The 211,098-nt window shown below is 43.2% G+C and overlaps 1 protein-coding gene across 2 annotated transcripts; it reads right to left on the reverse strand.

Annotated features, from left to right (window-relative positions):
- Positions 1 to 41,516: 41,516 nt before the first annotated feature.
- Tmem131l (transmembrane 131 like) lies at positions 41,517 to 177,796 on the reverse strand. 2 transcript variants are annotated; one of them, XM_051199446.1, is made up of 35 exons: positions 177,601 to 177,796; positions 176,941 to 177,011; positions 169,684 to 169,727; positions 110,550 to 110,618; positions 104,515 to 104,638; positions 103,551 to 103,667; positions 102,520 to 102,630; positions 85,043 to 85,120; positions 84,684 to 84,837; positions 83,185 to 83,243; positions 82,779 to 82,887; positions 81,074 to 81,167; positions 80,367 to 80,520; positions 79,767 to 79,937; positions 78,363 to 78,432; positions 77,167 to 77,284; positions 75,287 to 75,428; positions 73,926 to 74,035; positions 72,859 to 72,931; positions 69,941 to 70,068; positions 67,830 to 67,972; positions 67,241 to 67,427; positions 66,615 to 66,800; positions 65,483 to 65,632; positions 64,569 to 65,194; positions 62,333 to 62,481; positions 57,631 to 57,752; positions 53,998 to 54,155; positions 53,054 to 53,236; positions 50,551 to 50,629; positions 49,264 to 49,346; positions 45,275 to 45,395; positions 44,216 to 44,307; positions 42,991 to 43,130; positions 41,517 to 42,472 (listed from the first exon to the last, which is right to left on the reverse strand). In XM_051199446.1, exons 1-35 carry the CDS (start codon positions 177,722 to 177,724, stop codon positions 42,200 to 42,202), a joined length of 4,812 nt encoding a protein of 1,603 aa, XP_051055403.1. In that variant the 5' UTR covers positions 177,725 to 177,796; the 3' UTR covers positions 41,517 to 42,199. The 2 variants fall into 2 exon arrangements, with proteins under 2 accessions (XP_051055403.1, XP_051055402.1); XM_051199445.1 differs by having other exon boundaries at positions 57,631 to 57,755; positions 177,601 to 177,795.
- Positions 177,797 to 211,098: the final 33,302 nt, after the last annotated feature.

The following is a 211,098-nucleotide window of genomic DNA, read 5'->3' on the forward strand; positions in this document are numbered from 1 at the left end:
CCTTCCTCCCAAGGAGCTCTCACTTCCACCTGCCTCTTTGAAGCTAAGTACTTCCCCTTTTGTAGCCCACATCTGCATCTCAAAGTGATTCTAAAAACAACCTAGGTTGGTTTGCTTCACAACAGATGTGGCTCTATCTTCCTCAAGAAGGAATAATTATAAGGGGAAAACCTCTTACTTTTAAACAAGTTAATAAGCCTTCCCTCCTTTGTGCCTATGAATCCAGTTGACCTTGGCAAAGTGTGATTGGATGCAGAGCAGGCATCCTCACTCCCGTTTACCTAAGGAAATTTCCTGTAAATCTAAGCCAGATTTGAAACCAGGATTTTTCCTTAAACCTAGGGTTCTCTTCTGGACTCAGTCCCACCTCCCTTCCTTCTTAAAACTTTATAGAGAGTTACCACATCCTTTGTCTGTCCCTGTCTCTGTGTATCACTTGTCTGTCTGTCTCTGTTCTCTCTCTCTCTGAAAATTACATCCTTGAATGTGTTAAAACAAACTGAAAACAAGAGAAAAGCAGATTTCATCACAAATACACATGTCTGGGAACCATATAAGAAAAGTAAACTCAGAGAAGGGGAGAAGGGCCAGTGTATTGGTGCTTTAAGAACCTCTTCACGCTGGGTGTAGTGCATACCTTTAATTCCAGTAATAAAGTAGGCAGAGGCAGGTGGATCTCTGTGAGTTCGAGGCCAGCCTGGTCTACAGAGTGAGTTCCAGGACACACGGAGAAACCCTGTCTGGAATGCCCACTCCCAAAAAGTCTCTTCACGGGAGAGAGGATATATTTGAGAGGGTTTTGTTTCTGGTGAAGAGAACGCACCCCGAGAATCAACTACTGGGCTCTTGCATGATTTGGTTTTCCAATCTCTTTCCCTTTGAATGAGTCGGTGACAATAATCTTCCTCTTTGGCAGATCCAGATGTTGTATAGATAAGACTCTAGAGAAAGCTTTTGCTGTCACAAAAGCTGTGACTTTGGATTCCAAACTGACTTCTTGTGGAGTATCATTTTCTGACCATGCAACCCTTCAAAACTCAGTGAAACTGGATCAGTAAGCAGCACACTTGAGAGTGAACTGTGTGCTGAAGTCCTATGTTTTTACCGTGTGGATAAGCATCCCAAGGCTGCAGTAGCTCCCTTCCTTCCCCTGGCTTTCTCAGACACTTGAGCAATCATCTTCCAGCCTGAGTCACCAACACTGCAAACTGCTCTTCATTGTGCTCCTCTCATTGAATTTCCTAGGTTAACTAAGTTTCCTGCTTTGTAATCCCAAAAGCAAAGCTGAGTAACAGCTATTGATTTCTGCCTGCTGTGGTGGCTCACACCTATAAGCCCATGCTTTGGGAGGCCAAGGGAAGAGGAGTGCAGGGAGTATTAGGCCAGCCTGTGCTACATGAGTTTCTGTCTCAAAACAAGCAAACAAAACCATTCTTTTATCCACAAATTCCTACCAGCAACATTTATCACAGTGTAGCAGATCTTACAGTGATGGTGAGCCTTTACTATTACCTACACTGGTAGGTGCCAATCATCAACAAAATACACCTCAGGTATATCTCTAAGCCTGTTCGAGAGAGAATTGACATGTGGGAGAAATAGCTATTTGGTGTAGCCACATCGGGAAGCCGATTAAATTAAGAAGCCATCATCCCATCGCAGGTTTAAGTTTAGGTATGGCAAGAAGCATCCATAAGTAGGCAGTCTTGGCCAAGGTGTAGTACCCCCAGTCATTTAGCTGTCATTGTCCAGTCTTTCAATCTCTCTCCCCACATAGTGAGCTGACAAAAACATCATGTGATTGGCAGGCAGAACTGTTAACTTCTTGCAGTAGGGAAATTCCAATTTCTTGGGGCCTCATTGTTGCAACAATCCATTAATCAAAGAGAGTGTAAGTGTTTCTTTACAATACAGCTTTCTTGCTAGAATTCTTGCAGTATGGTGCTCAACTCAGCTAAATTGCCAGCTTTGATGCACCATAAACTTGCTGACCCAGAGCTCTCCTGGACTTCCTCTTGTCCTAGAGCCATACCCACACCAGTCTCTTGTCCCGATCTGTAGAAATGGTGACCTAACCCCACCCCACCCTTAGCCCTTAGCTAGCTCCTTAGAGAAAGTTTATTTTTCAATCTTAAACAGAATCTTAAGCGTGCATCTAAAAATGTATTGTTCAAGTTGTGGTTGTGCAAGTTGTGGCTGAATGAAAGATTATGCTGTGGCATCTGCAAAATGCTGAGTTAAATTCAACTGGATGGTGTTCAACTTAACATTAATTATCTTTACCATTGCTGTGACAAATGGGACTTAATGAAGGGAAGGTTTCCTTTGGCTCACAGTTTGAGACTGGGGCAACAGGAGGGTGAGGGTGCTAGTCCCACTGTCAGTGTGTCCGTAGGGAGCAGAGGTGAATGAAGTTACTCCACTCTCTTCTCTACTGCGGGGGGGGGGGGGCGTCTCCGGCAGCACAGGGCTTCAGCAAGAATCCATGGAGTCAGGAGGAAGGCTAAACTTTTCTATCTGGGGGTGGGGTGGGGTAGAGAAAAAAACTCTCTTAATGAGTTCCTTCTTTATTCTCTCTCATGTGTTTATACCCCAATAGTATGAGTCAAAACAGTTACATTCCATTTCTCAAGTGAATGATTATAGCTAAAACCATGTCTTCATCTCCCTCGCATGAGTAAACACTTTATGTATTACAAATGAAAAACAAGTTATCCCAAGAACCCACATACATTCATACCCAAGCAACTTGTTATAGATTAACCGAGTGGAAAAGCAAGGTGTTCCTGTCAGGTCTTTTACTGGCAGGCTGCACTATGCAGTTAAAAGGAAAGGGCCAATTACTTTATTTACTTATCTTGAAAGGTAATCTTATATGGAATCACAAACCTAAACTTTCATATATGAAAGCTCTACTTAAATTTTTAGGGTATATATCCATTCATATATTATATGTATGTATGTATGTATGTATTAGGAATTTGAGGGCGGAAGTGGGTATAAGGAATTAATCATCACCTTCGGTTATCAACCAAACCCAGCAAGGAGAGTACAACAGCCAGTAATAATTGGGCTGCTTTGTTCTTGTTTGCTGACCTTAAAGAGTTTCACATTCAACTATGTACCTTTCTAAAAATATTAGATTGTCTTCTTGGGCTTTTCACCTCAAAGTTATTTAACAAAAACATTTTAGTCTAACTTTGTTATTTTCAAAGTTTTGTTTCAGCTGTGATTCACTCTGATACCTGTGAGCACATCTCCACCATTAAGGTTAAACAAATTTAAACCAGCTGGGCTACCGAGATTCAATTGTTAATCCTTAACTTGGTCTACAGCCCATGCCGCTCCTTAGGTGAAACTCACAGACCCTGGCTATGAAATATATCCTTGTATTTGTTGTCATCCATCAAAATTCTGTATAAAATATCATTATTATTATCAAATTAGAATGTACAGCTTAAGGAGGTGTCATATTTTTGATAATACACAGGTAAAAATACCCAGTAGAATGGGATGTTTCCAAGAGATAAGCACACACTACATTATAGGCAGTGGAGATCTCCCCACATCCACTCACATCATGCCAGATACCAGAAAAAGAGAGCTGCAGCAAACATGTAAAGGCACAGCAGAAGACACTCCAGGGCCTTGCCTAAACGTGATTGGCCGATCAGAGGATTTCCTTCTGGTGGGCTGACACACCTGGAGCTTCAATTGCAACTTGTGGATCCTCTACATGGCCAATGGCACATCTCCTTGGTATTCAGTCTTTGAACCCATAATCACCTGGGGTAGGTCTGCTCTCTTCAGTTAAGACTCTCTAGAAATATCCTTGGGACGTACCCAGAAGTGAGTTTCCTATATACTTCTAAATCAGTAAAGCTGGTGATGAAAGTTAACCATCACACACTCCTTTTGGCCACTGGTGAGTGTTAAAAAAAAATTGTGTAGATGTATCTCCATACAGTCTGTATCTCTAGTGTTTCTACACCAAGTTACATCCCCAGAGCATCACAATATTTTTGCACCAAATTCAAGGTATTTAATGAATGCCAGGCATCCCTTTGGAGTGAACGCTTCAGTTTTCAACCAATAAAGTTCACCAAGACCCCAAGTGTGTATATATATATATATATGTGTGTGTGTGTGTGTGTGTGTGTGTGTGAGAGAGAGAGAGAGAGAGAGAGAGAGAGAGAGAGAGAGAGAGAGAGAGAGAGAGAAACTCTCCAATAGGTCTTGACACTTTCAACTGTGAGGCTCCATAGTTTGCATAAAAGTAGCTCCCACCCTGGAAAATTCTCCGTGGCTAAGCTCTACTGGTGGTACAGCACTTCCATTAGACCTGGGTTGAGCCTGCTGCCCTGTGTTCCGCCACCCTGGTCTTCCTCCAGCAACTGCTTTACAAGCACATTTAAGAGTCCTACCATCACTGACATCACAGAGTTTTAGTCACATATTCCACAGTGCTCCATGACACACTTAGTCATCACAAGATGACAGGAGACAAAACCCCCTTTTGAGGTGGCAGGGAGTAAACACAGGTACTTTGAGTCTTCCTGAACTGCAGACAGGCCCCAGTGCTGTTTGTAGGAACTAGGCCAACAGTAGATGACAGGCTATGTTGTTTTCGTCTGCCAACTTGAAACAGTTTTTAATTTAAAACTTCAGATTGATTGATTGAGATTGATTGATTGATTTTGTGTGTGTATGCACACATGCATGCATGCTACACCACACTTGAGGAGACCAGAGGATGACTTGCAAGAATCTGTTGCTCCTTCCACTGTGTGGATCTCAGGGATTGAACTCAGGTCATTAAGCTTGGTGGCAAGCACCTTTGCTGTGGAGCCAACTCAGTAGACCCAAATTGAAGCAAGTTTTAACACCTGAATTACAACACATTCTTTAGCAGAAGAAACAGGTGTGTGCCACCATGCCCAGAGTGACTTTATTTCCACTCTGACTTTTCCCTTTTCCCCTGAACAGTTTTCTCTGAAGTCATTGCTGAGTAACCACTGCTAAGAAGTAATTGCTGTTGGTTTGGTCTTGACTGTTGCTCACAAAAGGAATAAAATCTGTTCCAACTTCTCTCATTTATCCCCATGTTAGTGGTAAACAGATTTAAGGAGCCAGAACTGTTTTTCCATTAAATTGAAGGAGCAGGAGTGGTTAGACCCTTAAGTATTCCTTCATGGGAGGAGGGAGAGCCCACAAGGAGTTCCCATAAGTAGCCCCTGGGTATCTGTGTGGTTTATGATGGTAAAATGATACTTCCCTGAAGACCCACAGGCAGTTCATATTTGGGGGAAAGAGACATTTTCTTCTGTGGTGTAGCTGCTGCAAAGTTGCCAATGTGCCTGTCAATAACCTCTGACCCATACTGCCATAAGAAGGTCTGAGTTGGTTGGGGAGCAACAATAACAACACCATCAAAGACAGGAGAGCAGAGGAGGCCTAGCCAGGAAGAGGAAGAGGTCAGTGAGAGCAGAAGGAGACAAAAGAGGGTATTTGGGGGTGAATGTGATCAAATACATTATATACATTTGAAAATGCCACAATGAACCCCATTATTACATATAATTAATGTGTGATCAAATGAAATATTTAAAAATTCAGTTCCTTTCTCATAAAGCAAATCTAACAAAACTAACAGAAAATGACCAAGTACTTTTTAATGAAATATAAAATCATTTAATGTTAGGCCTTTTTAAATTTTATTAAAAGTAGGTTGATATTTAAGAACATCTAATTGCAGCCAGGCAGTGGTGGCGCACACCTTTAATCCCAGCACTCAGGAGTCAGAGGCAGGTGGATCTCTGTGACTTCAAGGCCAGCCTGATCTACAGAGTGAGTTTCAGGACATTGAGAGCTACACAGAGAAACCCTGTCCTGGGAAGAAAAAAAAAAAAACAAAAAAACAAAAAAACAAAAAAACTTGTTCTTTAAACCCTTATAAACAATATTTTGGTTATTACCAAGTTAATCATACATAAACCTTATAAACCCTATAGGATTTATTTTGCAAATCCCATATAAATTTGTATTTATTTTTCTGATAAATTAGAAGAGGCATTTATAGCCAGGAACAGTTTATATCTATATGTATCCTTGAAGCAGCCACACATTTGCTCATCTGTTATTTTCAGAAGTTCCATCAAACTTTGTCCATGACACAAAATAACAAAGAAAAACCAGTAACATTAATTCAGAATGAACTCTTAGTTGACAGGAGGTAGAAAGCTTACATCTCAGAACTTCCTTAAGTGAAAGTGGATCAAAGACAGGGTTTGTCAGGAAGACTTACGGTAACACCTTTTCTTATTTCAGTCCCTACCAAAACAGTAAGTTTGAGATTCGTTTAATGGCTATCTCCCTCAAGAAGCCAGTATGTAGAGTAATCAAACTGTATTATGATAGCACATTTTCTTCCTTTTCAGTGGGCCATAACCACAGTCAGACCACATTTTCCAGAATACATTCCAAGAGGCTGTCACCAGGAATGGTCACCAACCTGAGTCAGACCACTGAAATAAGCCAGACAGAATTAAACAACCAGGATCCTACAGACTAAACAGGCTTTATCACAGGAAGGAAGGAGGTGGTAGAGAAAGTCTCCCAGATGGGGGAAGAAATCACCAAAAGCACTTTCAGGCCAGAGGCCAGATGAACTAAAACCCAGAAGGTGCCTTGATTGAATTGGCTTGGTAAAAGCATGACAGTGTTAGGAGACTCAAAGGGAGAGTGAAATTAAAGAGGGTGGGCCAGCTCAGCGTCCTGGAACTCCTCATTAACTCAGTGACTGACTGGAGAGTTCTTAAGCCATTGCAATGGAGTCACCAAAAGACATGACCGGACTCCAGAGCTCATGCTGCCTGCCATTGCAAACAACATTGAGCAGAGTCACAGATATTTGAATTATGCTTTGTTCAGAGAGCCAGAAGAAGGCAACAGGTTAACACTTCAGGAAACAAAACACCTTATAACCCACTCCAGCCAGCATGCTTTACAGGGAAGGGAAAGGTATCCCATTAAAGCTCAGTCTTGCCCCTCTACTGGGGTGGTCAGCCATGTCCACAAGACTTGTGATATTGTTGCCATGATCCTGATCACCCTCTGAACTTACCTATCTCTGGATACTGGGGCTCAGGCATTCCTTTGGAATGTTGTTTCTGGTTAGTATCTGCCGGTGTCTGCCGGAGAGTAGGCACTGAGTTAGAACAAGCAGGCCATTTACAATGTATTCATGATAGGCTATTAGTAACATGTACATGCAGACTCCTTTCGACAATATGGATACAAATGTGCCCCAGTAGTTCCTGTCAGTCTTCCCTTCTTCCTCAACCCACTTGCTAACTCCTTTCTTCTCAGACAAGCCCTTGGTGTTAGGAGATGGCTCTGCAGATTCCTTAATTTCTGAGTCTCTCAGAATTAGATGGAGAGTCATACCTGCCCCCAACACTTCTAATTGGACTATCAGATGAATTCTGCCCACCTCTTAGAAAAGGGAAAAGCCCATCTTGGGTGCAGCCATGAGCTATTCTGAGCTCAGACAGTGCACAGTCATTTCTATTGCCACATCAGCTTGTCACTTCAAAATCTGTACGTTCTGGAGCCCTCAGGCTCTTCCTTATGACCCTGCTGCCTACTTTCTTTGAGTTGCCCAAGCCACTTCATTGTTCTTCTTCAGACATCTTTACCTTCTCCATAGTGCCATCTCAAGCCTGCTCCATGCCCTCGCAGCCACAGGCAGGCTCTACCTTCTGGCTTAAAGCCATTCAAAGAAATCATTTCAATTCTCTCTTAGGCACTGCCCATACCCATCCTTTCTTTCCTGTCTCAGTAAGACAGGGCCTCTACTAGAAGCAACAGCACCCCCTATCCTGATCTGAGTGCTGTCTGCATTCTCTGCTCATTACCCATGTGCACCCTGCCAGCCTCATATGTTTTCTACCACTCTGTCTCAGTCACCTCATTATTACAATGTATAGCTTAAACCCCTCCCTACACACACACATACATCCCATCTCCATCATCTCCACCATCATCAGCATCAATTCTACCATCCCCACACCTCTATGTGCCTCATCATTATCACCAATACTTACACCACCATAATTTACACCAGGCCCACTATTGCCATCACCTCCATCCACTGCACTACTCTCCACTCCACAATCATTGCTGTCTCCTCCTGTCACCAACTGTGTTACCTCCACTGCCCTCTCACCACTATCACCACCCCTACACTACCTCTACTGCCATCAGTATCAACTCTACCCTCATCAGCAACTCTCTGCCATCATCACCACCACTGACACTACCTCCACCAGCTCCTCTTGCCATAGACAACTCTGCATCCTCCTTGGGCTCGCCACTGTCCTTACTCTTCAACTTACACACGTGGTTCTCTCCTCTATGACCAGCCTGATGTTAATGTAACCATGCACTATGCCACAAACAGCAATATCTATCTCTTCAAGCTAACCCTAGTAACTATGAATAACAGCTATCCAGTAAATATATCAGGATACACACACACACACATCATTTAACAGACACAGATACATGTGTTATGAAAGTTAAAGCAAGTAGAAAAATAACAGTAAATAGCATCACACATAATACAATGGAGAGAAGAAAAGGTAACAGACTTCAAAACTACAAAGTTTCATAAAGAGATCCAAAATGGGGATAGGGGAATGAAAAGTAACTTCCACTGACACGCTACCTCAAGCTTAAAATCTATATATATATATAGATTTCTTTTTATGTTCACGCTATTCTTCATGTCATCTTCTTTATTGCCAAGGATGCTCAGAAAACTTAGGAACTTGTCTGGGTCTGGGCTCTTCTACCTGATCATAGAGCCCACACACTTCAGTTCACTGACTTCTCCCTAGACCAACGCCCAGCCTCTGAAACCTACTCAGTGAGTGGAAAGTGGCCACACACTCAGGTAGTTCTAGAGGCTGAGGTGTGTGTGTGTGTGTGTGTGTGTGTGTGTGTGTGTGTGTGTGTGTGTGTGTGTGTGTCTTCCCATTTTGTTGTGAGTTCTCTTTACAGGAATGTTGCCCAATACATTCTTCACAATTCAACTTCGATTGCCACACATGAACATGTTAAGCTAAAAGCCCTGCCTGAAACAATGTCATTTGTTATTTTAGGTCTAAGATGGAAGTCAGTGGTAATTGAATAATGACTCAAGTATGAGATTACACTCCAATAACAGGTGGATTTCCTCCCTGCTTAAATAAAGTTATGAATATAATGTGCTCAACAAAAATGCTGGGTATACAGAAGGAGCTCAATAATGGTAAGTCATCATCATTCTTGGCCAGCAGGTTATAAGTCTTCATTGCAGATGTAAAATACAAGCCCTTTACACTGGCTCTAAAGGACTTACAGCTGATCACTGCTCGAAATCATCTCCTGGATTGACTCTGGGCAACTTTTGGCAGTAGCCTGTAACTCGAAAATTAAAGGACCCAAAGACAGATATAGGGGTTCAAGTTTCAAGTTGAAGATCAGAAAGGCAAAGCAGCTGGCCAATAACTCTTACTCTACCTCTGAAAAGCTATCCTGGCTCCACCAAACCTCAGACTGTAGCCTCTTCTCAGCGGGACTGGAGAATCCTGAGACTTCAATGTCTTTCTATCCTCAATGTGGCTAGACAATGAATGCCAGCTCTGAGACCCTGTTCCTCTCATGAGTCCTGGGCATGTGATCCCAAGTGCTGAGATCATCTTTGTGTGAGCTGTTTCTCTTTAGGACTGGATAAATTTTGTGTAGCTCAGTGTGGCCTTGAACCGTCTACCTCTTAGTACTGAGTCCTGGGATTAAAGGTGTGTGCCTGGCTTCTCTGGCTTGTGGCTACCTTTGCTTTCTGAACTATCAGGCAAGCTTTAATAAATCATAAATAATCTATCACCACAGTAGCTCACGGGCCTCTAATCCAGAGCGTGTCAGCTGACTGCTGGGTACCAGAACAATGCCCCTATAATCTAGCCTCCACAGCATTGTGGGGGTGATATAGTGTGATGCATAAGGGTAAGTGCTTCTGTCGGGCAGACTTGAGTTTAAATCTTGATGGTTCCACCTACTGGCTGTGCGACTGAATAGACAACCACTATTCAGTCATGGAATAGACTCCACTTTCACATTTGGGAGGTGGAAATCATCGTTGTCCACAACATGAGGCCCAGAACAGAGCAAATCCTCAAGGTTAGACAGTGTTTTCAAGAAGGCCTTTACGACTTAAATTAGTCTCATCTCTAGTTGGCAGTTCATCAGTCAGACTGGTCAAACTGTTGAAGGATCAGGATAAAAGTGATGGGGACATTTGTCCTGGGGACAGAAAGGTATCATGCAATCAATCCCTCACCCTGTTTACATTCAGCCTTCTATTTCCAGATTCAGCAGCCTCTGCTTCGAACAGACATCGAAATCTATTAAATGTGAGGATGCTCAGCAATACCACTTAGCCATCCCTGAGTGCAAAGGGCTGAGGCTCACCCTTGCTTCGTTGGGTAAGTGGTGCAGACTGGCTTTTTAAAGGCTAGGACATCATGACTCCACTATAAAAAATAATATTCCAAAGGAAGTTGAGATACATCTGGCCATTTAAAGAGCACCAAAAAGCAGTGTCCAGTACTCATTATGAAGGGACTCTGAGCTATCTTGCTGACTTTGAAATCTTGACCAATTCATCCTCACTGTGAGAAAGATAAAAGGAAATATGTGCAGGGCATAAATGGCGCCTGGTGTTTGTAAGTGCTAGCTATGAGTTGGACTATTAAGAACAGCCAAATAATGTTTATTTTGTGAAAAAACAAAACCACCCACCATACTCATGTAAAAACACCAGGCAGGTGAGTAATAATAATTAATAATAATAGTAATATGGCAGAAAATATATAGTTATGGAATGAATGAGCTAAGAAAGGGAATTGTAGGTCAGTTGGCAGAGGAACATTTAAATTCATGAAACTGCAATGCTCCAAAGTTATGTTGGAAAAGGATAAAAACTATAGAAAAATATGTAACAGTATGAATGGGTGGCAATAGCTAGGTTTCCTACGCCTAGCAATAACCACCTTTCCTAAATAGCATTTGTTTCTAAGAATATAAGCTGCTGCCAGGAAAATTACCAGGAAACCATATCACTCTCTCTCCTCTCTCAATATCCACACTCCCATGTCTATTCCTCACAGCTCCTTTACTGAGGGCATCTGTAGTGCACACCAAACAGTGGTCCAGGACTCTTCCCATCCATCATTTGACTTTGAGGACACATTCATCAACAATGATTATTTGAGGGACCTCAAAAGAACTAATGAGCCAAAGGTCGCTTACAGAATTATATCATTGAAAGTATTCACTTGGCAATGTGTGGTGGCTCACACACGGGATCCCAGCACTTGGGAGATGAAGGCAGGAAGAACATGAGTTTGAAGCCAGCCTAGGCTGCATGAGACTCTATCCAAAACAAAACAAAACAAAACCCACACAAACTGACAACAAAAGTAATGTGGCTATAATCAGATTTTCCGTCCTTTTTATTTAATATAAATTAGGTCAAGCTATTTCCTTCCACCAAGTGAATGGCTCATTTCTCTCAGGAAAAGACCATGTGGGTGACTTACATAGAGCAGGAAGTGTCACTTCCCAGAGAATCAACCAAAATAGCACAAGAAAAATAACATAGAAAGAACAGAAATACAGAGTCTGGAAAATGGAGGCAGCCCAAAAATGAGTGAGGTTACGGGTTGATTGAAGCTTATCTGTGGCAAGCTTTTTGCCTCCCTTAAGTCAGGGCTCCAGGCTGAAACTGCCAGCCTAATAGCAAAGGAGGACTTGGCTCTCAGGGGAGAGGACCCAGCACTTGGCTGGGGAGATGCAGGGGGTTTCCATGGTTGTCCAGGGATGACGGACTGACTTGGACAAGTCAGCTGAGGACGCTGGCACCCCTCAGAATCTTGCATAACCAAGAGAAGACCGTCTGCATCAGGAGCTACTGTGGGACCGCTCCCCGCTGCCCTGGAGTTCCAGTAAGTGACAGCTGAAATTCCGCTGTTGCGCAAGTCCCTTCATACAGGTTTCATTTTTAGGAAGTGAAAGTGGCAGGCTGTGAGCAGTGAATTTCCAGCCTGATTGAGCCTTCCCCCACGCCTAGCCTCCAGCAGTCAGAGGAATGCTAGGAAAACCACAACCCTCAGGCCCCAGAGATATGCTAAGTACTTAAAAGGCAGACAAGGATTTGTATGTGCACCCTGTCAGGAGCCAGTGTTAGGAGCCAGTGAGGGTGACAGGGAAGCCAGGGCCCTGCCCTTAGGAAGCTTACAGCATAGAGCCCAGGGTACTCATGGTAGAGGGAGATTGAAAAATTCATACCGAAGAACCCCCTCTGTGTGTGTATGTGTGTGTGTGTGTGTGTGTGTGTGTGTGTGTGTGTGTGTGTGTGTTCTTTACAAAGATTGAATTACATGGTAGTGGTAAAATATGGTGTGAATGAAGTGGTCTTGTCGGACTACAGGTGAAATAGTTCCTAAAGGAAAACCCATCGTTCTTAGGCTTGTTACTCTGTTCCACAGCTGAACACTGCTCAGAGTGCTGCAGAGAGCAGAAGCAGAAAGAGTGTCCATCAAATTGTCCAGCTGTCAGTATTGCCCTCCTTCTGGTGGATCCCCTTAATTTCTGATGTGTTTGCTTGCTACCCAAGTAGAGACCAGCTTCAGTTCGCCCTGCCAAGTGTCTTGGATGAGATCTGATGGCGCGTGCCTGTAATCCCAGCAGAAGGTTGACACCAGCCCAAGCTATGAGAGATTCTCTCAAGAAAATAAGAAAGCAGTGTATTCTTCACAGCAAGGAGAACAATCAAATAGTGAGAGAATGAATGACAGATGGGGGAATATTTGCAAACCTATATTCAATAAAGGTTAATGTGCAAAGGCATCTCATATAATGAGAACAAATAACTAGATTTTAAACATGGGTGAAGAGGGGCTGGGAAATTGCTCAGAGGTTAAGAACACTTGCTGCTCTTGCAGGGGATACTAGTTTGGTTCCCAGCACCTGTGTCAGACAGATTACAACTGCCTGCAACTCCAGCTCCAGGGGATCCGATGCCTTTTAATACCCTCTGTAGGCATCAGCACTCACAGGCAAAAACCCACACATATGCATATAATAAAAAAGTTTAAAAGTCTAAATAACAAAAAAGCTGAAGCAATTAGATTGGCATTGCCCTAAAGACAACAGAGACATCACATAGGTATACAAAACCACGATTAACCTGACTAATCATAAAGGAAAATGCAAATCAAGCCACAATGAATAATACCTTCCCTTAGAGTGGCTGCCATCAAAAGGATAAAAGACAGCAGGTGTTGGTCAGGGTGTGGAGAGAAGGAAGCCACTGTAGAGATGGTAAATCCTTTCAGTTATTACAGAAAACTCTGTGGGGATTTTCTCATAAAACTAAAAGTAACTACCAGCTGAGTCTCAAATTCTTCTGGTACATTGAAGAGACACCTGCACCCCTAGCATTATTTACCATGCGTGAGAACGGACCACGGATAAACAACAAACCCTATTTGAAGATTTTACTAGTTTTTATTAGCTTGATTCTGGTCATCATTACACAGAATATATGGATATCAAAGCTTCTCATTATACCATTAAATACATGTAATTTCCATCAGCCATTCTTTAGTGACACTAAAAACAATGAAAAGAAGCACTGTGGAGGTTGACGGACCAGTCAGGTGAATGGGCCAGTCAGAGTTGATAGAAAGCTGAACACTTCTGTCGTCCTTCCATCCAAGTCAAAGCATTAACATCTATTTGTAACAGTCTTCTTCTATGGGCGGCCAACCAGCTCCCAAATCATGATGCAGAGACTTACTATCAATTATGAATGCTTGGTCTTAGTTTATGCTTGTCCCACTAGCTCTTATAACTGAATTTAACCTGTTTCTATGTTTTGCCTCAGGGCTTTTTTACCTTTCTTTCTTTTTATATGTACTGCTTTCCTGTGTCTTCCATGTCTGGCTGGCGGCTGCCAGGCTGGCTGGCTCTGAATGTCTCCCTCCTTGAGCCTAGATTAAACTGCTAAGTGGCTTTGCTCTGGCAGCTGGCTTCTCACCTTCCTTACCCATGAAAGCCAAGAACCTTAAGCCAGTTTAAGTGGTTAACTGGTGGCTGCACTTAACCACCCTAGGTCTAGGAAGCTAGTGGCTGCCCTGTGGCAGACTATTTTTACTTAGCTTTTTGTTTCTATTTAATGTGCCAGCTACTCAAGTGCAGAGCCTCTTAAAGGAGCTGTATCCAGATTTTTTTTTCTTTTGTTTTGTTCTGTTTTCAGCTACCTCGAGCCTTATGTGGAAATTTGGGCCCCACATTGGAACACCAAATGCATCCGGCTTTACCTTTGGACCACCAACCAGCTCCCAAATCATGACACAAAGACTTATCAGTCATGAACGCTCAGCCTTAGCTTAGGCTTGTCCCACTAGCTCTCATAACTTAATTTAACCTGTTTCTCTTCATGTACATTTTGCCTTGGGTCTTTTTACCTTTCTTCCATTCTGTGTGTCCTACTTTCCTGCCTCTTCCATGTCTAACTGGCAGCTGGCTGGCTGCCTGGTTGGCTGGCTGGCCCCAGGCATCTCCTGTCTTTCTCCCTCATTCTCTCTTCTCCCTCTCTAGGGCCTAGATTCCTCCTCTCTCTGCCTGCCAGCCCTGCCTATCCTTCTATTGCCCAGCTACTGGCTGTTCAGCTTTCTATTTGACCAATTGGGTGCCTTAGGCAGGCAAAGCAACACATCTTTACATCATTAAACACATGCAACATAAACAAACGCAACAAACCTTTACATAGTTAAAGCAATATTCCACAACATCTATTCTGTATAACTGAGTTAGTTTCATATCTAAACACTATTCCATACAGGATTGTGTTTATGCATATATGTATATGTGTGTATAAATATATTTGTATATATGTGAGTGTGTATAGATGTGAGTGTATATGTATATGTATATGCATGTGTATATGTGTGTATATGTATGTACATATGAGTGTGTGCATGTTTCTCTGTGTGTGTAAGAGAGTGTGAGAAAGAGAGAGAGGAGAGAAAGAGAGACAGAGAGAGAGAGAGCAGACAGAGAGAGAGAGAGAGAGAGCAGCCAGGTCTTACATGGCTTCCATTCATGGCCAGGTTCCAGAATTCACTGAGTCTGGGTTGTGGCTATTATTACTTGTATTAACTGCCTAACTGTCTTACCATTTCTTTGGAGATGCAGCCTAAATATTCCCTTGAACCTGTGGGTAAGCAAACTCTGCACTGTATTCTCTTTGGTGGCTCCCAGTATTGCATCTGCTGAAAAATAAAACCTTGGACAATGAGCCCAGTTAAAAACAAGAATGACATTCAACTCCCCTTGTGGTTAGATATTTCCATGTCTACACAATAACAGGCCGGATTTGTGACAGCTTTAGTGACACTTTATTTGGGCTTCATGTTTAGTAGTGTTCATTTAGAGTTGGCTTTGGAAGAGATACTGTCTTGACAACAGCAGAAGACAAGCTTGCATAAGTGACCCTTGATTGGCAATGAGGGTGTGCTCCAACATACTTATCACAAGATGAAAGTACCAAGTAAAAACAATGCATCATTACCCCTAATATACTGAGCTCCATGGCTCAGCCTGGTTCATCTTAACCCTGCTCAAAACACAAACACATCCTAAACTGTTGCATGTCTCCTGTAATCTATTGAAAATGGCACTGGAAGACTGGAATGTTTATGTTGGGACATTTCCACATCATCTAAAGTTGAAGGCTCATTAAGTCATTCAGTTAAACCACATGAGCCAGCTGTAGAATATCCCTTCAGGCATTCTCACTGTTCACTCTCAAAAATCTGCCTACCTCCGGATTCTTTTCCCATGACATAATCTATTTCTAAATTGCTCTGAGAGTGTCTGTGTTCAAGGAACATATATAAAATGCTGACCCCTTGGCTTCTGATATTGCCATGCAGTAATACTCACCTGGTGTCTTCTGCCAGTAACCAGGAAGCTGACAGGTGGACTGGTTAATGAGTGTGGAAGTTAATGAGTCTCCAACATGTCGTTTCTGTAACCACTTACAACAAATGGAGTGGCTTGAAACAGCACAGGCCATTATCTTACAGTTCTGGAGGTCAGACACCCAGAGTCTGCCTTGTTGGCTATTATCAGGATACAGCAGGGCTTCACTGCTGCCTGGAGGCTTCCCTGAACACCAAAAGCTACCAGCATTCCTCCATTCTTGCCCCCTTCCTGTTTTTAAAGCCAGCAGAGTAAAACATTCAAATGTTGCCAAATTCAAAACCTTTGGCCTCCCCGACTTTCCTGGCCCTACTCAGATAAACCAGGACAAGACCCCATCTCAAAGTCAGCTGACATCATCCTTCATCCCATCTGTATCCCATACCTTCAGGCCTCTTTTCCATGTGCAATCTGTGCTAGCCAGGGTTATCCAAAAGAACATAATTGATAGGATGAATATATATTAAAAGGGAATTAACTACAACAGCATACAAGATGTGGTCAGGTCCAACAATGGCTGTCTCACACTAGAAGATCCAGGAATCCAGTAGTTGCCCTTTCCCCAGCCTAGACCCCAGCAGTCCCAATCTGGTGCTGAAGGCATAGAAGAGTCCTGGAGAGTCTGTATCTGGAGCTGGTTCTAGAATCAGCTAAGTAATGCAGCAACAGACCAGATGTTCTTGCCAGCACCAGTGAAGGCAAACAGGCAGGAGTTCTCCTGAAAATTATATCCTGAAATTTAATTTCTAAGGCAATTTTAGTGAGAGCAGTCTTTAGGAAGTGATCGATCATGAGGGTGGAGCTTCACTGGGATGTGCTTCAGGAAATAGGTTCACTCTCTGCTGCAGTGTAAGGATATAGATTTACTCCCTCTGGAGCAGGTTCTCAACCTGTGGTTCACCACCCCTTTGGCAAACCTCTATCTCCAATAATATTTACAATACAATTGGTACCAGTGACAATTATTTTATGGTTGGGGGTTACTACAACATGAACTGTTGCGAGCTGTCTTTGTGGGGCTGCAATCAGAACCAGCTGAGCAGCCCCAAGTTTGTACCTGAGTGGGGGAGTGTAGATGAGGGAAAAGTAACTAGAGATAATAAAGGAAAGACAGATACACAGAATAAAAGTCAGGAGGGCAGATCAGTCAATACTGAAATGCCATGAGTTTACTTTCACCACTCTTATATACCTTAACCAAAGAGGGAAACATAGTTTCATGTTAACGGAACAAACAGACTTTTCTTCCTCACTTATTCTAAGGGTGCAGTAACCACACCTTAGCTCCAACTTCTTTCCTAGCCTTGAGGATCAGGAGTAGCCACACCTCAGATTCAGGCCTGTTATTTAGAATAAGACAGCCAAACATCCCACTGTAGCCACCACACATTTGACCTCTAGGTCTTATGACTTGGTGAGGACAGTTCTGAACTCTGTCCTTGTGCAGCCATCTTTATGGGCAACGACAATGAACAACTTTCTTAAAGGGTTGTAGCTTTAGGAAGGATAAGAACCACCGCTCTAAAGAATGAAGCATCGGGCATCATGGGAGATGCAGAGCGGCCCTCATCAGACACCAGGCTGCACCACCTTGACCCGGATTGCCCAGCCTCCAGAGCTAGCACATACATTTCTTCTTATAAGTTCCCTGGATTTTGCTATGTTGCAAGCAGTTTTCCCGCCAGCCTGATCCCAGAGCAGCATCAGCCCCAAATAACATCCAGAGATGCTGTATTAGATATAAAGCTGTTGGCCTCTTACTAGCATTTCTTGTTGACTAGCTCTGTCTTAAATATTAACCCATTCCTATCAATCTAAGTATTTCCACGTGGTCTTATCTTACCGGAAAGAGGGTCCAGACCGCTTCTCTCAAGTCTCTACATCTCGAATCTCCACTACTACATCTCCCAGAATCCTCCTTGTCTCCTAGCCCTGCCTATCTTGCTTTTCTATTGGCCAACAGGCTTTATTCATTAACCAAGAAGAGAAACATATTTACACAATAGCATATAGTATCCAGACTCTCTGCCTGTTTTCCATCTTCATGTGGCTTTTTTTAAAATCACTCTATTTCTTCTACTTCTATTTCTTCATTTTTTTGAGAAAGGGTTTCTCTGTGTAACTTTTGCTTGTCCTGGAATTAACTCTGTATGCCAGGTTTACTTTGAAATCACAGAGATCTGCTTGCCCCTGCCTCCCGAGTGCTGGAATTAAAGGTGTGTGCCACCACACCCAGCTACTCTCTTTATATTTATTTTTTTAAACCACTTTATCCTGGTATTTTTTCTCTCCCAAGCCTACGTATATTTTAAAACACACTGTAAACCTTTAGACATTTTTCTTTGTCTGAATCTGTCTTTACTGTAAATCTTTATCTTTCTCTGGCCATGAGTCATTTATCTGCTAAACAACATTGCTAAAATTAAAGCCACAGCTGTTTTAGCTGCCATCTATCCAAGATGGTGGGAGTACGTTTACCACCAGCAGTGAGAGCTGTGCTCACTGCGTGGTCTATGCTGCCATCCAGCAGCATGCTGCCGGCTTGGAGATGTGGTCACTGCCATTGCCAGCTGCTCATACATACCATTCAGGTCTCTTAAAAATGAGCCCTTCCATTTTTTTTTACCACTCATGCTGAGTCAGGAAATCTCCCTTAAAGGAGCCGTGCAAATCTCTGTTTGTCTCTAGCAAAACAGAGCCCAACCAAGAAAAATGCTGTTTGTCTCTGTTCTTTTGTTTCTAAAAATCCCCTTTTAAGCTTTTGTCAAGTTTTAAGTGGAATCTCTTAGTACCCACATTGTAGGCACCATTTTGTTATGAGCAGTTTTCCCGCCAGCCTGATCCCAGAGCAGCGTCAGCCCCAAATAACATCCAGAGATGCTGTATTAGATATAAAGCTGTTGGCCTCTTACTAGCATTTCTTGTTGACTAGCTCTGTCTTAAATATTAACCCATTCCTATCAATGTAAGTGTTTCCACGTGGTCTTATCTTACCGGAAAGAGGATCCAGACCGCTTCTCTCAAGTCTCTTCATCTTGAATCTCTACTACTACATCTCCCAGAATCCTCCTTGTCTCCTAGTCCTGCCTATCTTGCTTTTCTATTGGCCAACAGGGCTTTATTCATTAACCAATAAGAGAAACATATTTACAGAATGACATCTCCCATCACTGCTGTTTTGTTATAGTGGTACCAGAGGACTAAGACACCACTCAGCACATGTATGAGTTCCAGGGACTGGGTGAGGATATCTAATGAAACCCATAATTGTACCTACCCCGAAAGTGCTGTGAAAGGTATCCAACATGTGATAGCAACCATGTGGAAGCCACTCTGAAGGATAGCATTCCAGCTCTGGTTGATGCTTCTGTGCTCAGGAGAAAGAATCCAAAGTGCTGGTGTGGAGTTAACCCTTACGGCACCTCTCTGACACTGCATGTGTGTGGAATGGCTCTTCCGGCAGAGTCTGAGGCCTGATGCCATGGTTTCAACCTAGACTGTCCTGTAAAGCCCCAAGAGTTAAAGGCTTAAACTCAAGTGTGGGGTTATTGGAGGTGGGAGAAAGTTTAACTGGTGGGCCCTGGTCAGAGGCCTTGGTTCACTGGGGGTGTGCTCTTGAAGGGATGGCAGGATCCCAGCCCCCTCCTCTTCTTTCTCCTTTACAGTTTGGCTTTTGCTGTTGCCCTTCAACCACAGTGTGGACTGTTCCTCTATAACCAGAGACTTTAGAACAGCAATGGATTCAATCAGATATGTACCCAAACCCAAAGCCCTCAAACCAGGAACCCAAATAAAACATTTCCTTTTGTAAATTGATCTGTCTGCATTATCTGTCACAGTTAAGGAAAGCTCACCAACACTAGTAGAATAATGACTTTCCCTTTGAGAATATATATACATATACATACATACATACAAAAACTATAACTGAGCTCCCAATTGAATGTTTTCTTTTATAAGTTGTCTTGGGCATAGTGTCTCCTCATGGCAATAAAACAGTAACAGATAATATGGGAGATATATTAGAAGAGTTATTACTAACACCAGACAGGGAGACAGTAGCATGAATAGACATTAGGTGCATGGAGTGGAATGAAGGTCTCTGATATGCTTTCACCAGAAATGGTGGGGAGGGAAATTGAAAGTCTCCTTTTGGGGTTTACATTTGGCCATTGCTAGGAATAATCACTGAGTGCTTCATTAAAGGATGTTAGGCAATCAACAAATATTTTTCCTGGTCAGCCATTACTGGGGTTGATGAGGCAGAGAAGACAAGAATGTAGAGGAATAAGTTGTTTCAGTTCTGGGAACCAAATTACTACAGTTCAGGAATTGTCATAATTAAACCAAAAGGAGGAACCTTACAAAATGGTGTGGCCCTGGCTGACATACACATGCATGTGTCTTAGTCTGGGTTTCTATGGCTGTGATGAAACACCATGACCAAAAAACAAGTTGGGGAGGAAACATCATTTTTCATCACTGAAGGAAGTCAGGACAGGAACTCAAACAGGGAAGGAACCTGGGGACAGGAGCTGCTTACTGGCTTACTCATCATGACTTGCTCAGCCTGCTTTCTTATAGAACCCAGGATGACCAGCCCAGGGGTGGAGCCACCCACAATGGGCTGAGCCGTCCCCCATCAATCACAAGCCAAAGAAATGCTCTACAGCCAGATTGTATGAAGTCATTTTCTCAATTGAGTTTCCTTCCTTTCAGATAACTCTAGCTAGTGTCAAGTTGACATAAAACTAGCCAGGACAGCATGTTTCCACATTTGTGGGTACATGTGCATATGTGTGGACATGCACGTGAAAGGCCTGAAGTTGATATGGAGTCTCTCTTTGACCCTTCTCTGCCTTGTATGTTGAGGCAGGGTCACCTGCTGACATGAAGCTCACTATTTAGGTCAGTCTGACAGCTCACCCTGAGCACTCCCCACTTCTGCCTCCTGCAGTAGAACATGGTGAGTTGCCACCTCCCTCCTGGCTCTATATAAGTTCTGGGGTCCAATCTCTGGTCCTCATTCTTGTGTAGCTACCTCCCCAGTACCATTCCAATGTGTTTCTTAAAGTTCTGGGAACCTAACCATAGCCTTTCACATGCTAGACAACCTTTCTGCCATTGTATCATATACTTCTAGCCTCTCCAGAACAGACTTTTCAATTGCAATAGGCTTTTTAATAATACCATAATTATCCAGAGTATTACATATATATACATAAATACAACACACATATGTGTGTTGTATATATGTATATGTATGTATATATATATATGTATGTGTGTGTTTGTATATATATATATATATATATATTGCAAATTATGTTACATTTAGTAAATCCACTAGGCATAATAATCCTCTCTCTTTCTCTTTCTGCCTCCTGAGACAGTGTCTCACTATGTAATCCTAGATATCCTGGAGTTCACTCTGTAGACCAATCTGGCCTCACCTCAAACTCAGAGATCCACCTGCCTCTGCCTCTGCCTCCCAAATGTTGTGATTAAAGGAATTGTGCATGGCTACAATGAACTAAGATAATCTCTCTTAAGGAAAATAAAACTTTTTCCCATGTGTTCATTCATCTGGTAAATATTTAGCAGGTACTGACATTTAAAGCCCTGGGCAAGGTGCTGGGAATGTGGAAGCAAAGCAAAGTATTTTGTTCTTATAGGGCTCATCCTGGTGCCATGGTAGCCATGGCTCACCAGGTCCACTATTCAAGCCTTATCAGGTTGCTATTTTAGTACTGAGCTGCATTCTCATCCAGGGCTGAAGAGAGAAAGTACACATACAGCATCACCCATTCCCCGAGGCTGCAGGCAAGGGGCTTAGTTCCTTGCCTGAAGTGGTTTTAGCTCTTTGCAGTCTTCTCATCACTCGGATTTCTCCCAGATGACTGCCTTGCTTGAAAGCTGCTTCTTCGAATTGGAAGCACAGTCAGCTAGGAAGGCAGCATCTCATAGCGTAGCCTCGGGGGAGACAGCTTACCACCTTTTTGATAGCCCACTGGGCAAAGGCAAATTATAGGCACTCCTGCTCTCAAGGGGAGGGGACTTTACAAGGTCAGAACCTCCAAAAGGCAGGGGTCATGGAGACCAGTGAAGTCACACTCAGTGCCCCATAATGATCCCATGTGGCCAGTTGTGCTGAATAAATACTCTAGCCTAACACAGTCATGCGACATGTCCTTATCATAGTCCTACTGTGTGTCCTGAGAGATGAAATATTTGGTAAGAGTATTAAGGGCCTCTCCAAACAAACAAACAAATACATGTTAGGTGACAGTTCGTACTAAGGAGAAAACACTGATGCCAGGAGGAAAGGAGGGGCAGTGTGGGTACAGGGGTGGGGAGGAACAGTTGCAAAGCATACTGGGATTACAGCCAGGTCCCTAGTGAAATTTTTGTCTAGGCTTTCACTCAGTAATCCCTGCTGATGTCATGCAATTCAGCCACCTGAATCATATGACCTCTGTGTGCAGCAGGGCTGTCCTTGTTTGCTTTCCATTGCTGTGATAAAACACTGACCAAAACCAGCTTGCAGAGGAACGAGTTTATTACATCTTACAACCCAGATCACAGTTCACCACTAAGGGTAAGTCAGGGTAGGAACAGAAACAGAGGAATGACACTTACTGGCTTGCTGTAATTTTTTTCTGGTATCATCCAGAACCACCTGCCCAGACACCACCCACAGTATGCTGAGCCTTCCCACATCGATCAGTAGTCAAGTAAATGTCCTACAGACTTGCCTGCAGGCACTCTGATAGAAGAAAACTTTCAGTTAAAATCCCCTCTTTCCAGATGACTCTAGCATGTATCAAGTTGACAAAAACAAAACAAAGTTGAAAAAACACACAAAAGCAAAACAAAACAAAACACTAACCAGAACATGGAAAATGATTACTTTTATATATGCTTCAACCTGGAAGTGGCAGACGTGACTTTGAAGTGACAGACGTGACTTCTGCTCAAATTTGTAGTTTAAAGCAATACTATACAGGGAAGCAGCATCTCTATGTTGATCACAACCAGAAAAGCCCCCTGATAAGGTAATAGGTAGCAATCAGAATATAGGGTGTGTCATGTGGATACCTAGGAAATGAGTGCTTCAGAGAGAACCGAACTTGTAGGTCAGAGCATCTTCATGTATATATGAGATGCCAAGGGGGCAGTATAGCCAATCAAGGGACATAAGGATGTGGGAGCAGGGAGCATAAACCCCTTGGGACTATGGCTCTTCAGTGTCACTGGAAAGCTACAACTGGGTGTCAAGACAGAAGTATGAAATGGTTCCACATTTAGGAAAGGATTATTCTTTTGCTTTTGTTTGCTTTTGGTTTTTTGAGGAAATATCACGCCTTGTAGGCCAAGCATCTCTAAATCTTACCATGTTGACCAAGCAATCCTACTCACTCTGTCTCCCAAGTCCTGGATGGAGGGTGTGAACCAATACTGCCATCAGAGCTACTCTTTTAGGAATGGACTATCCCAATAGTCTGTTTTTCACTGTAAAGCTTCTTTACTCCATGGTAGAAACTTTGTTGGGTGTGTCAGTTATGTTCTCATTGTTATGACAAAAATATCTGAGGGAAATACCTTAGAGAGGGGAAGTTTATTTTGGTCCATCATCCTTCATGATGAAGAAAATGCAGAAGAACAGCACCACTAGCTAGTAGAGATAAAGTGTTCAGGCACATGAGCCTATGGGAAACATTTAAATAACATCTCTTTACCACCACCACCCCCATAGGCTCATGAGCATCTTATAATGCAAGACCCATTCACCTCATGCCTATTCCATAGGTTCATGGGCCTCTCATAATGCAAAACCCATTCATTCCAATTTTAAAAGTTACCATAGTCTTAATAGTTTCAATGTTTTCAAGTCTTTTCTAAGATAAACTAAAAGCCCCAGGAAAGTAAAAATAAAAAGTAAAAAAGAAAGTTGCAAGAGTAATATTCTCATTCCAAATGGGCCGAGAATGGAGAAATGAAGGTATACAAGGGAAGTTTACAGTAAAGTATAACAGACACCCAGCAGGGAAGCTCCATATTCATCATCCAAAGTATGTGGTGGCATCATCTGAGCTCCTGCATACTTGGGTAGCCTGCCGTCTCAGGGCACATGGGCTCTCTCTTGGGTCAGTTTCATTGTGTCTATAGGTTTCCTCAGTAGATGCTCCAAGTTCCTAGCCTCTCTGGCATCCTGAAGCTTTCATTACAACATAGACTTCACTGGCTCTGTGGCACAATGGACAGCGCATTGAACTTCTAAATGAAAAGATGTGGATTCCTCCAGACTAATGTGGTTTGATCAAGCCAGACCACCTGAAACAGAGTACCAGGTGATCCTACTTTCAAAACAGCTGGACAAAGCAGCCTGACAGACTACAGCCAGGATTTCTGAATCTTCTTCGAATCCCCCATGACAGCGTCCCTTACCAGCAGGAAGTAGTTTGGAAAGAACAATGCCAAAATTCCCAAATATTGTCTATAAATGTTTGTTTTCATTTAAATGGACTTGGTTATATAAAATAAAAAAAACAAAAAACAAAAAAAAAAACAAAAAACAAAAAACAAAAAAACAACATAGACTTCACTCTCACCTCTCACGCAGAAGCTCTTTAGGGTTTTCATTCAGGAAATCTGCCCTAGCGGCACATTTCCTGGCCTCATAGAATGTAAGCCCTGACACCCCATCTTTCTTGCATGCTAAGTGCTTACAAAACTAGCTCCACAGGGACAATGACTTTATGCTGTCAACTTGAGATGCAGCCTGTAGACGTTGGATTGTCTGAGGCTCAAACAGCAGCCTAGGTCTGAACCTGCCACTCTGGGGCAGATGGAAAGAGTCACAGATTAAAGGAGTTGGTTATACAGGACCCATTGAAGAAGGGATTGGAGGCTGGCAGATGGTCACTCAGCCCCTCATTTCATGGCCAAAGCAAGAAACTGGGTTAAGACTGACAATGGGATGAGGAGTATATTCTACACAGAGAGGAGTACAGGAAGGAGTGTGATTTGACCCGACAGTCAGAGGCCTCCAAGGGAGGGGACCAAGACACAGAGCTGAAGGTTATAGCTGAGACTGTTGAGTCCTATAGGGAAGAACAGGAACAAAGCCCACAGCTCAGGCTTGACTACCCACTCTCAGGGGAGATCACTGTAGTGACCAGCTTCTGTCTTCAAGCACCCTAGCATGTAGGCAAAGGACAAAGCAGAAAGGGGCCTGTAGCTTGGCCTCTGACATTAGCTGATGTGGCCTTTGAATTCGATTATGTGTCAATGCACATTATTCAGTCATGGAACATTTTAATTTTTTATTTATTATTGTTGTTGTTAATTATTGGGTGCATGAATGTGTGCATGCATGTATGCCGTGGTGTCTGTATGTGTGTGTGTGTGTGTGTGTGTGTGTGTGTACGCGTGCACACGTGCACATACACGCGTGTGGTCACTCACACCTGCGAGCATAAATAGAGGTTAGATAACTATTTTCAGATGTCCATTCTCTTCTTCCATGGTGGGTTCTAGGGATTGAACTCAAGCTATCAGATTTGCACAGCAAGTACATTCCCTCACTGAGCCATCTTGCCTGCCTTTGCCTGCTAAGCCATCTTGTTGGATTTTTATGAATACCCCTCCTCTCACCAGCTAGCACTTATGAGATAGGTAGTACAAAGCTATAATTCAGGAAGGAATTCAAGGAGCCTGGTCAACACAGTGTGAGCAGGTGCTAGGGGGTAATGTTGATGTCAGGACCCTATTGATACCTGTGGCCCTAAGCTTTTGGAGACTAAGGATTCATAGGGACCAGCCCAGATCCCTCCCAAGCCAGGACTAGTGTTTCTCACAGGCACAATGTGGGGAGGAAAACAACTAGAAAGAATAAAGGAAGCATCTGAACAGAAGTGTTTTAACAGTGCATGACTGGCCATAGTTTATTCTACCAGCAACAAAACACACAGCTAAGTCTCTAACAGGCTGATGTAAGGCCAATAACTCAGCAGGGTTTGACATCACAGCAAAGAGCTCATGGTCACATTGTCACTGCAGGGTGACTCACTGTCCGTATGTCCCCAGTACTGTCCCAGTATTAGCCAGAAAGTCTTATATCCTGAGACGTGTGTGACTGGTTACAAGCCAGTGTCACCTCATCCTTTCTGGTAGGTTCTGCCATCTACTTTCCAGGCACCGGTGTGGTCTGAATGGATTGAGCATTAGATAAACTGAGGTTTCACATCCTCATCTGCGTTGTCTCTGACATGCTGTGTGGTCTTAGGGAAGTTGCTCAATATTTCAAAACACAGTGTGCGCCACATGTGCCTGTCCGCACCTCCTTCCCTCACCAGGCACCCACTTCCGCGCCCTCATTTGTGCCGTCAGTATTTCCGTTTCCTCCCTGATCTCTCACTTTACTTGCTGTGGAGGTGGCCTTCCCAGGTGAGCCCTTTCTCACCACCCCTCTCTGTTTACCCATCACACTTCAGGGCAGCGTCCCCTCAAGGTCTCCAGATACTCCGTCTCATTCCCGTTTTCTTTCTGGACAAAGAAAGATCTGGGCTTGTTTATTTTTCTCTTTGAAATATGAATTATTATCTTAATTGTACAAACATATGGAGCACAGTGCAGCAGTTGGATGCAGCTATACAGTGTGCAATGATCAAATCAGGGTGGTTCCTGTTTCTTTCAACGTTTTAAAAATCATTCGCTTACTATTTAATAATTATATGTTTGTGTGGGGTACAGCATGGTGTTTTCTGTGCATGAATGCAGTGTAATAGCTTTGTGCTTGGAGTTTTTCAGCTCATCCCTTCCAGTTACCATAAAATATTTTGTAGGTTACTGTAAAGGGTTCCCTTACCTCATATTGTGCTTCAACATCTAGAAGCTACTACTCATGCCTGTGTCCAGGTTACACACACACACACACACACACACACACACACACCAGAAATCGCTCTGCTACACACCCCCATCCACTTCGTTTCCCTGCTGACTATGGTAGGTACCCTCTAAAGCAGGTTCTGATGAACCCCACTTCTTATTCTTCTCTGCATATCACAGACCAACTTCTGTCCTAGCATGTAGGCAAAGGACAAAACAGAAAAGGACCTGTACTTTGGCCTCCAACATTGGCTGATATGGAGTTGAGCTGCAAAGTAATGTCACACCTCTTCTAAGACTGGGTCACTTCTAAGAAAGGTTATGACTTCCCTCCTTTTTTACTTCTACTCACTCTTACTCTTTCCTCCTTTTCCCATTGGTTGCTCTGATGGCATGTATGCTGCTCCAATAAAGAAGTGTCTGTTGCATACACGGGAGGCAGCATGCAGCCAGTATCCAGCCAGAAGCCAAATACTGCTAACAGCAGCCACACAATGGAGCTGGGAGGCAAATCCATCACCATTCCACCCTCACACCTATGAAGCCTAGATGATCTCAATAGGAAGATACTTCACCACTTGGAGCCCAGAAGCCATGCCTTGCCTCCTGGCCCTCAGACAAAAGAGTGTGTCTGGACTTACTTATCTATTTACTTATTTGGGATCTCAGGTATCTAGGTCCACGATATTGACTTGAAAGATATTGAAGAAATAAGGAAATTGACAGGTTAAGCCTGGGTTTTGGGCTAGGAAGAGATCAGAGTGAATGAGGTAGGGTTGATGCTTTGACAGTGAGAGGCCAACCAAGTGTCTAGCAGACATTCTGAAGTACCCTAGCTGTTAGAACATAGTGATAAAAGTAACTTGCAGAAGAGTGTGAGCATCCTGTTTTTGAACAAACACACTTTTCCAAATAAACTATACCAGAAACACATGGTCATGCCTTCCCCCAGTGTCAAGGTTTATTGAATAACATAAATTTGCAAGGTTCAGCCATTTCAGTGACAATAGTATGACAGATAATCCCACCTACCTTGACAACCTGACCGAGAATACAGGTTCTTTTATTTCAGTCTTAATTAGTAACATGAACTCTTATCGCACAGCACACATATGTATATGCGTGTGTGTGTGTGTGTGTGTGTGTGTGTGTGTGCGCGTGTATGCCTGTATGCATACATATGGTAAAGAGCCTGCAGCAGAGTTCAGAAGGCTTCAGAAGTGGCTGAATGCATCTGTGTTGAGAAGATAAACCAGACCAGTGCAGAGCAGGAGCTGCTGGAGTCAAGACAAGAGTGAGGCTTCAGATTCCATCCACAAGGTGAAAGCCTGGTGAGGGCTCCAAGAGCAGGAAACAGAGAGATCGGGACTGTTGCTGAAAGTTTCCTTGTCCCCTCAAGTTCCTGCCACTTCAGCCCCAAATGAATGAACACACAGAGACTTTTACTAAGTATGAAACTGTTGGCCAGTGGCTAGGGCTTCTTATTGGCTAGCTCTGTCTTAATTATTAACCCATAACTACTAATCTGTGTATTTCTACATGGCCTTATCTTTACCAGAGAATGCCTGGTGTATCCTGCCTTCCTGGGCTCTACATGATGACCGTTTCATGGTCTTCCTCTGCCTAGCTTTCCCGGAGTTCTCCTTGTCTCTTCGTCCCCCCATCTTCCTGCCTCAGTGTCTTATTCATCAACCAATAAGAGAAACATATATACAGAAGGATGTCCCCCATCATAGGCCCATGTCATAAACATGTCTTTTCACCAACTCAGGTGAAAGGTGGACAGACAGGTTGTTGTGTAGGCCTTGTCAACAGTGGAGGAACTGATCTGAAGTTCCAGGGACAGTTGAGTCCCTCTACTTGTCAGTCTTTGACACAAGCATCAGGCATCCAGTGATAGATTGGTGTGCAGCCACATCATCACGGTATTAGGTGTCCATCAGCGTATGAAAACCCTGTGAGGGAATTGTGGACTTTCCTGTCTGGGGGCCCACATGTTCTCACAGTTTTAAGCTGCCACAATAAATTTATTAGGGTTTTCTTTCTACCCACAGGAATAAGTCATTCATCAGTCTGTGCTGGATGACTTTGTAGTTTGTGGGTCCACTCAAGGGCTACAGTCCCACTCTTTTTTCAAAACAGAACCAAAAGCTGCTTATAAAATGGAGTCACCCAAGGCAAGGCACAGCCTACAAGGAAATATATTCATACAATATGGAGTCATTTGGAGTATGCACACATTCATGCACACAAACTGAAAAGAGTCACAAGCTTCATGGCTGCATGACCACACCTTATGTCAACAATGAGTTACATCATACTGTAAGATGGTCTTTCAAGACTGTAACGAAAGACTGCCACGACAAGTTTTGGGGTTGAGGTCAAACACACTTGCTACCAAGCCTAACAAAGTGAACTCCATCCCTGGAATCCCCCTGGTGGAACAGAGAACCATCTCCAGTATGTTGTCCTCTGAGCTTGACACGGACACAGTGGCATGTGTGCACCTTCTGAGACACACTCCGAGTAAGTAATTTTTAAAACAAAGATCATAACAGGGCTGGAGAATTCTGCCTCCTAGTGACGTGACAGAATAGCTGTGTGATCACAGCTCATTGTGGTTGTTCATACAGTGGAGACCAGTCCACTGTACATAGTGGTATGGAAATCTAGCACATGCATTTGGGCACCACACACAGTACTAGTGATGGGAAGAAACAACTTTGTTACAGGTTACTGTTCATGTCAACACAGGGAGCCCTGTCACACCAGCAGCACCCTCACACATCTGGTGTTTGCCTGGTCCCTCGGTTGTGCCTCCGCATCCTTGATTCTTGCATACCCTCCTGCTTTGCTTAAGTGCCTTACAGCAACAGCCTTTCTCAGGTTTCAGCCTTGTTGAGTGATTTGTGGCTGTGCACCAAATGTGCTTGAGAGCGGTCGGCTTACAGCGGAGTTTAGCATTTTTCTGTTACTTAACTGTATTTCCTACAACTAGTGGAATGAGTGATAAAGGTATTTCAACTTTTGCTTCTTTTGGGGGGGGTCAGTACTGAGGATTGAACCCTGGATCCTACAAATGCAAAGCAAGCACTCTACCATAGACACCCCTCACATCCCTTAATCCATTCGTAAGAAGTAGATAAAGATTCCATAGTGGGTTTAAAAGTGAGTGTCACGGAAGGGAGAATAAACAGTGGGGTGAGGGGGATAACCCAGAGGGAAAGGAGGCCAATGGCCATTGTAGGCAAGGCCCCAGGGTCATCTCCAAGCCACAGACCTGGCTGAGTAGGAGACATGGTCCTTTGTTTTAACTGCCAATGGCATGGCTGCCTCAGAGGCTGCCAAGCTCACTGGGCCTCATCTTCAGGGTTTTCGCCAAACTCTTAGGTTGTCCAGTCCCAACCTGTTTCTTTCACACCTATTCATCGTCCAGTTTTTCCTACTTCCGATGTTGGCTTCATGCAAAAGCCACAGGGCTACCCCACAGATGTTTCTAACATTCTCTCCTCCATCTGTGTAGTAAATCACGAACTGCCCAAATGAGTCTGTGGTTACCGCATCTTCACCTAGGTGGGTGACACTACGCTACAGGGAGCCAGTGTTTTAGCTACAAGACTACCACTAAGTTCTGCCTGGAAATTAGTTCACCAGTGGCTACACAGCTGTCAGACAGAGAGCCACTTTGTGAGCTGTTGGTATGTTTGACTAATTGAACACCAGCTGACACATATTTGCCTCTGTTATCTAAAATGCTGTTTTCCTGATTTAAAAGCGTACTGTGTTTGTGGAGCCTGGTTAGGTTTCCACTGAGGATGTGAACTTGTGTTGCAGTGGTGTGACCCGGATGAAGGCTCAGAGGGCTGGGTGCTCAGTGCCACAGGGACTTAGTGCTTGGTTTAGGGAGTTCCCAAAGCACAACCAAAGAGGCTGGGCTTCCAGCTAGACTGCTTCTGGAAATGTGGGGGCTCTTTCTCTAGGAGGCTGTTTCTGAGGCTTAGAGGCCAAAGTCTCTCCAACTAAAGAAGGCAATAAAGAGATTATCTCCAAGAGTATGCAAGCTAAACACTGCTGGTTCTTAATGTCTGGCTCCCCTGTTTGGAGGACACTTGCATACTTTCATTTTCCCATTCATTTCTCCCTCGAATAGAGCCATTTGGTCATTCCAACCTATGGGCTGTGAACATAGGTGATACACAGTGTCACTGCAAGAACAACACAGAAGAACAGGCTGAGCTCCAGGCCTTTCTCCTACAGGGGCAGGCAGGAAGGCTTCTTGAAGAAATGCCAGTCATAAGAGCACAGCGCCCTGAAAGGTGGAGTCACATGGGGACAGCTGATCTAGAGCGCTGTCTAAGCTTCTCTGGGGACTCATTTGTCATTGCATCATATTATGGTGCTGTGACTTAAATGTGTCCGCAAGGGATTCATGAGATAATGGAATCCCCAGTGTAGGGGTTTGAGATAGGACCTAATAGGAGATGTTTAGAACCCGGGGTCTCTATCCTTAGAAATAGATCAGTATCATTATGAGGCAGGCAAGCACAGAAAATAGTTTAGCCTAGGGTAATGGTTATGTTTGGTTTGGGGTTATGCATGTTGCAATACCTCCCCTTGTAATAATCCTGTCCTTGGCAGGCTAGTCCCTTCCCTGCACATACTATGCTCACACACCCTTCTCCAAAGAATGCATCTAAACCCCTTTGAATGACAACATGTGCTGTACTACATGTACATACAGCCATCTCCGGACAATAGTGTAGGTTTCTCTGTCCCTAACAACAATCAGATTTAGGTAATTTCTATTTAAATTTATTCCCAATATAGGGGACAAATGTGGGTAGGGAGTGATGATCAAAGAACAGAAGGGTCAGTCCAGCCTGAACTGGTTTTGGATACAGGCACAGTAAGGCAAACTATATCCTTCAGGTAAATTTTTAGGGAGAATCACATCTCCTATTTATTATCTTATGTGTATGCATAATTGGGTATGCATATGGTAACTGTCAGTTGTATTATGGGAAGGTACATATGCAAGGAAAAAAGGATATGACCTAATCTATCCATCAAAACAGAGAACCATCTTAATGGCATCCCCAGTAAGCAATTTCTTCTTCCTGTAGACCTCACAGAGTCACCGGGCTGTAACCTGGGGCCCTTGAGTGCTCCCACCCACAAGGCCTGCGGTCAGTGTTGATAGTGTATGCCTTCTAATCTTTATTATTGCTTTGCTCTGAAAGTAAGCAAAAGAAGAAAAAGTCATCTTGCTTCCCTTGCAAACCCATATAAGCCCTTCTTTGCAGTGCTTTGGATGACAGTGAGAGGCCAAGAACCTGGAAACACCCACCCCAGACCGCAACATCAGGCAACAATTGGAAATGCTCCTGGCAGGGGGTTCACGTCCCCACAGTCATGTCTTTCCACCTTCCACCATGTGATGACACAGCAGAAGACCCTCGCCAGTGCCAGCACTCTGATCTTGGACTTCCCAGCCTCCAGGAGTGTGAAAATAAAGTGCTGTTTATTATAAACGACACTCTTTGGTATTGTTTCATCAACGCAAAAGCATGCCAATGATCTGGCTCATCCAACTACTGAAGAATCCACTGTGCAAGCCTAGTATTTGATTCCGTGGACTTTGAAAGTGTGAAATAAGAGCAGCAGAGGAGTGGCTGGGTTCCATTCAGCAGCACTGTGACTCTACAAGCTGTGCTTGAATCTGGCTTCCGCAGCTCTGTACAATTGTTGATGGACTTTGTTTCAGTCCCGAGCTGTCAACTGAAAGGTCCCATCTCACTCTGTTGTAGCCTATTTAATCCCAGGATCGCAGTGGCAGGTCTGTTCCTTCAGTCATTTTTCAGCTTTTTAAATCGTTTTTAAAGTATTAGTGGGAGGGGCTAATGTGGGCAGCGTGCATGCAGAGGTCAGAGGACAAGATCAAGCGTGGAGTCAGTTCTCTCTTCCACCATTATGTAGGCTCTGGGGGCTGAATTCAGTTCACAAGATCTGTATGTCTAGCATCTCTACCTACTGAGTCATCTCACCAGCTACATCTCAGTTAGCAAGGAGAATGTGCTCAGATGAAGTGTCACAGGGCACAAACACAGCCGTGTTTGCAATTTTGCTTACTTTTTTTTTTTAACTTCTAAAAGATTTCCTTTGCCAATAATTGGTCCATGGGGCTGGGGAAACAGCTCAGAGGGTAAACTGCTGGCTGTGCAAGTGTGAGGATCTGAGTTCGGATCCCCAGAATCCATATAAATGCTAGGCAGGTGCAGTAGCCTGCCTGTAATCTCAGTGCATGGGAAGCTGGGATGAGGGATCCCTACAAGCCAGCTAGATTAGCCAGATCAGTGAGATCTGCATTCAACTGAAAGGCCCTGCCTCAGCAGGTAAGTTGGAAAGCAACTTAGACTGAAGAAGTTACCCATCTCAACTTCTGACCTCCACAGACACGCGCATGTACACTTGCATGCACACGTAGCCACACTTAGGCAAATATACATACTTTTATGAATATACAGAAGCACACATAGCATACCCATTTACACATGAAAGTGTCAAGAAGTTCAAACAAACAATTGGCTGAAAGCCAAGTATATTTTGTTCTCTCAGCATCTTATTCCAACAGGAGCTGTGACCTGTTCAAATGTCAGAGGGTTGGGGGTAAATAAAGCTCATCAGGACAGCTTGTCTGCATGCACAAGGCATTGGGTTCAAATTACAGCACTGCAAAGAAAATATTCAAATGTCTGGGTCACAAAGAAATAACTTTGGATATAGAATTGGAGTTTGCACAAGAATCATGGGAGATGCATTTGAAAGCTGTATTATCCAGGTGGCTTTTGGAATACTTGTCCATCCTTTAGATAAACTGTAATTAGATTGCACAGGTTTTGTGTGCTGGCTGCACTCTGTTTAAAGACCTTGCTGTGTGCCTTTAATCCCAGCCAAGTCATTACTACATACCTAAGTTTACGGGACTTTGTTGGGTAACTCGGACCGAAGTTGCACTTTCCCTCAGCCTTTAAATCGTGTGCTTTATGGCATGATGTAAACTTTATGAGGACTTTAAAATTTGTTTTTAAGATACTTTTCACCATTGTTAAATAAAACTCCCCTAAGATTTAATTAAAAGTTTCAGAGAACAGGGGGGTAGTAGCCATAAACATGCTTATAATAGAGATGCCTTCCCCCTAAAGGAAGGGGGAAACACACACAAAAAAAAGTGGGAATCACTTGGGATCCTGATCACAAGGGCACTCCAACCTCCCTGTGTACTGTGAGGAGCCCTAGTCCACCTCCAGCATTGCCTACGACTTTCCCTTATAACTACTTTGTTGGCGGTGGTTTTTATTTATTTATTTATTTACTTACTTATTTATTTGCTTTGTTATCCCTAAGACATAGTTTCACTACTTAGCCTAGCCTGGCCTTGAACTTAAAATTTTCCTGACTCAATGTCTTTAGTGCTGAGATTACAGAAGAAAAACACCACCACCATGCTAGCTTTCACAATAAATTTTAAAGACATTCTAGTACAGCAGACCCCCACTTACCCTCAAGAGGTATATTTTAAGAATAATATTGTGTGTGTGTGTGTGTGTGTGTGTGTGTGTGCGCGCGCCCGCACGCGCGTGCGCGCTCATGGACATGTATGTCACTGTCCATGTGTGGAGGTCTGATGTATGGAGGTCCATGTGTGCAGGATTCCATTCTCTTCCCAGAAAGTGAACTCAAGACATTGAGATTGAAAGCATTTGGCCTTACTCACTGAGACATCTGTGTTCTACCTCCTAATTGTTATGTGGCTTCAGGGGATCCACCTTGGGTCATCAGGCTTGCATGGCAAGTACTCCCCATCCCCTGACCTGCTTTCCTAGTCTCTCTCAAGAGATCCATTCTGAGATCTCCACAGATGCCTGAAATGGTAGGGTACCAAAACACACACACAGTTTTCCCTCTTTATCCCACAGCACTGCATCAGCACCAGAGCCACTGGCTCCTTCCACACCTCAGATCCTGTGAACTCCTTTACATCACAACTCCTCTTGTGCTTTGTGGATGACATTAAGTAGAACAAGTGTTACATGGGAGGATAGACTAGTCCCATATTTGTACTGCAGGAATGGTATGGCCTGGCTGGGCATGGCCAGAGCTGGGGACTTGCTTGGTCACAGATGAATCAACATGTTGTTTTCCCATCTGCTAAATTGTTATATGTCATGAGGAGAGTTGAACAGTCTCCTGAAGGCTCCATCTTACCATCTGAAACAACAAAATAACTATGATCTGTACTATAGACCTGCTGGTCTTTAACCCTTCTGCCCAAGAGTAAAACATCGAGTGATCAGAATTGCCATACTTCAGCCCCTCATTTGCATAGCAAGAAGTAAAAGGGGGCAGATCCCACATAAAACTAGCCAAACCCACCGTCTAGAGGTAGCGGGCTCTTCTCCACTGCCATGCCCTTGCTCCCCTGCAGTGTAGCCAAACACTTGGCTTTTCCTACTCTGTTCTGACTTGAGTGAATCCATTCAGTGCCCACATGTGGACCCGTCATCCACCACAGAGTGATGCTGAAGTGGTCAGTCTGATAACCAGGAATGGTGCTTGTTGACCAGTGGTGGTGGCCAAGACGCCCTGGGCAACAGGATGATTCATGTTCTCAGCAGGATGGAGTGGAAAGGCATGAGTTCATTGTGCTACTCAGTGTGCAGTATTCTGGAATTTTCCATTAAATATTTCCTGACCATAGTTGACCACCAGTTTATGGAAAACACAGAAAGTGGGATTGTGAAGAAGGGGAAATCAGTGTCCCTAGCATCTGGATGACCATCATTCAAAATGATGTTTCTCAACCTGTGGGTCATGACATCTTTGGGGCTCACATGTCAGATATCTTGCATATTGGATATTTACATTATGATTCACAGCAGTAGCAACATTACAGTTATAAAGTAACAACAATATGATTTTATGGTTGGGGGTCCACACTCATAGCATTTGTCACAGGCAGAATGATGAGCCAGGGACCCATCCCCTTATACCTGGATCCTATGACTCTGTATAGAAAAGACAAGGTTAAACTAAAGAACTTGAACTATGGATGATCCAGGGGAGACCCAATCCAGTCACAGGGTCCCAAAGCAGGATAGCCTTGCCTGCCTGTGATCAGAGTAGAAGATGTAGCCACAGAAGTGGAGATAGACAGAAATTACCCCCTTGGCTCTGAAGAAAGGTTCAAGGCGGAGGGGGAGAGGTGGGGAGGCTGGAGGAACCAGGCAAGACAGCAGAACCTTCTCGGTCCCCAGAGACAACCTATTAGTTCCAAAGTTGCCCCTCCCCTCAATGGCAGTACTGGTGACAATGTCATAAACAGAAGGACTCTGACTGAGCAAACAAAAGGATTGTTGTTGGGTGTCTTACTTACTGTTCTGTTGCTATAAAGAGTCACCATGAGGCACCCAGCCCTGCGGACTGTGCAACTCTTAGCCTTGCTAAGGGAAGCAGCCATTGTTGGACTGCTCAGCCTGTACGGCACAACAAGCCAGCCAGCACACCTCTTTTGACTATGCGTCTGTTCTGTGGGTTCTCTTCCTCTGGAGAACACTAAGGAATGCAAAGGTCAAAGTTTTTCTTACCCCTTTGGTGTTTCAGTATTTTTCGTGGAAAACTCTTATGAAGGAAAGCATTTAACTGGGGACTGGCTTACAGTTTCCAGAGGTGTAGTCCATTATCATCGTGGCAGAGAACATGGTGGCATGCAGACAGATGTTGGAGTGGTAACTGATCCATAGGCAGAAAAAAGAGTACCTAGGCCTGGCATAGGCTTTTGAAACCTCAAAATCTACCCCCCCCCCCAGTGACACACTTCCTCTTCCAAGGCCACAGATACTCCAATAGGGCCACACCTTCTATTCTTTCAAATATTGCTACTCCCAGGTGACTAAGCATTCAGATATGAGCCAATGGGGGCCATTCTTATTCAAAGTATCACATTGGATAAACACAAGCCTGAATTCAGCATTCCTGAGGAATCTCCTAAGGCCATTTTCTGTTCATCAGGACCTTCCTTAATCATATCCCAAAGCCAACAACCTCAGACAAGGGCATCTAGTCCTGGTCAATCTAAACAGTGGGTATCAGCTCGAAGACCCCCACCCTGCTGACTATCACCCAAAATCCACTGGCTTTCCTGCCATTTTGCTTCTCTGCTCCTGCCCCACCCTTGACAATAGCTCTGGTGATTTGATGCCCAGTAAGCCTTTCTTCCTAACCATGGGATGGCTCAGTTTGGTGGTTGCACGGCATTACCATGTACACTGCTAAGACTTTGATTTTAGTTCCTTGAATTTAGTTCAGGTTTGCATTTGGGCAAAGAAAACACAGTTTGTGGGGGGTGTTTAACAGTAATATAGAAAGCTAATGTGGATTTTAAAATATAATCCTTTTTTTTTTTTTTTTTTTTTTTAAAAAAGGTGATTTTCAACCAAACTGTCTAAAAGAAATGGGTGGCACTTTGAACTGCTATGGACAAGTTTCTTGCTACATACTGACTCAACAATGCAAACTTTTTAAAAAGTAAAACATTAGCTGGGGAGGTGGCTCAAATGGGAAAATGCTTACTGTGTGGGCATAGGCTTCTGAATTAGATGCCCAGCCCCTGCACCCACAAAGAAAAGCCAGCTGCACGGGCACACGCCTGTCTCTAATCCTAGTGTCGAGGGTCCCTGGGACTTGCCAGCCAGCCAGCTAAAGCAGTGAGCCCCAGGCTCAATAGAGGAGACCCTGTGTCAAAAAAGGCAGAGGATGACTCAAGACTCCAGTGTTGACCTCCACATGTGCACCAGCACATACCTGTACACCCACACACACATACACACATCATACAATCTCTCTCCCAAAGTCACAAAACCAATCAACCTCAATACCCTCACTTGCAAGTGTTTAAATCGTGATTTTCAAATTTACAAGTTCTTTCCCCATGGGGGGGAAAAAAAAAAACTGAAACACCAAAGGGGTAAGAAAAACCTTGACCTTCGCATTCCTTAGTGTTCTACAGAGGAACAGTTGAAATTTTTAAATTAAATATTTGCCTTAGAAGAGTTGTCATGGTCATGGTGTCTCTTCACAGCAATAGAAACCCTAACTAAGACAATTAGGCTATTTGAAGTAGGAGGAACCACCCAAAATGTCTGTCCATAGAATGGACAGACACATAGTCAGAAGTAATGTGTTGGCTGAGCAGGTCAGCGATGGCTGCTTCCTGGGGGAGAGGTTAAGAACTGGGGGTTGCATAGTACACACGGCTGGACACCTCAGCAGTCCCAACGTGGAACTGAAGGCCTGGAAGGCATCTGAAGAGCTGCTTGTTTTCATTATGTATTGGAAGTCTGCAGAACATACCAGCACAGGAGAAGCTAGACATGAAGGTAAACAGGAAGGTTTCTCCCGTAGCCCTCTTTGCACCTGGCTGTGAACAGAAGGTGCCACCTACATTTTGGGTGCTTCCTCCACCTGACTGTCTTTTTAGGGGTTCTATTGCTGTGAAGAGACACTATGACCACAGCAACTCTTATAAGGAAAGACATTTAATTGGGGAGTCTCGCTTACAATTTCAGAGGTTCGGTCCATTATCATCATGGCAGGGAGCACGGCAGCGTGCAGGCAGATGTGGTGATGGATCTGAGAGTGCTACAGCTTACAGGCAACAGGAAATAGTCTGAGGGTCACACTGAGTAAAGCTTGAGCAAAAGACACCTTAAAGCCTGCCCCCACAGTGACATACTTCCCCCCAACAGGGCCATATCTACTCTAACAAGGCCACACCTCCTAACAGTGCCACGCTCTATGAGATTCTGGGGGCAATTACATTCAAACTACCGCTTTTCACTCCTTGGCTCCCATACGTTTGTAACATTGTCTCATAATGCAAAATGCATTTAGTCCAACTTCAAAAGTCCCCATAGTCTATAACATTCTCAAACTTATTTAAAAATCTAAAGTTCAAAGTCTTTTCCAAGATTCATTCGTCTCTTAACTGTAACCCACTATAAAACCAAAATAAAAAAAGCAGATCACATACTTCCAACATAAAATGACACAGGATATACATTACCATTCCATAAGGTAGAGAAGAGAGCACAGTGGAGAAATAACTGGACTAAAGCAAGACTAAAAACCAGCTGGGCAAACTCCAAACTCTGCATCTCCATGTCTGAGGTCAAAACGCTCTTCAGATCTCAACTGCTTTTGGCATTGTTAACTGCAACACATTTCTTCCTCTTGGGCTGGTTCACGCCGTTTGTTAGCAGCTCTCCTAGACCTGTTTAGGCCTATATTCAGGGACAAGCCTGACACATGCCTGGCCTCAGAGGCTTTCCTTAGGCACAGAGGCAAATTCTATAACCTGTTTCATTTATCATTAACTCTAAAGCCAGAACCACATGGCCAAAGCTGCCAAAGTCTGCTGGTTGTTCCAGGGGGCTGGAGCACAGGCACCTTGTTTGGTTACATCCTCACCAGCTTTTTGTCTTTCACTGCCTAAGACTGGCTGTCCTCAAACTGGATCTCTAGACCAGGCTTCCCTCGAAATCAGAGGTTCACTGCCTCCCTCTGCTTTCCTAGGGCTGGAATTAGAGGTGTGCCCACCATAGCAGGCTCTAAGCTTTTCTTTAGTCTCTTTTCACAAGTTGGACATTTAGCTGAGGTTACCAGTCCCTCTAGTCCATTTCTCAATCCACGTATCTCCTTGAACACAGGACTTAGCCCCACTCCACTTCCTGGTACTCATTTTCTCCTCAAAACTTACATTTTGTAATTTATCCTGCTCAGCTTTCTCCTTTTCATTATAAATCTTCATTAGAGAGATCACTAAAAACCACAGGACAGAGTCTATACTAGGCTACTATGAGGTTTACTCTGCCAACAGAATTAATCCAAAACTCTTCACTTTAGCCTCAGGCAGAGTCTTAGGACAAGGGCAAAAGGCAGCCAATTTACTCACCAAAATATCACAAGAATGATCTCTAGGCAACATACTAAAATTGTTCTTCTCTGAAACCTCTTGACTGAGCCCCCATCAGTTCAAGTAACTCTTATCACCACTGTCTTCCATGTTCCTACTGTTATGGCCCAATAAGCAGTGCTTAAAGCCTTCTAATGCTTTTCTAACCCAAAGTACCAAAATCCAAATTCCTCCAAACCAAAACATGGTCTGGCCTACCACAATAACGCCCCACTCCTGGTACCAACTTCTGTCTTACGGTTTCTATTGCTGTGAAGAGACACACCATGGCCATGCAACTCTTATAAGGAAAACATTTAATTGAGGGGACTTGCTTACCATTACAGAGGTAAAGCCCACTCCTCTCATCCCAACACATCTCTTACTGAGCCTCAGAGCACTGACTGTCTCAAATAATCTTTGAGTTTTTCCGACCCTGCCCTGCTTCTGGGAGGCAGCAGTATATCAGGAAGGCATCTTATCCTTTGCTGGGTCTGCCTGTCTGTCCTGTCCACAGCCCCAGAGACAGCTCCCAGCCCCAAGAAGCTCCTTAGAGAAAATTGAAGACAATGAAAACTAGTTTCTTTATTCTAGTCTTAAGGTTAAAGATAATGTTCCAGTAAAAGTGAAAATTTTTGTTTTGTGTGTATAAGAGAACAACAACAAAAACAAAAAGTACTATGTTTTCTCACTTTCCTGGTGGGAAATTGAGGTAATGAACACAAAAGACTGAATCAGAAAAGCAGTTCTGAGGCAGCACTAATATGTAATGCCTCTCATTCTAGAAGCCAGTATGAATTAATGCTCTTCCTCTGCCCCAAGATGATGTTGTTGTTGGATATACGTAACAGAAAATTCACCATTTTAAACCATTTTAACTGTACCTGTTTAGTTCATGGCACTGTTTGTTCATGGTGCTGTGTAACCAGTATCCACCTGCCATCCAAAACAAGAACTCTATGCTATTCTACACCCTCCTCTCCTTCCTCTCAGCCAAGATGCTACTGTTATGCTGCCAATCACTATGGCTATCCTTGGGCCCTCATAGGCAGAGCAGCCAGCATTTACCTGGCTTAATCCACTTAGCACAATGATTTCAAACCTCACCCTTGCAGCATGTATGGTTTCCATTCTTATCTAAGATAGGGTGTATTCTGTTGCTTGGATGTACCTTTGTTCATCATCTGCCAGTAAATATGTGTGCTATTTTTGTGAATAATGACAGGTATGCAGGTGTTAAGGTATCTAAGTCCTTGTCTTTAATTTTTCTAGAAGCAAAATTAAAAATAAATGAACATTATTCAGTCTTGGAGGGTCTGATGTAGTGCTGACTAGATAACTCCCAGAACTCCTTGCCCAGAAAGCTTTGCCTTACCAACAGGGCAGCTATGAGCTTATAGGACATCTGTTTCCCTTCAGGCCCACACTCAACCACAGGAAAGGGGATAAGCTCTAGCAAAGAATAGCACCACTCTACTGAAAAGTTGCCCCAACCTGAGTCTCCAACAAAGACAACGTAGAATATAAAAATAAGAAACTTTTATTAAAGTTGAAAATGTTTCCAAAGTTTATAATTAGCGATACATACTGCCACCCCAGAGGAGGCTTCTAACATGAGTGACAAGCAGACAAACTGCTTTGCCACTAGCACCCAACTCCCCTAAGTACTAGTGCTGAGGGGAACCCACATTCTGGAAAGAAGAGCCCCACTTCCCAGCAGAGGGGCAAGGACAATTGCCACCATAAGGACAACAGAAAACAGCACCTTTCCTGGAGTGCCTCCATCAGGGAGGTGATTTCCTGCTAGGCAGGCTTTTCTTACCAGCCTTTATCTTACTGGCTTCAGTCAGGGGCAGCCTACAAGGTTCTCTTCAAAAACACTGACTGCCAGAGACACTGCTGGATTAAGTCAGATTCTGTGCAGCATCCCCAGGAGTTTGATGCTTGCACAGTAGCCACAGCTGCGCCCTTCCTCAATGGTGGAAGTTATGATCCTAGGATGCCAAGTTGCCGGCGCTCATTTATGAAGGGTTCAAAAAACAAGCACCCAGATTTTAAAAAACAAAAACAAACAAACAACACATTTATTTTTTTATATAAAAGTGCCAAAATATCCACCAATGTTGTACTCTATCTCAACAACCAGTTTACGCTAGGAATCAAAACACAAGGCCCTTTATTCACATTGCTCCAGACTCAAATCCCTCACGCGTTCCCACAGTAGCTGGAATCCCTGGACAGGGGGAAGTTTGCATTGCGATTTGCTGTGCTAGTCCATATGTCCAGGTTCATGTAGGCACGGAACGGGTTAAACCCTGGGTAGTACTCCTTGCACATGACCTGGTTTTCCATGTGGGTCGAATGTTCTGTGGCAGGACTCATGGGGCAGCAATTTTCATACACGTCGCTTTGTGGGGCCCAGATGGAACCAAAAAGTCCAGACATGGGAGACAAACTTCGGGTGCTGGTGAGGTAGGACTGATGTGGGAATGAGGAAAGAAAAAAGAGCAAAAGTTTACAAACTGACAAAGGGCTTTCAAGATGTAACACTACAACTATCATGACATCCCAGGGGATACAGCCATGCCGTGTCTACCCAGCTACCTGAGAGCTGTTCAACTGTCCCAAACATTCTGGGCTGTTTTCAGAGATTATGAAACTTTCGTGTAATTGAACAAGTCCAGAGGACTCAGCCAAAAATCCTTCACGGGGAAAAAAATGTGGCATGGACATGAGAAGGAATGGTACTGGGTAATCCCGACTGACCTGTGGAACTTCCGTTTCACCTGCAGCCATCTGTGGAGGCCACATAAGGCCTGTGTCACAGACTTCCTGCCCTGTCTGCAGGTCCCCGCCAACTGTCTACACATGACATCCTTCGTGACGCGGCCACTGCGTGAACAGCCCACCCGCTCTGCCCGATGGGAACTCACCGCTGAAGGGAGCAGGGAACAAGAGTAAGGAAGCTCTAAGGAGAGAAGGGAAGCAACACTCACCGGAGAGTTGACGAAACCGGCATGCTCCCAGGCAGACGGGGTGCTGGCTGGAGTGTTCCAGGTAGAGTGAGCGCTGTGGCCAAGGAAGTCCGTTTGAACTTTTGAGGGGCAGGGGAAGCCATTGGCGTAATTCATGTTTTCTGTGAGGAATGGGAAGAGGACCTTGTTCATGGATGAAAAGCCTTCTGGGATTTACTGTACTGGGCAGTGAAAGGAAGCCCTAACATGGGAGTCTCATGTGCTTCCCTGCCAGTCGGCAGGTTAAGACACCACCGGGCAGGGCTAATGTGTCTGAACTTGTTCATTTCATGGGGATATTTCTAATGCACAAAATTTACTTAGAGCATTGCTATACAGGTAAACAGTCCAAAATTCTTACCCACCCGCAATGCCCACCAACACACTCAGTGCTAGTGATGGAACTCCAGGGTCTCATGCAAAAGACTCTTGGCTATACCACCTAGCTATGTTCCTTTCCATTTTGTTAATTACCTGTCCCTCCAACCTCAGCAACCTGCATATGTACCACATGGCCTGATAAAGTCATTGTAAACCAAGTACTTCCAGATATCACCAAAAAAATGAGACATAAAAACCTCACAATCTTGGGGAGAAAGTTACCAAAGTGCCCTCTTATGGTAAGTTTGCAGCAATGCATGTGTCAGAATCAAGAACACTGGACACAGGATTTCCTCAGTCCTTGTTGGGCAAGGTAGTGCTAGCATAAGAAATCCTGAACCAACTGTATCTGCAGTTTCCAGATGGTCACGGAAATTCCTGACTCTTAAGTTACTGATTATGGCATATGATTTGAAGCTTAGCATCTGTTAGGATCCACTAGTCCTGCTCTAGGCTCCTTTCCCTCCTTTTGCTGGGCTTCCCACACCCCTGGGGCAGAGTCAGGGCATTATGAAGAGTTAGTGCCCCAGCTGCCCAATTGATAAGCCAACCTGCTAGGGCTACAGGGATAGAAGCGACTCAGTTCTACCTAGCTGACAGGACTAAGTGGGGTAAGGTCCCACACGGAAGCCCCCAGATACCAGACTGAGGGCTGCTGAGGCGTCATTCAAAATTGCCTCTTTTGGTGTGCACAAGTAGACCCAAGCAGCAGCCTGCGGAAGGGTCTCCTCGTCTGTTAACTGTGAGTTGCTACAGTAAGTGCACACATCCCTTGCTTTGACTCTAAGAAGGAAACAGTGCCTCTGGCAGTGGTCAAGCACTTTACCTTCCGGAACGGTGTTGTAATCGTTCAGTTCCAGCGGACAGTACACACTGGGAAACTGGCCTTCACAGGATGCACTCCAATCAATGAAACGGCTACAGAAAACAATCAAACGAAAACAAGGTCTAGTTTCAAGACAGGACAGGCTTTACTGCCTACATTTTCATCTGCAAATCCCCCAATTTAGGGAAATAAATAATGTATTTTGTCAAGTCAAAGCCAAGTTTATTTTCTCATCAATGACAATCCACCTGCAGGAGTTGGCTGGGTCAAGGGCAAGCTGCCTTCCTGACTGCACAGACAGCTGTATCGGCACCATGGAATGACAAGGGGATACCTCAGTGTCTCAGTACATACCCAAATGGTTTCACCTATTAGTTCTGCCAATGAAATGCCCAGCTATCCTTCAGAACACAAGCAACATTCAGCTTGGAAACATTACCACTCTAGCCTGGGACTGGTACACTGAGCACTACAGACTGGATGCTCATTACAGAAATAAGGCAGGGATACTACTGCCACGAGTAAAACCCGGTCTTCAAGTGCATCCCACAACAAGAGACGTCATGTTTGCCAAGTCTCCTGACTGAATGACATACTATTAATTTTCTGACACCAGGCTCTCTGATCAATTTAGTTTGTAAATGTAAATGGAGGTGCCTTGGCCCTGCCTCAATGAGATGATGGGACAGACTTAGTAGACTTCCTAGGGGAGGCCTTACACTCTCCGAGGACCAGATGGGGGAGGAATAAGGGGAGCGGGAGGAGAGGAGGGAGGGGGAACTGGGACTGCAATGTAAAAAATTAACACGAGCATTCTCAAACGTGTTCCCGTATGAAACCACCCTTTCCACCTACAGAGGGTCTGAAGGGGCTGCCAGCTTTACTGATCTGACTTCATGTTTCTCACAGCGGCTGTGTTGTTTAGCAGCACACTGTAACTCCAGAAGGCAGAAAGCACACAGTTCCAAGGCACAGTCCTTGTATCCATGAGAAAGACCTAACAGCTCCAGCTGCAGGGCCTGAGGCCAAGCAGAGCTGTGTCAGAGCAGTGGGGCCTACCTGTCAGGGAGGGAGGCAGGCTCCTGCGACACACCCGGTGCACTGTTCTCCGCTGGACAGTTGAAGCTACTGGTCAGACACACGGGCTGGGAAGGCCATAGGCCTCCAGGTGGATACAGACCTGAGGAGAACAAGGAGGGATGCACAACGTGGCTGACTCCATTAGGCAATTTTAAGTGGGTGGTCCAGGCCTCGCTGGGGGAACACTGGAAATGTGACTGATGACGGGGGATGAGTTGTACGCGTCTGGGACTCTCCTGCTAGGCTGGAAAGAGTCTGTGAGTGACTAAATGGTGGGAGGGAGGGACTAGAGGCTGACTGCGATTGGCACTGTGCCTTGGCGAGAAAGCCCTGGATGGTGAACTCTGGGAGTGCTGGTCACAAGTCCGCATGGGTACGCCCGTTTTTGAGCATCTTGCCAGCAGCAGTGCTAGGGGCCTATTCTGGACTATCTTTCCATGGACACTTACTGAGCCAAAGCCTTGGGGCATAGGGCCTCCTGCAGAGTAACAGACAGACATGTCTGCTCCTGGAGAGAAGACTTGGATCCCCAGGCTCAAGGTTCCCCTCCTGAGGTGTCTGTACACCTGGCACTGAAGGGGACAGATATAATAAAGCTCACACTGATGCAGCCGGCACAGCCCTAAGTCTAAGACAAAACAGCAGCCATTCCTCTGGGGAAACCTGGGCCCCTTGTCACATAAGCTCCCAATTTAGAAGGACTGTGCCTTTACTGCCAAGCCATCTCTGCACTGCATATAACATGTCTAGCTTTCACAGCCAGCAGAAGGAAATTGCTTCTGATACAGGGCCATGCCAGATAGGGGGCTCTGCCACACCACACAGGGCATGGCCGATATCCACCTGTGGCTGCACCACTAAGACACGGCAGGCTCTGGAGGACAATTCTTCCCACCCATTGTTAAGACTTGGGTTTCCTAAGACCATTGAGTCCATTGGGTCTATCCTACCTCTGGGTAATGGAGGAAAAACTGACAGAATGCTGCTCTTGTCCCTGGCTGTACTGCGAGTCTTGTCTCAGGGGCTTCTAGGCCCTGACAGCCATGTGATCCCATTTGTGCTTAATGCATAATGGAACACAGTAAAGGGGGACAGCAGAAGCAGGATGCCTGCCAGGAAGTGACTGAGGCAAGGGTTAATAAGGAGTGAGACTACGGGAGCAGGGTAGTCAGGGAGGAGGTGGTGAGCAAGCTGTCACACTCTACAGAGACTGAGAAGGCCAGGGGGACCAGAATAAGACCAGGGTCCTGTGTGCCACAAGAAAGAAAAAGGCCCAGGTTGTCTCAGGGGGTTGGGGCCTAGTTAATAAGAGGGAATGAAAAACTGAGAAGTTGGTGTACAGAAGCTGCTAGAGCTCCAAGCAAAAGTGGTAAAACAGAAGTTGACTGTAAGATGCGTCCAAGGTTCAGGAGAGGCCCAAGCTGAAGATACGAATCTGAAAGGTGTCAGAATTTAAGGTGAGACTTGAAGTTTTCAATGTGGAAGCCAATGGCAGGAAAGAAAGATGTGCAGACACCAAGTCTCAGGCTCTGAGAACCAGGGTCACACTCGGGTGATAAGGAACTGACTCAGGGACCCACGGCTGAAACAGGACTGCAGACAAAAGGGACTAAGCGTGGGACAATGTGGAAATGCCAGAGACCTGACTCCTGCTTCAGGGAAGTGGAGGTAGCAAAGTCAGACTGCAGAGCAGAGGGGACTGCCAACCACTAGCACAGATTCTCTAAGGGGGCTTCCAGGACAGGAGCTAAGAAACCTAACAATGGCAGGGAAGAGTGCCCTAGGGCAGCGTATGTCTGCTGCTACCATGTGGAGATGGGGGAGTCACAGCACACTTGTGTATGGATGGGAAGGACTCAGTAGAAAAACTGATGGTGGAGGAGGGTGGGGAGTGGGTAGGAGTCTCCCTGGGGAGAAACAGACGATCTTCCATGGTGAGCCAGTATGAGTGGGGGGAATTTCTGAAGGTCTGAAGTAGGTGTTATCTTTTGTAGAAAGAAGGAAGCAAGATCAACTAGAATGAGGCAGAAGGCAGCTAGGCCAGAAGGACCAGATGCACTGTGAGCAGTTGGGGATACAAGGCCTGGCCAACAGGTGTGTGCTGTTCCTCAGAAGAGGTGGGGCGAGGCAGGACTAACACCGCCACCATGAGCTTTGCAAGGTGAAGCCAGTTACATACCGATGGCAAGGAAATTGCTTCCCAGGGATCAGGCCTTTCTGCAGGACCAGGACAAATCAGAGAGGTGAGGAACAGTAAAACGGGCAGGATGATGTTCATACACACTAGACCAGGAGACATGATTTCCTTACAACTTTAGGACATAGCCAAGGAATGCAAAAGGTGATTTATAAAAAAAAAAAAAAAACTAATTGCAGATTCGTGCTAAGTTCCAGGTAAAGCAGCTGAAACCCACACATAAACCCAGACTAGGACAGCAGATTTTGTGAAAACCCTAAGAAATGAAACAAAAGCAGAGTAACATACACTGAGATCCAGCTTTTGGTGGTGGGGATAGAATCCAGAGCCTTGAACATGCCAAGCTGTGTTCTTCTACCAAGCTGTGACAGCCTTGGATATTTGAAGTTTGTTGCTATTTCTTAACTGCTCCCTGGCATTAATTAAACCCTACCCTCTATTAGCTCACAGAACTGACAGAGGAACCAGTTAAACTTTTCTCAAACTCTAGCTTGGCAAAGTAGAAAAGATAGAATTTTGCATCTTCTTCCATTGGAAACATTGTGTTGTATGGAATAATGACTTCGTCCAACTCAGGAACAATCAGTTTCCATAAATGATCTGACTAGCTGACAACACATCTGTGAGACAGTACAGTGCCTTGAGCTTCCTCCCAATTCTCCAATGGATAGAACAGCTTTTGCCTTGCTGTATAGCTCAGGCTGACCTGGAACTCTCCACCTCCATCTGAGTAGCGTTTTGTTTGTCACAAATTTCTAGGCACAGAAATGAATATGCATGCAAAAGCTAATGCTACCATGAAGAGTAAACACCAGGCATGTCCTTCCATGATTTCTGATTTTGAAGAAGTCCCATAATAAAACATGTCACCAGCGGAAAGACAGACAGAGAGAGAGAGAGACAGAGAGAGAGAGAGACAGAGAGAGAGAGAGAGAGAGAGAGAGAGAGAGAGAGAGAGAGAGAGCGCGCTAAGAGGAAGAGAATGGAGAAGCTGGGAACAGAAAGATGGTGAGGAGTGTGGTGGAAGGGCCCCTATGGACTCATGTGTTTGAATGCTGGACCATAGGGAGTGGCACTGTTAGGGGCTGTGGCCTTGTTGGAGGAAATGTGTCACTGTGGGGGAGGGCTCTGAGGTCTCATATATGCTCAAGCCACTCCCAGTGACACAGTTGCTTCTGCTGCCCACGGATCAAGATATAGAACTCTCAGCGCCTTCTCCAGCATAAGCCAGCTCTGATTAAACGTTTTCCTTTATAAGAGTCACCGTGGTCAACTTGCTGTCTCTTCACAGCAATAGAAACCCTAACAAAACAAGGAGAGGGACTCCTCATTAGAGATCCAGGCAGAAGCAGGGGTCCTCCGCTCTGGGGCCAGTGTCTTACATATTCTCTGTCTCAATCCTGGTTGAGAAGCCAAGCTGTTCACCCAGGCTGCAGGGGCCCAGTTAACGGGCTCCCACCTGGTGGCTTGGGGAGACGGGTCAGGTGAGGACAGAAAGCCACTGTCCTGGCTTGCTTCCCACCTCAGTCTTGCTCCTCTTGGGCTACACACCTGCTTGTTTTCTGTTACCCTACTGGGGAAGTGAGTGGAGCGCAGTGGGAGGCTCTGGCAAGGGCTGTGTAATGTCTGTCTGTGTCTTGGCTCCCAAGAGTGTTCACAATGATGCAGAATGGGTGGCTGCAGTGGATGTGTCTCTCCACAGAGCAGGTGCCCTCCTAATGCCAGCAAACATGGTCCAGGAGAGGCTGGTGCCTGCCATAGTGATACTCACCTTTCTCTTCTCCAGCATCTGCGGGTGCAGCAGGAAGACCGGGACAGGAGGACTCTGTGAACTCAGACAGGCTGCTCACATCTCTGCGGACAAAGGGAGGACAGGAAGCCATGACTTCCCTGCACAAGGAAATCCAGGTACCACATAACCAAATCTCATTTGAGCTTCACAGAAGCCACTGCAGAAACAGAGGTGTTAAGATTCACAAAGCCAGGCGAGAATTGAGGACTTCCATAAGGTCAGCTGCAGCTTCCAATCTGTCTGTACAGACAGAAGCACCTTCTCTGCTGGTTGCCTTTCTGCCTCTGACAGTTCACAGAGAGCTTTCCAATGCTGTAGCCAAGCCTTCATACACTCACACAAGGCAAAACTCTGCCCTTCCTGCTGATGTTGCCCTATTCATTGTGAAAGGTACAGCTGGCCCTCAGCCATCTCAGGTTCCGTGTGAGTGGCCTGAAAATATCTGGAGGAAGCATTGCACAGCAGCTACCTTGTACTGTGGAATCAGACCTATAAAGGCCGGGTCTGTACCAAAAACCACATACATTTTCTCTTATCATTATTCCCTAAACAAGGTAGTCTGACATCAATTTACAAGTCAATTGTATTGCATTAACACTGGCAGTCATCTAGAGATGGTTTAACATATGTGGGAGGATCGGCATAAATAGTTCTATGAAAATATTGTCCTTTTGTTGTTATTTTGAGACAGGGTTTCACCACATAGTACTGGTTAGCCAGTCTAGTCCTTAGCACTACAAAGCCCAAGCTGTTCAATTTCATGGAAATCCTCCTGCCTAAGTACCAGGATTACAGGTACATCTCACTTGACATGTTATGTGAGGGGGCTGAGTATCTGTATGGTTGAGAGTATGTATCTGTGGGACACACACTTGGTATCTGTAGGAACCAACTGCCTACAGACACCAAGGGGCAACTGTATAATGCTGCAGGAAGTATCACACAGAGGAACTGTAAATGTGTTCACCAGTGCCTTGGAGGCTTTCTCAACCATTGGTGCTCAGACTGAATAGAAGTCCTAGCCCAGGAGAGATGAGAGGTGACACATTCCCCAGGGTGTCATAACGCTGGGGAGACAACAAAAGCAGAGAATCCCCACAGAAGCCCTGATCACGACCATTCTTTTGAGTTGTATGTAGTCAGATTTTGCTTCCCTAGGTCTTTACAAAGGCTTCCATGGTTCAGCCTAGAGAGCAAGGCGCTGAGAAGCACCTCACAGACAGACAAAGCAAATCCACACTGTGGCAGTGAGGACTCTGGACTTACGTAGGGCTGCACATGTGGTGAGAGAGGCTCGAGGGGATGGAAGCTTCCAGAGGAAAATCCTGGGAGGAAACACCATCTCCTGCATTAAAAGCAACACACTATTAGAGTCATCGTCTCAATTCAACTGTGCATGTTCTGGGTTGAGAACAAGCAGCAAGTGTTAGCCTGTAATGAGGGACTTGTTTTTCATATTAAACTGACAGCCACACATTCATATTCTCTTTATTGTGTATTTTGCACGTGTCAACATGTATGTGGAGGCCAAAGGTCAACATTGGGTGTCTTCCTCTGTCATTTCTATCTTAGTGTTTTAGACAGGGCCTACCCTTGAACACAGAACTAAGTCCATGAGCTCCAAAGATCTGTCCTTGCCCTGCCCTCCAAGCCATCACCACCCCTGGCTTTTCTATGGGTGCTGGGATCCAAGCTCAGGGATATTTTCCTGCCATGCCATAAACTTCAGACACAACGTGGAGAGTGTACCATGTTGCTGCTTTATTAATGGCATTTATTAATAGTTCTTTGAATGTCATCCCTTTTTCCCAAGCTGCCCTTTTATGTTTTCTCAAAGTTTAGTTTTCATTTCAAGTCCCATGTGTGTACCACTGACAAACTCTTGGTCCTTTGATAAACAGAGTACAAAATTAGTGTGTCAAATCCAAGCTGCCTCTAGCCATGAAAATCCTCCTTGTGCAACAAAATGCCAAAAGCCTGCCCCTTATCTAACGTTTCCATGAGGCTGTAACTTTCTCCAAGGAAGGGCCCGTCATGGAGGATGAGAACAATCTTACCTTTTACACCTAATGCATACCTCTAAACAAACATGCAGCACTGATCTGAGGATTGACACTTTAGGAGCACTGGGAAAACACTCACAGGGTAAATGGGGAACAAGACGGAAACAGAAAGAATGCTGAGGACCTGGGCCTTCTCTAGGGCTGGTGTCTCACAACCTTCTGCTCTTTTGGGCATTTGGATTTGGATTTGAGCCCTGAGCCTTGCACATGCTAAGCCACTGAGCTATACCACAGCCCCGCTTCTTGTTTTAGATTTTGAGACAAGGTCTTGACCCATGGCCTGAAAGTCATGATCCCAACCAACAGCTCCCAAGTGCCAGTGTTGGGCTTCCAGAGCTGGGTCCCCATACCTTTCTACCAGCTTCTGTTGTAGGTATCCCTAACGGGGAGGATTGGAGACAGGAGACAGTGGCAAGTACCCTGGACTTCTGAGAAACCTTGACCCAAACATGAACTTCCACCCAGCACACCACATACTGCAGGGCAATCAAGGATTGCTTTGAGCCCTCACACATACATCTAGACTGGGAGCAGAGACTCGTCTGCATTTTCTCAGGACTCATGACCCAAGGTGAATATGTCCACATCCACAGGGCAGCACATGATGAGCTTCTCTAAGTCTCTGCATTCCCCTTTCACTGTGTTGAAAACAACTCAACTGCTCACACAGGACTAGTAAAACAAGTTAGTGAAAACCAAAATGCTATTTTAAGCTAGAATTTCATTTATACAAGCACATGCATGCACACACGCACGCGCCCACACACATACCCCTATAGTAACAGATAAATGTAACAACAACAAAACAAAACTCCACAAGAGTAAATGTGGAAAAAAGTTGTTAATTCTGGGGGACAGGAATATAGACTCTGATCTCTCCTGTCATTAAAATTTCAAGAATGAGAAAGATAAGCATTATTCTTATTCATAATAGCCAAAAGGTAAACCCAACCAGTTACCCACTGATGAACACACCCAATAAACAAACACATTGAACATGCATAACAGAATGTCATTAATCCTTGATAAGGAAGGGAATTGATATGTTCTGTAATATAATAAGTCCTGAGGATATCAGGCTGGGTGAAATAAACCATTCACCAAAAGATCATATCTGACCACATAAAATAAACATGCATGATCCAAAACCATTTCTGTCCCACATACGATAATCATATGTGGGTCAAAATCATCCATGATGTGCATACAACCACCATACACAAGCTCCAATCCTATACTCCACAGAAGACATCCAGGCATGTCTACATTCATTCAGGACTTACTTATTTAAGATAACCAAGCAGCCAAATGCTTATGGCTAGAGAACAGGAGAAGGTAAGCAGAAGTTCCTATTTATGGGTACAGAGTTTCAGTAGGGAAGAATGGAAAGTTCTGGTGGTGGGGGGGGCTGTATAGCAATGTGAATGAACTGGCTTTGTGCCACCACTCAGAACATTTAAAAATGAATTAAAAAATAGTTCTGTGAAATATTTTGGCATGATAAAAAAAATTATGTACAAATATACAGGTCTTTGACCTGTTTAGTATCAGTAACAATAGTGACCAGGAGGATTGAGGAGGAGGAGAGGGAAGCGGGCAGCCTGTGGCAAGCCAAGCCTCAAAGCTGCAGCCCATTTGCTCTGTCCCCTGTAAGGTACCCCTGGACTGTGTGCTGGCTGCAGGTAGGATGAGCGCCCTGTACTCACCGGGTGGCACGAAGTGCTGGGCATCCACTACTGGTTTCCTGTCACAGTCAGAGCTGCTGCTACTCCAGCTGCCCCAGCTGCCCCGGCTGGCCCGCACGCTGCCTGAGGAGCTGCCACAGTCAGAGCTGGAGTCCGAGCAAAACTTGTCTGCACATTTCTTCTCAGACTTCTGGTAGTAACTGTCTGGAGAGGCAGAAGAGAGGCCGTGTTGCACCAAGGCAGTTCCCACTAGTGCCAGTTATGGCAAGTGGAGAAGGAAAATAGGAAGGCAGGGTAGGTTCATGGCTACCACCTCTGCTCAGCTAGTAAAAAATGGGACCTCAGGATTTGAGGAAACACAGGGTAAGTCTGCTCTGCCTGTGGACAGACAGTAGGACCAAGTAGAACCTTCATCTAAGAATGGCTCCAGGGCTCTGGAACTCAGTGGAGAAGTGCTTGCTTAGCATGCACATGGGATGTGAGCCTCAAAATGCAAAACAACTGAACTGCATGCAAATGGTTCAGAAAATAAGCAACATTTCTATCAAGAAAAGTGAGTCTATTGTACTGAATAGACTATTCTTTTCTACACTGGCTCTGGCACTGGTGTCCCAGCTCTCTGATCCAGAAACTACAGGGCTATACATGCAAAAGCTACCTGTTTACAAGTGGGACACCTCACTTACCTGGCTCTGCCCTTTCCCCAAGGAGCCCTGGCTAAGGCTCCTGGCCCTGCATACTGGCCCTGTTCCTTTGACAGTATGCACAATGACACTTGGGGGTGGACAGCATCCGTGCTCAGGTTCAGAAGAGCATGTGCTTTCTCATCTAACCCTGACAACTTTCTGTTGGAGTTGCTAACAGCTATGTGATCTGTAAACAGTCGACGTACTATTTCTTGAAACCTTGAGACTCTTAAAAAGAACAGATTGCAAGGAAACCATTCACGGGACTGTGCTACGTACCCTCCTCTCTCTGTGCAGGGGAGCTGTCTGACATCTCCACACCAGCTTTACACACCTCCCCAGTGCTGTCCTGTGCACACCAGCTTCTGATGCCATTGCTTGGATCTGGTCTCTCAAAGTCACTGCACACAAGCTTCAGTTCACTCTGTTCAGAAGGCCTGGGAGAGCCATAAGAAAGATCGCATGTCTACCTCATTACATAAATATACTTTCTGCTTGAGATTTGTCAGGTAAGAATTGCAATCTGGGACAAGTTGAGGTCTCCTCTCTGAGTCCCGTAGGAGGATGAAAAGCAAGTAAGGCCCCAAAAGATGTGGGAGATAGAGGTATTGCTCAGTGGTAGAAATAGGTTTAGCACACACAAGTCATAGGTTCAAATTATTATTATTATTATTATTATTATTATTATTATTATTATTATTATTATTATTATTATTTGCACTCCTATTAGCCCCAACAGGTTGCCAATTTGAATTAGAATGAATTTAGGGATGTTTGATCTAGCTTTATGTTTTATAAAGAGAAAAATAGATACCACAGCGTTGCTCAAGGTTGCCTGGCAGTCAGGAGCAGAGCCAAGGCTCCTGGCCCGTTTTCCTGGATTTTTAGTGGGTGAATCTGCTGTTTAGCAGTGGGAGGCCAGAGAGTTCATTTAAATATGTTCTTCCTCATTTGCAAACATTTGCTTAGCAATTACCATACCCAGCACAACGGCTGTGAAAACTCAGCAGCTTCCCTAGTCCTAACTTAAACCACACCTGTGCTACAGGGCCATGAACTCCTCAAGGAAATAATGACAACACACTTTTCTATGTAGAAATATGGAAATGCATGGGCTAGGAAGATTGCTCATTTGCTAAAGTGCTTGGTATGCAAGCATGGAGACCAGAGTTTGATCTCTACTATGCATGTAAAAAGCCAGACAAAGCAGCCTTAAAACCAGAACTGGAAAGGCAGAGATGGGAGGATCCCTGGGACTCACAGGCCAGGCAGATGAGCTAATCTATGTGCTCCAGGTTCAATGAGAAACAAACTCAAAATATAAGGTGAAGTGATTGAGGAAGATACCCAACATCTGCCTCTGGACTCCACATGTGTGCACACCCCCCCATACACACATTAGCATGTACTCCCACTGCATACCCCCATTTGCACACACACACACACACACACACACACACCAATAAAAATTTTTAAATTAAAGAAAAACGGTGGAAACACTGTGAATAATGACATGGTTCTCTGCATGGGCCATGGCAGTGCCTTTGTGAGGTGTGAGGTGGCAAGAAAGCAACCTAGACATGGGAGAGGCAGAGCGGGAAGTCACTGACTTCTGGTTGAGACAAAAAGTATGTGGACAGAAGCAAGCACCCAGAAACACAGTCCAGTGGCATCTGTCTGTGCCTCCCATGTTCTCATTTGTGGAAGGCTACAGATTACTCACAAGTTACTTGCAAGCAATTTAATCATTTGCTTGGATCTCAGACAAGTTTCCTAAGATGTAATCTATCTGTTTGTCAGAGCCCACAGAGGTAGCTCCCCTTCATATTGGCTTAAGGTCAGAAAGTTAAAAACTGTCCTTACTTTTTCAAGGTTTAAGTCATATGACTTAAAGGTCTAAGGCATAACTACTGTAGTATGTTTGGTCTTAGTTGTAAATGTCTTATCTAAATAACAAGAGACTTGATCTAAGGTGTGGTTACTCTTAACCTTCAAGGCCAGATAATGAGAGATTTAGGCATGATTACGAAATGTTTGGAGAATTAAGGAAGAAAGTCAGTTTGTCTATTGTATCACAATAAAGAAGTCTTTTGCTATTTCCCCCCTTTTGGTTGGGATATAGTAAAATGTTGGAGAATAAAACTTGAGGCATTCAGTATTCACTGGATTGCCCTCTTGACTATTCTGTGTCTCTATCTTTTCCTTAGTATCAACCAGCAAGTAGGCTGGATCTGACTGAAGCCCACCTAAGTTGGGCTCTTACAAATTGGCATCACAAGGTGGGGCTACTACAGATGGCAAATACTCATCTATCTATCTATCTTATCTATCTTATCTATCTATCTATCTATCTATCTATCTATCTATCTATCTATCTATCTATCTATCTTACTTTGCTGTGATCCCAGAGTCATGAAAACACATATAGGAGAATGCAGAAAGGCCTGATGTTTCCTCTATACAGGATATTGCACTCCAACTCTTTAATAAATATCAATAAATGATATGGTACATACCATGTTTACTTCCACTGTGCTAACTGTTCCTGTGAATTAGGTATAGAAGGAGCCAGAAAGCTACCCTGGAACTGTCACCTGTCTGTTTTACAGGAATATAGACTACACCCTGAAGAGCTATGACAATGCTGAACTATGGTCTCTGAGCTCGGTGGCATCTTCAGTGCTGAGCTCAGTGGCTGCCCACTTGGGTTCTAAACTCTGTAGCAGCCTTCCTGGGTGCACTGGGACCTTAGAATGCTCAACTATAGCACAGTGGAACCTCATTCCCACTAAGTATGCGAGAGCCAAGGACCCCAACAACAGCATGCTAAAACACCTAACCAAGGTTACATGGTGGTAATGTCTCTAGATGGCAAGATTTGAAAGAAGAAAAGCCTGCGCGGGAAGAGGGGGATTCTGGCCAGGCATGGATCCATGCCAGGATCTTGGAATGGAGTTTTCTACAGAAAACCGGAGCAATGCAAGGAGACACTCCTCACAAGGGGGGACTGGGGAACAGGAACACCCTGCTTGTAGCTAAGGAAAAGGGGATATGTGTGCTAAAGCCCCAACATATATGTGTGGTGTGCTGGGAGTCTAAGATGAAAAACCTGAACTCAGAAGCCACTTTTGCTGGATGTGGTGTCAGAGTGACTGGTGATCTGGTTAAACAAACAAACACCCTTCAAGTTGAGGAACTCTGAGTACGCTAGATTTAGGAGATTATCTCTGGAACCCCGGCAATACAGAGAGAGATTCCACAGACATTGTTTAGTCTCTAATATTCCAAGTAAAGAAATCCAAGTCTGAGAAGCTAGCGCCTCCAAGCAGCAGGGTTTCCAAGGCATAGTGCCCAACTTCAAAGGTTCCATCCATCCAAACCCTAGCCTCACTGACCATGTGGCCCAAACCTCTCACTATCAGGACACCATCTTACTGGAGCCTTTCTGCAGGGTTAAAGTGAAGGTCAGGAGAATAGTGACTATACTACCTTATTACACAGCTGGGTGGTGTGTGTGTGTGTGTGTGTGTGTGTGTGTGTGTGTGTGTGTGTGTGTGTATGTGCGCGCGCGCACGCGTATACCTGTGCCAGGGCTTTCTCAAGGCTCCCCCCCCAAAAAAAAGCATAAGCAGAATGAGGCCTTGTTATGAGGGGCAGCTTGGGTCTGTCCTCTAAAATTTCCCATAGCTTTTATCATTTTATAAGGGACAGATGAAAATAAAAGTCTTAAAAGGTCACATTATAGTACTTTTAAGGAGTAAAGTTACAAAAAAAAAAAAAAAAATTCAGCAACTACATTTCGGGCTGAATACATTGTACTATGCTACAATGGCACCCAGGCTTACAGAAACAAAAGTTGCAGTGGCATGGAAATCTGGATCAGACTGGTAAGGGGCTGCAGGCATCGCATACCTGGAGGTCTGAGTAGCGCCCCTTTTCTTGTTTTTTCTACATGTTCGGTTTTTATTCCAATTGAGACTTTGTGTGCTTCCTTCTCTCTTCTCCTGAAGCTTCCTCTTCCTGTAAGAATCTTCCTGCTGAAGAGAAAAAAAGGAAACATTTGTGGCTTCAAGAGACTGTCTAAAGACAAAACTCTTGAGCGCCTTTGTTAACTTTTGGGGACCAACTCTTTCTACATCCAGAACTTCTCAGCACTGGCGAGACATGAGGCCACTTTTTCTCAGTCTCTGCAGACAGCGAAGAAAAAAATAATTGTCGCTTATGACACTCCCAAGGGGCTGAGAGGGGGAAAGATCTGCAGTGACATGTAGGTGGCTGCAGTAACCCCCCCCCCCCAGCCTCCATCTGCTCATCAGTGCCTGTAACTCAATGAACCAACTGCCCCGTAAGGCTCAAGCTATGTGTGCGTGTTCTTATTTGTTTACAGATGAACTCTGTGTGACCAGGCAGCCAGACTGCCACAGGATGTGCCAAACTAGCTACAGCTTCTTGGGTAAATAAAGTCAGAGCGCAGTTCTTATGCAAATGTGGTTATGAAGAACTTTATTCAGTGGGTGGCATACTGACAGCTATAGGTATATGTGCTGCACATACATGAGACTCAGTTGGTGGTGATGGGGAGTTGGTCCCTGGCCTTTTATATTGTAAAGCATCTTCTGCTCTTCTAGGGGGTGGGCCTTCTCTCTCTTTCACTCTCTGCTCCTCAAAATCAGAGCTCAGATTTAACAACACTTGTGCAGCTTGGAGGGATTTGCCTTCTCTATGCATTTCACAGGTACGAGGGACCCACAGGGACAGAGGCATACCCCAGACTGGAAGTTCTTTCTATTGGTTAAGACTTGTTTCATGAAAAAGCAAAGATGCCCATTTCAGCATCCTTTTCAGAACCAAGGCCCAAAAGTCAGAGTTATTGATGGTGTAAGGAGTAATTGTAGCCTTAATGTCTACCTGCAGGAGAGGATGGAGTATCACAGTTTCCGCTCAATTTTCTATCACATAAGAAAATCAGAATTATAACTGACATACACACACAATGATAATAATTACTCTCTTAGCTATCTTACACTAAAAGTTCTTAAAATTTCATTCAAAAAACATTACATTAAAACATTAGTGGATGGGTCCCTTTCCCCTTCTTTTTTATGCTTTTGTAAACATGAATTGCTTTTTCAAGGAAAAAAAAAATGCCTTAGGAGAAAATAAAAACCCAGAGCTAAGGTTAAAACTTAGTCTATGGCTTCCACACCTGCCTTTACTCTTCCTTGCCAATAAAGGAACATTCTCTGCAATCAACAGACAGTCTTACATAGTCTTCCAAACTACAAAGTCAGGTCCCAAGAATGTACTAGAAAAACAAACACTGCAGGCTACACCCGGGAGTGTGTTGCTGAGAGGATTGGTTTTCTCATAACAGACAATGCAGTGGACAATGCTTTCATAGGCCTTAAGGAACAACTCCACAAAATTAGCGGGACACAGAAAGAAAGGAAATAACCAAGGACAGCCACTTGGTGGCACCAGAATATCTACTTTCCAACCAAGGGGACATCCTTGGGTCCCAAAGTCCATTCTGCTAAGCAAGCTGCCAAAACTGGACATCTACACAGACCTGCAGAGGGAGGAGTGGATACAGTCACATTTGATCAGGGGCTGGTGGAGCTCCAAGGACAGGGGGATCAACGATATGATGGTTAAGATGAATGGCAAAAAATAGTAACAACAACAGCAAAACTTTTATAGTAAAGAACCCACAGATATTAGGCTCATCTGGCCCAAAGACTTGGGGCTGGAGGCAGAACTTGGGGGTTCTGGTACATGTGTGTGGCAGAGGGAGCCAGCAGCAGCACCTGTTTCTTAGGACCAAATGAGACCAAGGGGACCTTAGAGTCACTGGCTCCATTACCTCCTAACACAAACTCAATATGGACTCCTCTGTCACTGTAGGTAACAGCCAAGTCTCCAAAGACCGCATCAAAAAGACACCATGTACAACTCCAAATTTCACTAATTCCCTATCCTAAATGTGGTGACTTTATTTCTACCAATGGAAGTGTACCCTCCTGCACCTTTGGGCCTAGCTTGTTGTTCCTCTACCACAATACTGCCCAGTATTCAGACTCAGGCCACATCTGCTCTTTGCTTATGCTGTAGAGAAAGTGTGACAGGTAATCTTGATTGTCAACTTGACTATATCTGGAAGTAATTGAGACCCAAGAAGTTGTGGGGGATTTTCTTGATGGAATCATGTGTGATAGGAAAATTCACCTTAAATCTGGGCCATACCTTCCAGTGGCAGCCCACATAAAAGGACACTGAAAATGAAAGCTTTTGCTTTTAACCTGCTTGTCCTCAATCTTGCTAGTGAGTTGTCTATCCTGTTGCTGCAGTCAGCATTAAATTTAACTCTTCAGGGTTCCAACACAGACTGGAAACCAGCAGCTGTCCTGGAATCCTCCAGGACTCCAGCACCAGACTAGGACTGCAGAGATATCCAATCTTGTGGACTGAACAACTATACGATTCTCAGCCTCTGCATTGTGAGACTATTCAGACCACATCTAGCAAGTCAGCTTAACATATGCCCTTTTAATATAAATATAGTGTGTGTGTGTGTGTGTGTGTGTGTGTGTGTTTAATAACTTTAGAGCAGTAGTTCTCAACTTGTGGATCGTGACTCACACAGGGATTGCAGATCACATACTTACATTTAGAGAACCCTGAGAGTCAGGCCGCTTCAGGCCCACCTCCACAGGGTAACTCCATTCCTAACTCCTGCCTGGCAGTCCTTATCTGGAAGGCCCAAGAGCCCTCTCACCCTTGTTTCCCTGTGGGCAGCTGCCTTTCAAGCTGCCCCTGGTTGATGGGCCCAGTGCCTGGAGGTCATGCAGTGCCTGCTGCTGCCTGCCTTGACCTTCTGCGTGCTGTACCTGTACAAGCTGCTACCTCCTCTAGGGCTTTGCAGGACCCTGTAGGCCAGTATTAGTCTTGATGCCTGATTACATTCAAGTGCCCGTGCCTTTCTCAACCCACTTCAGAATGTCTATGCCATATCTACTTTGTAGCACCTCCCCTTAATTTAAACAAGGGAGTCATTCATGCTTGTTATATCAAATTTAAAGAATACAAAACAACCACTCACTGTATTTCACAAATCTTTCTCCTGAATATTTCTCCATGATGCTACACATACATAAGGGTAACAGAACAGCTAATGGAAATACATGTGACACTAAGACAATGAATTACTTTTAAATCAAATGTCAAGGTCCAACTTATAGGAATCTAATTTTTTTCTTAAGTAACCATGGTAAAACCAAAGGAAATACCAACCTTTAAAACATGTTTTCTGCATAACATATTAATTCATTAAAGACCTCTTTAAGGACAAGATGTTGTGGCAAATGCCTTCAATCCCAGCCTTTGAGTTCCAGACTAGTGTTTCAAGACAGACAGATTTGTAAAAAAGACCCTGTCTCCAAGAACAAAACAAAACAACAAACAACAAAGATACCTTTAACGTTAAGAATAAGACTGTGAACACAGCCAGAGCTGTTACACAGAGAAACCTTGCCTCGAAAAACCAGGGAAAAAAAAAAAAGATTAAGATTGTGGGGGTGGGAGTGTGGGCCAGTACTTATCATCTATAGGTTCTGGATTTGATCCCCAGTACCACAGGGACAGAAAAACAGACACCACGCACAAGATTGCCCTGTACCAGCAATGGTCACTGTTAAAATATATTTTACCTGACTCTCTCATCAGCCTCACCTTCTATATATTTTATATAGTACTGCATTTTTATGTTGTTAAACTCTTCAGTATTTGCAGTCTGGCTTTGATTTATTGTTGCTGACTATTCAGTCTCAGTCCTAGATATGACATAAGCTAATGTCACTAACAAACCTCTAATGTAGGTTCTATAACCCAAGCCTGGATCTTTATTTTTACTTTTAGCTTGGTGGGTTTTTATTAACTTGATTTTCTCAAGACAAGTCAACAAGTTCATTTTCATTTAAAAATATCTGCTGTTATCTCTGTATGTGTGGCTCACCTTGCCTGAGTGCAATATTCTTTGTCCACATTTTCACTCTCAATGACAATGTACCAGTATTTTCTGACATGACATGTTCCTTGCTCTGGCCAACTCTCAAGTGTCATGGATTATGAAGAATGTCATTATGTCTGTTATTAGGCATCAACTTTTCCAGACCTACACAGTGGACCACTTTCATCTACAAATTGAATTCTCCCCTCTTTGCAGGAAAATCTTCTTCTATTACATTAATAATACTTTCCTGATCTTTTAGAGAAAAGATAACAGATGCAGGACAGAGAAAGATCAGCAGTTCATCAAGACTGCCTTGAAATGGGACTGTCAGTACTAACTAGATGGAGCGGGTTCTGGTCTGGTTCTAGTTCACTACTGTCACTAGGAGTTAACCCACTGCTTAAGATCAGGGCTTCCAGAGAATAAAACTAAAAACTAAAAAACATTTACTATCACTTACATAATCCAAAGATAAAACTTTCTGAGCAAAGATATTAAAGTTCTGCTATCATCTACAGAAAAAGAAATATACATATGGGAGAGATCTGTACTCTGCCTTAAGTGTGAGCTCTGCTTTTTTAATAGGAGAGAGAAAGGAACACAGACCTCTGGTGAAGGCGTGTCCTGCCTCTCAGAACATGTGCTCTCTGGAGATGCTCTCTGACTCTTCTTTAGTGAGGACAGCTTTGTGTCGACACCTTTCACAGTCTCACAGCTGTCCACTTCACTCTTGATAGGCACTTGCTGGTTATTTCCTTGAATACATTAAAAAAAATCATTTTATAGCTTTATTCCATTCACATTCCCCATAAGTAAATGTTTTCTTTTGTCAACCACATTTAATTTAATGAGATTTAGGTACAGTTTCTTTTTATAACCACAATTCCCCAGAAATTTGCATTGTTTACAAGCGGAAATATATAATAGTTCTACAATCTTTAGAAGATGTCAAAGTGAGGGTAGGGCACTAACATTTCTGTGTCGTCATAATTCACAGTGGCCCAAAGGTGGAGACAACCTGCTGTCCACCAACGGATGAATGGAAATCTGTATACTGGGGCTACATTTAACACTGTCAAAAACAATATGCACATTAGTTAAGATGATTTTTTTTTTTTTAATGGAACTAAAATCCTGGTTGAAAGACAGAGCATGAGGAAGCTTAAAGACAGAATACTAAATTAAATGAGCCAGACAAAAGAGGACAAGTATTTTATGATTTCAGTTGCAGGAAGACCTAATGTAGTCACATTCAAACTGACAAAGAGGATGTTTCCCAAGGGCTGGGGGAACAAGTGATGGGTGTTTAGTTTACTGATGAGCAGACATTGTTTGAGTTGGCAACAAAGTTCTGATGATAGACTGAGGTCACGCTTGCCCAACAACTCAAATTATAATAAACGTTCCTCTCAGAGAACCCCAACTACCTTTTACATCATAATATTCTTTATGAATAGCCAAATTTCCATTTGACGATTGTGCCAAATGCATAAAGCTCTTTAGAATTAATTCAGAGCCTTTCCATACCTTCACTTCAGTATCAACAAATGATACTGGTTTGAACATGAGCCTTGGTTCCCAAGATGGTGCTATCAGGAGGTTCAGTGAACCTTTTAGGAGGTAAGCCTCCTGGGAGGTTTTCAGGTCACTAGGAATTTGCCTTCAAAGAAGGTTGTGAGACTTTAGATTCTTTCTCCTATACTTGCCTACTTGTTTCCTGGCTCATAATATGTGTGTGTTCTTATGATACCACCTTGCCAGCTGAACTCCAATCAGAAGCTTAAGACAAGAGAACCCCAGAACTTTGCCCTAATGCATTGTTTAAAGAGATTCTTCATTGCAGGCGTAGGAAGCTGGCCAACAAGTGCTAGTAGCTAAATGTTAAGATTGAAGCTTGACCAGTATGGGATCACACACCTTTAATTCAGAAGGCTGAGCCAGGTGGATCTCTGTGAGTTTGTGGCCAGCTTGATCTACATAGTGGGTTCCAGGACAGCCATCGTTACTTCATGAGATCTTCTCTTTATATATATTGGTCAGTGGGAGAAAGGAGGGGGTAGGGAAGAGGTGGTGTAGGCTCCTCTGTGGAGGCTACAGGCATCAGCTAGGGCATGTTGCCCATTTCTTCAGTCAATAGCATCTGTCACAAGAGCATTTATCTTTCTTTAACCAAAAATGCTATTAAAGAAGCAAGGCCAGGAAACAGGAGGTGCTGCAGCTATTAGAAAAGCTGATATAGCTGGGTAAAAAGTTGGTATAGGCAGGTATGGTGGAGCATGCCTTTGATTTTAGCACTCGGAAGGCAGACCCAGGCAGATCTTTGAGTTCAAGGCCAGCCTGGTCTACAGAGAGAGTTCTAGGACAACAAGGGCTACACAGAGAAACAAAAGTTGGTATAGATCTGTTTAGTTAGAAACACTGCAAAGAGTGACTACTTTTTTACAAAGACCCTGAAGCTGAGAACAAATAATTAGAAATGTATCAATATTCTTCTAATAATGATATACAACATTAACAACCTCACTTATTCTAAAACTTGAAATTCTTAAGTCATATCATTCTAAAAATCATGTGCCTTGTTTTGAATTTCAACATTTATGCCTTGGCTAAAATTGTGTGTAAATGCACTCAGCTCCCACAAAATAAAACCAAAGATCTTGGCATCTGGGTACGGTAGCTTCCTCTGCAGTGTCAGACAAGACTGCACTGTACTATAGTGTGAGAATCTGAAAGAAAGAGCAGAGGAGGGGATAGCACAGTATCTGTCCCAAGGTTACAGGTGAGGCCAAATCTCACTGGAAATAGACCAAAGGAGAACAACCAAGGAGGTGGCTAATATTACCATGTTTCCTGGAAACTTCTGGCATGTCTGACTGCTGGTACTGAGGTGGGCTTTTGGGCAAAGGACTTTCGGGTGGCTTCTTAGAAGTCTTCTGTGGGCAGGGCTCTTCTTGTTCCTTGAGCTCAACCACATTTTCTGAAGTTTTAATGTCAGTTTCCTTAGGAAACATACATGTCTGTATTCCCTCCTTCATAGTACACTCTGAAGAAGTATTATTGACAACTGTGTTTTTCAGTGAGTTTTCCTCTTTGTTCAGTACATTTTTGGGGAGGGTTAAATTCTTCTGCAAGTTGACATTCATACCAGTGGCATATCTGAGGCTGACCCAGTTCTCACTCATGACATCAGTAGAAGTGTCTTCCTTGGCAGCAGACAGGGAGCTTGTCAGGGTCAAAGTCTGCTTCTCCTCTGTAGCAATGCTGGCACTGCTGGCCAGGGATGCACTGGGCTTCTGTTTGCTGTAGTAGAAGGAGCACTTATGCTTCTTCTGAGAATGACCATAGGTGGCCGGACTCCTCTTGGCAGCATTCTGGATCCTGCTCAGGGGTGGGCCCACTGGAAGGCAGCTCTTCCCTCTGCCTTTGTCAGATGAGCTGTACGTGTCAAGAAAGTTCTTGCAATTGCTTCTGAAGAAGAAACACATTTAGTATGAATACAAAGCAAACTTCCACAGAACGGGGGATCAATTGGTGCAGTGCCCTGAGGAGTGCCAGCCTCCCCCTTCTTTCCGAGCCCCGTGAGTTCTCTACCAAGAGGCCATCAATGAGGCAAGCCCTCACACAGAGTATCTAAGAAAAAATATTGAAGCTATTCACACAATTTACAAAGAATTTGATAAAAAATAAAATTTCTTCTACCTTGCAAGGGAATCAGGAATGACCTCCCACCCAAATGCACGGAGGGAGACATCTTACTTGTGAGAATGGGAGCTGAGCGCGTCCACTGGACCACCATTCTGCTGGGAAGACAAGCTGCCACTTTGCCTCTGTCGGGTTTTCATGAATTCTATCAAGATGTACTGTGCTTGTTGGAAGGCTATTAGAATCACACCCAACAGGGACAAACTGGGGAGAAAACAATGCCATTCATTACTGCGTGCCTCTGAACAGCATTAAGAGGGGCCACTAGAATACAGCCACAGTTCCAGCTACTCAGGAGCTGAGGCAGAAGGACTGCTTGAGTCTGGTACGGGCAACGTAATAAGAGGACTTCAAAAAAAAGTTTTTTTCTATTACAGAAGAGTGGTGAATAGACAGAAAATAGCTATAGGAATGGTATTACATTTCATTAAATATACAACATAATTTCTAATGTTTCTTAAAGCTTAAAAAAACAGTTTGTTTAAAAAAAATTTGAATATTCAAGGTTGACATGACAATTCATTTTTTAAATGTATTTTCTAAATAAAGTTACTGTTAAAGGATCACTGTGGTCTTGCTGGGTAGTGACAGCACACACCTTTAATCCCAGCACTTGGTAGGCAGAGATAGGCAGATCTCTTGAGTTCAAGGCCAACCTGATGTACAAAGTGAGTTCAGGACAGCTAAGGCTACACAGAGAAACCCTGTCTCAAAAAAATAAAATAAAATAAAAATAAAGGATCATTATGGTCTTATAATGTCAAATAGTCACTGCACTGAGCTAGTGTCAACCCTCAGGCTGCCACTGTGACTGGCAATGAATGAATATGGAAGACAGCTGTGTGTCACACCTCGGGTCCTACAGGCTTTCAGTTTCCTAAAATCTCACCACAGCTCCATGAATGCCTTGTCTCCTGATCATACACAAGAGGACTCAAAAGCAATAAAACTCTCACTCCATTTGTTTTGTTTTTTGTTTTTCAAGACAGGGTTTCTCTGTGGCTTTGGAAGCCATGCTGGAACTAGCTCTTGTAGACCAGGCTGGCCTCGAACTCACACAGATCCGCCTGCCTCTGCCTCCTGAATGCTGGGATTAATGGTGTATGCCACCACCACCACCCGGCCCTCCCACTCCATCGCGACTTTAGTACTCTGCCTGAGAAGGGTGGGAAAGGCAGTCATTTACCTGACAAAGAAGACTGTGAGCCTCCAAAAGGACTCCTCCCAGCTGGGACCCGGAACCACCTCTGCACACACAGGCAACATGTGATGAGGGAGAGTCACGTTGAGTGTGAAGTGGAATTCCAGGTCTGCTGCAGTTACCAGCATCAGCTCACGGATGACCCAGGAAGAGGTAAAGTCAGGAGTAAACCTAGGGTAAAGGGCTCATAAGTATGATTGTTTCTGTTTTTAGGGGCAAGGGGCTCATCAGTATCATTATTTCCTGGTTTTAATTCTTACCACAAAGCAAAAATAACAATAGAAACAAAACTTTGGTCTATATAACAATACTCAGGACTGGAGCACTGGCTACTCTTCTAGAGGACCTGGGTTCAATTCCCAATATCCACATGACAGCTTACAACTGTCTCTAACTATAGTTCCAGGGGACCAGAAACCTTCTAGCCTCCTTGGGTACCACTCACATGGAACATAGACATAAATGCCTATAAACACCTATAAAAAATTTTTTAATTAAAAAAAACCCAAATATTTATATAAATGCAGTGTAAGATATCAGTAACTAACCGGCTGGGTACCTCCCCTAACAGTACACCATGAACGGAAACGAATTTAAACCCCAGCACTTACACGATACTGATGTCACGAGATGTATTTGGGTTTAATGAAAACGGATGGCAATCTAGCACTTGAAATCCATAACCCTGGCAGTTATATCCATTGATTTTCAAGGACGTCACAGTTATAGGAAGAGGGCCGATATTCTCAACTTTGAAGTTCTTTGTAATAGATAAAATCTGCTTGCTGTCTTTCAGTTCTAGTAAGGGAAGAGTTGCTTTATTTAGTATATACACACTTCAAAACTAACTTTAATCATTAACTGAATCAAAACATTATTAAAATGTGAAAAAGCTGAACACAGTTAAAACCTGATTTCTACCTTGTTTGTAGAATAGTTTCTTACTATACCACCTCTAGATTCTGCTCTATAATAAGGAAACAGTAAAAATACTCAAGTCTAGATTCCTCTCAAGTAAAGATTTCGCCTTCACCCACTAGAGGCGAAACTCTGTTTTTTTATTTGTCCTGGAGTCAAATAGTTTGGTATCATGTACCCCACGACCAGGTAAGAGAAGGGTCTCATATATCCCAGGTTGGCCTCAAGCTTGCTATGTAGTAGCCAGAAAAGATGCTGCAGATGTCAAGCCTGTTAACTCACGTCGACGACAATCCATCAGAGTGGACTCAGGCACCTTAAATCGGAGTGACCCTCCTGCACCAGGAAGTCTTCCACCCACTTTCAAGAGCTCTTGTGCTCCAAATCCTTCCACACCAACCATGTCGATGACAGTTAAGTTATTCCTACAGTGAAGGAAGCACAGCAGCATCACCCTAGGCCTAAGTCAACACAATCCTAAAACACAGGCTAGACCACATCCCAGGACACTGGGAAGCTTAGCTTCAGGGTTACATGCTGCAAAGCTCACATGGCACTATTCCTACACAGCAAGAATACTATGAGTTAAAAATACAGCAATCTCTTACAAGTATGGCACCTCCTGCATCTTACAGACTAAGGTGCCTCCAGAAAAAAATGATAGTCCAGAATGTTCAAGCTAGCTGGCAGCAGAGTGGGTGAGTAACTAGCATTCTCCAACCATCCTACCACAAATGGATGCACAGCACCGGGGTGGCGGCCACATCCTGAGACATCAAATAAAGTGGCAGACATGGATGCTAACAAAAATTGACAAAATGACAAAACCGATTTGTAGGGAGGTTTTCATAGTGATTTCCGTGAGACGGGATGACTCTAGAATTAGTGGTTTTGTTTTTTTGTTTTTGTTTTTTTTTTTTAATCAAATACTCAAAATATCACCCCACAAACTACAATTAAGTAGTCAGATTCTTATGAATGCAGTGTGTGCAGGGCAGTGTTCATTTTTTTATTAGCTGATGTCATGATGACAATGCCACAAAGTACAGAGAGAACTCATCTTTATTTCTAATGTCAAATGTACTGAAATGTCTGAAGAAAATACTGTGTCAATCAATAAGGAAACCATCAAAAGTAGATAAAACACCATTAAAACTTTACTTTTAAGTCTAGGGAAGAAATATTTACTTATATAATTTCTGAAACCTTCTTCAGGAAGACTAGGTTTCAAATGAAACACACAAATCAACAGGAAGTTGTGGCGTCTTGGGTCAAGGCTTTGAAGGACAGATGCTCAGGACTTTATTTTAACACATTTTCCTTTTAGTATCACTCAGTTGCAGAAGAACAGATCCAGGCATATTCAAGGCAGACTCCAATAAACTTTTTGCAATTGATTGATCTGATTAGAAAAGCTTTTGAAAAATAACTAAAGTGTTATTTATTTAAAGTTGCAAACAGCTTCAATTCAGGTCTGTACTTTTGCAAAAAGACTTTCAGAAAGACTATCCACTATGGAAAAAAAGTAAAGAATAAAATGCATCTTTCCTGCTTAAATCAACAAGCAGTAGCTGTCATTCAAGAGGAAAGAAGTGTGGCAGTGGACCTCCCCAGTGAGGCATTTTTCCACTACACAGCACAAGAGGCTGGAGGCCCAAATCTACCCATGGGTAGGTCTACAGCACTGCTGTAATTATCTTCATTACTAAGGACAAAGAAGTGTGTGTGTGTGTGTGTGTGTGTGTGTGTGTGTGTGTGAGTGACTGTGGATGAGTATGTTCCAACTTTTGGGCCCATATCTGTCTGACTAAAGGCTGAGTGAAATATGTTATTCCCCTGGAGACAGTGGCTCATAGGGAAGGGACCTGACTGAAGCACAGGGATTAAGAAAGGACCCCTCTTATTTAGCCCCTTCCTCTTCCTAATCTACAACACAGCCCCACCACTGCACTCTGAGCAGTGAAAAAGATGAGATAGTGAGAAAGAGACTGACTTGTTGTAGAACAATCCTGTGCATTGTGAAAATGTGTTGCTCTCACTGCTAATAAAAAGCTGATTGGCTGAAAGCTAGGCAGTACTTTAGGGGCAGAGAGAATCTGGGAAGAAGAAGAGTAGAGTCAGAGATGTCACCAGGCAGATGGGAAGGAAGCAAGATATGTTAGAGAGGTAAAAGTCATAAACCTTGGAGCAAAACATAGATTAATAGACATGAGTTAATTTAAGTTGTAAGAGCTAGTTTGTAATAAGCCTGAGCTATTGGCTGAGCATTTATAATAGTGAGTGGTTATTTGGGAAGTGGCTGGCCAAACAGAGATGATTGTGGTCCTCACAAAAAAAAAAAAAAAAAACAAAAAACTCTGCCTACACAGACTCTGTGACAGGCATACACCTACCGGATTAGTATAAGAGAGGTGACTTTTCCATAGTCCACTGGTGTGAACACAACACCAACCCTTCTCATTTCCAAAGGTTGCAAGTAGAGATGGAGCCCGCCCAAACTGGATTCCTCTGAAGGTTCACCCTACAGGTAACAGAGGACACTATTAACCACAGCAAATCAGCAGAGTAAGTTTTCAGCCTCTAAACATACCCTTTATAAGCTTGACTGCATGCATCCTCGCCAAACTATTTTCTTTTCTCTCCTTGTATTTGTCATACTGGGGACAGAATTCAAGACCTTATGCATGCTAAGCAAATGCTATACCACCAAGTCTCAGCCCCTTCTCTTGCCAATCTATCTGAACTTGTTTGTCCTGAACATTTAAGTGTTCAATACTTCCTATGCCTGATATGAGAAACTTCTGGGTAACTTCAGGACAATCAAGCAGAATACTACAAAATAGATTTGACCCCTGGTCTGAGTGGGAATTGGAGTTAGAAGCCTTCAATACCGAACACTTTGACTGAGAATCAATCAGAAAATGGACTTTTTCTGATTATTTTTATAGCAACTGAATAAGATCACCCACCCATATCAGATAAGCATAGATTATCTTTAATAGTGAATTTAAGTTTTACAAAAAAAAAAAAGAGAGAGAGAGAAAGATTTTTTTAATGAGTTTCTCTCTTTAGGAGACCACTATTTATTTATATTTGCCTTTATTCCCTTCAGTATTCCTATGAATAAATATTATTGTTTTACCACTGACAGGCCAGGTTTTTTTTTAATGAAAATATTTCTGCTGCTTAATGACAAATGATTGTTTTTGTCAAGTATGATATATAATCTGCACAGTAAGTAACATTTCTCTTTTTAGCTTTATCCTTCAAGCCTTGATATTTTCTGTGCTACCTGGAAGGACAAATAATGATAAGCCATATTCATTTCAATTAAAATTATAAACTCTGCAAGACAAAATCTTGCTTTATAAATATAATGTAACACTGAGCCAAAATGATGCTAATCTTCAGTTTAAAGCTATAATAACACCAATAGCAGCTGTCTATTCAATGGTTTTTTTTTTTCATATACCAGGAACTAGACTATTTAACCCACATAAAACATTAAGCAATCTGTTTTATAGACCTTACTGAATCTTCAAATGTTGTTATGAAGGTCAAAGATGAGATGAAACAACTGCCCAAAATAATATAGGCAGATGGAGTCAAACCTGCACTACCCAGTTCCTTACGTTCTTCACCCTCCCCCAAAACTACGCTTCTACAAGCAAGTCAATAAAGTTACAATGTCGAAGTCCTCTTTCATATGAAAAATAGTTTCAAGCTCTTCAAAATGTTTTTATTTATATGCACATATGTTTCCCCTCCTGTCTTCTCAAGCACTACTTGTGTGAAGAACTCATTGAACTGTGGTTATAGGCAACTGTGAGCCACCACTGAGTTACTATGATCTAAGTCTGGGTTTTCTGCAGGAGAAGACAAGTACTCTCAACTAAGTCATCTCTCCAGCCCCATGACAAAGAGCTTTAACAACTCTGAGTTAAAGTTTGAGCATTTATTCATTTATTTATTTATGTCAATCTATTAAGTCAACAAAGATTCCTAAATCACAAAAATGTTATTTCTTAGGAGGGAAATTCTCTAGTTGCCAATATAAACACTATCTAGATGAGTCACCCAATATGTTCAAATCTGATTAAAATAGACATAAAATAATCTGCTTTTGTTTCTCAATTTCAAGTTATAAATGACTTACTAAAAGTAGGCAAAGCATTTCTCAGTATTTTGAACTAATAATTTCTATCATCCTGGATGCTACCTGGGAAAGAGAAGCAGAGGAGCAGAGAGGAGGACAGGGTCACCATGGAGATGAGTGACCATGTGGCCCATGGCTCCACCCCTCCAGTGCCACCCAAATGATCTCAGAGAAGGGATGATTGGTCCATTATTGCAAACAAGTCTCTGGGGCAAGCGCACTTAAGAAGCTGCTCTGCCTGCGCCCTCCTACTCTTCCAGGTAGGCTGAGGCTCTCTGTCGTCTCCCTCCTGCTCTTCCACTTACACTGTATGGAATATAGTTTTGGAGGGATACAGGTGGAGACCGTTGCATATGTCTGTGTACATTCTTTATAGTTGTTTTAACTTTGATTCTGAGCACACAATCCTCCACTAATAAATGGAAACTGAGAAATGAGATGGCTAAAGCCACTGGCAAACAAAAATCCCACCATATAATAATTTAATTCCTTCTAAGTGTTTAGAAAGGTACCATGGCTGCCTAGAGGTCTAAGAATGCTAAAGAACTCTTTTAAATAGTGAACCTGAGTGTCACAGGAGTCCAGGGACTATCCTAATCACTAAGACACATGAGAACTCATTGTTTGTTTGCTTTTTCAGATAGGACAGCTTTGGCTGTTCTGGAACTCACTGAGTAGACCAGACTGGCCTAGAATTCACAGAGATCTACCTCCCTTTGCCTCCCAACTTCTGGGATTAAAGGTATGCACCGCCACACCTGGTACATAAGAATACATTTTTAAAATGTATCTACTTTTCCCTTACAACACACTAAAAAGGTATTTGAAGGGGCCAAGGAATCCTAAGAGAATCATAAATTAATTCTTGATTCTCTAGTTATATAGTTTTTTTTTACATAGTTCTGATTAAATTGCAATTTCTTCTCTTGCATGAATCTAATCCACCGCGTTAAAATGATGCACAGACTAAACTCATCCTACAGCGCTGTGTCATTGAGAAACAAACAAACAAACCCTGCTATGTATGTTTCATGCCCAGAGAAGGGAAACAAGAGCCAGCCCAGAACATATGGACACCAGAACACAAGGAAGCAAGGGCCACTGTTTCTACAGCTAGCAAGTATGCAGTTTCAGTGTCTGAAGATGACCTCTTACCTGGTAAGGGCAAGCTTTGGTGAGCTGGAATTCACCAGTTGTGAAATTAATCATCTGCATATCTGTGCCAAACCTAAAAGCCAAACAAAAAACTCCAATGTTCAAAACAGCATTGAGATTAGCCAATAAGGAATTAATAATATCTATGTGCTCACATACTCACTACCACATACCAACCCATCAATGGCCATTCTACCTCAGCGCTCTGCACACCCACCCACAACACCTGCAACTGTAAGTGCTAGGGGAGTATTATTATTCAATAGAACCAAGACCCACGGCAACAGAGATCTATATAGGAAGCAATGCGGATTTCCTCCAAGTGGCTTACTATGGAACTTGAAAGGAAGCTGCTCTCAACAATGGCAGCTTCATGCCCTTGGAACTGGCAGCATCTGGAGACACTGGTTGACATGGCTGGGGAAGTCTTGCTGGCCTCAAGGGAGCAGACACCATCTTGAAAGAGCCGAATGCCCTCTAGTACTGGGCCCTCCTTCCTCTAAAAGGCAGTAGCTGATGTGACATGCCAATAGCACAAAAGCTGAGAACCCTGTGATCAAGTCTGTTACACAGCTTCCTACCCAAGAGGGACATTCTGAGTAAATCTGCAACTCCAAGACAGCAGGATGGCTGTATGCACCTGCAGGCATCCCGTTTAACACTACACTCAACTCATCTCTTACTCTTGAGCTAGGAGAACCACTAGGTTGACCAAGCTAGTCTCAAAGGCATGGTCTTTCTGTAGGATTACAGACAGGCACCACTGTGTCTGTCTTTAAATCCACTTCCCATGTTGGCGAAGATCATCATAATTTAAAAGAGTCTCAATTTGAGAAGTTTATATGAAACTTTGGGACAGCTTTCCCTAACTCAAGAAAAGAAAGCTCTGCTGAGGACAGACCAGGCACAGTAACAATGAAGGTGCCACACAAAACAATGCCAAGATTTCCATCAAGCCACATGCATCAAGGGACCAGGCTCCCAGGGCTCACACTGTGTGTCAGCACACAAAGCCTGGGAGAAAGAGGTGCAGGAGTTCCCAAAAGCCTGTCCGGGGATCTTCCTACCATTTGTGCAGCAGGCGCACTGCGGCTTCAGGTTTCGGGTATAGGGAGAGAGGCAGGAGCTGCAGGGAGACTGGCCGAGGGGACGGGTTCCTCACCACAAAGTATTTCACCTGGATTAGAGGAGAGGAGGGTTAATTAACACGGCAAAGAACATGGTATCCTCCCAAGGAATTCCTGCCAAAAGAACATGACCTGAATCTCACATGGAGAGCCATCACACAGCTTGGAGAGAAAACAGCTTGAAGATTTCCAAACAAGTCCACATGGGAGTACACCAGATGCTGAACAAGGGTTCAATCCCTAGCACTAGGGGTTGAGATGGGGAGGTAATACCATGAATGATTTCCTGACCAGACCCAGGAAGAGTAAAACAGACCAAGAAGACAGTGCACTGAGCTCCTGGGTTGCATCTGAAGCCAAGGGGGAAAAGGAAATCCCTGTAAGGTAAGACACTAGAAAGTCTCACCTACAGAATACAGATTAAGTAACAGCATCGTGATGTTTCATTTTACATTCTGGTTATAGAGGCAAATGCCCTTGTTAGAGGAATCCCAACATCTAATATTCAGTAGTTCTTAAAACTACAATATGTTAAAGGAGAGAGAATGACAGGAAGTGTGGCGTATTAAATACTTAGGACTCCAGGGTAAAGGTGCTTGTCACCAAGCTGCAGAAACTGAATTTACTCTCTGGAACCCATGTGGTGAAAGAGAGAATCAGCTCCTGAAAGGAGTCCTCTGGCATCCCCTGCACACTTGCAATGATGTCCCCTGTATACCTGCACACACACCATTAAATAAATAAACATAGAGAAGTAACAAACCCTAGGAGGGGGCAGTGGAAGTTCCTCATACTATTCTTAAAACTTAGAAGTCAAAATAGCAGTTTAGGAGCCTCAGTGAGCACAACACACAGTGTGCCATTAACTTCATGTGCAGTGGTGTTAGTTTGTCCCCTTTGCCCCTTCCTGCCACCCAGGCGAGGCGGGAGAAGTACATGAGGGGGAAAACCAATGCAACCTGGCTCCCTCTAGATTCCCACTGGCTGAGGGTCTCTCATGACACAGAAACCTGTTTCAGCCGGTGTGGACCAAGATTCGCCCTACTGCCAGCTGTTGGGTACTCACCTCCAACACTTAAGTTATGAAGTTCATATCTAACTGACGTCTCTGTTCAAGGGCTCTGAACTTAGCTTCTCTTCTTGTCCCTGTGATATGCCCACCCAATGTCTAATGACGTTTGTGTATGAATTTCAATCAATTTCTTCTAAAACCAATCTCCTGGAATAAACAGCCTAGTAGTCTGAAAGGCCCAGGCTTGGATGTCACTGACAAAGGAGACAGCCACAGACAGCATCCTTACCGCACTGCTCCTGAGGGCAGTGGCACTGAAGTTCAACACACGGCCAGGATCCAGGACCAAGCGAGGCAAAAAGGAGACAAAAGGTTCTGATTCCTTGGATTTCTTTGCAGAGGCAAACTGAGTCATTCCCAAAACATTTCTCCTGGAAAATTGACAAAAGGGTGATAATAATAATAACTGTATATGGAAAACAACCCTGACATTTAAAAAGAAATGGAAATCCTAAATACCACTGGCTCTGAAAGGAGTAAGAGCTCTTGGGGAAATGGCTGTTGGTAGAATTTGGAAAGACAAGAGTGTATGACTGACTTTAGAGGTCTCATGACATCAACCTGGGGCTGAGCACATGTTTTACATGTCAGAATCCCCAAGTTCAATGTCTGACATTAAACACACACATATGCAGACATAACTACACGAACCCCCCCCCCCAAAAAAAAACTTACTAGAAAGTAATCAAGTGTTTAGAGAATGACTGCAATTTTGGTACCACATCAAAGAGACACACAAGCTACTCAGGAGGACATTATAATAAATTTTGAATTTGTCATCAAAACTAATAATTACAGGGCTGGGGAACAGGTTCAGTAAGGAAGAGTACTTGCTGGGTGTGGGGCACTGAGTATGGGTGTTCAGCAGCCACAGAGGCCGCTGCCCGTGGCTGGAAGCACACCTGTAGCCTCGGACTCAAATAGTGAGCTCCAACATCAGTGAGAGACGGAGGACACTTAACAAATCCTACTCAGGCTTCTGCACATGTGAACATGTTTCTACACCCGTACTCTCATGCATATACCCCATATACAAATTAACAGAATGATGACAGAAATAAAATACACACATGAATTGGAAACTGTGGTTTAAAAGGGAGCTTTAAAAGCAGTTTGTGTTAATAAATGGAGCCCAAACAACATAATCCTCAGCCTTACCAATTCACAGCCATTAGTTCTGAGATAAGGCTTGCCCCTGAGTACTATAACTGTGGTTTGAAAAGTCTTAGGGATCAGCAAATTTATATAATCAGACTACTGAATTACCGAAGGAAAAATGTCTCCAAGGTGGATATCTGTCACAAGTCACCTACAGCAAATGATTCAACTTTACAATGTTAGCCATGGGGCAAGATGACATCTATGTGTTTCCTGGTGTGACATAGTCACAACAGCACAGCACCAGCAGGGAACCAGTAGTCTTGCTAAAATGGGTGTAAACTTGAAAAACCAATTTAAAAAAAAAAAAAAATCCATTGTGAAATTTTCTGTCTAGACTAAAAAAAAAATGTGTCAACATGATAAAAACCAAAGATGGATGGGGCTCTAGTCTACAGACTACAGAAACCAGACAAAGTGTGTAGCCCTGAATGACCCTGAATTAAACGAGGCGGGGGGGGGGGGGGAGAGGTGGGGTGGAGGGGTGGGAAGGTGGGGGGCTATAGCAGGTATTATAGGTCAACTGGGGAACCTTTAGTATGAACTATATGTGATTCATTATTGGTCAATTTTCTGGTTGCAGTTGTAATGTTACATATAAAAGAATATTTTCCAATCATTTTTTTTTCTGATGAGAGCCTCAATATGATGGCTAGCAAAGTTTTTCCCAACAAAGTACTGAGGGTTCAAGGATGAGATTCACTGTCCATTTTCAAAGAACTCAGCAGAAAGTGGTGAGTGAACATATGCATATTCACGAAGCCAGAAACAATACACAAAAGGGGAAAATTTTGATGCCAATGAGTAAACTATAGTTGAGGTACAGGTGAGAAGTATTTACAGTGCTGCCCGTCAACACTTCTGAGGCTGGAGTTTGCACAATCACCCACAAGTGCAGGGCACTAGGAAGTTACCCCCACACACACCACCACCAATCCAAGGAGGACACACCTGCACACACCGCCATTTTTATACTTCCTCCATCTTTCATACAGTTCATTTGCAAGTCCAGAATCCACATCCCAGGTAGACCGATCCAGAGAAAGGCTTCCATCCCAAGTAGGAGTTTCTAAAAGTTAGACCAGATTCAGAATTTAGATTTACAAAGTACAACTGAATTAGTAAACAATGTCAAGGGCTAACCGTTAGACTTCACAAACTAAGAGGGCTGTGGCATGAATAAATCCTGTTGCTTTCCTCTGAAACTCAATGGCACATGATACATCAAATTAAACAAACATGTAAAAAGCAAAACTAAAGCGAATCATGTGAAGGTTATAACGTAAAAGACACATGGCTCATGATACAGCCTGAGACAAATTAAAACTATGCTTGCAGCATTTTCAACAGCTTCGTATCTAAAATGCAGAGAGCTGCTTCCATGGAAACACCCTTTGCTAGCTTCATCTTTCAGGGTACTGTGTAGGTCGGGGATGTGGAGGGACAAACAGTAGTTCTCAAGGAGAGCACAGACCAGCAGTTGGTCCTATACAGTGCATGTCCATTAACTGGTCTATGAGTTACCTCACCCCTACATATCTGTCCTGTCCTGTGTCCTCTAATGGGGGTACTGGGAAGAAAAGGGGGTTCTACTAAAGGTAAGTCTGGACTTTAAAATTCTCTTTACATCAGAAACCTTAGTAAATTAAAGAATAAAGAAAGATAAAAATAAGCCAAAACCCAAGCTCAACTTCCAAATCACTACCAAGGCCTTCAGTTTCACATGACACTTAGCACCTCCTGACTGTATGTGTGTGTATACAGATACATGTAACACCTAGATCTGCACATGAAATTCCAAGTGACTCTAACTTCTATCATCTTTAATACTGAGCCCCAATTTCCCAGTTTTTCCTGGTGATAAGGCTGCTAAGATCAAACAATATTATTTTTTAATCTCTCACAAAAACATGAGCTACATAAGAAAAAGTGGACATTCTTATTTCCATAAATAGCCTGGCTAAGTCTGGAGGACTATCAACTATTTCAGGTCACTCTGTCAATGACCATGCTATTTAAGCATACAGTGTGATATAATTGCTTTAAGATAATTAATTATTAATGAATTCCATCTACTAATGCTAATTATCTCACTGTTGTCCATCCCCCACACTGCAGTGCTACAGGAATCCTAAGGCGATACTTACCTGGTTTTGATTTTCCCATGAAATAATGCATGCCACAATGTGCTATCACTTCAAAACCCAGACTCCCTTCCTAGATTGAAAAGTAATATATGAATAACTTAAAACACAACACTCAGCATAAAAAATCCTACACACTAAAAGAGGAAACAGATATTGGCCTCTATCTCAAAGGACTCCCCTTTAACCAGAAGCCAAACAACTAAGAAGCAATTTCTTTGTTCCTTTGTCATGTCACAGGGTCACCACAGTGGCTTCTACACATCATCAATGCTCAAAATGACAACTTACAGTGGCTTCTGTATAATCATCAATGTCTACAACTACAGTTATTGAGCCCATAAGACACCAAGCTGCCATATGAATTAGATTTGAAACATTTCTGGTGGTTTTGTGTTCTGCTTGTTTTGAACTGTACATTAATCCTCTGGACACAGCATGCTGATATTGACTAACCTGCAGCTACCCCTCCTGTAGGTCTAGGGAGTGTTTGTGCTCTTCATCCTCATGCTGCTGAAGCCTGCCTCCTGTTTCCTCCCTTTAATCACTGTTTTTATATGTTTCTCTTGATTGGGGAAGGGTATATACTAAGAAATCCCTCCTGCTCAAAATAGGACTAAATGAAGAACCTCACACTCTTACTGAGTTTGGTGTGTATAGACTCCTATCTTTACACTCTTGGGTAAAGGTAAGGCATTTCTAAATATGAAACATCAACACTAATAAGAAAAAAATCATAAGGATGGTTGCATGAATGTCTCATAGTGAAAAACCAGAACTCAGTGTTTTACAGAATAGCTTGGCTCAAAAGGAAGCAATAATTAAATGAAAATAAACATTAAGAAAAAATGAGACATGCTTAAAATAATCTTAGCTGAACACAATTTGCCCAGACTTTAGAAAGAATTCTCTCATGGACCTCTTAGGCTTTTACACTGGACCCCCTAAGAAAGTTCAATGATTATAAGCAACTGAGAACCACTTAAAAGAAGTCTGTTTAAAACACCAAATAATCTGACTTACTTTAAGTCCTTGCAAACATATACTTTGTTTCTATAGTAAGTAAACACTCCTTACTTCCCAGCCTTTGGGAGTCAAGAGCAGAGTATCTGCCTAGCAAATGCAGGACCCTGTGTCTGCTCCTCATCAACAAAAAGAAAAATGAAATTGGCCAATTTGCTAGTGATGATTTAGTTTATTAAATAATCATTACTTCATGAAAATTAACCTTTCTAAGTCAAGATTTCCACATCTAAGCATGTCTATCATCTAAGACTGGCTTGGTGATGTCCTTCAATGTCTTAGATAGTCTTAACAAGGGTAAACTTAACTGAGTTTATAAGACCCAAACACCACAAGGGGATACAAGGTTAGACAACATACAGCACGCGATGTTGTACACAATACCTTGGTTGGGGCTGAGAAAATCTGCAGAGGTATTGCAAAAATGGCACCTGTGTTTGTCGTCAGAAATACATTGGTGAGCAGATTTAGGAGAATGCCTTTAACAGCAAGTTTCAAAGAAAATATATTCCAACAGCCTGGAGGTAGAAATAAAGGGCCAGGGAAACTCAGAACCTAAAAAGAAAAGAAGGGAGAGAGGTTATTTCCTGACACTCTTTATGACTAAAATCATTATAGTATATATAATGCTAAATTTCTTCTATAGTCTAGAAATTAGAATTTTACTCCACTCATTCCAGATTAAAAGTCAAATATTTATGACTTCAATCCAAGTTTCATTTCCAATGGACACTATTTTCGATGTCACAGGAACAATCTTGAAAAACTTAGTGAAAATATATATTTTAATCATAAACATGGCTTACTCTGAAAGAGAGAAAGTACAAATAACTACCAACCAAAATCCTACATGTAACTCTGAAATGTTAAAAAGAAACTATATTTGCTTTAAAAAATTGTAAGTTAAAATTAGATGTTATAGGTATCGGTGCCATAGCTTGATATCAAACAAAGCTGAAGTTGAAGAAAAAGAACTGTGTATACCTTTAAAATGTGCTTGGCCTCCTTGGAAACAAACACATCTTTTAATACAATGCTATGGTCAAAATGGCTGCGGTACCATATTGACCACTCCCCTGTTGTGTTCTCGTGACTCTCTATGTGAAACTGGGCTGTAGAGGCATCCACTCTGAAATACCTGTGAACAGAAGACATGAATGTGGTCAGCCTTGAGTCAGCACAGCTGTCTGTCCTCTAAAGATCTTCCAAATAAGGGGAAAAAAAAAAAAAAAAAAAAAAAAAAAAAAAAAACCATTATCTTTGTGGGAAGTGACTATCAAAAACATCTCAGACTTTAGCCTTCTGGCTCACCCATAGAGCAATACAGGCAAGGTTGAAGCGACCCAGCCATGACCATGGCAAAACCAGGATCCAAAATGCAGCTCATAAAATACCACAGGAGCGGTTTCTTCTGATTTTCTGGTCTGAACCAGTCTAATAAGACTGAACTACTTAGCCCTGCTTCTCCATCTTGCTACACAACCATCAGAGGTAGTTACACTAACATAAGGTGACACCAGTCCAGAGAGAATCATGCAGAGACAACAGCCAGGGTTTCAACTAATTGCCAAATGATAAAACAACAAACACACAAAAATACACACACCCACACAGACACACCCACACCCACACCCACACCCACACCCACACACACACACACACACGACTTCAGGAGAAGGCAGTGAACCTACCCCTGAACCACAGGAGAGGAGAGGCACGCTCTTAGTCCTGGGGTGTGCTTTCTTTTCCTCATATCCACAATTCCACTGTCACATGAGGTACCTGCTATGGGTACAAAGAAATAAATATGAAGCATAAGCATTAGTATCTTCCTTGTTGTTAAACCTGAACAAAAGTGAGGTGGATTTATTTATACATTTTTAATTGCATCTGCTGCCTCCAGTAAACAGTACAGAAATAATGTAATTCCTTTATGTTTCCATTTTGCTCCTTGCTGGCTGGCAACAGTCATCTGGAATATAGTATCTACACCCTTCCCTTCCTCTTTTAAGACAGCCTCCCAATTCTTTCAGGGAAAACTAAAGTCAGGACTTTGAAGCTTTTCCTTTACAAAGATCTGTCTTCACTATAAATAAAAGGGCGGTCCTTAGTTGGGCTGGAGAAAGCAGCTCACTTGGTGGAGTAAAGAGCCTGCCAGGGATGGGAGGGAATGAAATCCAAGTGGCCCAGGGAAGCACCTGGTGAGCGGTGCAGAAGCAGACAATACTTCTTGGGTTCTTTGGATCCAGACTGTGACTGCTGTTGAACTCTTAGCTTACATACTGAAGCTGTTTCCAAACCAAATTCAAACATTAACAAAACCCATCAATGTAGAGCCTACCTTTTCCACAGTCCCCAGTTATCTGGGACAGCAAAACCAAGTGCTTTCTTGTACAGCCTTGCTACAGGTATACTATGCATATTCAGGGACACTCAGAGCTCTTGAAGCATTCCACTCACAGAGTATGTCTGCAGGCCTCCTAGCAGCTACAGGGAACACTGTCTATACAGGCGCTCGCCTGAACCAGCACTGTCAGTGGGCTCTGAGGCTGCTCTGCTGTCAAATGAGGTTCCTGCATATAGGCCTTGATTTCGTTGAGCAGGAGGTGTCACAGCTGGTCTCCAAATCCTTGGGCTCAAGCAATCCTCCTGTCTCCTCTACAATAACTGACTACAAACACCTGTCACCATGCCTGGCCTAGGTATAGTTTGGAAACAAAAATCTGTAGGATACATTGTTGAATTAGAGTTGAGTACTGAAGCATTTTAAATTTCCATAAAGAGAAATTAATTTCCTTCACAACAGCCCATGACAATTCTCAGCTAAAACATAATACATTGTTCCTTGCTCGTTAACATAATACATTGTTCCTTGCTCGTTATTAAAGAGAATATGAGCACCTTTTCAAAAAAAAAAAAAAAATCCTTATTGATCTCTATAATAGATTCTATCTCACGTGTTGCCTTAAATTGAAGTTCTGTAAATTTGAGTGATGTTGGGTATATTTTCCTGGGATTCCCATCCATGGGAATTCATTTAGAATACTTTCTAGCTATGGGTAGGAATCTGAACCCAGGACTGTATTTAAACTCACTGTGGGCATTCACCGTCATATTCTATCAAGTAAACTGAAACTGTGCTACCCATGAAAGCAATAGAATGTACACACTGAACTGAAAGTCACGAAATTAAGCTTGAAACTCAAAATCCTACAGGCATGGCAAAACACAGGTGGCATCCACAGTAGTTTTAATTACATAAAAAGCTGTGGTTTCGGGAACAAAACCCACTCTGTTTCTTTAAATTGTGTCTCACCTGTAGCTGGAACTTCCCTTAATGAAACTGCCAACTAACCCACCTGAAAATAGGAATATCCTAGAAGTTTAAATGATTACCTTTGCAAATGAATGAAGCAATTTTTGTGAAATTGGTTGTGGACGTATGGAGCAGTATGGGTTCAAACTGCAGAGAGAGGGTGTTTTTCTGTGAGAAATGATGTATATCCTGCAACAACAAGAAATAAGTCCAAGTCATTCCTCTCAGGCAGGAGGAGGACATCAGTAAACAAAATGTAGCAAGACTCCCAGAAACTTCTCAGCAGCTGTGTCTATAACAGCAGAAAGGGGGTGCTGGCTACCTCCACATAAACAGGGTGTTCACGCGAGGGAGCGAGTTTACATGACAAGCAAAAGAAAATAGAAAGAAAATAGACACAAAGGCCTCTGCATGTGCTTCTGGGAATCCCAAGCAAAAGGCACACTTGTAATTTCAAATTATTTATGTACAAGCTTCAGCAATTACCTGTATCCAAATAAGGCTGTTTCCTGAATGCAACACATACATATTTACTGCAGATTCATCTGTCCAAAAGAATCAGGGCAAAGAGGTTAAAACAAAGAGCCACAGACTCTCCACACTCAACACAGTAAAATGCATTATACATTCCTAAAAGGACAAAAAAAAAAAAAAAAAAAAAAAATGGTACTAAACACTGAAACTGAACAGAAGAGCCATTTTCTCTGGCACTTTCTGGGGTGCGTGCACAAGAGAGTCCCATCATGGAGATCAAAGCTAGAGCTTCATGCACATGGGATGGGTCTTTTAAGTCATCGGAAGAGAGAGCCTTATCAAAATAAAAACAAACAAACAAACAACCTGCCTGAACATGTAGGTTCTCACACTGAACATGCAGGCTGAAACTGACACACTATGCTCTACCTGAATGACAGTAACCAACTACACAGCTTTAAGCAAAGTATGCTTTCCAGTTACCTGGACAGCCATGTTTCCTCATTTAAACCAACACTTGGGAGGAATTGAATTCTAGCATCCCAGAGGGCAGGCTCCCTTTATCTATCATCCAAGTGTGTTCCCTACTGGACGGGGGTCTTCTCAGCATGGGTGCCCACCTGCCCATTACCCAAACCAACAAACTACAAGCTGGGGGGTGGGGTGGAGAGTTCTGTACACTGCTACTGCATCCTAGTCTAAAGACTGGAAGGTAAATGATGTTTGTTCAACAGTTAAAGCTGTAGAACTCAGTGGTGCATGTGGGAAGCTATAGGCTCAGTCCCCAGCATGAGACTGGTGGTGGGGAAGAAGGCAGGACATGGCACTGCTGACTGCCAATAAATGACTATGCTTTTCATATCATCTGTGTTGTTTCTTTCTATGAGTAATAAATACACACACACACACATACACACACACACACACACACACACCAACAGTTGTTAGAACCAATATATAACAGCAAATCCCATATTATGAATTTCATGAGTTATATAGAATGTATCTCCTGAAAGTGTTCTTCAAAAGGCTGTTTCTAGTAAGAAGGACGCATGTTTTCAAAGAGGAATTCGCCTCCAAGTTGTCAAACGTCCAGAAACAACCAGGTATCAGCTACTAAGAACATGAAACAGCATGATCTGGTCAACAGAGATTCTGCAACTCTGACCACTGTAGTGAGACTCAGGACTTCAAACCCTTTGGAAATGTTTATTTATAGGCAGTCATGCCCATGTCATTTGCTTGCTATCTGCATACTGCCAAGAAAAAACCCCAAAGAGACTCCAAACAGCTTATAGTGGTCACCAAACTTCCCTGAACTAACACAGCCTGAGTAGCTGCAGACCAAGAACCAGATCCTGTTGCAATCTACCTCAATAATGATGTAGAGAAACCTAGACTTGCTGCAAGAAAAGGGGTTTAAGCTTTTGTTTTTGGAAAAGCTAGACAGAGACAGGTCAGGAGTCAGAGCTATAGCCCCACAACAGAAACTGTAGAGACCCCCACCTTACCTGTGGTCTCAGACTCAGCAGTAACTACATAAACAATAGAGAGGTGATCTAACAGGGCTTGAGTGTTCTCTTCAGGTTGCCTTGAGGAGTTTTCCACAGCTACAATTATGCTCATCTCCAAGGGTAAAGCATCACCAGGCCCCAGATAGCAACCCTGAAATGGAAGGTGTGGGGAAACAAGAAAATTCAGAAACAAACAAACAAACAAAAAAATCATCTGAACTTTGAGACTGCATATCTTTGAAAAGGAGGAATACTTAAGGCAATAGCATGTTTATGGTGAGAATGAACCAGCATTTTAATTTTGAGTTTTAAGAGGCAGGAAAGAAAACAGGGAGATCTGCTAAGTACTGTTTTACCTTTAATTGCTGACATACTTTATTGTGTAAACTGCACTCCAGTTGTACCCGAAGGAGGGTAGTATTAGTGGTTTCTGCCTAAAAGAAAAAGAGGCAAAAGAACTTAAAAGAGGAGGCTAAAAGCATAATCTGGCCTTAGCAGTAACAAAAAATTCTGAGTAGCTGCTAAATGCTGCATGTTGTTTTGTACTAGAAATATATTCTGCTATCACAAGCTTACACTCAAAAGGGAAGTAATAACTGAAAGTTCCTAGTAATGCAGGAAGCAGGTACAGATGACCCAAGCATGCACACAAATAGAATAATATCTGGGATATGTTTAACACTGGGTTCACACAAAGATGTATACTTTTATTTTAAAGTAGGTTTGCTCAGTAATAACATAGTTATCATTTTTTGCTTGTTTTATTTTAAGGTGTGTGTGTGTGTGTGTGTGTGCTCATGCCTTATGCCTAAGGAGGCCAGAAGAGGACATTAAATTTTTTGGAGCTGGAGTTACAGGTAGTTGTGAGTCTCACTATATGGTGCTAGGAATCAAACTGAGGTTCTCTGCAAGAGCAACAAGTGTTCTTAGCCATCAAGCCATGCTTGTTTGGTTTTGAAACAAATTCTCACAGCATAGTCCTGGTTGTCCATGAATTTATGATTTTCCTGCCTCAATGTCTTGAATGCTAAGGTTCTGAATATGTACTACTATACACAATCAATCTGCTGGGGGATTTTTGTTTGTTTTTCCACTAGAAGCATGACCCTGGAGTCTGACGGAAACCTCAAAAATAGAAGTCCAAATGTCAACTGCCTGACATTTTTAAGACATGAAAGAGCTATGGATGGAAGACAAAAGAGAATACAAGACTCTGTCAAGTTCAAAGATCTCAACCATTCTTGACAGGAGACAAAGCTGTCCAGGTGGAGGGATGGATCTACAGACAGGAGAAGAGGCAGGGAAATTAGTGAGTATAGCATGTAAATCTCAGGAACTTGGCCTATGAGCGGTTCTTTTGCATGATGTCTCTATCGTAGTCACTATAAAAGGAACATATTCAGCCCAGGAGCCAGAGTCTGAGTATTGGGAAAGCTCAGCAAAGAAAGAAGGCTTGCTTAATTATGTGTGAGCATCTGATTCCAGGTGGGGCCACTGTTAAGTAGAATCACAGCAGCACATTTGATTTGTTAGTATAAGCCTTGCTAGAGTACATCACAGAAGAATACATTATATGGGCCAGGGTGTAGCTTTTTCGGTATCTGTGAAGGCTTGGGTTCATTGGTTCATTCTTCAATATTAAAAAGAATTACTTTAGTTCTCATTCATGCAATTAAAGTACAGAAAAAGTTAATAAATTATATTACGTTTTTAAATACAGTACAAAATGTTCAAGATGTACTCTGTGAGCATGTAAATGAGACTTATAAAATTACTGCTGGGAACTAATATTCTACACTGTCTAAAACAGAACAATAATGTGAGGGCAGCCTCCTTGTCACATCTGCCCCACTGATCTTCAAGGACTACTGTGATCTCGCTGGCTAAGGAGTGGCTTCTTCCTCCCTCCGTGTGTGCTCCTCCTAAAGCTGTACAGGCTGTATAGACATGGACCATTTCTCAATCAAGATGTGGGCCACAAAGAGCAGGATTGCTCTTCAGTCACGGGCATAGAGTCTCCATGCTCCCATTAGAACCTCAACACAACCTCTCAAAGTAAAAGTATGAACAAACCCCTCCACCAAAGACAGACGCCAAAGTGAAGGGCAGTCATGAGTAATGGCCACACACTCTTCTTTTTCTTGCTTCCGTGCCCCGTCCATCAGACATGGTTGATCTGGTTTCTTGTGCTTTCCCACCCCTATCTCCCAAGGGAGCTCTCCAACAAGCTGGGCCTTCAGCATGTATTTCTGTAGTGCAGGCCTTGGTGCACATGGAGGTCCCGAACTCACTCATCTCCTTAGCACCACTGTCTATCAGCTCTGCCATTAGTCACACAGCTGTTTAAGTCAAAACCCAAGACACCAACTTCAGTTGACTGCCTCATCCCTCTAGTAAAGGATCTCAAGAGTCAGTTACACTGCCCCCTCAATCCCCCTTAAACCTGTGCACGTGTCTCCACCCTAACACAGTGGAGGTCCAGGATGGCAAACTGTGCCCCCCTCCAGCCTAACTCCAGTCTTCTGTCCGTTTCTGTGAACAAGGCCTTCCTGGAGCATAGCTGTGTGCCTGGCTTTCGGCACTGTCTGCTCTGCACTACATCAGTGCTGAGTGCCTGCCATGCGGAGGACTAAGCCTAATCAGCTACACACGTCAGTAATCTAGAGAGAAATGCATGGTGCAGGAAGCTCCTCCCAGCACCCTTTCCACTCCACTCTCCACACTGCAAAGAACGAGCTCACATGGTGAGGCAGACATGGCAGGCACTACCTACCACCCAAGCATGTGGAGGTAGAGTCAAGAAGACTAAAGTTCAAGGCCAGCCAGCCTGGGCTAAACTGTGTCTCAAAAACAAGCTAAACAGTTTGTTCTCTAAGTTGAGTTTATATGTACTCAACTCTGTCATGTGGTGACTTGCTTAAAACCCTGCAACGGCTTTCCAAGTGTCAAATCATTTCTTGAAATTACAAAGCCTATCTACCCTCTCACCTGTTCCCCCGCCCCCATGACCACACTCCGGCTTCACTGTTCTAGTCGGCATCCTTGAAATTGCTGTTCCTTTGCAGTGAACTCTAACCCTAGCCTGCCTAAGCCTGCCACTTACTAGCTAATCTACCCTTCATGCCCCAGCTTATATAACCCCAGAAGCGACATCTGAATAACCAGCTATCACTTACACATGGACACATGTTACCTAACTTTTTCTAACGTTCCTCACTTACACTGTAACAACTTGGTCAAAGTCTACCCATCCAGACCATAAGCACTCAATTCCATGCTTCTACCTAAGCACTTGATATATGGCTGGTAAACTAACAGAGGGTATGCAGTCACAGACGCCAAGGATCTGGGAAAGCATAAAATAGGCAATAGCCTAAAGGGAAGAAACAACACCTACAAAATAAAAGAATAAATCAAAACCTGATACTTGGTGTGCACTTTTGACCTGAAGATTTCAACTTTAATGGAAAAAACATATCAATATATTTTCAAAGTACACATTATAAAACAAGTTTTAAAAGAGTTTTCTTTCCTTTAACATTTCTCCAAATGGACAAATAATGTTAAGAGTTCAGAATGACAATATATACATGATTAAGGATTAAGAACACAGTGACCTGATATGATTTCAAAGCTAATGTTCTGTTATTCTTGGTAAATTTTTGCATAGGTTATTTTTATAATCTGCCAATTTAAGCAAGACTCGTGTACTTAGTAGAAGCATAACAAATAGAAACAACTACAGATTGAGTGTTTTCTATTCTAGGGGCTTGAAAGAGACATTTTTTTTATTTTGGAATATTTCCATATATATCATTAGCTTTTTTGAGGATGGGACTCATGTTTAAACACAAAATTCACTTACGTTTCATATACTTTATACATATGGTCTGGATGTAATTTTACACAGCACTTTTAAAGTAATTTTGCCAGTGAAAAAAATTTGTATACATTGAACTATCACGTTTGTGGTGTCCCATTGAGGCTCAAAATTTTTCAGATTTTAGAGCACTCTGGATTTTAGATTCTCTGATTTAGGGAGGGAGACTCAAACGGAACTGTTTTGATCTGTCATAGCTTGTATTTTAGAACCCCACAAGGGGGAGCTCAAGTCCATACTGCCTGTGACCTGAGTGGATTTGTCAAAGGGACACTTTCCCAAAAGAACAAAAATTTTGCAACCCTAACCTTAACAGAGAAACCAAACAAACAAAACAAGTCTCTATGTTTGAAACTTCCCATTTTTGTTTTAATAAATTAGTGCATAACAAATGCTAAATCTTTAAAAAAAAAAAAAAAAAAGAATATGGCAGTATTCCTTTATAGTCATGGGGAAAATATAGCTTATTAAGGATCCTGGAGCCAACTAGTGGGAAAATGTGAGGAATGTTCTTTATGCAAACCAGCAAGAAATCAGAATGAATGAATGAATAGAAATCAGAATCAGAAATAGAATGAATCTATTCTTCCTAGGTACATGAAAGATGAGACATAAGATTTTAAAAGCCATTCCAATATACAGCACTCAGGAAAGCAGAAACACTAAAACCACTTTATATAGAGCCCCATGGTTTTGTGGCAAAGGGATGATAAGGGACTGGGAACTGAGATCTGATGCCATCTCAGCTCACTTGCAAGATATTTTGGAGCAAGTGCGAAGTTCTCAGACAGGGTGAAATAAAATAGGAAACAAAGTGATAAAGCCCAAAGTCACTGACAACCTCTGCTGACAATGGCGAGCTATATGATAACAAAGTACACATGAACTGGGGCTACAGTCACCCAGGCCACATGAACAAGGCACTCGAAAAGAGATTTTCAAATGAAAGCTGCCCTGGAAAGCCGCAACTTTACAACCTATTCTTCTCACACTTTTCACAGCTTCAAATGCTCTTTTGTGCCAACACGACTATCAGTAGGAACACAAGTTCTGTACAAGCCATGGGACACTCGGTTGGCAGCCCAGATACATGAGGCTGTTACAACTGAGTGTGCAGAGCAACAGCCTTGCAGAAAATGAGCACTATCCCAGGCCCTGCCCCTTGCATACAACTCTCAGATCCTATAGCCAACAATCATTTAGTGTACGAGACAGGCTTAGCTGAATTGTTACAACATGCAGCATGGCTGTTTCTCCCTGACAGTAAACAGCAATTCTGTCTCAGCCCCACCATCAGCTGGCTCATACTCTCATTGCCAGACCCAATCACAACACATGCGCAAAAACCGAGAGCTGCCTGGAATTAGCTTTTGATTTGTTTTGTTCTAAAGAGGGTTAATCCACATCATTTCAAGGTCAGACTCCAGCCATCCTCTATGTTAAGACTCCACTCTGGGCAGAGACAGACACATGTGCAAACTACTAGAGAGGGAGGCGGCTTGCTTCTATTTGCTCATTCACAATTAATGTATTTCCTTAGTTTAACTCCACAACAAATAATTTAGATGCTTGTGGAAAGTGGCTTTTCCCTTATTAAAGCTGAGCAGGAAATACCTTTTCCTCACTCCTTCAGTTTCTAAGAAAAGTATTTTGTTCATAAAATATTCAAAATTCTTTTCATCTAATGTAACAATTAGTTCAGAACCCAAAGTGGGGGGGGCACATGCCATTTACCAGCCCTCCTCAAATTTTCCAGAAACTTTGAAGGGCAGATGCAAGCAGTCTAGACTGGTTAATGAAATGCATCAACCCAAGTGCAAGTCGTCTACATTACGCAAACAGTTTGGCTTTCCCATTTGAAGCGGTTTCTGGGACCACCAGCTGTGCCTCCCTTATCTTCTCTGCCTGACCACCATGAGGTGAAAGGCTTTGTTTTGCCCTACCACACACACACACTGGCCATGGACACCACCTTGCCTTGCTCAACATGTTGGAAACCATGTGTTCATAGGCTGAAAACATGAGTCACAGTCTTTCCTCTTCTTTTCAATATATTAAATAGTCCGGGGGGGGGGGCATGCATGTGCAGGCCTGGGGAAAATGTGTGAGAGCTAGAGGAAGATAGCAGGTCATCTGCTCTAGCACTCTCCATGTTATTCCTTCAGTCACACACTGAATCTGAAGCTAGGCTGGCTGCCACAACACAAGTGACCTGCCTGTCTCGACCCCTACAGCAGGAGCATTACAGGCATCTGGATTACTGCCGACTTGACCCCAGATCCTCAGGTTTGTGCAGCAAGCATGCTTACCTGCTAGTTTAAGTGGCAGACACATGACAGCCTTGATCATAATAGGCATGGTAGACAGCAAGAGCCCAGGAGGCAAAGCACTGCCTATACAAAGTAAGTTCTCTCAAACCTACTGAGAAGAAACAGAGAGCTTGAGGCTGGTGACTCCCCATCTGGGCTCTTGGGGCCTGAAGAATACTCCTCCCCCCTCCTCCCCACCCCCAACACACACATGATCCAGGAATCTGCTGAGAGCAACTCTCTGGCTGCAAGTAGGTGGTACAGAAAGGGACACCTTCCCTAAGAAATAAGTCTAAAGCCTCCAGGGTCAACGGTAAGAGGTGATGGAAGTCCAATGCACCCCACATCTCAGCACAGGGACTCTGCAGAGTTGGACACCATTCAGTTGAGTATCAACAACAGGACACAAGGAACAAACAGACCCACAAAGCAGTGGAGCAGAAACCAAACCTAGGGACTAAGCTTCGATTCCTCGATACTGCTGAGTTCTAAAGGAGGGGCCAGTGTCTCAGGTGCCACCTCCTTGACAGGCAGATCCTCTTAACTCCACAGTACCTACTGAGCCTTTTGACCAACAGTCATACCTACCCACCAAGTAGTATGTGCAAAGGTCTTGGGCTTGGAACAACCAGCAAACTCAAGGTGTTGTCTCCATCCCCCTTCTGTGTTTGACAAGTCAAAGTACTGGGAACAATTATGCTTAGGACTAGTGCCTAAAGAGCTGGGAGGAACATGCTTTCCTTTCAGTGGGTGTAAGGTTAATGCTGTGATATTCTTGGGGATCTTGCTTGGACCTTAAATGTAAGGCAGGCTTAGGAGAACCTTAAAATTGAAACATTTGTTAGCATAGGGACCCTGGGAAAGCCACACACAGTCTAGTAGGAGGGAGCCCTGGATGTAGCCTCCAACGGCTCCCCAGCTGCACACAGACATGGAGAAGTTCTCTGGCCAAGATAAAGAAAATAAGGAAAGACTTCAAATTCTTTGTCTATGAACTCATGGCCAAGATGATCTGATATGGGTCTATAGCCTTCAACGTTCACGTCTTGCCAGGAGACTGAGCCTGAATTTGAAAATTTTCCCTGAGAGTTTCATAAAAGGCTTGTATTCAAGAATCTGTTTTTAAAGTTGTGATGAGTGAAATCTAGCTGTGTGTCAAGAACTGGTTCTAAGCTCTTTACCTGATCTAGTCATTAGCTATCCAGGAAGGACCACTACTATTTCAAGGATAAACTGAGGCACAAAAAGGTTAGTTGACATTCCTATGACCCAGAACCATGATTACTGTGCAGGTGATAAGGTCTGAGGGTTCTTCTCATTACCCACTAGCACCACACATATCTGGATAGGGCAAGGCAGCCTCTGTAGCAATGTCTTAATGCTGTGATGTGACCCCAGTATAGAACGCACGAGCTCTCCTAGAAATCACAGCTGAGGATCTGGAAAGTGGAAAGACAAGGAAACAAGCATTCGTATATTGTCACTTTCAGCATGCCCAGTGGATTTTTCTAGTACAAAGACAAGGAAGGGGGCTGCTTCTGAGGCTGCAGGCAGGCACAGGAAGTGAAAGCCATGGCCTTGTCTCCTCCAGCTTCACAGTATGCCAACTGGCCCAAGGCTATATAACCAAAGGAGTATTACAAGAATTGCTTCCCTGGCTCTTCGGTCCTCTTGACATGGCTGCCTTCCCAGGAGGCAGAGTGGTTCCTACTTATGAGCAGAGTGGTTTCTAGTTATGTACTGTAGGGGAGACCAGGTGACTTTTCCCTTCTCTATGTCAGAATGAGGGAATCTGTTCTTCAGCTGCAGAATGCCCCTCACTGGCCCAGGTGGCCTAATCTGGGGACAGGGAGAGGGTACCTTATCGCAGATATTAAAGGAGAACATGCCTCAGTCATATAAATATGCTAAGATGTTCTTTTCTTCTCTAATTCTTAATTCTTTGTGTTTGACTTTGTTTGAGACAAGAGGTTCACTATGTAGCCCAGGTTGGCCTCAAACCTTTAACTCCAGGCTCTCCAGGACCACAGTACTGGCTTTCTTCTCCCCACCCCCTCTATTTTTGAGGTAGGGTCTTGGCTGGAATTCAGACTTCTGCCTTCTGAGTGCTGAGATAAAGGCATCCTCCACTACGCCTGGTCCAACCATGCCTAGCTTTCTAAACGCTGGTTCTTCACATGCAGCAGGTTCAGAACTGGTCAGAAAAGACAGGCAGTGTCATCGAGGAAGCAAGCCTTCTAACCAAAGTTCCTGCAATATTCTAACACAAATGAATATTTGAAAGCATTTAAAAAACAACTGTAATTTCATAAGCAGCTTATAATTTCCTTTCAATATTTTAACTATCTATTAGTGAATTCAATTATTATTCCATCAATATAGTACACATAATACTGCCAGACATGAAGCTTGACGTAGTTTATAACCTAGCAGAGAAAAACATATAAACATACCTTATCTAAACCATAGAAGGGTTTCAGGAAACTGTTCATTCCACTCTGCTAATCACATAAGACAATCAGAAGATCTGGGGACCCTTGACCTTTCCCTGCTATATACAACAGCCAGGAAATTAAAACCACTATGGGGCCCTTAAACTTTCCCCAGTTTGTGTGTCCCCCTCCATATTGTAAATGTGTTTGTGAAGCACATTTTGAAGGGAAATGTGCCCTTTCCATTTCTCCCTTGCCTAACTGTGAGTGGAAAAAGTCTCTCTCATGTCTCCTTCCCCACACTGATTTAGCCACTTCCCCTACTCCACCGTCATACTAAACTGACAGGGATCAGCATCCATGAAGGTAACTATCCAACAGCAACAACTTGGACACACTCCCATGAGGTTCCAGCACCTGTTCCTGGCAGGCATGAGGCTTGACATCATGTATCAACAGCAAAGGCCAAGCCAGTTCTAAAAGGCTAAGACGTCCTGGCCAGAGGTATATTATGAGTAACACATCCCAAGAAAGCCTCTTCATCATGCAGTTCAGCAACATGACCACTGATGGAGAGCTATCCCTCATCCACACACAAAACAGAAAATCACAGAAGACAACAGGTATTATTAATGGTGACCTTTTCCATATGTGTGGCTGTGCTTTGTAATATCTTCGGTAATACATACTAATTGTGTTTATATCAGTGGTATGTAGTGTGACATTACACACACACACACACACACACACACACACACACACACACACCAAACATTGCTCAAATCCATCCTCCCTCAGTTCCACCCTCCACTTTTCATGTCTCTAGTGTTTAACATGTTTCCTTACAAATTCATAATTTTTCTGATTACAGCATATCCTGAAAACATACTCTCTTTAGACAATAGGATGTTACTATGCACAAATGTGTACATACATCCACATACATACAGTACAACTATGTGCTAAAATTCCTATTAATTGCAACTTCTCCAAGTTTCCCATATTACTTTATAATTGTCTTTTAAACAATCACTATTCTACAGTGGTTCCAAAAATTTAAGCTTGTTTTGGCCTTTCAGGCAAATGGTGGATACTGGGATAACACATGCTTCGAAAATTGCTTTTGACAATACCATTCTCCACATGTGAGCAACCCCAATCCAAAAAGATACTGAAGAAAAAAATTTTTTAAGTATTTCATGGGGCACAACCCCTAGACAAAGAGTTATAGGCAATTAGTGACTGCTGAGAGAGGAAGAGCTGGTCTTCCCTAGGGATAAGCCGCCTAAATAGTTATACCAGGTAATAAGTTCTGACAGCATACATACAAGCAAAACTAAACAGGCTCAGCATGTCATACAGATATATTTGTGTATGTATCTATAGGTTTATCAGTAACACTAGAGAAAAAGAGCCCATAGATTTGAAAGGGGCTAGAAGGAAGGTAGGAAGAGGCAATAATATATTCATATTTTAATTATTAAGAAATGCAAATAAATTATACTCATTACTTTTTTGTAACTTGTCACAACTTAGGGTTATCTGGGGAAAGGGAACTTCAAGTGAGAAAATGTCCCCATCAGACTGGCCTGTAGGCAAGTCTGCAAGCTATGTGTTATATTAATAATTGATATTGAGGGTTCAGCTCACTGTGGGCAATGCCACATCTCTGAGTAGGTGGTCCAGGATGGTATTAAACAAAAACAAAACAAAACAAAAATAGGTCAAGCAAGTCATGAGAAGTAAGCCAGTAAGCAGCAATCCTTCCATGGCCTCTGTATCAGTTCCTGCCTCCAGGTTCCTGCCTTAGTTTCCCTCAGTGGACTCAGGATACGTCAGCCAACTTGCTTTTGGCCATGATGTTTATTGCAGCAACAGAAACCGAATTAGGACATAAACAACAAAAGTATATAGCCTTGTGAGCTAACACAAAATTCACACATTGTACCCACCACAAAGCTACATCACCAGAACCCACAGTCACCCTTGGGCATTGCACATTTGCCGAATATTTCCACATGGACCTCCTAGTTGTAGTCTGGAAGCAGTTCTAATACCCTGCTAAGCTGACAATTCAATTGGTCAAATTCTTTTTCCACTGTGGAGCTTTAAACTGTCTCTATTTTGTTGCCATAATAAAAAATGTTGCAAAAAAATTTATTGGCATTTTTCTTTCCTGTGTCATGAAAAATTCAATATAGAGGAAAATCATTATGACATTTAAAACATTTGGGGGAAAAATTAAATCATACTCAGTTGTCATTTGCAATCCTAGCTCTAATTCTGACCTCTAATCAGTTAATTTAAGCTCTAAGTCCTTCCAATGATCGCTAAAATAAGAGCACTGCTGCCTGCTGCGGTGTAAGTATGCTGAAGGTCAGCCCTGCTGGTGCAGTAAACAGGTGAAACTCTGCTACCCTGGATGGAGTGACTGCCAGATGTGCTATTTGGGGACCTCAGCTCAAATTCCCATTGACTCAACCATCTATTTAAAACTCTGGGGCCTTCAATGCACTACATAGAGAGTTGATATGGACATTCTAAAAAAGACAAAATGGGCCCTGTCCCAGAGAGCCCCATGGAAGAGCAGGAGGGAGAGTATTATAGCAGGGTGTGGATCCAGTGCCAAGGAGAGCAGCCACCGGGCTGACCTGGGGAAGGAACTTACTTTTGAACTGGGTCTTGAACTATGGAATTAGGACACTTAGAATAGTGTAAAAGCTAATGAATAGGAGCTGGTAGAAAAGGATGGTGTACTCTAGGAAGGAAGAGGAACTCAGAGGAGAGAGGCAGGAGCTTGCTCCAAGGATGGAGAGGATGAGACAGGAGCTCCAAGAATGGAGAGGACCACTGGGACCTAGCTAGGGATGGCCTTGCATTTTAACAAAGCTAAGTAAGGAGCTTTCTACTCCCCCCACTGTATGTAACAGATACATTACCATGGTGACACACATTACTTACCTACCCCACACTGTGACACACCTCACCCCCACACACACACATACACACATTGAGTCTCTTATTATACTGAAAATATTTTTAAATCACTCTATCATCCTTTTTGCAGTTTTTATATAACTTAATTGACACATGTAAAATAATTTTATTTCTTCACTTATCTCCTTAAAACAAAATGAAGTTACCTCTCTTCCAATGGAACTAAAGAAACATGTTTTTTAAAGTTGATAATGCACTTACTTTTGTCTAGACACCTCACTCTTTTAGCTGTGCATGAGGCACTTTTAGGTCTGATACCAGAAAAAACGAAGATGGAAACAATACCGCCTTGAGTGCGGGACACCCAGAACTGTGACCTACACACAACTCTCCACCTGAGGTAAGCTGAGCAACACTGGCAGAAGTAAAATCTCAAGACAGTATCTTCATAATGGAACTAAAGACTTTACTTCTGACAAGCACAGCTGGCAACAGCCCACAAACATGGGCAGTACACACACAAGCAAACAGCTAAATTATAAAAAATGTTACAATAGGACTATGTTTTCAGGAATTCCATGGTTACTTCTTAGGTTTAAACTTTGTAGGATTTTACTAAGGTATATAATAAGGCCTGAAAAACGTTTTAAGAATTTTCTTTTCCTAATTGTGACTAATAGAAGAGAAAGTGAAATAGCCTACTGAGAAACCCCTTCAGATATCTGAACTGGATATAGCTCCTGCCTTCTGACAAGGTTTTGCCTACAAACTTCAAAATCCATTCAGCAAAAGAGTAGAGGCCTTGCACTTTGTTCACAGCCCAAATATTCCCTGGGACATTGAAGAACTATCTGCTGACCGACGGATGGACTGACTGATGATGGAGGGCTGACTTAAGCAAAGCCACGAATCCCCATGTACACAAAAAGCAAAGGAGAAAATCTCCAATTCAGAAAAGAGAAACGATTGTAGCGTTGACAAGAACATGAAGATAACTCAGTGTGGGAGCACCCTGCCTTTTGACAGGTGGGACTTGCGGGGGCTCCTGGAGTATAGAAATCTTCCTCACACCACATACAAAACTGAAGTCAAATTGGTCATAAACAAATATAAACTGCAAAAATCTTAAAACATAGGAGTAAATGTTTACAATCTTGGATCTTTTAGATGGGATCTGAAAAATGTAACTAACCACAGTTGGGGGGGGGGCAGATAAATTGGACTTTATCAAACTGTATCTTTTGGGCTTCAAAGAGTACTGCATGGAATAAACCTCCTGTACACTGTGAAAATGGGTTGCTCTCACTGTTAATAAAAACCTGATTGGCCAACAGCTAGGCAGGATTTGCAGGATAGATAGAATGTACGGAAGAAGGAGGACAGAGTCGGAGGACTTGAGAGCCAGAAGCGAAAGAAGAAACGTGGGAAGTCATAAATGGAGTAAATGAGCCTCCAGGCAGCACACAGATTAAGAAAAATGGGTTAATTTAAGTTGTAAGGGCTGGCTGAAGACAAGCCTAAGCTATTGGCCAAGCATATTAATTAATATTAAGTCTCCATGTAGGTTATTTGGGAACTGGCAGAGAGTTGATCTACAGAGTTGAGAAACTACAAATCATGAACTTGGATAAAAGTCAAACCTCTAGGACAAAGAGAGCTTATACTTCTCACAAACAAAAAGACAACACAACTTAAAAATGAGGAAAAGGAAGAGGGATATAACTTAGTTACAACAAATGCTTGTCTGCCTTACAGAAAGCCTTTGGTGTGCTCCTAGCACTATACATGGGGTGTGGTGCACACATGATTCCAGCATTCTAGAGATAAAGGTAAGATCAAGGCCATCTTTGGCTATATAAGGAGTTTCAAAACTAGCCTGTTCTACATAAAACCCTGTTTAAACAAACAAATAAAAAAAGGAGGGGACATTGAGCTACATCAATACTTGAAGGCTAAGTTTAATTCCCCCAAACCCATATAGTACAAGGAGAGAACACCTTAATGATCTAACCCCACCACACAAAATAATTCATTTGTTAAAGGGAAGGCAAGCTATATGAAGATACTTCCTCAAACGTGATACACAAATTTCAATTCTTGACTTAGTCATTATGGAAATGCAAATCAAGGGACTTCCCACCGATTAGGATAGCTGTTTTTAAAAGATACCAGATAAAAGGTAAGAAGTATTAGCAAAGTTGATGAAGAATGTTGCTGATACCACTGTAACACAATGATAACACTTTTTAAAAGCTTTGACAGTTCCTAAAAATATATGACTTAACAAAATTGCACTTTCAGGTATACATCTGTGTTGGTTAGTGGTTTTTTGTTTGTTTGTTTGTTGTTTGTTTTTGTCAACTTGGCATAAGGTAAGTCATCTGGGCAGAGGGAACCTCAATTAAGAAGGTACCCTAATCAGAGTAGCATACAGGCATATCTGTGAATTTGCTTGATTAATGATTGATGTGAGAAAGCTCAAGCCACTATATTCGGTGTTGCACCTGGGCTGGCCCTAGGTGTGGAGAAAAGCTGTACAAGCCACGAAGAACAAGCCAGTAAGCAACACCCTTCCATGGTCTCTGCTTCAGTTCCTGCCTCTAGTTTCTGATGGGAGATGTCATTCTGTAAATATGTTTCTCATACTGGTTAATGAATAAAGCACTGTTGGCCAATAGGAAAGCAAGATAGGCGGGACTAGGAGACAAGGAGGATTCGAGGAAGTAGTAGGGAGGAGTCAGCATGTAGAGACTGGAGAGAACAGAGGTCCGGGCCCACTCTCCGGTAAGATGAGACCATGTGAAAATACTTAGATTAATAGAAATGGGTTAATACTTACGACAGAGCTAGCCAATAAGAAACAAGTAACCGGCCAACAGCATTTATATCTAATACAGAGTCTCTGTGCGTTATTTGGGGCGTGGCGGTGGGACCAGACCGGCTACAGAAAAAAATCTACTCGTAACAGGTTTCCTGTGTTGTTTTCCTACCCTGACTTCCCTTCATGACAGACTACAAGTTGTAAGCTTAAATAAACCCTTTCCTCCCCAGGTTGCTTTTGGTCAGTGCTTATCAAAGTAGTAGAAAGCAAGCTAAGACAAAATCCAAGTGAACAAAAGATATTTCCACACCAACTTACAAACAATACCTACAGCAATGATATTCATACCTGCTAAAAAAACAACTCAAATGTCTATGAACTGATGAAGTTACACATAGTGTGATGTTGCTCATATATACGTACTATTCGATAACTTGAAGGAATGATGTAAATGAAACTTAGGAAGTGTTAAGGGACAGATGCCAATCACAAAAGATTGATATTTCCTCTACGTGAAATGTGTAGAATAGACAAATCCAGAGATAAGACCTACTCTTAGGTCTCAGGCAGTCCATATATCCAGAAATAAGTTCAGCTGGACTATAGAAGTATTGCTGGTAGTTAGGAGAAAAGCCAGGAATTTGTGAACTAGGTTCCCAGTCCCCCAAAGGAGTCATTTCCCTTGACTCTGGCAGAAGGGACATACATCTTTCTATTGACATATATCTATGATGGCATATTAAAGTCCATGCTAGCTTCCAGGCTCACTCAGTCCCTATTCACAAGTACCTGTCAGACGTCTCAAAGCTGCCACACCTGCATCCACTATCTGTCTCTGCTATCTCCATTATTCTCTATCTCTACTATTCTCTCTCTCTCTCTCTCTCTCTCTCTCTCTCTCTCTCCCCATTAGTCAGTATCTCTCTCTGTCTCCACTATTCTCTTCAGTGTTCTTGCTTATCTTGCAGATAACCCTGGTCATATCCAGTCTGCTTTCTTTTCTCTCTGCTCTAGACTCTTCCAGAAGTTTCTGGATGGTCTCTCTTATTCACAAAAAAAGCCTCCCTAATATGGGAGCAGCCATTGGGGCAATTTCTTTACTGCACCCCTCACACACAGCTCCCAGTGCCTGAAACAAGGAAACCATTTCAGGATCAGAGCGATGGCAGTCCACACCTTTGTGACTACACTAAACACAACGAGAATTGCTAGACAGATTTTACAGTTTTGCTTATACACCAGTAAGACTATTCAATAAAAAGGCACAAAAGAAAAATGGCAGAAAGTCATGAATAGGTTCAAATTCCACTTTTCCAAATGTATAGGGTTAGAGCATTTTAGGTTAGGGCCATTTTGAGTTCTGAGATATTTGCATATTCATAAAATGATGCATCAGGGAAGGAACCCAAGTTTAAATATGGCATTTACTTATGCTTTATGTACTTATCACATAACAGAGATCATACAATATTTTTAGTGTGTATGTATTCTGACTGTAAACAATTATGTGAGATCATGTATGAAATTTCCCACTGGGAATATCATGTCCACCTCAAACAGTGTGGGATTTTTGAATACTTTGTATTTCATATTTTTGTACTAGGGATGCTCAACCTGTATCTGCTAGAACAGAGACAAAGATCAAGAAAACCCAAGTCACGATCACCAATGCAAGCCACAGGGCAAGGGGCACCAGAAACCCGCCCAGTGAGGACAGCACAGAGCAAGCTACCTGACCCTGCAGACCTCACCACAGCCACCTGGTCAGGTAAAAGGAGCCTCTCCTAGAAATCTGAATTCGACCTCACTGCTTTCATGGAGCATGGAACAAAGCTCAGAGTGGTGATTACAACTGACGACACTATATGGGCATGTGTGCATGTGTGTGTTGTATGTGTATTATAGGAGAATGTATCTATGCATGAATATGTACACTGATGTATATACAGATGCCAGAGGTTTATGCCAGGTGCCCTGTATCACATCTTCCAACTGGAGGTGGGGGGACGACACTCACAACACCCGGAGCTAGGGTGGGGTGGGGGCAGCAAGCCCCAGTGATATCTTTGTCACCATCTCCACAACACTGTGGCCACAAGCACATGGACATGCCTGGTTGTCTAAGTGGGTACTGAGGGTTTGAACTCAAGCCCTCATGCTTGCATAGCAAGTGCTCTTAGCCCCTGTTCACCCCCACAACATGTGTGCTCTAAAGGGAAGGAACACAGTACTACTACATTCTAATGAAGATGCTGAGCCAGGATGGGAAGAGAGGACAGGGATCTTAAAAAATCCGAGTTGAAAGAGGCTGAAGTAAGGGCAACCTAGAGAAGAGAGGAGGAGAGGCTTGAGGAAACTGCAGGAGCGCGGAACATGTGGCAGGAGAAATGGCATACATAAACACCAGATGAGGTTAGCACAACAACGTGAGAGGACAGAGGCAGTGCGCAAGGCGACTGAGGAGCCAGAAGCCAGGGTTGGAGGCTGTCCCTCAGGAGCACAGTACTCACTCGCCTTACATAACCGGGGCAAGGACTGCACGTTAAGCTGAGGACTAGGTATAAGTTTGAACACCTAAAGGCATGCACTGAAAGGTTTTACGCAGGTCACGGATAGGCATAGTTTGGGAAAAAGAGAGCTAAGTACTAAAGCAGGGACCAGCTGTATAAGCTGCTAATGAAATGTGAATAATTTTCAATTGCATAGAACTGCTAAAACATAAAAACATGCCTCCTGCAAGGTGTGGTGGTGCATGCCCTTTATCTCGGCTGGCAAATCTCTATGAGTGTGAAGTCAGGCTGATCTGTCTACATAGCAAGTTCCAGGCCAACCAGGGGTACATAGCAAGTCTCTGTCTCCAAAAAAAAAAAAAAAAAAAAAAAAAAAAAAAAAAAAAAAACAAAACAAAACTAAGTGTTTCCCTCCCATAAACCATATCCAGATAGGACAGGAATCAGAGAGAGGAAAAGGATGGTAAACATCTTTGGAGGCTTGTCACTGATGGTGGTTCTTTCTGTCTTCCTGAAAAGCAGCCAGGAAGATTTAACAAGCCCTGTAAAACAGCTCGTGGCTTATGACCACAGCCTCATCATGAAATCATAGTCCAAGGAAATGGATGGACAACAAGGAAAATAAAGAAACATGAGCACGTGGCCCAATGGTTAACAAGAAAGAAACACAGAACCATTTGCTTATTAGCATAAATGAGACCCTGCCATCGTCAGGTAAAGTGTGTACACACACACACACACACAGAGAGAGAGAGAGAGAGAGAGAGAGAGAGAGAGAGAGAGAGAAAGAGAGGTGCACAGATTTCATTCATTAACTTTGAATCTATTATTTCCATATTTCAAGACTTTTCTAAATAAAGAGTCAAACCCTAATATGACCATGACAAACAGAACAGGTTGTGCATACTCTACAAGTTAGTTCAAAGTAGTTCTGTTAAAATGACCTGTGTCTGTGAAAGCTGAATACTTTGGACCTGCGGAAGCAGAAAGTATGCGTTCGGCAGTTGCTCCGCAGACCCTTCTGTAGAGACTCTGCGAGTGCCCACTCCAGATACCTGTAGGAAAGCAAGAGAAGCATGCCTCTGTCAGTTGAGAATGCCTGTCTGCATGCACCTGCTGACCCACATGTCTATCCTCATCTACAGAAAAACTACATGTTCTTCATGATGCAAAACTCCTCATAGGGATACCTCTTCTGATGTGAGATTAATGTGTTTAATGGAATCTGGTGAGAATTAAGCACATATAACCAAAGTGGATGCTTAAATTCCCAAGCACCATATCTTCAACATGACCCAGGTACCACACTTTGGTTAATATCCCTGTTCTGTGAACACCAGCAAAATGATTTTTTATGTACACTTCCCAGTACTTTGATTTGAGTAGTGGTATGAATGTGCAGATCCCAGGAATGGACTGCACACACATGGCAGCATCTCTTCACCAGAAATATGCCTGAGCAAGTGTAAGTAGGCAAAGTGTCAGAGCTGCCCTTAGCACACCCCTCTCACGTCTGAAGAAGAAGACCCTGCTAGATTTTATTCTAGAAAAGTGTATGGTCGATAGCTTTTACTTCATTCTAACACATTTCAAAGACCCAAGATTTATCAGGCTGCAGGGAAGGTTCTATGGTACACAAAGTAGAAGGGTGGAAGTTGATTGATTTAGCAACACTCTAGGTGATAGTTTAATGATGTGAGACAGTAGAAATCTCTCCAAGAGTCCTTTAAAAAAAAAAAAAAAAGTCATGTTCTCTAAATCAAAAGGCAAATTATGTGGCAAAAAGAAAAGTTACTTGGGCGTTGCTAGCGCATGACTTTAGTCCCAGCACTCAGAAGGCAGAGGCAGGCGGATCTCTGTGAGTTCGAGGCCAGCCTGTTCTAAAGAGCTAGTTCCAGAACAGGCTCCAAAGCAATACAGATAAACCCTGTCTCAAAAAAAAAAAAAAAAAACAAAGAGAGAGAGCATTACTTACATGATAGGAAAGGACGCCATGTGTAGAGGTATTAATAAATAAAGAACTTTCAATGCTTCCTTCTTCAGTAGGTAAGAAAATAATTCTGAAGGATGTTCTCCCCATTGCTGGGATTACCTGAAAGGACAGTACATAGCTTGCCCTCTGGAGGAGTGTTCACAGATTTTCCTTTTGACTACTTCTGCAAATAGTTCCTTGTGCATCCTGTACCTTTATCAGCATCCCAAAGCCTGATTCTCTCCCAACTAATCATCTCCGGCACGCTAAGAGCAGACTGCCACTCATGGCAAGTAACTGCCCAGTGCTGTCACTCCAGAGTGAGCTGTGTGCCTTACCTTTCTACTCTCTCCTCCTCACACCTACATGCTCACTTGGCTTTAGCTAACACAGCACCCTTTCTATTTACATATAGAGGATGATGTACACATGTATAGATTTATTATTAAACATGTTGACCTATAACCAAAACCCAGGCACAGTGTTTATCCACAGAAACCAAACCAACCATGAACCAAATGTGGAAGGGCTTCTCCATTAACATTTCCTTGTGAACATTGTAACATCAAGTAGATCTAGTAATCAAAATAAGTAAAAGCTTAAAGAGGTTCAAGGTCACTGAAAAACTACAGAAGACTAAGGTCTGCAGCTTTGCTGAGATAAGAGTTAACTGCAGAAGCCCTGCTCACAAGGAGTCCTGGCTTTGTAAGAAGGCCTGAGATGGTACATCTATAAACCCAGCACTAGTTACTGATGTCTCAGCATCCATGTCAATCTTAAGATCAATAATAGAAACTTTCTCTAGCCATGATAAAATAAAGCCATGCTAAATATACATACATTACTACAGTTTCTTTAAACATGTTTCTCCATTAGGTATCCAGAGCCACAAAAACTATGGATAAAGCAAACAAAAACCTAGAAAATGGAAATATGGGTATCAGGAAAAGCAGATATCAACACTCACCCTGCAATGAACAGGAGGAACATGAAAATGTCCAGCAGCTGTAAACACTGAGTTCACCACAACCTCGCTATCCCTGCTGGGGTTGTACACGTACAGAAGCTTCGCTGCAGGATGTCCCAGCAACCTGGTTGGGGAAACAAAAAGGCAAGATCCTTGCAATTATCAGTATCACTCATATATACTATTTTTTTTTTCCTAAAGACTGAGCCCAGGGTGCCATGCATACCACTGAGCTACATTTCTAGCCCATATATTTTTCAGGGCCAAACGCCTCCATCATCATGTGTTCAGCTGTGTCTGGCTGCAGAAGATCACAGCTGGGTGTGTTGACAGCTGACAGTCCCTCACAGAAGGAGAGGCTGGGGAAATAATTCTTCATAGTTGCATGTGACCCTGAAGAGGGGCTAGAGTATAAAGGCTGTAGAGACTTAAAGGAAAGAGACACCATCTACACGGCCATGGGGCAGTGTTATCATCCATGTTGGGTAAGAACCTCCCAGTGAAGCTGCTCTAGTGTTATCCATGCTCTTGTCAGTAAGCCCTCATTCATGGTCTGTTAAGTAAGCCCAATAAATTATTGGTTCCCCTTGGTGAAATCAAACTTTGTCATTGGGACCTTAGTAGGACGGGTATAGACATTGCATAGCTCCCCTCTATTGGGAAAAAGTTCTCACAACAGAACAATTATTAAATCTTGTTGGAAATAAAACATTTAATACATAACAGTTTTAAAAACCGAGGAAAAGGCTTTATCTTTCTAACCCTAATAATGACCATCTATACTAGCACTCCATTTGTTTCTGTGTTGTAAGGAATCAGCACATCTGGGTTATTAAGTGCTTTCATGTTTGTTTGGCATGTACTAGCAAGATATATTTAGAAAAGAAACTGCATTCATCATTAAAGCTGCTCTGAGCCACCAAGGAAACACCAGGAGCAAGGCCTTGCTTCCTAAGCTGAAGAGATGTGTGCACAAAAGATTGTCACAGAAATCAAATGGTGGCAGACATAACAAAGGAATTTTTTCTTCTCATAAGACTATCAAAGATGTAAGAAGATGGTGAAAGAACAATACAAAGAAATCAAACCACAGCGTCCAAAACCTCAGAATCAGCTTACCTGACTATTGGTCAGCACAGAAGTTCGCATCCTTCTTCCAAATGGCCTAATTTAAGCTACTCTAAATATTGGGGTAAGTACATTTTCATACTGAACTGTTTGGCAAATACAATTTCATGATAGTTCAAAGAGAGGAAGAAAGAGGAGGACGAAAGTTTTCAAGGAATGCAGCATGGCAGGAGAGTACTCAAGAGGCTAAGGCAGGGGATTCACAAGTCCTGTCTCAAAAGCAAAACAACAAACAAAAACCTATACAGGCAGAATGGTTTACACAATCGGAAAACTTCCCACCAACCGCCCAGAAATGCTCTAATAGAAAGGCCATCACCCCGAGGCTTTGGCTAGCAGCCTAGCAGGAGGACCACGCAGTACAGGGGCTTCCAAGCTCCCCTGGGCCATCTCATAGACATAGACATAGCTACTATCTAGCACTGAATGCTCAATTAGGGCACAGTAGAGCCTGCAAGTCATTCTTCCAGCTACCCATACCCACAGTTCTTATCAGTGTGGCCCCAAAATAAACCTATTCCAATTTAAACAAAATCCTCATGTGTTATACTTGTATTTCTTTAATTCTGTTCAATTTTTTTCTAATAATAGAAATGTGCCATTTATCCTAGTGGGACTGTAAGCTTGAGGACAGCACTATAGGCTTGAGAGCAGCCTGGGTTACTCTGCCTCAAAGAGAGGAAAGTCACTTGAGTAAGAGCGATATGCACGTTGTTTCTCTGTTCAATGTTTGGACATCTTGTCCCAGCTTTTGTGGCTACTTTTCTAAGTGCTCATCCTATAGGAAGATTTTAATATATTTGGATGAGTATTTTAAATAAATAGTGTAGAACCCCCCCACTTATAAATAAAACATACATCAGTGTGATTAAAGCCCTGGTTCTTTTAGTATTTAACTTGTATTTACTGTTTTTCATTTACATGTATGTATGTATGTATGTATGTATGTATGTATGTATGTATCTGGGTGAGTGCATGCCAGAGAGTGTGCATTGTGGGAGGACATCCACAGAGTTAGATCTTCTGGAGCTGGACTTAACAGATGGTTATGGGATGCCCAATATGGATGCTGGAACTGAACTTGGGTCCTCTGGAAAAGCAGCAAGCACTCTTACCTGATAACTACCACCCTAGCCCCCAAAATAACTCAATTAAAAAAAATCTTTTAGTGCCAGGCATTGTGGTATACACCTTAATCCTAAGCACTTGAGAGGCAGAGACAGACAGATCTCTGAGTACAAGGCCAATCTGATCTACAGAACAAGTTCCAGGAGAGACTGCACAGAGAAATCTTGTCCTGAAAAACCAAAGCCAAAAAAGCTAAAGCAAAAACAAACAACAAAAACCGTACTGTAAACATAAGGGTCACTAATAAACCAGTCAGAGAGCTGGGCTCATATCTGCCTTTCTTGCCATAACTGAGTACAGGCTTCAGTGGCTTTAGTAAAAGGTACCAACCAACCAGCAAAGCTATTTAGACTTAGCATTTAAACTTATTCCCCAATGCCTTACATACTATTCACATAGCTGAATATAAGTGTTCTGGTTTCCAAGAACACAGATGTCTCCCTGAGAGCTGCATTAAGGAGAAAGGGTAGTGCCTTTTTCACAGCAGGGTGGCTGCAGCTATGGTCCCAGCTGAGACAGAAGCCTCCTTACCACAGGCTATTTTTAGTCTACTTTTCAATATTCTATTTTTACATGTGCTAAAAGGGTATGAATTTCCTTTAGTAGTGACAACTGGAAGATAATCTATTAATTTAATATGACAAAAGAATGATGAAAATGTATGAATGATTAGCACTTCCAGTCTTGGAACCAGCAGGATGCTAACCCTTGGAATAAGCTCCCAGGGAAAAAAAGGAGAGAAAGCAGCAACAAGATCCTGATTCTGCTTCTGAAATGGAAACCAAGCCAGATGTACTGGCTACTGACTACTGCTGTTCTGATAACAATAAAGTAGCCAGTGAAAACAAGGTGAACACAAGGAAAACACAGGTGGTTTTTAAAAATGTGTTATAAATGAGACTAAAGTTTGGTCTTAAGAGTCCTTTTTTTTTTTTAAACTTTAAGAAAATGACAGACTGATGTGAGGGCCATCTGTCACTCCACTGATTGCCAGGGTTGATTCGGCTGATCTGGCTGGTTAGGCAGGTATCCCCTTCCTCCCTCACCACTCCATGTGCATTGCTCTGGAAGCTGTGCGCTGGGTCGAAGAGGACGACCTTCCCCAAATAGAGGAGGACAGGTCTTGGGTCAAGGGTATAGGAGTAGCTGCGCTCCCCTGCTAGAACCTCCAAACAAGCTCTCAAGAAAATGACAGCCTACATTTCACTGCCATGAAAACTAGCATCGTACGTGATAGCTTGCCCCCCCCCCCCCGAGTAAGTGACCCTTGGCAAACTGCACTGCTCTTCACAACAAATATGTAAACTTCTGTGCCCCGTGCTCAAGCACAAAGACATCAGAAAATGAGATATGCATGCTCAGATAACACCTGCCTACCTTACCCTTTCAGGACTCGCCCCAAACTCAAATGATGAAGGCTGCTGTACTGCACACAAGCTTTACAAAGACAGAACCAAGAGATTTGCCACAAGACTGAGGCCAACCTGGTCCACTTGAGGTCCAGGCCAGCTAGGGCTACACAGTGAGACCCTATCTCAAACAAAACAAAATAACAAAACAACACAAATCAAATGACATAAAACACACATACCAAAAACTATAAAGTATTATATAACTTAACTGAATTTTCTGAAAGTATTTCAAGCCTAAAAATCAGTAACCTTTTCAAATCAAAGCCTTTATATGCCATTCAGTATGGTTTTTAGATAACAGAATCAGTGATTAATGCATGTGGCTAATTAAGAGAAACGCAGCACACATATATACATATACTCACTGATTATAGACTATTTTAAGTTATTGAGTCTTCGTGGGTTTCACATCATGCCTGGTTATAGAATTTAAAAGAAAAAAAACTTTTATTTTATGTATATGAGTATTTGCCTGGATGTATGTATGGGCACCACATGTATAGCTAGCTGGTGCCTGGCCAGAAGGGAGTGTCTGATTCCCTGGATTATAGACAGTTGTGAGTTGTCATTTGAGAGCTAGAAATGAACCCAAGTCCTCTGAAAAAAGTAGCAAGCCCTCTGAACCACTGTCTCCTGCACCAAATTCTAGAATTTCATGTTCTGATGGAGTAAATGACAGCCAAGATCCTATAATTTGAATCTTTTTCTACTTTAGCTACATTCACCATGATCCATTTCATCATACCAACCAATCTATAGTTTTTAAAGTAGCCCTGCAAACACACACACACACACACACACACACACACACATTTTCTTAAGGAAAACAAAAACTTTGTATAAACCAGTCTCTCAGATTTGAAGCCAGTGATAAGTCATCTTACTTATACTATCAGTTAAATGATTATAAATTCCGCTTTTTGTTTTATTTTGTTTACTTCCATCTTTTTAAAATTTATTTTCCATACTAACCTCAGTGTCCCTTCCCTCCTCTCCTCTTATCTAAAAATAAAAATATAGTAATTCAATACAAAATACTCTGGTCATGGTAATACAAGCCTTTAATCCCAGCATTCAGGAGGCAGAGATAGACAGAACTCTGTAACTTTCAAGCCAACAGGGCTACAGTGTAACACCTTTGTCATTAATTAAATAATTAGTAATTAAATCCTAGAGTCTATAAAGTCAGCAAAATACCTTAACAATTTTACCTCTTCCTCCTTTTAGAAAAATTTCCTTTAAAAAGCTCAGCAAGACATTTCATTTCCAAGTCAGCCTTTCCCTATTGTTCTAACCTTCAGAAACTTAGAAGGAAATGGCAAAAATGGTAGATGAATGCACAAAGTCACCCCAGACCCCACTGGTCCTTGTGTTTACTCATCCCCATGTGACTCCACCCAGCTTTGCTTGAACTCACAAAAGCTCCTCCTAGAGGGTGAGGAACAGACCCTGTGAGCCTAAGGAGAGCTTCGAGGAGGCGAATTTGAAGATGCATACAAGGAGCTTAGTAAACAGTTTTTAACATTTCGAACTGCATCACAGGGTTCTAAGCTGCCTCCTCTCTAGCCTCTCCTCCTCCTCTTCTTCATGTGATCCCAAAGCCTGTGTTTCTTAATTCATGGTTCTTAACACCAAGTCTTCTTTCAGCTCATCTCATCTTCTCTACCTAAATGTCCACAATTAGTCTGAATAACTGCGTAGAGAGTACAACTTCTAGGCTGGAAGCACAGCAGGAAAGGGAAACAAATGCATCTGGCCTAAAAGAATTCAGAAACCATTAGTACTCGATTTTCCTATTATAAGATATTCCAACTTGTTCCAGAAAAACAAAGGCTTAACACTGACTTCTTACTGAAGCCTAGCCACCATCAAACAGTATAAAACATATCATTAAATAACTAGAACGGTGGGGCTGATGGTACAGATCAATAGTAAAGCTTATGTCTGGCATTAACAAGATCCAAACTCCAATCCCTAATAAACAACAAAATATTAAGAAAGGACTCTCCTTTTCATGAAAATACTTCTTTAACAAGTCTTAGGATCGACATGCTTATATGCTTAACATATAACACTGTCTACATATCATCATAGAAAAGATACACTGAGAACAGGAGCTAGAGAGGGCTCAGTGGTTATCAGCTCATGTTGCTCTTGCAGAGGACTAGAGCTCAGTTCCCAGCACCCACACTGTGCAACTCTAACTGCCTACAACTCCAGCCCCTCGGGGGTGCAAAGCTCTCTTCTGATCTCTGTAGGCATCGGCACAGAACCACACCCCCAACACATACATATATAATTAAAAATCTAAGAAGGTATGCTTAATATAAATATAAACACAATGAATTATAATAAAAAGATACTTACTGTATTCCAAAATCTAGAACTGATGGCTGAAAATGTAAGCCTTTCCCAACAAACAGTTTCTCTGAGAAGCTAAAAGACAAAAAAAAAGAAGAGAGACATTAATTGCTGTAATTTTAAAATTTGGATGTTACAGTCGTGTGTAGGCCATTGACTTTAAATTCAAGAGAAATAATTTTATTTCCTTACAGATAAATTTGAACTAGAGTTGCAAAAATTTTTGACATTCTTAGTTCACAGTTAATATAACGTTTATCAAGATCTTGTCAGCATGAAGATGACATAAATGGGGGCCCACTTAATGACTAGTAGATAACGGGCCTATCTTCAGACACCCAGAATAAAGAAAAGCATCTATGTCAGGTAGGTTTAAGGAAATTTGGCACCTAAATTTGTTAGAGTAAAGGTCAACAGAGAAACATCAGTGTGTCATAGTCAGCCTAACTCCTGCAGGCAGGCATAATCTCTAAACAGGTCTGGATTTTATTTGCTTCTTTTTGTTTGAGATGAAGACTCACTGTGTAGGAGTCTGGGAATTCACTATGCAGCTCAGGCTGATCTCAAACTCATGGAAATTTCTTGTCTCAGCTCCTGAGTGCTGGGATTACAGATATGGTATATATTTTTAAGAATAAGAATCACATAAAATCTCACATGGCAAGTCACGTTTTTAACACTTGCTGCTCAATATTGTGATCTCGTTTCCCTTTAAAAGGCACACGGCTGAAGAGATGGATCAGAAGTTAAGGACACTTGCTATTCTTACAGAGGACCCAGGTTCAATTCCCAGCACCTACACAGTGACTCCACCATCTTTAACTCCAGCTCCAAGGGATCTGACTGTCCTTTTGACTGATTTTGGGCACCAGATGCTATACATATATGCTTACATACAAGTAAAACACTTATATACATAAAGAAAAATAAATATTTTGTAAAGTGAATGACCATAGATCAATTCAATAGAAAAACATACCAAACACATGTAAATGAAAAATATAATAAGGATATAAAAATACATAAACATCTAGATAGATTGATTAGATAGACAATTTGAAAGTTACATAACCCAGAGATGTTTCACTGGGGAAGCTCCATAAGCGAGCATGCTTTGAGACTCAGAATAGCTTTCTGTAACAGAATCTTTCCATTTTTTTCCTCTCCCCAAAGAGCCCCCAGGAAGCTGGCCCAGCCTCAGTCATCTGGACATTAAGTCTTTCAGCTAGTAAGTTTTGTAACCTTTACACGATCTTTCCTGAAAGCACCATCTATGGAGGGGTCGGAGACCCAGTCCCACAGTCCTCACTCACAATTCTAGCTGTAGTCTTTCTTTCTGTGTCTCTGCACCCAACAAATGCCCTTCCTCTAACCCTTCCTCTGAAAAATGTCCTTTCTTGGTTAGAGCTACCTGAGTCTCCATCCTACCTCCAAAATATGCTGTGTTAATAATAAAAGTGATACTTTGTTCTCATCTATCTAACAGTTATCAACTTTTCCATCCAATACAAAGTGGGCATGGAAGAGGTGTGTAGCTCACTGGACTCCTCCAAACTCCCAAAGCACAGCACTAATACTCTCTGACTTGCTTGCTTGCTTGTAAAGAAGACACAGAACAGAAGTGGAAACCTCAGAGGTCCACCATGGGTACCCAATTCTATCCCAAGCTGGTCAAGGCTAAGCATTCCAGGAGAAACACAAACAGACCCAGAGAGGCTACAGAAATGTGCTGCATTAATTATGAGCAACAATGGTCCAGGGCACCGAGAAGTAAGGTGATCATTAGGCTTTGTACATGGTTTCCAAGTGGACAGATGAAGCCAACATCACAGAGGTCTCATAAGCCTGGTTCCATATTCATGCTCACTCCTGTCCTGGGTGGGTCAGTAGCTTAATTTGTTCAGTGCCTGCCTCATTTTCTAAAAAGTCAGGGGACACAGCAGTACTGAGCTTACAGTTGTTGTGAAGGCAAAATGAGAGGACAAGGCCTTTGCTTCAAGCCTGAACATGGTTTATGTAATAACCACAGGATCATGTTACAAAGAGGATGCCATTCATCTCACCAAAAGCAAGGAAGACAAATGGAGAGGCAACTGGAGCTCAGTGACCATGCTAGCCTCTGGACTGAAAGGTCCCAGTGAAGTGACAGTGACTATCTATGAATAGAACAATTAAACATAGAACTGGACTGTATCCTACATAACAGATTTTCTAATTCCACAATCAGAAATTTCATGTACTCAACAAAAACCAGGCAACTTGGGATCAAAGTAAAGTAATGCAGCAGAAATACCCCAAATTTCTCTAACTTTAAATAGAAAAACAAAACCTTGTTTCCTCCCAAAATCAAAGATTCTTTTTCCTTAATTAGGAGATTTTACCTCATCTGCAATAAAATTTGGAAAACAAAGAAAATTTGGAAAATATATCAAGGCATATGGAAGTTTAATATTAAGTTAGTTAAAATAATGTTAAGTAATAATAATAATTAACAATAATAATGGTAAAGCCCTTAAGAGACATTATTCAGCTAGACAGTACTTGCACACATGTTACCAGACAGGAAGGTTGATATTACAATTCCCTCCCCAAAGCAGGCCCCATAAACTACAATTTCTCTTCTTCACAATAAATCTTTGAAACTGGTCCTACCCAATGTTCCTCTTGGGCATTCTCAGGCCTGTTCTTACTTAGGTCAAATGACCTTCCTCATCCTGACCCTCCTCAACTTTCCTGTCTGCCTCCCCTTATGCTTTGATTCATGTGGGTCCTCTGTCAAACCCTTTACCATAAAAGAGAACAAATGTTTCCTTGACTTCTATGAGCTGCTCTACCCAATGTATCAAAAACCTAGAGTGCTGTGGGAACCTTCTAGATAGTCTGTGGGTCAGAAGCATGGGTGAAACAACTAGGGCTTATGGCTTGGCACCTCAAGTGGGAAAGAGGCTTGGGGACTGTGGTCTTGGCATGGGCTCTGACACGACAGAAAATGTCAGAAGTGACTAAAAGACTCCGGCTGGGATCTACTGCAGAACTGACCACTGCCTGCTGGTGGGGAAAGTCCCACCCTTCTAGGAGTCACAGAAGTTCTTTTGTGTTCATTATTGTGGTGCAAAAGTCAAGGGGAAAGGTGGCTGGCTTCCTAACAGTGGGTAAGTAGTCAGTGGCCACAATTTACCTTCAGATTATCAGTGCTAACAACTCAGTGCTGTGTTTGAAATGCCAAAGTCATTTCCAAACCAACACCTTCAAAGAAATAACCCTTAGAGGCTCTGATAAATGAACAATGAGCCACTTTCTCATTTCTCCCCTCCATTCTTCCACAAGCAACCATTAACTTCGCACATTTCACCCTCAACAACACAGGCCATTATCCAGGAATGTCAAATCTCTCTGGGAGAGCCCTATATGGCATAAAGTAAACACATACATCTTGTAAACGTCAATTATAAACTTAGGCTGTAGGCTGTGTAGTTTACATTCTTAGCCTGCATCTGTTAAAAGAGAACGAGACCAGAGGAGCTGTTCTGGGACAGGGATAGAGATGGACCACGCAGGTGGTAATGCCCCAAAGGACATGCACCTTATCTATGTACTCCCTATTCCTCACGCTCTTAGTCCTTCCTGGAAAACAGGGGTTGAGACTGAACCCGAACCCTCAGCAGTCTAAAAGTATGTCTACTTCTGATCTACAGCTTCAATGCTTGCTCTCAGTCCTTGTTTCAAAGATGCCCTCCTTCTGCAGAGAGCAGAACCCTTTCAGCATCAGGTATAAGCCATCCCACAGTTTCAAGGTTTCTCTGTCTAAATGACCCAAATTAAGACACCCCATACTTTTTTTTAAAAAGGCACATCTCTGTCTAAATGGTCCAAATCCTTTCGTCTTTCTCTTTCCTAAACTTGGACTTTTTTTTTTTTTTTTTTTTTTTTTTTTTGCTATACATAAGGCCAAATAAAACAGAATTAAAAATAAGCTTGAAGAGGTAGACAGTCCAGGAAAAAAGACACTTGGCTGAAAGGAAACAGTCTGAGTCAGGTGAAGCTGTAGTGGATCCCACAGTGCAGGACTCAGTTCCCTCTTCTGCAGAACGTGTGGGCTGTGCTGGATGCAGCTGTCACTCTCGGAACTGTGTGCACACCTAGATTCCTTACTTCAACTCAATTAGGTGCTGATGTCATATGTCCCTATAAAAACAACAGCTTAGACAAAGTAATGAGTATATAACCGGCTGGCTATTCTGGCTGTTCAGAAGGCTTGTCCTCTGTTCAAAGACAATGGCTCACCTTTCCAGAGTGGACAGTGGGGCCAGTAACTCTGTCCCCAACCCTGGTAGCACCAGAAACAGGTGTTAGGCCTGAGAAATGTGCCCTCTTCAGGCCATAACTCAGATGTGTGGGTATGCCAACAGGCAAACCACAAGGCTCCCCCTACCAAGAAGAATGAGGATTCTTCCTGGGAAAACAAAACAAACAAACAAACAAACAAAAACCAACAAAGGTTTCTTTTTTGTTATAACCATGGTGGAATCCTGGACCCAGTGTACACTACTACTACTACTCTATTGCTGAGTTCCAGTCCCAGCTCCGGCAGAGTTCAGAGAATAGGGCTATATAAAATGAACCCCAATAAATAGCTACCACAGTTGGACATTGGAAGGAGGTCATATCCAGAAGTGATGATGTGAGCAAAGATATAAAACTTGAGAAGTGAATGAAAGCAGGGAGAGGGAAGAGAGTAACGGCAGAACAGAGGCTGCCCGGAGCCTCATGGTGGCTCACAGGAAAGGCTCTGCTGGACCTCCGGGGTGCTGGCCAGGTCCACGGGCACTCAGCCATGCTCCAGCAGATAAAGCCATCTTGCTTTTCTCCTGGAAGTCTGTCCATTTTCTTGAGATGGAGACACTACTTCAGAAGATGGCCTGCTCTTTGCACACAACTGAATGTGAGACACAATAGTGACCACCCATGCCAGGAGAAGCAGTGGTGGGCACCTAACTGATCTCCACACTCCTCAGTGATCTTTCCATCAGCAGCTCTCAGGGCCTTACCATCTACCCAGTGGGCCGCCTTTTAATACAATGTTCCAACACCTAGAGCACAGCAAGGTTTTTCAAAATTAAAATTTTAAAACAAATTAAAGCCAAGACAATGACTTTGACCAATGAATAATAATGAAAAGGAGAAATAAATAAAAGAAATGGTCTATACTCATTTCACAAAGCCTCTGCATCAAAAAGGGGGAACAAATTACTCCATGAAAAAAGATAATGTTCATGTGTGCATTCTGTTGTCCAGAGAAGACATTATACATTAAGGATCTGCTTACTAGACTGTTCTCATTACTCACAACAGCACACTATAGCAGTAACAGAACGCAACCAGACCTGTAATCTTTACGAAGGTAAGGATCCCTGCATCAATATCTTTGGATCCCTTCTTCTCGGTGGTATAGACCTCAAGGAGATACCCATTCCCCAGAGCAAGAAAGAAGCATTTCTAGGACTCAGTCCCTGTTCTCAGAGGCCTTAGAGAACTTACTATGTGTGCAGTATGCAGCTGTGCCACAACTCAATTCCTGCAAAGATAGACAACACCCAGCTTGGGGCAGGCCTTACTGACTAGCCCACAGCTGAATGGCTTATTCAGAACAAGGCCTCCCTGAGGCTCTCAACACTGACAATGACAAGAAACTCACAGGATCCAAGAGGAAGGCACTGACCATCAGGGCCTTCACTGAACGGCAAACGGCTTTAGCTCCATGATCTATGACATAGTTGCAAGCAGAGACTATATCTCAGTCAGTGATAGCATACTAGAAAGGGCACAGGAGGCTCCAGGTTCCATCCCCAGTACCACAATATGTAAATAAAAAGTCTCCCCAGAAGTTTACTGATAGAAAAATAAACCTGAAAACAAAAGCATTGCTTCAGGAATTCAGTTAGAACCATCCCCCTTCCTTGGCAGCTAACAGTAACTTCAGTGCTTGAAATCATTGGGGTTTTTTCCTCCACGTTAAAATCTCACAGTGGGGAACTTTTAGCAGAACATGGTTTTCTCAGTTTCTTTCACTGCAGAGTGTGTCAGGCTTCAAGATCTTAATGCACTGAGAAAGAACGTCAGAGTGAAAGTCTGTTGAGCAATGCAACCTGGGCCTGTTTAGAGATTGAAAAAAAAGAAAAACAAAAAACAAAAGCCCGGGTTTAAAGGTGACTCCAGTGTATTGATAGCCAGATCTTCTTAAGATTAGGGCAAATGCCCTCCACTAATGTATGCCTCAAATTGCAGATGAAAATTCTCATAGTAATCCCCACAGAGAGAATTCCTCTGTCAAAGACTCGGTGACTAGCTAGCTACTCTTTTGGGGTGGATCCTGGGCTCCTGACCTCTCTGGGATTTTCAACACCACCCTTGCTGTTCTGTTCTGTCTTTTCTCCCCTGCACATACACATGAAGAGACTTAGCCCTGATCACTTAAGCTCTCTAACTTTCCTTGTTTCTTCAAGCCCTCTATCCCCTCACAGTCCAAGTGTTGACAAATAATGATGGCCACTATTCATGAGTTCTTCTGAGGTGCCACATGCTAGTCCAGCACTCAGTCACAGGTTACTCTAAGAACGGTGTTGGGAACTTGTCATCTGCTACAGCTAGGGCATACTCCCAAATGCCCACAGAGCACTGCTTCTGAGAGGTGCTGGAATCTTTAAGTGAAGCCAGGGAGGGGGTTTTTAGCCATTGGGAATATGCTCTTGAAGGCAGTTGTCTTCTGTGGATCAAAACCATTAAGCTTTAAATGTGTTTCCCACCACTGACATCCAGCACCTCCACCAGAGACATGTAAGCTATTATCCCACCTGGTTATTGGCGACTCCCAAAACCCACAAGTCAACAAAAACTTTTAAGTTTTTAGTACATCAGGTAGGAGGAAGTTGACTAGCATACACTGCAGTTTCACACATGAGGAAATGACTGGAGGGCTTAAACAAGTTTCCAAAACTCTCCGGCTACAGGGTAGGGAGGTGGGATGTGGATACACCGGGAAGCCGGGCTTCATGGCCTTCCCCTTCCTTGTTGTTAGGTAGCCCTCCCACTCTCCTGCCAAAAGTGCTAGTGATCCATAAGCCATGCAGGCAAGGGCTGGGCTTCCTTAATCTCTGCTGGCTGCCATCTCTGGAGCAGTGCTCCCTGGGTTTCTAGGAAAGGGTTCCTGTATGTGGGCCTTCCTTGGCAGCCGCACCATCCATCCCTTCTCCAGCTCCTTGTTCTGTTTCTGAGGCTCTTCCTCTCGGTTCTCTTACTCTGGCCAAGGGTCCCTGCCTACCTACTAGGTCTGCTATCTCTAAGACTTTGTTGATTTATCACATAGACATATGTTATTTGGTAGCTATTCAGTTTCCTACCTGGCAACATTTGAAGATTTTCTATTCTACAACTTCTAAACTTGGAACTGGCTCCCCTTGCCATAAGATACTGTCACATGACCAAGATGTGACCAAACTGACCCACCTGAGGCAGGGCATCTTGCACTGAAGCAACAACAATGGGGTAGGGAGGGGGGAGGGCAGGCAGGCAGGCAGGCAGGCAGAGTTGTTCCTGTGGGCTACCACAGCAACAGTAGTGTATCTGTGCTAGTGATAAAGGTGGCAATGTCCCCAGCAGTTTATTTAGGCAGCCATTTTAGCTGCCAAGTCCTCTCTAGCTTGTGTTCCCCAAGCCTGCTCTTAATTCTTCCTAGAGGTCCAGTCAGCTGCCAGAATCTTCAATAAATTCTTTTTTTTTTTTTTTTTTTTTTTTTTTTTTTGCTTAACTCAGCTGGCAGTAGTTACTGTGATTTAACTTATTCATTCCCCAAGTTAGTGTACCTGTGGCCTAGACTCCTCCGTGAAGCTCCTGGCTTGATATTCCAGTTGCCAGCACCTCCAGGTAGAATCCAACACGGCAGTGGGCTTGGTGTATGAGATTGCCACCTTGCAGAGTGACTTGTCTACGAGCCCATGAGGAAGCCATGTGAGCAACCCCACTCCTGTAGTCTTCCTTATCTCCACAAGCAAGTGGCTCTAAGGGGTCTCCGGGGATTTCATACTTTCATACCACTTAAGTTTCTTGTTCTCCATTCCCACTATCAGGGCTTTATTTTTAAAAAGCACTGTATTTGCAATTCAAAACACTTCAAAATATGCCATTACATTCACACATTAGTCAAAGCACAGTCTGCATGCTGTAAAGAACTCTTGCAGCCACATGGACTGTAAAAATCTGTCAAAGAACAGACCAGCAATTACGTGCTTACTTCCCTGGTTCCTGCTGCAACTTTCTTTTGCCTTTCTTCAATTGAGGTACAACTCCTTTGTGGTTTAAAGACTGACATCTTTCCTAAACTCTAGAAGTAAGTCATATTGTCATGTTAAAATAATTTGAATATGATTTCATAATGTGCAAAATAAAGAAATCCATCTTGTCTTTCTTCTAGCTCTGGGACAGCAAGGTAACACAAAGCATAATTTAGTATTAGATGTCTGCAGCAATAATCTTACACACAGAAAAGGCAACAATGCAGAAATTCACACAGAGAACAAAGGTGACAGGGAGACTAGAGATAGGCTTTTTTCCTCCTCCAGTATAGACAAGCAATGTACCCATGAAAAATGTACCCATGAACTAAAGGAGCCCTGCACGGTTCCCAAAGCATTCTTACACATTTTAGTATGTACAGTTCCTTAGAACTGTGTTGTGGTTTGGGTAGGTCTCCCTAAGATTTGTGTGTTAAGGACGTGGTCTGTAGCCTGTGGCTCTACTGGGAAATGGCAGAACTTAAAGGGGTGGGTAAGGCCCAGTAGCATTTAGGAAACTGGAGGCATGGCCCTAAAGGAGATAAAGACTCTACCTCCTTTTCCTCTCTCTAGAGCCCTCTCTTCTTCCCCTCCTCCTGTCCCCTCCCTGTAACACAATAAATAAAAACCCAGTAATTGATATTGGGGTTCAAGCTGACAGTCAGATAAGCAAAGCAGCCGGCCACTAGCTCTTAACTCTATCTCAGGCTGAAAGGGCTGTCCTCTCCTCTGCATGGCTGGAGAATAAATCTCTCCCCACCAAACCTCAGACTGCAATCCTGTCTCCACCAAGCCCGCAATCCTGTCTCCACAAAATTTCAGACTGCAATCCTGTTTCCACCAAGCCTCAGACTGCAATCCCAGACTGCTGCTCTTCCTTTTATACCTCTCAAACCCTGGGGTTAAAGACATGGGATCCCAAGTGCCGAGATCACTTTTGTGTGAGCTGTTTCTCTTTAGGACTGGGTCAGTTTCATGTAATGGAGCTCAGTGTGGCCTTGAACTAACAGAGGTCCATCTGTTCATCTCTTCAGTCCTGGGTTTAAAGGCCACCACTGCATAGCTCTATGGCTAGCTAGGATGGCTGCTGCGATTAAAGCAGCCTGGCTCTACGGCTTGTCGCTAGCTTTACTTTCTGTACACTCAGGCAAGCTTTAATAAATCATAAATAATGTACCAGCACATATCCCCCAGGAAGAATGACCAAAGGAGAAAGGTTTTCCAACTGTCATCACCCTGTGCTGACTTCCCCCAGACCCCAAACCAGGGAAGCCAACCCACCATGGAATGAAACTTCTAAAATGGTTAAAGCAAAATAAACCTTTCTCCCTATGGGCTGATTATTGTAGGTATTTATCCCAATGATATAAAGCCAATAGTGAGCCTGCCTCTTTTTAAAAGATTATCTTAAAACTCTTGAATCAATCTGACTAATGGACTTGTTTTTATTATAATACAGGAATAGCAGGCTATTGGCATTCATTTTTTTTTTCCCCAGCACTAGGATCTTACCACAGCACAGACGGAGAGTTTTAAGAATACAAAGACAAAGAAGACAGGTTGGCTCACTATTGTGGGTAACTTGTGTATATCTTACCCCCCCCATGATGGGTATCACACACAATGTAGGATGAAATGCCCACCCTAATTATTTGGGGTGTTCACAGGAGGAAATGATCACCTGCTATGAAGAACCTTTAGAAAACCACATCTGAAAAGGGTTTAGAGATATGAATATACTGTCTTCAGGTAAAGTTGGGAAAAGAGGTTTCAAACAAAGGAAGAAACTCAAAACAAATTACATAAAAAGGTTAATGACAAAACTGAAGAAAATAAAAATTTTTAAAGCAACATTTCATTTGAAATACACTTCATTGATTTATCTTTAATCTCAACACAAAGGGGCCCAGCTGGATGGCTCAGCCTAAAGGTGCTTCCCAGCAAGCCTGATCCCCAGCACCCACATTATGGAAGGAGAGAACTGAACACTGTACACTGTCCTCTGACCTCAACATGCACTCCAATGCATAAATGTGTATAAATATGATTCACACATACACACACTATACATACCATAAATAAATGGGAAATAAAAATAAACTTTAAAAAAGTTTCTACATGAGAAAATTATCAAAATAATGTCCAAAAAATACACCGAATGTTTAATAGCATTGCCTGAGAAATCTGGTGAACTTTTCTAAGCTTTTTAACTGCTTCTAGAAGGGCAGGTTCATGGTCTGCTTAGCCATAATGAATGAAGCAGCCTCCTGGCTTTACAGCAATTATAAAAATCTAGCACAATACTAATATATGGCTCAATGTTTCATGTTGCCTGTTTTTATTTCTATGAATACTTGCAAAATAAAGTCCAACTCCTTTCTGTTGAAAGAAATACAAATGTTTTCTCTGAAAGTAATGTTTGCAAAAGTAATGAAGGAGTGTAGTTCTGTATGTGGCTGGTATATAAAGATCTTGTGAATGAACCTCAGAACCAACAAATAAATGAATAAACAAATAGAAATTTTTCAAAAAACTTCCGAACAGCACTTTCGAAGCTATCCACTGAACATTCATCATCTAATTGGCCACAGAGCATGACTCATCACCAAGCTCATGTCTGTGCAATAATCCTACTATCAGAATAGCTTAAAGGCAAATTTATCTCATATAAAACCCAAAGAATACAAAAACCAGTCTAGAATGTGACCAGAGGAGAAGTATCCCTTAATATAAGGTAGAGAGGACAGGAGGTCAGTTCAGAAATATGTTGAGTCAAAAAGGCAATATTCTCTTGACCATACAATGGTAACTCATTTCTGTTTCTATGCCAGGCTCTGTGGTAGATTGTTCTCTGGGCACATAACACCTCCAGGTCCTCCTCCTTCCAGATAATGGGGTCTTAGCTAGGCATACACCCAAGGCTCCTCTGAATGTGGGATAGCTAATGATGTAAGTTCTAGCAAACAGGCTGGAAGCTGAAGCTTCCAGGAAAACTATGGTCTACCCACTCTTCTGCCTCTGCAGTGAGAAGGGAAGGGACCACAGTGTCTTCATGCAGAGGGGTCCCTGAGACCTCCTGGAGCAGCAGCTGCAATGGCTCTGCCTCTCACGGGAGATGTGACCAAGGTGTTTAATTGCCGTTGAGGCCACTTCTTGTCTTTTTCTAATGACAGAAACTTCCAGCAGCCGCTACTCAGAGGCACTAGTTCTATGCAAATGCCTGTTACAGCATCTACCTGCTATCAGAAAGATATGGCCAAACCAGATTTCCATGGTGTTCAGGCCCCGAGCTTCCCAGTAACAGTAACACAAACATAATTCAAACCTGTAATAAACCAAATGTCCAAGAAGAAAAAGATGAGTTCTACTACTTTCCACTGGGAAAGGGCACTGACTGTAACTGGTCCTCAGTAGAGTTAGTCAAGTGCTGACATCAGTGAGAAATGCCTGCATATGGCTGGTTGAGAAGCAGTGCTCTGCCTTGACCCTAGTCACAGAGAACTCAAGAACCTCTGTGAGACACTGTAGGAAGCCAAAGGTAGAACTATCTGACAAGTCAACCAGAGGCAGAAGAGGTGGCAAAAGGAACACATTGGTGATGTCCCCATCTGACTTTCACTAGAAGGGAACCTTGTGGTGGTTTGGATGTGAGTGGCCCCAGAGACACATACATTTCAATCTTTGGTTCTTGGATAAGGGAACTGTTTGGGAAGAATTAGGAAGCGACCTTGTTGGGGGAGGTGTGACACTAGGAGTGGGTGGGTCCAAGTTAGCAATTCCTTCCTGCCTCTCCCCCAGCTTCCTGCTTGTGGATCACATGTAAGCTCTCCAGTGCCATACCTGTGCCTACTGTCTAGCTGCTTGTATGATGGCCAGAGACTCATCTTCTAAAACTGTAAGTAAGCCCCCAATAAACTCTTCTATAAGCTGCCTTAGTCACGGCATTCTTCACAATAGAAAAGTACCTAAAATAGCCTCATCAATAAGAGTCCAAATGAGCCTACTTTTCAAAGACTGCTCATAACCTCTGTCATTTTTAGTAATCAGTACCTCCTTCACCTGGGGCAGCTGACAGGAAACAGATGCATTCCTATTCTACTTGAGTTGTCCCACACAGGGATCCTATAAGCTCTTGAAAAACCAGCAGAGAACTAACCTAGAAAACTGTGCCTTGCTGCCTTGGCAATATTGGGAGGAAGGTGTCCATGGGTCACACAACAGTGAGAAAAGAAAGAACTAAATTCCCAGGGCCACCAATATCACTGGATTCTAGGCAGAGACCACGGGGCTAATTAGAAAGATATGCGCAGAGTGAGGGTCTTGTGACCAGACCTTCAGCATCCTCTATTAACCAAGTAAGACCTATAAACCAAAGAAAGGAAGAATGAAAGATGTCTGTTAGGAGCTCTGCCAACGGTCAGGCCCTGACCTGGAAGGAAGGGAAGAAAGAAGATGGACAAGTCAGGGAGAGCTACAAAGGTTTGTTCCAGAATTTATTAGCAGGGTCAGGAAAGATGGCAACATTCTGCCAACTGGGTTCCAGAGAACTGACAGACAGCCACAGGCTGCACTCCACAGGGACCCAGCAACAGGAGCTGGGGCCTCCCTTTCAATTCAGCCCAGGGATTTAATTGTTCTTAATTATACAGATACCACTCATATGCAAATCAAGCACCCAGAGCTTTCCTTTTAAATTGTAATTTTTCTTTCAAACCCTTGAGTGCTAAAGTGTAATTGCTGAAGAGGTTGTAAAAGAAAGAATGGCCCTGCTGGTCCCCCAGCCTACTAGCCAGGGCCTATTTGCTCAGGCCCCTTCTAAGTCTGCAATCCTCTCACAGCAGGTCAGCCCCTATCCTGCCCCAGGGGCTCCTTTTCAGCCCCCTCGATGCTCTAACCACTTCCCCTCTCCCTCCAGCACTCTCCAGCCCTAGACAAAGAGCAGCCAGCATCCTGCACAGATCACAAAGGCAATCAGGCAGCTGGAGAAGGCAAGCAGCCTGCAAGATGTGATTTGGGAGGACTCAGTCAATGGTCATCAATTCCAAAGCAAAGCTCTCCATCAAGGTAGAAGATTACAACAGCAGTCAGCAATGGGGAAAGGAGGGGAGCTATTGTGATGGAGGAAAAAAAAACTGGTATGGACAACTTGATTACAATTAAAAAAAAAAAAAAAAAAAAAAAAAAAACAGAAGGGAAAATGGGAAGGCGGTTGTCAGAATACTCAGCAATGCTGGGATGCTTGGAGCATTTGCAACATTGCTCTTTCTTCAGATTTCCTAAAACCTGTGAGGTGCTTCTGTGTCCAGAACCTTAAAAATATTCAGAATGGTATGTATGAAGTTCGAGGGCAATAGAAAAGTACAATCTTCCTGAACTCAGCCTGTAGTTGTTCCTTTGTATGGATCAAGTAGCACATTTCCACCTCCAGATCCTCTAATGCTACGGTACACAGTACTTGGCTCTGTTATTTTATTGCTCCTGGCCTAATTTCTGCTCTCACCTCTGGCTCCTGTCTGTCCTTTCCCTGTGCATGAGACCCAGGCCCAGTTCTCTCCATCTTACCACCTCAGTTCTCTAGCAGACTAATGAATTGCCAGGTTTTCAACATCACTCCTAATATCCAGGCTCCCCTACTTAGCATTCCAGCCTACTCATCCCATAGACACAGGACTAACACCATTCTGCTTCAACTGCTTCTTCCCAGATGGTCCTACACTGTAGTGACCCCCGACCTCCTCATCCACTACTCCAGAACCTGTATCTGCTTTTAAACCCTAGGCAGAACCATGCACAGCTCAGTGCAGATCCCACCAGCAAGCTGGATCCCTATGGACCACCAAGTTCAACTCTGAGGGTACAGTCCATTCAAACCTAATTTAAAGCTGCATCTCCAGAATAATTCCTGCATTCAAAGGCCTTATGAAGTACATAAGTCCACAGACTCATCATTCTGCTGATGTGCATCCCTTTCCCATACTGAATTTCTCAAAAGGAACAGGGCTGACTGTGGCCAGTGTGGTGGCAAAAGATCTGAGCAACAAAGTACTTATGCTTCAAGTCCCTACCCCAGGTTACCTGAACAACTGAACTCCCATGCTCAAGCAAAGGAGAAGGTCCCAACTTAGAGTTGAGTATATGAACCCAGTAGCTACAATGGAAGTCATGAGGATGGCTCCAAAAGTCAGTAAAATAGGGACTCTATAATATTAAAGTCATCAGTGACTTCAGGAAAACAAATACTTTCTGGGAAATGTGCTATTTCAAAAGCCCCAAGATGATCTGTGTTTTCACTAAAAAGAAAAAAAGAGAGAGAGCACTTAAAAAGTGTAAACAGGGGCTGGAGAGATGGGTCAGTGGTTAAGGGTGCTTACCACTCTTCCAGGGTACCAGAGCCCAGTTCCCAGAACCTACAAAGGGCAGTTTCCAAAAGTCAGAAACTCCAGCCCCAGGAGATCTGATACCCTCTTCCCTCTTCTGACCGCCTTGGGAAGCAACACATACCCAGCATACACAGACACAAACACACACACACACACACACACACACACACACACACACACACAAACACACACACACACTAAAAATAAAAAACTGAAAAACTGTTCATTAGAAATGGAGCTGAAGGGAAGCTCTGTGACAAAGTGCTTTCATGGCATACAGAGGGCCTGGGTTTGTTTTCCAGCATGGTAAAAGGAATGTTTTAAGTACAAACTGTATACAAGCACACACATGCCAGCAGCTTCTTTTAGGAGGGGCAAAAATCTACATAGACTGTAGTAGTGCCTAAACAACCCTAAAAACATGCTTAAAAATCAAATGCAAAACACTGGGTTGCACTGTATATGCCCCATGGATTATCTCAATAAAGTGTTAAAGAAGAACAGAGAACAGTAAGTATGCACAACAGTCTCCAATTCAATCATTCTGTCTCGGGTGGGAAACAGCAATTCTGACAAATGCAACTTCTCACATGTTCACCCAGCCTAGCCCCTACAGACCTTGCATCTGTGTGTGATTAAGCACAATCCCTCTCCTCTTGTACATAATGAAAATGTCATATGCAGATGCATTTGATTAACGCCCTTCACGTTTCTCCTGACTATGCAGCACTCTGTAAGCTGCAGTTAATTCCTGCCTATTATCTCAGTGCAATTTACCCTGCTTCATCTCAAGCGCCTGGCAGCTGCAGAGAACAGCCTTGCCCTGCAATAGAGACCCATTTGACATACAACCCCTGCTGCTACAAGGACTCCATCATGAAGGGCTCATCAGTTTCAATCAAGCAGGCATGACTAAAACAGGACAAGAGATGTCCTTTGTAATTTGTTAGCATGTATTGTTAAGTCCGAGATGTGCCTGAAAAAAAAAAAGAAAAAAAAACAGCCCAACAATTTGAACCAAATTTGAAGCAAGCTTTACTTAACTATTAAGTACTAACCAGGACTTTGGTCAGGACCACTCTCTGGAATTTCCCAAGTGGAATCAGTCTCTGAGTGGCCCCGAGACACATGTTACAGGGGCTTTTATGAACAAAACCATTGGCCACAGTACTTTCCCATGAGGCTTTGTTGTTTTCAAGAACTACAACTCCCAGAATCCCAGGAAGTTACCTAGTCCTTGGACTGGTGGGGCTTACAGATTAATTTGAGGTATTACAGTACCATATTAAAAAAAAAAAAAAAAAAAAAAAAAAAAAAAACCAGCAGAGAACATGAAGAGAGAGGATAAGAAAAGAGAAAGTTGGGGAACTCAAAGGACAGAACCAGTGCTCACACCAAGCAAGGCCTGGCCTGGGATTCAGCAACTAGCTAGCTTCCAGAGTTTAGCCAACCCTACCACTACTCAATCACTATGGCTTCACTCATTTCCAAAAAATCCCTGACTCTGTCAAGAAGTTCCTTGTCTTACAGGACGTTCACTGTATTTCTTCCTTAAAAGAGATAAGAAAATACACTAACACTAACTTATATAATAGTGAAGTTGTGTAATAAAATATTCAACAAATGGACTTTTAAATTACTTATTTAGTGTGTGTTGTTCTTTTGCTACAAGTATTGCCTAAGAAACACAAACACGAGACTCAACGCCCACATGAGTTTACTGAGGGAAGGGAGAGAAAGGGGGGTAGCTGGTGGCCAACCGAAAGCAAGGGGGGAGGGAGAGAAGGCCAGAGAGAAAGAGCAAGAGAGAGCCCCCCCCCCCCCGCTTGGCATGCTTGCTTTAAAAGGGGGCTTGTGCATGCGTAACTGAGTCCTCTGGCAGCCAGGTAAAGCTTGAGCAGCCAGGTAAAGCCCGATGTAGCCATGACATGGCCATGAGCGTCCCGCCCATCATCAGGGGCGGGGTCAGCAGACTGTCAGTGTAATGGGATGGCACACATGGCACAAAGTATGTGTGGAAGTTAAAGGTGGCTCTGTGGGGTTGCTTCTCTCCTGCCACATTTACATGGGTTCCAGGGACTGAACTCAGGCTGCCAGGCTTGCAGGACACACATTTTAAATTCTCACTACAGACAACTCTATTTTCATTCAATATTCAAAGTAACATATGTTATTCCTCTAGGAACAATAAGATCACCAATCCTGGAGAGATGGCTCTGTGGTTAAGAGCACTGGCTGTTCTTCCAGAGGACCCAGGTTCAATTCCCAGCACACACATAGTGGCTCACAACCACAGGCATACATGCAAGCAGAACACTGTATACATTAGTAAATCTTTAAAAAAGAAAAAAAAAATCACAAATTCTGTGCACCCTAGACTGGAAATACTGCTACCTATTGGTAGCATTATTGGTAGTATTATCTGTAGTGGAATCTTGAAAAGCAAGTAACTTCTAAACATTCCCTCCCTTCTAAAAGAAAATCCCCAGGTTACAGAGGAAGAGAGCACTTAGTCCATAGCACCTAATCTGGCCATCCCTAAAATGACCAGGGAAACCTGTTTGAAGTCTGAATTCTATCTCCATGAAGGCTCATGTGTCAAAAGCCTGATGCCAGCTTTGAGGAGGTGACTGTATCATGAGGGCACTACATTCATCTAGAGATTAATCCCCTGATGAGTTTCTGGCTGCTCATGGAAGATGCTTCAGGAGTTTCTGCTTCCAATGAGGCTCATTCTCACTTTAATATTCTTCCACCCCAGGGAGGCTGCAGGGAACAAACTAGCTATTTGGAACAATCCAGAGAATTCAGTATACGCCAGGTCACTGAAGTGTTCACAAAAACAGATTCTATGCTGAGCTTATAAAATAGACTCACAGAATCACAAGAGAGGTGCTGGTGCCTTTGAAAGGTTAGGAAGGTAGGGTCCACCCCAGTTCTGAGGGGGCATCATCCCAAGACTATTAGGTTCCAAAGACACTCAAGGACAAATGGCTAACTGTGGTGCCTATTAAACATATCAAAGAGGACGGAGGCTGCCAGGCTCTCTCAGCATCAGAAGTACCTTTCCAGAGTCATGGTCCTCTCAGCACTTCTCACTCCTGTCCCCACCCTAAGCCTCTGCAGTCTCTAAACTCGGACTCCCTTCCTCCAGCTTCTGATTCCTATATTCCCCAGCCATTTTGGCCAAACATTCTTTTGGTCCTTCTTCATCTTCTTGGTCCTTGCCTCCTGTCCTCTCTCTCCTCTCATGACTTGATCTACTCTGCTGGCCATGTTCAGTCTGGACTCTTCCAGATGCCTCAGGCTGTGCTCTCCCTCTTACCTACTATAAAGTCTTCTCAACCACACCCCACACCTAGGAGCGGTCAGGTCCTCATTTTCATTCTAAGACCAGACACCTCTACTGCTGTTCCTGTGCCAGCCACCCAAAGCCAAGTGGCAGGAAGATCATTCTCTGCATGGGTTCAGAGGCTGCCCCTGACTCTGTATAAATCAGAGCCTGCTCTGTTAAATTCCTTTTAAAGTCGTCACCAGAACCCAGATTCCACCTGCCAGCCAGCCTCAACTCTAATGTAGACACCTTAAAAGTTTGCTTTTTAAGCAGTTTCTCTCACTCCCATAACTTCCTCTGGGCTTTCCTGTTTCCCTTTCCTATGAAGAAACTGCTAACTCAGATTGGAGCTCTATGCCTGAAGGCATCTTCTCAGTTTCTTCCCTGATTCAGCTTAGAATGTGGTGTGTCTGGACCTTTAGAGACATCTCCAATAAAATGGCTCTTTCCAATTCCTGTCATCTCCTACTAAAAACAGCCGAACTAGTATAACTAACATTCCCTACACTGGAAATTTTTAAAAAATCATATTATTAGAATCTCTCAACACCCAACCAGCATTTTGGCAGTGAATGGACAGATTAAAACAGAGTTCCTAAGCTACAAGGAGTGTGTTTTCTCAAGGGAGTAGCAAAGATCTAAGGAAAATGAATGAGAGACAGCAAGAATTTTTGATTCTGAAAATAAAACATTTGATAGAAATATGAACCGGGAACTAGTTAGATCTGAAATACTGATGCTGTTGTTGAAGCAAGAGACGCATGCAGCATCTTGTGAAACAGCTCACTGAGTCCACGCTTGCAATCAGATATTACTTAAGACAACACACAGAGTGATCTCAAAGCTTGGGGACATGCCACGGAGAGCCTCCCAAAGGTTATGTGGAAGGGGGAGGGATGAAAGGGATGGCTTTGAAACAAATGAAGGAAGGATTCAGGGTAGAGAATACAAGTGTAGATGTGCATGAAGCTGTCCCTAAATTCCTTAGCTTATTTTCTCCTGGAAGGAGCCATCACTCAGATCTGGTTTTGTATTCATGTTTAACTTAAGAATTCCCACTGGGGATTTAGTTTTCTTTCCTTTTTGGTTTTTCATGTCTTTCAAACCCACTCCCTTCCACAACCCCAGTATCTGTTTCTAAATCAGCAGTCCACACAGGTTTCCTTACTTTACACACTGGCTCTCAGCAAGCGGAAACATACACAGTGAGTTAAGTTTCTCTTCAAGTTATGCTGAAGGTGAAAGGCGTACACCCACAAAACGTACCAATTTATGGAAAGTTTACTTTCATTTCTTTTGTACAAGAATTCCTTCCCACCTACCACATTTCAAAAGCATGGTATGTACAATTTCCTTAAATAGAAAATTCAGCGTAAGCAATCATTACAACTTTTACTACTGTAAGGACAGGTGGCCCTGTGTGGAAAAGAACATTCCCATGTTCTACATAAAAGTCCAAGTTCACAGACATTGGGTTAAGTGTCATTTCTCCTAAGAACCAAAGACAAAATTCAACATAAGAATGATTCCAGGAGAAGCAACTTAAGAGTATATTTTGGCTTCCTGTGGACAGCAGACTATGTCCTTCCTAGGCAGACTGCAGCACAGCTGGCTTCCAGAACACTGCAAAAAATCTGAAGCCTGCTGTGACCCACGACATATACAGTCGGATAAGACACCACTGCTGGTGGCTTTCTCCTGATTTCAAGTCTAATTCTGCATCCCATACTGGAGGAGTGGGGCAGAGGGGGCTGTGCCCCATTCTGTTTCCATTTGTCTTGGGACCTCTGAAACTAAGCTGTATCATCACTACTGTATTTGTCAGGTTGATACACACACATATGACAGGATCAGGCGGAGACGCTGTAATGACAAGAGCATTACTTTAAAGAACGCAGGAGAACTATCAGGAAATGTGAGAAAGCTATTTCTCAAGTTCAGATGTAAATATTTTCCTTCTGCACTGTCTTTTAACTTAACTCCTCTCACCTATTACTAACTGTTTTGCTGTGTCAACAGCCCTAATTTTCCACAGTGAAATGGCTGATGGGCATTACTAAGACCAGACTGTTCCCTCTGTTTGAAAACACACCACACAGTTTTTCTAGCAACTGAAAAATGATACATCAAACATCAAACTTATGTTTTCAGCCCACAGAATTCCACTGGTGCCAACTGCTGGAAGCTCACACACAGTCCTGCTCTGTTCCGTCTTCTCAGCTGGGTCTTCCCTCTCAGCTTGTTCCCATTACTACAAAGTCACTCACCTGCAAAGGCAAGCTGTAACCTAGTATACACAAGCTGGAGGTGAGCAGAGACCACAACATTTCATTCCCAGCTGAAAACTCTAGCAATATCTGTACATCTCACTGTGGATGTAGATCAAGGGCTGGATGGACAGTGTTTTTCACCACAGAAAAAACACAACAAACAAACAAACAAAAAACCACCTAAGATGAGAAACAGCAGCAGCTCTCAAACTAACAGGACCAAGATTAAAGAAGCTCCTCAAAACTAAGAAAACAACACAGTTTTTAAAAAAAGGAGGTGTAAGATCAGTGTGTGAGGACAGGCAAAGTGGTCCATGAATTTGTGTAAGATCGGTGTGTGAGCGGAGGTCACAACCAGACCCCAGTATCTCAGAGTAAGCCTCAGCCTTGGAGCCAAGAGGCCAAGATTACCAGGATGGCCAGAAACTGCCTGGGTGAATGTGTCCATTACTTTTCCTGAAGCACTCAGCTCAGTGTCTACAAACAGAAGAGGCCTCCCAGACTCTGATTCAGACAGAAGCTGTGAAACCATTCAGAAAAACCACAAGAGGCAGGCATTAATGTGAAGAGGCTTATATAGATAGATCACATCACTGGTATCTACCTGGCCCGGCCCAGCTTTGATTAGCCCATTGTTTAAGGATGAGAAGACAGAACCGGGAGCGAGTCATATAATCACAGCAATATTTACTTTTATTTACCTTGGGAGGTTAATTTCCTACTGCCAGTCACAAGCAGTCTAAAATACCCGCAAGTCCTATCTAAGCTCTGTATGTTAGGGGTGTAACTAGGAAGTGTGACCTGACCTGACAAAAGGGAACTCTGACCTTTTCATAAGAGGTAGATAAACTCACTCACCCAACAATAACTGAGCACTGCAGTGCCTAGGGTCCTGTCCCAACAAAAAGGGCACAAGGTCAGAAATACACACAATATTAAGCACTGGCTTTCTCTCAAAAGCCTAGAGCCTGATGATAAAACTGTAATTAACATAACTTCTGTCACCACATCCATGCCACCCTCCATGTTTCCTCAGCCTCTTACCCAAACTTTGATTACAGTACATATCATAGTATGACAGCTCTCTGCAAGCCTCGTCAGCCTCAGCAGAAGGTAGTAAGCTTTGGGAGGGAGGGAGAGGAGGCCCCACTTTGTGCCCATTGGAACCTCCAGCATATATACATACATATATATATATATATACACACACACACACACACACACACACACAGATACAGATACAGATACAGGTAGAAGGATATATCTCCAAACCCCACCAGCTCAGAGAGTCACCAAAAAGCTCAGTTCTGCATTCTTGGTGGCTATTGCAGCTTCCTACCCTGAAGTTGCCAGCTGCCTAAGTAAGCAACTAAGCACTCAGTTTTTGACCATACTTGGGCACAAACCCAGCTTGTGGTAGACATGTCGTCACTGCTTACCTACAACCTATAAAGTCTCCCTGCCTTCATATGCGGGTGTGACTCCTCTGGTTCTGATCTCTGGGACCGGAGGACCCGCCCAGGAGTTGGCATTGTTCATGTATACCTGTTATGCTTTTTCAGTGTGGCTTGATCTGGCTCACTTTTGTCAGTGGAGAAACTTATTATGGAAGAATGGGACAGTGGCTGAAGGAAGTTTTCAGAACCATGCTGAGCAAAGTACCCACCACCTGGGAGTCAGCCATAAATGCAATCTCGGAGCCACTCCATCCCACACTCAGAAGCCCCGGGTTGACCAGGTCTGAGCTGATCTTTACATTCCTGCTGTTTGAGAGCCACTGGCTCAGAGAAGAGCTGAGTGGGAAGCCAACTAACGAGTGAGAACCAGACGCAGGCAGCAGCTGTGTCAGAAAGCACTGAAAACTGAATGAGAAGAAGGCTTTGTTTATGGAGCTGGTAGACTGACGGGAAAACAAGTGCTGATATAAGATACAATGAGAAAATCACTTCAAAATTAAGAAAAAAGGGGGCCCTTTCATCATTATCATCATCACCACTCTGTGTGTGTGTGTGTGTGCACGCGAGCGCACGTGCGCGCGCACGCAAAGGTGCCATTGGTGTGTAGTGGCCAGAGGACGACTTTGTGAAGTCAGTTCTCTCCTTCCACCTTTACATGGGTAGTGGAGACTGAACTCCGGTTTGATAACCGGCTTACACAACAAACACTGTTACCTGCTGGTTTCCTGTCCACTTGGCACAAGCAAAAGTCATTTGAGAAGAGGGACTCTCAGCTCAGAAAATGCCTGCATAAAACTGGCCAGTAGGCAAGTCTGCCTGACATTTTCTTGATTAATGATTAATGTGGGAGGGTGCAGCCCACTATGGGTGATGCCATCCCTGGACAGGTGGTCCTGGATTCTTTAAGAAAATAGATTGAGCAAGCCATTAGGAGCAAGCTAGTAAGCAACACACCTCGGTGGCCTCTGCTTCAGCTCCTGCCACTTCCTCTGATGATGGACTGTGATGTGGAAATATAAGCTGAAATAAACCCTTTCCTCCCCAAGTTACTTTTGGTTATGTTTTATCACAGTAAGATGCCTGCCGAGCCATCTCAATGACCTGAAAATCATTATTTAAAAAACAAAAATACATGAGGCCCTGAGATGCAGATAGTACCATAGTAGATAGATATCCAGCCCATTGCCTTCTTACAGTGTACTCAGTAACTATTCTAAGAAGTACAAATAAAACCAAGTTCCATGGCTCATGCCTGTAATCCAACACTGGGAAGGCACAGATAAGAGGGTCAACTTAAGTTTGAGGCCACTAGCCAGGGAACATAAGAAAATCATAGCTCAAAACAAAAACAAAATAAAAATTTATTAGGTAAAATTTTAGAAACTTAATGATCTTCAGGCTTCTGAAATCATACCTACAGGATTTGGCTATAATAGTCTCACACCCTAGAGAATAGTTGCTTTGCAAACCAGCGCTTATGAAGAGGGATTCCTGTGGAGTGTTTGTACACAGAAGTGTTGTGTTGCTGTGAAGATTTGTTGCTGTGAGCTGAATGGCCAATAGCTAGCTACGCAGGAGAGGATAGGCGGGATTTCCGGGTAGAGAAAGGAAGAGGGAAAGGAATCAAGGTACACAAGAGATGCCAGGGAGACACTGAAGAGGTTGAACATTCAGTACAGAGTACAGGCAACTGAGCATTGTGGCAGCATGTAGATTAATAAAAACAGGTAATTTAAGTTATAAGAGTGGGATAAGCCTAAGCTAATGACCAAGCTTCCATAATGAATAAGAAGTCTCAGCATTGTTATCTGTAGGCTGGTGTTCCTGATGAGAAAGTTTGCTTTCTGTCAAACTCTTGCACAGTGTACCATTAAGACATGAAGTTTGCTATGGCAAGGTGGGCTTTAACACACGAGCCATCTGTTTTAATTGGAGTTACTATTGCTGTGGTGAAACACAATGACCAAAAAGCAACTTGGGGAGAACAGCTTTATTTGTCTTACACTTCCACATTACTGTTCATCATTGAAGGAAGTCAGGGTAGGAACTCAAACAGGGCAGAAGCCTGGAAGCTGGAACTAAGACAGAGGCCATAGAGGGGTGCTGCTTATTGGCTTGGTCTTCATGGCTTGCTCTGATGTTTTCTTATAGAACCCAGGACCACCAGCAAGGACCACCCACAATGGGCTGAAGAAAATTCTCTATAGACATGTCTGCTTGCAGCCTAATCTTCTGGAGGCATCTTCTCAATTGAGGTGCCCTTCTCTCAGAAAACTCTAGCTTGTGTCAAGTTGACATCCAGTCCTTACTCAAAAAGAGGCAATCCTGACTTTTCCTCCACAGCACATTCCCAGGGCCATAGCATAAAGCCAACCATTTCTTCTAATGGCAGCCAAGTTATAATGGAAGAATGACATGCTAGCCAACAGCAGCAAATAAATAACAGCAATGACTATGCTGCACAAAGGCTATGACATAGCTGAAAATGCTTTCAGTAACACAGTGATAAAATCAGGCCTAAACTCATAACCCTGGAGTTTTATGGCAGAAGTAACCTTAAGAGATCACAGGACTAAATCTCTTCTGGCAAGAAAATGCAAACCCAGAGAAGCTCTGGCCCAAAGTCAGGAATCTAGCTAACAAGCAGAGCTGAAAACTAAGTCCCAGCCTTCTTCCCAGCAATCCATTCAAGGCACTAGTGGAAAGCTGAACTTCTCCTCAGACAAGAAAGGATATGCTAGGTCACTAACACTGAGCTACATGCCCAAGCCCTTTAACTTTCTCTTATACCTGCCGACAGACACACTTTCCTCTATAAACTTATCAATAAAAATTAGTGACCATATGAAAATTCAATTCCAACCCAGGAAGTCAGAAGCAAATGGCCTCCTTTCTGAGTGTTTCTCAGGAGTGCACCTTTAAAACACCAGCCGACAGACTGCAGGCGTCAGTGTGAGTATGTGCTAATGCTTCAGTTCCTCCTCAGAGACTTCCCCTTCTTTTTACCTCAGATCTGATCTTCCAGATCTGATCATCCCAGAGCTGGTTTGCTCTACTAACCATGTCCAATAGGACCTTTCTGTATGCAAAGCCCATGCTCAAAAGTTACACCATCAAGTTAAAAAATGAAATAAAATTGCAAAGGAGAAACTTATCATGTTTTAGGCAACTTTACAATGTTGTAGCTGGGCTGTACCCATAGCTATTCTTGGTCATATGAAGCCTGTAAGCCTCAGGCTGGACACATCTGACGAAAGAACTACCTTCCTTCAAAATTTAAAGTTTGTTATGTTTTAAATGTTCCTCTTCTCTAGCTTTCAGAAAACTGAGAATAACCCTTATGATGGGGACGTGCCCTTCTGTATATATGTTTCTCTTATTGGTTGATGAATGAAACTCTGTTTGGCCAATGAGGAAGGAAGAAAGTACACAAGAATTCTGGGAATGCTAGGCAGAGATTTGCCATGTAAGACCACAAAGGAGTAACAGGTCCAGGCATTCTCTAGTAAGTCAAAACCATATAGAAATACACAAGATTAGTAGTTATGGGTTAATAATTAAGACAGACCTAGCCAATAAGAAGCCCTAGTCATTGGCCAAAAGTTTTATAATATAGCGTCCATGTGCTTATTTGGGGCTGAAGTGGCGGTGGGGCCTGGAGGGACAAGAAAACGCCAGCAAGTCTTATGTCTGTTTTTGTTTGGGGGGTTGTTTTATTTATTTGTTTGTTTGTTTTGTTTTGTTTTCCCAAGACAGGGATTCTTTGTGTAACATTCATGGCTGTCAGGGAACTCCCTTTGTAAAGCAAGTTGGCCTCGAACTCACAGAGATCTGCTTGCCTCTGCTTCCTGAGTGCTGGGATTAAAGGTATGCACCACCATGACCAGCAAGTCTTATGTCTTCTAAAAAATATTTCATGTAACAGACTGTAAGAAGTCAGATCTTAGGAAACCTCTCAATTTGACCAACACTTCTAGCTCAAACATCACCATAAGCCAGGCAGTTGGTAGCAATGGTATACCAGTGCCTAACAGAACATTAGTAATTCACAGCCATACTTCAGGTCACATTTTAACATAAAATGCTGAAGGCACACAGTTAAAACTACAGGCAGTCCTGTGGTCTGAACTGTTTCTAGTACTGAAAAGCATTACCACAGAAAAGCCATGAGATGAATAAAGTCAGGAAACCTTAATGCCCGGCTATATGACAAATAAGAGTGGGCTGGGGGGTGGAGGCACATGTTGGTGAAAAGAAGCATGACATTTCCCCTACTTCCACTAGAAAGGTAAATCAACTCAGGGCCTGAAGCACACCCAGGAGGTGGAGACTGTGGTACAGAATGAGCCATAGGAATGGCCACCTCCTGGGCAGACTGGTAACATCTGCTAGGGTACCAGGATACAAAATAACAGGGGCCAGAGGATTGCACCGGACAGAGCATGAAAGGTTAAGGCAGAAGCAGCAGGAAGCTGGGGAGGGCAGACTTCCTGGAAGAGGCCCCTAAGCAGGCTGTCTGGGGTGCAGAGAGGTGGCCTTGGCCTCTTTGTATTGCATTTACCTTTCCTTCCACCCTGGGTGTGGTTCCTGGACACTTAACCTACAACTCTCCTGACGTACCCACCTGGCAGGAAAAAAATGTCGATTTTGAGGCCTCCTAATATTTATATATAATGAAAGTTAGTTACCTGCATAATCACACTTATGAACTCAAAAGTCTGAATTAAAAGAGCATAAAACAGGAACTCAAAACCCACAAGGCAGGCTTCAAAGATGGGAACCTACCATTTCTGAAGGATGCTGGGGGTTCCCAATTCATAATGCTAGCTCTCCCACGTCAGCCCCACAGACTCGGATGTCACCTCTCGCTCTTGAAAAGCTCATGCTCAGTGGACCTCTTTGTGAATGAAGAACCAGCTGTCCCAGTATATGTGGGACTTTAATCTCCATTATACTACTCTAAAATAAAATCTCCACTACAAATAACAAAATGTACGGTGGGGAAGTGGGCTATGGAATCTCTTTGTTTTTCTTCATACTATTGAAAGACCATAAATTAAACTAGCTTCTTCTGCAAGAACAAAATGTTTTAAAAAGATCAACAACAGGAACACAATCAATGAAGCCTAAAAGACATGCTAAGTTTAAAAAAAAAAAAATGCCAGTTGCAAAGGGACACACACATCTGTGTGATTCAACTCCCATGAGGCACTTAGAAAAGTAAAATCAGAGACAGGAAGAATGGTGGTAGCCAGGGGCAGACAGCACAGAATAATGGGAGAGTTACTAAGTTTCTTATTTGCTTTTAATTGCTGCTGTTTTGAGGTAGTCTCCCTAAATAGCTCAGGCTGGCTAGCCTGGCCCTGAAACAGGTCTTAGACTCTGGAATGCCAGCCAGGATGACAGATGTGTTACTATACTCTGCAGTCTTTTTTAGTGGGCACAGAATTTTAGTTTTGCAGAGAAAGACAAATTCTAGAGATGGATGGTAATGGTAGTCCCTTGGTAATCTCAATGTCTAGGAAACAGCCTAGCCATTTATACTGAGCTATACACTTAAACTAGTCCAAATGGTAAATTTGATATTCTATACTTTTACCATATTCTAAACATAAACACATTTAAACAGTCTTTAGGAATGTATTTTCTCTAAACCAGAAGCTAACCATACTCAAGAGTTCTGTACTCGGCACTACACAATGATACAATGATGCTGGCAATTACAACAGAGACAGTTAACTGGGGGCTGGGAGTGTGGCTCAATGGCAGAACACTTACTTGCCTAGCATGTGTAACGTAAGTTAAAAACAAAAACAAACAGTGAGGAGCTGGTAAAGGCACCTGGGGCAGCCTGATGCCCTATGTTTGATCCCTGGACTGAACATCATAGGAGAGAAGTGACTCTGGAAAATTGTCCTGACCTCTACACACATACAGTGGCACACACACAAAGGCAAAACAAACAAGCAAGCAGACTTTTCTTTTAAGACACAGAGAGAGAGACTGATTTCCATCTACAGAGTAACATGCATCTCAAAGTACCCTGCCTGTTAGTGTGTTGCATAGAATATTCCACATAGAACATTCACGAGGGAAACAGTTATAATTCACTGAGTCCTCAGTTGCTATATTCCCAGTCCTCCAGAGACAAGACAAACACTCATGGGAAGGAACTGTCCTCTTCATAGACAGACAAGGGAGGGAACCCCAAGATCACAAATCTAGAACGTAGCTAGAGCTGATGTACTGCCAATTTGTGGGCAGCTCTGCTCTCCAACATGGATGCCCCATGACTACTTCCTCCCTAAATTACAGACACGAAGGCCTAGATGCCCAAGGTGGGCTGCAAGCCTCCTACTCATTCCCCTAAAATAGGCATGCTGAACACCTGCTTTGTGAACTTGCAGAACTGTTTTAACAGCTGGATCCAGAGGTCCCAGCTGAAAAACAGAAGCTACAGGACCTATGTATGACAGTTTTTCCTATTCACTCACTCGGGACAAAAATACTTAGATTTCATTGTTAATCTACTTCAGTTACGAGTCCCTGGCACACTCCTACAGGCCTGTCCCTTAATAGAACCACTAAATGTCAGGAGAGAAAGAGGGGCCTAACAAGCTCACTTGTCTCCCAAAAGGTGCTATTCAAATTTCCCCTCAGGTCCCCTGGGCCTTCCCAATTTGCTGCTTACTGTATGGAACAAGTATTTTAAGGCCAGTCACCTATTTATTTTTAAGACACATGAAATCTGAGCATTCAACTTGAGTTTATTTTAATGCAAATTTAAGTCACTCTTAAAGCAAACCTGAAATAGTAAAACTGGCCTGAGAAAAGTGGTTATTTATTCACAGGCCCCAGGGACATCCCTCCCCCAAAGCCAGCCCAGATGAGGAAGCAGACTAGTTCTCTGAGCTCACACAGGTCCTGGCTGCAGGCTATGACCCATGAACTTCTGCCAAGTATTTCCCCTGAAAGCCAGTAGCTTTCACCCAGCACGAAGGTCAGGGCTTCTCCCTGGTAGTTTTGTTTGCAAGTGTAGAAATGTGTAAATTCCCTGAGGTCAGGGGCCCGCATGCTTCCTTATTTCTTTAAAGCATCGAAGTTTCTGGCCTGTCCACAGCACACACTTGGTCTGTTTGAAAGGACAGCATGCTTTTGTCATCAGAACTCCGTGCCTTCTCCAAGCAGCCATTTATTCTCTCTTGCCTATAGGACCCGTCTTTCACTTATCCCTGTTTCTAAAATGAGCCAAATTCACAGGCCCAAATGCCTGCACCTGCTTTCAGATTACATTTTCTGGGTGCTTCCCTCATATGTCAACTCACATGGTAATGTTTAAAACTGCTCAGCTATTCTCCATTCTCTGAACACGCAGGATAGTAGGTTAAGTCCCCAGTGGCAATCTATAGCAATGCCATCACTTACCCAGCACTTCTCATCCACATTAATGTTACCCAAAGCCAGAGTGAGGTTTTACAGTGTCTGCACAAGGGTAAAAGGGAGAGAACTATCCATGTGGATTTGTGCACAGTCTTTAACATAAAAAATAAGCACTCTATGCCACTAAGTAATTTCTGGCACCTTCTATTGAAGATTGAGCTCCAGGAACATTTGCACATGACATCAGAACAATTGCTGTCCAGGTATCAAAAGCTCAGAGAATCTCCTTCAAACCTCTACAATAACTTTCCCTTTCACATTCCCCAGGACAGTGGACTCATTTGCAGAACAAGTCCTTTGCATGTATAGTCTGCCCCTCAAGAAGGACGGGGGGGAAAAAGGATACAGGCAAACACTACAGTTTGTTCATAAGAAATATGGAACCGGCTGTACACGGTGATGCTTGCCTGCAACCTCAGTACTTGAAAGGATGAAGCAGGAAGATCACGCCTAGTTTGAGTCCAGTCTGGGCTGCATTGTAAATTCAGAGTAAAAGTTGTATCAAAACAATCAAAACCAAAGAAAAAGATAAATCATTTTTTAAGTGCAGATTTAGTGCTCAACTTTTAAAGCTATAAGCAAGTAAACCAGAGTAAGGTCTCCCACTGTCCTCATGGTTTCCCCATACTTTGAGAGATATACCCCAGCTATCCTGGACAGGGGTCCTGAGACCAAGACAGAGCCACTGACTTCCTACAGAAAACAAACCAGCATGTATAAGAGCCTGCCATGATCTTTTTGAAACTGCCATACACATTTCTAATTCTCAATAACTTAGCTATTGTTTCCCATCCACATGCCAGTCACTATCCAACACCCCTAATCCTGCAACATCATGCAGGTTCCACCCCTAAATATAGATGTAGATGTAGATGTAGATGTAGATGTAGATGTAGATGTAGATATAGATATAGATATATCTGCTCCCCAGGATGAAGTGGAGCAGAAGCAAAATGACAATCATAAGATGGTGTTTGCTATGCTTTCAAACTTTGGCATTCCATTAACAGTTTCTCAGTTAATGATGTCTGCTTATTTTCATGGAGCCCAACACTGGGCTCTGCCCTCTTCTGGTTGTATTTTCTCCTTGTATCTACCCTTCCTGTGCCCTGTCACCTGTGGATCCCACAGCATTCTATTGTCCCCCAAACACTGTCTTCTGAAACACTCACCAGCCTCCCACAGTGCTATTCAAAGGTGCTCAGAAAAGGAGACTGGTTCAATGCTACAGTCACAGAGCTGGCACCTGCCCTGCGGTGCTGGGGAGGGAGACCTGTGAATACCAACACCTGCCAACCTGGTCCTCACCTCTAAGCTGGAATCAGTAACAGCCCTGCATACTCACACCTCCATTCTCCAGGTCTGCACTCCCACAAAAAGCAAGTCAGAGATTGTCTGTTCAACACAAGCTTATTGGATTTATCATAAAATGTGTGCCCATAATAAATTCATCAAACTCGAAAACAAATCACATGGAGGGCATTAGTCCATGGGTATAGTGAACAGTCATTAGAAGATGGTTTAATACTTTGTCAGTGTAGTGGAAGAGTGAGTAGTAGATCTCCCTCTAGGAACCATGACATATTTAGCCACAGGTTTTTTTTTTACCTTGATGAAGCTTCCATTTTGTGGAGTGGGTCTTTTTGTTTGTTTGTTTGTTTTGTTTTGTTTTTTGAGACCGGGTTTCTCTGTATTGTTTAGGAGCTTGTTCTGGAATTAGTTCTGTAGACCAGGCTGGCCTCGAACTCCAGAGTGCTAGGACTAACTAAAGTCGTGTGCCACCAATGCCCTGCTAGTGGAGTGGGTCTTAAACCAAGTTAGAAAGTTGTTTAATTTAGGTTGGATGTCTTGAACCCCCGCTCACATCCCCCAATCACCACCACCAAAAATAAAAGTTGTTTCGTTCTCTCTCATCTCACTAAATAGCCCTGGCTGGCCTGGAACTCATATGTGCATGTCTGCTTTCCAAGTGGTGGGATTAAAGGGGTGTGTCGCCATCACCGGGACATAAATTTGTAGTTAATGTACGAAGTAGTGGGGTTCTGTGAGGCTTTTTTCTTCTTTCCTTTCTTTGTTTTGTTTTGTTTTTTTGAGACAGGGTTTCTCTGTAGTTTTGGAACCTGTTCTGGAACTCACTCTGTAGACCAGGCTGGCCTCCCAACTCACGGAGGTTCACCTGCCTCTGGCCCCACCACACCCCCACGGCACGCCACTCAAGTTAGATAAATTTTCAAGCCACAGAAAACACGATCCCAAAGACTTATAAACGAAAGATTTTTAAAAGTAGGTAAACACAGGGCTACTTGAGAAAGGAGCTTTAGGAAATGAAGTGACTGTGCTGGGTCATCACAGGAGCCAACCAAAACAGGCTTCCTAGCCCTGGTCAGCAGTATGAGAACACAGGACTGCACCAACACATGCTGCACACACAGCTGACCACAACTGGACAATCTTCAGTGTTTCTCCCACTGCTACTGTACATCTCATGAGACTTGTGGGAACTAAGCTGTGGGACAACGGGCTAAATATTCTAATGACACTGGTTGGCTTCTATCCAACTCAATATTGTATTCAACTGTGTCATATACAGGGGCGGTCACACACTATGCGAACTTGTAGAAGCAGGGGGTGGAGAATGGAGCATCTTATGGACAAAGTACATATATAAAATCTGATTTTCAAAAATTTAACAGAAAATATAACCATGCCCCCCCAAAAAGAAAAGAAAATGTTTCTAAGACCCCTCCCACTGCCTTAGAAAGAACCCGTGTAAAGAGGTGGCAAAAGACGGTGTGGGAGGAGCTAGGAAAGCCTCTACACTGAGCACAGGGAATGATCTCTCAGCACAGGAAGCATCCTCTAGGCATAGGAAATAATCTCCCAACACAGGAATAAGCTCAACAGAGAAAATAAACACAACTTCAACCAGCTTTACCATAATAAACAAATGCAAATTAAAAGAAACATACAATGCTTACCTGCACCTCTTGGATTGAATTTTTAAAATAGGCAAAAAATACTAGTACCCAGTGCTGGGAAGGGGGTGGAGAAACCAATGACCAAGGCACAGGCAGATGAGTGAGTATAAATGGAAACAGCGCTTGTGGGATCATTTGACAGTATGCTATGCTGTTGGTCTAATGACTGCAGCTAGAGAAAGGAATGGCACAAAGCTTCTCCCCCACCCCCACCCCCACCCCCAGGTCAATCTCTGAACAGCAGGGGTGTGGCTCAGTGGGAGAGCATTTGTGTGGCATGAACAAAGCTCTGGCACAAAACATAAAGTTTAACAACAGGAAGAAAATCACATCAATCTCATATATGAAGAATCAGATTTTAAATTATAATGTACTCATACGAAGAACTACAAAGTAGTTGTAAGATGTGATATAATTATATACGGGCATGAAAACATGGCCACAGCGTATTAACTTTAAAAAGTCTATGTGTACGACATGACCCACTTAAAAACACGATGTAGGGGCATGGGAGTGTGGGTCTGTGGTAGACCTATGCTTAACATGCTTAAGTTCTGGGTTTAACCCACAACACTGAAAAACATACCAACATATTGCATTGCTACAAAGCAATTTTGGCATGAAACATTAAAAAACCTTATAGAGCACAGGTCCCCAAAAAGTACCTAACCCAGTCAAAACATTGCCAAAGGATTTGACCAGACACTTCTCCAAATAACAGGCACAAATGGCGGCAAACACAAGGGAACGAAGCTCAAAATGATTAGGTGGCAAAGAAATAAGACTCCAAGCTGGGCATGGGGGCACACGCCTGCGAGCCCCGACACTTGGGGGATGAAAGCAAAAGAATCTGAAATTCAAGGCCAGACTCAACTTCATATAAAGTCTGAGGCCAGCCTGGGCTACATGAGAGTCCCTCAAAAAAGAAAGGGAGAGGGGGAAAGGAAGGGGAAAAGAAAAAAGAAAGCCAAACCACAGTAAGACACTATTTCTAATCCCCTAGTAATAACAAGTCAGAGCCAGGCAGTAGAGAAGGCCTGGCGTCCCAGCGCTTGGGAGGTAGAGTAGGGAGGAGTCTAGAGCCAGCCTGGGACACTTGAGCTCCAGCCTCCAGGCCTCTCATACAAGATGTCCATAGCAGAGGATGCTGAGAAATGGAACACTGCACTTTGCTAGTAGAAAAGTAAAACACTAAAAAAAAAGAAAAGAAAAGTAAAACACTACCCCTCCTTTGAAAACAGTTTGGCAGTTACTCAAAATGTCATATACAGAGTTACCACACAAATTAGACATTCCACTCTTGCCTATATCCTCAATAAAGGGAATAACGTATTTCCATCAACAAAAAAAAAAAAAAAAAGCACTCAAATGTTTTCATAATGACTCTATTTACAATAGCCCCAATGGGAAATAATTGATATATATATCAACTGACAATGAACAAAATGTGGGAAATCCATACAATGGATATTGACACACACCACAATGTGGATAAATTTCAAAAGCCTTAAATGAAAGAAGCTAGTCTCAAGAGGACAAAGATCACATGACTCCATTTATGTGAAATGCTTAGAACAGGCAAATACATGAAGACAGAAGATGGGTTAATGGCTGCCAGGGATGAGGGGAGGATGAGCAGTGACATGCATTGAGCACTTCTTTCCCGCCAGCCTGCTCCCAAGCGTATGCTGGAGAAAAGCTCAGGGTCTCATGTATGCTGGGAAACACTGGACAACTGAACCACACACCCATCCAAGTGATGAGACTTTTCTAAAATTAGGCAACTGTGATGACTGTGCAGCTGTGGATGTTTTAAAAATAATTAGGGGTTGGAGGGATACTGGAGATTAAGAGAGCTTGCTGCTCGGCTCAGGACCTGGGATTTGGTTCTGAGCACCCAAATCAGGTGACTCAAAACTGCCTGTAGCTGCAGCTCCAGAGGATGTGAGAACCCCTTCTGGCCTCGAGGGTACTCTCACAGTGCACAACACACACTCAAGCCCACACACATACACATAAAATAATGAAATAATACTTAATGAAACAAAACCCCAGGCCTGTGGGTGCAGCCCAGTTGTGCAAAAAGCCCTGGTTTTCCAGCCAAACACTGCAAAACTAAATACATAAAGCCATTGTCTGTAAAGAATTCAGCCATGAGATGGCAAGGTAGCGCGCGCGCGCGCGCGCACACACACACACACACACACACACACACACACAGTGCTTTCTAAAACTTACTGCTAAGCATGCTTGAGTAAGCTGTAACTTCAGTATCTTACTATAAAATAAGGACAAGACAAGAAGACGGCAAGTTAAAGACCAACTTGAACTATACCACAAGACCCCACCACAAAACAAAAATCCAGTAATTAATTAGCTTTTAAATACTACGAAGACAGGCAAGGTGGCACCTGTCCACCACCCCAACAGCCTGGGAGTCAAAGGCAAGAAGATAACCTAGGAATTTGGGGCCATCCAGTGTTTCAGGAAAACAAAACAAAAACAAGCAACAATAATAATAGTATTATGATTAACCTTTATAGTAAAAGAAAGGAAAACTATTTCTATTGTGGAAACCCAAACAGGGCCTTCTTTTCATACCACAATCTTGACCAGTTTCTCATCACTTGAAAAGTAGTTCTCTTCAGCTGAGACACACTCACACCCATGAATGAAAGGCAGCCCAGGGCCCAGAGGAGCACAGCAGTAATTCATGAAAATCTCTGCAACTGTCAGGGAGCACTCAGCTCCTGTGAGCCTTCCAAACAGCCTCTAGAAAAGGGACCACAAACCCCAATTTGCAGGAAGAGATCAAAGCTTGCAGATACTTGGTCAAGGGCACCCAGGGCAAAAGGTTAAGTGAGAATTCAAACCACAGTAAATGACTTCAAAGTCCATGCAGTGGCAGTATCTGGGAAAAACGGGATATCAACACCACTGCTTAAGGAAATGGACAGTTGGGGTGAAAGAAGTTGGGGCTGTTTGCCAAGGACCTGAGGTCCTAACTATGCAGCAGGCAGGTGAAGCACAAGTTCTAATAGGTCTTAATAATAAAACCCGGAGTCAGATACCCAGGTAAATGCTGAAAGGTCAGAGAAGTAAAGGAGCCAAACACTCTCAACTCAATCCTCAAACCAAAGGGGTGATCCTGTCCCTACAAATCCTCAGACAATGCAATGAGCTCCTGTCTCCTCCACTATATATTCCCCCCTCCACCCCGCCATACCATTCCTGTCTTCATCTCCCTAGTACTGCGATTAAAGGCCCGTGATTCCCAAGGACTGGGATTGAAAGTGTGCAACTACCACACCCTGGCTATGTTTCTCTTTTAGACTGTATTGAACTCATGTAGCTCACAGTGGCCTTGAACTCACAGAGATCCACCTGCCCCTGTCTCCCAAGTGCTGGAATTAAAGGTTTGTACCACTCAAGCCTGTTGTCTATGGCTAACTAGTATGGCTAGCTCTACACTCTGACCTTCAGGCAAGCATTATTTGTTAGATCATAAACAAAATATCATCACAGGCAAGGACAGAGCAGAAGCAGACCAATCTGAGCATTTACTTTAAAAACAAGTTATGAGAATACACATTTCAAATTCAATAAATTTCTATAATCCCGGTGATGCCATTAGTTTTCACAGGAACAAAGAATGAACAAAGACTGTTAGCTAGTGTGATGTGACAAGTGAAGGTAGCGTTTTTGCCAGTATCCCTAAGAACTTGTCCCTGCATTCTTCTTGATGTTAGAGCATCTTCTCTTGAAGCACCACTTCCCGACTTGTCAGGTTTTCTTCTGGAATCTGGACAGTCCAGGTGGGGACAGAGGAACAGACACTAAAGCTAAGCAGGAGGGCATGGAGACCAATACTGTCAACAGTTACACATTAAATATCTTCACGTCATGGCAACGTCTGCAACGCAAACATCCAAGCATACCTGAAATGGACACTAGTAGACTCGGCAGGGGAATGAGAACACTAAGCCTGCTCCTGAACACCCAGACTGCCCCAGGGCTGGAACAGCCAACTAATCCCTACACCCCGGTTCAACCTGAGCTTATTCATTTGATAAAAATCTTTGGGTTGCCTTTTCAAAACTACCAAGGACAAATCATAAAAGGAAACTATTATCCTACTCAGTAGAGGCCCTGAGCCAACACAAACAAGCTTATCATAGGTCAGGACTCTCAGCCTTCTCTAGGCAATATGCAAAAGTACTCTGAAAATGCAAACATCAGTTTCTTTCCCCCTAGACAAAAACTAATACCAGACTGGAAAACATCCAGCCTGCTAGCCAGCCTGCTAGCGATGATGGAGCCAATACCCTAGCTACTACTAACCCTGCCCTGGAATTTAGTACTCCCTTTGTCTGCTACCACCATTCTCTCTTTAGACTCTGTTGACACTCCAGTAAGATGAAGAAGAGAACCAACAAAAGATGAAGAATGGCACAGGTGAATTAAAACAAATCAACATCTCTGACAATGCCAACAGCCTTCATACCAAAATAATTATGCAGACCAGACTGTCCCTGAACTCAAAGATCAGCATGCCTCTCGCCTCCCAGGACCAGGAAAGATGTGCACTGCCATGCCAGGCCTAAAAGAATACCATTTTAATAAGATGAAGTCCAAGGCAGTAGATTTCCAGATGTCAAGAATAAACTGGAGGGATGGCCAAAGATGAGAATGGATCAGTAAAAAAAAAAAAAAAAAAAAAAAAAAAGATCTTAGAAAGAGCAGACCTGTCAGAGCCAATCAGTTTTAGGCAATTATCCCGTATTGGGGGGGGGGGGGAACTGTCACAGGCCAGGAGTCCATGGTGCATGGCTTTAATCCCAGGTGCATGGCTTTAATCCCAGCACTCAGGAGGCAGAGGGCAGAGACAGGTAGATCTCTGTGAGTCCAAGGCCAGCCTAATCTACAGAACGAGTTCCAAGACAGACAAGGCTACCCAGAGAAACCCAGTCTCAAAAAGCCAAACCAAATCAAAAACAAAAAAAGTTAGAGCCTTTTTAACTAAGAAAAATACACACACATGCTCACCATCTTCTTCCCCTACCCTTAGCCAAGGTTCCTCACAATCTTGTCTGTATAACTTCAAAAACAATGGAGGAGGAGGGACTTATGCATTTCTTCATACATTTTTAATTTAACATTCTAAACTCCACATTCTCCATGTCTTTATTGTTGAAAAAATATACTTCCTGGTATGCTGTAAATTCTGAGTTTTAAATCAAACTGTTCATTCTTCAGTGTATCCACTCTAATGGGAATGCCATAACCATTCCCCACACAGCATGTATCCACAGAAATAAACTAAGGAGCTCGTTAAGAGCTGGGAACAGTGCTGCAGGCCCTCACCTTTACTTCATCCTTCCACTTACTGTCCCCACAGTCCTCCATACTGACCTCTGTGCTAAAGTCTCTCTATCCTACTTCTCCACAATAAAGATCTGTAAGTATATGAAATTTGAGCATTTATCATCAAACCAGCCAAGATTTGTTGGAAATGTGAGCTGTAGCAAAACAGATGGTACTTTCTAGTTTGTTCACTCTCAGTAGAAACTGATTAATGGTGGGAATGAGATCAGATCCAGAACTCCACTGTTCTTACAGATGTGGCTTTTTTAAAAAGGGGGTGGCTATTTTCTTCAAGTAAAATGCACCCACGGGTGTTTAAAAATTGCCTGACCATTCAATTAAGTCATTTTCACTGTTTTTGAAAACAGAGTGAAAAGAAACAAAGTGTTTCTTTCCCCAGTCATTAGAGTCACTCACTTTCTTGGCAGCTGCAGAATATTGCAAGTGTCCCTCTGCTTGTGCCCTGGTGATTAGTGGCAAGCTGGAAGTGTGATCCCTTTTTAAAAGAGGGTCACTCTGAAAGAGAAGGTGGGGAACAACCAATAGGCCCCTGGGCCACAGACACCTTCTCAACAAGATCAGTTTAGGACTAAGAACACCCAAGGTCTAGGTGTCAGCCATGTGTTCCCTTAAATGATGGATGCCCGAGTGTCCCCTGAAGAGTCTTCAAATATCTCCAGTTATGCATCCTCCAGCTTGAAAGGCATAGCTCTCAGTCACCAAAATGGATGACAGACCTTGAGTTCAAAGGCACACAGAGATGACAGAGAAGCAGATAAAGCTTTTTAAAAATTATCCAAACTCTTAAAAAAAAAGTAGATTGTTTCACATACATACTGCCTGGTAGTGACACACACGCTTAGCATGGAAGGCCTGGGTCCCATCGCCAGCACACAAAAATGAATGAGGAAGCAGGTGAAAAGTGTTTTCAGACCACTTCATTTCATAAGATGAGCTTTCAAATGAAAACCATGCCTTCTACAGAACCAACACTGCATTCCCTTTCCTGACAGATCATATTCCAGTCAGCAAGATCAAAAAGGGCACCGGAAAGCAGCAGCCACTCAACTACAAAAAGCTACTGCAAAGCAGTGTTTCAAACTGTGACAGCTCATATATTCGGATTCCATTACTACAGGGTGGGGCTGGCTGCATCAGTAATTCTTCAAAGCTTCCTAGGGCACTCTGAGGAGTGGGTCACATTTGGGAACCACCAAACTAATTAATACTCAAGCATAAAATTACTTTTTATTATGGCAAGGTGATGTATTATTCTCATTTCTGGGTTCATCCAAGTTAACTGCTGTTCTTTTTCCCTCTCCTCCTCCAATCCCTCTGCACTGGGGTGGGGGGGGACAGAGGTGAGGGGGGAGGGGAGTTAAGGCCATAATCAAGCACTCTACCAGTAAGCTACACCCCAGGCTCAGGATATCTTAACATAAAGCATCAGAGGTTGTATCATATGTTGCAGAAGTCTATGCACATAAAAATACTTGTTAAAAGAACAAATCAAAACAGTTTTCACACATCACAATTGAAGCAAACCTTCAGAAAATATCATTAATAATCTGTCCTGGTAAGCTTGTGAGTGGGTAATACGGTGTACACTTACAAAAAAAGCATTGAATGGGAAGGCACATAAGGACATCTCACTGCAAACCAACACTGCAGATTAACTGCAGAACTGAAGTCACAGGCTACACCTTCACACTAGGTGACATGGTTTTTATAGCTCTTATGCTTGTTTTTATTTTGTGTTTTCTGTTAGGAAGTCAAGATCCACAATGCAGAAACAAATCAAGCAGCATGAACAGTACAAGATTCTTGCAAGCACCAAGTAACAAATGAGATAAAACCCATCCTCAATTGTTGACCCATCCTCTGCTACTGAGGACTACTAGGGCCCAGCCCCTTGCTCTCTTTTTGTTTTCAGTTGCCATGAGTAGCTGCCTCCCCTCTATTCATGTTCCTGCATGACAGGATACCTTGTGACACTGACCCCCCTCCAGAACTGTGAGCTCTGTTAGAGCTCTCTCAGGAATGTTCTAGAAATAAGAAGCTAACACCCCCACACTCTTACCCACTTCTCACCAAGGACTCAAAGATACTGACTCCCCACATTTACACAGACTGTTTTCTGGTCTTGACAACTGAAGAACACTTTGGCTGAAATGAAATCCTTGTACCACACTCTGTACCTCATTTTGAGAAATATGATGATGGTCCAGTTCTCTTGCTTAAAAAGTGTTCTTACAGGAAGTCTTTGAGAAGGCATTTTTTCATCTTTGAAATCTCATATTTCACAACTGTATCTCAGAGGTGATAATCTTCCCAAGATGATGGTGGGCTCTTCCAAAAGTAGACTGCCTTGCCTTTCAGAACACGTGTTTGGCATTAGTGACGCACCACCACTCTTGTTTCCATCAGGCCTACCAATATGTAAATTGTCCTTTCTCCGTCTACTTTTGATCTTTTGTGATGTCATGGGAAAGGTTTTCATTTCACAGGAAAGAAGTCAAGCTATCAAAATCAAGAACAACAGACCCATGCTGTTCTCTGCCCGAGCACTCTTCATCCAATGTGCTCTGGGTACTTCCCATATTTCCCTATCCTGCCAGCACTGCTCAAGTCCTGTCTTCTGATTCTGCACAACACATTTTAGACAGGGAATAGTTTCAGTTCTGTCTTTTGCAATGTGTCTTATACAATGCACACTTCTAGAAAATAAGAATGCAAACATAATGGTGACAAGTTTCTTTTCCCCTTCAGTCTGTGTTAAGGAATAAACTGCTTTCCCTTAAAAGGCACATCTAAATCCTAAGTGTCAGTATTTCAGAATGAGACTATTTCAAGATAGGAAGGCTGGTCACTCTGGAAAAACAAACTGGGATTCAGATGCAGGCACCCAGCCTTGGCAAAAGCATGTCATCTGTTGCAAATGAGATGGTGTGAAAAGGCCAACGATGCTGGCCTTTGTGTAGCCTACACTTCACCAGAAGTGAAGAAGGCTCTTGACTGGCAATGCAAGTCTCAAACCTACTTAACTGCAGTATTTTGCTGGTTCTGCAGATAAATGGGAGAAAAATAATTTAATAAGAAAATCTACTGGAGGCCAGCCTGGGCTGTTAGGGAGAGAAACCCTGTCTTTAAAAAAGAAAAGAAAAGGGCTGGAGAGATGGCTCAGCTATTAAAGACTAGGCTCACAACCAAAAAAAAAAAAAAAAAAAAAAAAAAAAAAAAAGAAAGAAAAAAGAAAGAAAGAAAGAAAAAGAAAAGAAAATCTAAATTACAACTCAGCCTAGCCAATGAGCAAAATAATTACCATTTGAATAGGCTGATATTTCTTTTGTTGAGAAAAAAAGGCATTTCGTGTTTTACTATAGTTAGAAGCAAGGGTTTTACTATACACTAGGAAAATCAGAATAGGGAGTTTTAAATCATCTTAGCTATGATTTGTATGTACATAAGCCTGTTTTTCCTGATCCTTAGTCATTTTCAAAGCAAACTCACAACCAGAAGGTCAGTTAGCGCAGTCCTGCAATAAGGCTACCGAAAAGAAATTAGTCTAGTTTGCTTGAAGTGAGAAGTGAAACCACTTGCCCAGAATCACACCTTTAGTACATTGCAGGGCCCCGTCCTGTTTCGAGACAGGGTTTCTTTGTGTAGCTCTGTAGACCAGTGGCCTCGAACTCACAGAGATCCACCTGCCTCTGCTTCCCGAGTGCTGGGATTAAAGGTGTGTGCTACCAAGGCCCAGCTCATCCTGTGTCTTCTTAATCCTCCAGGCACAAAGAACTGCAGAATTAATTTGCCATATACCTATTGCTTTCTCTTAACCACTAACACTTCTTTTTATCCAACTGTAAATAAAATTCATTATAATTATTAATTTGCAAATGATAGTAACTCGCAGGCAACCTATCATCTTGCTTGATTATTTTTATTTTATGTGTGATAAGCTACATATGAGTATGTATATGGGCATACGCATATGTGTGTGCAAGTATATGAAGGCTCCAAGGTTTTTCGTGAGTATCTTCCCCTGTCACTGAACACTTTTGTTCCAGAGGAATAGTCTTAACTCAGGGCTCACCACTCACAGATAACCTGGCTGGCTTGCTTACACAGGTATTCCGTCTCCGAGTGCTGGGATTGCAGGCAGTCACCACACCAGCGAGCTTTTATATGAGGTTCTGGAGAACTGAACTCTACTCCCCAGGCTTCCATGGAAAGCGCTTTATCCACTGAGCCATCTTCCCAAGCCCTTGCTTTATTTTAATACTCACTTTATGCAAATTAACTCTAGCCAGTTTTCTCTGACACTGTTAATCCTGTCCTGATTTCCCGGCAGTTTTAAAACTACGTAATGACTCACAGACAAGAAAGAATGTAAAAAGAATCTCTGAAATGAGAAAGTTCCCATCCATTCTGAAAATGAGTAAGAGAAAAAGTGAATTAAGCAAGAACTTACAGCAATGAGGAAAGCACATGTGCACCTGCTACATGTTAAGGTTCTTAAGAAACTTCCTAAATGAGCAAAGTTTCTCCCAGCTACATGTGAGAAGCCGTAATTCTGTTTCTCTGTCTTCCTGCACATTTTATATTAAGATTAACCTCCAGGCATCTTGAATTTTGCGTCTAAAAATAGATCTCAAGTATTTAGGTCAACAAAAAAAATAAACATGGTCCGAAAAAGCAGGAACCAAGAAAGGAAAAATCACTCAGCAAAAAGAAAGACATTGCTTTCTAGAAAGCTCACATCTAGGAATGGAGTCATGGGCCTTCAGTTATCCTCTTACAGAAGAAAATGATGGGAAAACTGAAGATATAGGTTTTCCAGGAGTGACAATCAGATTCACGGTACTTCAGAAGCAGGCTTCCAACAAGCCATACCACCAGGAGTTGGTAGAACTGCCAAAAAGCCATAGGAATTTCCCCCATGCCAGATGCTGTGACTAATACCTGCCTCCCTAAGGCAAACTCAGTCACTTCCAGTTTTCTCCATATCTACAAATCTCTGACAATAATACTGAGATCAACTTTTTCAACAGGACCCTTTTAAATGTACATTGAACTGTACTAAAAGCTTTGGTGGTTTAAGGCCAAATTTAATGCATACTAATTCTTTTGTTAACAAAAATGTAAGTAAAAAGTCAGTGTTCAGACCTTGGTGTTCAGACCTAAACAATTAGCATTCTGAAAGTGTAAATCAGGTGTGTGAACAGTAAAGGCCCACTCCTTACAAAGAGAACAATGGGTGTCAAACCAGGCTGTTTTTCCTTTCACATCACTGCCACAGAGACACTTGCATGCTTTTGTTTCTGTTCTGTTTTGTTTTTTGAGACAGTCCCGCTCTGCTCTTCAGTAGCCCATGATATGCTGGAACTTAACTATACGTAGGTTGGCCTTCAAAGCAAAGGTCTGCCTGCCTCAGTCTTCTGAGTGCTGCCCAGCTTTTTACTTTTAGGCAGAATCTGTTCTGTTGCCCTGGCTGGCCTCAAGCTTGCAGCAATGCTCCTGCCTGAGCCTCTTGAGCACTGGAATTATAGGTATGAGCCAATATGTCCAGGCTTAGAAGAATAGCTCCTCTTCTAGCCTACCATAGAAGTGGGATGCAAACATATGACTATTAGGAAGTCATACATGAATACACACATTCATATGTACACCTCCCACCCTGCCAGCCTCTGTCTCTCCCCCACCCACTGTTACTGAGGCTACTCTCTGGAAAAGAGTACAGGGCAAATCCTACTTCAGCTCTTTCCTCCTTCCCAGAGGGGCCCTGAACATAATCCACAGGCTAAATGCTATCTTAGACTTCAAGATGGAGTAAGCTGTAACCTTGATGCTCATCATTCCATCCTATGACTCCTGTCTGCCTGCTGCTCTCAGAGCAAGCAATGAGTGCAGTAGTGAACCTCTATGATGCTTATGTCACTTCCTTCTGCCTCATGAAGCTGATCCCAAACCTCAAGGCATGCTTCACTAATGCCCAAGCAATAGCACTGACAGCAAAAGTAGCAGCTGTAACTCCAATACTGCACACATCCATACTGCTAGCCCCTACCGTGCATGGGCCAGAAAATACAACAGGGATTTATATACACTTTTTTTCCACTGCAGTAGTTGCAAAACCCCTATGAGGTGGACAATGTAAGTCTCATGGCCTTAAGGGTAGTCAATATGAAGTCCTGGAGTGTATCATTATTGGTGACCCTTTCCTCCCCAGAAACACACACACACACACACACACACACACACACACACACACGCCCATATACTGAATGAGAGGGAGTCTTTCAATCCACTGTACAGATAGCTAGAGTACCCTCAACTAGTACTGAGGTGCTGCAGCCTTCTCTCTGCTTCCCTCATCAGTTTCTGTTGGGGGGTTGGGGTGGGGTGAGGCACAACAGGAAGGAACCTGGTCTTTAAGCATGATAGGAAACTTCTCTACCACTGAGTTGTATCCCCAACCTTCTGCATCCATTTTCTAACATGCAGGGTTCTCTGAAAACTTCCCATTAACCCGCTTCTTTCCCATGTATTTGTTTCTTCAGTGAGGGGGGGGAGGTCTTCTCTTTTTAAAAGTCTGTCCTGACATTAAATAGGATTTGGGGAGAGAAAGGAAACTAGGTCACCAGTCACTCTATATCAATTTTTCCATGACATAAAACAAACAAACACACACACACACACACACACACACACACACACAAGGGCATTCGCAACATTCTTTGGTCTCGACAGCCTAAGTTAGTTCTAAGTCAACAATATAAAACTTTAGTAAGACCAAATGCAAATGCTTTGACTGTCCTGGAACTCACTGTGTACATAAGGCTAGCCCAGATCGCACAGAGATTTGCCTGTCTCTGTGTCCCAAGTGGTAGGATTTAAGTGTACACCACCACACCTGGTACAAATACTTTTTTTTTTAATGCATTCAATTACCTAAGAATATATTATGAAAGAGAACTTACTCTGTTAAGAAAGATGGGCTGGAGAGGTGGCTCAGTGGTTAAGAGCATTTGTTGTTCTTCCAGAGGTCCAGAGTTCAGTTCCCAGCACCCACATCAGACAGCTGACAACTGTCTGTAACACTAGCTCCAGGGGATTCAACACCTTTGGCTTACATGGCCACATCCCCACATAATGACATGGACACGTGCATGCGCGTGCGTGTGTGTGTGTGTGTGTGTGTGTGTGTGTGTGTGTGTGTATGTGTACACGTTGGGCATGCACACACACAAGCATGTGTATATACAGCTCCTACATAAAAAGTTTAATAAAAATAAATCTTTAAAAAAAAAAAAAGAAAGAAATCAGAATGGAAAAAATTAAAAGGCCTGTGGTTACTATGTCTGCTGGTGTTTTTAGCTTACTTGGCCATTGAAAATAACATGAGGCAGGAAAGGTGGCCTATGCGTGTGGTAAAGGTGCTTGTCACTAAGCGGGGGAACTGAGTAACCCAGTCCCCGCATGCTGAAGAGCTGTCCGCTGACCTCCACGGGTGCACCATGGCACAGTTACACCCGCACATTTACACATCCATGCAAAACAAACAAATGTAATTTCAATTTTTAAAAAAAATCAGTTACAAGAAAGAGACAGCTGGAGGCACCAAAGAAGTTTCAGGTTTTATATAATAATAACACCCAAACCAAAAATAAAATTTAAAAAAAAAAAAAAAAAGGGAAATGTTCTCAGGACACATGGTACTGTTCACGCCACAATCCTGCCACTCCAACATTTCTGGCAAAATTTCAGCTGAAAAAAGTTTTTACCAAACAAACATTAAGGGGGAAAAAAAAAGAAAGATTTAGTGTGGAAAAGTTAAAAATATAATAAAACCCACCAATACAAGAGAGTTGGTAACTGTCCAAACTAGCATGGTTAAGCCCTCTGACAGGGAAGAGACTGCCCTTCTAGCGAGACTGCAGCCAGGGGTGGAAACCCAAGATAGCATATGTGAGGTCTGACTCACAGGACATGTTGACAATGAGAGAGGCTCAGCAGGGAAAGCCAGTCTCAGAGGCTGGGTTAGTTATGTTTCTACTATTACAATAAAACACCATGGTCAAAGCAACTTAGAGGAAAAAGGGTTTATTTGGCTGCCCAGGATGAGAACCCAAGATGCCAACATAAAGCTTGGCTGCAGGAGTAGGAAGTTGAGAACTCACATCTAGAATTGCAAGCAGGAAGCACAGAGCAAACTGGAAATGGTTTTAAGCTCCCAAAGCCTGCCTCTAGGAACAGACATGTTTCCTCCAGCAAGGCCCACCTCTTAAGCATCCCCAAACAGTGCCATTAACTGTGGACCAAATATTTAAATGGCAGAGACTATGGGGGACATAGCTCATTCAAACCATCATAGTGGCAGTAACTTTCCCATCATATAAAGGGGTCCAGCTGAAGGTGATAGTCAATCAATCAATATAGAAGGACATCATAGAGAGACTTACGTCTTCACTGTCAGAGACATTACTGACAAAACTGACACATTGCTGAAAATGTGCCAACGCCTTGCTATAGCCACATCTGGTGGGTGCTATTGCAGGTCAGCAGCCACAGGCAGAGATGCTGGGCAGTATCCAGATTCCCCAGATGGGAGGTGGCAGCACAGGTCACCCAGACCAGCATGGCTCTGGTGGTGGCACAGCCCTCAGACCCCTACAGGGCCACAGGATGCAGCCCAGACCTCAGGTTTCCATGTGGCCTTTGGTGGCAACATGAGCCACAGATATTAGCACAGACCCTGGTTGCTGTAGGGCCACAGACCCAGACATGGTGCCTGGCAGTAGCCAAGGCCTGGACAACACCATGGGGGGGGGGGGGCACCGGCCAACCAGATCAGCATGATGGACAGGCATCCTTGTAGCCTCTGACAGCAATATAGGCCACAGACATCCACATAGGCCCTGGCTGTGGGAGGACAAAGACTCATACATGGCCCTTGGCAGCACCTGGCCCAGACATCACCATGGTCCCAGGTGGCAAGCAGACCTCTGACACCAGCCTACTCCTCACCTTCTTCATGTCTTTCTTTCTTTCTGCCTCTGTCCACAGTGCACGGACCGTTCTGCTTCTTTTTCTCTCATTTCTCCCCCACACATTTGCTCATCATGATGGGACCCACCTTGGTGGGCCCATGGATATCTTCCTGCCTGCAGGGGCCTTTAGGGCCCTAGCTGGCCTGTAGCTGACTAGTTTCCACCTGAGCAGAACTACATCACAGGACCTTGGATGTCTTCTGGCCATGGCTGGCTATCCCCTGCCTGAGCTGAACTCCCATACTGTCTTCTAATGGCTGTTGTTTTCTTGAGGCCTGAATTGACCATTTAAGATACTTAAAGCACCATCTTGAGATACTTGTTAATCTAAGGATTCAAAGTACTCATTGCAAATCCAATTAAAAATCCGTTAATAGAAAGTATAATAATTTGAATAAAGGTTAACTAAAATTCAAATTTTCAGCAATTAAAAAAAACTATTACATTTATTGTGTATGTAAGATGAGGGGGGCAGCAGACAAGGCAGAGGACATGTGAATGCCAAGGTCAGAGGACAACTTTTCAGGGGTGAGTCCTCTCCTTTTACCATGTGGGACCTAGGGACCAATTCAGTTGGTCAGGCTTAGTAGCAAATGCCTTTATCCACACTTCTACAGACCCAAGCTTCTATTTTTAAACTGAAGATGAACTAAAGAGAAAAAACAAATACAAGTCACCACCACCATCATCATGGCCATTTTAATTTGCATCCTAGAGAGAGAGAGAGTAGAAACAAACTAACCCTACCTTATCTTTTACACTGAGTCAAAGTTTCAACAAGTTAGCACTACATTTCCCAGTTTATGCAATTAGCAATGTTGTGATGTATGCAAATAAATGATAATGTGCATGCTGTTTTCCTCATTCTCATCTTAGGATACGGAAGAAAGCAGTAAGAACAAAGAACAAATATTCACACCATATGCATTGGCATTAATGCGTGCACACGTGAGAGACTCAGTCTAATGGCCTCCTAACGAGTCAGAGCTAAGGAATCTCCTCTCTTGAAAAGTTTTATGAATTCATTAAGATACTACTTACACAAACAACCAGACATGACATCTAATGTTAGTCTTCTACAACCAGAATGTTCATCTCATCATCCCTGTTTTCAGACTAAGATGTGTTTTCTTATGTTGTTTTATTTATTATTAGTGCACTGGTCAGGGTGTGTGGCATAATGTCTGTGTGGCAGTCAGGACAACTTTCAGCAGCAGGGTCTTCCTTTCCACCCTGTGTTTCAGGGATGGAAGTCCAAGTGGTAGGACTTGGGGGGTTTCATGTTTCAATGAGGAACATCCTATTGGCTTGTGTATTTGAACCCTTGGTCCCCAGTCGGTGGTACTGTCTGGGGAGGCCACAGAACCTTTAGGAGTCAGACTGTTGCTGTACAGCTTAAGTCATGGGGATGTGCTTTTGGTAGGGCCATCCCATCCCTGCTCTGCTTGCTGTGTGCAGTGATGCGATCTCTCAGCTTCCTGCTCCAGCCACCTGCTGACGTGCTACTCCTACCAGTATGGCCTCTCCCTCTGGAACCAAAATAAACTCCTTTCTGTAAGTTGCTTTTGTTCACAGTATTTTATCACAGGAATAGAAAATAATACACAAGGCAAGCATTTTTTTACTCACTGAGCCATGTGTTTTCTGAGGCTATGAGAACCACTTGAGGAGGAACACAAAGAATCAGGATGCTTGGTGCAGGTATAAACTTTTAGGTAACCCAAGCCTGTAATTCCAACACTGCAAGAGTAGAGGCAGGAAGACTGGAAGTTCTGGATCATCGTCAACTACATAGTGAGTTCAATGCCAGCCTAGGCTATTTTTTTTGGCAAGAAATATGTATTAAATAAAACTTCAAACAGTGGAAAGGGAATGGATTCATCCCATTTTTTTTTCCCATGAGGCACAAGTATACATAAGAGGTTTCTGGGAGGACATGGGTGGAGCTTGGCTAAAAACCCCATACCAAGGGTATAGCATTATTGAGCCAGGGGCCCACTCTTCCCAATAAGAAGGGAGGGCCTAGTCCCTACTCCAAATGACTTGAGAGATTTTGTTGATCCCTCCTGGAAGGCATCATCCTCCCTGTGGAGTGTGGGGAGGAGGGGGATGGAATGGGAGGAAAGGAGGGAAGAAGGGAGAAAGGGAGGGAAGGGGGGAGGGGGAACTGGGATTGATATGTAAAGTAACAAAAAAAAAAAAAAAAAAAAAAAAAAGTATGCTAAGGTCTCCTACTCCAGCAGAATGATCTCCTGTTTCTAAAGAAAACAATTCAGGCTAAAGTCCTGCCACAAAGATCCCACACTAACTTCCTCAAAAATGTCTACAAGAAAAAGACCCACCAATGATTAGGTACTGTTTTGCATAGTGCCTAAAACACAATGCTCAGTAAATGCTTTCAATTATTACTATTATCATTGTATCACTTTTTAAAAATCCTCCAAAGCAGGCTAGAAAAGGAACATAGCCTATGACACTTTTTGTTACTAAAAGCCTAAAACCTAAAGAAAACTTAAGAAAAATGATAAGAACTATAGCTTGGCAACACAACAGTGTTTATTAGTACCCACAAGTTCAATCCTCGACATCAAAAAATAATAAAGTAAAATCATACTCTACAAAACTACCACTAATAATTAACAGAGACTACATTAAGTGTGTTGAGGGTTTTCAGTACACAATGGTGTTAAAAATAAATGCACAAGCTAGAATGAAATGACTGATATAACAACACATTTCAAGCTGTCCATAAATATGTTTATGTGAATAAGTTATTTTTATTGACCACATGAATAACTAGAGGCCAAAAAAAAAAAAAAACTGATATAAATCAGTGAGAAAAAAACAATGAAAAGACCAGGGATTTCACATCATTGGACTAACACCAGGCACCACCTGTCTTGTCTGGTCATAAGCCCTAAAGGGCATGTGTGTGCAAAAAGCCCCTGAAACCCAAAGGCCTCCACATGGCTTTTCTCCTCTCTACCAGTTCCCTGGTCCTACTTCCTACATTCTGCCCTTCTCTTTTATCGACTGTCACAGATGCTAAATCTCTTACAAAGAGACCTTTTTCCTTGTCCAGTCTCCCCTTTAATTCCCAGTTCCAAAGAGGAAATAAAAAGAAAATGTAAATAGTATTTAAGTGAAGCAGGCCTTAAACTTACAGGAGTCCAAGCTACTGACACCCAATCAGCCACAGCCCTAATCCACAAGCTGGCATCATAGTTCTTAAGTCCAACAAAGACAAGATCCAGGTCACAACCCTTGAACTCAACTCACTTTGCCCTGCTTCTGCCTGGGCTGTATGCTCATTTCTTAACCTAGAACTTGGTTGCTAGTAAGACTCAAAGTAACTTGGGCTCTAAGCATCTATACCTAGGATAACTTCAACTGCACCTAAGCAGGCAACTAGAGATAGGTTCCCCACTAACTAGAACCCAAATGTGGTGAATTCATGAAACCCCTTCCAAGCCACCTAAATATACTTTCTAATTAAAATGAAGCCTCATTTTACAACCCAAGTTAAATGGATTAAAAGATTAAGGACAAGAGACCAAGTGCTTTCTCCATCTCTTACAGCTCTGCCTCTAATGACTAGAGTAGGTGCTGTGAAGGCACCTAATTACCCAGGAATTACACTACCCCACCCGGAACCAATTTCAGGATCACAGATCAGCTTCTCCCCAAACACAAAGTTGCTAATTAAGTTACATGAAAGTCCAACTAACAGGCAATTTGGACATGGCATTTATCCACCCGAAAATAGACTTCCAGTCTAAGTATTTAACTTTTAATACAGCTATCCCTTGGACAGCACTATAACACCCTTGAGTAATTGTCATTAAAATGCATGAAAGCAGGAAGACTCACTTCTAGTATTCAAGCACTTCAAGAAAACAACAAAAGGAGTTTCTGCCAAACCGAGGAATGGTGCTCAGGAGCCACCAGCATGGCACTGCTGGCTGGGCAGCTAACAACATGGGCCTGGCACACCTCAGCATACACAACCCACAGCCTCTTCTGTGGTTGTGTTTTCTGAATTCTAATCAAAGAAGCATGGTTTGTGTTCACCAATGTGCCTACTCTGCTCTCTACCTGCATATTCCTAAATCTTCCCATTTAATTTCTCACAGTGAGCACACACACAGACACAGAGCTTCTAGGAGCTCACAATTTATTGTCATGTTCTTTGCATGGGCCCCTACAAATACACAAATAAATAATTTAGAATGAAGATCCATTCACTTTTGCCAATCCTTGGGTTGGCCACAATCCCCAGGAATGCCTGCCTGTGCAGCTGACATGGAGTTGTACAACACCAGCCAGGACCAAACAATTGTTTCCTGTAAGCCCAGAGTTGGGGGAAGAGGGCAGAAGAGAAGGTGAGTGGCTACTCACAAGGACTTCTAAGTTACAGCTGCCTAGAGTTAAACTGCATGTTCATCTTGCCAAAACAGAGACACACAGGAACACAGGCAGAGAGCTCCAAGCAAAGAACGGCAACAGCTGCCAGCCAGCTGATGCAAAGGGCCCCTGCATGTCTCAGAGGGAATGGGCACTGTCAGCACCCAGACCCAGACTCTGATCTCCAGACCCGGATAGAATTCATTTCTATTGCTCCAAGCACCAGTTTGTGGCTCTTTGTTATATCATCCCTAGAAAACTAACACACCACACTGGAACTTGCTTCCCTTCTTCTTCCCCTACTCTACCCACCCCCACCCCCACCCCCTCAGCTGGCAAATGTTCCCACAGTACCACAGAAGGACCTCAGGGAATCCCCAGTCTGTAGTTGAATTGGGGAGTCCCCTCTCCCACAACTACACATGACAAGCATTGTCCCAATTTTACTGCTGTCTCCTCTGGGCCCCAGCCTGCCCTGTACCATCCAAGTTCCTGACACCCTGAGTCATTGGGTGGGGCCGGGGGAGGAGGGAGATGCAGATGGGGAATACAGAAGTCGCCTTTAGTGTGATTCCTGTATTGATTGGGCCCACCTCAGTTTCTCAGAGTTCTTGCAACACTTCCAACTTTTACCTAATATCCTTTTACACCCCAACATTCTCCCTACCCCATCCCCTCTCACACATGAAGCCTCAACCTTGCCACCATGTCACAGCAGACAGCCTGGGCATACACATTGCCCCATACTACAAGGAGCCACTCCCACCCAATGACTGAGCCTTTTTGTTATTGGGCCAATATTTTCTGCCACATACATGTCCTTTATAATAAATGGCTTGAGAAAGGTCCTCAGTTCTCTGCTGGAAGCTACCATGCTATATAGCCTAACCCACCTGTTCACCAGTGTGCCAAGGCATGCTGGACACCAGTCTCACTCTAGCACAATTGGATACCATATGAAAAGAATATGTATACATACTTAGTCTGAAAAAAAAAAAAAAAAAAAAAAAAAAAAAACCCTGGGCCGCTGATGACAGAAAAGACTGAATAACAACTTTCACCTCCCAAGTTCTACATAATGTCTGACCCTGCAAGACTACCTCTGCCTCTCATTATTTAATCATCAACAAAAGTAATTTTGAAATGTGATCCCTTAGATGTCTCATGCTGGACCGACACTCTCAAGCTGGAGCCTGCATCCGAATCACCCAGAGGGCTTCTTAAAGCAGACGGCTGGGCCTCTCCCCTGGAGCTTCTGACTCAGTAGACCAGGGTGGGGTCTGAGAACCCAGCTGTCTAACAAGTTCCCAGGTGATGCTGTGTCTGCAGGAAGGACTACCCTGGAGAAGCACTGCCTTGGGTGGCTCGCTCCATCTTGGGCCCCAGGTGCTCGTGCTGCCTTCCCAATGTTCAGGCCCCTGCTCCCGCTTCAGCAAAGCCCTGGCTGTGGTCAATGACCACAACTCCCTTGTGACTAAACCCTGCTTTGAGGTTAATCACACAGTTTCCTCACTCCTTAGGCAGACCAGTAAGGGGTCATGACAAGCACAGGCCCATGTGTGACCTGGGAGATTTAAGAAGGGGTGCTAAGGGTGCTACTAAGAAAGAGGCACCAGATGGGGTTATTTTACCCTGCCCTTCTGGAAGGCATCTGCAAGATCTGTAAATGTAAGCCCACTAAGCACAGCAAAACAAGCAGCTAGAAAGAAACTTGTTGAGCCAACCAACTCAGAGTCACCCTGCTGCTGGCTCCTGGTTAGGGGACATGATGCTTGCTTCATTGTTGGAGCTGGCTGAGTCAGGGTTTTCTGTTTCTTGCTGTCGAAAATAAACGCAAAGTAAAGCGAGCCAACAGGATAAATCACCCACACACAACACCGTGGCATGTGGGTTACAAACTCCTGTGTACTACAATACCATATTTACATTTTCCAGATTATTTCAAAAGGTCATACCAGGATGTTCACGAAGGATTAAAATTTAGCAAGAGTGTAAAACTAAAGTTCTGACCCAGCACATAGTAAAAGATCCAACTCTGAGATTATCCCAAAAGCCAAGCTCATATTTTCTAGGGGTTTTGCTAGGAACTATAAGCAAGAAAGAACTGAATGGCTTCCACGACTCAATCCTGGACATGGTTTCATCCCACAGGAGCATAATGTCATTATGTCCAAGCGGAAAGATGGTTTCCAACCTATTTTCCTTTGCATTCAACACCACAGTGGACAAGCACACACAGAATGAGGACACTTACAAAATACATCTATTCTGTGCTTTTACAGATCTGTAACCTTATTTTACCATTGTGATCATCTTTCCTCAACTATAAAATAAGACTATTACCACATACCCACCTGGCTATCTAAGGATAACACATCTCAAAATAATCTGTAAACCACAAGGCACAATACCATGGCAATTACTTAAATCTAATTTTAATGGATTAATTGGATTTAGCTTAGTCATGAGCCCAGAAGACTTCACCAAAAATTCCTATTGGAATTCCTATCTGCCTTAGTGTTACCTGCATGCTGAGAATCAAATCCAGGTCCTCTGGAAGAATAGCAGAGCTCTTAACCACAGCATCTGTGAAATACTGTCTATACTACCACAGCAATTATTTGTGACAACATTCTATTCCTATGGTGTGTGTGGAGGGGGTGGAGGCACCATTACTCGAGGGTCAGATTTCACATGTGCAAAACTCAACAGCAAACTAATAATTCGATGACAATTCATTTAAAAAGGTAACAAGCTCCCAGGAGATCCCATATTCCTAATGCTGGTATTCCTAGACAGAGAACACTGCCTTGGGAAATTATTTTAAGCATTGAAATCCCAAGCTACACTGCTATCTTAAGTAACAAGAAGCCTAGAGCATTATCACAGAATTAACCAATACTGCGGCTCTGCTGTCAGAACACCTCTACAATTAGTGTCTTCATTTCTCATTGTAACATGATGTAGAGAAATTCAAATCACAATGCCCATCACACTAGAGCAGCCTAAAACCACCAAAGCATCAATTAGCTTAGTCTTTTCTAGAGTGAGGATTTCCCTAAACCCAGTGTCTGTCTCCCTTACAGCTGTACCTTGGCTCTTGCTTCAGATTCACTTCTCAGAGTCTTTCCTATGTGAGCTTTAATTCCATGGGCATGTCTTCCTGGGCTGGGCCTCGGCCTGGCTCTCTCTCCCAAAAATAACCGTTTACTAAATGGGCTCCATGAAGTGATTTTGGAGCTGAACACTGTGTCCTGTAATGAGCTGGTCACAGATGTGCAAGTGGATGCCTTTTAGTCTTGAGAAAAGTCACTGCTCTAAAGGTACCCCACCTGCAGGAAGGAGCAGTATGCCTCCACCTGGGCCCAGACATATCACCACATTCACACAAGCACAACCTCCCGTGCTGCAAGTCTACTTGCTCATTCCACAGTTCACTAACATTAATGGAGTGGCTTGACTATCTTTTTCTTCTCTCTCTCTCTCTCTCTCCCTCTCTCTCTCTCTCTCTCTCTCTCTCTGTCTCTCTCTCTGTATCTCTCTCTCTGTCTCTCTCTCTCTCTCTCTCTCTGTCGCTCTCTCTCTTTCCCTTCCTCCCTTACCCCCCTCTTTTTCCAAGACAGGGTTTCTGTGTAGCTCAGAGCCCTGATCAACAACAGCCTCTTGAAGCAAGTGACAACTGCAGCAGTTCAGTGTAAAGCCACAGCCTCTAACACTGACACTACTAGTGCTATGCCCTTACAGCAATGACTGACTGCTGGCTTGCTTATGGAGAACATGGAACCAAGTTAAAAAGGATGATATTCAAAAACATGATCTCACAGCACAACATCCAGCAGCCTTTCAACTTGGGGTGTGTGTGTCAGCTGCTGAGTCTGGAAGTGGAGAATCAATAGAAATGAGCATCAAGTTGGACCTTGGGTACCACAAAAGTTAATTTCCACAAAGGAGCAAGCGACCTGTACTAATACAAATGTTCGCAAGGTTCAGGGATGCAGCCAGGGTGAAGAAAGGAGGAAGGGAGGGGCAGAGAGAACACACAGCCATATGGCTGAGGGGAAATGAGAATGTGAGCGAAAGACTGAAAAGTAGACAAGACCCGCAATCACAAAACGAACTCTGTGGCACACTGGGAGTCTACACTCTGTCCAGCAGCAAATAGGAGCTGTACATCACTGGGATAGGAATATGAAGACCTGGCTGGACAGAGGCAGAAGACTCTGAAGATGAGCTGCACATCCAAGACTCCTGGTCCTGAGAAGGTATGAGAGGAATAAGGGACCGTCCCTCCGCCCCTCCCTCTCCTCGCTCTGCACCGTGCTGTATACAGCATGCTGACATTAGGATTAGCACAGGGTGTTTGCTCTTTTCACCCAGGGTTCAGGAGCTCATTTCAGGACACACTTGCTTTGAAGCATCTAAAGAGTACAGAAAGGTACTGGTGGTGGACACTAGGTGAGATTTCTGGGCAGAAGGTACAATCTGTTTGCCATGCTACATATACTACATAGATTATATATACTATACATCATCTCTGTAGATAATACATAATCTCTCATATACATATGTATATATATATAAAGGTTAAATGTCTGGGGTATAACTTGATGACAAAGTAAGTATTTGACATACATAAGGTGGATAGGGGCAGAGAAAGAGGGGAGAGTAAAAGGATATTGGAAATTTTCTTCTCTCATAGAGAAGAAATACAAAAGGGCAGAGGAGGTGACATAAGGAAATGTCAGAACAAAATGAAAGGAATGTCCACAATAGAACCCAAGTACCAAGTCAAGCGCTATCAAAAGATGAGCTTTTCTTCAGCTTTCTGAAGGTGAGCACAGAGTAGTGAGACGTACCTCCCTTCCTGGCAGGGCTTGGCACTGAGGGATCTCCTCCAGGTTCAAAGGAAATGTCCCTCAAGATCAGCTGCTTCTGTCAACAACCCTACCTCTCAGCTGAGGGTACAACTCTCAGGATCCACCTTTAACTGACTGACCTTAAACTGTCTTTGCTGCTGTTCGTAAGCAGATAACAATACATTCTGAACATTTGGTTCAATCCCACCACCAGCAATCCGGAGGCAGAGGCAGGAAGATCTCTGTGAGTCTACACCCTGGTCTACAGAGAAAGTTCCAGGACAGCTAGGGCTACAAAAAGAAACCCTGAACATGCACCACCTTAAAAAAAAAAATCTTGAAATTCAAAAGGGACTGGAGTACAGCCCAGTGATAGAGTACTGGCCTATAGTACACAGAGTATCCTTGGCATGGTACAAATGGACACTAACAAAGGGCATTCCACAGACACTGTACCTAGCCAAGCAGGGTTTGTGATTTCTATAATCAATTTTAAAGCTAAAGTAACAACATTATTCATTCCTTAGCAATTCTTAAACTTTTCCAATCCTATCAGATACTAATGTGCTCCAAAAAGGTTATCCAAGAGATGTGTACTACGGGAGCCAGCCCAGCTTTCCCGAGTGCATTTCCTCAGTAAGAGCTGGAGCCGCTCTGGCTTGTTCACTCTCATCATGAATCTCCCAAAGCAATCTTTCTTTCTCATCAAAGGAGTAGATATCAAATTGCTGCTGATATCTGAGAACACCCAGGAGGAAAGGAGAGATGGGGAGACGAGAAGGAAGAAAGTCTTCAAATAGTGCTTTCCTGGCCTGCAACCAAATACAATTACAGAGCATGCACAAAAGATGAAGTCAAGATATCACAAACAGAATCTTCACCAAGGCCAATTACACTGACAGCTTCCTCAACTGGAGTGTGAGGTAACAGGCAAGCCTCTCCAGAGGCCTTGTGCCCAGAATCCGCAATGGTCCTGGTCAGTCCCCACTTCAGGCAGCCTTGGCCGTGAGGCACTAACATTTTACCATCTAGTGATACATGGCAATGCCAATCAAGCTTTCTCAAAAAGCAGACTGGCTTTAAATGTTAGCAACTGTGATGTCATTCTTAAAATTATAAAAAAAAAAAAAGTTACTAAAAGGTATAAAATAATACTAATGGCTTCATAATAGAGATTAAATATGAATGTATTAAAACAGAAGGAAAACCTGGGTGCTGAGCTGTACCCCAGAGCATACGCTCATGAATTATTAAATAAATGAGAGGGGGGCAATCTACATAGAAAATTCTAGCAACCTGTGTTGATGTAGCTTATTTCTATGTAATAAATTTGACTCCAAAGAATATGGTGTGAAAAGAGGTAGTAAGTTTGGGCGGGGAGATGTAATAGACACAACAGTGGTACACGCCATTAACCCTGGCACTTAGGAGGCAGAGGCAGAACGATCTCTGTGAGTTCAAGGCCAGCCTAGCCTATAAAGTGAGTTCTAGGACAGCCAGGACTAAAAAAAGAAACACTGTCTCGAGAGGAAGAAAAAAAGAAAGGTAAAGGAAAGAGAAAAAAAAAAAAAAAAAAAAAGGTTTAGAATCAAAGGAGAAAGTAATGGAGAAAGTAAAGGGAACATAGCATATACTCTTCCTTGATGTGACCAGATGGCAAGGACCCTGTCTTTAGGCCTTCCTCCCCAACAGCTCAGTCCATTCAACCATGAGAAAAAATATCAGACAAGCTGAAATTCAAAGATATCATGCAAAATACCTGACCTCCTCAAAAGACCATCAAAACTGAGGAAACCAACAAGTTTAGAACCAACTATGCCCAAGGAAACATGGCATCTAAAACTTCACATGGGATCCTGGGACCTAAAGCCGAGGAGCCCATGATCATATTTAAAAGCAAAGGGGCTCCACCACAGGTGAGGAACTTCCGAATTTTGCCTTTAAAAGATGTATAGGACTAAAATCAAGGTATAAGTATCCATTCACTCCCACTGATGTAAATGGCTGAATAACAAAATAGCTAAGCCCCCACAGAGAAGAAGGCAGACAATCTGCACAGACAAAGCTAAACTCCACTGACGATTCAGCCCTGAAAAGAGTATTAGGAAAACATAAAGAACAGGACTTGGTTCACAGTAAGACACCAGCATTGGCTTCACAGCAGTAAATGTACCAGAATATTAGAAGATGTTAACATGACAACAGCATAACCTGGGAGATAATCATATGAGACCTGTCTTTGGACCTCTGTAATATCCTTGTAAATCTTTATCTATTCTAAAGCAAGTCTCCGTGTATTTGGCCTTTGCCTTTGGTTTTATAAGACATGGTCCTGTCTAGTTTAGGAGAACTTCAAACTCACAGTATTGCTAAGGGTGACCTTGAACTCCCCCAATCCTCCCACCTCTGCCTCCTCCCAAGTGCTAGGGCTATGGGAAAATCTACCATGCCCAGTTCAAATGTTTATTTTTAAAGTCACAAGATATTGAACTGGTGTGAAGAAGTTTTTAAAAACCAGTTGAACAATGACATTTCTGCAGTAGAGAAGTCAAGGAATAGTTCATTCATGGACCAGTGACTAATTGACCCACCCCATAACATTGCACTGAGATAATTCTTGGAACCTCAGAATCTCCATATCTAGAACTGGACACAAAGAAGGTCTCCAACAGGAGCCTTCCATCTATGTCATATTATACCTTAACACATCAGGAGCAGTCTCAATCCCAAAAAGCCTAACAGACGAAACAAAACAGAGTGGCAGAGTACTGTAGCAACATGAAGTCCTCAGTCCAGGCTGGTCCACCTGTGACCACGAACGGGCTACTAAGGCATTCTTAGGGAACAGAGAAGTTCCTAAAGCTGTGATGTTACTACTAAGAACATACTAGAACAGCACGAAGAAGCTAATTCAGCATTCCTACTACTGGCTGACATACTACATACAAGGCAATGTGGGTCTTGTTTGGTGTGCTATGTTCAGCACCGGGCCCAGAGTCTGACCTCAACAGGTGTTTCTGAACAAGAGGGAAGTTATAAACACACCACGAGAAAAGCAAGGCTAAGGTGTGGTAAACAGGGAGTACTGCCAAGAGTTTTCTGTACCATTTTTAAGCAAAATCAAAGTGATTACTAGAGAATGTGGACTTCTCTGAGGTCAAAGAAAAAGGTATACTATAGACAACATTAAACACATAAACAGAGACACGTGGAGATTTCAGATGCATCCAGTGAGGGTAGAGATGCCTGGCAGGCAATAATCTGCCCCTGCTTTCCTTACCTCTGTTCTTGAGAAGGCTCCTCCATGTCCTCTTCAGAATCACCCTGCAGTAAAAGAACATCCATTAACAACTGTCCCAAACAAATACAATCCCCAGCAGTGGGAGGATGAGCTGCAGTGAATGCCTACAAGTGACTGACACCAGCAGTCAAAAGAGATTTATAACAAACAGTGTTACACTGGGGGCTCTTGAGATTACTGATCTTCCAGGATGTAACTTTGGGTCCCAACACCAACATCAAACAACCAACAAGCACCTGTAACTCCACCTCCCAGGGAACAAATACCCTCTTCTGGCTATTATGGGCATCACACATACCTGTACATACTCAATGACATACACACAGACACAAATAAAAATAAAATCTTTTTGTTTAATGATGTTATAAAGCCATAAACTAGCAAGTGGTCTCTTAGACATTCATGTTGAGTAAATAACCTACTAGTTTAAAAACACAGCCTAAACATAATTTCAAAATAAGTTAGATATCACTGAACAGCCTTTTTTAACACTGTAAGTTTAATCACATAAGATACTAATAAAAATGTCTAAGTATAGAAAATATATTTAGACACAGTGGCCTAGTCCCAGAACTCGAGAGGCAGAAACAGGTGGAGTTAGAGATTAACACGGTGTACATAATGAGTTCAAGTTCAAGGCCAGTTATATATAATAAATAAATAAATCTTTAACAAAAAAAAAAAAACAAAACAACAACAACAAAAAAAAAAAAAACAGAAAAGACATTATGTAGCTCAGGCTTCTATCTGACATCAATCAAAAGGCCACTGATTTTGTAAATGCAACTGAAACATCAGCAAGGTGGACACAGAAGAAAGCCAAGTTCAGCTAAGCACCCGCAGTACCCACCCCACATTACCCCTAGTGGCATTCTGCTTCCCTGAAGCTTTGGGCATCCTGACTCACCAGCTTTTCCTTCCCAGTCCCTCTGCTCCTGGTGCAGCTGGCCCTCTAGCCCTTCCTCCTATCTCAGAGTCCTTTGCACGATAGCTTCAGCATGTTGGGTATGGAGCGATTGCTCAGTGGTTAAGAGGCATTACTATTCTTCCAGAGGACCTGGGTTTTAATTACTACATCAGGCAATCAGGCTCATAACCACCTGTAACTTCTGGCCTCCCCCAGCATTAGGTACCCATATACACTATAAACCTTTAAAAAAAAAAAAAAACAAAATAACAACACAAAAAAACAAACAAACAAACAAACAAAAAAAAAAAGCCTCCAACATGTTAGCCCAAACTGAAACTACTGAAACTACAAGGGCAAGACTGCTATTTTCTGTTCTTTCACTCAATCCCACTGCAGACATCCCACCAAAGCCCATCATTCTCCAAGGCCAGATCTCAAGCCTCCAAGGCAAGTTGCTCTGCAAGGCACCAAGCCTAGCAAACAGTCACAGCAGTGACTACAGACATGACGCACTGCTTACAACTTGGTCTTATTTCCAAATGCCAGGACATAGACTGTCTTGAGCACATAGCCCAACATCAGCAGTGCCTGCAGAGGTTGGTTTGGATAAAACCAGCAAGCAACACACACACACACACACACACACACACACACACACACACACACACACACACACACACCGCTTCTGCTGAGGGCACCATCACAATGCTAACTCTTTACTGCTCACTCTCCACCCTCTACTGCCAACTGGAAATTCAGATCTGGCCATTCTCCTCTGTCCTGTCCAGTGGCCCACCATCAATACCCCTGAGGCCTGTCCTTTTTGCTGTGCTGACAGACACACCTCCACTCCATCCTGCAAACCTCACAGCAGTACCAGTCTTCTTCCACATCACTCCTTGCTGCCCATTGTATGCCTAGCTTACAGTGTCCCTGCTCAGGATGACCCAAAGGCTGAGGCAAGAAGGTAGAGAGTTTCCAGACCAGCCTGGACTAACAGTGAGACCCTGTCATCTCAAAAACCAGAAAGTGTTCCAAAAGCTCCCACCGTTCATGAGACATACTCCAAGATCTTTCAGGAAGGGTCTGTGTGAAGGGTCTGCCCAGTGCAACCCAGCACAGACCTGACACACCCATCCCCTCCTTCCAGACCAACAGGCTCTGGTTGTAATTTTAAAAGTCTGAGTAGAAACTGGTCTACATGTCCACCATGTAATACCCAGGGTTGAGCCCCTCCTGGCCTAAGGCTTTAAGTGATTCTTCTGGGAGACACTGGCCTCTTCTCTCAGTTCTTGAGTTCCGGCACTTGAAGGCTGTTCCAAGCATTGCCAGCTTTATCTGCTCGAGAGAACCAAGTTCTCAAAGAGCAAGATCAAATCCTCTTTATTCCTACCAGCTCCCGTGCCGCCCCAGGGCCCTTGCATTGGCTATTTCAATCACTTGCTGCTTTCAAGGGCTGGCTCAAGTATCTTTTCAAAGTGGCACACATAGATGGCTTAAACTAAAACAAACATTCCCATCATGGCACCTTCCTGTCTGCATACAACACATATGCCCTTCAAACACACTGCATCACTTAGAACTTCTGTGCTTCTCATCATCCATGTGCCTCTATGTAGACGGCAGAGTCCACACGGGCAGGTGTTTTGGTTTTACTGTACAACCATCTGCCCTGAAGCAGTGCTTAGCCAGCAGGCTTACCACAGTCCAGCTGTCTCTTAGATTCTAGTACTCAGAATTGTTGAAAACTTCTAAGCAACTTTCTCTAGATGTAAATAGAACTTTTAAGTTCTTATCCTCCAACATAGGCACTTTAATCACCACCACAGTGCTGATCAGAAGGTACTGAAACACAGCACTGGCAAAAAGCTCAGGTCTGGGGCGAAACACTTCCTACGTTCAAATCCTCCTCTGCTACTTTCTTTTATTTTTGGTTTATGCTTTTATTTTTGTTTCTCGAGACAGGGTTTCTCTATGTAGCCTTGGCTGTCCTGGAGTTCACTCTGCAGACCAGGCTGGCCTCCAACTCACGAGATCTGCCTGCCTCTGCCTCCTGGGATTAAAGGCATGTTGCACCACTGCCCAGCATTTTTTTCTTTTGGTTTTTTTGCTACTTTCTTATTGCAGTGGGTGACTTACTTAGCTGCATTGTACCTCACTGTCATCAGTTATAAAATCAGGCAATAACATGTCACACACTACAGGGTATGAATATGAGCGAAGACCACACAGTGCTGGCAGTTCTCAACCCATGTTTGTTATTATTTTTCAGTGTTGACAGAAGGAGATTAAGCCAAAAATAAATCTCTGTCAAAAAGAACTAGTTAATGATTCACTGACCAGAGTTGCATGCTATTACATAATACTGTACCTGAGATTACAACAAACAAATAGATGTTCACTGTACTGTTTCTGCTTTCACTATTCTGCCAACAAGACATGGAATTTTTAAAGATAAGATTTTCTTCTTTGTCTCTAAATCGGAGAGGTTCAGCTGTGCTGTGCCAATGCTGGGCGGGGCCACCCATCCCACCCATCCCACTCCATCCCACCAAGGCCCCATGCTAGATCCTGCCTCTCCATTTCTGCTCTCAGAAATGATTCAGGAGTGATCCCATGCAGACTGGGACACCTGCTTAAGTCAAAACAAATGCAGTTCTCACAATAACACAACAATGCACACTTAGGCATTTCATCTGTGAACTTCAGGACTGAGTAACTTCACAAATAATAAAGTGGGGCCAGACATGACAACTGCCTCTCCTCCAATGGCATCATGTGTGACTATTGAATGTCCACTACATAGGGAATATTGTGGTCACAGCAGAGCTCTCAAACCTCAGCAACCAGATTCATGTATGGAAACCAAGTTGAGACAACATAGCACACAGAAGCAAAGAAAAACAAAACAGGACAAGAAATGCAAAAAAGGAGGAGATGATGGCGATAGCATGAAATCCAAGAGACTCACAAAGGACCCAGACATAAGGTGCCCTTATAGTCAACATCTATGGCTCACACACACCACTGACAGCACACTGGACTCAGCGGATCCAGTGCCAATCTAGAGAGTGTCCCAAGAAGTGACAGGAGAAAGAAACAAGGTCAGACTGCTGAACCCCAAAGGCCATCACAGATCAAGGGAACATCACCCTACATACACCTGGGTCACTAAGGCACACAAAGCTACCACTAAACAGCTAATGAAAAGATGTGTGATTTCTTTATCAACACTACTTTGGATTCAGGTGCTGTATAATCAGAGGATGGGGGAAAGATCTGTAACTCTAACAATAAAGCCAAATATGCCTGATAATAATTTTTCATGTTACTATACCAAATAATTTCCTAACAGGAGACTACATAACAAAAATATATAAATAGGGATGGGCAATATAGTTCATTGCTACCACTTGCCTAGCAAGCACAAGGCTCTGGGTCCCATCCTCAGGACGGACACACACACACACACACACACACACACACACACACTGGGTCCCTTCCTCAGGACACACACAAACACACCACAAAAAAACATCAATGTCCGCTTAACCACAAAGCCCATCATACTGTTATCTGCCCTGGTACAGCCCCTTCAGCAAGGCAAAGTGTTTACATTTTCCAGTGACAGAGCTTATGAGTTGGCTAAGAAACCACCAAGATGACAAGCAACCTGGATCATTAAGTTCTAAGGTCATCCTCGGGAACGCCTGTAAAATTAGTATGAAAAATACCCAACTCTGAAGGTGTGAAAGCTGGTAACAGAGGTATGTTGGGCCCAGATATAGCCCAGTGACTAAAACACGTGTTTATTTAGCACATGCAAGGTCCTGGGCTTAATCTCTAACAACAATAACTACAACAACAAGGGTGAACTGGTAAGATTCATACCTAGACAGAGACAAGAGGGTCTGGCAGCTTGGAACAATTAATGAATGAGTTACAAGTTCTTAATCACTCAGAAAAATTAAAAGGAAAAAAACACTTCTGTATAAATAATCAATATTGGGCAGATCGATTGTTCCTTAAGTGCATCCTGATGTTTACCTCTCATGGACAACTTTTAGGTTCCAAAGCCTTTTAGTCTTCCTGACATGACACCTATAAATATTCTCCACAGACTCTTATGACATACACAAGGAAACCTTCTGGAAATAATTCTAAATTCCTTGGAAAGAATTCCTTCCAAATGACCTTTTTCAGAACACCCTGTATCTAAGACACACACATCCTTCATCCCTGCTCAGGCATATGCACAGTGGTACAATATCTCAAGGGCACACATACAGAGATGATATATGAAGAAAATTATTGTGAATATTAGTTTCACTTTCACCACAGCATTGGTTAAAACACCTTAGCTATCAATGTCTCTCTCTATGGTGAGTATTCTGGAATGACCCCTTCTCCACCTTAACCATTTTTAGAACAAACTACACTATGCAAATAAAGTAAAATCAAGCCAGAAACTGGGCATTTTATAAAAAATAACTTTTGAGCCTATAGATGAAGTAATGTTATCATAGGCCTTGCTATTTCCATTCCTGGGCACAAAGAATATAGCTTTCACGAAGGCAGAAATAAACAATGTCTATAATCTATTTTCTGTCTAGGATGGATTCTGTCACTACCCAGTTAAGACAAGGAGACTTCAATTGAGCCAAAATGCAAAGGCAAATCTGTACATCTTAAGCTGGGAAGAACCTTCCCAGGAATACTTGAAGACAATCTCATTTGGTAAATCTGGTGGTTGGAGCCAGGTCCTATGGAAGACATATTTTCTTGTAGCTGCAGCTGAGGGATGAAACAGGAAGATGGCTTGAGATGGCTTGAGTGTAGAAACCTGAGGCAATACTGCAAGACCTTGTTTTAAAATTTAAAACAGAAAAGAAAAACACCCACAAAAGGGACAGTGACAATGACATGGTGGCAGTGAAAGTATCTGGTAGAGACCAGAGATGACATTCAGAATTCTCTGGCTCAAAGGCCACTCATGCCACTGTTAAAAGCAATTGATATTCACAAAATATGACTACTTAAAGTAAACATACCATGTGCTTCGTTTGGTTCTCAGCTAAGACTAGGAATGATTTTGACAACTTTGGATTTTGTTTGTCTGTCCCACACCCACACCCCTTCTTTCAAAACATGGATTATTTAGAATCAAGGGTAAAAAAAAATCCATTTGGTAATACACTTTTAGAAGAAAGACTACTTGTTGGAGGGGCTTCCTCTCAAAAGGTGGGTCTCCTGCAGCCTCCTGGCCTTCAGAAATGATCTGGGAAATTGTTTTCTAAAAGAAAATCACCTCTCTGCCTATCAGCTGTTATTTATTAGCCCTGGTCAAATGAATATTCCAAATATCTCAAAGCCAGTACTGTCAAGGCTTCACTTGGGAAGAAAGATAAACCTGGAGACTTAGAGAAGTTTCAGTTCAACACTCTGATTTTAATGCTGCCACCAGCATAAACAGTAAAAAACACTTTGAAATTTACCACATGTAAGTTATTCTTCTACCATTCAACAACACCCCCCCACCCCACCCCCACCCCGCATTCTGGGTCTCCACTGCACTGCTAATGAAAACAGTCATCAAAATTACATTTGAATGGGTGCCTTCTGCAAGTCAATGAGAATTTCTTGCATAACTGAAACATCCTATTCAAGACAAAAGCTTTGCAACATCCCATCCGTTGCAGCCTGAAGCCCTCTATGCTACAGATTCCCAATAAAACGATAGCAATTATTTTTCCACATGTAATCATTATATCACGGGGGGGGGGGGTTGAAAAAACCTGAAATTCAGGTTCTTCAGTGGGTGTATTCTAATAGGAATTAAAGACATTTGGAGAAAATCCAAGAGTATACTCCTTTAAAGTCACTTCTTCATCCCAAAGCTACTTAGGCTAATGGCAGGCACCACTCACTAACATTTATGAAATCAATATTCCCATTGTGTTCAACCCTCCAGCTACTTGCCATCCACACCACACCCGCTTGATTAGAGACAGCAGTGCAGACCCAGAACCAAGTCCTCTGCCCACCCTGGACCACTAGCCAGGAGCAAAGCAGGGAGACACACAACCCTGCTGAGATGGTCTGGGCATCCACCTTCTGAACTTGGGGCGGGCCTGACTCACACCCTGTCACATGGCGCAGGAGGAGGCCGAAGGGCCACCGTTGCCAGGTGTTCAGGCTCGGCACGACCGTTTATTTGCCTTGCAAAGTGACCCGAACGCTTCGGTGCCACTAGGGGAAGGCCGGCTGCCTCCAGGCCTCTCCTCCCTCGTACGCCTACACCCGCCCTGTCACCTGGTCCTCCTCACCTGAGTGGGCAGCAGGAGTTCCCCTTCTTCTGCCTGCCACAGCTCCACCACGTTCGGCAAGGGCTCAATCGCTGCACGGACACCAAAAAACACACCGCGTTTGTAATGCAAGGAAAAGAAACGCTTCCTGTTTCCTCGCCCGTCCCCCGTGCCACCCGCCTGCCCCAAACAAGTCTCCTTCTCCTCTCGCAGCGGAGGCCACCCGAGGAGTGAGCCGAGGATGCAAATACAATGTCCAGTCGGCGGGCCCCCCGGGTCGAGGGGGCGAGGGCATGCGGGTTTGGTCCGTACTAGGGGACGAGGCCGCCTCACGAGGCACGGCGATCCCCAGGCCACCGGGCTGGGGGAACAAAGCTGCAGGAAGCCGGGCGCGGCGAGGCACCCGCGCGCCACACAAAGCGGGGGATGCGCCCGGGGCGCAGGGGCCCGCGCACAAAGGCTCCGGGGCGCGCGCGGCTAGCGGTCCCCAAGCCCCGCGCTGCTCGCTCCTGGTCCGGCCTAGGGCCGCCGAGAGGATGCTGCGGTCGCAGGACTGCAGCAGCCCGTCTTCCCCAGCCTCCCGGGTCCCCTTCCTCCGCGATCCCTCACAGATTTCAACAGTTCCCTAAAAGAAAGGGGGGGCGGGGCGGCGAGGACAGCCAGCCCCGACGACGGGCTGACCTTGTCCCTGAGCCCCTCCCGGACGGCAGCAGGACAACAGGACCTGGAAGACGCCCAGCAGAAGGTTCACGGCAGCGGCCGTGCGGCGGTAGGCGCCGGACTGCGGGCGCCGGAGCCCCGCCATGCTGGTGCTCGCCGCGCTCGCAGCGATCTCGTTCTCTCGCTTGCTGGCGCCGCGGCCGCCTAGCCGCGCCCCGGGCCCGCCCCCGCGCCCTGGCCCCGCCCCGCCTCCGGCCCCGCCCCCTGTTGGTCCCGCCCCCGCAGCTGTTGGACTGCTGCTCAGCGCCCGCGCTCCGCTTGCTCCGGAGCGTGTGTGCCGCGCAGATAGAAGGGGGCGGGGGGTGGAACGCGGCGGGGAGCGGAGGGACGAGGACAATGCGAACGCTCGCGGCGCGCAGCACGTGCCCGAGGGCCCCTAGCAGCTCAACTCCGGGGGATGGGACTTGCGGCTCACAGGGAGAGGGTGCTCGTGTGAACTCTCTGGGGTTCTCTTTGTTGGTGACACCCGCGTAGCGGTGGGGACAGTAACCCCGGGCGAGGGGGTCCTGAGAATGAATCGTAGCCCAGCGCGAGGCCTTGAACAGGATATTAGTGGAAATAATGCTGTGGTTGTCAGGAAACGCGAGTGCAGCCGCATAGCTACTGCCAGTTATGCAGCGAGGATATCCGGTGGCTGCGAGGTCTGTAATTTAGAATAAAAGGCTCTCCCAACACCCTAGAGGCTGACCTCAGCGCCGCGTGGCGGTAATGTGCTCGGCACCCTCTGTGGAGACCGTCCAAATAGAGACAGGTGGGAGAGCTTCATTGTAGTTTAGACCTTCAGAGACCCTGCAAATAAATGTTCCCACCTTCGGAATTAGACTGCAAAAGTGAGCGAGTCAACTAAATGTAATTGAAGTGTGTGGTCGCCTTCCCATTTCCAACGTTAATAAGCCGTGTAAGTCATACTTGGAAACATATTTTCTGACTCTGTTTTAAGTTGATTTGCTGTGTGCAGCAAACGTAGCTTGTATGAAATTCAGAGTGTGAGCTGTGCAGGATAAAGAAGGGACATGATGGCGCACACCTGCCTGCTTACATTGATCTAATGCTTAATTGCTTCTGGTGCCTTCCAGTCTAGACTATGGAAAAACGTGGTCATACAGCAGTTCAGATGCTGGAGAAGGACAAAAGGAACGATGGACCTAATCTCGATGCCTGGATATAACTCTGAGATTAAACCATCAGATTTCTTTGCCAGGCTTAAAATTTGATAAAAAGCAAATGTCCACATAAAAAAAGTCACTTTGTTTGGCCCAACTTGAACAACTGCAATTGTTTACTTTTTCCCTAGATTCCCTGGATCGTCACTACCACGGATCTCAGGTCTCATCCCATTGTGACCCTTTTTTTCCTCTTCTTTCACTGGGTTTATAGTTGCCCCTTGGACACTGGGATTCCCACGCTGTGTTATAGGGCCTCAGAAAAAGAAAGGAATATACACTGGGCTGAGCCTGCCTAGCATGTGGGCTCTGGGTTCAATTCACAGCACTACAAAATCCACACTTGCATAGTTCACGTTAGGTGTTTTCAGTTTGTTTCCAATGAAAAGTTCCCTTGAAGGCCTATGTATTTACTGTATACTAATTTTAAATCTATACTAAGAAAGCAAGCAAGCATTGACAGCAGGTTTAATTTAAAAGTCACAATGAAAACACAGAATTTTAAATTATTTTACCTTTTTACTAATTTTACCTTTACTAAGTCTCAACTAAAAAGAAGAATTAAGACAGGAATATTGCTGTAGGCCACATTTGAGTGTGCTCTCATTCTCCTACCAAAAGCTTTTCAGGGCAGCCTGATATTTTCACGTTGAGGTCTTTACCAAGAGGGTAATGCTAGCTGACTGTTGTTCACCAAGCCAGAAGCATGTATCTGCAGTGCCATAAGGCTAGAGAAGGGTACAGGATCACACAGCTGTCTTCTTAGATAAATCTGACCCACTTAGCCCTCTCTGGAGGCATGGTTCATGCTGACTCACGAACAACAGGAAAGTTATGGCCCTCAAACAGCTTCCAAGCTTTAAAGTAGCGTTGTTTTTAAAAGATGATACCTGTGTATTTGTGCTGTGTTTATGATGTCCCTCTTGTCAACTGTAGTGGGTCACAGACTATTAGAGCTAAGAATTTGAGAAAAATCTTTATTCCTTTTATTTAACTATGTTTTTTTTTTTTCAGTTAAATCTACATCATAAGCTAAAACCAAAGCAAAAAACAATAACAACAAAATTCTGGCTACTAGAAATGCTGAGGCAGGAGGATAGAGAGCCCTCAAGGCCATCCTGTAGGCAACAGAGTTCATGCAGAGACCACATAGGCAGTTGTGTGAGACTTTGTCCCAAAATTAAAAAGGAAAAGCAGGCTAGGGATGTGGCTCAGTGGTAGGGCCCTTCCACCACCCACAAGACCCTGGCTTTAATCCCTAACACCATGAAACTGCAATAACAAAATAATTGATTCTCGTTTTGAAATATTCATGATGTTAACAATGTTTTTAACCCTTTTAAAAAATTTAGTGCAGGTGAAAAGCAAATCTATATACAAATTGTGTCTCAACATATCCTACATAAACTTGACTCACGTGGTAAGCCCCAACCACCCTAACCTCTAATCTAGAGAATATTAGACATGCAAAGTCAGAGAGGGACTGTGAAGACAAAAGGAAATAAAGCACGGTAAACATCTACCATTAGGTGCTCAATAAATGATGGAAATTGTGTTACTATTTATTTCCTTTGTGGAGGTGTGTCACACCCATAAAGTGTTAAATTCGGTAATAATGCTTCAAATGCATGAATTACCTATTTATTATCATACCATTTACCACTCAAACATTGGGATAATTCATGTGTACATAGCAGCCTTCTGCTGACCCATCTGTCTATCACTTTTAGGCCTCACCCCAATGAAACAAGACCAAGAGTTTCACTAAGCACCCACCACAACTGGGATCCAAGCTTCTGCTCTGGCTAGAAGGAAATGTCCACAGTGGGGTAGAAACCTATGGTACTGTATTCCTGAGATGCAAAATGCCCCCTGACTCAAAGGTACTTTTCTTGCTAGGACTTTCTTTAGAATTATTATCATTATTATCTGGCTTTTTTGGAGACAGGGTTTCTCCGTGTAGTCCTGGCCCTCTTGGAACTCACTCTGTAGATCAAGGTGGCCTCAGAACTCACAAAGATCTATCTGCCTGCCTCTGTCTCCCAAGTGCTAGTATTAAAGGTATTAAAGGCACGTGCCACCACCACCTGGCTAGAATTATTTTTACATGTATTTATTTGTGTGTGTGTATGTGTGAGTGTATGTGTGCATGGCTTAAAGGCCAACCCACAAAGTCACTCTTTTTTTCCACCACATGGATTCTAGGGCTTGAACTATACAGGCCTTAGAGGCAATTGTCATTACCTGCTGAGCCACATCCTTAGCCCCTGGGCTATAACTTTACCCCATTTTACCTCCTGAAGCCTCCAGGCTGCCCTGTAAGAAGGTCCTCATCGAATGCACAAACTGGGTATATTAAGATTTCCCAAGTTTCTAAGTTGTTAGAAATAAGTTTCTTTTGGCCAGGCAGTGGTAGTGAATACCTTTAATCCAGGCATTTGGGAGACAGAGGCAAGTGGATCTCAGAGAGTTTGAGGCCAAAAAACAAAAGAGAAAGAAGAGGGGGAGGGGTGAGGGAGAGAGGGAGAGGGAAAGAGAGGGAAAGGTTTCTTTTCTTTATAAACTGCCCAGTCTGTAGTAGTCTGTGGTAACAGTGAAAAACAAAATAAGACATTATGCAACTTTCCTGGCAGCCTCTTCCTCCCATGTCCAACCTTTAAAGCTTTTACACCCTTCATGTCCTCTCTGAATGGACTCATATAGCCCTGTGACACTATTGTCTAAGGAGATGAGTCTCAAAAATTTAGCCCAACTGGAAGTTTCACACTCTTAATGCAACCACCTGCTTGTCATCAATAATAGCTCATTGTGTTACATGTATCTCAAACCTAGTGTCTCAAATTCTTAATTCCATCTATCCAAACATATTACTCCCTGGTCTTCTTAAGTTCAAGTTAATGGTACCACCATCTACCTAGTTCCTTGAATCATATTTAATTACTTTCCAGGAGTCATATTTAATTATTCTCCTTTATATTCTTTGAATTTATCAAAAAACAAAACAAACGAACGTGTCTACCTCCAGAATATTTCCCATGCCTTGCCTTTCCACCATCCTTGTTACTCCAGTACATGCTCCTCACTCTCTCATGCAGGTACCTATAAGTCCTTTTACTGTTCTCTCTGCTTCCATCTCCTTACATCTCAGTTGTACACAAGCCAGAATGGCCAATTAAAAATAGAGCTCAGGTTATGCGTGAAGTTCTCCAGTAGTTTCCTGTAGTAGAACAGAATGTTATGTTCGAGTAAGATTGTCCTGTAGGAAGTATGGGAGACCTATCCCTGCCGACCTTCTGACCACTTCTCCTGGCTTTTCCAGTAACCAGCACTGTGGTTCAGTGGTCTTCATGGTCCAAAGCCCACTAGTATTGAGTCTATATTTGAGCCCTTGTATTTTCTGTCTACAGGTCTTGGAGACTTCAGAAGAACCAGACAGAACTAGCACTGTGATCCTTATTTTATTTAGTAACTAAGGATGGGGATGGTGGGAACGACCTTCTTCATACCCTACCTCTTACTCACTTTACCATCCTGTCTCTTGAGGACAAAGAGACAAGAACATAGATTAGAACCCCACCCCTTTTTAAATCAGATTTTAATTCTACTAGATATGGGATATTTGTAGTATATTTAGAAAACCCTATGAAGACCCAGCTATAGTTGATAAGCTTATGGAACAAGCTGCAACTAGTTACAAGATGGCCCACCCACATGCTATTCTAGTGATAAATTACAGGCAAGGTAAAATTCAGTAAAAAATCTGTCATCTTTCTTTTGAGTCTCCATATATCTGAACATACAGACCTTGTCCCTCTATGGACCTCTGTGCATGCTGGCTCATGGTCTACTAATAGTTACCCATATAAACAGCTAAGACAGAAAATACATTAACTTAATTAGTTTCACTTTGTGACTGAAATTATCTACTTGGGAAATCAAAATGTATGGATCCCCACACTGCCATCCCTGTTTGTTTTTCTTCCTTAATCTTGGAAAAGATAAACTGTCCAAGAGCTGCAAGAAAATTGAGGCAATGCCTTGGTAAGCTGGTCTTGGGGAAACTATTATTCAAGATCCTACATAAACTTCAATATGAGACCAAGCCCTACTCTGGGAAGTAGAAGAAATGCTACCTACTTTTTCAACTCCATCACCATTTAAATCTTCAAGTACAGTAACTCAACTGCTGCTCTGAGAACTGATGTTAGAAATGCTCATGAAGAATTTAGGACATGCCAGCCCTGTCCTAAGCACTATGCCTGTAAGTTATTCCATACTTCCAATAACCCCCATAGGACATAGGCTCTTATATTATTACCATTTTACACAGTGTCTTAGTCTGTTCAGGTTGCTGTATCAAAAAACTTGACTGGTTGATTTTTAAATGACAGAGATTGCTTCCCCACAGTTCTGGAGGGAGGAGTCAGCATAGATCCCATGTCTGATGAAGACCCAACTCCTAGTTCATATATCCTATCTGTTTGATGTCTTTTCGTCATAGAAGCAGCAAGGAAGTTCTCTGAGGTCTCCCTTACAAGGCACTAATCCCATTCATTAGGGTTCCTCCTTTATGTTAGTGATTTTTCTCACCACTGTAGCAGGTTATCTGGCAGAAACAACTTGAGAGGCTAGGCTCCAGCTCCTAAAGGTTCCATAACCTCCCCAAACAGCAGCACTAGTTGGGGACCTACTCAGGAGCCTGCGGGGCATTTCATATTCAAATTATAACAACCCTCATGACCTAATCACTTCTCAAAGTGCCACCTCCGAACACTACCACAAATGAATTGGAGGAGGTACTGACATTTGGCAAACAGATAAGAAAGGTGTCATAAGTCATAAAGGCAATACTAGAACTCAGAACAAGTTCTTAATCTATACTTTTGAACAATGGGGCAATACTCCTTAACATCCTCAAATGGACAGATGGTTAATGCTAACCACTGTTGTAACAGTGATCATTTGAAGGTATGTAACCAGATGGAGCTGAATGATATATAGCCCAGTGGTTGAGCACATGCCTTGGCATCCTTAAGGCTCTGGGTGCAAATTTAAGAACAACAACAACAACAACAAAAATAAAACCATGTAATTAGAAATATTAAACAAAAGGCACCATGGCACCAGTGATGTAGCAAATTTTTTAAGATAATATCAAAACCACAGAGACAGTTTCTGGCTATTGAATGTTCTATGGTCCCAGAAGCAACGCTATACTGAGCACCAGTGATGGGGGTTTTCTTCTTGCCCTGTAACTAAGTAATCCATGTATACTCTCTGAATTAACTTCTCTAACTGTAGCTGTACCAGGGGCTCTCCAGACTCACTGTACACCAGCCCCTGAGCTAAATGACCACTTATCAGACGTAGCCATCTGAGTAATCTCCCTGTAACATGCTTTACAGGCTTTATGGCACTTTATGAGTCATAGAATGCTACAACCTCTAAGGTCCTTTCCACTTCTATCCTTGAGTGGTTTTCTGTCCTAACCTGATAGCTTAAAAGCAAAAACCTGCATTTAAAATTCATCAATCATAATCTACCATGTAGAGCAATTTCACAGCTTCCTGGGTCTGCGTGCTTTCAAATTACAGTCATGTTAGATTTGGCACATGAAGTTCAAATAACAACCTGCTGGTTCAGCATTGGGAGTCAGATCTTAAGAAGAAGGAGCAATGTAGGAAAACTTTTTCTTTTCTTTTTCAGTTCTTTTTCAGTTCAGCCAAGCTCTTGGCAAAGTTAATAAAATGAATCTAAAGCAGAGGTCTGAAGAAGGCAAAGCCTGTGCATTTAGACAGGCGCTGCAGGAGAAGAGGTGTGGCTCCTAAAAGGATGGCACCGAGTCAATGCCAGGCCCACAGACACTATGACCTTCACAGATGCCCCACACTTCAGTTCTCCATCACGCTGGCCTGGATAAGGCTTCCTTACTGTGCCTCCAAAGGCTATCTACAACTGACCACCAACCAAAAAGAAATACCTCAGGTAAGCTTTGATCAGCCCATCTTCCTGTGATCGCTGTCTCTTTTCAAAATCTAACAAGAGCAGAAAAGAGCAGTGTCCCTTGCCTAACGTTCCAGCTGCAGCAGGCTGTGGGGGATCATTTCAGCCCAGAGGTTTGAGATCAATCTAGATATCAGAGTAATTCCCCACCTCTAAACAAATAAATAAACAACAAATAGATGACATCTTGGATATGTAGCATATACCTGAATAAAATAAAACAACAGAATGTCCTGTCAGTGACCGTGAAAGGAGCAAATGCTCACCTAGGCAGGGATTAAGAGAACCCCCCTCTGTCATGGAACTAAACATCAGAGCTAGGATTCAAACCCATGCAATCTAGCCCTTACTCTTCCAATATGCCAGGATTTCTCTCTCTTTCTCTCTCTCTCTCTCTCTCTCTCTCTCATGCACACACACACTCATTCTTTCCTCTCTCCTCTCTTTCTCCCCCTCTCCCCCCTCTCCCCCCTCTCCCCTGTCTGCTCACTAATCTCCCCGCCATGCCCCCCCCCCCGGCCGTATGTGTGTAAAAAAATAAAAGTATGCCCTATAGATTACCCACTGAGTTACTGAGAAGAACATCCTCACAGGACAACAGAATATGACATCTTAATTCCGCACCCCTTTAAACACACCCACTCCATGCTTCCATCAGAATAGAAGCTTCAGGTCACGATTAGTCCTCACTAATTTCTCGCCTGCACAGAAAACTAATTCCATTTGACTGGATCTTCACACCCTGGTTGGCCACTGCCCATGGGTGGAGAAACAGCCTGTCAGCTTAGGGAGAACACAGCAGCCAAACAGGACGTGCAGAGACACAACCTGAGGCAACCCCACCGCCAACAGTGGCTTGGAGGAACAGCAGGAAGCATCACAAACTGCAGCCAGATCTTGAAGGGAGCCCTCAGGACAGTGTATCAGAGCCAAGGGGCAGAATCACACACAGCGGGAGCGGGAACTTCAGTCCAAGGCTGCAGGGCAGCTGAAGGAAGGCTATGAGGGAGGGCTCCAACATCACACAGCTGCATTCCAGAGAGCTGGGGAAATACAGGATATAGGAGAAAGAACACTGTTTAGGGCTCATGAAACTTTGGTTCCCACTCTAGCTGGCTTCGTGCCCCCTACTCCTCCCTAGGGCCCTCACTTTGTGTGAGCACTTTAAACTGGAAGTGTGTGCTGGGATTGAAGCTTGAAGGTGGTTAATTAGCCAGGACACATTGCCAATTATCAGTGGATGAAATATGCAATCAGACTACAGCAGTAACAAACAATATTGCCAAACAGTAGTTAAAGGTCCAACTTGCCCCCGCCCCCGTATCAGTGCTTTTGTGCCAGCCTCTGAGCCCTCCCAATGGACATGGTGGAATGACTTACCCCATCCATCCTGAAACTTCAACTACATATTAAAGATTATCTGAGCCCTGAGTTCTTTTTAAAGATTTACCATTGTGTGTTTCTATGTATGTGTGCATGTGTGAGTGTGTTTGAGTGTGTGTGTGAGAGAGTGTGTATGTGTGTTTGTGTTTAAGGGAGTGTGTGTGAGAGTATGTGTGTGTGTGTGGTGTGCGTGTGTGTTTCTCTGTGTGTGTGTTTCTCTTTGTATGTACGTGTAGTGTGTATGTTTCTGTGTATTTGAGAGACTGTGTGTGAGAGAATGTATGTGTGTGTGTGTCTGTGTTTCTCTCTGTGTGGTGTGTGTATATTTCTGTGGGTGTGTAAGAGAGAGTGTGTGAGAGAGTATGTATGCATCTGTGTGTATCTGTGTGTTTCTCTGTGTGGGTGTATGGTGTGGTATCTGTGTGTGTTTGTGTTTGTTTAAGATAGTATGTGAGGGTATGTATGTGTGTGTTTCTCTGTGTGTGTGAGAGAATGCATGTGTGTGTTCCCCTCTCTCTCTCTCTGTGTATGTGTGTACATGTGCATGTGTGTATTTTTCTGTGTGTGTGAGAGAGTATGTATGTGTGTGTGTTCATATGTATGTTTCTGTGTGTGTGTGTGTGTGTGTGTGAGTGTGTGTGTGTGTGTGTGTGTGTGTGTGTTTAGGTCACAGGACAGCTTTTGGGGAGTCAGTTGTCTCCTCCATTATTACTATTATTGTTACTATTTTGAAGCAGAGTCTTTCTTTTGGTATCTGCCTCTGTCTGTGCTGCATCGGCCAGCTTCTAGCTGAATCTCCAGTCTCCATCACAGGAGTGCTGGGGTTACAGATGTGTTGCCATCCAAATCCAGCTTTTTACAAGGGTTCTAGGGATGAAACTCAGGTCATCACAGCTGAATGGCAAGCACTTTTACCCACTAACCATGTTCCCTGCCCCTGAATATTTTTATATCAATAGATTGCCTGACTCCGAAGTGCAAATCAAAACCGCTGTGGTAGCATTTTATTCTAATTAGTTTTGGTGTTGGAGACTAAACAACCCCAAAGCTTAACTCATGCTAACCCTCTATAGCTCCAGACCCTGCAGTGTCATTTTATGGTGATTAGTTTCACAACAGCAGAAAAGAGTTCACAATAGCAGTTATTGTAAAATCTAGAATTGGGAAACATATGAATAACTCTACTCCTAGATTACCAAAGATAGTTTCAGATGGTCCCTTTCCTTAATTTAAGATAAGCAAAATAAGGGATTAGAGCCCTAAAAATGGCCATACCCTTGACACAATAGTACTTATTAGAAATTTAGAGAAAATAATTTAAATGTTTATTTTCCCAAAGTATCTTGTCACAACACCGATTGAAGTAAACAAACAACACAACATGTTGCCACTTCACCAAAAAGTGGTTTTTACTCTGCCCCTTCTATATGTCACAAGATATTTATGGCATTGTTATCTGTAAAAGCTCAAACTAGAAACACCCCAGGTAAAGCCACTAAGGCTGGAGAGATGGCTCAGCAGTTAAGAGCATGAGCTGCTCTTCCACAGGTCCTGAATTCAATTCCCAGCAACCATATTGTGGCTCTCAACTATCAGTAATGAAATATGGTGCCCTCTTCTGGCCTTCATGCATACATGTAGGCAAAATACTGTATACATAATAAATAAATCTTTTTAAAAATAATAAATAAAGCCACTAAGCAAGAAAAGCAAAGAACATTTTCTCCGTGAGATAGTATTCAATGACAAATATATAAGACACATGCGTATATATTTTAATACTGCAAACAGGAAGAAGCAGAAGGAAGTGCTATAAAAGGAACTTGTAAGCAATGAATCTGGGAAAATGCAGAGGAGGAAGAAGGGGTCTGACCTTGGGCAGAGTGTGGGATGTGTGATGAAGGAAAGGAGACAGAGCGCCATCTGGAAGTGGCAGGATCAACCTGGGTGAGAGTGTTAGTTAAACATAAACTACTACTCAAACAACTGCGGAAGCCTAAGCAATTTTGCATTCATTTTTCTACCAGATGATCTAAGGTTTTCCTTTGCAGAAGGTCCAGTGAGTAACCTCAAGGTACAGGTACTTGCTGACAAGCCCAAGGGCCCGAGTTTAATCCTAGAACTCACATAGTACAAGAAGAGAAAGGACCTCAGCAAATGGTCCTTTGACTTCCATTGGTGTGCTGCGACACACATACACATGTGCACAGGTACACACACACACACACATACGTACACACACACATACACACACACACCATATAATTTTTCCCTTTGCAAAGGGATAACTCTTGCATGCTTCAGGGAGATAAATGCTGAGACTGGGGTCCTCAAGGCCTGAGAGACATACAAGGAGGAGAATGACTGGATTTCTCTGCTCTTCTAAGGCAGCACAGGGCATCTCAATAGCAGGAAATTGGTACACAGGCCAGCAGCTCAAATAGAGCAGGTTCTGGACAGGGAATGGCAAGAACAGTCCTAGTTGTCAAGGGTAGTTGATGAAATCAGGTTTCTGGAAAAATGATGCTCATATATTAAGACCAGGTACCTCTGGCACCTCTGAAGAACCAGCCAGCCCATATGTTATCTCAGAGCAAAGGGGGCATAGGTAGGTAGGGTCTAATAGAACACAATGTGTGGAAGCACTTTGATGACTAAAAAAATGCTTCATAATGCTTGCCCTGAAGATGAAGAAGGTGTTACCGTATGGTCTCAAGTGCCCCCCCTCAAAGGCTCATAATTCAAGGCTTGGTCCCCATTGTAGCAGTATCCAGAGGTTGGGCCCTGACCTCATACATGGATTAACTTATTGATGGGTTCACAATTTGACAGATTATGGTGGAAACTTAGGAGAGGGGACCTAGTTAAAAGGATTAGGTCCTTGGGGACTACACATTGTCCTCAGTCCCTCACTCTCTGCTTGACAGAATGCTGTGAGGTGACTAGTTTTGCTCTGCTATGCCCTCTCCATCGTGCTCAGCCTCATGACAAACAACAGAGCTCGGGGCAATGGCCCTAAACCTCCAAAACCATTCACCAAAACAACTATGCCTTCCTCTAAGTCATTTTCTCAGGCATTTTGTCATAGCATGAAAGAGTGACTAACACACTACAGTGTCACTCTATACAAGGATACAAGGCTGCAAAGCTCAGGTGAATTGTTCTTTAACACCACTCTTAAATCAAGAGTGGTTCTATGCAGGACTGGGGAGACAAGGTCCTCAGGTCCTCATGCACTCCAGGTTTTCTCCAAACTCACTATGTAGCCAAGGATAACCTTGATTTCCTGACCTTCTGCCTCAACCTTCTAAGATACACCTGGTTTATGTGGTGCTGGGGAACAAACCCAGGACCTTGAACTTGAACGTGTTGGGCAAGCCTACTTTCTAACTTTACCACTGGGCTGCAGAGCCAGCTCTTTTGTTGTTGTTGTTGTTTTCTTTTTTCTTTTCTTTTCTTTATTTTTTCATTTTTTGAGACTGTTCACTATGCTGCCCATGCTAACCTCAAATTCCTAGGTTCAAGTAATCTTGCCTCAGCCCAAGCCTGACTCATTTCACAAATTCTTATAGTTCTAGATTCAAATAAGCAATGACAAAATAATCTTTCTTCTAACTGAAACTGTGCTTTTTTTTTTCCTTGACAATTTATTATCAGACTGACTCCTTTTGGAAAATTTTAGTGTTATATAATCCAGACACACTTTAATAAATTAGTAAAATGTTCTAAAAACACCAGGTCAACTATGGTTGGTGCAATGATTTTGTAGTCTGCATATTAAAAATCATATGATGGCCGGCTCATACATTCACTCAGAACAACCTCAGAGAAGCCTATGTGTATATGTGAATACAGATAAAGTAAAAGCAGTAAGGCATTAATTATAGAGGGACAGAACACTACAGGTTTTTAAGATTTAAGTAATTCTTTCAGATTATTTTAATATGTGAAACATAGTCTAAGATGTGAAAATCTCGTCTTTCGAAGAACAGCGTGTCATCTTTTTTGCTGAGTCTTGGCATTTGATTTCACAAAGGCTGCCGAATGATGCTAGCTTCATGCTCGCACTTACAAGCACTTACATGTTGCTTGAATGTTTAGCTTCTAGAGCCCAGAGTCAGCTTCTACCTCATGCCTCAGGGGTATCAGGTTTCAGCTTACATTGTCTGAATCTTGTACACATACTTTTGTTCCTTACGAAAATGGATCTTTCCACTGAGTTTCTTCTTGCCACCACTGAATTGCAGACGCATTCTCCAGCTGTTGTTAAACATCACTGTGACACCAGACACCAGACATGAAAATGAGCATACAGCTATATTTCTAGTTCACAAAAAGTAGCATCTATACTAGATACTGGATGATCTGTTCAATAAAAGTGGTTATTCTTTTTCTTTTTTCCTTTTTTTTTTTTTTTTTTTTTTTTTTGATGACCTCAATTTATAGCATTTATCCCAGGGCTTATGTTTTGTGTTGCATTTATAAACACACACTGAGTCTAGTCTAGTGTTTTTAGGCACTTCTCCAGCATCAAGTTAGCAAGACTTTGTGCTAATGGGAAGACAGACAGAGTTACAGCTCTGAACATTCTCTGCCCCTGATCCAGAACATGTGTTATCATCTCACACACTGTAAACTGATACCAAATCCCTGCCAACAGGGCATAGGCTGCATTCTAAACATCCAAAGCTCTGGGACAGTGAACTGTAAAATAGAAATATGGCATGCTTCCCCTTCAATTTGGTATAAGCCTGAGTATGTTCATCCCACATTTTTCTCCTGCAAATATAAAACAGCCTCTAAAATCTCTCTACCTTGAAAGATAAGGAACTAGTTTAAAAATCTCAGTCTTTTGCTAATGTCTAATTACTGGTATCTGTTCCAGTCTCTTGGTGAGGGTTGGTTACCAGGAAATGGGGCAAGATGGAGGGACCATTTAAAATAATAAAGTGACGCTCATTCAACTGATGAGAGACATAAACAGTCTGACTGTGATCTCCTGGGAGTAGAAGTCTAGGATTTCAAATGCTATATAAACAGTTGCAAAATCTCTGCAATTACTCTACAAACGAATTCCTAGCACAGATGACAGATAAAAGACTCATGCGTTCTCAGTTCTGTGCTAGTGCAGATTCTCAACCTGAGTTTATGGTTAATTTATTCCTTGCCTAAAGCAAGTCTGTAGGTCAACAAATATGGCGAAACTTGATTTCCTTCATGTGACTATTGCGAACTGGAAGTGGAAAAAAGAGAAGTATCATTAGCCACTGGTGTTGGAGGTATCTTGATAACAGGGAGGGTGATGGTGAAGTGTCTTCAGAAGTCTATGGCCACACAGTGTCTGAGCAGCCCTGACTTGGCTACTATGGTTACAATTCTGCATCCCAACAAAAACAGTTCTACCCGACAAGGTCTACAGTGTTCCTTCATGTGCTGAACATTCAGCCCCTTCATTCTTTAAAAACCAACATTTTAAATAGTCAAATAAAAGTTACATGTATTTATGGTACACAATATGATTCAAAATATGTAGACATGATGGATTGGCTACATTAAGCTAATTAACATTCCCATGCTCATTTCTTATAGCTAGAACATTTTAAAATCTACTTTTGATATTTTTCAAGAATATAAAATCTATGCATTTGATCCACCACTTCCTCACTAGAGCCTAAGACAGCTGCATATGCACACATAGAACAAGAGTGGTAGTTAATAATTTTCAATAAATTGGCTAATGCCAGAGGGTGAATTGCCAAAGTTTTATAGAAACAAGTTCCGCATATTTTCAAGTTAAATCTCATTCCATATGTAAGAGAGCTAGAGTGAGGTGGCTTGGTCTCCTTTGCCCCAACTTTATTTAGCTAGTGCCAGCTATTGAATAAATACAGCCTGGATAACTGCATACTGACCCAAACACAGTTTGAAGGTGGTCTTCAATAACAGACCATTGATCTACTGACCTTCAGGAGGCCTGGCTACCAGGACTGGCTCATGGTCCACCAATAGAATTACCAGATAGATCCAAAGCCTTAAAATGCTCAGCCACAAAAACAAAAAACAAAACAAACAAAAAACAAAAAACCCCCAAAAAAACCTAAGATTTTAATGTACATTTCTAGGAATTTTGTTAATTTCAGTCCTTTAGGGAATGAAAACAATGTTTGAAGGAAGAATATATATGATCATAATAAAGGAAACAGCCTTGTGTAGTTTTCAAAAGGTGTCATTATGTCAAAATGGGGAAGGCAATACATAAGGTTATAAAATAGGACAGAACAACTAATTCTTTTTAATAGACATCTTCCTTTCCTAAAAAAATCAACTTTGTGTAACACTTAAGTAGAGTCTTCTTAAATGGTGAGACGTAAGTCTATCTGAAGAAAGTCCCTCTTGAGAAATGTCTCCTTCCATTCAGAACACAGCAGATACTATATACACAGCATGAGCTGTGAAAACCACCAACGGGAAGCAGGTATGTTTCTAGATCTGAGTGTGTCCCAAGTCAAGACGGTGAGTTCTTTGAAAGGAAAGGGGTCTGCTGAAACTGTGAGATGAGCACCTTTGAACAGTCATCCATGGAGAGTAAAGATGATCTTCCTTGTAGGAGAAGGTGATTGGCGGCATAAGCGGTAAGCAGGGACAGACACAAGTGCAGGCAGGAAGGCAAAGGCAAGCTTCATTAAAAGACTGGCATGTGAGCAAAATGTATCCTACAACTCTCTGGGGAAAGAACATTCTCGGCTGAGCACAGCTGAGGCCCTAAAACAGGAGGGTGCAATGTGAGGCCAGAGTGACTGGAGCGGTGTAAGGGGGGGAGTACTGGAGATGAGATCAGAGAGGGACAGGTGGAGGGATGTCAGCACCTCAGAGGCCACCGCAGATGCTCTGACCTTTACTCTGCAATAATTGGAGGAGTCACAACAGAGTTTTAACAGAGTGACTTGATCTGATGCACACTCTAGGAGGATCCATGCGGCTGTTAGGCTGCTGTTGAAGGCAGATGGAAACAGAAAGGATGAAATAGCAACACAGTAGCAATCCAGGCCTGAAGCTGTAATGGCTTGTACCAGGCATCAGCAGTGGAGGGGCTCAGAGGCCGTCAGGTTCCAAGTATGTTCTAAAAGAAGCAATAAAAGATTTCCCAATAAAGATGCCCAGTGAGATGGCTAGGAGGATAAAAGTACTTGCCACACAAACTTGATGAACTGATTTTGATACCGGGACTCATGCAATGATGAAAACAGAGAACGGATTCCATAGTTGTGTTCTGACCCCCTGCTGAGTGCTGTGGCATAACTACACACACCCACATACATAGTATACACAGAAATACACAGAATAGTAAACAGCAAAAACATTTTAGAAACTGACAACAGAACAAAAAGATATGGCATATGAAAGATGGGGCGCCAAAATTGTGTGGCCTGGGCAGCCAGAAGGATGGTATCATCATCAACTAAGACGGTAATAAAATTAAATGTGCAACTATGGTTTTTAAAAAATGGCCCCTGTGGTAAAATGCTCACTGCCATTCCAATGAGTTTTCCACGTTACAGACAAGCTTGCTCGCTTGTGGTTCTCTATGGTCGCCTGGTCTCCCTGCCACATTGCTGGTGTTCTACCTCTTCCAGAAAGCCTGTCCTGGCCATATCCACAGGAAAAAAATTCTGATATTATCTTTAAAGAATTGTCTGTAAGGAGTAAGGTTTTTCCTCCCGCCACCAGTCTTGTCCCACCGCCATGTCAGCCCCAAATAACACACTGAGACTCTGTATTAGATATTATGATGATGGCCAGGTACTAGTTTCTTATCGGCTAGCTCTGTCTTAAGTATTAACCCATTTCTGCTGATCTATGTATTTCTCATACCAGGGAGCTGGCCCGCATTCTGCTTTCTCCAGACTCTCCATCTTGGCTCCTCCTTACTACTTCCTCTTTCCTCCTTGTCTCCTAGTCCCTCCTATCTTCCTTTCCTATTGGCCAACAGTGCTTTATTCATTAACAAGTATGAGAAACATATATACATAATGGCATCTCCCATCAATTGTCTATAATGATGTATTTATCCACTGCCAGCAGATTTATTTATTTTAATGAAATGCTATTCAATGTTGAATTTGTTTTCTCAATCACCATTTTTCCATTAGGGTTTTATATTCCTCAACTTTTTGTTTGTTTTTTTTTTGGGGGGGGGGGACAAGGTTTCTCTATGTAGCCTTAGCTGTCTTGGAATTTACTCTATAGACCAGGTTGGTCTTGAACTCAGAGATCTACCTGTCTCTGCCTCCCACATGCTGCAATTAAAGGTATGCACCACGACTGCCTAACTTATTCTTCAACTTTCATTTCTGGAGAGAGGGGAGATGGGGAGAAAGAAGGACAGAGAGGGGTATATGTTTTCTGTATGTTCATATGTGTGTGTGTATTTGTACATGCAGGTGTAATTGCAGGTGTGTGTGCTTGTGCGTGAGGGTGTTCCTGCAGGGGTATGTGTGTGCTATGTGTTCATGCATGTGTGTACTTGTCCATGCAGGTGTACCTTCAAGGATGTGTGTGTGTGTGCTATATGTTTGTGTGTGTATGTGTACTTATGTATGCATGTACCTGCATGGGTATGAGTATGCACACATATGGAAGCCAGAGGTTGACATTGGATGTCTTCCTCAATTACTGTGTACCTTATTTTTTTCTTTATTCTGAGACAGGGACTCTCACTGCATCTAGAACTCATTGATTCAGCCAGGTTGACCAGGCCACCAAACTCCAGGCCAACAAACTCCTATCTCTGCCTCCCCAGGGCTGAGGTTACAGATGCATGCAGACATCCCTGGCTTTCATATGGATGCTAGGGAGCCAGACTCAGATCCTTATTTTACATAGCAAGTACTCTACTGACTAAGTCAACTCCCCAGCTCCCAGCTCCTAACTCTTCACCTCTCCCTCTTCACCAACAACTTCACACATAGGTGGCTACTCCAACCTGAATTAACACAGACTTCCCCAGGGTCACACTCCAGGCTGCACCATTTTCAAGCCTTGCTTCACTCACCCTGCCTTTTGGGTCCCCTCCTGTCACCACTGGGAACTACCTACATCTCAGGCATCATAGCATCCTTGGTTAATAATAACGGGATTCTGCACTTGCCATTTTTGGATGCTGAGGCAAGCGTTTCCTTTGCTGTGTCGCGCTGGCTGCTGAGCCTGGGACTCCTGCAGACATTCTGAGGCCTGTTGATGAGTGCCCAGGTGAGCAGACTCTACACAAGTGTCAGTACTATCTACAGCTACAAATCTGCCAACTCCCAGGGAAACACTCCTGAACACAAAAGTACCAGAAGCTACAGGCCTTCTGAAATTGTGCCATCTCTACTTAGGACAGCCTACTGGGTTCAGCTAATTTTTGTAAGAGAGGAAAAGTATCGAACATTTAAAAGAGGGGTGGGGTGGGGTGAAACCTGTCTTAGTTAGTACTCTATTGCAGAGACTCCATGACCAAAGCAACTTACAAAAGGGAACATTTCATTGGGGGCTTGTGTACAGTTCAGAGAGTGAGTTCATAACCATCATGGCAGGAGCATGGCAGCAGGCAGGCAGGGATGGTGCTGGAGAAGTAGCTGAGAGCCTACATCTGATCTACAAGTTTCAGGTAGAGAGAGACCGATGAGACTAGGCCTGGTGTGGGCTTTTGAAACCTTAATAGTCCACTCCCAGTGACACGCTTCTTCCAACAAGGCAACACTTCCAAAGCCTTCTCAAACAGTCCCACTAGCTGGCGGCCATTCTCATTCAAAGCACTAGAGGACCACCTTCCATCCTTGCTTCTCTTCTCTGTTACATTATCTCTCAGTCTCTTAGCTGACCAAATGGCTCTGAGGACCTCACTTCAGACTCTTCTCTGACTCCAGATTCCCCCCTGGGCTTAATCTTACAGCAAACACAAGCACTGTCCCTGGGAAGGGTGTGCTCCTCAACCTCACAATGACCCTCTTCCCACTCCCTGCTTCTCTTATTTCTCCTGTCTCACTTTCTTGTGCAATGTTCAAGCCTAAAGTACAAACGTGATGACGTTCAACTCTTTCCATCGTCTTAACCCTAATAACAAGCCTGGTTTTTTCTTCACCTTCTGGTCTTCCTCTTTCCACTCACAGCACATCTGATGGGAACCTCTAATGTCCCTGACTGCAGTCTTCCCTGATGCTGGTACCATGGATCCCTCTAAAATACAGATTGTTCCTTCCTGTTTTTCCATGCGTCCCTGGCACCCCAGGAAAAAGTCCAAATTCCCAACAGAGCCTGTAAGGCTTTCTACATTGGTTGTTGGCCACAGTTCTAGCTCTATTCTTAGCCCTCTTCCCAGCCATCTCAAACACCAGGAACGAACTTGAACTGTCTTCCCTGAAAAACCATGAAACCTGCCAATTCCATGTTTTTGCTGTGCTGATCTGTCTACATGCAGTAACTTGCCCATTTCTTTCCAGTATACTATTACTCATAACACAAAACAATCACAATTAAGATAAACACAGCCATGTGCTACATTATGCTTCCCTAAATGACATGGCCAAGAACAGCATGGTGATAAAGCCAAGTATGCAAGTGTGGATTTCATAATGGCACGGCGGTGAAAGCTGTGAGCCCGGGGTCTTCCTTCCTGGTGCAGCCTACTGTAACTCTCACAGTAGTCAGTGCAGTCCTCAGGCAATGTGACTGATTGTTCATTGTCTGCATTCACCATTGCTCACCTATGTGTCCTCCAAGTAGACTTAATTGCTTTTTTTTTTACTTCCTTCTCTTCCTCTTCTTTGTCTTGTTTCATTTCTTTTCAGTGCTGGGAATGGAATACCGGGGCTTTGCTTATGCTAGGCAAATGTACTACCACTGAGCTGTAAGGACGTCCATGTAAGGGACCACATGGGGAGAGGGCATGAGCATCAGGAGGTAGTACATGGATGGTCCTGATGTTAACCTTATACTGGAGATGCTTGGGTGCCCTTTCTTCCATCTAGTTTTCACTCTTATTTTGGGCAACATTTCTGAACAAATAGGCAAACCAACCACCTAACAGGATATGCAACCATCACTCAGGAATGTGAAACTGAATTTGCTCTGGAAAATGTAGCTTAACCATAGCGCCATACTGTCTGAACCATGAAGAACCAGGGAAAGAGCTGTTTGCCTTTGTCTGGACTGACTTAAGATGAGACTAGCTATAGTGAAGGTGACAGAGACACAGATGCTAAGAGAAGGAACTCAGGGAGGGCAAGAGTGAGGCTGGCAGCCCCACCGCAGCCTGTGTTCTTCTCACACTGGTGACTCCAATCTAGAGTCTCTTCTGGGAAACCCTGGGTGAGTTTTGTTTTAAGTAGTTTACAGACACAACTATTAGATTTCAAAGCTAAAGCGATATAAATAACTTTGGGTGGGTTGAGAGAAACCCTGGGAGAATGACTGTGGCAACTGGGGGTGAAGGTGGCTGCTCACAGCAGAACTGAAATCACTTGGCTGAGCAGAGGTGTAGGGTCAACCTGACCACAACCCTGAGAAGGTCAGAGAGCACAGCAGAGCAGAGACTGGCACACACACACACACACACACACACACACACACGCACGCATGCACGCACACACACATACACACAGGCACATACACATGCACACACACATAAACACACACACACACACACAAGCACAGACACACACACAAATACATACACAGACAGGCACACACATATGTACACAAACATATTCACACAAACACACAGGCACACACATGTACACACAAGCATGCACGCACACAAGCACACACACACAAGCACACACACAAACACATACACACGCACACACACATATGCACATACACAGGTACCATGAAATGAAAGCTACAGCTAACACATTCCCAAATGTTATATAACGCCATTTGTAGAAAAGTTCTCATTTCACAGCACTTGCAATGCTACCACCTGCTTTTCTAAGTCTCTGGTAATATTCTTTGTTTCCCTGAAAAGCAAAGGGCTACTAAAAGGAGAAATGGAAACTGTAGAAATTGGTCCCCACCCCCAGGACTAAGTACTAGAGATGGAACCCAGAGCCTTGGATGTGCTAGGCAGCTATTCTACAACTGAGTGACACACTGAGCCCTAGAAAACAGGTGTTAGCTTGGAAGTCAGGGGCAGAACCACAAACTCATATCAATAACTCTCTCTTGATTACCTACACACAGAATTTCATTCAAGGTTAAACAGGCAAGACAAAAGTACCCCATCTCATTTACCAGCAATGGAAAGTGTCTGGATTTAGTGTCTTGTCTCTGAGATAAAAAAGACCCCATCCTGAGCCAGGTACAGACATGCCTGTAGTTCCAGGGACTCAGAAGACTGACCCTGGGCAGACAGCTTAGCCCAAAAAGCTCAAAACTAGCTTGGACAACCCTTGAAGCTTTACCTCAAACAATAATAAAACAAAACTGAATATGAAAACTAAGAGAAGGACCCAATTGAGAAAGTAAAGAGAATCTGGAAATGATAACCTGAAGCCCCACCCCCATCTCCTTTGCAACCTAATGAATCCCAATAGACTCACTGCTCTGACAATTTCAAACATGACGTAGATATATATGTTTTGAGGGTTTTTTTTTTTTCAATTGAGATAAAGTCTCACACTTTAGATCAGGCTGTCCTTGAACTCACAGAAATCACCTGAGAGCTTGAATATAGGCACGAACCAGCACACAGAAACAAACTTTTTTCTTTTTTCTTTTTTCTGGCTTTTCAAGATTTCTCTGTACTGTTTTGGAACCTGTTGTGGAACTAGCTCTGTAGACCAGGCTGGACTTGAACTCACAGAGATCCACCTGCCTCTGCCTCCTGAGTGCTGGGATTGAAGGTGTGTGTCACTAACACCCAGCAGTGAAACAAACATTTTTAATTGATTCTTTGAAAATTTCCTACAACGTATTTAGATCATATTCACTCCCGGCTCCACCTCCAATCCAAGCTACCCAACTCTGTTTCTTACTCCTCCTCCTTTTTTTTCAATTCATCAACTCCAATTTGTGCTGCAACCATCCACTGGAGCGCCACCTACCAAGGTTCACAGCTTTAAAGAAAAATGACTGTCTCCCAACAGCTACCAATTGCCAACAGCTCCTCAATGGGGTTGAGACTTGTGCCCACCACTGCTCTCTGTATTGGAATTTTGTCAGGCTTGAGTTTGTGGCAGTCTGGTGCATGCTGCCACAGTCGCTGTCAGGACATATGTGCAAGTATCCTATTATTCCTGGAAAACCACTGCCTCGTAATCCCACTGTCTCCGCCTCTTTAATTCTTTCCATCATCTCTTCCACGATGTCTCTAAGCCTTGGGAGGATCATGTGGAAGATTTCCATCTCCTACATTTCCCTCAAGAGATACAGTCTTGTTCTGCCTTAAAAAGGAAATGCTGACGCATGATACAGCATAGGTAACTCCTGTGCTAAATTACCCAGTTCCAAAGAACCGAGCTAATTCATAGACACAGAAAGTAGAAAGGTCATTGCCAACAGCTGGGGAAAGGGAATGACTAGCTTTTCTTAATTCTAGTGCTTATGTTTATTTATGTTTTGTGTATGAATGTCTTGCTTACACACACACACACATACCTGGTGTCCACACAGGTCACAAGAGGTCACTGGATCCCATGGAACTAGAGTTAAGAATTGTTGTGAAGTACCATGTGGGTACTGGGAACTGAACCCCTGTCCTCTGAAAGAGCAACAAGTGCTCTTAACTGCTGAACCACCTTTCCTGGTCCTAGAAACTATTTTTAATGAGCACAGAGTTTCAGCTGGAGAAGATGAAAACATACCTGGAGATTGGATGGTGTTAGTGATTGTGCAACAACATGAATGTACTTCATGCCATTGAGCTAAACCCTATATAATAGTCAATTGTATTGCTTTGGAGCCTGTGCCGGACCTAGATCAGTAGAACTCACAGATTCACCTGCCTCTGCCTCCCTAGTGTTGGAATTAAAGGAGTGTGCCACCAATGCCTGGCTCAAGGTGATACATTTTATGTTACAAATATTTCCCTTTAATTTGACATTTTAAAAAGTGTCAATTCTTAACTGGTGACAATTCTCAATATGGCTCAGTCTAGATGTTTTAATGTAGTGGTTCATCTATGCCTGGTTCTCCAAATGGAACACAACTCATACACTTGCATTGGTTCTTAGGAAATATCTTTTAAATAGCAGCTGGGAACTTCAGAATAACTTTCTCATATTCTGCCTTCAGTTTGCAAGCTGCCAGCCACAGGCATGGATGCACCATTTATTTTTATGACTTGCCTTGCGCATGAATTAAGTTCCTGATAAAATAACTTCCTAGAAGACTCAGTTTTGATGTTGCTTTCCTCCTTTACCACTCTCCTCCCCTTCCTTAGGAACATGACATGAAAGGTTCTCAACACCCCACCCCCACCCTACACCTACCCCACCCCACCCCACCCCCACTTTTCAGTTGGGTGGAAGGTTCAGAAGCCTCAATGTCAGGTCTAAGGTACAAACAGGGCATTTCCTTCCATTCTTTCTCCTAATATGGTTGCCTCTCTTCGGGGAGGGGATTTGAAGAGGACACTGGGAAATACAGCCTTCTGAAGGCCCGGTTCCTCTTTCTGCTTCTGTGGGTTTTTGCTTCCGCTGGCATCAGAAATCCCCAAGAGCTGCTAATGCGTTCTCCTCTTTCTCTCCTTGGGCCCCTTTCATTTTCCCCCTGACACTTCTGGGTTCTTCCCCATCCTCTGCTCATACTGGTTTCTCTCTGAGTCCCTTTTCCCACAGGGTGAAGGCAAGCTGTCTCTATCCTGAACAACTAGGCTCTGGGGATTGTGTTTTCCCTCACAGCCCTGGGTGGCTCGCCCTGGCCCAACTGCACAAGGCAGGGTTTGAGCCAGGGGTCAGGTCTGTCCTCCGGCTTGTGCCATTTGTTTACTGTCACCTCAGGCTTCTAAAGGAGGAGTTGATGAGGACAACATTAGCAGACTGATGCTTGGAGCCACAGCCCGAGCCCGCATTCACTCAACTGTAGTTTGGAAAAGTAGAAATGAAGCAGAGCTTCATTGGATAATCTGCCTCTACACTCCAAAGTTTCAGTGGGGCCTTCAAAACTGTAATCACATAGGGCATGGCACTGCAGACTTGTTATCTCTCTATCCCAAAGATGAAAGGAAGCAGGAAGGCTGTAGGTTCCAGGCCACCCTGGGCTACAGAGCAAGTGTCCAGTCAGGAATACATAACAAGAACGGGTCTGCAAAACCAAAGAAACTAACATGCTGGAGAAATGGTTCTCTCTTTAAGAGGGCTTCTGCTCATGCAGAGGGCCAAAGTTTGGTTCCCAGCACCCATGCTGGGTGACTCATAACCACCTGTAACCTCCAGCACATCCTCTCCGGGCATTCTAGCCCTCCTTCACATTCACGTACCATTCCCCCCTTCACATAATTAAAAAGAAACAAAATCATTTTAAAAATTACAACAAATCCAGTCAATGGCTAGGGGTGGAGGTTCTGCTTAACATGCACTTGAACCCAAAACAAAACAATCTTTAAAACCAAAAGTAAATCCTATCTTCTGCCGGCTTCAAATCCCATCTCGGGTTACTGACTGTTCAGGTGAGTCTGGCCTTGGCAGTGAAAATCATTTATTCCTTCAGCTTTCCATTCTGGGGCTCTACAATGGCAAACCGTTATCACACACACCCACTTTCCAAAATGTGTACAGTGGCCTAGCCATGGTAAACTGAAGTTTATTTCCACATTTCATACAAAAAAACAAAACAAAACAAAAAAACCCAAAAAACAAAACAAAACAAAAACAGCTCATAAAAAATCTTCAGCTTTTCAAAGATACTATTGTCAAAGAATTTATTTTCTGTTTCAAGTCCCAGATTGGGAGACTTTAGCTCAGCTTCTTTTTTTGTTTTGTTTTATTTTCAGCTGTTTTTGATGGTCCCCCTCCCCCCATTTTCCCAAGATGATGGTGCAGCTCTGGGGACATAGACAATACACAGGAACTTTGTGTACAATCCTCTGCTCACAGAGCCACATGCTACAGTGATGTCCACTCAAGTCTAGCAGTTTCTTGGCAGCTTTGGGTCACTTCTGGTATATGGCGACCCTTGCCATCAACACTCTGCAGTCCAGGCACTCCTGCTGTGTAGCTACTTCTCTTGGGGATGGGAAGTGTCTTGCTTTGAGCCCCAGGATTTTGAAGAGCCAGGAATTCTGGTCAGGGACTGTGTTTTGACTAGTATGATCTTGGTTGTCAGCTGGACCAAATGGGGAAGAAGGACCCTTTCTACTGAAGCACTGGCTCCATCAGATTGGCCTATGGGCATGTCTGAGGGCACTGTCTTAATTTGTGATTAACCCACTTTGAGCGGTAGCATCCCTAGGCAGGTGGTCCTAGGTCGTGTAAGAAAACCGGCTGAGCACAAGCAGAGGGAGTAGGCCAGTAAGCAGCCTTCCTCCTGTGGTTCCTACTTCAATTCCTGCCTCAGCTTCCCTTGGTAGACTGTAAATTTGTTTTTAGTCATGGCATTTATCCCAGCAGCAGAAAACTAACTAAGAAAACAATGCCGACTGAACTCTCTCCTTGTCTTAATGTTTTTTTTTTAATGTGTGTGTAAGTGTTGGCCTGCATATCTGCATGTGTACCATTTGCATGCAGTACCTACCCACAGAGGTCACAAGAGAGCACGGAATCCTCTGGAACAGGGGTTACAGATGATTTGAATTGCCATTTGGGTGCTGGAAACCAAACCCAGCTCCTCTGCAAGAACATTTCTTCAGCCCCTCCCCACTGGCTTTAAATGAGCATCTTAGCTGGCTCTGATGAGCATCCAATGCTCTCTCAGGAGCCCAGACTTTACAAAAGTGCAGGGACCCCTGCTTTCCTCCAGTGCTGAGCACAGGGCGGCATGTGAACAGTGAGGCAGAGGGTCCCAAATGCAGGCCACAGCCAGCAGCAGTTTCTGAACACAAACGATGAATATGATACTACAGATGGTCAGATGGTCTTTAGACATCTGACTAAGAAAAACCCCTTTCTCAACAAAGTAATTACCAAGCCTTTATAGAAATCTGTATCTATAAACAACTATACTCCTCTAAAACTAGCTCAAGAACTAAAAACAAAACAAAACAAACAAACAAAAACCTATTTCCTAGAAAAAAATAGCATTTAACTTTATGGATTTAGTCCTCCATCTGGGCATGGTGGCAGAGGCAGGTGGATGTCTTTGAGTTCAGCGTCAGCCTGGTGATCCTGGAGAGGGAGAGAGAGAGAGACAGAGAGAGAGAGAGAGAGAGAGAGAGAGACAGAGAGACAGAGACACAGAGACAGAGACAGAGAGACAGAGAGAGAGAGATCCTCGTGGTCTTGGATCACCACCCAGGCTCCAATTTTTATAAGCAATAGGCAAGAAGGTGAGGCAGAAGTAATTGCCAACATTAACAGACTACACAAAACAATCACCTGTTTCCATTCTATCATTCCAGACTTGTAGACTCGTTCCTTCTAACCAACTTTTAATGGTGGCACAGGACTGTGGCCGTGACCACTCCTGATGACTAATCCCCAGTTCTCTTATAAGCTGTTACTCCAGCAGGTCCAAAGGAATTTACTTTGAAGATATCAATATATAGTCATGCATGAACTTAGTTCATAGAAGCTTTGCATCCACTATGCTCGGACCCATCACAGCACCAAAAGTGGTAGCACCAAAATAAACAAACAAACAAACAAACAAATAAATAAGAAGGATTTAAAAATAGTAGCAACAGCTGACATTTATTTAGTGATAAGCACTGAGCCACAGTTGTACTTTATGAGGAACTCCCCGGTAGTTCTTTGGAAATGTGCAAAAGATACCTGTGATAGGTTTATTAGGGCAACACCTCCCTTTTTGCAAGTGCATGCATGTACAACTGAACCTGACATAACTTACAGTGCTGCCTGATGAGAAACAGACTCAAATGGTTGTACAAACCAACTAAAAAAAGGATCATCAAATGCATCAGTGGGAAAAGGGAGGAGCCTTGAGTATTGTACAACTGTACATATATCACAATAAAATTGCGAGTGATAAAGTTGTACTATAATCTTTAGAGCCCTAGAGAGAGAAAATGGGGCCATGGAGATAGTGGTTTTCAGCTGCAATTCTCAGGGAAGAGAGAAAAGACAAAAATGGTTGGAATACACACATCAATAGTGGAACACCTTCCCAGCAGGCATCTCCAAGAACAAACACACAAAATAGAAGCCTTGAGTACTAAAGATAATGGCTCTCACAAAACATTTAAAAAAATAACCTATAATTTTTCCTATTGCTTTTCTTCCAAAATTTAAATGAAACTTTTATTCAACTCTACTAAATAAAAGTTAACACCATCACTGAAATTATTCTGAAGCTAGAGCTGTGTGCTCTTTAACTGTCAGCTAGCTCATCACTAACCCACCCTCCATCCCACAAAAAAATCTTTGCCATTGTGTATGGAAATGCTTGGTCTTTCTGTTTCTCCTCCTTCTTCCCCTGCTCTAAGCTCTCACCACCTCTGACTCAGATTATTACAATAATGTATCCCCTACCCTCTCTCCCATGTTGTCCCCAACTTCATACAAGGAACCTCCTACGGTTTTTATCTTAAGTGCCCCTCAAAAGTCCACATGTAAAGAGCTGGAAGAGGTAGGGGCCAGTAGGAGCTTTCATAGATCATCAGACAGTACTCTTAAAGGGGATTGTGGGCCTCTGGCTCAGCTTTGTTCTCTCTCGATCTGGCAATGGGGTAATTGATGTTGCCTGTCATGTGCTCCTACCATGATGTACTGCCCTCCCACAGGGACAAAGGCGATAAGGTCAAGCAATTAGAGACTTAAACCTCCAACACTGTGAGTTGGCTTTGAGGATGACCTTGAGCTTCTGGACCTCCTGTGTCACCCTCCCAAGTCCTGGGATTACACCTGGCTTCTGGGGTGCTTGAGATCAAATCCAGAGCATTGTGTAATGACATGCCTATCCCCTAAAATATTTTGTTAGTAAAAGTACATGGTTTACAAAGCTTAGTGACTATTAACTTTTAAAAATACAGAACTGAAAATATCAATTCTTTTACTTAAATACTCCCCCATGTGTCTGTCTCTGGCACTACCCCTCGGTCTCAGACAGGTTTCATGTAGCACAGGCTGATCTGCCCAAAGTAGTTATGCAGCTAAAGATGATCTTGAACTTTTGGTTTTCCTGTGTCCATGTCCCTGATGTTGGGATTACAGGTATGTGCCATTGGTGATGGAGACTGAGCCCAGAGCCTCACGTGTGCACAGGAGGCAAGCACTCTGCAAAGCAAATCCCCAGCCCCAATTCATGGACTTTGTCTTCTCTCCAACATCTCAAACCTATTAGAGTTCCTACAAATTGTGAGAGACCTACCATTCTGGTTCTACTTACAACCTACTTCTTTCCATAAACATGGAGCTCTGACTTTTTCGTTCTTTCATAGACAAGTTTTTTTGTTTTTGTTTTTTTTTTTTTCTTCACACATGCCCATCCCACTGTCTATATTAGGTTTCAAGCTAAATGCCACCCCCATGCCCCAAGAAACTACTCCCAACTAAACTATCACTCCAATCCAGTCCTCAACTAAACCTTTCCAGTACCCTGTATTTGCTGCCATGGTACCTGCTACTTAAGGTATTTGTTCAATGTCTTTCTAAGTAAGCAATGCTCTCTATGAGACCTTGATTGTCAGTACCTACTCAGGGAATGAAAGAATGAATGGAGGCTGGCTTTCTCTCCACACCTGCATCCTAAATTAGGAAACCCAAGAGGTTCTCAGACTACCTCCTCATCTTGATCTCTAGCTTTTCCAGTGCTGTTAGCCCTGTTCCAAGCAACCATTTCAGCCTTTACCCTCAACTTTATTTGAAGCTAATGAGCAATAGTCTATAATTACAAAGAATAACATGGCATTTTGTAAGTACCTTGCTTTTAAGAATCAACCCTGATTTCATTCTGTTCAGTGAGGCAGTTTAAAATGCCCTAGTCAGTGACTGCCTTTCTCCTGGATTCCCCCACATTAGCTACAAATCTTTATTACAGCATGATTGGTAACTGCCATTTCAGTTTCTGTCTCTGCATAAAGATCATCTTTAGGACCCTGTAGCTCATTTTGTGAACACTGTAAAGTAGCCACTTCATAAACAACTACAGGTGTGTGTGTGTGGGCTTGTTTGTGTGTGTGTGTGTGTAAATTTCTTTTGTAGAAAAGTTTCAGCTTACTCAATTTCCACAGTTCCCAGAAAATTACAGCTGTCCCTTCAAGTAAGGCAAATGTTCTGGGTTAGGTGGTCTATTCTTATGCTTTATTGGAAGCTATTAAATAATACTAAAAGTGAGCTTGGACCTAGCCACGGCAGTGGAAAGGGAATTCATGCCTGCTACCTACCTCTGCAGTTTATCTTCTCCATTCTACAGAGACTAATTTAAAGCATAGCTCTGCTGAACATCAGCCTAGAATAAACAACAAAGAGGACCTGGAAGTCACTCTGGTTATAATTGCAGAGGTTTAAGAAAGGTGAGAACGAGGAAAGAAAGGAAGGTGTGCCTGATGCTTTTCATTAGTAATCACACAAAATAAAAAACAAGAGTTAGTAAAGTGTGCTTCTGGGACTCATGCAGAGAAATTTAAAGTCCAAAGCCACTTGTGTTATCTAGGTAGCATCCACAGACTCATCACACAGGAGAAATTTGTTTCTCTTCTTGCCAGCCTGGGGGTCAAGCCCAGGCCCCTGCACATGCTGGAAATATCCCACTACTTAGCTACATCTCCTGCCTCACACACAGGAGATTCTTACATCTTAGGTCTTGAGCTGTCCAGTTTTCAACCCGTCCGAATAAGGGTTCTGCTGGCTTGCTTCAGTATCAGAATCTACTGTGGAACAGTTACCAAACATGGGCAGAGCAGCCTCAGAGCAGGGGAAGGGAAGGGAGGACAGGGTTTCAGCAGTTATATAACCACAGAGGAGCCTGCAAAAGCACACAACTCTGCCTCCCTTAAAAATAGTAAGTCCCCAAGATGTTTCAAGAGCACATAAGTGCATCTTAGTTGCTGGGTTAATAGCTGGAATGTAAGATTCCAGATATCAAATAATGTGATAGCTTTACATGCTTACTATTTTAAATAACTTTAAATCCTTGATGACCTCAGAGAAATGTAAGTGCTCAAGTTTCAGAAATGGTAGAATAAATGGCATTTCTCTTTCACTGACAATGAGTCACAAATGCTGACCTACAGACTGTCCCCAAGCAAGATGCATTCCAATAGTTCATTTCTAAGCCTGTTGTTAGGAGCTGGGAACATAGTTTCCCATAGAAACAATTTTAGACATGGTGGTTTTGTTTGCCAGATATGGCCAAAAGAGCCTAGTAAGTAATTTAATGAAGGTAACCAGCATGCAGAACAACACTTTTCTATAAGAAAAGTGTTCACCTTCCAAGCTACTATTTCTGGAAACCTTTTTCCCTTGCCCTGATTTCCAAGTGAAAGAGTGCTGAGGATGACAGGAGAGTAGGGAGGGAGACCTGGAGATCAGCCCCAAGGGCAGCATAGCCAGGACAGTAGCATCTGTTGTGGTACCTTTCACTTCCGACCATTTCTTTTCTCCTGTAAGAACATGACTGATTGCTGCTGAGCACAGCCTCTGTGTCAGAGAACAGCGCCACTTGTTGGGGCCACATTTTTTGCCCAACTCTCCAAACACTCTTAACATCTCTGAAACCATTTTTGCATGCACTTAAAGGGGGGAACATGAAGGCTTAGGGTGTTAAGTAATTTACCTAAACTCGTATTTGAAGCTGGGACTTAGCCCAACCCTACTTTTACTCCAGCTTCACTCATTTCACACTAGAGGGCATTTTCCAGGAATGAGGGGGTGAGAGGCATTTCCAACAGCTCACTGTGTAGTTTGAGGCCATTTCCCAGGAAGTAGGAGCATTTCCAACAGCTCACTGTGTAGTTTGAGGCCATTTTCCAGGAAGTAGGGGAGGCATTTCCGACAGCTCACTGTGTAGTTTGAGGACATTTTCCAGGAAGTAGGGGAGGCATTTCCGACAGCTCACTGTGTAGTTTGAGGACATTTTCCAGGAAGTAGGGGAGGCATTTCCAACAACTTACTGTAGAGTTTTCTATGACAGCTCTCATTGTATCTGCAATCATCCTCCTAAAGCCGCTGACTTGGCCACGAAGGCCTTCTATACAGACAATGCAAGGATGAAGACTTTGGAAGTCTGACAGACAAAAGACATCCCAACATGAACACACAGAGACAACTTGAGTTTGACTACTGCCAAATGATAGCCTCAGGCAGGTCACTGTGAAGGGGGCACTACCACAGGGGCCTCTCAGAGGATACTGGAACCTTAAAGGAGCGAGTTTCAACAGAAGGGCTGCCTACAAAGGGTAAGAAAATGACACTGGCACACTAATGACTTCCTACGAAGAGAGGGAGCTAACTTAACTGTTGGACACTGCAGGGGATGGGGACATGGGAAAGCTGGGGTCAGAAGATGCAAATATCCCTAGAATTTCTCTATTATAATTTAGCTTTCAAAAAGAAAATCAGTGTCAAAATAACAATCCCCCCCATCCTGTTGGTAATTTTCTTGTGCAACCTTCTAGATTTTCTTGTCAGTAGAATAGTAATTATAACCATGCTTATATTTGTTTTCCCTTTATTAAAAATACAGCATGTGACCTGGAGAAATTTTGAGTAGTAACTTTCTTTCTGTGTATCTATTTTGATATATAAAGTTGTTACACTTACTTAAAAGGAGTGGCTTCTACAATAAACTCTGGAGAGGATGTGGGGAAAGGGGGACTCTCATTCACTTGAGCGTGATTGCAAACTAGTGGAGCCACTCTGGAAATCAGTGTGGAGAATTCTCAAAAAGCCAAAATTAAGCCTACCATATGACCCAGCTATACCACTCCTTGGCATATGTCCAAAGGACTCAACATCAAACTCCACAGATATTTGCCCAGTTGTGTCCATTGCTGCTCCATTCACAATAGCTAGGAAAAAGAAACAACCTGAATGCCCTTCAATTGGTAATGAAAATGTGGCACATATATCCTATGAATACTATTCAGCTGTAAAGGAAAAATAAAATCATGAAAATTTCAGAGAAATTGATGGGCCCAGTAAATATACTGAATGAGGAAACCCAGACCCAGAAAGACATACATCCCATGCCTTCTCATCTGTGGTTCCTCGCTCCAAATCCTCAGATGTGAGCATATAACATAGAATAACCACAGAAGCCAGGAAAGACTAAAGGAACTGTGGGGATGGTAGGCTCAGGAGGGAAAAAGCAGAACAGAGGTGATATGAAGGGGAAAATGGAAAAAATGGAAGGGGCTTTAACCAGGAGAGAGGGGTGAATTAGGACAGTATGGGAGGAAGGAAGAATAAATAACATTAAGGGTGTCTGAAAAACCCATAGGGGATCATATTGTTTTATAATTGCCTAAAGTTACAAATATGAAAGTGTATGGATGTGTGTGTGTGTATACATACACACACACACACATATATGAACACACAGCTTTTACAAGTAGGGCACACATTTGAGAAGCAGGAGAAGGAACATGGGAGAGGGTGAAGAAAGGGGGAAATCATATATGGTATACGTATGAAATTGAAAAATAAATGACTGTGGTGAGAAGAGTAGGAAGTCCAGTTGTGCAGGAAGGTCTCAAACTAAAGCAACAACAGAAAATGCTAACAGAGAAAAATCAAGGGAAGTGGTTGAGTAAGGAGGGGGTCTAAGTGGCAAACATTTCACATAGTTGTAGGGACTGAGGGAAAAGCTGCCTGAAAAGTAACAGCTGCTTTGTAGTCTCCTGGAATCAGGCTAATTATATTTTACAATGAAAATGCTGATAAGCAATGGTGAGAGGGCCATTTGAGGCTGGAGATTATCATGTAATTCTTTCATGTCAAATACGGGGAGGTGTTCTGAGCCTACAAGGATGAAAGGAGTGAAAATGAACATGCCCTCAGGGAGCTTCTGCCAAGTACTGAGAAAGCCATCTTTCTCTTCAGAGTGTATTAGTTCCAACACTTCAGCCTTATTCCTAAAATGATCTTATAATACAGTTAACAGTGCAGTGTACTGTAGCTGTCACAGCTGATGTCCATCTGCCGGAAAAGCTCAAGTACCTCTTTGGACAGCAATAAAGCTGTGATATCTAGATACTGCATTCCCTGAGGTCATACCACATAAAATGTGACACAGTTCCAAAAAGGAAGCTACATTTCTGGATCCATTAAGAAAAACACTGCTATAAATATGGTGGGTTTTTATTTTATTTTAATTATTTATTTTTGGTCTGTTAAACAGAAACAAATGAACATGGGCCATTTCACTCCATGTAGATGACTCTACTTGAGTATTTGTAAAGGCAAAACATTTGTTCCAGTCGAACTAAGAATTAAAGCAAATAGCTTTAGAGGAAACTCACTGAGCAAGGGGGAAACAAGAAGGTGTGGGTCTCCAGGGTTCACCCAGCACTGAAAACAAACACAGGCAAACGGCAGGCTACCTGAACATGCTAACAACCACAACTACACTAAAAAATGTACCTCTGTTCAATTTAAATGACTTCAAAATTCCCATAGTTACTTTTCAAAATGTTATGAGAAACATGATGCCTTCCAAGTCCAGGTTTGCAAAATAACTCAGCCTTTCTGCATTAGACACAGTCTCCGTGGCAGGAAGAGGTATGTTTTAGAGTACTTTCAGAAAGGACTTGGGCTTTGACCTGGGTGCCTGTGTTCAACCTAATGACCAAGGAACATTATAAATTGACTTCTCC

This window comes from Phodopus roborovskii, unplaced genomic scaffold (genome assembly GCF_943737965.1).
Source record: "Phodopus roborovskii unplaced genomic scaffold, PHOROB, whole genome shotgun sequence".
Lineage (NCBI taxonomy): Eukaryota > Metazoa > Chordata > Mammalia > Rodentia > Cricetidae > Phodopus > Phodopus roborovskii.

Bases quoted from the DNA above. Each gene is read 5' to 3' on its own strand.
- Tmem131l (XM_051199445.1), bottom strand. From the start codon at position 177,724: ATGGCGGGGCTCCGGCGCCCGCAGTCCGGCGCCTACCGCCGCACGGCC. The intron at 84,838-85,042 runs GTAAAACAGTAC...CTTCCATTTCAG, and splicing joins AAGTATGTCAGCAATTAAAG to GGTTGCTATCTGGGGCCTGG. The intron at 75,429-77,166 runs GTGTGTCCTCCT...TCAATTTTCCAG, and splicing joins AAAAATGGCGGTGTGTGCAG to GAGAAATGTTTTGGGAATGA.